This window comes from Rhinopithecus roxellana, chromosome 4 (genome assembly GCF_007565055.1).
Source record: "Rhinopithecus roxellana isolate Shanxi Qingling chromosome 4, ASM756505v1, whole genome shotgun sequence".
In the NCBI taxonomy this organism is placed as follows: Eukaryota; Metazoa; Chordata; class Mammalia; order Primates; family Cercopithecidae; genus Rhinopithecus; species Rhinopithecus roxellana.
The window spans coordinates 125,072,373-125,360,730 of NC_044552.1; the positions used below are offsets into that span (position 1 = coordinate 125,072,373).

At 39.0% G+C, this 288,358-nt stretch overlaps 1 protein-coding gene across 8 annotated transcripts; it reads right to left on the reverse strand.

Annotated features, from left to right (window-relative positions):
- Positions 1 to 67,488: 67,488 nt before the first annotated feature.
- On the reverse strand, positions 67,489 to 227,070 carry AKAP7 (A-kinase anchoring protein 7). Of its 8 annotated transcripts, none has more exons than XM_030929177.1 (9): positions 226,686 to 227,066; positions 222,859 to 222,990; positions 207,800 to 207,939; positions 198,896 to 199,032; positions 194,929 to 195,089; positions 177,172 to 177,333; positions 157,709 to 157,821; positions 133,167 to 133,314; positions 67,489 to 68,649 (listed from the first exon to the last, which is right to left on the reverse strand). In XM_030929177.1, exons 1-9 carry the CDS (start codon positions 226,948 to 226,950, stop codon positions 68,444 to 68,446), a joined length of 1,464 nt encoding a protein of 487 aa, XP_030785037.1. In that variant the 5' UTR covers positions 226,951 to 227,066; the 3' UTR covers positions 67,489 to 68,443. The 8 variants fall into 8 exon arrangements, 7 of the variants coding, with proteins under 7 accessions (XP_030785037.1, XP_030785042.1, XP_030785041.1 ...); XM_030929182.1 differs by lacking the exon at positions 226,686 to 227,066 and adding an exon at positions 226,346 to 226,610; XM_030929178.1 differs by lacking the exon at positions 67,489 to 68,649 and adding an exon at positions 68,676 to 69,507 and having other exon boundaries at positions 226,686 to 227,070.
- Positions 227,071 to 288,358: the final 61,288 nt, after the last annotated feature.

A 288,358-nucleotide genomic window follows, 5' to 3' on the forward strand; every position in this document is an offset into this window, starting at 1 on the left:
TGTGGAATGAGTGAGTTCAGGGACAGGCTTCATCCTCAAGGTCAGCTGATGTACTCTAGGGATCCAACAGAAGCCTCAAACCATGGCAAGAATGAAAACATCTGGAAAAAAAGCACTGATACACAAATGCACACATCTGAGTTATTCTATTTATATTCTCCTTGCCTACTTAAAACGTTTTGTAATTTGTTTTTGTTTTGTTTTGTTTTCTGAGATGGAGTCTCGTTCTGTCACCCAGGCTGGAGTGCGGAGCACTGCAACCTCCGCCTCCGAGGTTCAAGCAATTCCCCTTCCTCTCCCCGGTAGCTGGGAGTACAGGACGCGCCACCATGCCCAGCTAATTTGTCTGTATTTTTAGTGGAGGTCGGGTTTCACCATGTTGGTCAGGCTGGTCTGGAACTCCTGGCCTCAAGTGATCCACCCACCTCTGCTTACCAAAGTGCTGGGATTGCATACGTGAGCCATCACGCCTGGCCCAAACGTTTTATAATTTGAAGCAAAGTTGCATTTTTATAGAGCTGAGTCTTCAAGTAATTCTCTAAAATAATAAAACTAAAGAATAAATTTCACATGACATATCGTGGAAAAAGCCCTGGGCTGAAAGCCGTGACACTTGGTCTTTGTATTGCTTCGGCCACTGTTTAGCAATTAATTAATTGTCAAGCACAGCCCCTCTCTAGGCTCAGAACAAGGAGCCTGGATTAGGTGACTCTAAAACAGCTCCCAATTCTATTAACTGACTATGAAAACACCCCGATCTGTTCCATATAAAATTGATTCATTTATATTCTTTCATGATTTGGACTTTCTCATTATTTTTTGTCACCACAAACTTTCATTAAAATTATCTAATTCATATTTGTTAAGGGTTTTTCTAGATCTAAAAGGCAAAAATAAAGTATTGCTTCTTGGAGTCTCCTTCTGAATGTCTTCCTCTCTCTAAATTTCTGTCTCCAAATCATTTCTCTTTGCTCAGGCCAGGAGTGTAGGACTTCCAGCTTAGGGGTATGTGAAGTGGATCAGGCATGGTTTGGAATTTCCCTAATGGACAAAGAATTCCTCGGGAAATAGTCACCTTCTCTGTGCTTTAGCCAGATTTGCCAACCTCATATGTTGTAACAGAGTCAGTTCTAGCCCAAATTGGCTCCAGAGCTGCCTAGGGCACTGATCTACAAATGCTATTAAATCATAAATAAATTAATAACTTAAATTTAGTAAATGTAAATATGTATCGCCAGGCATCTCAAGCTCTAGACATGCTTACCTACATACCTGAAGACATCAAAATTGGCTCTACCATAACTTAAGTGGTCAGTGCATTTATATGAGAAAAAACAAATTGTCCACCAAGTATTTTTGCAAGGCACACAACAGGCTGCAATGCAGGCCTCCCCATCTGCAGGCCTTGCCATCACTGTTAAGTCAGGCAGTAGATGGTTACCTAAGGTCAGCAGAGCCATATAATTGAACTTCTGAAAGATAATAGTACATGATTCCATACCGGTTACAAGAATGAATCACTTACTTTAATATCTCAATTTTGGACAGTTTACTATGCCCCCAGGTAGTTGCCTAGTTTGGAAAACTTGCATGTAATAAATTTATCTTGAACATTTAAAAAGCATACAACCTCAGTAAATGTAAAATTAACTTCTCTATAGTGATGGTTAATTATATCTATCGACTTGATGAGGCTATGTTCCCCAGTCGTTCTGTCAAACCCTGATCTAGATGTTGCTGTAAAGGCATCTTTCCTATGTGATTAATGTTTAAATAGGTAGACCTGGAGTGAAACAGATTACACTCCATAATATGAATGGGTCTTGTCCCATAGGGTGAAGGCCAAGGAGCAAAAACTGAGGTTACCCTGAGAAAAAGGACTTTGGTCTCAAGACTACAGCATAGAAATCCTGCCTGAGTTTACATATGTTTCCTCACTTAATTCTCACCATAGTTCCATGGGGGCAGGGGAAGCATATTACTCCACTTTTTACAAATGAAAAATCAAAATTCAAAGAGAGTTAGTAATTTGCCCTATGATGAATATGTTAGAAGCAGCAAATCCCAGGTTCAAAACCAGGTCCCCCTGACCTCAGAGTTCATGCATTTTCCAACCCCTACGTGGTTATCCTCCTACAAACAAAATGTACAGAAGAGCACATTCACAACTTACTACTTGTATTTAGTGTTCAGAAGTTTGACTAAGGCATATCACAGTATGGATTTCTTTGGGTTTACCCTGCTTGGAGTTTTCTCATCTTCTAGAATCTATAGATTTATGTCTTTTGTCAAATCTGGGAAGTTTTCAGCCATTATTTTTTGACTTTTTTTTTTTTTTTTTTTTCAGTTTTACCATCTCTCTTCTCTCCTTTCCTACCTCCAATGGGGGAAAAAAAGTTACATCTTTTATTATAGTCTCCCAGGTTTCTGAGACTCCTTTCAATTTTTTTTCCATCTATTTCTGTTAATCAGACTGGGTAATTTCTATTGTCCTCTCTTTAGTTCACTGATTCTTTCCTCTGTCTCCCCCATTCTGCTATTGAACCTATTCATTAAGTTTTAAATTTCAGGTATTATATTTTCCTGTTTTAAAATTTCCATTTGGTTCTTTATTATACTTGTAAAATATACTTGCTGAGACTTTTATTTCTTTGCAGAGATCTGCAATTTTTTCATTTGTTTCAAGTTTGTTCATAATTGCACTTTGAATCATTTTTTATGATGGCAGCAGTATAATTTTTATCAGATAACTCTAAACTTTTTGTCATCTTGTTGTAGACATCTGTTATGGGCTGCATTGCGTCCCCCACTTCAAAGCTTTTATATTGAATTCTCAACCTCCAATACCTCAAAATGTAACCATACATGGAGATAGAGTCTTTAAAGAACCAATTAAGATTAAATGAAGTCATATGGGTGGGACCTAATCCATGTGACTGTATTTGGAGACAGGACCTTCAAAGAGGTGATTACATTCAAATTAGGCCAATAGGGCAGGATCCTAATCCAATATAACTGGTGTCCTTGTAAGAAAAGAGACATCAGGGATGCACGCTCACAGAGAAAGTCTATGTGAGGGCACAGCAAGAGAGAGTCACTTGCAAGCCAAGGAGAGAGACCTCCGTAGAAACAAAACCTGCCAATACCTTGATCTTGGACTTCCCAGCATCTAGAACAGTAAAAAATGTGTTTAAGCCACCCAGTCTGTGATACTTTGCTATGACATCTCTAGCACTAATACACCATCTATTTATGGTCTTTCTTCATTACCTTTGAGATCTTCCTAGGTTTTGGTATAATGAGTGATTATCAATTGAAATCTGGACTTTTCCGGTTTTATCTTACAGGACTCCAGTATAATGAGTGATTATCAATTGAAATCTGGACTTTTCCGGTTTTATGTTACAGGACTCCAGATCTTAGTTAAATTTTGTATTTTAGCTTGCTTTCATTGACGCACTTCTAGCAAGGCAAGGGAAGGCTCTGCCCCATTACTGCCTGGTAAGGGAGGAAGTTTAAGATTCCCCCTTGGTCTCCGTGATAGTTGATTCTGGATGTCCATTTGACTGGATTTAGGGATACCCATATAGCTGGTAAAGCATACATTATTCTCAATGCTTCAGTAGACATTGAGCTCATCCCTCTTCTGCTGAAAGGGAAACCCAGGTGGTGTGTTATTTGACTAGAATGATTGGGCTCCCCCAGGTGTGTCTGTGAGGTGTTTCTGGAGTAGATTGGCAGGTGAGTCCGTGGACTGAGTGGAGAAGATTTACCCTCAATGTGGGGGTAAATCCATCCAATCAGCTGGGGGCTCAGGTGAAACAAGAAGGCAGAGGAAAGGTGAATTCTGGCTCTCTTTTCCAAAGCTGAGATGCCCTGCTTCTCCTGCCCTTGGATGTCAGAACTCCAGGTTCTCTGGCTTTTGGACTCTGGGACTTGCATCAGTGCCTCTTCACCCCAGGATCTTGGCCTTCAATCTCCCAGTGAGGTCACACCATCAGCTTCTCTGGTTCTCAGGCCTCCAGACTTGGACCAAGCCACACTACCAGCTTCCCTGGTTCTCTGGCTTGCAGACGGCCTATTGTGGGACTTCTCAGCCCCCATAATCAACTGAGCCATTCCCCTAATAAATCCCTTCTAATCTTTTTCTCTAGGATGTATGTTCTAGAAGACATATGATACATATAGAGAGACAGAACATATACACATATATATCCTATATTTATATATTACATATCCTATATATGCTTATAGATAGTATAGTATATATAAGTACATATACACTTATATATCCTATATATGATATATACACACATATATACTGTTTATATAACTCTGTGGAGGCCTCATTAGGCCTCCACAGATCTTCTGTAACTGGCGGATTGGTGTGCCTCATTACTTCTTCCCATACAGCTTCCACTGACCCCACAAGGAAGTGAATGACCTCATTTCCGCTAGGCAGTGGTGGAAGTCCTGTCTCTCTACCAGGCCTCCTCTGATACCACCCCAGCAGAGGCGGGTGCAGCACCTCTTCACTGCCGGGTTGTGGTAGAAGTCTAAGCTTTCCACATGACCTTCAGGGATCCTGCAGTGTGAGAGGGTCTCATTACCACACAGTGGGAGCGAAAGCCTTATTCCCTACCCAACATTCTCAGACACCACCTTGGTGAAGGGCTTGGGGTTTTAAAGCCTGACAAGAGTAGAAGTCGAGGTGCCCCCTTAGCCCTTTGCTGGTGTAGGTGGGGGTGTGACCACAGATTTTTCTGTGGTGTTTGGCTGGAGTAGAGTGGATATTATGTAAACATTTCCTGTTTTGCGAGGTTGCTGCTTTCCTGGTTCTTTGGTTAGAGAGAGTGGGCTTTTATCAGGGCTGTTTCATGTGTCCTTGCAGGCATTTCTAAAGTGCCAGCTTCTTCACCTCCTGGACTGGATTTGATGAAGCAAAAAGAAAACCTGAAGAACTCACCACGGTATCATTTCTTGTGTGCAGAGGTCCCTATGCAGTATGCCGCCTTTTCCCCACCTTTCACAGTCGTCTTATGCCTGTTTTATATATTAATAGAATGTCCAGGGCTTTTAGTTGTACGTGGCAAGAGGAATAGGGAAAAATATGTCTACTCCATATTCCTAGAAGCAAAAGGGTTGATCCATTTTTGAGCACCCGAAAAGCCAATTTATCAAACAATTTTATAAATAACTTTAAGCGGAAGAATAATCACTGCAGATCTTCAAAATGTTTTTCAACCCGTATCTGTGGGCACTTTGACTTAACCTAATCCCAGCCTACCACCATCTTTTTGGATTTCTCTCTCTTTTTTACATTTCTTTTCAATGGTCTTTCTCTTTCCTCTTTAGAGAAAATCCAACAAATTATCTTCCCCACACTTCCTTGACATCTTAGTGAAGTTTATCAAGTGTCTGCCATGTGCCTAGCATGGCAAACTGTGTCCTGCTGAAATTTTCCTTCGCAGAAGGAGGGAAAGCTGCTGAGAAAACATGGAAACACAGAAAGAGGAAAGTAAAAAATACCCAGGGAGTCTCTGAGTTTGTGTGTGTGCATGGGTGAGGTCGCAAAAGGGGAGCAAACCTCCCACCTCCTACAGCTCAGATGACTTATCAGTCAGAGGTCAGTGTTATTAGCAACTTTTTGTCCTAAAAAATATGGATGTGACTTTTTTAACCAAAAAGAGGCTAATGCAACTCTTTAAGAATGGAAAAACATTATTTGCTGATGCAATGACCCTCCCATGTGACCCAACTCCTTTGTCATCCTTTCCTCAATATTAAAATCCTCATTACTAATGTGAAGATGATTAGCATTTTATTTATGTACTTACCTTAAAACTGTGTTTCTCAGGGTTGGGCACAGGGGCTCACGTCTGTAATCACAACGCTTTGGGAGGCTGAGGATTACTTGAGGCCAGGAGTTCAAGGCCAGCTTGGACAACATAGTGAGGTCCCCTCTCTACAAACAATTTTGAAAACTGACAGGTACAGTGACTCGTGCCTGAATTCCAGCATTTTGGGAGGCCAAGGCAGGAAGATCACTTAGCCCAGAAGCTTAAGGCCAGCCTGGGCAGCATAGCAAGACTCCATGTCTACAAAATATTTTAATAAATTAGCCCAGCATAGTGGTGCGTGCCTGTAGCCCCAGCTGCACAGGAGGCTGAGACAGAAGGATCACTTGAGCCCAGGAGTTCAAGGTTACAGTGAGCCACAATCACACCACTGCACTCCAGTCTGGGTGACAGAGGAAGACTCTGTCTCTAAAAAAAAATTTAAAGACCCCATTTTTCAGTTTTTCCCCATCCAGTTTTCAGTATTTAGAAATCCTGGCTCTGAGGGTCAGGTCCTGAAAACTGCTCTGGGCCCCCCACCAGCTTTATTTACAACCCCACACAGTTCCCACACAGCTACAGATGGGTCCTGAGGCCTTAGTCTATCACAGATTTCTTTCTGGAATGCATGAGGAGTGACCCAGATTTTTCAAATGCCTACAATCTCCTTTGAAATAGCAGCTGCTTCAAAGGAAAGATCTATTATAGAAAATACAAACAAATATTTCAGCTGGGTGCTACTTGGAGATTTCATAATTTGCCCCTTACTACGATTTTTTCATTGGCAAACAGAAGGCATTCTGTCACCGTGAAGCATTTCAATTGATTAGAGTTCAGCATCACATAGCTAAAAGGCAAAAATAATCTTACCATTCATCTAACTAAGTAGATCAGCCAGAACGCTTTATAAATACAACTCAAGAGAGCTAAGCAAGCTGTGATAGGAGATAAGACCTCTGTAACCAATTGCAAACACTGCTAATTTTTCTAAGCCTTTGGTCAAATCATTTTTTTCTAGGTACTGCCTTAGAGAAAAAGCCCTATTTCTAAATTTCTTCTGGAAGTGTGATTTAAAAACAAGAAAAAAAATCCATCTTATTGAAAATTTCTTGCTGTCGTAGGCTGTTCCTGAGACACCCCCTGACTTCTAACAGAAGAATATACCCTTTAGACAGATTAATTTTATAAACTATGACTTTTTAATCTTTATCTACACAACTGCACTGGGAATAGTACCTTGAATTCATTATGTTTTTCAAATTAAATTTAAATTGATGAATTTCTCATGCATGCTGTACAAAACCATCTACTCTATAATACTTATTTGTTAAATATTTGCACTGTGCTTACCAGACATCACAAAAGGCAAGGTTGTTGGTTTTGACTGGTGCCAAAAGATTTTTTAAATGAAAAATTAAGATTTAAAGAGACCGATAGGAAAAAATAATTAATCCCATCTGGAACTCAAGTCCACTGTTGGTAAGTAAACTATATGAAAACCAAAATTCAATCCATCTTTAGTATAGGCATGTTCAAATTCTATTTACTATTTTATATAAATATTAATACTTCTAACAGCTTCATTAGGGGAGAAAAAAATTCCTTCCCATTATCTGGCAGTGTCAGGTAAAAAGCAGCACGAAAAATGTGCATTTGAAGCATCATCTAGCTGAGCACTTGGTGACTTTGCCTGGGCACTCAGCTTCATGAACACAGAGTCAGCATTTTAACCTCTGCCTGGGAATATCACAACCTGGTTCACCTTCCTGGCTCCCTCCTTATCTTGGCATCACCCCATCTGCTCTGCTGGCTTGGCTTAGCCTTAGCCTGGTGGGCTCTCTGGTCCTTTTCAGGACACGATGTCTAGGAAACCACTCCACTCCACCCCACCTTGACCTTGACTTCAGTCCCTGGATGAATTCCCTCCCTTTCCCTCAGAGTGGGCCTCACTCAGGGCTGCAACCTCCACTCCTCTCTCTCTGCAGCCACCATCCTCACGCAATGGATTGATCACTGAGAAGCAGGTAAAACTCTAGAAAATGAACTAACAAGCACTTTAGATCAGAGAAATGGACAGGATCAGAAATCGCTGGTGTACATCTTTTTTCTGGGATGAGAGGTGCAGATTGTTGAATTCTTCACACTCAGTTCATGACACATTATCATCAAAGATCTCTACAAGGTTCCCCTTTTGTGTTGTTAAAAAAACAGTAAACGAATTAATTACTTTTTATCTTATTACCATAACCAACTGCTTTTCCTCAACCCCTTTATGAAAAACCATTCTGACATGTGTACATGAATTTTTTTGTTAAGTGCATTGCTACAAAATTCGCATTGGTGTGTGTGTGTGACAGAGAGGGAGTGTGTGGCTGTGAGTGTGTGTGTGACAGAGAGAGAGAGAGAGTGTGTGTGTGTTACAGATCTCATTCTGTTTCTTTTCTCACTTGGGATTATTTTTAAGCTCCATTATGTAGCTATGTATAATTCAATCTGTTACTTTTAACTACTGCACGATACCCCATGTGCACGTTCCCCACATGGATTGTACTCACTCTCCTAGTGTTGGTCACCCAGCCTGCCTAGAACTCCTGCCATCACAAATAACATTGCAAACATCCTTACATGTCTCCCAAATGAAATGTCGTGATCATTTCTTTAGGTTTATACTTGAGTGGATTTCCTGGGGCATCATGGGCGGTAGACGCTATCGGTGCCATACCCACGTCTCCTTGTCTTACTGCAGGCCAGGCCTCCTTAACTGCCAATGGCGAGCACCTGCCCTCTCATTCTCAGCAGCCCTGAGCCAATGCATGAGGAGCGTTGTATATAAATACCCCAGCTCTTTTGCCCCTTGGATGGGAAAATTGGGAGACTCTTGTTCTACACTGGCTCCTGGAAGTCCCCAGTTAAGCTCCAGTGACTCACAGCGGAACTTGCTTGAAAACATGCCCTTATTGAGTGCTTTCCCTTCCTACCAGCATATCCTGGCATCATCTCCTGAATAAGCCACTTCCACTTAAATCCTTATCTCAGAAGCTGTTTCTGGGAGAACCCAAACCAAGACATAGAGGGTATGTATCTTTACCTTGACTCAGTAGTATCAGGTTGCTCAACCGAATGACTGCCTGGATCAGGCTCCCAACTGCAATGAGTCGAGTGCTGCCCAAGTCCCTCATCCTCTCCAACACCAGCAACGTCTAGCTTCCCCATTTGTGCCCATGTAACTGGCTTACAGTGATATCTCACTATTATTTTCATTTCTATTTCTCCAATTGCCAACCCTTCTGAACTTTTCTTCTGTCTTCACCTCTCTGTGAAACCCTGCTGCGATGGAGACAATAATAACAGCGAGCACTTAGATCATCCTTGCAATACTCACACCACATTCTTTGACTCACTTAATCATGACAGCAACCCTAGGTACTATTCTTATCATCATCTGCATTTTGAAGATAAGCCAAAGCACAGAGATGTTAAGTGATTTGCCCAAAGCCACATGGCTACTAGGCAATAGAGCCGGAGTTTAAGCCAAGATTCAGGCTGAGAGTCTCTGCTTTGAGTCTTCTCTCTCTGCTACCTTTTCCTAATCAATATTTGAAAAGCCTGTCCCTCTTCTATCCTTCAGAGTCTCCTATTCCTCGTCCTGGTAAATGAAGAATGCAGGGAGTGAGTCCTGGAATTGGGCACGGAACCTCTGCAACTGCACAGTGCAAAGTATACCTGGTCAGCGCAATCATTACAGAAAGAAATATTCTGCTTAACTAAATACTCTGGCTAATGGAAGATGACATGACTATCAAACTGAGATGTAAAAAATAATACCCTAAAGAGATATAGTCTGTATTCATTTTCTATTTCTGCTATTAAAATTGCCACAAATTTAGCGGTTAAAACAATACAAATGGATTATCCCATGATTCTTTAGGCCAGAAGTTCACACGAGCTCAATGGTCCCAGAGATTGGCATCAAAGTATCAGCTGACCCAGACTCTCATGTGAAGGCCCTGGGGGAGAATTTGCCGCCAAACTGATGCAGGTTGCTGGCAGAATCATGTTCTGAATTCTTGTTTCCTCGCTGGCTGAGTTCTGGTCTTTTCCCTGGCTGGGAGATGTGACCTTCGTCACCAACATAAGGCCACCTACGCTACCCATCATGCTGCAACCTCCATCCTCAAACTAGCATTAGTGCATCCCATCGCCCTCACACCTCTAATCTCTCTGACTTCTGCTTCTGCTGCGTCTCTCCTGACTTCAGTCACAGAACGTTCTCTGTGTTTAAGAGCTGTGCGATTAGGTTGGGTCCACCTCAAAAATCCAGGATAAACTCCCAATTTTATGGTCGGTTACCTTAATCACATCTGATATGTCAGATAATATATCCACAGGTCCCAAGGATTAGGACATGGATGTCTCTGGAGGGCCACTGGGACATCACAAGGTTTTAAGAATCTGGGGTCACCATTGCAAATTTCAATGGGGGTAATAATAATACCTACTTAGAGGATGATTATGAGAATTAAGTAAGTTAATATTTGTAAAGTGCTTAGAACAATGTCTGGAAAGTACTATATAAGTGCTTGTTGAATGGACACATGGATGGATGAATGAATGAAATAAATGCTGGAATAAATGAAGTTCTGAATTTACTTTAAAGATTAGAAGTATAGGTGGCTAAGCTGAATCTTTTGTCATCTAACAGCAAAAATGGGACGTATTAAGTAGCTTACAGAACTGATTTACTTTAAGGCCCAGTTAGTCAATAAATCTCTGCTCTGGCGTGGACTTCGGGATAGATAATCCCACACGTCACATCATACACTGTGGGTTGTCTTAGAGCATTTACGGCCCTTGCCTTGGTATCCATAGACATACAGATTTCCTGGAAGTTGAGAAGTAGATACAGGCTTTTGTCTACACTTGATGGAAACTCTTAACTTCCATATTCCCATAACTTTCCACAGTCCCTTTGCTGTATTCAGGACAGAGATAATGAACAGAGAGACCGTAAACACTAGGCTATTTTCTAGTTTCAGAGTGCTTTCATCTCCTGAAGCAGCAGCATGATAAAGTGAATTTGAATCTTGCCTCTGCTATTTACTGGCTATTTGTTTTTGGAAAACTTCCACATCCTAGATACAAAATGGAGTTAGTAATAACCGCCTTCAGCTGCTGTTAGAACTATAACCAATGTAATCTCGCTACCTAGTGGTGCCTGGCACATGAAATAGGGACTCAGAAAATGGCTACTATTATCATAACATTATTTCTAGGCATGCCAGGTAAAATACATGACGTCAGTTAAATTTGAATTCAAAAGAAACAATAAATACTGTTTTGTACATCCAAAATATTGGGTGGAATATAATTTACACTGGTTTTATTTGCTAAATCTTGCAACTCTATTTCATTTGACCCTTATGACACCATGGATATACATATTGTTCCCACTATTCGGGAGAGGAAACTGGAGCTCAGAAAAAGTGTTACAAAGTGATCACAAATACATTGAGAGATAGAATCTGTTTTGCTTTGTTTTTACCAAGATCTTGTCCTCGCCTCCAAAGGAAACTCATGCTTTTCTCTCTTTATCTTCATCCCACCTCCAAGATGCTTAACACAGCCACCTAAACATAAGTGCTCCATACATAGACTGTTGACATGAACAGACAAAGGAGTAGCATGGAATTGTTATGCTACAACAGACCCTCGCTCACTCCAGACAGGAGTGCTGCCGCCTCTCCAAACAGGAGAACTGACTTGAAACAAATGGAAAGAGATGAGGTGAATGTAAAAGAAAGATGAACATTCATTCTACTCTTAGTTCATACTGATAGAGTGTTATCTTTCGGGCAATATTTATTAAGAGTCTGCTGTGTGTACCCAGAAATGAGCTTGCTCCCTGTAGGTGTGAAGTAGGTGGACAGGGAGGTATCTTGAGTAGATCATTAAGATCCTCAAGGTCAGGAGCCAGGACATTTTCTTCTGTTTTGCATTGTGGCCACATATCCCCAGCTCCCACCTGCATTATTTTAACTGCATCTTGTTCCTTGTGTTTTATTAGTGTCCTCGCCAAAAAGCGAATAGAGGAGCTAAAGTTCGAACTAAGTATTGACTACTAACAAGTCATTCCAGTTGAGGTTTAGGTTGTCTGCAAGATTTCACTAAGCCAGGTCTGAGTTATAACAGCCACCAAAGATTTGGCCTTATCAGTAATGATATCATGAAGGAGGTGGAAGAACTTTAGACGCAGCTTTGAGTTACTCTCTTTTGGAGACAAGCCAATTTAAAAGAAGTCACCATAAACCTAGAGTTCAGGGATACATCTCTGAGATCCTATTGTAGGCAACCTCCAGGAGAAGTGTAATTTCCACAAAGCATCCTGTCTCAGGTCCTTTTTCAGTCTCTTTGGAAGAACTCATATTTCTTATTTCTGCAATCACACACACAAAAAAATTGTTTCCTATAGTTAAGTACATACTCAGAAAGAAGAACACACTAGTGCTGAGGCCTTCTGTAAGTTGTTAACTCACGTGGCTACAACAGGAACCCTTCCATAAAGAGAAAGGAGGCCTTCAGATTACCACTGCACCCAGAAGCCTTTCTCTTCTCTTTCTACCGTACATCTTGCAGACTTTTTCACAACCATTTCCACAGCCTCTTTCTCTTTTTTTTTTTAACCATTGCAATGGTACCCTTTTCTACCTATTTTAGCTTTACTTACATTGATTTACTTGGTTTTATAGAGACTGAATTCGGAGTATTATTTTTAATCCTTATGAAAGAAAGTCCCCATTCCCCCTTTCTATATTCATAACAGTCTGATCTGGCATCTCCTTGAGAAGGAAATGTCTACACGGTGCGAAAGTGCTTACAGCAGCCCGAAGAGAGCCAGGCCAGCCGGGCCAAAGGAACTGCCTATTGACAACACCTGTATCTCAGCTCATTTCTACACACATAGGCTGGAAATGTCTGCCATGAAATTTCAATTGTTTACTTTTTTTTTTTTTTTTTTTTTTTTGAGACAGTGTCTGGCTCCATCACCCAGGCTAGAGTGAAGCGGGCATAATCACAACTCACCATAGCCTCAAACTGCTGAGCTCGAGCGATTCTCCTGCCTCAGCATCTCAAGTAACTGGGACTACACGTGTGCACCATCACACCCAGCCTCAATTGTTTACTGTCTAATAAATCAGCAAATCATTTAGCTCAGGAACCAATTTTTCCTTAAATCAGTTTCTCAAAGTGGAGCCATGGAGCCGTGGACCACTTACATCAGATTCACCCTGGGATTCTTACATAACAGGCAGACTTTGGGGTTCCACTCCAGACCCACCACCAAGTCAGGCTTTTAAATTAAAAGCGAGTTTTTAAAACCTTGCCTCAGGGAAGGTATTCTAACTGTGATTCTAATTGAACTTGATGACTTATTTCCTCCATTGACTAGCTAGTATTGCCTAGTTAATAACCACCTCTGACTATATCACTTAATTACACTCTCTGGGCCCATGTACCTAGGTCAAGAAGGGATCTGGGAGCCGTATAGTGGCCACATCTGAGAGGAACCCTGGGTAGTGCCAAGGATCCACCCAGGCTGGGTAGGGTCAGTCATCTGTTGCAGCACCAAGTCGCATGATCTTGTGATTTCTCTATAATGTGTTCAGTACCTACAGAACCCTCTAGACTGAGGCAGCCTCCATTTAATCCACTTTTGAGGAGGGAAGATAAGAATATGTAATGCCACACAAAGGAAATGAGAATTATAGAAAGCAACTGAAGTAATTTTAGCAAGCATATATATGCTAATATACTGAAACTACAAATTGAATCTCCTGTGGTTTTTCTATAAACTTTCAATCTCCCCTCACTGGAGATTAGTAAAATCATTAGCCGGATAGAGCGAAAGGAATTATATTTTTTCCTGGTCTGGTCTGGATTTTCTTTCTTTGTCTAACATCTGCATTGTGTCCTGCTTCTCTTCTATTTAGACTGCTCTTTGCTGGAATGGTCATTCCTCATTTTTTGACAATACCAGCGTTTAAACACTTCCAGACTCCCTCGAATGTTCAAAGTCTAGATCCTACATGCTGAGATGGCATGAATTGGATTTCTGTGCTCTATCTCACTCTCTAATCAAAGTACTTCCCCCAGAGTTCCAATCCCTCTGAAAAAATGGTTTTTTTTTTTGTTTTTTGTTTTTTGTTTTGAGATGGAGTCTCGCTCTGTTGCCCAGGCTGGAGTGCAGTGGCCGGATCTCAGCTCACTGCAAGCTCCACCTCCCGGATTCACACCATTCTCCTGCCTCAGCCTCCCGAGTAGCTGGGACTACAGGCGCCCGCCACCTCGCCCAGCTAGTTTTTTTTTGTATTTTTTAGTAGAGATGGGGTTTCACCATGTTAGCCAGGATGGTCTCGATCTCTTGACCTCATGATCCGCCCATCTCGGCCTCCCAAAGTGCTGGGATTACAGGCTTGAGCCACCGCGCCCGGCCGAAAAAATGTCTTTTCCTGGAGGAAACAATGCAGTTCTTAGTCTGCCCTTTGGCTCCGTGCCTCCTAGAGGTTGCCTGCCACGGTCACAGGAAGACTGCAGGTCTCTTCATTTTACTAGGTGAGTAGACATTCTAGGTTGAGACCCCTCTACTCTGAAAAAATTCCCAGTTACACAAAAACCCTTGCATTTTTTTCATATTTCCTGTTATCAAACACTCTCCGAGTCACCTGAGGTCTTTCTGCCTCTGTCAGGTAGGCCATATGCCCCTGACCTGCATAACCCTCCCAACCTGTCTGCAGGTAAAAGAATGAAGTGAATTATCCCTTCCTGAGGGGCATAGTACACAGGTACCCAGTCTATGACATTCTGCTTTTAGGAAGAGCAGAAGTTGGTGGGAAGCTTCTTCGTCTAGTGGGTGTTCTGCTATCACAGAGCAGCCCACGAGGTGAGGCATAGGTCCATCCATGTGGTTCGTGTTACATGCAGAGATGTTCATATGTTATATGCAGAGATGACGCTGCTCCTGTTTGCTGTGTGTGATAGAACAAACTCACAATCCAGGAATGTTCCTAACAGGAGCTTTGGATGCATGAGAAACAGGCAGTACAGTTGAAGGAGGCTCTTCTATTCTCCTCCCTTAGGAATAAGTTTAGTTGATGCTCATCTGGTTCAAATAAAGATAATAATCATGTAAGTATTAACATTTTTATTAAAATTTGAGCTATTGTTCAAATCAGATAATGATAATAATAAGTAGAAAGATAATTTTACTTGGTGCTTTATAGGTATTGGGGGACTTAAAATGAAGTCCTCTAAAGTAGAAGCTGAATTTTAAACTGTCCTTGGATTTTGTTCAAATTCAATTTTCAAAAGAATGAGGTGCCACAAATTTTTTAAATCACTCTGGAAGATTAGTCTTTCTCAAAAATTGACTATTCCTCAAGGAAAACATCCTATAATGAAAGGCAATAAAGATCTATAATTGCGTGAAATGAGACTTTTCTAATCAATTTGGGCAGGGAACTGAATCAACTTGAAAATCCTGGCCTGCAAATTTTTGGTCCTCCAGCTAAATAAAGCACCAGTAGAGCCATTTATATTTGCTATTGTTTTTTAACCAGAATTATTTTGAAAATAGAAATTACATAGGACTGAAATATCAAAATAGAAACGTGATGCACTAGAATAACCTGCCTTGGGAAAGAACAAAAAGGATCATTCTTGATTTTTAAAATGGATTTAGCTGTAGAAATATCATCTCCCTCTATGCAGGAAACAGAGACATACATAAGTGTGACAATGGATCCGAGACACTCATTTATTCATTCAACAGATATTCATTTGTACCAAGAATTGGTCCAGCCAACACATGTAATGGCCATTTCTTTTCTTTAGTCTTTTGGATCAGATACCAATAATACATGCTAGCCAAAACATTTCCAAAGATAAAGATGTTTATAAAGTAAAATTGTTCGGCTGGGTGAGGTGACTTATGCCTGTAATCCTAGAACTTTGGGAGGCTGAGGCAGGCGGATCACTTGAGGTCAGGAGTTCGAGACCAGCCTGGCCAACATGGCAAAATCCTGTCTCTACTAAAAATACAAAAAGTAGCTGGGCGTGGTTATGGGCGCCAGTAATCCCAGCTACTCAGGAGGCTGAGGCAGGAGAATCACTTCAACCCTGGAGGAGGAGGTTGTAGTAAGCTGAGATTGTGCCACTGCACTCCAGCCTGGGGGACAGAGCAAGACTGTTTCAAAAAAAAAAGGTTGTTTTCCTTCCAATCTCAAATGGGTGTTAACAAAGCTTTGGTAATCCCACTGAAAATTTCAAATAAATTCATCTGTGCTTCTTCATTTACTTAAATAATAATATGAACAAATATTTTTCATTTTCCTTACATTACCATATGTTATAAATGCAGGCATGTATATATACATATTACCCTATAACTTTTTCCACTTTATTATATGTTGGTATATGATTAAGACAACTATAGGGATATACTTCATTATTTTTCTTAACTACATGGTATTCTATAGTCTAAATTTCTATAATTTAAAAAATGCAAGTATTATCTTATTGAAAGATCTTCCATTTTTTCTTGTTTTTATACAAAAGAAAATTGCCACAATAAACATTACTTAATATATAAATTTATATGCAAATTATTCTTCTGTAAATATATGCTCAAATATATACATAGTATATCCATTTTTAATTTTCATAAAAATGCCAGATTACTTTAGCATGAGCTAGGGCAATTTATAAGCAACCAACAAAGTGTGTGAGTTCTTCACATCCAAGCCAGCACTTGATACTATAAAGGAGGAAACATTTTAGGTTTTCCAGCTGGAGCACTGTGAACTGACTGACAAAAGACAGGTGAACTAGAGTAAAGCAGAAGTTCATTAGCATGTGCGTCACTCATACACATGAGCACACTCAGCAATGAGTAACTCCAAGGGGTGGTTAGAACTTGGGCTTAAGTAGCATCTCAACAAAAGAACAAAACATTTTTAGAGAAGTGACAAGGCAAAAGAAAAGGAATTTGAGTCTTTAGGACCCCAAGTTGTGGGAAGGAAAATACATGGTGGAAACAAATGGAAGACAAAGACTAGTGTCGTTTGTTAAGTAGATTCTCCTAATGCTCTGATAAAGGTTCAGAGTTGTCTCCGATGACTGACTTCTGTCCTTCCTGGTAGAGAGGGGCAGGAAGACACAGTGACAAATTTATATTCTGCTTTTAGGCAAATAGGGAAGGGCAGAGAGCTTTGCTTTGCTGTTTCTCAGTTGTCTTCAGCTCAAAATAATCCTTTTGCCAAAGTAGCATATATTGGAGTGGCTTAGTCCACTTCAATATTAGCAATATTTTGGCCAGGTGTGGTGATTCCTGCCTGTAATCGCAGCACTTTGAGAGGCCAAGGCGGGTGGATCACTTGAGGGCAGGAGTTCAAGACCAGCCTGGCCAACATGGCGAAATCCCATCTGTTCTAAAAATACAAAAATTAGCTAGGCATGGTGGTGCACGTCTGTAATCCCAGCTACTTGGAGGCTGAGGCATGAGAATCACTTGAACCTGGAAGGTGGAGATTGCAGTGAACCAAGATCACACCACTGCACTCCAGCCTGGGCAACAGAGCAAGACTCCATCTCAAATATATATATATATATGTGTGTGTGTGTGTGTGTGTGTGTGTGTGTGTGTGTGTGTGTGTGTATGCATATATAATCAATATTTTAATTTTGGAATCTAATAGTTGAAAATGGTAGTTGTTTTTATTTTAATTTGCATTTTTAAGATGACCAATAAAGTTCATATATTTATTGAACCTGATGGGGCTCAGAACACCATACCCCAGAGTAAGGTGCCTTGGCATGCTAAGTATTTTGACTGAAGGAGATTGGAGGCTGCAGAAGCATGCAGGTCTCTCACCTTTTCCTGCCCTCCTTTCTCCCACCACCCTTGCTCCCCTCAAGCAAGTCAGAAACTAAAATTCCTATCCCACAAAGTAAGTTACAAAACTTACAAAGGTCACTCTCTGATTTCCTCCTTTCATCCCTGATGATCTTCATGTGACAGGTGTCCTGCCCCATGGGGACAAGGGATATCATACAGAGACACAGGAAAAAATCTGAATAAACAGACCTAGCTAAGTCCTCCACCCCACTCCACTCCCCAGTTTATTAGATAATATCTCTTTTTGTCCAATCATCTTTCTCCACATCTCCACAACTATCTATTTCTTTCATCAGACTAAGCATAGGAATACACAGTCTTCCCTGGGTCTTTGGGTCTTCATTTCTAAGGCTCCAGTGTCACATAAAACTTTGGTTAAATAAATGTGTTATCCTTGTCTCTTGTTAATCTGCCTTGTGTTATAGGGATGTCAACTTTGAACCTTGCGATGGGCGAAAAAGATATTACTTTTTCTCCCCTACAGACATTTTCTCTTTTCTGTGGCCTGCCTGCTGATTTCCTTGGCTCATTTTTCTACTGAATTGTTTATAATTTGCTTGCATATTTGCTAGAAACTCTTTGCATATAATCCTTTGTTATGTGTATTGCAAATGTTTTATCTTGATCTATTTGATTGTCTTTTGTTTTTATGTTTTCTTTTGCTGTGCTAAAGCTTTTAATTTCTGTGTAAAAAATTCTGTCAATTTGTATTATTTGTGGCTTTTTTTTCTGTCTTGGTTAAGAAGTTTACTCCCACTACAATCTCTATCCCAAGGAAATATAAAAATTATCTGCTTTTTGTAGCCTTTACAACTGTAGGTTCCAATATCGTTCAGAGCCAGCCTTTGCCTGTGTTTGTTTTTCTAGAACCCTTTTTTTAACACTTCTGTATAATCTCTTCCTATGCTCCATCCTCTAAATTGCCCTGGATTTAGTAACAGAGATTTGTTTGTTTGTTTTCATTTGTTTGTGTCTTGTTTTTGCAGACTTGATCTGTTCTGTCAAAGAAGAAATCAATATGGGATTATTAGCAAGGGCAGCTTCATTTTCAAAAGGCCAAGAGAGAAGAAAACACAGATATGAGCCCCATTGCTCAACACTTCCTGCCACATATCTCTATGCCCACACATTAGCATATTACAGCACCCCCATACTACATGGCATGGCTTCAAATTCTTCTCAGTAAAACACCTGTAACAGACTGTTTTTCTCAAAGACATCGCAACTGTACCTCCCACCCCAGGTGCTTTCTAGAACCTTGCTACTCTTTCTTTAAGAAGTGGAGTCTAATTCCCCTCCTTTTGAGTCTGGGCAGATTTGAGGCTCATCTGTAACCAATCATGTATAGCAGAAGCAACTCTGTTGGCCTCCCAAGATTAGGTTATGAAAAATAATGCAGCTTTTTCCTTATTACTTGAAATGCTCACTCATAAGGGTAAAATACATGCCCTTGAAGTCTTTAGCTGCCAGGTAAACAGTTCAGTTACCCTGAGGCCACTATGCTATAAAGAAGGCTAGCCCTACAGAAATAATATATGTGTGTACATATGAATATGTGTATATATACATATGTATATATCTATAAATACATATAGAGAGATGGCAGCTCCCAGCTGCTCTAGACCCCACTACACTAAACCACTGTATGACTGAACTACGTAAAAGACTTTCAACCAGAATTGCCCAATTGAGCTCTTTCTGAAATTGTGACCTACAGAAATCAAGAGTTACAATAAAATATCCACTGTTGTTTTAAGCCATGAAGTTTTGAGGTGTTTTGTTAGAGAGCAATAAATAATTAGAATGCCACAGTAGATAGAAACAACCAATAGAATGGAGTTTGCCGTGAGTTCAAACCTATTTACATCCTTTGCCTAACTATAAATGAAACTTTAGGCATCTATAAGCAAGACAGTTTTCAACAGAGGGCTTTTATAGGTTTTCAAATAACTCAATGATTTTGTTTCTTACTCTTGGGTATAATTCTGGTTTTGCTACCTTTCAAGAAAAGTATTCCCTACACTTCTGCAAAATAAATAAATAAATAAATAAAATGTAGAGAACTGAGGACTAGGGCCATATAGAACAGCTGTCTACCACCTTCTGGTTCATTTCTTTCCCTCACTTGACATGCCTAGATAAAACTTCTTTCAGTAAGTCCCAAGGGATTATCTGGTTAAGATGCTCAAAAGTCTGAAGGCAAGTTAATTTCTTAACATACCTTTTGATAATCTTATAGACATTCATAAATGTGATCAAACAGATGCTTCATCTTATTTTTTCCTGATTCCCACTTGCCCTCTTCCTACCTCAATTCCCCACATACACATCATCTCCAAGGTAACCCATGTCAGCAATTATATCATCCTTCCATATAACCCTATACAGCCAGACATGCATGTATATGACTGTTCAAAAAAGCTAAGGCTTTTAAACTTGTCAGTCCCACAGACTGTGTTCACTGCTATGTGGCTGATAGTAAACCATGCCTCCCATGCTTCTTCTTTGCCTCCCACTTACACCTTTATAAAATTTCCACTTTCCAATCTTCTTTCTCACAGGGATTACTTTAATTTAGATCATTTGAAGCCCTAACATTGCTGCTTATGCTTTCATCTCTCCATCCCTCTTTTTCTCCTACCATTATGTTCTTTTTAGCAATGTTTATTGCTATTCTTCTGACCTCTTCTCAGGGAATTCAGGCACTAAAACAGACGAAAGGCTGGAAATGAGCATTACTCTTGAGAAGGGTGGTTGACAAAGGCCCTAGTCCTTCTTGATTTGGAGAACAGACAATGCCTCGCCAGATGGGTTCACTGACCTCTTTCTTTACTGATCGCCTTGCTGTTGCTTCCACATCAGCTACATATTCCAGGAGGCAAGTCAGAAAAGCACTATTAGCTTTTCCAGCTATCACTCTCCTACTGTCACCATAGCGACAGATGTTATATGAAATCAACTGCTTTATTGTGAAAACAATGTTGGTTGAACACTGGCCTTGAGGAAGTTGTGAAGATGAGATTCAATTTTGATATACTCCCTATGGGTTTTCTTTTCTATATTACTTTTTAAAAAATATACTTTATTGCAGAGTAATAATATAAAATAAAGTGAAAAGTCAAACGGTCATCTTTTGAATTTCTTCAGTGGTTCCTTGATTTAATGGTATGAGAAAAGGTCTTGGTGGAAGACTTGAAAACAAAATCAAATACGTACAAATTCACAGAACATCAGTGCAGCAAAAGAAACCATAATGGTAAATGTGTTGTGCATTGAACACTGGCTGGAGTAATTTTATTCTTCTGAATGTAAACATGAAATTCTATGTCTGGATCAAAATCGGGATTAAAAACACATACATTTAGAATATGATACCTTCCCATTAACTAATTAGAACCTGATTCATTGGAAATGAGACCATTCAGAATCCAGATGGTTGCAGACAAATCAAGTTAAATAATGGCACAACTAATGTTTTAATCATAAATAAGATATATAGAAATCCATGGATGGAATAACACAATAAAGTGAAAATAAAGGAGTAAGAAGGTCATATTATTATCACTAGTTTGTGCTGACAATGAATTCAGGAGACATATTACCTAAGGGGCATCTTTCTACAAATGGCTGGGGAGCAACATTCATTGACTAAGCCATCAGAGTTCAAAGGACTTTGAACTAGATTTGATTTCAAAGACATATTTAAAAAATGCCTGACCCTTGGCATAAAATTACCCAGGATTCTGTCAGGCATATGACAAAGAAAGTGATACACACCATCTGCAAGCACCAGGAATTAGAATAAAATAATTAGATGATGAATAGACACAAGTGTAGTTTCAGTGTTTAATCATGTTTTTATAACCACAAATTAGAATTTAGGTATATTGCAAAGACACATTTATGAGCTTCTTTAAAACATTATGGATATCAACTTGAGTAACTGTACCACGTATTAACCTATTTCTTTGAGGCTAAACATCATAATATATGGTAATTCATATAGACAGAATTTTCAATTAGGAAATCAGAAAATTTTGAAAACTAAAGAATGAGATTTAGTTCATTTCAAGGAAAGGTATGACTATGTTTATATGTTTATTATGCTAAATCTAGCTAAGAGGACTTTCTGGGAATATAAGGCGTTGGTATCAGAAACCTAGGTCCACACCTTGGATCTGCCTCTTTCTAGCCATGTGATTTAGATGAAATCCTTAACCTCTAAACCTCAGTTTTCTTATTTGTAGTATCCACCTGGCAATGGGTTGTAAGGATTCAGTGAGTAGATGCAGAGAGCTTATTTCAACTCTTAGGATACAGAACTATTATTATTGTTAGTATTATTCAGCTGTGCAATCTACCAATTTTAACACCTATTTTTCAAACATTAGGAGTTTTAAGCTAATAATATACATTTTTAAAGCTAATTTTATTAGTGTCCTTATTGAACCGGTACAAAAAATATATCAGTTGCTCTTCACATTCACATTGATGCCAAACAAGGCCTCAAATCTACATATTCCATGTTTCTGACCAGGATTAGAAATTATCATAGGAAATACTCACATGTGCAAAGAGTTTCCCTGGATGGTATGCAATAATCTGAGAGCTGTCAGAATAAAATAGCCCAAGAAGTAATGAGAAGAAAGGAAATTGGAAATAAACCCATGTGCTTAAAATACTTACCCCCATGATAAATATTAGCCTTACATTTGCAGTATCACATTAAAAGATTATAAATGTCAATTTATTTGTAAGCTAAGATGCCTAGGATTTAGATCAACAAGTTAATGTCAGGAGTAAATGGGCTCCTTCAGCAATCTGAGGCATAAGAAGAAAAGTAATTGGGAAACAATTAAGGATTATACAATTATAACAAATCTAGTGAATTTGACAGATAACCATTTACCTCTGAAATTGGCTTCTGAGAAATGAAAAGAACACAGGGAACATGTAGAAAAATCAAATTAGGTTTGGATAAGAGCTTCTGAAAAGGCAGTGTACTTCTCTTCTGAAAGTTACACCTGTCTTGTGTCTTGTTATTTCAGAACCCCTAGTTGCAGTATCTGAAGTAACATGATGTGGAAGCAGTGGGTCTCAGATCTTTTGAATATTACAGTTTTTTAAAGAGCTCCCTAAATGTCCTCTGCATCAAATCTCCCAAGCAAAAGAAATCATCTTTGGACCTGCAAGCTAGCTTGTACCTTTAATCTCAGCACTTCAGGAGGCTGAGGCAAGAGGATCACTTGAGGCCAGAAGTTCAAGACCAGCCTGGGCAACATAGTGAGACCCCACCTTTACAAAAATAAAACTTAACCAGATGTTGTGGCACGTGCTTGCAGTCTCAGCTACTGATGAGACTGAGGCAAGAGATTCACTTGAGCCCAAGAGATTGAGGCTGTAGTGATCTATGTTCTCACACCTGCACTCCAGCCAGGTGACAGAGTGAGATCCAGAATTTTTCTGGGTTTCCCAGGCCTGCCTGATCCACCTGAGACTATATACCCAAGAGGTGGGTAAAACACCCAAGAGATGTTTTTTAGAAAAAGAAATCATCTTTGGTATTTTCTTCAGTTGTCACATCAGATCTTTTTTTTTTTTTTTTTTATTATACTTTAAGTTCTAGGGTACATGTGCATAACGTGCAGGTTTGTTACATATGTATACTTATGCCATGTTGGTGTGCTGCACCCATCAACTCGTCAGCACCCATCAATTCATCATTTATATCATGTATAACTCCCCAATGCAATCCCTCCCTCCTCCCCCCTCCCCCCTCCCCATGATAGGCCTCAGTGCGTGATGTTCCCCTTCCCGAGTCCAAGTGATCTCATTGTTCAGTTCCCACCTATGAGTGAGAACATGCGGTGTTTGGTTTTCTGTTCTTGTGATAGTTTGCTAAGAATGATGGTTTCCAGCTGCCTCCATGTCCCTACAAAGGACACAAACTCATCCTTTTTTATGGCTGCATAGTATTCCATGGTGTATAGCTGGAGGCGTCACGCTACCTGACTTCAAACTATACTACAAGGCTACAGTAACCAAAACAGCATGGTACTGGTACCAAAACAGAGATATAGACCAATGGAACAGAACAGAGTCCTCAGAAATAATACCACACATCTACAGCCATCTGATCTTTGACAAACCTGAGAGAAACAAGAAATGGGGAAAGGATTCCCTATTTAATAAATGGTGCTGGGAAAATTGGCTAGCCATAAGTAGAAAGCTGAAACTGGATCCTTTCCTTACCCCTTATACGAAGATTAATTCAAGATGGATTAGAGACTTAAATGTTAGACCTAATACCATAAAAACCCTAGAAGAAAATCTAGGTAGTACCATTCAGGACATAGGCATGGGCAAGGACTTCATGTCTAAAACACCAAAAGCAACGGCAGCAAAAGCAAAAATTGACAAATGGGATCTAATTAAACTAAAGAGCTTTTGCACAGCAAAAGAAACTACCATCAGAGTGAACAGACAACCTACAGAATGGGAGAAAATTTTTGCAACCTACTCATCTGACAAAGGGCTAATATCCAGAATCTACAAAGAACTCAAACAAATATACAAGAAAAAAACAAACAACCCCATCAAAAAGTGGGCAAAGGATATGAACAGACATTTCTCAAAAGAAGATATTCATACAGCCAACAGACACATGAAAAAATGCTCATCATCACTGGCCATCAGAGAAATGCAAATCAAAACCACAATGAGATACCATCTCACACCAGTTAGAATGGCAATCATTAAGAAGTCAGGAAACAACAGGTGTTGGAGAGGATGTGGAGAAATAGGAACACTTTTACACTGTTGGTGGGATTGTAAACTAGTTCAACCATTATGGAAAACAGTATGGCAATTCCTCAAGGATCTAGAACTAGATGTACCATATGACCCAGCCATCCCACTACTGGGTATATACCCAAAGGATTATAAATTATTCTACTACAAAGACACATGTACACGTATGTTTATTGCGGCACTATTCACAATAGCAAAGACTTGGAATCAACCCAAATGTCCATCTGTGACAGACTGGATTAAGAAAATGTGGCACATCAGATCTTAAAAGCAAGAAGAGAAGATTTTCGGGGAAAAGCCTGGAGACCATGGTCTGTCTCCAGCTCATGGTGATTACCCAAGATCCTTTACTGCCTCCACATGCGGTGGCCTGGGGCCGCACCTTCCCACCTTCCCCTGGCTAGCACTGACCAGAGGCGCTTTTCTGGATTCTTGACCTCAACCTCCAGCCACAGTTCTCTTCTCCACTACTCCAATCTGAAAGGTACCATTTAGCTTCCAGTTTCCTTCTGTCGCAGTTGTTTCCTATGACTGGGAAGGCAGGATAGTGTAAAGCAACCATGGAATTAAGTAACTGACCAACTGTGTAGAACTAAAGTTAAATCTGATGTCTGACCTAGGAGCAAACAAACTGAGAAACATGCCGTGAGACAAGTGATCTCAACTTCTATCGCCTCTCTTCTGGCCTAACTAACCATAGGATAAATAACTATATTGCAAAACCCCTAGGGTACAGACTTCTTATATATACAGTCACCCTCTGTATCCATGGGTTCCATATCCATTGATTCAACCAACTACAGATCAAAATTACTTGGGCAGGGAGAGGTTACATCTGTACTGAATAGGTGCAGATTTTTTTTTCTGTCTTTATTCCCTAAACAATACAGTGCAACAACTATTTATGTAGCATGTACATTGTATTAGGTATTTTAAGAAATCTGGAGATGGTTTAAAGTCTAAAGAAAGAAAGATGTATATAGGTCATAGGCAAATACTGCATCATTTTTTAAATCAGGGACTTGAGCATCAGCAGATTTTGGTATCCATGGGGAATCCTCCCATTCAGAGAAAACCTCCAGGAGTCTGAGTTGGCCCAGTGTCTCCTCAGAGTCTCTTTTCTTATGACTGTTCTACAGTTGTGCTTCAGGCAGGCACTTGAGTAGCAACACCCAGCAGACCCCGAACTGTCAGTTCCAGAATTTTTCTGGGTTTCCCAGGCCTGCCTGACCCACCTGAGACTATATACCCAAGAGGTGGGCTGGAACACTGGGCTAGTCTGTGGGAGTGGAGAACCGAAGCACAAATAGCAGATTCCTGTGAACAATGAACTTTAAGGAGAGGGAATTTCCTGAAGGAAATCAGATGGAGAGGCTGGGGCATTATGCTGTGCCCCCTGTCTTCAGTTAACATGTTTTTCTTGGAAATTCAGGTATGCAGGGTACTTGCAATTAGAGCTGTTGTGAAAGGTATGACTACCCTTTTTTCAAGTGAAAGTAAGTTTATTAGGAAAGTCAAGAAAGAATGGCTATTCCACAGGCAGAGCAGCAGCATAGGCTGCCCGACTGATTACGCTTATAGTTATTTCTTGATTAGATGCTAAACAAGGGGCGGATTTTTCATGAGTTTTCTGGGAAAGGGGTGGGCAGTTCCTGGAACAGAGGGTTCCTCCTGCCGTTCTTAGACCATATAGGGTAACTTCCTGATGTTGCCATGGCATCTGTAAACTGTCATGGTGCTGGTGGGAGTGTCTCTCAGCATGCTAATACGTTATAATTAGCATATAATGAGCAGTGAGGACGACAAGAGGTCACTTTTCATACTTTTACCATTGTAGTTTTGGTGGGTTTTGGCCGGTTTCTTTATCACAAACTGTTTTATCAGCAAGGTCTTTGTGACCTGTATCTTGTGCTGTTCTCCTTTCTCATCCTGTGACTAAGAATGCCTAGCCTCCTGGGAATGCAGCCTAGTAGGTCTCAGACTTATTTTACCCAGTCCCTATTCAAGATGGAGGCACCTGGTTCAATCAGCTCTGACATATTTCCCCTCTCCCTTTTACAAGGGAATGCTTAATCCTAAGAATTGTAGAGGGGTGAAGATCTATCTTCTGTAACTTCTTCAGACGGAATAGGAGCAATGATAGTCCTGCCTAACTATTGGGGTCTGTTGTATTCAGAGTAGAGAAAAGTTCAGTCAGAAAGCGTAGGTATGGCAAGGGCCATTCATAACTCATGAGTTCCACAAAAGGTGATATCTGGAAGACTAATAAGTATTCAAATGAAGAAAACATTGAGTAAGTTTATCTTGCATTCCTACACCAAGGGTCCAACAGCAAATATATTCCACAACAGTAAAGTAAAATAAGCAAAATTATCCCAAATAAGCTAAATAAGAAGACGTTTCATGAACTGATCAGCTGTTGGCACCAAACTGACATGGGGTTGCTAGCTGATTCCAATACATGCCCAGAATTAGAATATTGATCCAGATTTTTACGTTACCCATCCCTCTTGTTTCTTCTGGGCAGCAGCCAGAGATCACTGGTTGATTCAGAAGAATAAGCAGACTCAGTCTAAATTGTAGAAGAAAACTAAAAAACAACTGATAAGTCTAGAATTAATAACAGGAGTACTACAGTTCTTGAAACAATTTTTCTCTCCCCAGTCTCCCATTTTTACTAAAGACAAATCACAATAGGACCGATTTGTTTGCAAAAAAAAAGCTTTCGTGTTTTACTTGGCCTGATTATTTGTATAAAGTGCAGCAAGAATAACTATTTTCACAAAGGCTTTTAAAACCGGCTTTGATGGAACTTTGTTCCATAAAAGGAATCTCAGATAAGACTTTTTTAAAGCCAAGCCCAGCCATGGTTTGTTGCCATCAAATACTTATGAGTTGGGTAAATTACTCTCCTCTTGAGGTCCCAAGATAACCTGGGGCTCCTGGGCCTGTGAGAAAGTGACATTCTTTACTTACCACAGGTCAGGAAGCTGTACTGTGACTGTGTAAGTAAGGTGCGAAGCCACTGGAAGGTATTACTTCCAAAGCCCAATGCATGTTTGCTCACGACCTAATCTGTTCGTTAATCACATTAACGCTATGCTCATGTGTTCTAAAATTCTGTTTTACAGTAGGGACAAAGCTGATTCCCCAAACTCTCTTTGCCATTTAAGCCTTCTTCTGAACTCAATTTTAATTTCTGACTAGACTTGTCTCTTTGTCTTAAAATACTTCAATTAGAAATAAATCTTTAATATCTCAGACCTGAGGTCTGGCGCTTTTGCCAAAGAGGATATTTTTAAGCGAATTTCCAAGAAGGCCTCTTTAAGGATACCCGTCACCTGTGCTGAAGCAGTCAGGCTCATTAAAGTAAATGTCTGGTAAATATCCCACAACATCAGGATGTCTGAGTACTGAGGTTAACGATTTTGGTAACCCTTTTGTTATTGTTCACCTTAACGGTTATGAAAACCTGGAACATGTTTAAGGAATAGAAAAAAACTAAGTGCTTTTAGCGGAAATTCAGTAAACATGAAAGAATAACTCATCGTTGCTGGAGTAGCATAATGAGGGTGGGTTTTTTTCCAAACACAGGTCTGATATCAGGCTACAGATTTGTTGAGATGAGAGTAATACTCCCTGGAATCTTCAGTGAGTACCTGCTTACCCTGTTCCTCCTCTCTGCCTGCTTCTTCCCTTCCTCAGGAATCCCAGACACTGCGAGCAATGCTGCCTAATTTACCATCAAAATCTTCTTTTTCATTTCCCTGAATGGGTTTGATCATATTCAAGCTTAAGTATATTAATGAATTTATACCAACTAATATATATATATATATTTTCTCCTCCCAACTTGAGACCACTCTGAAACTAAATGGAAAGCTGAGAGGTGTTCAAGACAAGTTTTCAATGTTTTCACTGTATTGGAAATTCTTCGGTAGCAAGAAAAAAAAAACACATTTAACTTGTTTCTGGAAGCAGCAGACCCTCCTCCCTGCATCTGCCCCTCACCCTCCCTGACCCACCCCTCCTCTTAGTTCTTTGAGCCTTAAATAGATTTCTAGTAACCCACACTTTGTCTGGACTTACTGACATCCCTCATTAAATATTAAAACAAATATATATAAAGTACTTAAAGTTTGTAAAACTAGTGATATCAGAAATATTATAGGTATTGTTTTCAGTTAACTTTAAGAAATCACAAGTTTAAGGAATGTACATATTAATGCTTGTAAATAGAATTAAGTTGTATATGGATAAAATAAAGGAAATTACCGTGTTATATGTTTTTCAAAACATTTATTTGCTAAAATTTTTTCCAATTTACTCAGCTTTTTTCTTTTGTAACTTTAGAAAATAAGTTTTAACTTTTGTTAGAAAAATACATGTATAGAAAGAAAGTTACATTAGTTAAAATTGGATGTTCTCTGGGTTATTTGTGCAAGACAATAGGTGAATGTTGTCCATACTGAAATTAATGTTGTCATGCTTTATGACATAAACATTTGCAGCTTTAATTACTCATTTCTGTCTTGGGGAACCCCAGGTAAGTTTTCTGGAAAAGAAGGAAGTAAGAGAGGGAGACAGGAAATGTCCTGTCTGAAATAATCCATTGCCCTATCTTTACACAAAGCAGAATTAAACAGCCATCTGGCCACCTTAGTTAGATTTCCTAACAGTTTAAATATTGTCAGCCCTACTCAGTTTTCTTTCAAAACATATAATCTCCCCTTCATATGTAATGCAACAAATTATCTCCAAATATAAGTTACGTTTTCTCAAAATTTTAGTTATACTTTTTCATCAATTCCTCCTTTTTTATTACCTGTGTGAGTCACTCCTAATGGGAATAATCAGGAAATAAAAGAAATCTGATGAATGAAAGTGGACATCCTTATATTCAGCTGAAGCATAAACTGATACAAACTTTCTGGAAGATACCCAAGCAAGGTCGACATAAAATTTTTAAAATGTGAAGAGTTTGACCTAGAAATTCCACTTGTAGTGTTATAATTAAACAAATGCAAATGTTTAGACACAAAATATTGAATATATATCATTTTTTCTTAAAAGGAAAAATATTGGAACCAAACTTAATATCCTATAATGGAAGAATAACGAGTTAATTGTTTGTAGTTCATAACATAGAATAATATTCAACCACTAAAAGGTTATCATGTAATATACCTAGTGTTTGGATGAATGGAGGCAAGATGGTGCACTTCCGGGTTCTTCATCCCCCCAACTTTTCCCCCCGCGCGCGAAAATGCAGCCGCGACCCGGGAAGGTGCAGACCAACTAGGCATGCGCCAGGTGACGTCAATCCGAAGAGACCAAGATTTACCTGGTCGCACCTGTGGAACGCCCCCTGACACGCCCGTGCCCCGCCTATTGCCCTCCCACTCCTAGAAAAGCTGCTCCGGAGGCACGCCACGCGGGGCCTTCCTCAGTCCTCCACTCCTGTCGGGATGTCAGGACTGCGGGAACTCCGTCCGAGAGCCCCACCGGGGGGCTCTGTCGGCCTTCTTTGCCGGAGGCGGACAGACCTCTTCCCCACACCTTAGGTGACCAAAATAAACTTGCAGTTTTGCTCCTACACTTGCCTACTCGCTGGTTCTTTTGTGCCCGCTCTGGTGGTCTTAGAAAAACAAATCACCTAGTGTTAGAGTATGCTTTCTTTTCTTTTTTTCTTTTTTTGAGACGGAGTCTGGCTCTGTCTCCCAGGCTGGAGTGCAGTGGCCGGATCTCAGCTCACTGCAAGCTCCGCCTCCGGGGTTCAGGCCATTCTCCTGCCTCAGCCTCCGAGTAGCTGGAACTACAGGCACCTGCCACCTCGCCCGGCTAGTTTTTTTTTTGTATTTTTTAGTAGAGACGGGGTTTCACCATGTTAGCCAGGATGGTCTCGATCTCCTGACCTCGTGATCCGCCCATCTCGGCCTCCCAAAGTGCTGGGATTACAGGCTTGAGCCACCGCGCCCGGCCTAGAGTATACTTTTTAAAAGGTTAAAAAAAGAAAATATGTCAAAGGTTTTGTTTAACTCATTAATTAATGAAAAAACTGTAAAACAGGTTCAAAGGGCATTGGGGAAACTGAGCATTTATAGGTAATTTAATAAACAAATGTTAGGATAAGATTGCTGGGATGGGAGCAAAATTGGGTAAGGTCAAGATGGCAATGAACTACAGCCTTTAAGATTATCACCACACCATACACACACATTCGCGCGCACACACACACGCACAAACACGCAAACCTACCTGGCACACTGACCTAATAGAAATTATCTACATCTTGACACAAATCTATGTTAACCTCTGCTTCTACAGAGTAGTAAAATAGTTCAGGCAATAGAAAATCAAAGCTGCAAGCTCAGCAATGCCCTGGAAAAAAAGCCCAGTTTTGTTTTGTTTTGTTTTGTTTTTACCTATTTCTACATTTCAGATACTTTTTTCACACCTCCTAGCATTGGTATGAGAAATGTATGTGTCAGTACATGCAAAGCACATAGAAAAGTGCCTGGCGCAGAGTGATTATTAGCCGTCATCACCAACGCATAGCTGTACTTTTGGATTTTTGTTTATTAATTAAAAATCACTTACAGAAGGAAAAGAGACAAAGTGGGTGACAGAGTAGAAACTCAAGTTTTCTAGTGAAACCATGCATAATATATCGGAAGTTGAGAAAAAAATCATCATAGACCTGGATCTTTTCTAAGAGAGGGTATTGAAACATTCTTAAGAAGTGCCATTTCACTCTATTTGTTTCTAGAACATTGTGGGCTTGGGAGGTTGAAATTGACAACTTCTAGTGTCAAAATTTAAAAGGTCTTGATCATTTGAGCCAAGAATGAGAAAAGCCAGGCAGTGGGAGGCAGGAAACGGGTAGAGCTTTTTAGAATGCAGATTATTGCCAGCAAAGCAAAATGAATTTGAAAGGAGCTCAATGAGAAACGATGAATATGTTTCTCTGGAGCTAGAAATAATAAATGGAAATTAATTCTATAAGGTCCTTAATTTAAAAGATGGGTTTATATGTCACTTTCACTTGCTTTATTTAATGTGTTGCCCCAATTATATTGTTTTTCACAAGTTAACAACATATTATAATAACTTTCGCAGTTTCACTTGCATCCTCAATCCTCCCAACTCTGTTTTCCCATAAGGTCTTAGGTTATCAATCATTAGTTCTTTTACTGCAATGATTTCAAGAATGGTTTGGCATTTATACTTCAGAGTCTTTGCAAGGGATCATAGCTTTAAAATCTCTATTTCCCAATTTCTATTATAAACATTTATTGCAAGATATGGTCCTAATGGAATCTTGGCTAATGGTTAGGCAGCCTATTTACTCCAATTGTTCATTCCAGCAAAATAGACTCTTAAGAATCTGATTCGTGTTTTGGAACTCCGCCCTCAAAAAATGTACATATGCTCATACACACAACATTTTGCATATAATTTCGGGAGGGTTGTTGGGCCACTGAAATCCCTCTATGGGTCGGTTGGGGCTATATTAAGAACTACTGTTTGGTCTTGTTTGTTTGTTTAACCTTTCATTACAGAAAATTTCAAACACACACAGGAGTAGACAAAATAATATAATGAACCCCCATGTGCACATTACCCAAACCCCACAGCCATTGATCCCATGCCAATTCTGTGCTCCTTCCATTTTAAATCTGTCCATAAATCAAGTTGGACCATCAGATAACCATACATCTGAGATAGATTATTAGTCCTACAGGCAGCTCTCACCACATTATCCTTAAGCATGATTATAAGTTTGAAATGCTTTGATACATTCTTGAAGTGATCCCTAGAACAAAGTCACTTTTGTACCTCTTACAAATTCACGTTGAGGGCCAGGCATGGTGGCTCATGCCTGTAATCCCAGCACTTTAGGAGGCCAAGGCGGGTGGATCACCTGAGGTCAGGAGTATGAGACCAGCCTGGCCAAACTGGTGAAACCCAGTCTCTACTAAAAAATACAAAAATTAGCTGAGCATGGTGGTACACACCTGTAATCACAGCTACTCAAGAGGCTGAAGCAGGAGAATCACTTGAACCCAGGAGGTGGAGGTTGCAGTGAGCCAAGATAGCACCACTGCACTCCAGCTTAGGCAACAGAGCAAGACTCTGTCTCAAAAAAAAAAAAAAAAATTCATGATGAGGATGTTATCCACTCCACACCATCCCACCCCTCCTAGAGCTCATTGCTGGAACAATCTGCACTTCTCCTAAACTACTTCTTTGGGGGTATCTTATGAATACTCTGAATCTCATGATTGATCATTTATTACTTAAGACTTTTGGTGGATAGTTTAAATATTAATAATTATTGCAATTGTGAGTCCTATTCCTGTTTCTTTTATATTTAAACTCACTTCTGGCAAATCATTTGATTTTTTTGGTGTGATTATCAATGTACCCTGCCACTTCATTGACCTTTAAAATTAATTCCTAGAATTTTTCTGTGGAGTCTCTTGTCTATTTATTATAATGTTGATAAGTGTGTGATAATGTCATCCAAAAGTAATAATATTGAGACATCTTTTCTAACATGCATTTCTATTGATTCAATTTCATGTCCTATAGCATTGACCAGAAATTCTAGAGTGTTGTTAAATAATAATATTGGTAAAGGATTGCCTGATATATTTCTGATTTTAATATATTTTTTAGTTTCAGCATTAAATAGGCTCTATGTTGTTGATTTCAAATAGATATACTTTGTCACATTAAGGGCTATTTCTTCCATTTTTACTTTACAAAGAAATATGTTTATTTTATTTTAAACAAAAAATGAGGAGATTCTCTCAGATACTCATGTAACCTACTTTGAAATAAACATAGCCCATTCCTAATTTATTTAATAATGTTTTTTTTTTTTGGTGAATTTCATAATATTAGACTCAACACCATTATATTGCCAGAATAAATCCCATTGCATAGGGCAGGTCATTATCTTACATACTACTAAATTCTGTTCAATCCTTTGTTTATAATTTTTCATATATACATATAAGTGAGACTGTTCTATGGTATTTTGTCTGTGTCTATTTGATATTAGGGTTATATTTATTTCATAAAATGAGGTGTGCAATATATAACGTTTTTCTCTATCCCAGACTCCTTTCTATAAAATTAAATTAACTGATTCTTGAAAGAAGAACGTGGTATGAGTTTAATGTCTTTGGCGAAATATTGATAGCTTTCTCAATTCATTCCATATTTTTGTTTGTGTAATTAAAAAATACACTTTTTTAAAAAACTTCAACTTCTATTTTATTTATTTCTGTATTTATTCATTCATTCATTAATTTATTCTGAGACAGGGTCTCACTCTGTCACCCAGGCTGGAGTACAGTGGTGCGATATCAGCTCACTGCAACTTCCACTTCCCGGGTTCAAGTGATTTTCCCACCTTCCAAGTAGCTGGGACTATAGATGCATGCCACCACAGCCAGCTAATTTTTTGGATTTTTTTCGTAGAGACAGGGTTTCACCATGTTGACCAAGCTGGTCTTGAGCTCCTGATCTCAAGTGCTCCACCCATCTCGGCTTCCCAAAGTGCTGGGATTAGGGGTGTGAGCCACCACGCCCAGCCAACTTTTATTTTAGATTCAGGAGTACATGTGTAGGTTTGTTACATGGGTATATTGCAGGATGCTGAGGGTTGGGGTATGAATGATCTCATCACCCAGGTAGTGATCATAGTACCTAATAGTTAGCTTTCAATCCTTGCACCTCTTCTTCTTCTCCCTTCTAGTAGTCCCCATTGTTATCGTTGCCATCTGTATGTCCACATGTAACCAATGTTTAGCTCCTACTCATAAGTGAGAACATACGGTATTTGGTTTTCTGTTCCTGCATTAATTCGATTAGGATAATGGTCTCCACCTGCATCCATGTTGCTGCAAAGGACTGCTATCACTTTTTTTTTTCTTTATTTTTTGAGACAGAGTCTTGCTTCATCGCCCAGGCGGGAGTGCAGTGGCGCCATCTCGGCTCACTGCAACCTCCACCTCCCGGGTTCAAGCAATTCTCTATCTCAGCCTCCTGAGTAGCTGGGATTACAGGCTCCCACCACCACGCCTGGTTAATGTTTTTGTATTTTTCGATGGGGTTTCATCATCTTGACCAGGCTGGTATTGAACTCCAGACCTTGTGATCCACCCGCTTAGGCCTCCCAAAGTGCTGGGATTACAGGTGTGAGCCACTGCACCCGGCCCACATTTTTTTTCTTAATCTGGTCCACTTTTGACAGGAACCTAGGTTGATTCCATGCCTTTGCTGTTGTGACTAGTGCTACAATGAACATATGAGTGCACATGTCTTTTTGGTAGAATCACTTATCTTTTCAAAAAAAAAAATCTTAGTAAGTGGTTTTACCTTCTAACATTTTCATTTTTGTTAAAATATAAAAACAAACTATTTCCTTAAAATTGGTTAATTTTATAGTATATAAATCATACCTCAATTTAAAAAATGAATTTGGAGTTGGGGGGAAGGCATAGAAGGAAAAATCAAATTCACTTGGATTTCCTAATTCTTAAAAATATTTTTAGCCTTTACATTTAAATGTAGTTTGATGGTGCTTACAGACAGTCCATTTATCTTCTATGAGTATAAGAAAAATAACTGGGAAGACTGTTGTCTAAAGTAGTTATAATAATGTTGCTATGAAAAGCCACTGCTGTCTTGTGCTATGATAATGAGAGCAGCATGATGACAGGATATGCAGGAGCCAGAATTTCATTGTCACTCTATAATTACTGGAGCATGGAAGAAATCTTAGATGTGGTACCAAGTCCTAGTACTAATCCTTTGAGGTCTATGCTAAGGTATATGTTAAAATATATGATACATGGTATGTATTCAGTGATTGTGAATGCTTTTCATTTATTCACATAATTTTGGTGTCCTATTGAGGAAGTTATTGTCAAAACATTGAGAAGGTTGTCAATGGAAATGGAAAACATACTGTGAATCACTCAGAGAGGAAGGACATATGAATTTGTTCTTTCCATCACAAATGCCAAATCATGAAAAAGAGAATTGATAACCAGACTGTACAGAGAGTAGAATTCTAAATAAAAGAAATTATATTAACTGTGTGCCTGGTGCAGAATTTCATATTGAGTCCCTGCTCACTCTAATAGAATCCAAGCCTCAATCATGATTTAAAGAGCCAGAGAGGAGCATTAAGAAAACATTTAAAAGATCTTTGAAGGCTTCTGAGGACTGGTCAGAGATGACCTTTAGCTTCACTCAGCCAGAGGAAGTCTTGCTGCCAGTGTAGTCTTGGTAATGATATCATTATAGGAAACATACTCCATAATGATGGAGTATGTTTCCTAATCTTTGTGACATCTTTTGAAAGGCTCTCTGTTGATTAAAAAAACAAAAAACAAAACAAAACAAAACAAAAAAACTCTACTTCCTTAATATTTTATAACTATGGTAATGCTCAACAAGATTATTCAATTTACTGAAGAGTTATTTACACCTTAGCACAAACTTGGCATCTGAGATTAAGATCAATTGACATCAAATTTACTTACCCAAGGATCTGGGCAAACAGGGCCCACCAGAGACCTGTATCCAAATGCAGCAGGAAAGAGCACCTCTGGGAAAAGGAAAATGAGGGTAGCTGGTTAAAAAGAGAGCATCGGGTAAAAATGGGGTAAACTGTAGAGGGATGATCTTTGAAACTCAGACCTTTGATGCCTTCTTCAAATCATCACAGGACACTGACCCATAATCACCAGACTAGAGGCCCCTGTTACAAGTTACCTGAGTTTTCATAGTCCTGTTGATTTGAGCCTAATCAGTAGCTGCATTTTTACCATAGAGCTACTGCAAGCTCTCTGCTCAAGGTGTGTTAGTCTCCAGGCTAATGGAGACTAATAATGAATGAAACATTATATGTTCTATAGAAGACGAACTATGTTAACAAATATTCAGGCTTCTCAGAGCATCACATGGATATCTGCCAACATTCCTTGCAGTACTGCAGACTCAGAGTGTCTCTGGCATAATCTCACAGTTCTTGCTTGGTTTGTGACTCACACAGGCTGTTCATGTAGTCCATCCCTTTGACATCCAGGGAACCCATTTCTTTAGAGATACATTAGGAAAACCCTCAGAATACCACTAACCTTCCTGTCCCTGCATAATACAGCCAGGGTTTACAGTAGAAGAGTGTGCTCCTTCACCTAAGGCCAGTTCATCTACTTGTGCTCCATATCCCATATGTCAACTATCAAGACTTCTATCGCTTCTCTCTTCTACATGTTTAACCTCTCCATTTTGTCTTTTCCCATTAAGAAAGGGAAAAGAAAATCAACCAATTTCATTTCTGTCCTAGCTCTGGCTGCTATAACAAAATACAATAAATTGGTGGCTTAAATAGCAAACATTGATTTCTCACAGTTTTGGAAATTGGAAGTCCGAGATAAGGATGCCAGCAGGGTCAGGTTCATGGTGATGGACCCTATTCTTGGTTTGTAAACAGCTGTCTGATTGCTGTGTCTGCTTGTGGAAAGGAGAGTGAGAGAGCTCTCTGGGGTCCTTTTATAAGGGCACTAATCCCACTCATGAGGGCTCCACCCTCTGACCTAATCACCTCCCAAAGCCTCCACCTCCTAATACCATCACACTGGGGGGTAGGATATCAGCATATAAATTTTGGAGGGTCTCAAACACTCAGTCCTAAACACTCCCCATCTATTTTCCCCTCTCTTTTCTTCTTTTCATAACCAAATTTCTCAAGACAGTGCTCATTCTCACCACATCTGTGGCCTCATCTCCTGGACAATTCTCCACCCACTCTGCTGTGGCTGTCACCACCACCGCTCTTTGAAGGGGACCTCACTTGAGCTCCACAGTGTTGCTAAACCCAAAGGACACTTTGAGACTGCATCTTACTTGTCCTCTCAGCTGCGGTCAGGCCCCTGAGCCAAATCCTACCCAACCCAGCCCCTCAGTCTCTGCACTCCAATCACCTTGGCTTCTTTCAGTTTCACCAGTTTTACATTTTGTACTTGCTGTCCTTCCTTGAAATAAGCCCTCTACTAAGAGGGCTTATCATTAACTTATGATAATTTTCCAAACACAACAGTTTTGTTCACTCTGTACCCCCAGGCCTAGCATACCCAAGGCATCCAACATATGTTGCTTGAACAAATATTTTAAGTTATAGCACTGTTAGCAACAGTCATTATTTAGCAGTAATTTCTTTGAGCACCCTCTTTGCTCATAACTCTTCAATCTCTGCAAACCCACCATCATAATTTCACATGGAATCTCAGAAAAATGGCCTTTGTGCAACTGAAAAGAGAATGGTGATTATGTATGGTAGAATTATATCAAAAACCCAAAGCTAAGAAATCCCAAGAAGCCATCTAATACAACTCATATCCCATATGAACATTATTGGTCAACTGTGGAGAATACTGAAGTTTGAAAATGTTAACTGGATTATGCACAGTCTAACAGATATTGTGTGACTGAGTTGAAGCTAGAGCCCAGCTGCCCACCCAGGGCTGGTTCCAACATGCACATACCTAATGATGCTATGTGGGTGATAGACCACTAGGACTGGACACTGGCACAGACATTACATTGGCAGTCACTGCTTGTTTTCCCTTGGCTGCTTTGATTCAAAACTTGATCCAACTTCAATTCTGTATGAAAATGGGATTTCAAATATGAAGTCAGCCAGGTGTCATCCACAAAACAAGAGCCAGGCAAGAAGTCTAAATTTGGCTCTTCAGTACCATTTGTTGAAAACTTTTATCTCAAGATTTTGCTGGTAAACTGAGAGGCATTGATTTGTCTCCAGGTCTGAGGCCAAGAGCATTAACTCTAGTTTTGCTTCACTCTGCTCTCTGTGTGATTTTAGACTTATTACCACAGTTTACATTCACCCATTCATTCTTTCACTCATGTGTTCATTTAGTCCTCTTTTGAACACTTGTATTTGCAGGACATTGTGTTGGGTGCTATGGAGGACACAGTGATGTGTGGGATGTTGTTTAGTTTTCAATAAACTTGCAAAACAATTGAGAAGAAAAAACAATTTGAATATTTCAAGATGTAAATGAACATGGGATCCAGATATCTGCAAGAAAATAGCGAGGCACGGAAGAGAGGAAATCCTAAGAAAGAAGGAAAAACTACTCACTGAAATGTATTCATTCTAGATGAGTAGTTATTCCAAAGGATTGGGTCATGTTGGTGATGTGACCTGAGAGTAGTCCTTCAACTGTGTTGAAAGACAAAAAGCATGAGAAAACTAATATTGAGTGTCAGGGTTTCTGCACACTGATATTATATGCTTTAGGCCAATCACCTAACCTCTCGCAGCCTCAGTTTCTTCTGTAAAACATGGTTAATAATAAACTACTTTACAGGATTGCTGTAATATATGTGAAGCAATCTTAAAATTCAAACAGGCATGTACATGTATTATTTTACACCGTACTCTACTTTCCCACAGGATATTGTTAGGGCCAGCTTCCAAAGAGTCTGTTAACTACTATTCAGTGATTGCTTTTACAATATGATATGTATAGGTTGAGATTCAGGAAGAGTATGCACTGGAGTTTTATTTATTACTTAGGTGGCCTTGAATAAGGCACTAGCCTGTGAGCCGCTGTTTCTTCATCTGTAAGATAAAAGTAAGAATATTTATGTTCTCAATATTATTGGGTTGATGTGAGAATAAAGAAAACATATTACATATTTGGAATGCTTTAAGAGTATATAATTGTTCTTTATTCAGGAATGGAAAGAGATTTATAGACCAGGCATGGTGGCTCACGCCTGTAATCCCAGCACTTTGGGAGGCCGAGGCAGGTGGATCACTTGAGCCCAGGAGTTCAAGACCAACCTGGCCAACATAGTGAAAACCCACGTCTACAAAAAATATAAAAACTAGCTAGGCATGGTGGTGCAAGCCTGTAGTCCCAGCTCCTCAGGAGGCTGAAGCAGGAGGATCATTTGAACCAGTGGGGGCGGGGGTTTCAGTGAGCTGAGATGGTGCCACTGCACTCCAGCCTGGGTGACAGACCAAGACTCCTTCTCAAAAATAAAAAATAAAAATAAGAAAAGAATGAAAGGGGGGGGAGGGATAGCATTAGGAGATATACCTAATGTAAATGATGAGTTAATGGTTAATGGGTGCAGCACACCAACATGGCACATGTATACGTATGTAACAAACCTGCACGTTGTGCACATGTACCCTAGAATTTAAAGTGTAATAAAAAAAAAAAGAAAGAAAGGAAAGGAAGAAAAAGAAAGAAAGAAGGAAGGAAGAAGGAAGGAAGGAAGGAAGGAAGGGAGGGAGGGAGGGAGGGAGGGAGGAAGGAGTTTTATAAATCTGTCTGCATCTAAATTAGAAATAGTTTGCTTCCAGCTCTGCTCATTTTCCCCCTAGAATCCCAACACCATGACATAGCGACATTCACATTTTGATGGCCATACTTTCATGAATCTCATTATTCTATAAAACCCCTCACACATCCCCTCCACACACACATTTATTATTCCACATGAACAGATGTTAACAATATGTGAGGTTTCTTAAAACATGGTCACTTTCTGTTCATGTTTGACCCTTCCCCAAGTAATCTTTCAATAGTCAACTTGGGCTGTATTGTCTCTGTTGAGCACCTCCTAAACACTGTCCCACAAGGCAAAGTTTATCCCTACCTAACATGTACACAAAAAAACTTTAAATGATTCCTTTCTAAATTAAAAGACATATTATAAAATTATTTTCATTATCTATATATAGATTATATGTGCAGACTTCCCCAAAGCACATGTAATAGTATCTATCTATAACCTATACAAGGAGGTAAAAGATCTCTGCAGGGAGTACAAAACACTGCTAAAATAAATCATAGATGACATAAATAAATGAAAAAAACTTTCCATGCTCATAGATTGGAAGAACAAATGGTGTTAAAATGGCCCATACTGCCCAAAGCAATCTACATTTTCAATGCTATTCCTATCAAACTACCAACATCATTTTTCACAGAACTAGAAATAACTATTCTAAAATTCATGTGGAACCAAAAAAGAGCCCAAATAGCCAAAGCAACCATAGACAAAAAGAACAAGGCTGGAGACATCACATGATCCAATTTCAAATAATACTATAAGGCTACAGTAACCAAAACAGTGTGGTACTGGTACAAAAACAGATATGTAGATCAATGAAACAGAATAGAGAACCCAGAAACAAAGCTGCACACTTAGAGAAAACTGATCTTCAACAAAGTCAGCAAAAATACAAGATGGGGAAATGACTTCTTAGTCAATAAATTGTGCTGAAATATCTGGCTAGCCATATGCAGAAGAATGAAACTGGCTCCCTACCTCTCACCACATACAAAAATTAACTCAAGATGGGTTAAAGATTTAAATGTAAGACCTAAAAATATAAGCATTCAAGAAAAAAACTGAAGAAACACTATTCTGTATATCAGCCTTGGAAAAGAATTTATGAGTAAGTCCTCTAAAGCAATCGCAACATGTGTAAATATTGTCAACTGGAACCTAATTAAACCAAAGAGCTTCGTCACAGCAAAAGATACTATCAACAAGTAGTTTGTGAATTTTTTCTCCCATTCTGTAGGCTGTCTGTAAGCACTTTCTCCCATTCTGTAGGTTGTCTGTTTACAGAATAGGAGAAAAAATCCACAAATTACTCATTCAACAAAAGTTTAATACACAGAATCTATAAGGAACTTAAATAATTGAACAAGCAAAAACCAAACAATCGTATCAAAAAATGGGCAAAAGACATGAACAAACATTTCTCAAAAGAAGACGTACAAGTGACCAAAAAACATATGAACAAACGCTCCACATCACTAATCACTAGAGAAATGCAAATCAAAACCACACTGAGATACAATTTCACACCAGTAGGAATGGCTATTATTAAAAAGTGAAAAGTAACAGATGCTGGTGAGGCTGTGGAGAAAAGGGAATGCTTAAACACTGTTGGTGGGAATGTAAATTAGTTTGGCCACTGTGGAAAGCAGTTTTTCTCTGGAAAGAGATTTCTCAAAGAACCTAGAACTATCATTTGACCCAGCAGTCCCATTACCAGGTATATGTCTGAAAGAAAACAAATCATTCTACCAAAAAGACACATGCACTCACATGTTAATTGTAGCACTATTCACAATAACAAAGATATGGAATCAACCTAGGTGCCCATCAATGGTGGACTGGATAAAGAAAATGTGGTACATATACACCATGGAATACTATGCAGCCATAAAAAGGAACAAAATCTATGCAAACTAACGCAGTAATAGAAAACTAAATACTACATGTTCTCACATAAGTAGGAGCTAAACATTGGGTACTCATGGACATAAAGATGGCAACAATAGGAACTGGGGACTACTACAAAGGGGAGGGAGGAAAGGGTACAAAGGTTGAAAAACTATTGCATACTGTGCTCAGTGCTTGGGTGATGAAATGGATAATTCATATCCTAAACCTTAGCATCACACAATACACCACAGTAACAAACCTGCACGTGTACCTGCTGAATCTAAAATGAAAGTTGAAGAAAAGGTATCTATACATAGTAATATCAAAATGTAAGGCTTGTGACACATCAATAATATGCTGATTCAGACTAATTCTTTATGGTTATCTTGTCAGAGGAAAATAGTGAATAAAACTTTTGGTGATTTTACATGATAAGTTTAAGAAGCAAAGTTGTTCCAGTGAGATTACAATACTATTGGTGACCTCTCTGCAAATTCGCTCTTACTCCAGAAAAAAATCTGCCAGCCCAGATTAGCTGGGAGTGGTTTTAAAGAAGAATAAATGTGCTGCCCTTCTAAAATGTTCATATGCATAGGAATCACCAGTGAATCAGGTTAAAATACAGATTCTGATTGAATTGATGAGGGGAATGGAGACTGAGGTTCTGCATTTCTAACAGGTGTCCTGGGTTTGTCTGTTTTTCTGACCTATTTTCTACCCTTTGAGAAGTAAGGCAACAAAGAATAAGAAAAGATACTGTAATTGCTGTTAACTTTATTTCCAATGACAATATCCCAAGTCCTAGATCAGCATGAACTCAACCACTGCCAATTGAGACTCCAGTTATTGGACCTGTTTTGTAAAAAGGAATAACAAAGGTATATTTTGACAATTAATTGTAACAGCAACCCCAGATGAACCTGAAATGGCTGTGCTTAAATACTTATTCCTAGTTCTCCTGCCCTTTTCATTTCTGGAGTGGTTTCTATGGAAAAGTAATTTGAAACCAGAAGATCTTACAAAATGTAATTTTGAAATATCATCACCTTTGTTACCAAAGAAAACATCCCATCCAGACAAACATGTTTCCAGGATATGAAATTTAATGGAAGAACAAGTACAAAAAAATCATGTTCTACATGCTGCATAAACTCCAGGAAAACTGACATTCCAACTCAGCAGAACATAGGTATAAACCGTCTCAAAGAAAACTCTCCCCTGGCCTAAAGTGAGAGCAAACTTTACCCAAAAGGATGCATTGAACTCTAGATCAATTAGGGGAGAACTGGCATCTGAACAATATTGAATCTTCTAATTCATAAACATAAATCTGTCCATTGATTTAGGACTTCTTTAATTTCCCTCCGTGATGTTTTAATAGTGTTCACTCTTCCAATCTTACACATTTTTTCCTGTTTTTCATGTTTTTAGATAGTATTGTAGATGATTTAAAATTTTAATATTCAATTGGCATTGCAAATACATTAAAGATATAATTGAATTTTGTATACTGACCTGATATCCTAGGGCCTTGCTAAGTTTTTATTAGTTCTACCAATTTTTAACAGAGTCTATAGGAATTTCTTTGTATACAATTATGTCATCTGTGAATGAAAGTTGTTTTAATCCTTTCTTGTTTGTATTCCTTGAATTTCTTGTTATTGCTTTATTGTACTGGCTAGACCTGCAAGTACATTATTGTATAGAAATTATGAGAATGGACATTCTTAGCTTATTTTTGATCCTATGGGTAAAGCCTTCAGTCTTTCACCATTAAGTATGACATTAATAATAGGTTTTAAACAAACTTTTTTTATCAGAAAGTTCCCTGCTTTTCCTAATTTATTGAGATACTTAAAAAATGAAATATTCTTGAATTTTGTTAAGTGTTTATTCTACATCTCTTGAAATGATCATGTGGTTTTATCCTTTATTTTGATAATGTGGTAAATTACATTGATTTCTCAAATATTAAATCAAACTTTCAATCTTATGTAAATACTTGCTCATACTTGATACACACACAGAGACACACACACATAGAACTAGTTTTTAATTTGCTAAGTTTTTATTACTTATTTTTGTGACTGTTCCAGAGTGATATCAATCTGTAGTTTGGTTTTTTTTTTCCTTGGATTATCTTCTCTTTTGCTGTTAGAGTTTTATGCTGGCTTCGTAAAATGAAGTGAAAAAAATGTTTCCTCTCTTCTATTTTCTGGAAGAGTGTGCATAAGGTTGGTATGACTTCTTTAAATATTTGTTAGAATTCAGTAGTGAAGCTATCAGAGCCAGGAGTTTTCCTTGTGGGAAGGTTTTTAAATTATGGATTTAATTCTATTAATAGGTATAGCATTATTCAGTTTTCTATTTTTTAATTAAGTCTGTGCTGCTAATGTGTATCTTTCAAGGAATTTGTCCCTTTCATCTAAGTTTACTTTTTTTTTCAATTTTCCTTTATTAGCCTTTTAATATCAGTAAGATTTGTAAAGATCTCTCCTCTTTCACTCCTGGTATTAGTATTTTTTGTCTTCTTTCTATTGTCTTGATTAGTATTTGTTGTTTTTCAAAATTTCTCAATTTTGTGCCTATTTTCTATTTCACTGACTTCTGTTCTTATCTTTATTGTTTCCTTCCACATACTTTGGGTTTAATTTCTTTTGCTTTTTTCAGCTTCTTAAGGTGGAAGCTTAGATCATTGATTTGAGACCTGTCTTTTTTGTACTATAACATTTAAAGTCATAAGTTTCCCTCCATTCAGTACTTGAGCTGTGTCTCAAATTTCAGTATACTCTATTTTTATTTTCACTCATTTCCAAATAATTTATAATTGCCCTTGTTGATACATGAATTACTTGCAAATCTGTGTTTAATTTCCAAATATTTAGGCATTCTCTAGATAGCTTTCTCTTACTTCTTTCTAACTTATTTTCTCTATGTTTAGAGAACACACTCTGCAATATTTCAATCCTTTTAAATGTATTGACTTATTTTATGGTCTTATAACAAAAAATAAAATATGGTTTGTTTTGGTAAATACTTCATATGCATTTGAACAGAATTTTTATTGCATTGTTCTTGGGCAAAATGGTCTATAAATATTAATTAGGTCAAGTTGGTTGACAGCGTTATTCAGTTCTGTCAATTTTGGTTTCATGTACTTTGAAGCTGTTATTGGGATTATGCAGAGTGAATCAGGTTAAATACACTACATGTATTTAATGGGTGAATTTTCCCCTTTTCCATTATGAAATAATCCATCTTATCCATGACAATCTTCCTTCTGAAGTCTACCTTGTGTCACAAAGTAGCCACACTAGCTTTCTTAAATATAGTAGCCACATGGTATATATTTTCCCAACCTTTCACTTTTAATGCATGTCTTTGTAACTAAAGAAGGTTCCTCATAGACAACATATAATTGAGCCTTACTTTTTAAATCCAATTTGGTAATACTTACCTTTTAACTGGAAAAAAATAACTTTTATGTTTACCCAGGCATAGGTCTCAATTTGTATCATTTTCCTTTCACCTGAAGAATTTTATTTAACATTTCTTGTCATGCAGGTCAGCAGGCAACTAATTTTCTCAATTTTGTTTCTGAAAAGGGTTTTTTGGTTTTGCCTTAATTTTGGAAGAATATTTTTGTTGGTTATAAAATTTTGTATTGACATTTTTTTTCAGCATTTTAAAGATGCTTGTGTAGCTTGACCAGAAGTCTGCTGTCACTCTTATTTTATAACTGGTTTTCAGAAATTTGGGTATGCCTTGGTGTGGGCCTGGTTGTGTGAAGGTACAGATATGTAGATGTTTAACCTTGTTGAAATTTGTTGAGCTTCTTACATTTCTGAGATGTAATACTTTCATCAAACTAGGAAATTTTTCAGGAACTATTTCTCCAATTATATTTTCTGTCCCTTACCCATCCACAGTATCTTTCTTGGACTCTAATTTTAAGTCTGTCAGACTCTTTGACATAGTCCCATAAGTCATTAGGGCTATGTTAGTTTTATCTCCAGTTGTTTTTCTTTCTATTTCATTTTGGATAGATTTTACTGCTATGTCTTCAATTTCACTAATCTTTTCTTCTGTGGTATCTAATCTGCTGTAAATCCTATACAGTGAAAATTTCATTTCAGATATTAGATTTTTTATTTCTGGAAATTCCTTTTCATCTCCCTTGTCTCTTCTCATTATTTTTGTTTTCCTTTAAACACTTTACATAGCTATAATTCCTGTTCTAACCATTTTGTCTACTAATATCATCATCTCTGACATTTTGGGGTTCATTTCTCTTGGCAGTTTTTCTCCTGGTAACAGGTCACATTTCCTACTTTTTGATAAGCTTAATATTATTACAGTGTTGAGTACCTGGAGTTTCTTGCCTTTTTTAAAAAACAACATCAGTCTTTGTTTTGAAAGACAGCAGGTCAGTTTGATGCCTTTGAGTTCTGTTTTTAAGCTTTGCTAGAATGATTCTAGCATAGCCTTCTTTCAAGAGACAGTTCAGGGGCTGGGCATGGTGGCTCACACCTGTAATCCCAGCACTTTGAGGGGCTGAGGTGGGTGGATCACTTGAAGTCAGGAGTTCAAGATCAGTCTAGTCAATATGGTGAAACCTTGTTTCTACTAAACATACAAAAAAAAAAAAAAATTAGCCAGGCATTTGGGAGGCTGAGGCAGGAGAATCACTTGAACCTGGGAGGTGGAGGAGGTTGCAGTGAGTCGAGATCATGGCATGGCACTTCTCCAGCATAGGCAATAGAATGAGACCTTGTTTCCAAAAAAAAGAAGAGAGAGAGAGAGAGAGACAGTAGTTCAGATCTATTATTAAGGCAGCATCACTCTGAAATCTCTGCTGGATACCTCAGAGGTCTCAGGAATCTCCACGTTGCATGGCCAGAGTTCAGACATCACCCTGTCCTGTGTGAGCTCTGGGAAGTTTTCTGCTTATGACACCGCCGGCTTTCTTTGTGTTGACGAGTTTCACTCTGCACATGGATGGCCTAGCACTTAACAAAGACTCAATATAACCCCCATATAGATTTCTGGAACTCTTTTTATCTTTAGCATCCCCTTTTCCAGAACTCTGTCTCATAGCTTCCAGTCATCTCAGCTTCCCTGAACTTTGATCTCCATCTTCAACTCAGTGATGCCATGAGGGATTTGGGGGCTCCCCTACCAGTCTGGAATTGGCCTTTGGACTGAAAGCTAAGACATTTAGGGCTTTTTCTCTTCTTTCAAGGATCACAACCTTATGCTGCTTGCTGCCCAACGTCTGAAAACAGTTGTGTCATTTGTTTTGTCCAGTTTTCTAGTTTTTCATGGAAGAGAGAGCAGTGATACCTGGTCATTGCTTTTCTTTTCTTTTCTTTTTTGAAGTGCAGCTTCGCTCTCATTGCCCAGGCTGGAGTGCAACGGCGCGATCTCAGCTCACCGCAACCTTTGTCTCCCAGGTTCAAGCAATTCTCCTGCCTCAGCCTCCCAAGTAGCTGGGATTACAGGAATGCACCACCATGCCCGGCTAATTTTTTGTATTTTCAGTAGAGACAGAGTTTCTCCATGTTGATCAGGCTGGTCTCAAACTCCCAACCTCAGGGGATCTGCCCACCTCAGCCTCCCAAAGTGCTGGAATTACAGGCACGAGCTACGGCGCCTGGCTGCTCATTGCTTTTCTTATCATGGCTGAAAGTGGAAGTTTGTAGCAGTTTTTCATGAATGGCATTTTGAGTCTAAGCCATGTGTTTAGAGGTCCAGATGATAAAATATGCCACAATACTGAGGTGAGGGGAATGCTCTCCATTTCTGTGAGGAACAATCATGGCCCTACCTAGTGAGGACTGAAGGGATGGCAGTACCATTTTGTCACCTCAGTGGTTTTCTGCTTTGGGGATGGAGCAAGTAATACTACCCTGCTCAGGGCAGCATTCTTCCAAAAGGGGCGTGTGTGGCAGAGCAGAGAAGTGAGTGTTCGATTCTCAGAACGTGATGCCTGGGCAGCTAGGGCATGAGATGCTGGATGAGGCCTCTCAGAAATTCTTGCTTGTGGAACAGGGAGGGATGACCTGGAAATAACTGGCTTATTTTTACAGAATACCAGTTCTCCAAACCTTCATTTCCAGTGCTATAATATATTATCTTTTAGGTCTAGAAAAGCTACGGTTCTCAATTCATAAACATTTTTTCAAAAACCTTGATTGAGGCCAGCCTCAGTGGCTTATGCCTGTAATCCCAACACTTTGGGAGGCCGAGGAGGGCAGATCACTTGAGGTCAGGTGTGCAAGACCAGCCTGGCCAACATGGTGAAACCCATCTCTACTGAAAATTGAAAACATTAGCCAGGCATGGTGGCGCTTGCCTATAATTCCAGCTACTCGGGAGGCTGAGGCACAAGAATTGTTTGAACCTGGGAGGTGGAGAGTGCAGTGAGCCGAGATGGTGCCACTGCACTCCAGCTTGGGCAGCAGAGTAAGACACTGTCTAAAAAAAAGTCAAACAAATATTGGTTGAGCTCCTTTGCATACAATGAAAAAAAAAGTCCTTGTCATTGAAGTCTTCCAAGATACCTGAGGGAAAGGCAGCTGCATTAAATTAATGATTATGACTATGTTGAAGGTGTAATGACAGCACACAAAAAGAAGCAGCATTCACTGCTGTTTGGACAGCAGCTGAACGTGGACAATTCAAAACAGATCTTTCACTGTACCATGTCTGACTGCAAAAGAGGGTCCCCCAGCCAACAGAAATATAGTCAATTTCATTTGCCCAGTGAGGTATAGATAATGGTCTACTATTTTTAGTCTTTAGTACAGTACTTTATTCTTTCTCAAGTGTGAAACAGTAACCACTGGAGAGTTTTTTTGTTTTGTTTTGTTTTGTTTTGTTTTTAATATGGAGTCTCTGTCGCCCAAGTTGGAGTGCAGTGGCACGGTCTCGGCTCACTACAACCTCCACCTCTCGAGTTCAAGAGAGTCTCCTGCCTCCCAAGTAGCTGGCATTAGAGGTGCACAACACCACACCTGGCTAATTTTTGTGTTTTTGTAGAGATGGGGTTCCACTATGTTATATTTTTAGTAGAGAAGGAGTTTCACCATGTTGGCCAGGCTGGTCTCGAACTCCTGACCTCAAATGATCCACTGGCCTCGGCTTCCCAAAGTGCTAGGATTACAGGTATGAACCACTGCACCCGGCCCCAGTGGAGAGTTTTCTAGTATGCTCAGCATAACAATGATGATATAAATATGTTTCAATGCTCTGTTTAGTTATTGGAATAGTCTGCTTCTTAATCATAAGTGTTTCATAATTTCAAACATGAAGTTTTTAATAAGCAAATAAAGAACACAGTCAACCTCAAAGGAAATGCAATAGAAAATGAAAACTGAAAACAGATCCATTTGGAATTGTAACAGATTTTAAAGAAAACCCAAGGAAGTACAGAATTGAGCTCAATGGCAAACTGAATCAATTCAAATAACTTGATATTAACCACTTGAACAAATCAAGCAAGTTCTCATTTAGGTATTATCTAGGTTCAGTGGTGCATTTTATACATCCCATGACACATCTGCATACCATTAAAAATGCAACAGCAAACCAATTTGCAACTGGTTATTCTATCCAAAATTGCAAGCCACTTCTCCCCAACCCCCAAACAACACATGAGTGTGAATGCGTGTGTGTGTGTGTGTGTGTGTGTAGGAGAGCTGGAAACGGGAGTCGCTACTTTTATTTACCCAACAAGTATTAAACCCTCTATCTGCTAAATATGTTCACTTCAGTGAGAATTCCAAAGTATAGTATTAATTTCCTCCCAAAATAATGGCTTCCAGCACGTGAAATAGCAAAACTCTGCAGCAAAGACAATATGTTACTTACAATGGAAGTGGACACACGTTGGTGGAAGCTGAAAATGTCCCTCAGGCAGTAAAATACAAGCCATGCTTCTTCTCACCTCCTCTAGATCCAACTCAATTTTGTGGCATGCACAGGTATGCTGTGCAGGCACAAAAACCTGTGCTGAACAAACCTATGCCTGTTTGGAAGGTCAGCAGTTTTCCAGCAAACGAGGCAGCGGTGCTGCCAAGGATTATCTCACTAGCAGAGAAAAAACTCACTGCTCAACTAACAAAAAAAATTTAGTTGAATATGAATAATTGTGTTTCCATATGCAAAGACTCAGGAAAGTCTGTAGGGAGGTGAGTTTTCTTCCATCATGCCTCTGGAAGACATATATTTGAACATGCTCAAAATAGAAAAGACAAATCAGAATTCATATGCTTTAAATAGATGAAGCTCTTGTTACATGAAGGAAAACAGTGTTGCTGCCATGCCTCACATATTTCTCCATTTCTTTTAGAATGTCAAGATGGAATCTGTGTAAGTTCTTCAGTCACTGACTCTTTCCTGCCCTCTTCCCTTATCTTGTATTCAGCAAAGATAAGTATTCTTTTAAAAATAAAAAAGTATATATTATGCTAAGCAAAAGAACCCAGCCTCAAATATGCACATACTGTATGAATTGACTCATGTGACATTTTAGAAAAGGCAAAAATGTAGGAACAGAGGACACATAAAAGGTAGCCAGGGGTTGGGGTGGGGGAGAAAGGGTCTAAATACTCCAGGGCAGGTTGAAAGTTCTCTTCAGGAAGCTAAAATTGTTCTGTAGCTGTCTATGATGGTGGTTACAAGAATCTATTTATGTATAAAAACTCAGAATTGTACACTCCCCAAAATTGCATTTTAATTGCGTAGAGAATGTAAAAATTGATTTGATTTAAAACTTAACTAGAGTGCCTATTTTGTACCAATACAACAGTAAGATTTTCCTTGCTATAATGACGCTGATATTCAGCACGTCATCCACAGTGCTAATCCACATCATTACTGCATTGTTACTTCAGCATTGTTAGAGCATTGTTACTGTACTATTATTTCCAGCATTATTACATTATTACTTTAGTGTCACCTAAGCTTCCTAAGCTTCTTAACCAAGTAATATAACTCAAACTACAGTAATTAATGCTTTGTGTGAAGAATCTACTTTTCCAATTCTCTTGATTGTCATTTCATTTCTCTAGCTTTTGGGCCACTATTTAAAAATACTTAATTAGCAAGGCATATAAAACACAAGATATGTTTGTTCTCCTATGCCAAAAAGCTGTGCCTCACACCATAAATTCCCTTAATTTTTCCTTTACTCTTTCTTCTTTAAAAGAATAACCAGAAATTATAAGAAAATTTTACTATTTGCTCACTTTTGAGAAGCAGTTTGTCTTGTAACTGGGTATCAATGATGATGGAGTCTAAAGAAGGCTTTCATAGACTGTATCTTCCCCCATTCTCTTTGGTTTCCTTCTCTTTTGCTATTTTCAAGCTGTTAATGGTATTTTATTTTTGAACACACACTATTGCCGTATACAGTGTTGTCTTCAAACTCAGAGGCAACATTAGAGAGTAAGGACTTACCACTTTAGCTTATTGTAGATCCAGATGTCCAGAACATTCTAACGCCTCCATCTGAAAACCCTTCCTGGAGTGAACATTTTCTATTTTGCTGGAAACAGGAGTTTCCAACACCATCTCTTCTTTAAGTCCTGTAAATCCTGTACTAACCACAAATGCCTAACATAAACCTTAGGGGGATGTATTCGTCCATTCTTCCATAGTTCTTGCTATAAAGAACTACCTGAGGCTGGATAATTTATAAAGAAAAGAGGTTGAATGGACTCACAGTTCTGCAGACTGTACAGTAAGCATGGTTGTGGAGGCCTCAGAAAACCTGAAATCATGGTGGAAGGCAACGGGGAAGCAGGCACGTCCTCCATGGCTGGAGCAGGGGGAAGAATGTGAAGGGGGAGGTGCTACATACTTTTAAATAAGCAGATCTCATGAGAACTCACTCAGTAGTGTGAGAACAGCAGAGGGGAAATTTACCCTCAGGATGCAATCACCTCCCATCAGGCCCCTCCTCCAACACTAGGGATTACAATTCTGCATGAGATTTGGGGGGGACACAAATCCAAATCCTATCTGGGGAGAAAAAATCTTCTTATGGTGTGTCTTAGGATCTCTCATTAAGGATCTCTGGACATTTGTCACAACTGGCTCTTAGTGCTTAATATTGCATCTCTATCCTTAAAACAATGTGTTGCTACCTCTTCCCAGTTGTCCTTCATCCTCTGCTATCTTGTCTTTGTCCATCATGGTGACTCTGTTTGTCCTCTGTATAAGAGACTGAACTTTTCTTGAAGGTTTTCCTGTTCTAATCTGTTTTCAGTTCCCTAAGCCCTGACATTGGCTGAGTCCCATGATCTGAGACTCCTCTCTGAAGACTTTGCTCACATTTCCCAGCATGTGCTAATGAAAAGTGAATCTGATTTTTCTTCCAGATCCTCAGTTATATTCTCTAGAGGAAGCATCTTCAATGATTTCTTGGGTATCCTTCCAGAACTTTCCCTGTATATACATACTCTATACACATATACTTTTCTGAAACAACCTTATGAATAGAAGCATATTATTCCTATGGTCTTGTGCTTTGCATTTTGCTTTATATGCTTATTATCTTTGTATTTCAAAATAACTATATTCACATCATTCTTTTTAACAGCAGCATAATTGGTATGTACCATAGTTTATTAATCAAACCTTTATTGCTTGAGTATAAGTTGTTTTCTTCTTTTGTCATTGTTGCCATCATAAACCATGGTGCAGCAAAAATCCTTGTACTTATGTTTCTGCAAACACATGCAAATGTAACTGTTGAAAATTTTTTTGAAATGGAATTAATTGCTGAGTCAACACCTTCATTATAGATTTCACCAAATTCTCCCAAAATATGGTATAAATTCCTATTTCTACCTGTGTTAGTCAGTGTTCCCTAGAGGGACAGAACTAATAGGATATATAAATGTGTAAAGGGGAGTGTAGGCCAGGTGCAGTGGCTTACGCCTGTAATCCTAGCACTCTGGGAGGACAAGGCAGGCAGATCACCTGAAGTCAGGAGTTCCAGACCAGCCTGGCCAACATGGTGAAACCCCATCTCTACTAAAAATACAAAAAAATTAGCCAGGCATGGTGGCAGGTGCCTGTAATCCCAGCTACTTGGGAGGCTGAGGCAGGAGAATTGCTTGAACCCGGGAAGTGGAGGTTGCAGTGAGCCGAGATCATGCTACTGCACTCCAGCCTGGGCAACAAGAGCGAGACTCCGTCTCAAAAAAAAGGGGGGAGTTTATTAAGTATTAATTTACACGATAACAAGTTCCCACAATAGGCTGTCTGCAAACTTGAGGAGCAAAGAGAGCCAGTCCGAGTCCCAAAACTGAAGAACTTGGAGTCTGATGTTCGAGGTCAGGAAGCTTCCAGCATGGGAGAAAGATATAGGCTGGGAGGCTAGGTCAGTCTTGCCTTTCACATTTTTCTACTTGCCTTGTATTTGCAGGCAGCTGATTAGATTGTGCCCACCAGATTAAGGGTGGGTCAGCCTTTCCCAGCCCACTGACTCAAAAGTTAATCTCCTTTGACAACACCGTCACAGACACACACAGGAACAATACTTTGTACCCTTCTGTCCAATCAAGTTGACACTCAGTATTAACCACCACACTACCAAAATGATGTGACAGCTCCTGCTTCACACACCTGCACCAAGCTCATGTATTATCAAACTTTCAAATCTTTACTTCTCTGAGAGGTTTTTAAAAAGCTACCTCATTATTGCTCTAACTTGCTTTATTTAGTCATTAGTGAAGTCTATATATCCTTTTTTATTTTTATTGTTTTTGAAATGGAGTCTTGCTCTGTCACCCAGGCTGGAGTGCAATGGTGCCATCTTGGCTCACTGCAACCTCCGCCCCCCAGGTTCAAGTGATTCTCCTGCCTCAGCCTCCTGAGTAGCTGGGATTACAGGCACCCACCACTACTCCCGGCTAATTTTTGTATTTTTAGTAGAGAAAGGGTTTCACCATGTTAATCAGGTTGGTCTTGAACTCCTGACTCCACCCGCCTCAGCCTCCCAAAGTGCTGGGATTACAGGCATGAGCCACCACGCCTGGCCTGAGGTCTACATCTTTATATGTGGTTTGGGTCCATCTTTTTTCTCTTTCTGGGAACTATGATTTTTGCCTATTCTGTGATTGATGGGGATCATCTCTCATGGCACCCCCGGTCCTCAGAAATCTCGGCAGGCAGTGTGGCACAGGCTCTCTTCGGCCTTCTCAAGCCCCAACAAGCCCCACCACCCTTTCTGCTCTTACAGCCCACCTCCAGGATAGCAGCAAGGGTCACTTCTATCCTAGGCTGGCCACCTCTCTGGCACTTCTGTTGTAGGACTCTTTCCTTAGTTCAACTAAAGATGGGGGTCCTCATCACACGACCACAAAAAATTAGACTTGCAGAAATTTGAAGGGTGAGAAGGGCAGAGTTTATTGGATGAAAAGGAAAAGAGGGAAACATGGACTCTCTGCAAGGCCAGAGTCCCTGCTAGTGCCTTCCCACCTCGCAGATGGAATCCCAGGTACCACACCCCGGAACAGGAGAGAGAGGCCAGGCTCCTCCCTGCTGCAAAGGGCGTGAACTTCCGAGGGCTCCACACCAGAGTGCATTCCCCATGGTGAGCAGGTCATCAGAGGATCTACCAGGGAGCCCTTCCCACCTGGCTGTCTGACTTCCACCAGAAACGAGGCAAAAGATCTCTCCACTCTCAGGTTTCCCAAACTTTAAGGAGGGTGGAGAATCCTAGTTTCGCCTCCAGCCGACTCCGCAGAGCAAGTCAGAGGAGGCATGGGAGACACAGCCCTCCCCGCATACCTAAGTCACCTCGCCAAGCTCCATCTCCTCCCCACCCTCCTAGGTTTGAGGTTCTTATCCAGCGTGGGCAGAGGCCACGGGAGGCTAATTCAGTCAGTTGTCTTGCTGTGACCAGTGTGTTGAACAAACAGGACTCGTGGCATTATCCAAATACAGCTTTGTTTTTGTCTTCCTCACCTAACTTTATTCTGTGAGGATAATCTTCACCCGGATAAAAATTCTCGCAGTTCCTTGGATTTTTGGCTTTCTCTGTTGTAATATATATAGAGAGAGAAAGAGAGAGAGTTACAAATGCCATCTGCTTTTTCAGTCATCAGAATGTCCAGTCCTGGTGACAGTCAAAACGCAACGCTGAATCCCCTCCCTGTAAGGCAGGGAGGAGACGTGAGGGGTACCTGGAGACAGGTACAGACCTTTCTCCAATTTTGAGGGCTTTGGTATTTAAAGGAGAAAAGCAGGCTGCAGAGGAAAGAGGGAAGGTATGGTCATGTGACTCAATCCACGTGTTGCAAGGGAAAGGGGGCAAGTAGCATAAAAGTCAATTATGTACTTATTGGGTGGCTGCAGTGGCTCACACCTGTAATCCCAGCACTTTGGGAGGCCGAGGCAAGCGGATCACCTGAGGTCAGGAGTTCAAGGCTAGCCTGGCCAACATGGTGAAACCCCATCTCTACTAAAAATACAAAAATTAGCCTGGCCTGGTGGTGTGCGTCTGTAATTGCAGCTACTGGGGAGGCTGAGGCAGGAGAATCACTTGACCTCAGAAGGCGGAGGTTGCAATGAGCCAAGATCCTGCCACTGCACTCCAGCCTGGGCGACAGAGCAAGACTCCATCTGGAAAAAAAAAAAAAAAGTATGTCTCATGCTCAGTAAATCGGCACTTTACATAAGATAAGGTGAACCTAGAGTAGCTACCTGTGGAAATATTTAACCTTTTATCTGTAACTATAAAGACATTTTTTTGCATGACTGAGCTTTCAGCTTAATTGTTTTTCCTTTTGGCAGAGTGAATTGGGGACCCAAGTTTTGATTTTCCTTTCACACACTTGACCCCAGAGGATATGCTTCTGCTCCTAGGGGCCTGTGCAGTACCTCCTCAGGCCTCCCACTCTTCTGGGTGAGACCTTCTTAGGCCTCTGCCATGCCCCTGCAAGCCAGCCTCCCCTCTCCCCCATGAGGGAGAGTTGTCCACTCTGGGCTGTGGGCAGGGCCCCATGCAGTAGCACCCACGCAGGCCCGAGGCCACATTTTCACTCCCTCTAGATCCCCAGGTGGGAGTGCAGCCACCACCATTCCCCTTGGCTGTCTCCCAGCCCTCAAGCATCAGTCCTCTGCATCCTCAACCAGAGGAAATACAGTCCCAGGTTCTCCGTGTGGTCCTTAAAGCCTCCATCCTTGAAGCTTGAGGTGAGGAGGAAGTGTCAGAGATAAGCAAGGCTTGGCATTGATGAAAGTGGGAAAAGCAGGTGATGGGCTTTGGGGCATGCTATCCTAAAAGGTAGTGCTTTGACATTTGAGGAAACTGCAGTAAAGGGGACTTTGTGACCTTCTGCCATGCTTCTTCCCTGAAGTGGGCATGAAAGAATTCTTCTGAACTTCCTCTGAAGTAGGTCATGAGCTCCTCGTTGGAGACATATCCTCCCCATCCTAGAAGAAATGTCCTTGTCTGAGGTAGATTGGATTATCGTTCCCAATTCTTTATCCCTCTGTGTATCCTTTTCCATGTGACTGCCTTTTCCATGTAATTTACGGTGAATCTCACCAAAGGCAGAGCACAGTTAACCCTTGAACAACACAGGCTTGAACTGTGAAGTTCCACTTACACACAAATTTTTTTCAACCAAATGCAGATAAAAAATACAGTCTTCTTGGGACGTATGGGGACACAGGAAGAATCTGAACAAGCAGGCCTTGCTAAGTTTCCTCCAGCTAATCACCATTCCATCAGACCTTTTTCGTCCAATCATATTTTTCCTCAGTGTCCCACGTCGCCATCAAATCTAACAAAAATGTACAGGTTTCCCTGTTTCTTTGGGTCTTCATTTCTGAAGACTCCCATGTCATGTAAAACTTATGTTGAATACATTTGTATGCTTTTCTCTTGTTAGGCTGTCTTTTGTTATAGATGCCTAAGCCTTGAGCCTAGTTATGGGAAGAAAAGATGTTTCCTTTCCCTTCCACAGGATTTATTCAGGAAAGAGCTGAGCTCCATTTCACTTTGCACAGAAGTGCCTGGGCATTTTAAATAGAGAATGAGGAAGTAGGGAGGGGAACAGGCAGGGGCTTCAGTGGAGTTAGGGCAGTGAAAAATACAAAAAGCCAGAAAGAGAGTTAATTCAAAATAAATGTGTTAGGCCATCTGTGTCTGCTAACTGGCATTTATGGAACTGGGGCTTCTGCCCTCCCAAAGGAACAGGAAGACAAAAATCCTATCGTTTCTGATGATTACATTTCAAAGGAATGACGTTCAGGTCCTTGACAAAGGCGCTCCTCTGTTGTAGCAGATTTATAATACTTCTCAAAGGGACTGAGAAAGGCTTTACAGTTCTAAGCTTTTTAAAAGTAAGTGTGCTAAGAAAGGCACGTCAAGGGCCCATGGTCAGGTGTTGGCTAGAACAAATGGTAAATTCTTTTGGCAGCCTTGACCTTTTCTCTATGGAAACTCAAGGTGGGGGAGGGAAGGAGTTATCTTAGGGACATAGCCTTAGGCTGCCAGAAGCTATGGCAGAGTTTGAGCAAGTCCCCTAGTGCAGATGTGGATGGATTCCTTCCTGCTGAGAATTTTGCAGTTTTCAGCAGACACTCCCCACCATGGAGAAGATAAGGTGCAAAGCACAGCTTGCTCCAAATACAGCCTTCTCACAAAATTTTTACCCCTTTCTTGTGTTCTTGACCTCACTGAGGCATCTGGGTGTCACTCCCTCTTTTGTGTAACTGTGGCAAAGGGTCTGTCTCACACACACATCGGTATTCTGTATCTAGGTCGCTGATGCTTCAGTGGAAACAGCCCAATTCCAACATCTTGTTACATTGAAAACTGATGATCATACCAAAAGTTGGCCATTGGGAGCTCAAGAGCCAAAATATATGAAAATCAGCCTCTTTGGTCTATTTTGGTTAGTCTCTCGCAAAAGCAAGGTCTTATTTGAAATTAGAGAAGTGATGGGGCAAACAGAGATTACAGAGAAAATAATAAATACATCTATATCAATATGCTATGTATCATTCTGACAGATGGGTCTTACGCATACTAAGCACCCAGCCCAGTATCTGACCCATAGGAAATAATAAATGCAATGAGTGGACTCTGTTTCTGAGTGATGCAATCTTCATGCAGTGCTTATTTATGGCTGACACACAATGAATTGTCTAATATCTGGCTATATTCATTTTATTTTTAAAATGACATTTGCAATTTGATTTATAACAATATTTATTATGTGACATTTTGAAAATCCTAAAGCGCATAAATTAGGAAGCAAACTCACCTGTAATCCTACCACTCAGAACTCATCACTGTTAACATTTTATATGCATATAAGCATATGTTACTTAAAAACAAAAATGCTAAGCTAAATTATATAATACTAAATTTTTATGACCAAAAAATTATATGTACTCAATGGATGCTATGGCCTTTTTTTGTTATTGCTAAGTACAACTTTGCTCACATTTGTTGTTGTGTTTCAGTTTGACTTTTAGGTCCTGCCCTACTCAGTTTTGCCACAATAATGCTACGTAACAACCAACCATCATTTCCCTCTCACTCACATGTCTTCAGGGGCAGGTCTGCTAGTGACAATGCACGTGGCAGGGCCTGGCTCCTGGCTGCAGGCCTGTTTCAGATGTTTCGCATGTCTCCGTATTTCAAGTCCTTACGTGCTTCATGTCCACTAATATCCCATTAGCCAAAGTCAGTCACATGGCCAAGCCCAAAATCAATAGGGCAAAGAAATATATAGTTATCCCTTAGTATACAAGGGGGATTCGTTTCAGGACCATCTGAGTATACCCAAATCTGTGCATACTCAAGTCCCACAGTTGGCCCTGCTGAACCCAGATATAGGACAAGTCGGCCCTTGCGTACTCAAGTTTCACATTCCAAGAAGACTGTATTTTTTATCTGCATTTGGTCAAAAAAATTTGTGTGTAAGTGGAACTTCGCAGTTCAAGCCTGTGTTGTTCAAGGGTTAACTGTGCTCTCTGCCTTTGGTGAGATTAACCGTAAACTATATGGAAAAGGCAGTCACATGGAAAAGGATACACAGAGGGATAAAGAATTAGGAATGATAATCCAGTTTACCTCAGGCATAAACATCCCTATTTACCATTGGTCCTCGGAATCCAAGAGTTCCACAGGAATGATTCAACCAACCAATGATCAAAAACATCTGGGCGGGAAAAAAACAAAGAAAGTTAATACGAGTAGAAGACCAATACAATATAATATCCATTTATGGCCTTTACATTGTATTAGGTATTATAAGTAATCTAGTGATTTAAAATATACTGGGAGGATGAACATAGGTTTTAGGCTAATACTACACCATTTTATGTCAGGGACTTGAACATCCACGTATTTTGGTATCCTGGGGAGGTCCTGGAATTAATTCCCCCAAAATATCAAGCGACAACTGTGCACTGTTTTACTGCAGTTAGGTCTAGAGTATTGACTGATTTTCATTATGCTTAACAACAAACTATAATATTTATTTAGGATGGGCATAAAAGACATTCCGAATGCAGTAAAGTCTGGTGATTTCTGTGCTAAAACAAAGTTCGAATCCTCTGCATCTGTATTCAATGTGATGTGCTCACTCTCTTTTGTCTGCTTACTTCATTCCTTTGATTTGAATGCTCTCTTGAACTTCTCTGTGTATTTCCTTGTGTGTCAATCAGGAGTCACCTTTCTCCAGGTGTTAGTAGAGCCAAAAGGAATAGTTCTTTCCCATTTCTATCTAAAACATTTGTATCATGATTCCCAGGGAAAATTAATATTTTTCTTATGTTAAAATATTCCTACATTTCTAACATATAACTAATATTTCTTATATCAAAATATAGTAGTCCCTCCTTACCTTTGGTTTCAGTTACCTGATGTCAACCTGTTATCGAGCAAATGGGGCTCCTTGCCTGATGTGCTATAAGTCAATACTGACACCAAATTTTTTCGAGAAAAGAAAAGCTTTATATTGAAAATCGACTCTCAAAGAGACAGGAGTCAAGCTCAAATCTGTCTCCCTGTGCTGGCCTTAAGGCAGTAGTTTTATTAGGAAAGGTTTAAGGGGTGGATACTAGGATTAGCAGGTGGTTGGTGGAAGGAAAGGGGAGTTCTGGAAAGTCCTTGGGCATGCACAGTTATCTCTTCATGCCACTTCATGGGTCCTGTGTGCAAATTCAGGGGGAGTTAGTATGAAACATGCAGTGGGAATTAAGGCTGTGACTTCAGCATACTCGTTCTGCACAAATGCCAGTCTGCTATCTTAGTTCAAACAGATTTCAGCCAGTTCTTCTATCTCATAAGCAGAGCAAGTTTCAGTGTTTCAGCAGAGTGTTTCTTATCTGCCATCATGAAAACTCAAGAATTTCTGATAGACGTTGGTTGTTGGTTTCTTTTTTTTTTTTTTTTTTGAGATGGAGTCTTGCTCTGTCACCCAAGCTGGAGTGCAGTGATGCGATCTCAGCTCACTGCCGTCTCTGCCTCCTGGGTTCCAGCGATTCTCCTGCCTCAGCTTCCCCAGTAGCTGGGATTACAGGTGAGTGTCACCATAGTTGGCTAATTTTTGTATTTTTAGTAGAGATGAGGTTTCACCATGTTGGCCAACTTAGTCTCAAACTCGTGACCTCAGGTGATCCACCTGCCTCAGCCTCCCAAAGTGTTGGGATTACAGGTGTGAGCCACCATGCCCGGCCTGTTAGTCATTGGTTTCTCTAACTCTTTGGGACACAGCTTCAAACTAAGTTCTGAAAATAAGTGAGTACAGTACAATGTATTCTGAGAGAGAGACCACATTCACATAACTTGTATTACAGTATAGTATTATAATTGTTTTATTTTATTATTGTTGTTTATCTCTTGCTGTGCCTAATTTATAAATTAAACTTTATTGTAGGTATATATTAGAAGTATAGAATAAACTTACCTGTGTATAGGGAAAAACATACTATATATAGGGTTTGGTACTATCCACGGTTTCAGGCAGCCACTGGGGGTCTTGGAACATAACCCCCATGAATAAGGGGGGACTACTCTATATTTATTGTAGACTTTTCCTCTTAAGCATATAATGTAAAATATTTTAATTTCCTTTTTAAATTAAATGAGTAAGAAATATCCCTGTTAACACATTAAGTGATAATATGCTAATCATGTCATATTGTTTTAAAATTTGGAGGCTATCTTCTCTATTTCACTCTCTAAGTCTACCCAAAGAATCACATAAACCAAGACAATTCTTGCAACAATGGCATCGTAACTGTCATCACAACTGATCCTTTCAGCCATTTTGCAAGTGCAGTAACTAGGTATTTTGATCCATGTCACATAAACTATGCCGGTGGTTTCATTTTCCTGTTTTCTATCCTAGTTCCTGATAATGTGTGTACAGAGCCCCAGTGAACATGTGCTCTTCAAGACTAAATTACCTCTTGGTAATAGTGGAGGCGGGAAGGAGCACTAACTCTTTAACACTGCTGGGAGAGCACTATTTAATAGTGTACTCCTCAACTGGGGGTTGTGTGACCCCAGTCTGAAGGGGACCGGGAAATGTATTGCAGGAAGTAAGGGACCCTGAACAGAGGTACCAGCTGAAATCGTGGCAGAAGAATATAAATTGTGAAGATTTCATGGACATTTATCAGTTCCCAAAATTAATACTTGTAATTTCTTAAACCTGTCTTTACTGCAATCTCTGAACATAAATTGTGAAGATTTCATGGACATTTATCACTTTCCTAACAATACTCTTATAATTTCATATGCCTGTCTTTACTTTAATCTCTTAATCCCATTATCTTTGTAAGCTGAGAATGTACGTCACCTCAGGACCACTATTGTATAAATTGATCATAAAATATGTGTGTTTGAACAATATGAAATCAGTGCATCTTGAAAAAGAACAGAATAACAGTGACTTTCAGGGAACGAGGGAAGATATCCATAAGGTCTGACTGCCTGTGGGGTTGGGCAGAATACAGCCATATTTTTCTTCTTGTAGAGAGCCCGTAAATGGATGTGCAAGTAAGAGAGATATTGCTGAATTCTTTTCCCAGCAAGGAATAACCTGGGGAAGGAATGCGTTCCTTGGGGGAGGTCTATAAATTATCACTCTGGGATTGTCTGTCTTATGGAGTTGAGATAAGGACTGAAATACGCTCCGGTCTCATGCAGTACCTTCAGGCTTACTAGGATTGGGAAATTCCAGTCTGGTAAATTTTGGTCAGACCAGTTCTCTGCTCTTGAACCCTGTTTTCCGTTAAGATGTTCATCAAGACAATACGTGCGCAGCAGGACATAGACCCTAATCAGTAATTCTAATTTTGCCTTTGCCTTATCATATTTATTGCCCTTTGAAGCATGTGATCTTCGTGACCTACTCCCTGTTTGTACACTCCCTCCCATTTTAAAATCTCTAATAAAAATTTGCTGGTTTTGCAGCTCAGGGGACATCACAGACCTACCAATACGTGATGTCACCCCCAGGGGCCCAGTTGTAAAATTCCTCTCTTTGTACCCCCTCTATTTCTCAGACCAGCTGACACTTAGGGAAAATAGAACCTATGTTGAAATATTGGGGGCTGGTTCCCCCGATAGAAATGTGTGGGGCACATTTTGTTGTCACAATAACAAGAATCTGCTACTGGCATTTAGTGTCTGGGGATCTGGATTGGTAACTTCCTATGCACAGAACCATCCCACACTACGAAGAAATCTCCAATCCAAAATGCCAGTTGTGCCTTGTGTTGAAATACTGATTTAGTGAGTAGAGCCTTTATTAGTCAAGATTTTTAGCTGCAAATAACAGAACCAACTTTGGCTAGTTTAAATGGAAAGGGAACTAATTCAAGGATATTCAGTAGCTCACAGAATCTTTAGAAGGTCCAGAAAATTAGGCTGAGTGGCTAAGCAGTAGGAACAATGCCTTGTTACACTGCCAGCTGCTCTGGAAGAATCCAGCTAGTGCTACTTTTTACCAGCTTGTAATTCCTACACAGAATAGGGATATGTGGGATGTGGGACGCCCCTGCTAGGTAGGGCCTTTGCCGCTACTGCTTCTGAGGTGGCTATCTCTCCACCATCCCTGCCAGGATGAACTGATTCCATGCAGGGTTTCCCTGTTGCTTTGTGGAGCCCAGGTCACATATTTGAACCCCAGTGACATGGAAGGCTGAGAGGGTGAGTTCTTGGCCTCCACCTTGGGGTCTCTGTCCTGGGGAAGCAAGGCTCACAAGGTAGAAAGCTACACGAAGATAGGAGTTCAAAAGATACTGGGCAGTCACCAAGTGTGACAAATGTCCACCAAATCATCAAAGGCCCTTGTTACAGACCTCTCCCTAAAGACACTTCTTGAGCATGGACCTGGGAAAAACAGCTTCTAAATTTGTCTTCCAGAATCTTGAAAAGATATGCTTAGTCTCTCCCCACTGTTGCATTATTCATTCTATTTTCTCTACTTCAATTAGCACATCAGATATTCTTTGGATTCGTGTATAAGTATCATTTTCATTTCTTTCCTCAGCACTGTAATTCCTGTCCAGCTGTAAGATTTATTTCTTTGTCCTCTCACCTCCTACAACTTCATATATCCCACATTAGTGGTTTCAAAAAAAGATTTTTTGAAATTATGGGTAAGATAACATATTTGGCTGAAAAAAATCAGTGAAGACAATGTCTTTTGTTCAAAGACATTATCATGGCAACATTGTGCCCAAGTGGTTTTGGGCAGGAAATATCAGGAATAATTTAAAGCATTGTACCAGGCCAGGTATGGTGGCTTATGCCTGCAATCTCAACACTTTGGGAGGTCAAGGTGGGAGGATCACTTGAGGCCAGGAATTCAAGGTCAGCTTGGGCAACAGTAAGACCCTGTTTCTACAAAAAATTTTAAAATTCACTGGGCATGGTAGTGTGCCTGTAGTTCTAGCTACTATGGAGACTGACACAGGAGGATCCCTTGAGCTCAGGAGTTGGAGGCTGCAGTGAGTTATAATCTGATTGCACTGCTGCACTCCAGCTTGAGTGACAGAGCAAGACCCTGTCTCTAAAAATAAGTAAATAAAGCATTGGACCAATTTGCTGTGTTTACCTAAGAACAAGAGCTGCTTCTGCATATACCAAAAGTTGGCAGGACTGCAAGCAGGACTGTGTAACTTTTCTCAGATCAGTCAAAGAATGTAACACATAAATACATAGGTCAGTGTCATTGAACAGCAGCTTTTCAGAAACAATGTGAACCATTACAGGGAAAGCAACATAGATTTACTGAAAACAATGAATTAATTTCTTAGTTTAATTGTCTCTTTGATGCTGTAATAGAATTTCATGGTCTTCCAATAAATGATTAAATGATGGAATATGCAGAGGAATAAATATTATAGTTTACATTTTAAAATCATCCCAAATCACCTAACTTTATCAGTTACACTTAATGGATTCAAATAAGCAGTTTTGAGCATATCACCTTGGAGATGATAATAGCACCTTCCTCTTTAGAAGCTCTCAATTACATTATAAATAAGCCTTTATCTTCAAAACCGTGATGCAGAAATGAAGTGCTGTAGTTAACATCACAATTTTAAATTCACTGACTCTAAGTGAACTGCTTTAATATTCATTTTCACTGTGAATGAAATAATCTAGGGACTTGTCTCATTAGCATCTGTGCTGCTATCAAATTCATATAGGGACCTAGAAACTGTTTTTTAAAGTACACCAAGTTTATGTATTTTTATATGAAGTCTATCTACCTGGGCAAACTGGAATTTAGGGTTGTCTCTATAATTTGTTTAAAGATAAAATTATTATAGGTGAGATTTGAAAGTGTTGAAAATAAGGGATGATGACAGGTTATCCATCAATTTATGTGTGGAGATACTAAAAGTTTTTATAGTATAAAATCTATAGTTTGATTATATAACAAAATAAATCACTATCTTGATTGTAGAATGAAATAAATTCCTAATTTGTTACATGATGTGATAGATGGTTTCTGCATCTGTGATCGAATGCATAGAAACAAACACATCTGTTTGGTCACATGCCTGAAATAATGCCCAGAAAATGAAGTCAAATGGCTTTAATTACCTCCTTATGGGAGTGCCTGGCTGCTGGGATGACTGGAAGGTGACACATTTGGGGTTTTGGAATGAATAATTTGAATCTTACAATTATTAATCTTAAGATTTTTTGTCTCAAATTAAATTTTAATTAAAAATTATTAATCTTAAAAATTAAAAATTATTAAATATAAATCTAGTATATCTTAAAGGCCTATAAAAATACTTCTGCACTGAGAAGTAGACTAATACAATAATAATCTAACATTTTATAAATGGGACCAAGTTCAAAGCTGACAAGAATTTTGTCCTACTGTTGAAAATATTACTTTTTGACATTCCTAATTAATCTAGGACACATTCTTTTTCCAGTGACTGATTCCCAAAAATGTTGGCATTTGTTGATAAATATGAATATGTGCCACTGGGGCTTCCCTACCCGAAGCTGAGAACCAACACAAGTCAAACAGAGTGTAAAGTCTTCTAGAATTCTAAGCTCCTCCTGCCAACAGATGCAATAGCGTGGCCCCATCAAGGCCTCACACAGCAGTAGCTGAGACAGTGGTGTCAGCATGAGTAGTATCATGGTGTGGTCACAAAGAGCACTGTTCTAGGATCCTTGAAAATCACCCAGCCAAACTCTTTCCAATTCCAGAGTGGGCAGTGAGGCTCAGAAAAGTGAATTGGTTTGGTCAAGATCATGTGTTAGTGGTGGACCCAAGTCTAGAAGACACAGTCTAGAAGGCCCAAGCCAGCACTCTGTGGCCAACCATGCAGCCTCCCTGTCACAAGACAAGGCTACATAACATACGGTACTGACTCAGGACAACTCACTCTGCCTATGTGACCCAAAGAGCAATTATTCCGTGACTAATGGGAATAAAGTCACTTGGAACATTTCAGATCCCAAACTTAGAGTTCTGCAAATTAATGTCTTATTCACTTTTAAAAATGGAAAATAAAACTTGTTTTATTTTATACCTTCCATTTTCTTCATAGACCTTCTTAAATGGAGATTTCATTGATAAGGATGAGAATCCTTAATCCCTATATTAAGCGTCTGGGTGATTTTTCAGTTCCATAACATCAGCTGATCACTCTCATATATGTTCAGAGAAATTCAGGGCTGCAAGGAAGCTGGTTTAGTCAAAAGAAAGTGACTTTCCTTTTCTTACACTTCTTTAATTTGTCAAATATATCGTACTTGGAAAGAAGCAGCGCTGCATTTTGGAAAAAGTGTTGACTTCGAATTAGAAAAGATCGCAGTTTAAATTTGGCCTTACCTTTATTAGCTTTATAACCTTGGGCTATTTAACCACACAGGGCCCCGGTTTCCTAATCTGTAAAAGTACTAATTACTTCCTAATAGGGTCACTGAAGGGAAGAAATTTAATCATGAGCCTAAATCACCTGGCACACAATCTGGGACTTAGTATTTAACAAAAATCATGATTTTAAACTAAAGTAACAATAAGACACGTACCCCAGATTGCAAAATGTATATACTATTGCAGCCTTTCAAATTATCTAGATGGATTGGGAATCGCTCCCAGAGGATATCTGTAGATACATGTTGAGAAGTGCCTTCTCTCCAGAAATACTGTTAACTTAGACTATGGGGTGGTAAGGATAACACCGGGACATTGACATAGAGCCCTGGGTGACAGTTCAAGTCCAGTTCCCTGATAGCAGTGGGGCCCTGGATAAGGCATGCCACTTCTTGGAGTCTGTTTCCTTGTTTGAAAAACAAGGCAAGGCCAAAACTATCTTTGCTTTCTACCTTAAGGATTTACTTAAAGAAGCCAAGAGGCCGGGCGCGGTGGCTCAAGCCTGTAATCCCAGCGCTTTGGGAGGCCGAGACAGGTGGATCACGAGGTCAGGAGATCGAGACCATCCTGGCTAATATGGTGAAACCCCGTCTCTACTAAAAAATACAAAAAACTAGCCGGGTGAGGTGGCAGGCACCTGTAGTCCCAGCTACTCGGGAGGCTGAGGCAGGAGAATGGCGTAAACCCGGGAGGCGGAGCTTGCAGTGAGCTGAGATCCGGCCACTGCACACCAGCCTGGGCGACACAGCGAGACTCCGTCTCAAAAAAAAAAAAAAAATAAAAATAAAGAAGCCAGTTACAAACAGTCAAGCCCTCTACCACTGAAAGGGGTTTCATGGCAAACAGCTCCCAGGATTCTGCACCTGGATGGATCTCCACTTTTCATCTTTGCTAGGATGTCACACCAGTGACACATTCTTAGCTGTTTATAAGATGCTATTTAGATTTTTCTTTGAATTTAAGGTTCTGTTGTTAATTCTCTGTGAAGCTGACTGATTTGATATCATTTTAAAGGGTAAAGTTAAAGGTGCTTTAACAACTGTGCTATCTTAGCATGAAGGACAGGAACATGAAGGTGAAGCAACACTGAAACTATCGGAGTTCCTATTTATGACTTCGTTACACCAACATAGATCCAGCTACTCTCAAGAGTGAAAAAAAGAAATGAGGAAAGGCAACAAGGGAAAACAATATGTTTATTAAGAGCCATGAAAATGCATAAACTCATTTGTAAATAAATGTAGTATAATTTACCCAGTGAAAAAATAGCTAAAATCTATGAGTAAACTGGATTTTATATTTGAAGTGATTTCACATATTTGATCTCCAGTGATTTCCCCCTCCATCATGATCTATTGGTAGCAGCAGTTTTGCAATGACTATAGAAAAAGCTGTTACCAACAGTCATCACACCAGGGGAAGTTTTCAAGAATGCTCTTCAAAACAGAAGCAGCGCAAACAAATTCAGATGACAAGGGATACGGTAAGACCTGGAACTTATCTTCAGAAATGTAAAAAATAAAAATCCCACACATGTATTCCTTAAGAAATGAAAAAGCAAAACTACATTTTGATCAGTGAAAAATATTATAAGGATATATAAAACATTCTTAACCAGTGATCATAGTAATTACGTTTATAAATGCTCATTCAAGTACTATTGTTCAATAAACATTCAAATTCTCATTAAAAGTAACACTAGATGTAGACACACCTGGACAATGCTTCTTTTGATTTAGCAACAATCATGTCAACAGGAGGCAAGTGACCCTTAAAATACTGTTGTTGGCTCTGTTTTATTCTATTTGTCTGTGAATGATTTGTTCACAGTCTGTATTTTTTTTTTTTTTTCCTGCAAGGACCCGAGGAGTAACTCACAATAGCTAATTAAGAAATCATTTCTATAAAATGATTCTCAATATTACAGAAACAGACATTCTAAAACACAAGTGTAGCTCAAAAAATAATAGGGCAGAATCAGTTTTCTTTGGCAAGAAATTCCTAATTCCCCACCAAATGTTGGTTTGCTGTTGTGCAGACACTATCAGAAACTTCTTTGGTGTTTACCAAAGAGCTACTTAATAAGCTGGAAAGATTTCATAAGCTATGTTGTCACAATCACAATGTAGAGCTTATGTCAAAGTTGTGCTGAAATCAACGTCATTTGCTGGATTACTGTTGTTAATAAGTCTTTCTTCAAAAAGTTCCCTCCTAATTTTGGCCTGAGTCTCAGGCTTTAATAAAAATTCCTTTATCTGTTTCACTTTGGACTTCAGACCCATCATTTCTCGATGCAAAGCTTCATTAATTAAGTCTCGAATTCCAGTAGGTTTCTTGCCTAAGAAAAAAAAATTATATAATACATTTCATTAAATATGGCATACTGACTTATCAAAATAGGATTAAAAAAACTTTAAAATGTTGTCCACATTTTATAGAAAAGGTTGCATTTCACCAAAAATATATCATTTACATGAAACATAATTTACTATAAATAAAGATCACTGCATAGCAACAGCACACTTAGGACAAAAATGAAACATTATGGACTAATTGTACAAATGACAATTTCAACAGTGATTATTTTAAACTTAGCACTTGATAGCTGTGTGTGAGAGTTCTGGCCTCAGATAAAGTAGTCAAATGCCCTGCTAAGTAATATAAATGGCAGTATTCCATTGATGGCAAGGCCTCTTTTACGGCCTTTAATTTGTGTCCAGGAGGCATAACCCAAAGTTCCCTCTCCCTTGTGCATGGCTGAGGGCGAGCAAAACTTGGGCCATTCTTCTTTCATCAATTAATTTCCTCTGCCAGTCTCAGCACTCCGTTTTTCTTCTGTTGTGTTTCAGAAATGCAAACACATCGATCATGAAAGTATTAGGCAATCTCCACAGATTGGACCAGAGAGACTTAAATAGCACGCTGCAAGTCAGTCCCTAGACTCAGCAGAGGGGAGCAGGGAGGCTTTGCACAGAGACATGGGGGCCTGCGTTCTGGCCTCATTTCCTGTTGTTCTCATTGTCATTGCCATTCCGATCAGCTGCTTCAGTTTTCACAGAGCTCCCCTCCCCTGGCTTGTTTTTATTCTGTGTTTCCTCCAGATACTGCTGGACAGCCTTGAGCACCGCGTTCTCCACCAGCCTTTTACTGAGCCTTACTAGTTCAGCGTCATCGGGCTCCCCTCCGTTCTTTTCACCTACATTCCACAACAGAGAAGAGAGGTCACTGAGATCACATTGCCATAGAAACTTGGCATGCAGGGGCCGGCTAGTTCCATTAGTTAAAAAGAGCAAGTGTAAATTGGATCTATAAATTCAAGAACAGTGGGTTGGCTTTTCATTTGGTATTTGCGGAAGCAGAAGCCTGTCTATTCCTGAAGCCTTCAGATTGAAAAGTAGTTCATTAGTCCCAATCTAGACAAGCTCTACCTACCAGTGCGGGATGTTTCCCATTTATATGTGAATTTCTGTTCTCTCATCCAAGGCTAATTACTACTACTAACGTCCATGTCCCTACCACGTGAAGTCTCAGACATGTGAATTCACACTAAGTAGACCTGTGTCTGCTTCTCATTCTCCAATATCAAATATCAAGTCGTCAAGATTTCCCCAGCATCTCATTACTTAAGATCACTAATTTAAAAATGCTTGGCCTATAGGTTGGTTGTTAATAAATGCTCAGCGCCACCATGAAGATAAAGGCAGTCACTACCACTAGGAATTGGTTTAAAATATGCTTGTAAGACTAATATTCTTTTTAATTCCAGTGCCATCACTGCAATTTAAGAAATAGGAAATTCTTCAAAGGAAAATTAGGATTATAATGGTAAATTACTAGATGTAAATATTTTATGGTCATTTTAGTTCCTTGATAGTAATGATCCAGGTCTAATTATTCCATCTTTTGTTTTACTCTAAAAGAGCTGGTTTCCAACTATTCTCATGGTAGACATTTCCCAGTCACTCTCTTTCTTGTCTCCCTTAACTGGGGAAAGGAACTAAGGGGCTCCTTCCCCAATTAAGGGAGACAAGGAAGAGAGTGACCATTCAGTGCTCAATCTCCTCCCATCGAGCTGGGGACCCAGGAAAGAACAAGGTTGGATGCAAAGAAGTCACAGGATGCTTGCATATTAAGATCAACTCAGTTTTGGAAGACTACCCATGGGTTCCAGAAGGCAAAGCCAGTGTTGCACTTCCATCTCTGGGTCTGGGACAGGCAGACACAAAGGGTGTGAGCTGGAAGATGGACACTACTTCCCGTACTCACATATAATAGGGATTGAAGAACAGAAGCAGGTAGGCCAAGGGTAAGAACTGGCCCCCAACCTTGTTTCAGAGCCCCCTACTTGTACGTAACACCCATCAAGACCAACCACGTTTATAACCATCCCCATCATTCCTACCAACATCCCAAGCAGAAGAGAGGGTGGGATAAGACCCATCTAGAAACAGTAATAGTGGGAACCCTTAGCAACTGCCTTCTCCTCAAATATGGCAATATGGCACCCCAGACCCATGATCAGAAGTCCAAGATAGAACACCTGCAGTGCAAAATATGTTTAGAATTGAGTAAATGTCAACTCAGTAATAACTAAATATAACTTACTAAATAATACTATTAAAGAAAATCATAGATAATATATTTACTATTAAAGAAATTCACTGGTAATGTCATCTTGGGTGGCAAGTTAAGACTTTTTGTTTATCAGTTAGAGTTAATGAATATATTGCCTAATATCTAGGGATTTTATTTCGACCTTATAACACGGTGTTTATACTCTATAGACAACATCTCCAAATAAACGCGGAACTGTTTGTATAATGACTCTTCCCATTTAAAAGGGAAAAATCCAACTGCAAATGAAGGAATACTTTTTAAGTACCCTCTAAAACACTACACTGTAAATGACTGTCTACATCTGCCATCCTACTTGTGCTCTGTATCAAGGCCAGACATTGTACCCTGGGGGCTATTCCTGAATCTAGTCAGCTTTCTCATCAGCAAGATGACAGGGTTGAATCTGAGTCTAATAAATGGCTCAACCTCCAAATCCCTTTGGGGTCTAATGTTCCATGATTCTGTGATTTCTACTAGTCCACAGTGAAGTGTCCCTATTATCTTTTTTTTTTTTTTGAAATGGAGTCTCGCTCTGTTGCCCAGGCTGGAGTGCAGTGGTGCGATCTCCGCTCACTGCAAGCTCCACCTCCTGGGTTCATGCCATTCTCCTGCCTCAGCCTCCTGAGTAGCTGGGACTACAGGCGCCTGCCACCACGCCCGGCTAATTTTTTGTATTTTTAGTAGAGACGGGGTTTCACCGTGTTAGCCAGGATGGTCTCGATCTCCTGACCTCGTGATCCGCCTGCCTCAGCCTCCCAAAGTGTTGGGATTACAGGCGTGAGCCACCGAGTCTGGCCTCCTATTATCTTAAACACAAGAATCTTCCTACAAAAAGCTAATTTTGGCCAGGCATGGTGGCTCATGACTGTAATCCCAACACTTTGGGAGGCTGAGGCAGGTGGATCACGAGGTCAAGAGATCGAGACCATCCTGGCCAACATGGTGAAACCCCATCTCTACTAAAAATATAAAAATTAGCTGGGCGTGGCGGCATGCACCTGTAGTCCCAGCTACTCAGGACGCTGAGGCAGGAGAATCACTTGAACCCAGGAGGCAGAGGTTGCAGGGAGCCAAGATCACGTGACTACACTACACCCTGGAGACACAGTGAGACTCCATCTCAAAAAAGAAGAAAAAAAAGTGAATTTTCCCTTCTGACATCTTATTTTCGTTTATGCTGTTACTATTATTTGAGGCAGTCAAGCTCAAAACAAGATTGTAGCCATCTTTGATGCCTTCCTTTCCCTCAATAACCCCCTTAATTACCAAGCTTTGTCAATTGTGCTTCATGATTTCTCCCATCTTCAATGCGCCTGTTATAAAACCTCTAGATTACTATTTCTAAAACATCTCTTTCACTCTTTACAGGGAAATGTCTGTCTGTCAAGCCTTTCCAAAATTTGCCTTTCCAGCCTGATGGCCCACCACTGCACACCTCCACTGTCAGCTTCCAACATCTCCTCAGAGACTTCCACACCATTCCCAATTTCGAGACGACCCTCTCTCTCTTTCAGCAATTAGAATCCCATCTACTCCATGAAGCCTTTCCTGATTAGCTAATATAGTTTGGATTTGTGTCCCCACCCAAATCTCCCGCGGAACTGTAATCCCCAATGCTGGAGGAAGGACTTGGTGGGAAGTAACGATCACGGAGGTGTGCTTCCCCCTTGCTGTTCTCATGATAGTGAGTGAGTGCTCATGAGATCTGGTTGTTTGAAAGTGTGTAGCACCTCCCCCCTCTTTTCTTCCTCCTGCTGTGGCCATGTAAGATATGCCTGCTTCCCCTTCACCTTCTGTCATGATTGTAAGTTTCCTGAGGCCTCCCCAGCCATGCTTCCTGTACAGCCTGTGGAACCATGAGCCAACTAAACCTCTTTTCTTTATAAATTACCCAGTTTCAGGTATTTCTTTATAGCAATGCAAGAATGGACTAACACACTATCCTAGCTGTAACTGATGAGCCTCCACTGGACTCTAATAACTCTCACTGCATGTATAGTACGTGGCCATTTGGTCATTCATTGAACAATTGTGTACTGAAGATCTATAAGGATACAAAGCAGTGAGCAAAACGACATCCCACTGGGTTTTTTTCTTAATTTCTTTACAAATTATGAGAATTATTTATTAATGTACTTATTCAACATTACTGATCCAGTATCTGCTCTGCTAAAGACAGTCTTGAGTACAGAAATTATATCCTTGGCTTCTCAGTTCTCTCTCCCTCTGCTAACATAGGACACCAATTATTCATCTCAATAAGAGCTCAATACATTTTGTTAGTCAAGTGAATCGATGATTGAAGTCCTTGAAAGCAATAGCAACATTTAAAAATGCTTCTATCTTCCTATAAGGACAGCACACGAATGATCAGAAATTTAAATTTAATACTAAATTTAAAACATGAGCAGAGAATTCTGGAATCATTTAAATATCCATGTGAAAAATCTACCTCCACTTCACTTGACGAACCTGGTCAGTAAGAAAAAATATCCGACCTACGGAACAAATACTAGCTACCTATAATAACTAACTAACTAACCAACCAATCAGAACAACAAATTTACAAGTCAGTCTTCTAGATCTGTCCTGGACTCTGGCCTCCCTTTATGATTTCCACAAAGTATCCTCAGACTATGACCATTAGCCCAGGGATGAGTCTACAAGAAGGCTTATCACAGAGCCCTGCAATAATGCAGCAATTCAAAAAATAGACATTTTCATTCCTGTGAGATCTCATTTGTGTTCCCACTCCTAGCAGACTTAATTCATATTAATTAAAAACAGGGATCTTAAGATTAGAATTATGCTGTATTTTTCTTCTGCCAACTACCTGACAAGTATCTGTCTCTCTGAGTTCTCAGACAAATGGCTCCACTCATTTTAACTGTAGCTCCTTCAACAATGGCAGTTCAACATGCTAGTGTAACATATACAAACTGTCTTTTGATATTCCAACAGGAGTACATATAAAAAATATTGCCAATGTAAGCAACACACTCTTGATAGGAATATTCTTTTTTGGACTACAGGGTTACTTAATATCCTACTTAATAAAATGACAGATTAATAGCCTTTGTCTTTGACATTGTTACTTTAGAAATCCCCCAGAATATCCTTGATCATTTTCTTAGGAGAATAGTAAAAATATAAAAGAAAGGTCACAAAAACTCTTCTAAGCACACCAAACACAGCACTGGCCCTAAAAATACAGACTTAAGAAACTTTTCAATCAACTTCAAGTAAGCAATTCCACTTTCTGTAGGAGTTGTGGCATCATTCACCCAGGGTTTGTACCTATGATTCCATTTTGTTTATATTAACCCGAGATCTCTGATATCAAGTCAATACAGGGATGGAATTTATATCTGTGGTTACTGAAAAGAAAATAAGGTGGGCGGAGCAAGATGGCCGAATAGGAACAGCTCCAGTCTCCAACTCCCAGCGCGAGCGACACAGAAGACCGGTGATTTCTGCATTTTCAACTGAGGTACTGGGGTCATCTCACTGGGGAGTGCAGGACAATTGGTGCTGGTCAGCTGCTGCAGCCTGACCGGCGAGAGCTGAAGCAGGGCGAGGCATTGCCTCACCTGGGAAGCGCAAGGGGGAAGGGAATCCCTTTTCCTAGCCAGGGGAACTGAGACACACAACACCTGGAAAACTGGGTAATTCCCACCCCAATACTGCGCTTTAAGCAAACAGGCACACCAGGAGATTATACCCACACCTGGCCGGGAGGGTCCCACGCCCACGGAGCCTCCCTCATTGCTAGCACAGCAGTCTGCGATCTAACCGAAATGGCAGCAGCGAGGCTGGGGGAGGGGCGCCCGCCATTGCTGAGGCTTAAGTAGGTAAACAAAGCCACTGGGAAGCTCGAACTGGGTGGAGCTCACAGCAGCTCAAGGAAACCTGCCTGTCTCTGTAGACTCCACCTCTGGGGACAGGGCACAGCTAAACAACAAAAGGGGAAGCAGCAGAGGCCTGTGCAGACGCGAACGACTCTGTCTGACAGCTTTGAAGAGAGCAGTGGATCTCCCAACACGAAGGTTGAGATCTGAGAGTGGACAGACTGCCTGCTCAAGTGGGTCCCTGACCCCTGAGTAGCCTAACTGGGAGACATCCCCCACTAGGGGCAGTCTGACACCCCACACCTCACAGGGTGGAGTACACCCCTGAGAGGAAGCTTCCAAAGTAAGAATCAGACAGGTATACTCGCTGTTCAGCAATATTCTATCTTCTGCAACCTCTGCTGCTGATACCCAGGCAAACAGGGTCTGGAGTGGACCTCAAGCAATCTCCAACAGACCTACAGCTGAGGGTCCTGACTATTAGAAGGAAAACTATCAAACAGGAAGAACACCTATACCAAATCCCCATCAGTACGTCACCATCATCAAAGACCAGAGGCAGATAAAACCATGAAGATGGGGAAAAAGCAGGGCAGAAAAGCTGGAAATTCAAGAAATGAGAGCGCATCTCCCCCTGCAAAGGAGCGCAGCTCATCGCCAGCAACGGATCAAAGCTGGTCAGAGAATGACTTTGACGAAATGAGAGAAGAAGGCTTCAGTCCATCAAACTTCTCAGAGCTAAAGGAGGAATTATGTACCCAGCGCAAAGAAACTAAAAATCTTGAAAAAAGAGTGGAAGAATTGATAGCTAGAATAATTAATGCAGAGAAGGTCATAAATGAAATGACAGAGATGAAAACCATGACACGAGAAATACGTGACAAATCCACAAGCTTCACTAACCGACTTGATCAACTGGAAGAAAGAGTATCAGCGATTGAGGATCAAATGAATGAAATGAAGCGAGAAGAGAAACCAAAAGAAAAAAGAAGAAAAAGAAATGAACAAAGCCTGCAAGAAGTATGGCATTATGTAAAAAGACCAAATCTACGTCTGATTGGGGTGCCTGAAAGTGAGGGGGAAAATGGAACCAACTTGGAAAACACTCTTCAGGATATCATCCAGGAGAACTTCCCCAACCTAGTAGGGCAGGCCAACATTCAAATTCAGGAAATACAGAGAACACCACAAAGATACTCCTCGAGAAGAGCAACTCCAAGACACATAATTGCCAGATTCACCAAACTTGAAATGAAGGAAAAAATCTTAAGGGCGGCCAGAGAGAAAGGTCGGGTTACCCACAAAGGGAAGCCCACCAGACTAACAGCAGACTTCTCGGCAGAAACTCTACAAGCCAGAAGAGAGTGGGGGCCAATATTCAACGTTCTTAAAGAAAAGAATTTTAAACCCAGAATTTCATATCCAGCCAAACTAAGTTTCATAAGTGAAGGAGAAATAAAATCCTTTACAGATAAGCAAATGCTTAGAGATTTTGTCACCACCAGGCCTGCCTTACAAGAGACCCTGAAGGAAGCCCTAAACATGCAAAGGAACAACCGGTACCAGCCATTGCAAAAACATGCCAAAATGTAAAGACCATCGAGGCTAGGAAGAAACTGCATCAACTAATGAGCAAAATAACCAGTTAATATCATAATGGCAGGATCAAGTTCACACATAACAATATTAACCTTAAATGTTAATGGACTAAATGCTCCAATTAAAAGACACAGACTGGCAAACTGGATAAAGAGTCAAGACCCATCAGTCTGCTGTATTCAGGAGACCCATCTCACATGCAGAGACATACATAGGCTCAAAATAAAGGGATGGAGGAAGATCTACCAAGCAAATGGAGAACAAAAAAAAGCAGGGGTTGCAATCCTAGTCTCTGATAAAATAGACTTTAAACCATCAAAGATCAAAAGAGACAAAGAAGGCCATTACATAATGGTAAAGGGATCAATTCAACAGGAAGAGCTAACTATCCTAAATATATATGCACCCAATACAGGAGCACCCAAATTCATAAAGCAAGTCCTTAGAGACTTACAAAGAGACTTAGACTCCCATACAATAATAATGGGAGACTTCAACACTCCACTGTCAACATTAGACAGATCAACGAGACAGAAAGTTAACAAGGATATCCAGGAATTGAACTCATCTCTGCACCAAGCGGACCTAATAGACATCTATAGAACTCTCCACCCCAAATCAACACAATATACATTCTTCTCAGCACCACATCGCACTTATTCCAAAATTGACCACATAATCGGAAGTAAAGCACTCCTTAGCAAATGTAAAAGAACAGAAATTATAACAAACTGCCTCTCAGACCACAGTGCAATCAAACTAGAACTCAGGACTAAGAAACTCAATCAAAACCGCTCAATTACATGGAAACTGAACAACCTGCTCCTGAATGACTACTGGGTACATAACAAAATGAAGGCAGAAATAAAGATGTTCTTTGAAACCAATGAGAACAAAGATACAACATACCAGAATCTCTGGGACACATTGAAAGCAGTGTGTAGAGGGAAATTTATAGCACTAAATGCCCACAAGAGAAAGCTGGAAAGATCTAAAATTGACACTCTAACATCACAATTAAAAGAACTGGAGAAGCAAGAGCAAACACATTCAAAAGCTAGCAGAAGGCAAGAAATAACTAAGATCAGAGCAGAACTGAAGGAGATAGAGACACAAAAAACCCTCCAAAAAATCAATGAAATTGACAGACCACTAGCAAGACTAATAAAGAAGAAAAGAGAGAAGAATCAAATAGATGCAATAAAAAATCATAAAGGGGATATCACCACGGACCCCACAGAAATACAAACTACCATCAGAGAATACTATAAACACCTCTATGCAAATCAACTAGAAAATCTAGAAGAAATGGATAATTTCCTGGACACTTACACTCTTCCAAGACTAAACCAGGAAGAAGTTGAATCCCTAAATAGACCAATAGCAGGCTCTGAAATTGAGGCAATAATTAATAGCCTACCAACCAAAAAAAGTCCAGGACCAGATGGATTCACAGCTGAATTCTACCAGAGGTACAAGGAGGAGCTGGTACCATTCCTTCTGAAACTATTCCAATCAATTGAAAAAGAGGGAATCCTCCCTAACTCATTTTATGAGGCCAACATCATCCTGATACCAAAGCCTAGCAGAGACACAACAAAAAAAGAAAATTTTAGACCAATATCCCTGATGAACATCGATGCAAAAATACTCGATAAAATACTGGCAAACCGGATTCAGCAGCATATCAAAAAGCTTATCCACCATGATCAAGTGGGCTTCATCCCTGGGATGCAAGGCTGGTTCAACATTCGCAAATCAATAAATGTAATCCAGCATATAAACAGAACCAAAGACAAGAACCACATGATTATCTCAATAGATGCAGAAAAGGCTTTTGACAAAATTCAACAGCCCTTCATGCTAAAAAACGCTCAATAAATTCGGTATTGATGGAATGTATCTCAAAATAATAAGAGCTATTTATGACAAACCCACAGCCAATATCATACTGAATGGGCAAAAACTGGAAAAATTCCCTTTGAAAACTGGCACAAGACAGGGCTGCCCTCTCTCACCACTCCTATTCAACATAGTGTTGGAAGTTCTGGCTAGGGCAATCAGGCAAGAGAAAGAAATCAAGGGTATCCAGTTAGGAAAAGAAGAAGTCAAATTGTCCCTGTTTGCAGATGACATGATTGTATATTTAGAAAACCCCATGTCTCAGCCCAAAAGCTCCTTAAGCTGATAAGCAACTTCAGCAAAGTCTCAGGATACAAAATTAACGTGCAAAAATCACAAGCATTCTTATACACCAGTAACAGACAAACAGAGAGCCAAATCAGGAATGAACTTCCATTCACAATTGCTTCAAAGAGAATAAAATACCTAGGAATCCAACTTACAAGGGATGTAAAGGACCTCTTCAAGGAGAACTACAAACCACTGCTCAGTGAAATAAAAGAGGACACAAACAAATGGAAGAACATAACCATGCTCATGGATAGGAAGAATCAATATCGTGAACATGGCCATACTGCCCAAGGTTATTTATAGATTCAATGCCATCCCCATCAAGCTACAAATGAGTTTCTTCACAGAATTGGAAAAAACGGCTTTCAAGTTCATATGGAACCAAAAAAGAGCCCGCATTGCCAAGACAATCCTAAGTCATAAGAACAAAGCTGGAGGCATCATGCTACCTGACTTCAAACTATACTACAAGGCTACAGTAACCAAAACAGCATGGTACTGGTACCAAAACAGAGCTATAGACCAATGGAACAGAACAGAGTCCTCAGAAATAATACCACACATCTACAGCCATCTGATCTTTGACAAACCTGAGAGAAACAAGAAATGGGGAAAGGATTCCCTATTTAATAAATGGTGCTGGGAAAATTGGCTAGCCATAAGTAGAAAGCTGAAACTGGATCCTTTCCTTACTCCTTATACGAAAATTAATTCAAGATGGATTAGAGACTTAAATGTTAGACCTAATACCATAAAAACCCTAGAAGAAAACCTAGGTAGTACCATTCAGGACATAGGCATGGGCAAGGACTTCATGTCTAAAACACCAAAAGCAACGGCAACAAAAGCCAAAATTGACAAATGGGATCTAATTAAACTAAAGAGCTTCTGCACAGCAAAAGAAACTACCATCAGAGTGAACAGGCAACCTACAGAATGGGAGAAAAGTTTTGCAATCTACTCATCTGACAAAGGGCTAATATCCAGAATCTACAAAGGACTCAAACAAATTTACAAGAAAAAAACAAACAACCCAATCAAAAAGTGGGCAAAGGATATGAACAGACATTTCTCAAAAGAAGACATTCATACAGCCAACAGACACATGAAAAAATGCTCATCATCACTGGCCATCAGAGAGATGCAAATCAAAACCACAATGAGATACCATCTCACACCAGTTAGAATGGCAATCATTAAAAAGTCAGGAAACAACAGGTGCTGGAGAGGATGTGGAGAAATAGGAACACTTTTACACTGTTGGTGGGATTGTAAACTAGTTCAACCATTATGGAAAACAGTATGGCGATTCCTCAAGGATCTAGAACTAGATGTACCATATGACCCAGCCATCCCACTACTGGGTATATACCCAAAGGATTATAAATCATGCTGCTATAAAGACACATGCACTCGCATGTTTATTGCGGCACTATTCACAATAGCAAAGACTTGGAATCAACCCAAATGTCCATCTGTGACAGACTGGATTAAGAAAATGTGGCACATATACACCATGGAATATTATGCAGCCATAAAAAAGGATGAGTTTGCGTCCTTTGTAGGGACATGGATGCAGCTGGAAACTATCATTCTTAGCAAACTATCACAAGAACAGAAAACCAAACACCGCATGTTCTCACTCATAGGTGGGAACTGAACAATGACATCACTTGGACTCGGGAAGGGAACATCACACATCAGGGCCTATCATGGGGAGGGGGGAGGGGGGAGGGATTGCATTGGGAGTTATACCTGATATAAATGACGAATTGATGGGTGCTGACGAGTTGATGGGTGCAGCACACCAACATGGCACAAGTATACATATGTAACAAACCTGCACGTTATGCACATGTACTCTAGAACTTAAAGTATAATAAAAATAAATAAATAAATAAATAAGAAAATAAATAACTCCTTTGTGGTAGGAAAAATATTTTACACCTACTGAGAAAACTGAAGGTCAACATTAATGTGCTTCAGCTGGTCTTATGTGTGAGTTGACCCAACACAGCTTAACTGATGTCACAGGAAGGGCTCCAGAAACCATCACCACACCCTACCCACTGCCAATATCTAGGGGCCCATCTGTCCTGAAAAGAACAAATCAGACTAATTTTTTGGAAAAGCGAACAAATAAAAATGTTCATTACAATACAAGATAGAGTGTAACCATGTTAAAATAATAACATTCAAACACTAAACATGAAAACATTAAAAGCTCTCACTTGCTCACATTCTAACTATCAAAAACTTCATTTGGTATCTGAACGAAGGCTTCCTAAGCATCCTCCCCTTCACTGGAACTTCCTGTTCCCAATGCATAAGGGTGTCCTCCTTGGAAGTGGATTTTTTTTTTTTTTTAACTGAGCTTACCTTTTCATTGGTCCATCTAACTAAAAAGAAGCACTAAATATAGATCTGTAGGCTATTCAAAAAGTTAGGATGGCACACTCAGCTGCCTTGCACACTACTTGCAACTGATGTCAGGAAGGACAGATCAGGAATCATCCTCAACTGTACATTTCAACTGACACTGTCCTGGGGCCCTTATTTGCCAAAAGTATTAGCTGCAGTACCCCAGGAAACAGAGTTCCTGCAAATACAGCTCCCTCCTCTCGCCAAAAACCAAAACTCACCCCCAACATATACACACCAGAAAATTTTATAATTAAAACACTAAAACCATATTTTAAAACATTTTCTATGATACAAATTTCAAAAAGGAAGGAACCATGCCTTTGTAAGGTGTATTCTAGATTCAGTAGCACAGAATAAATATAAAAATGATGTTGTTGTATGTACAAAAGGACATCCCCACAGGGGTTTTAGAGACCACTACACTGTATGTCCCTCCAACCCAACCCCACCCTCATCATTTTTACACTGGGGATGGTAGGGGTGGAATGCAGCTAAACTGAAAATCAAGAGTAGCCTTGGGAGAAGAAACAAAGGGGAGATAAAGTCTCAACAGGCATTTGGCTTCCAGTCTGAGTGGGCTGGGGTGGTGATTCCAGCCTCAGCCAAAGTATCATAATGACAAATGTTATGAACCCTTCAGGCCCTTTGTAAACACAGCAGGTGCTGGCACATTCAGAGTCTTCATTTCTTTCCGCTGTTCCCCAAGATGGTGTCTGAAGCCAGTCCCTTGATCCACACATCCTTGTAGGAATCCCCAAACCACATGGTTCAGGATGATCCCTATGACTTGTGCCCTCCACATGGCTCCTCATATGGTCACATCAAAGATGGCGGCAGACATGCGATGGACGTTTGTAGGCCACGCAGCCTACCTAAGAACCCTCCTGCTTCCCCTTTCCTGATATCCCAGAACAGCCCCTTAGAGACGTTTCTGTCAGTCTGTGACATCAGTTCTCTGACTCTATATTATGATTCTCACTGCTACCTATACAATTTCTGTAGATAGCTGTCATTTCTTACTGGAAATCTTAGAAAATACTGACGGTGATATGACAGAACTCCTAATGTGTTTGCAAGGAGAGAAAAGCAAAATATACCTTCAAGTTTGAAATCAAATTTTGGCATTTTCTATCTGCACAACCTTGTCCGTGACCTCTCTAAACCAAAGTTGGGGTATCACGAGAATGACAATATATACATTGCATTGATGTTATAAGGATTAAATACAATGTATGAGAAGTGCCTAAAATGGTGCCTGAAACATAGCAGGCTAGGCTCTCAAAATGTAGGTTATGATTAAATCTGAGTTCAACTTATTTTAAAAATAATATGCCCAATACCTGCTAAATGCCAATTATTTGTTTGTTCAATGAACACTTTAGTAAGCATCTATTATATACCACTACTAAGTATGTAAAAATGAGTAAGATACAGTCTCTGACCACACACAAGTCAGTCTAGGAGGATGACCTAGATAATTGCAATAATGATTGCAAAACTATAGGTGAAGTGCTATAACAGAATACACTCAAGGTCTAGTGAAGTTGGGATGGAATAAAAAGGTAAGTTTTAAAGGAGAGGCATTTCAGGTCAATGAATAAGAGTTTCCAGGCATGGAGGCAGGGATGATGGAGGGGTAGGGAGGTTTCCAGACATAGGAAGGGCATAAGTATGTGCACAGAAGCGTGAGAAAGCATGATGCATTGGAGTACTGGAAGGATTCCATATTTCCAGGATAAAGAGTTCAGAGAGTCATGGGTGAGGTGAGGATGGCTTCGGGGGAAAGAAAGCTAGAAAACAGGTAGGGATAAAGGGACCTATGTACCATGCTATGGACTGAAGAGGGGCAAATATAGAGGCAGAGAGTTGGGTGCGGTGGCATGCACCTGTAGTCCCAGCTACGCAGGAGGCTTGCTTGAGCCCAGTAGTTTAAGTCCAGTCTGGGCAACAAAGTGAGACTATATCTCTAAAAACAATAGAGGGAGGTTTTGCAACAGACAGAAAGAGAAACAATGAGGATTTGAACCATGGTGGATGCAGTAGGAAAGTGAAGTACATATTACAACAAGAGTTAAATAGGAATACTAAACCATGGCACCAATTTAATTAGGGAAGGAAGGTAAGGAAAGAGAGGGGGAGTGCAGAAAACGAATGCAGAAATAATGGTCAAAAATGTTTGAAATTCCACAAAAATTACATACCCTTTGAGTTTCTTGATACTACATATCGAGAAGCTCAAAGAATCCCAAGAAATGTGATTCTTGAGAAGAAATGTGAAGTACAAGAAATGTGAAGAAAATCACACCAAGGAATATCATGATCAAATTTCTGAAAAACAGTATTAAAAGAAAATCTTAAAACAGCCAAAGAAAAAAGCAGCATTATATACAGAGAAATAAAGACAAGAGCGACAGCAGACTTACTCATCGGAAACAATGCCAGAGAAAAGACAACAGTGCAACATTTTAAAGTTACTAAAAGAAAAAGAAAAGGCAATCAAGAATTCTTTACCCAAAAATATTATCTTTCAAAAATGAGGGTGAAGGATGACTTTTTCAGACATACAAATGCTAAATGAATTCATCGTCAGCTGACCAGCACTAGAAGAAATGTCAAAGAAAAAAACCTGAGGCAGAAGGAAAATGATACTAGATAGAAATTTAGATCTACTCAGAGACAAAAAAAGAACCAAAAACTGTATATATGTAAGTAAAAATAAAAGACTTTTTCTCATTCTTAATTTCTTTAAAAGAGAAAGAACTGTTTTAAGTGGGTATTATAAAATATGTAGAAATAAAACTTATGGCAACAATAGCACACAAAGATTGGGAGGGGGAAAATGCAAATAACTGTAAGGTTCTTCTGTTAAACATGAAGTGGCATAATATTATTTGAAGGCAGATGTGTATTTTAAAACCCTACAGTAACCACTAAAGTAAAAACAAAAAGAGGCACAGCAAATAAGCCAATAATGGAGATAAAATGGAGTAATAAAACTCCTTAATAAAAAATAAGGCAGTAAAAGAGGAGAAAAAGAAGCAAAGAACAGATGAGACAAGTAGAAAACAACTAGCAAGGTGGGAGATTTAAACTCACTCATACTGATAATCGTATAAAACATAAAATGGCCTGGACACACCAATGAACAGTCAGAGATTCTTGATTTAGATTAAAAAATCATAATCAACTATGATGTCTACCAAAAAAAATCCAATTCAAATATGAAGAGACAGGAAGGTTAAAGTTACTAATACAGAAAAAGATATGCCACACTAATGCTAATGGAAAGAAAGCTAAAGAATCAATATCAGGCAAAGCAGATTTCAGAAAAAGTAGTACCTGGAAGAGATACTATATATTAATGAGGGAATTAATTCTTCAAGAGGGTATAAAAATCCTAAATGCATGTGTCTCATAACAAGAGCATCAAAGCACCTGAAGCAAGAACTGATAGAACTAAAAGGTTGATAGATGATACACAATTACAGTTTTAGATTTCAGACCATTCTCAAGAGTTGATAAAACAGAAATTCTGTGAAAATACAGAAGATATGAACTACAGTACTAACCAAATCCACCTAACTGAAAATTATAGAACCCTCCACCCAACAGAACACACTTTCTTTTTAGTGTATAGAAAACGTTTGCCAAGAGAGACCACATTCTAAGCCATAAAACAAGACTCAATAGTTAAAAATATTGAACTCATCCAATGCATGTTTTTGATCCACAATGGATTCAAATAAGAAATCAGTAACAGAAAGACACCCTGAGAATCCTTTAGTTATTTATATTTAAACAATGTTTCTAAATAATCCATGAATCAAAGATGAAACCAGAAGAGGAATTAGAAAATACTTAACTGAATGTAAAGTAAAACAAAACATACCAAATTTGTGGAATGCAGCTAAAGCTGTACTTTGTATCACTAAGTGCTTATATTAGAAAATAAGAAAAGGTCTCAAGTCAGTTATCAAAGCTACCACATTGAGAACATAGGAAGAGAGGATCCAGTTAACCCCAAAGTAAGCAGAAAGAAGGAAACAATAAAAATAGTAGCAGAATGAAATAGAAAACAGATAAACAGTAGAGAACATCAGTGAAACCAAAGGCTAATCCTTTGAAAAAAATCTATTAAAATTGATAAAGCTGTATCCAGACTGATCAGGAACAAAAAAATATAAGATGTATATTGCCAGTATCAGGAGTGGGGGTGGAAACATCACTATCAATTATACAAACATTAAGAGGATAATCAGGAAATATAAACAATTGCATGTGAAGAGATGCAACAAACTAGATGAAATGAGCAAATTCCTTAAAAGACACAAACTATCCAATCGCATTCAAGAAGAAATAGGTAACTTGAATAGCTCTATACTTAATTTAAAAATTGAAAGTACAGTTAAAAATCTTTCAACAAAGTAGCCCAGATGGCTTCATTATTAGTAAATTCTACCAAATATTTAGGAAGAAATTTTACCAATCCATACTCTTCCAGAAAATAGAATGGGGAACACCCAATTACCTACACCAGACAGAGTGAAAAGATAAAATTACACACCAATATTCTTCACAGAGACACAAAAATCCTAAGAAAATTTTACCAAATCAGTATAGCAATATATAAAAATGATAAGACACAAACTAAGAGAGGTTTATTCTAGAAATGCAAGAATAAATTAACATTTGAAAACTGGTCTATATAATTTCTATACCAAAAACTAAATAAGCAAATACGATCATTTAAATACATTCAGAAAAGGAATTTAACAAAATTCATACTCACTCATGATAAACACTCTTAGCAAACTAGAAACAGAAAGAAATATCCTTAGGCCAAAAGGGCCCCTATGAAAACCACCAGCTAACTGCATACTTTACTGGTCAGCTAACTTCAAACTTACTGGCAAAAGTCTGAATTATTTCCCCCTAAAATCAGGAACAAGATAAAAATGTCTGCTCTCACCACTGCTGCTCAGCATTATACTGAAAGTCCTAGCCAGTAGAATTAGGCAAGGAAAAGAATAAAAACCTCTTGATCAAAAAAGAAGTAGTAAAATTGTCTTCATTTGCAAATTACATCTTCATCTATCCGGAAATCTAAGGATTCTACAAAAATGTGTTTAGCAAGGCCACAGGATACAACCATTGTATTTAAAAAACTATATTTCCTATACTAGCCACAAATAACTGAAAATTGAAACTTAAAAAGTGATTTTAATAGCATAAAAGATTAAATACTTAGAATAATTAAATAAAATGTATGCAACACCTGTATACTGACAACTGTAAAACTTCCTGAGAGAAATTAAAACCTAAATAGAGAAATAAACTATAGTCATGGATCAAAAGATGTCAGTTCTCCCCCAGTTGCTCTATAGATACAAATCAGTATCTATTAAACCCAACAAGGCTTTTTAAAATAAAAATTGGTAAGTTGACTTTAAATTTACATGAGGCTGGGTGCAGGGGCTCACACCTGCAATCCCAGAACTTTGGAAGGCCAAGGCGGGAGGATCACTTGAGGCCAAAAGTTCCAGATCAACCTGGGCAACATAGCAAGACCCCATCTCTACAAAAAATTAAAAAATCAGCCAGGCGTGGTGGCATACGCCTGTAGTCCCAGTTACTTGGAAGGCTGAGGCAGGAGGATCGCTTGAGCCAAAATATTTCCGAACTTAGCCAAAATCTTTCTGAGCTAAAAGATGGTGAATTGTTGAATAAATTCTTTGTGCGGAATCTGAATGCCAGTGATGAGGCTATAGTGTCTGTTCTGAGGGAACCTGTGGCAGAAGGGAATGGGATTTTTGATACCACATTCCAAAGTCACTGAGCAAAGCCTTTATGGAAGGCAGGGAAGTTCACCCGTCCTGGGGCTTTGCTCTTTCAGTGACAGGAATCAAGTCTCTCACAGCTCCCTGACTAAAAGCAATGGTTGCACTGTGACAATACTGGAACTATATGTAATTTAGTTTAGGACACATTAGACACACTACAAAGCTTTTCTACTTTTTGGTAGAAGTGTATTTCAAAGTAACTAGCGTTTTTTATACAGCAATGTACCTATTCATGGCCTTGTCTGACTTTAAAAGAGAACTTTTTTATTCTAAACAGACTCCATATGAACAGTTATCCTGTCATTTGACTCATGTGTCTCTACTTTTCCCTGTACTTTTCCCATTTGTAACTTGTTAAATGTATGATCACCATGTATTTTGTAAAAATGAATAGTATTTGGTAAAAAAAAATCAAGGCTGCAGTGAACTATGATGGCACCACTGCACTCCAGCCTGGGCAACAGAGCAAGATTCCATCTCTTTAAAAAATAAAATTTTATGAAAATGTAAAGGAACTTGAAAAGCCAAAAGGTTTTTAACAAGAAGAACACAATTAGAAGACTTATACTTCCTGATTTCAAGACTTACTTTGAAGCTACAGAAATAGAGACAGTGTGGTATTGGCATAAGTATAGACATCTAGATAATAAAACAAAACAAAAATCCACAACTAGACTCACACACGTATGGCCAATTTATTTTCAACAAAGGAGCCAAGGCAATTAAAAAAGAATAATCTTTGCAAGGAATGGTACTAGAATAATTATATAGCCATATGTAAACTAAAAAACCTCAACCCTTATCTCACATCAATATAAAAATTAAAATGAATCACAGACCTAATATGAGAGCTTTATAAGTATAAGCTGTCTAGAAGAAAACACAGAAGAACTTCTTAGTGACCTTGGATTTGGCAAAGATTTATTAAACAGGACAACAAAAGCACAAACTTTAAAAAAAGAGGTAAACTGAACTTCATCAAAATGTAAAACGTTTGCTCTTTTCAGGACCCTGTTAGAAAACAAAAGGCAACCCACAGACTGGGAGAACATATTTGCAAAATTTATCTATTAAGGAATTTACAGCAAGAAAACAAAAAGAACTCTTACTACTTAATAGGAAGAAAAGCAACCAAATACAAAAATGGCCAAAGGAACTGACAAGTTTTTTTCACAAAATAAGATACACAGATGGTTGATAAACATGTAAAAAGACACTCAACATTTTTAGTCATCAGGGAAATACAAATTAAAGTCACAATGAGATACTACTACTCACCCAACAACATGACTTTCAATTAAAAAGATAGACAATACTAAGTGTTGGTGAAGTAACTGGAACTCCTATTGCTGGTGGGAATGCAAAAATGGTAACAGCCACTTGGTAAAAACAGTTTAGAAACTTCTTATAAAAGTTGACCATATTCTTACAATGCAAATCATTAATCTATTTCTAGCTAGACTTGAAATCAAATAAAATGAAAGCATATACGCACATAAACACCTATACATGAACGTAGTAGCTTTATTCATAATTATCCCAGACTAGAAACAACTCAAATACTCTTCAACTGGGGAATGAATCAATAAGCTGTGGTAAATCCATGCAATGCATTAGTACTCAGTACAAAGTAATGAAATATTGATACAGGCAACAATACAGATGAATCTAAAATATGTTGTGTGAGATAAACTAGATTCAAAGGGTTACATGCTATATGATTTCATTTATATGACATTCTGGAAAAGGAAAAATTAACTGCAAACAAACCAGTGGTTTCCAGGGGTAGCTGTAACAGGAAGTGTTGACTATAAAAGGGCATGAGAGAATTTTGGAGAGTGATGCAACTGTTCACAGTCTTGATTGTGGTGCTATGACTGTGCTGATTACAACTGACAGACTTATATACAGTGAATATTACTGTATGTAAATTATACCTCAATGAAAAAACATTATTAGGAACAATGTATTCCCTCTGATGAGGGACAAGTTCAGCCTCTATTGGGATCAACCTGTGAACTGGATGAATGGACTAGTGCCCTGTCACTCTGCAATTAGCATGTGGCTGGTAATGATGATGGCTTTCTCAGCCCCTGTTTTGACACATCTCAACTGTAATATCTGTAATCTCTCACAGCTGCAGGCCTCAGATTCTCAGTTGCTTTCCTTCTGAATCATATTTTTCTGTGTGCTTCATACCAAAATAGGAAAAATAATTTCCACTGAAATAGACTGGGGTGGTTTCTGGGCATAAATATGACTCAAATAAATTGTTTTAATTCTCCCCTTCAGCGTATCAGACAGGTATCATCTGCTCCAATCTGCTCAGAGAGCACAAACTAAGTTGGTACCCAATATTCTGACTGACATGTGATCACCCTTACTCTGTTGTTTAAATCCCTTTCAGAGGGGCACGATGCTCATGGCAGTTTGTTTTGCTGACTGGGTTTGCCTTGTCTTGTTTGTAGGTTCCCATTTGCTATTCCATATCATAAATTGTTCTCTACTGTATGGTAACCATGGTGGTTTCCTCCCTGAATTTTGGTTCCTATATTTGTTCAGGTTGGAATGTGGGGATGCCTCAAGATCCCTGACTGGTTGCTCAAGACCACTCCAAGTCATTTTGTGCAAAACTGATTGAGAGGTGCAGTTCTGAGTAGTGATAAAAGTAGTATGCATTCCAGACCAGGCACAGTGGCTCATGCCTGTAATCCCAGCACTTGGTGGATCACCTGAAGTCAGGAGTTCGAGACCAGCCTGGCCAACATGGTGAAACCTTGTCTCCACTAAAAATACAAAAATTAGCCAGGCATGGTGGCACATGCCTGTAATCTCAGCTACTAGGGAAGCTGAAGCAGGAGAATTGCTTGAACCCAGGAGGCGAAGGTTGCAGTGGGCCGAGATCAAGCCACTACACTCCAGCTTGGGGGAAAGAGTGAGTGAGACTCTGTTTCCAAAAAAAGAGTAGTACGCATTCCAAACACAATTCCTGGTCCACAGGAGTGTTAGCAGAAGTATGGCTATCATTAAAAATTATTTTCATGACAGAGAAGAAATAAATATAGTTTCAAACATGTCAAAAGCATAAATTTTCAAATAATCATGCTTTTGTAGAAAAACAAGGAAATCAGAAAATGAAGGACTCCTTAGAATCTAAATATTATTACATTCATGTAATTTCTTACCATGTATTTTAAGAGAGCATTACATAAAACTTAGAAGCATGACTAACTGGAATTAATTTTTACCTATTTGGCCAACACACCTGCTCATGAGAATACAGACTTTTCTTTATAGGCTGATTATCCTAGGCTAGGAATTAATTTGAGCAGAAATAAGGTCACTTTCCTGTTCTGAAGGCAACGTTCACCAATGTAGGCCGGCAGAATAAATGTTGTCATTAATGTAATCTAGTAAAATAAATTATAAGTTGCAGATATCACTTTACCTCTTTTTTAAGCAGTAAGGACACACCAAAATCAGAAGGTTTCGCAGGCTGAGAAAATTCCCATGATGCCAGCTCACTAACAGCAGTAACAGGAACACTTTTTTCCACTTGTTCAGGTAACATTTCATACTTTCCAAAGTGTTTTCAGAAACATTATTTCATTTGGTTATCACAGAAACCTTAAGAGGTAAATTAAGTGTCATTCTTCCCATTTGCAGGTAGGAACAATGAGACTTGTATAAATTGCCTATGATCACATAGCAGTAGTGATGGAAACTGATAATTCCCTCACTAGGAATTAGGAAGCTTAGTTCATCCAAGACACCTACCCCCAGGCAGACATACTTCACAGTGCTTTCATCCTGGGAAAATGAAAGTATACAAGAGAGAAATATTATGTGAGAAATAGCACATAATTTAATGATTGGTCAATTAGAAAACAGAAAATTGAGAAGATTTCATTCTCAGCTTGAAATGTCCAATACTAAATAATGGTACTGATTAACGCAATACAATTACTTCCTCCCTCCTTCCCTACCTTTCCTTCAAATAAATACAAGTTCTCCCTCCCTTTCTCCCTTCTTCCCTTCCTTCCTTCCCATGCTTTCATCTTTCCCAAAGTATTCACTGAGCATCCTCTTCTGTGATAAGCATCATGCTATAAATACAGAAATGAATCTGACATGGGCCCTGCCTTCAGGAAACCTGCAATTCAGTACAGGTAGAAACACATTAAATAAATAAGAGATCATGAATGCTCTCAAGGAAAGATGTATGATATAGAAGGGTACACAAAGTAAGACAGTGGTGAATTCCATCTAGGGGAAAATATTTCAAAAAGTGTCATGCAGGAGGTGATGTTTGAGCTGGATCGGATAGAATGAATAACTATCTCTCAGGAGGGCCAGGGAAGAAATGCCACAAGAGAGAGTTAAGACCAGCTTGGCTTGTTTTATAGCAGCAGGACTTGCTCTGGTAAGTAACTGATGAGGTGGGCAGGAGGAGAATGATGAGGCTGGAAACATATGAAAGGGAGTGAATATGAAGGCTTCAGGGGGACACACTGAGGAGTCTACATATCAACTATTTCTCAAGCACCTACTATGATCAAATTGCACTTCCAGATTCTGAGACATATACAAATTCTTAAGACTTGTCTTCAAGGTTGCTTATTTCAACCTGTGAAGTATAATGTTAAAGAAAATTCGACTTTCAGAAAACTGCTCATGTCATAAAATGCAAGCTTCGGTCTCAGAACATTCCTATTATTTCATGGGAAAACATAAGATATGTCATTGGCTAGTGATGCTGCTTCATTTTATCTTTGGTGCCAATATCCAGTCATTATGCTTAGCGAGAGGGCCTAAAATGTAAACAAAACTACAAAGTGACCAAGAGCATCACAAATATTTTAAACATCATAGGGTGAAAACATTATATTAAAATATTTTTTCATAGTATTTTTAAAAATTATTCAGAATTAGCTCTGCAATCTTTAACTCGGCTGACTAATCCTAAACAAAACGCTTTTTAGATGAGTGTGTAGAATATGGTTTATTCTGTGAAATTTTCTATCTAATTATTCAGCTAACAAACATAAAATAGGTTTAACTGCCACTGTTTCTCTTTGAAGTCTGAACATGAAACTCCAGGTACACAGAAATATTTGGTCAGTACATCTTGCTTGTGAATACTAATCAATCTGTCAACCAAATGTATCAGGAATTATAAAAGTAATAATAATGGGTCAAATAGAGAGAGTGTGATGCTAAAGAGAACTTGAAGATAAGTTGATTAATCATTAAAACAAAATCAAGAGAAAGGGTCATCTTTGGCCAATCTTTCTAGAAATATCATAAAAATGAACAGAGAGACAGAGCACACTGTTAAAAAAAAAAAAAAAAAACCCTGAAGCTTGGTGACTTCATAAATTTATTGCTTTAGCTTCATGAGGAATGACTGAAGAAAGTAATTTAGGATATTTCTTTTCTCAGTGGCCTACGATTATCAATTTACAAGAAGCTCCAAAAAGTATTCAGACAAAAACTAAATTGTTTTAAAGTTCTCTTTGGTGATGTCTACTGTTCATTAAAGTTCTTTGAATATGTAAATTCTTACTGTAGGAAGTGAAACTAGCATTGAAACTTGTTGAGTAACAGTACACTGATGACATGTAAATATAAATTAATCTGACCCATCAGTTGACATTGCTTCTCAAGCTCTTGATCTCCACATGTGCACGAACTGCTCCCAGGCAAAGGAATTTCAGTTATCTGTGGGGAACAAGTGCAGGTGTACCAGGGTGGACTAAGAACAGTCACTAGCGTGCTGGACTTCCCCCACAGGCCACCCTAAAGGCAAAATTAATTTCTGTGGGGAAAGTAGGGAACCTACATGATGATTAGAAGGAGGAGGTCAGAGACAATCCCAGTCTTGTCCTCTACAATGTCCCACTGTTCCTTCCAGAAGAGTAAGCCAGAGTTGGCCCCACTGCAGCTGCTGAGGGTCTCTTCCCAGGATCTCTGAAGGTGAAAGGCTGTGTTCTTTCACCACCAGCTGCTTCCAAGACCTAGTGCCCTGCCCATTAAGCCCCCAAACTCTGCACACTTGTATTTTCCAACACGTATTATTTCTTTACTTAGTTGTGACAATTATATGTATGGATCCTTTTAGTAATAAAGAACCTATGTCATACTACGCATCTATTATGTGCCTGGGTTTTTCCCCCACACACTGAAGTCAAAAAGCTTTCTATTGTCACTCCTTGACAAACAAGAGTCAGAGAAGCCATGAGACTCGCCCAAGTCTACAAAACTAAAAACTAACAAAGTGAAATGTAGACCTATGTGGCTCCACAACATCACACTTTTGCCATTATAAACCATAATGCTGTTCCACATCTGACAAAAGGAACTGTATTTCTATGATACCTTCTGTAATTTTTTTGTTCTAAAATGAGACTGCTAATCAGAAACTATTTACAGCGCTTTCTCTTGAGTTATAGGGTCAGGATTACCTGGGCTGGAATCCTAGCTCCCCAATTCCCTGCTCAGTATCCCCGTGAAAGTTGCTCAGCCCTTCTATGGCCCACTTTATTTGTAAGCCAGGGAAAACAGTTCTATACCACAGGGCTGCTGTGAAAATTAAGTAAGAAAATAATACAAAGCCGCCTGAAATCCCAGCACTTTGGGGAGCCAAGGCAGGCAGATCACCTGAGGTCAGGAGTTTGAGATCAGGTTGGCCAACATGGCGAAACCCCATCTCTACTAAAAATACAAAAATTAGCTGGGTGTGTTGGCACATGCCTGTAATCCCAGTTACTCGGGAGGCTGAGGCATGAGAATCGCTTGAACCCGGGGGGCAGAAGTTGCAGCGAGCCGACATTGCGCCACTGCACTCCATTCTGGGCAACAGAGCGAGACTCTGTCTCAAAAAAAGAAAGAAAGAAAGAAAATAATACACAGCACTTAGTATCATGTGTGGCCTATAGTAGAGCAATCAATAAAATGAGCTACTAATATGGCTTAGATGTTGGTCCCCTCCAAACCTCATATTGGAATATAGTCCCCAGTGTTGAAGGTGGGGCCTGATGGGGGGTATCTGGGTCATAAGGCAGATCTCTCATAAATGGCCTGGTGCTGTCCTCATGATAATGAGTGAGTTCACACCCTAAGTTCACGTGAGATCTGGTTGTTTAAGAATGTGGCACTTCTCCCTAGTCTCTCTCTTGTTCCTGCTCTTGCCATATGATGGGCCGGCTCCCACTTCACCTTCTGCCATGAGTAAAAGCTTCCTGAGGCCCTCACCAGAAGCAGATGCTAGCACCATGTTTCCTGTTCAGAGTGTAGAACTGTGAGCCAGTGAAAACTCTTTTCTTTATAAATTACCCAGTCTCAGGTATTCCTTGATGGCAACACAAAAATGGCCTAACATAGCTATTATTATCACCATTTTGATTTAAATGAAAGCGACACTGTGACCCTCTTTCAAGTTAGAAGGTTATAAGACTATTTATTTATGATCTTCCTGATAAACATCTCTGTAAGCAAACATAATATGGGAAAGTTACCCACTTCATACAATATATTTATTGAAACAATGTTGAAATAACTGTAAACAATAATTGTATGCACTGTTCTATACAGCTAACATTTATGTTCTTTTGCTACTAAATGATATTACATGATAGGAAAAGAGAAGAGCTACTCCTAGTTATGCTTGCAAAAGGCTTCCAGCAGACATAAAAACAGACCACAGCAGAAATAGTGTGATACATATGGTTTTGTTTCTAGATGCACCAATCAAGCTCAGTTTATACGCAACTTTCCAAGTACTATCTACCTGAGAACACGTGTTAAGCACTTGTGGTAAACGTCACAATCATCCACGGTCTCAGCTTTGCTCTCACCTTCCTCATACAATCAATATATACTTTCAGTCACAGGGCTGCTTTCCATCCAGTCATTCCTTTTTGGTTAAATCCCCAAAAGATTGGATAGAATTAATGGCATAAAAAATAGAGCCAAAGATACACTCTGAGTAAAAATCAGGACCCAAAGGAAACATAAATTATAACAGCAAGTAAAGAACAGGGGGAAATACAAATCACGAGGTGCAAATCCCCACAGCCAAGTTTTTGGGTTCTGAGCTTCTCAAAATTCAGAGTGAAATGGGATGCATGGTGGTTCTCATTGCTAAGAGCCCAAAGCACACACCACAGTAGCTTAGGATCAGAGTGGCTACTCCACTGCTGCCCCACTGCAGGGCTCTAGGCCACATCCACTTTACAACAGTCTGACCCAAATCCCTTCCTTACCTACCCTCCACCCTTCTCTTATAAGAGTATCCACTGCACCTGTCCCCTTGGTCACTGCTCCTCTCACATTCTCTGGCGCCAGTAGGGCTGTTGATCCAGAGCTACCACAGGTCCATATGATGCTCTGCATGCGAGTGACCCTTCCGGCCGGGCACGGTGGCTCAAGCCTGTAATCCCAGCACTTTGGGAGGCCGAGGCGGGCGGATCACGAGGTCAGGAGATCGAGACCATCCTGGCTAACACGGTGAAACCCCGTCTCTACTAAAAAATACAAAAAAACTAGCCGGGCGAGGTGGCAGCGCCTGTAGTCCCAGCTACTCAGGAGGCTGAGGTAGGAGAATGGCGTGAACCTGGGAGACGGAGCTTGCAGTGAGCCGAGATCTGGCCACCACACTCCAGCCTGGGCGACAAAGCGAGACTCCATCTCAAAAAAAAAAAAAAAAAAAAGAAGTGACCCTTCCTTAAGACACTTCATTTCCATCCTCTGGGGAATTTTCACAACAGCAGCTTTCATTTGTATAGAAAGGCACTTTACACCATAACACACAAATTACAATGTCTTCAATGTGTATACTGCCTCACGGATTGTGCAGTTTACAACCTGTACCTTTACTCAGATTTTATGTATGGGAATGAGGAGAGGGAAACTCATTCTCCTTGAATGTCAAGCAGTAACAGTGTTCTCCAGAAATGCTGGAAGTCATATCCCCATCACTAGTAAAGCCGGAGAGTGAGGACACAGAAGCTTCTGGAAGCCAGAGCCCAACCAGCAAGGGAACCTAAGAGGCTGAGAACAGAAGCTGAAAGAAGAGACGGAGAGGTAGTGTCCATAAGTTGGTCTCAAGGCTGATCTCTACCCCTTTCATGTTGTTTGCATAGGTGAGCCATTAAAATTTCCCTTCTAATAAAAACCAGAACAGATTTGCCTTGATGTATGACACTTCCGGGCATCTATCCTCTCACTGCTTTGGCTCTACTACCCTTAGTCTGTGTCTGCTGACTAGTTCTCAGATTCGTCTAAGAATTCCTCAGACTTCAGAATATTCCAGCCACTGCTTTGGCCTCCTGACATCTGAGCCTTTGATCCCCTTTAAACCTGAAGCCGTGAGAGCACAGCTTATTACTCTCAAATGCTAATCTCCACCTGGCTGCAGGTTTAACTCCAACCTAATTTGCTAACCTCTCCCTATATCATAGATTGACACTGGACATCATTAATATGGATTGAGAGAATTGGCTTAGCAAAATATAAAAATACTATAACATTGCAGAACATGTGGTTAACAAACTTAGAAAGAAGAAATTATTTTTAAAGAATGTTCAAAACTATTGAAAGATTAGTTTTTAAATGATTTGTTCTTTTTAAGTTTGTTGAATTGATCCAGGTGAGAGTTTTCCTTGGAAACGTCTTATTAACAACTTGAATTATTGTAATATATCTTTCTTTAAAAATTATTTATTTTGAAGTGGTCATATGTTTACATACTTTGTAAAAAATTATGGAATCTTATTGTGAAAAATACATCATCTTAAAATATGGTTACTGTTTTTTGTCCCAAAAGAAGAACATTGGCATAAACAAAATGCTTACCTTGGAACAATGGGGAAAAAAGATATTGCCAAAATGTAGACAACAACGATGTGCCAGTTATTAAACCACTACCTCTCAGCTCCAAGCCCACCCTTCCTTACTCAGGTTTATGATAACAGAGCTGGGACTCAGCTCACTTATTTCTCCTTTGCCAGCTGGATCTGCTAAGTTCTGCCAAGAGGGGGAGCCAGAGAGAAACTGGACAGCTGCGCAAAGGGAACAGGATCTTGCCCTTTGCTATTTATTACTCTCATCAGGGTTGCCCCAACAACTGGTTCCAATAGCAGATGGCTCTAGTTTTCATCTTTTCCCTCACTCCTGGTATCAGCCTCATTGCATTCCCTGAGAGACAACAGCAAAGTTGGCCAATATCCCTTCCTCAAAAGCCAGAAGCCCAGCTTTGACGGTCCCTATTCTGTGTTCCTGGGGCACCCTCCTTGCAGACAGTAACCTCTCCTCAAAGGTCTGAGTCTCGGCTGTGTGGGGGTCCTTCACATAAGTTAACCCAGCCTAAAAGTTATTATCTTTTCCCTCAGTATTGCCTTTCCACCCTTTATTCCTCCAAAACTTCCTTAACTAATTCCCTACATCAAATTCTCTCTGTTAAAACAACTGGTGTAGTTTGTTTTCTTGGTTACATTCCAAATGATACAAACTACTTCTTTATTTCCCCCCACAATGTTTTATTTACAGAGGACTAAGACATGAACAACAGAGGCAAAGAGTACAAAGGAATAGCTATGAGCTTGAAGTTTTTCAGAAAAAAATGCATATTTCATGAACTTGATTCTCCATAAAACAATTTATGTCTTTTAATATTCAAATTTAACAGTTGTACTATATATTTTTAGGCTCTGTAAAATCTGTAAATGTGATTTTACATTGGAGGTTGAGTAGGTTAAGTACAGACAGTACTGGGTATATAACAGCATCTCAATGAATTTTTATGTTAAATTTACCAAACTAATTTTAGAGAAAATTTATTTAAAATAAACTTAAATTTGGACAAAATAGTTTCATAAAAATTTTATTTATAAAGACAATAATACAATAGACATTACACCTTAGTTTACTATCTCTAGGATTCATTGGTACCAACCGCCAGCTGTTACCACCATTAGTTCAATAATTGGTATTTTATGTGGTGCATAAGTGTTACAACAATGTATTTGAGCCCAAACTTGTATGTTATACTTCTATCTTAAAGCATATTTGTTGGTCTTAAAGTCATTAATTTAAAATAATCTTTTTTTTTTTTTTTTGAGACAGAGCTTCACTGTTGTTGCCCAGGCTGCAGTGCAATGGTGCAATCTCGGCTCACCGCAACCTCCACCTCCTGGGTTCAAGCAATTCTCCTGCCTCAGCCTGCTGAGTAGCTGCGATTACAGGCATGTGCCACCAGGCCTGGCTAACTTTGTATGTTTAGTAGAGAAGGGGTTTCTCCATGTTGGTCAGGCTGGTCTCGAACTCCCAACCTCAGGTGATCTGCCCGCCTTGGCCTCCCAAAGTGCTGGGATTACAGTCGGGAGCCACCGCGCTGGGCCATTAAAATATTCATTTAATAGTGACTATAAATTAAGGAAAATAAAAAGGTAGATTTTTTTCATTAAAATTTTGGTGTTCTAAGTAAAAATTAACAAGTGGAATCTAATTCAACTAAAAAGCTTCTGCACAGCAAAATAAACTATCATCATAGTGAACAGACAATCTAAAGAATGGGAGGAAATTTTTGCAATCTATTCATCTGACCAAGGGCTAATATCCAGAATCTACAAGGAACTTACACAAATTTACAAGAAAAAAACAAACAGTCCCATTAAAAAGTAGACAAAAGACATGAACAAAAGAAGACATTTGTGCAGCCAACAAACACATGAAAAACAGCTCAGCATCACTGATCATTAGAGAAACGCAAATCAAAACCACAGTGAGATACCATCTAATACCAGTTAGGATGGTGATTATTAAAATGTCAAGAAATAACAGATGCTGGTGAGGCTTGGAGGAATAGGAACACTTTTACACTGTTGGTGGAAATGTAAATTAGTTCAACCACTCCGGGAGACAGTGTGGAGATTCCTCAAAGACCCAGAACCAGAAACACCATTTGACCCAGCAATCCCATTACTGCGTATATGCCCACTAAAATATAAATTATTCTATTATAATGATACATGCACACATATGTTTATTGCAGCACTATTCACAATAGCAAAGACATAGAATCAACCCAAATGCCCATCAATGATAGACAAAAGAAAATGTGGTACATATACACCATGGAATACTATGCAGCCTTAAAAAGGAACAAGATCATGGCCTTTGCAGGGACATGGATGGATATGGAAGCCACTATCCTCAGCAAACTAACACAGGAACAGAAAAAAAAAAAACCAACCACCACATGTTCTCACTTACAAGTAGGAGCTGAACAATGAGAGCACATGGACATAGGGAGGGGAATAGCACACACTGGGGCCTGTTGGGGGGATGAGGGCAAGAGAGTACCCGGATAAATAGCTAATGCATGCAAGGCTTAATACCTGGGTGATGGGTTGATGGGTGAAGCAAACCACCACGGCACACGTTTACCTACGTAACAAACCTGCACACCTGCACAGGCATCCCAGAACTTAAAATTAAATTAAAAACAAATTTTGGTCTTCCATTTAAATTGGTGACTTAAAATAGTTTGAAAATTCTGCCTTAAAAATCTTCTCTCACGCAATTTATTATGAACTATTAATACAAAATTTGATTATGATAACTTCTCTATTTTACGATCCCATTTCAGTATTTTCACTGTTTAAAACAAGATTTATTGCAAACATAATTAGAATACTACTGGGCTTAATGTATCTTTACACTGGCTTCTAAGGCCACCAAATGAAAATGTGTTAAACTAACACCCACTGTCCTAATTCTGCTCCCCTAGAGCCATGCAAAACAACTCTTCTTTTGCTTCCACATTAAAGAGCCCTCTAAATGTTTTAAGACCACTAATTCTTCTGCCTTCTCTCCTCCCAGCTAAGCTGCCTGAGTCCTGCAGCCTTCCTCTTGTGATGTGGTTTCCAGGCTCGTCACCATCCTGGTCTCCCTCAGGACACCCTCCAGCTGGCCAGTACTCTAAACAAGGTCTGACTACAATAGCCCTAGATAGAAAGTCTGAGATTAACAAGTCATCTGCTTTCCAGTTTATAGCTATCAATCAAATCCTGAAAAGGCTGCATATCACAGCTAACTTTAGCTGAACATTTAAAATGCTTAGAAAGTGTGAATTATATTTTCACTTAAACAGTCAGATATGAGACATCAAACTGAAGCCTGATGTAATTCACAAGGAAAATGCCAACAACAACTACCTGACCTCAAAGTCAGAAAAGAGGCGAGAGAGGGGATCTGAGCCAGGTCATTAAGAGTGAATCACCCTTTCCACCAGATTCCTTCTTCCCTCTCCCATCAGCATTACAAACTAGGTAACTAGGTGAGCTCTGACTCCCTTGGGAATATGAGATCCTAAGTCAATCCACGCCAAGCATCTTGTTCGTATATCACTTTCTCCCTGGCACTACATATATACATAATAGGCTTATTAATATTCTTGATTAAATTCATAAGTTTTGGGGGAAAGTATCTAAATGCAGAAAATTGTAAGCCACAAATATCTTTGATTTAGACTTTAATAAAATTAACATTTATATTCTAGTTAGCATATAATTTAAGTTAAAGCTACACTTATTCTTTATATTTTCATCATACAGTTCCGCTTTTGTCTATGAAAGATTTATTTTAATAGTTTCAAGGTCTGTTAATTTGTAACTCACATTATGAACGTCAGTCACAGAAGATTTTATTTGCTAAGATGTTTGCTGTAGGAACTGTATGTTCATGTCAAGTTGTAAATCCTGCCTGTGATAGGAGCTTAAGGTAATTTCCAATTTTGGTAGTAATTAACTCACACTCAGTGACTTAGCTGTGGAACTTCCTGGGCACATAAGAGACATGGCTTTGCTTGTTAGACTGAAAGCATCAATCAATATCCTTTATCTTGGCTTTTTATGTTCAAGGCACAATAAACTTTGAGATCTCACAGATTTCTTTTTACAAGGCCATGTAACATTTTAAAGAAAGAATCCAGTAGTAGGAAGCATGTGCTACTCATCATTGTACCTTCCAGAACATCTGGCTCAGAGTTTTCTGAACGATGAGCTCAACAACATTCATTGAAGTGAACCTGCTACTCTTTAACAGCAGCTCTGACTTAAGGCTACATTTCATTGCAACTAAAATGGAACATGAAGAATAAGTCAGAGAGCTCTGGCTTCTTCACTAGGTTTGGTAATATTTGTTTCGGAATATACACTGGGACTTGGCATCTAATAAACTCAGTAAATATAATTTCCCTGCAACAAAAAAGTGTATTAATTGTGTAACCACAGTCACCTTAGAAGTCAGCTTGGCATAACTATGGTTTTATTTCTACTTATACACACTGAGTGTCCCCTACATCAAGCAAGTGTAAACAAAGAAAAAGTAGAGGATTTATTGCTTCATGTAGTGGAGAAGGTCTTGGGCATGGCTGAACTCAGAGGCTCAAACACTCATCAGGACTCTTCCTTCCCTAGGCTTACTTTCCTCTGTGCTGGCTCCATTCTCAGAATGACTCTTCCTCACTGTACTTGCTCTACAGTACCAAGTACTGTGATCTTAGGATGGCAGCCTTTCTGCTCACAACCCAAAAGGAAGACAGACTCTCTATCAAATCTTAAGGAAGATCATGGTTGACTTTGCTGGGACCACATGTCTCTCCTGGTGCAGGAAGTAAGTCTTCATGATGGACAAGACCCCAAGAAGAGGGGGAAAGAGTTCCCCATAGGAAATGAAGATCAATGCCAGATCAATGCCACAAGTCTACTCGACAATTCAAGGTCTGACATTCTAAGTGCCTTTTTATCTCTACTGCATAAGGTAGAAATAAAAGTATAGTTCTGCCAAGCTGACTTTTTTTTTTTTTTTTTTTTTTTTGGAGACAAGGTCTGTCTCACTTTGTCACCCAGGCTGGAGTGCAGTGGTGCAGTCATGGCATTTCAGCCTCCCGAGTGGTTGGGACTACAGGTGCACATCATCACACCCAGTTAATTTTCGCCATGTTGCCCAAGCTCAAGCTGACTTCTGACTGTAGCTATGCAATTAACACACTATTCGCTACACAGAAATTTATATTTACTGAGTCTATTATATGCCAAGCACACTGTCAGGAATTTTATAGGCGTTAGCTTATTTAATTTTCACAATAGGTAAATACTGTTTAAGACAAAGGTACAGAAAAAAGCTTAGAGAAGTTAAACGGTAAATGTCAGAACCAAAAGTGCAAACTGAGCCATTTTGTTTCTAGAGCCTCTATTTTTCTACCATATAGAAATTGAGAATTCTGAAACTCTTTTGAGTTGGGCTAAGTCATCATCACTGCTTATTTATTTTATTTTTTATTTCATTATTTTACTATAAATATTTCCCAAGAGCACTTGGGATAATTTGGTCTTATTAAAATGCAAATCCATGGCTGGGTGCAGTGGCTCACACCTATAATCCCAATACTCTGGGAGGCCGAGGTGGGAGGATCGCTTGAGGTCAGGAGTTTGAGACCTGCCTGGGTCATCTCTTAAAATAATAATAATGCTCCAGGAAGGAGCAACAGATATGAAGCTTTCTTTTATTAGCCAAAAGCTTTCAGTATATCAGAGTCCCGCTTCTTCTTTCACGGCCCCCCAGGAAGACGACATGGGACAGACCACATCACAATGCTGAAGGACAGGGCTTCTGGATACAGCTCATGGCAGTCAATGGCTCTACTGGGGGTTGGGAACAAGTCTACGACCTTCCTATTCCTCATAAAAATTATTCAACATTTGATGGTAGAATCCTGCAAACTCTAAAATTAATGTCAGAATAACAAGAAGGAATACAGTTACCACATAGCCTGTGAATTAATAGAAGGAATCAGGAAGGTGAGATACCAATAGTAACTACTAGCATTTGCTCTAATGTTCCTTTACTTGATTTTAGAAACATAAGCTTCCTGATTACAAATTACAAATTATTTAATAAAGGGAAAATCGAATCTTTAGTGACTATGGTTAAATGTTTGTTTTATCTTGCACACCATTCCTGCTCCACCACAATATTACCCACAGAAATCTTATGCAAAATGTAGTCCCAGGTTACACACAACACCTCTGGCTTCACTGCTTCAGAAAGCGGGCAGCACATACCAAGCTGCCTGGGATCCCAGCCTTCTACCAGCTCTCAGCCCCATGGCACCCCGGAGGACTATAACTGAGAAATCCCCCACACTTCTGGCTTTTAGCAACTTGCCCTCTTAAATGAGACAGGGGAGCATCTATTTTCTACCAGCTGCATTTAACAAGCAGTCTTGAACATAATTCTAGCCTAGTACTTGGCACACAGTAAGCATTAAATAAATTAAGAAGAGGAGAAAGAGAAAGAGGGGAACTCAAAGAGGAAGATGTGGAGGAGGAGGAAGATGTGGAGGAGGAGGAAGAAAAACAATTGCATCACATCTATATCACTCATTCTTTTATTCCCTAGACTCTTAGCTCTAAGGGGCAAATGGGAAAAAATAAATTAAACTTTCAAAACAAGAGTAGTTCAACCCCCACTTCTTAAATCTGAGGAGCCGAAGTCCTGAGCAGCTTGCTCAGACAAGATGTAATAGCAGAGCTGGGTTTCTCACCCAGTTCTCTGTTCTCCCAGGCCTGTGCTCGGTCTACAGTAAGAACTGCATGCCAAGCAATGGGCCGTATGTTTTCAACAGGCAGTGGCAGAACTGGAGTTATACTGTGTCCCCTGTGGGCAAACACATTTTTACCGGCAAGGAAGAAAAATAAAGTGTCACTGTCCTTTGATGGGAGGCTCTCTATCCACATTCCCTGGGGCCCAGAATGTAAAGTCAAAGTGTGAGCCTGTTAAAATGTTTCTCTGGTACGTTCAGTAACCAAAGCTCTTCATGGGTTCCAACATTAACTAGAGTTATTCCATATTCTATCCTCTGATAGACTGATTGACACTGAAGCTCTCTCACACTCACAAGAAATGTGTATCATTTCCTTCATCGACAAGCATTTAGAACATGCCTCCTCTGGGTAAGACACTATGTTAGGGTTTGGTGCTACTAAGAGAGATGTACAATATGTACCCTGAATACGAGGTGTTTGAAATCCATGTGATAAGATAGAGCAGACATATGAAAGGTAACCATGAAGTCAGCATATCTTAGATGCAAATGAGAAGAGCAAAGTATAAGGCTGTAGGATTTCTAGGATGACTTCCAGGTAATTGGAAAATCTAAATATAGATTTCCTTGTGTAAAATTTGATCGCCTTTATGGTAATTATGGTTATATATAAGTACTCACCAGACATTAAATCCACACTGCATACCTCAATTTATGGTTAATGTAGTATCATCAGAAATTATCTCAACATTTGACTCATATTTATAAAATGAGTACTATAAATGGTCCCAGTAATTCATCCCTCACAAAAGTCTATACTGACACATATTTCATGTATAAAATTAAAATGTGTCTTATTAAAACACATACTTATTCTAATATTTCATTTTCAGTCATCACAGAATATCAGGGTTAGAAAGAAACTGAGTTGTCAATGCATTCATTCATTAGCAAGTTCATTCTCCCTTTACAACACCCCTAGAAGGTGATGTCCTTATGATATCCCCATCCTATCCTTGAATAATTACAGAGACAAGAGACTGACTAACTCATGAAGTAGGTCAGTTCATCTTTAGCCATTCATCTACTTAACTCTATATAAAAGCAATGTACTTCAAAATGGGAAAATCTGCAATAGGAAAAGAGAAAATAGAATGTTTTCTAATTAGTTACAGAGGTATATACATAGTTATTAAGCTTTCTTGTGAGGTTTGCTTAAGGAGATATATAACCCACAGTGGTCCATATGACTCTGCAATATTGACCCCTGTGGATTATCTGTAATGACATTTCTGTTCATGATGGACATTCCTTTCAGGCAGCTCAATATGAGAAATTAGGTAATTCAAAGAAATCAAATTCTATATAACTAGTCAGCAAAAACTACACTGGAAAATATCTATAGTAATTGTTAATCCTATAATATTTACTGTAATTTGTAATGTTAAGAATGTTCCTGTATAAAAAAAGAAAAGTTCTAATCTTCCAAGAAATATGAATTTATTGACAGTGTATTCAACTTACTGTGGTGAAAAAAAAAAGTATACAGTTTGGAAAAATGTTTAACTTTCAAGATTTAAACAAAGAGTTGTTTTGTGCTGCACCAATTAATAAATAAGTCATGACAAGCTCTGTTGTATTTCACTATTCAACCCATTGGCAAAATTTCTCACAATCCCACTACTGGGTATCTATCCACAGAAAAGGAAATCAGTGTATCAAAGGAATACCTGCACCCTGATGTTTGCTGCAGCATTATTCACTAGAGCCAAATACGGAATCAACCTAACTTTCCATCAATGGATGAATGGATAATGAAATCATGTGGTATATATTCTATGGAATACAATTCAGCCATAAAAAAGAATAAAATCCTGTCACTTTCAGCAACATGGATGGAAACGTAGGTCATTATGGGAAGTGAAATAAGCCAGGCACATAAAGGCAAATATTGTATGTTCTCACTCCTACGTTGGAGCAAAAAAAAAAAAAGTGGATCTCATGGAGATAGAGTAGAATGATGGTTACCGGGGCTGGGAAGTTGTCGGGGAGAAAAATGATGAGAGGTGAATGGGTACAAACACAGATAGAAGGAATCGGTTCTAATGTTTGACAGCACAGTAACGTGACTATGGTTAAATACAATTTATTGTACATTCCAAAATAGCTGGAAGAAAGGAGTTGAAATATTCCTGCCACGAGGAAATGATAAATGTTTGAAGTGATGGATAACCTAATTGCCCTGATTTGATCCTTACACATTGTATGCATGTACCAAAATATCACATGTGCCCCATAAATATGTATATTTATTAGATATCAATTAAAACTGCATAAAATATTTCTGGGTATGCATATAGTTAACTTTCTACAGCTTAGGCTTCTGCATGACTAGTTCATTTTTAAAAATCATCATTTGCTATCAATACACTAAAATGGTAGCACTAATAAATCAATTAAATTAGAATTATTTCTATCTATCACCACCACCAAAGGGCAAAAGCAGGATAAAATAGCAGCAGGAGAGGGGAGGGGTCACTTGACTCTTACCACTTGACCAACTGGGTATGTCCTTGCTGTATCTCTGTAGGACTGCAGAGGACGAGCTTTCCAACTCACCTGTGTTTTGAGAATAACACCCACAAATTTAAACTGTCACCAAAAACTTATCAAATTATCCATAATTTGGGCTCCCTTCAAGGAAGAACATTCCAGGGCCACCGCCTGTTACAGAATTAGAAGGAGTGGGTATTCACATTTTTGTGCTTTGCTTTTAGTATGTGCTCAAGTAGTATGTTGCTCTGAGTAGGCTAACAAGGCTATTAGGTGATGACACAAAGATAAACAAGACCCAGGAGGTTACTGTACAATCCAGCAGCAAGATGAGGAAAAAGGTGGACCCTCCCAAATGTCTATTATGGATTCTTTCACATTAGCAGCACAACTTACAGACTGGATACCCACAGTTTGTGCTAATTTATATGCTCCTTGAGGCATGCTGAACAATAAATTCTCTGCCACTTTTTAAATGTCCCCTTTATAAGTACTGTTAGGTACATATTACCAGAAGGACAGCGGTGCCTGGCACAGAAGCCTCTCTTTAGACCATCCTGTAGCAAAGAAATTAAACACTGCATCAGGAAACAGCTCTACAACGTGCATATGTTTGTGCATGGGGTGTGTGAATGGAGTGTGAAGCAGATTAGGAGGAGAAAAACAGTGAAGTAACCATGAAATCAGACAGAAGAAAGAATAATGGGGAGAAAATGGAGAGGACCCAAGGGGCCATCAGGAGTGAATGGGGTAGGGATGCAAATGCATTTCTTCTAACCACAATTTGCACCTCCAGACTCAGGCTTCACTTCAGATATGATGTTTTATCTTCATTTTTTCTTAAAGTTTGGAACTTGAGACAGTAAACCCCAAAAGCAGTACATATTACTTCCTGTCCATCAATATTAGGAAGCACCGTATGTAAAACAGAAGACTGTTCTCCAATAGTCCCTGATAATGAAGACAGAAAAGAACAAATTCCTTCTGGAGTTGAAACTTCACTTCTTCAGATGGAGCCAAAAGATGCTTACAGACAGGGGAAGAAGAGAAACAGAACAGGAGAGCAGGCACTCCAAGGGAAAACCCTGAGCAGTGGAATAGAAAGTGAAGAGGGTGGGGAAAGAATTCACTATCCCTGCATTGGCCCATGCCGAGGTTTTTCAGAAAGAAGCATTCTCCAAGAAAAAATTCAACCAACCCAAATCTTCAGGAACTACAAATAAATCATTCTGACAAATAACCTGAGAAGTCTTGAGCTGCCAAATGAATGCCAATGCTCTTTGTTAGAAGTGAATGATTTTGTTATAAGGTCATCTCAAGTTGTAAGAGCAGGGTTGTCACATACTGTATGGTATCCTTTCACAAGTAAAATTTAAAGCACAGTTTATTGGCTCCTTGTTAACAATCAAATGCTCCACAGTTTCCAATGTTTGGAGACTTCAGCGTTTATTCCAAAGGATTCCCCAAAGAGTTACTGTAAAAACCATCTTATTTCCCAAGTGAACAGGTATAGCATATGTATTATTTTTTTAAACAGTCCCTGGCTAGTTTCCTGAAGAACAAGCAGCAGGAAATATAAACCAGATGTAGATCTTTCAGCATTTGAACCAGATATTATGAAATTCCATGGACCTATTTAAATTAGAATCAAGCACTGATATGACACAAATGTGGCTGAAAATTTAGCAAGTATGACTGGAAACATTATATTGAAAAGGAAGTAAAAATTCCCTATTTCGGGGCAACTAGGGTAAGGCAAACTCTATTCGGCATACTAATTAAAATGCTAGTATTCCATTTAACAAAGCTAAAATGTAAGTGAATACACATAAGCCAGTGAAGAACAAAATGCAGTGCAAATGTCACCACTTTAAGTTCTCTTCTCTGGGCATAAGCAGCTGTGGAATTCAACATTCATGTGGGCAGGTTCAATGGGGTTTCTGCTAGAAGCAAAGCGGCATCACTTGTTTAGAGTGGTCTCATAGGCACACTTGAATCCCTTCCAGGAAGAACAAAGCAGGGGACACATGAAAATATCTGCAAGTGTCTAATATGTGTCATTTTAGAACCAGCTTTACCTCTCTATCTGTTACTGTTGAGCATTGCTCTGAAAATACGCCAGTTTCAGATAAGAAAAATGAAGTCTGGCTTGTACAGTATATCAAATTGAATGCAGTGATTTAAAGAAACTCAAAACTAAACTCTGACTCTAACGTAGTGTGATAAAAATGAGCTGGGAGAATACCAACAGAGGAGAATCAGAAATGAGTTTTCAGTATTTTGTATTTTTAACACAGCCCATCTACTGAGTTGCAGTACTTTTACAGTTAATTTGTAACTACACACCTACCAGTCCCTTTCAGAAACACACATTAAAAATCATAGCTGATTAGTCTGCTATCTTTCCTATTAAAAAAAGAGCAAAACTACCCCTAGAAGACAACCACACAAAATAGTAAAGCACTTAGGATTCTGCACAGTACAAATCCCACTTACTGATTTTTCCTTCATCTCTTGAGAAAGGAAAGCAGCAAAGCTGGCCCATGGCACTGGTCCTGTCTGTCTTTCCTGGTGTTCTTCTCCGTGAGGACCCCAAATAGAAACTGCAGTTTATAGCACAGTCTGTGAGCACACCCTGCCTTTTTCACTCCACAGAGCAGCACAGGCAGCTTGAAAAGCCAACGCACACGCCGCAGGGGGAGAGAAAAGAGAAGGGAACTTGCTGCCGTGAGCAAAAAAGGCTCCACCTCCAGTCCTCCAGCCTAATGCAACTGCTCTGGGACTGGCATTCAGAGAGGGAAGTGGCTATACACTCCCTAATTCTCACAAAACTGTGAGTGCCCAGCCGTAGGTCAGTGCCATGTGTGCTGTCTGGCTATCTGCATGTCTTTAAGAATGATAGCCGAGAAAAACCACAATGAGTCCTTTCTCCTACAGACAACTGCAGTAATTGCACATGAAAATTCAAACCCGAAAAAAAAAAAAAAAAACATATTTTCTGTCTGCTACTTAAAGAGGAAGAGCTTTCTTTTATCCACAAGAGATTGTTGTTTATGAATAGAAAACCCAACAGAGCAGAACACTGGAACCACAACTTGTATGAAGTACCATTAACTACCTAGCAAACTGCATGAACAATAGAAATGACAGGCTAAGCGTGGGGAAAGAGGCTATCAACTGTTATCTGTAAGGTATGGCGTATCTTTTAAATTCCTGCTTTCTGAGATACTGCCTTATTCCCCTACTAAAGCAGTAATCAATACTATGAATTTTGAAATTATACCATTAAATATGTCAACAGCCTACAAAATTACTCAAATATAGATGCATCACTGACAAAAACATAAAAGATTAGGGCATCTTTCTGAATGAAGCCACAAGGTGATTGAGCAAATTCAGGGGCAGGAGAACAACTAATTTTAAGACAGGCTAGATTTTGAACGTTATTCCATGAAATAACAGATTTCATATAATTGTTCAAAATCTGTTATCTTATAGAGAGAATAGCCTTAGTTTATGACACTCTAGGAAAGAAAAATTGCCCATAGTGACAGAAATTCCACCCCAATTTTTTCTTGCTACTCTATTTACTAGCTAGGCACACCTATTTCCCATGGATTAGAAGGAGAGGGAACATGATGATGCTAAACACCTCAAGTGGTTCTGAACATAGTCCACCTACTTTCATACTCATCCAAGCAAAAAGAGCCTGCAGCATGGAAAAATGAAAATTGTCACTTTTACAAATTATATTTGTTGTATTTTAGAAAAAAAAAACAGTGAAGATGTTGACAAACACTAGTATCTGTTTTCAATGCTTTTTTTTCTGAAAGATAGAATTTTGATAATTTTGATGCAAATATCAAAGAGTATTTGAGAGTGTCATCAAGGAACACAGTTGTTTCTATATGTCACAGGTACATTAATATGCACTGTGACTTCCAAATTAGAAATACTGTGAAGATCTATGGAATAAAAAGCAAAGATCTGACTGATTAAATTAAACTGGCAGGTCTATCCACATAATTAAAATTAATGTTTAGAGATTTACATGTCTTTAAATTGCTTTCGCTTTTTCAGACTATTTAAAATGTAAATATGCCTATTTTACCTTGATTTAAAGAGGACACTCTATTCTATCATACAATGAACATTACAATTTTAAGTAAAATTCCACTTTTATAACCAGTTGTGTTTCTTCACAGCTTAGTGACTTATAAACAGCAACTTTAAACTCTTCCATTATTCCTCCAAATTCACCAACACATGAGTGAATATAGATGTATGTTTTAAAATATAAAATGATTTTGTATATAAATGTAAAATAGTCCTAAAAGCAATAATATAAACCTTATTAAGATTACAAAGCAAATAAATGGCCTGTAACCCTAAAAATGGTAACATCAGAACCTAGAGCAAAGATCGAACACTGGAGAGGTGACACAAAATGAGGTTCTTCCCAGCCTTACGACGGCCACTAGCCAGCTAGGAAACACCAGACAAGCCCTTGGTCTCCTCTGGACCTCTGTTTCTTCATCCAAAAATAAGGCAGTAGGAATATTAGGATCCTCTGTAGTCCTAGCATTATATGATTTTGTGATCAAAATAACAAAGGAAATAGCCTAACAACCAGTGAACAATTATCCTAAACATTACTTTTTGTGTTCAGTGAAGACGTATTTGCAGGGAACGTTCTTCACTGAGGAAAGTAACTCCTGGCATTTCCCAATCACCAGCATCAGTATAGTGATAAAACCTTTAGAGTCTGGAAACCATGGGTTTGAATCCCAGATGTCAGGTATTAACAGTTATGAAACTCATGTCTCCTTGTCGGAGTTTTGATATCTTTATCTGTAAATCAGGTAAGTTCATTATAAAGCTTTTAATTTGCGTTGCAAAATAGTATTTGAGGGGGAGGGTAAGAAGAGAACAGATTGTCTAATGGCTGTATTTATATGCACCTCAGTCTTTCTAGCACCAGGTAGCAATCTTGCCTCCTCCACTTCCAATTTTATGCCCTACTAGCAGCCATCTTGAGTTAATACTTACATATCTGGTCTCCAAACAAAAAGGTCCTTTACTTAAACTCAGAGCCCAGGAGGACAATGTTCGTGCAATAAATCCTACCAACTTAACTTTATTATTAATTATTCCCTGTTGGCACTGCTTCCGAAAATGTGCAATTAAGAATAGGTACAGGCACCATGGCTCATACCTATAATGCCAGCATGTTGGGAGGCCAAGGCGAGAGAAGCAGTTGAGGCCAGGAGTGCAAGACCAGCCTGGGTAACACAGTGAGACCCCATCTCTACAAAAAAATTTAAAAAATTAGCTGGGCATAGTGGCACATGCCTTAGTCCTAGCTACTCAGAAGGCTGAGGGAGGAGGATTGCTTGAGCCCAGGAGTTCAAGGTTATGGTGAGCTATGATCATACCACTGTACTCCAGCCTGAGTGCAGGAGTGACCAAGTGCGACCCTGACTCTATTAAAAAAAAAAAAAAGAAATATGGCCAGGCACGGTGGCTCACACCTACCATCCCAGCACTTTGGGAGGCCGAGGTGGGTGGCTCACGAGGTGAGGAGTTCAAGACCAGCCTGTCTAACATAGTGAAACCCTGCCTCTATTAAAAATACAAAAATTAACCAGGCATGGTGGCGCACACCTGTAGTCCCAGTGACTCGGGAGGCTGAGGCAGAAGAATCACTTGAACCTGGGAGGTGGAGGTTGCAGTGAGCTGAGATCACGCCACTGCACTGCAGCCTGGGTGACAGAGCAATACTCCATCTCAGGGCGGGGGGAAAAAGAAATATATATATATATATATGAAATGTGTCATTAACTAACAGTATTTATCAAGATATTCTGCACGAATGAAGGAAAGCTAGATAATGTTAGAGACTTTTTCATAAGCATTAAGTGAATTAATCATAATGAAAGATAGAAAACAATGGAGAAATTCAAGACAAGAATTTTAAAACCTAACATTTATTGGACACTTAACACCAGGCACTTGAGTTTACTCATTCATTTAATCTCTAAGACAGTTCTCTGAGGACGGTGGTATTTACTATCCCCATTTTACAGGTGAAAAAAGTAAGCTCAGCAAAGTAACTTGTGTGAAATCTTTTGGAGAGTATGTGACAATAAGGGGATCTGAAATCAATCTGTCTGACTCTACAAACCCTAAGCCTCTGATCCAGAGTTCTGTATTATTCAACACAATTTGTGTGTAGACTCAGCTATATACAATATGAAACAGCATACCACAATTTCAAAATATTATGCAGAAAAAATGTTACTGAACCAAGCTCTATGGTAGTATGTTCAAAATCTTGCCTTGGTTCATGTGTTGCCATCACATCCCTTTATTAATGCTGCTAGAGTAATATAATCCTATTTTAAAACAAAGGACCTAAAGACAGACCCTTTTCCGGGCTGGAGCCTAGCACTGTTGCCTGCCACATCTTGGAAAAACGACTCAATTGAGAGCACAGAAATAGCAGAATGGCCCCTGAACACGTTCATCTTCCAGGAAAAACAGCAACTTGGACCATTCACAAACATAATCACTGGCAATATTGATGACCATTTATTAGGGAATTAACACTCTTCTCAGTAGTATATGGAGGTCTACTATAAGATCTAAAAAAGAAGGTTAACCTCGATGAGGAAAAATATCTGATATGATACTATGTTCATAAACTTAAAACCATAACCTTTCCATGCTTTCTTTTCTCCCAGGCCTGGCTACGGACAAATCATGGTTAGAACAGTTGCTTAAATCTGCTATCATATTTGGGTTTTTTTATTATAATTGTTTAAAATGGCAGGAATGAAACTATAAAAAGTATGGGGTGGGTGGCAGCTGCCTCTTGTCCATGTACTTAGAACTGTCCACTCTGATTATTGTCTCTAATGGAAAAAGATAATTCTTAACTATGACCAAAAGCTCTATTCTCTGTTGGTTAGCATCTTTTTCTACCTATAACTGAACATATATATATATATATATATATATATATATATATACGGAGTCAAAATAAAAAGCAAATCTCGCTGTAAGATTTTGACTCTACAAACTGTACAAATTACCAATTCTTACCAAAACTGTACAAATTACCAATTCTTCTGAGGCTTCCAACTCATTAATTAAAGGAAATTTGAGTCTGACAACTTGTAGAGACACATGAGAAGGAAAAAAATAGTAAATATCTTTTATTCAAAAGAGAGAAGAAAAAAGAAGACATTAAATGATGAAGTGTAAAGAAAGAGAAAAACCACTTTATCCTTCCAAATTTTGGAACCAAGTCTTAGGAGACAAGATATACCTTTAAGTACAAAAGAGACAATTCAGGAAGATTTCATTACACAGCAGGTAGCCCACTCATGGAAACTGTTATGCCAAGAAATGTCACAGTTTCAGTGAAAATGTATGTAAGCTCAAGAAGTGCTTGACAATTCATGGAAACATAACTCATGGAAATTGGGATGTTTTGGAATGTACTCCAATTTTCATGTTGCCATTGGGTACCAAAAAGACAAACAATGATTCTGGGCCTGAAGAAAATTGGATTGTCATACCCAATATCACATTTTGTTTCTCTGTGTTCTTGTAGTGAAACCCTGTCTCTACTAAAAATACAAAAGAAAAAAAAAAAAAAGTATCTGGGCCTGGTGGTGGGCACCTGTAATCCCAGCTACTCGGGAGGCTGGGGCAGGAGAAGCACATGAACCTGGGAGGTGGAGGTTGCAGTGAGTAGCGACTGCACTACTGCACTCCAGCCCGGACGACAGTGTGAAACTTCATCTCAAAAAAAAAAAAAAAAAAAAATTCAGCTCTCAATAATCAATCCACGATAGGCATACCTCTATCACCCAGACCCAAAAGATGCTCCTTTATTGCTTAGCCACTGCTGCACCTTTGTAGTCATTTTGTAACCAAAGAGACAGATTCTGAAACAACATAATTAAACTACAACTGAAAAAACTTTATCTATAAATCTCACTGGTTAAGTCCTGTTCTTAATTACCTGCAAAAAGAATCAGTCTTAACTGTGAAACTTGGAAGCCAAGAATCTTTTTTTTTAAACCATTATTCCTACTTTAGTCATATTTTCAACAGACTTTTTACTTCTCTTTACAGTGCTTTTGTTTTTCTCTAAAACTAAAAGTTAGAGGTATTTGTATTTGAAACTGCCATATGCTATACAATTTTAATATGTATAGCAATTGGAAAGAGAATTTTTTTTCTATAAAACAGAAGACAGAAAAGCATAAGGTGCCATATACAGCATATGTACATTTAGGAAAGGGGAAGAAACAAATAGATACCAAGAGCTACCAAAGAATTCCTTTTTCTTCACCAATCCACGAGTCATTCTAAAATCTCTGCTGATGCATTTCTGCTTAGTGCCAATTTTCAAATGCCTACTCCATGGTTACTATTCAGTCAGTTATTTTCTATGTGTGTGGCCCAACATTTAACGGCATGTACAGTCAAAGCCTTTTCCCGGAGAAATAGGGAAGAAAATTTATCTCCCTGTTTAGAGGACATACAGCAGTAGAGCACTGGATGTAAGAGGCTGAAAGAAGTGCTGACAAGTCCCAGCAGGTATCTGGACACCTCACATTTACAGGATACTCTGCTACCAGTTTAATTCCAGCCACTGTTTATTGAACACATACTACGAGCTAATATGATCATCACATAAGCTCTTGTGGTAAAGTTAACTCTTATGTCAAGGGGTGCCACCAGAACAGGTGAGAGAGCCAGGGCCCAAGGAGGGTACGAGCCCCCCATTTGAAGTCATGGCCCTAGTGGAGCTGGAAGGAGCCCAGCATTCCCATTGTGCCAAATCACATTGGACAGTTTTATTCACTCAAAACAGTAACAGGAGAACAAGTTCAGTAACAGGAGAACAAAAGTCAGTAACAGTCATTTATTCTAGACAGATACTGTTTAGCCCTGCTTTTTACAGTCTGACCTTTTTTCAAGCATTAATGAAATCACAAAAACTAACATGAGTTACTTTCTCAAAAACAAGTTAAATGTTTGGATGTTAAAACCTTATTTGAAAAAAAAAAAAAAAGGAAAAGCAAAGAATAATCTACTGACCAGTATTTGTATTATCAGACATGGTTGCTTTCTTAGTCAAGTGCTTTTAATCTTTTAATGCCCTAGACCTTTCAGAGGAGAAACCAACATCCTTCACAAGAAGAAAAGAAACATATTTCAGAAACACCAACAGGGCCCAATGAGAAGATTTTACTTGTAGTTTAACAATATAAACAACAGAAAATTTGGTTCTACAATTTCTAAGTCACTGGAAGTTTTTCACAGGTCCTAATTATTCTTTATGTGGAATGCTCTCAATCTATATTTAGCTCTGAAAGTGGCCCACTGTTTGACCTTGGGCAAGGCAACAGTCAGTCACATTTCCTGGTATGTCAAGCTTCAAATAAAAGGTACTTTAATAACTCAATATATTATTATTAAAGCTTTTTTTCCTCTAACAACACTTAAAGGGATAAGGAAGAATGAAAGTGAATCCTCAAAATAAAATTTATTTATATCAGATAAAATGCTGTTAAATCAAGGTTCCTCTTGGCAGGTCTCAAAATCTGTCATGGTCCACCATGGCCCCAGTTGACATGCCTCCAATAGGCCCTGTCAGTATTCATTCTGATTAGTCTGTTTATGGATCCTTTTAACAACATGTGGTAACTGTCAGAACTGTCGTTTAAATATCCCACTGAATCTATTTTCTGTTCATACATTTCTTAATCCACAACTGAAATGTGTATCTGTTAGGATGCACTCAGCTGCAAATACCAAAAATTCTTGATTGATCTGGCTTAAAAATAAAGAAATGTCATTATGTCCTATAATCCTATAAGCAATGGTAGTGTCACTCTAGAAGTAGTTAATTCAGTGGCTTGACAAGATCATCACGGCTCATCCTCCTAGTGTCCCACGCTCAGCATGTGTACTTACAGTCACCCAGTGTCCAACATGGCTAAGACGGTAGCAAAGTACACCTAACACTTGACAGCTAAAAAATGGTAGTCCCTTCCCTCTAAATCTCTTTTTATCAACTCATTGGGTCCTATTGGCATTTCTGAAATACGTTTCTTTTCTTCTCGTGAAAGATGTTGGTTTCTCCTCTGAAAGGTCTAGAAAATTAACAGATTAAAGGCACTTAACTTAGAAAGCAACCATGTCCCATAATACAAATACCAGTCAGTAGATAAAGTATAAGAAAACTGCTGAGGTCCCCAGCAGACTTCTCACATAGATTGAAATTGGGTCACACACCACTTCCTTCACTAATCACTAGGAAGAAGAATGGAGCTAATCACCCTCAGAGCAAAAGTCAGGCCCACGTGGCCTGAGGCCCACTTTATCCCAGCGAAAACGAAGAAAATGCGCTCAGAATAGGCAAGCTACTAGTGTCTGCTAGTGTTCTGTGTTTACCTTTTAATAAAAATGTGTATCTGCTTTTTGGTCAATTAATATTAAGAAAGTAATTAAAAGGGTCTATAAGTAATTTTATACAGCAAAAAAGTGGGGGGAAGCCTAAAAAGTAAATCACTGAAAAAGAGTGTCATGCTAATAAAAAAAAAAATCTATCACATACATATTAATGTATGCCACACTAATAAACAAAATTGTAATTGCTAAAATACATGGCTGGAGAACAAGTTGCAAAACTGTAAAACTGTCTTTCTCTAAACCTTATTATACTAACACTGACTGCTTAGGTAAAAGCTTCCGCTGATCATGATCCAAGTTGTTGGCAGTGAACATATATTTGGCAGCTATGGTTCTCTGGTACCAAATATAAAACTGTGATGGTCAATTGCAGCTTCCTTTACTCATAGCCAGAATCAAGACAAAACACTCACCTGAATCATCACTCCAGTCAACAGAAGATCAAATAGAACCACAATTCATGAACTGACAAACTTGTTTTCTCAGTTGCTCACACTTAGTCCCTTAGGCATTTTATATAAAACATATTACAGTCAGATACAATATCAAAGGATCTCTGTGAGTTAATGAAAAAAGACAGAATTTAAACTTCATAAAGGGAAATAAAATATACTCTGTGTTTCTTTAGTCCTCATTATCTTCATTTCTACCAGAACAAGTTTCTCTGTAGAAGATGCAATCTTGAATCATACAGAGACATTTTTAGGCTACTGATGTTCCACAGACCAACAAGAAACAATTAACAAATTTGTCATACATATGGAAATAATTTCCAAAACCTTTTATCTCTATCATAGCCTCTTGTTTAAGGTCTCCATCCTTTCTGTACAATACATATCTCAGGTAACTAGCTGCAAAGTAAATCTGAAGTTCTAGGTTTCCCAAGTAACCTTCAACTATTTCATTCATACCCATAGCTTGAACTACTAACCTAATGCCACTGAATCCTATGACCATCATATATATACATATATATATATATATATATATATATATATATATATAAAATCTATGTCCTGGACCTCTCTCCTCAACAAGCCCCTTGATTGGGCCACAACTGCTTTCATATGCCCAAAACTGAACTCATTATCTTCTTGTCACCAAAGAAGTCTCTTTTATCCTGTACCACCAACTGGTATAGGGCACTATTGTCTACCTAGCTGTCTAAACCCCAAATCTGGGAGCCAACCTAGGGTTCTCTTCTGTTTTTCAAAATCTATCCAAAACCTTAAAATATTGATTCTCCTGCCTACCAAGATCTGCGATACACCCCCTCCCTCCTTCTCCATCCACTGCAAATGCCAAGTGCAGGCAATTATCATGACCTGACTAGACTACCACTCCTGCCTACTTACTGGTCTTACTGATCCGTTTCCTGCTCCCCCTCAACCATCGTGCTTATACCTTACCAGCAGAGTGTTTTTTCTTCAGCACAAATCTAATCATGTCATGTCCAGCTCCAAAAATGTTGATGGCTCCCATTCCCTACAAAATAAGATCTGAACTACTTAAAGATAAGCAATTCATGTGCAGAGTGAATTACTTACACGTCTCTGCACAGACTCCACTGGGTCGCTTATGCTGCTTTCTCAGCCTGGAAAATCTCTTTCATTTGCCTCCCTCCACACTGAACATTCTCATTTTCAGTTCAAAACTTTCCTCTTCTGTGCAGACTACCCTGACAATCCCTGGCAGCATTAAAAGCACCCTCACTTGGTTCCCATTAACTTCATTACAGTCATTATCACTTTAAATTGTAATTGTTTGTTTGCATGCCTTCCCACTAGAAAGTAAACTCCGAGAGCATGGCTGTGTTTGCCTACCATCTTTGATCTTCTATACACATCATAATGCTTGGCACTTGGTACCCTCAATAGATATCTGTTCAATAAATTGCACAAATAAATTATAATAACCAAAATTGAACTGAAAAAGTTTTAAAGTAAAGGAGAAGCCTTTATGTGCACAGTGGTCAGCAATGCTTCAAATGCCAGCAGGGAGCTATGAATGAATTGGCAACTCAGGCAATATCAATGAATCCTAAATTCACTCTGCCAGTGTGACAACCAAGACCTATTTACTCACTAATCATACTTCACCACCCCCATTCATATTTTAAGAGTAACTATATAACAATAAAGGATGCAACTGAATTGGATTTTAAAACAGGGCTGGAGATTGATAACTGTGTTACCTCTCTTCCGATTAATCAGATATCCAATAGTAATCAGGGTCTAGCTGTGACAAAAACTAAAATATAATTTAATGCAAGATAGAGGTTTCGTGAATTCTAATGATAGAAGAAACTTCATGAGGCAATTCAGACCTCCAGATTAGATAACCTCATAAACGATACACTCTCTTCCATCTTAAAAGATAGTCAGTAAAGATATTTTACAAATCCCTTAACAACTTGTTCTAGTGTCTTAACAATCCTTTAGAGTTCAAGGTTTTTCCTAATGCCTAGAATAGTGTACTCCTAGTAAGATTAAGGAGAAATGGACATTTTATTTTTCTTAGACTAACCCTACCATAAGTCACTCTTGAGGCTTGTTTGTCCTGGGCTTAAGAATTCTGTATACAATTTGTAGCAATTCTACAAAAATAATAATAGGCACCAGTTAACGAACATTGAGTATGTCCAGGCATGATGCTAAGAGATTTGCATGCATGATCTCATTCAGTCCTCATGAAGTAACAACTATTATTATCCCCATTTTATAGAAGTAGTAACCGGGTTTCGAGTCATTAAAAATGTGCAAAAAGTTGCACAACTAAAAACTGGGAAGTGGCAGTGACCAGTAGAACAAGGTCTGTCTGATTGTAGGAACTTCTGGTCACTACGTTTTCCTCTGTAGTTTGAACTCTTTCTCTGTCTCTTTCTACTATTCTACATCTTCTCCAATGGCTCCACGTGTCACTGAAATGGAGAAGAATTTAATGAGTTTTTTAAGTTTGTCTAATGTGATTTCACCACATTAGCAAGTTTTAAAAAATAACACTATATTATATAGATTTGCCAACTTTGTTTATCCAGTCAAAAAAATTAAACCAAGTTTTAATCTTTACCTATGTATTTATATATATAACTTATTTATATATATAACTTATGTATACAATATAAAATATTGTATAAAATTTTTTATACAATATTTTATATTGTATACATAAGTTATATATATATATACACACACACATATATAAGCATCTTTACTTTTGAAATGCACCAGTGTTGATCACATGCCAATTTAAGGAAAGCATTAGGAATAATGAAAATCTTTAATAACTAGAAAACTGATGTTCTGATGTCAGGAAAGAATACCACTGCAATAAGTATTCTATATGACTAGCACTGTTATCAATATGAATAAGTAACATTTTCTTTTTTCTTTTTTTGAGACAGTCTCACTTTGTCCCTCAAACTGGAGTGCAGTGGGGTGATCTCAGCTCATGCAACCTCTGCCTCCCAGGTTCAAGCGATTCTCCTGCCTCAGCCTCCCAAGTAGCTGGGATTGCCTGGCTAATTTTTTTCATATTTTTAGGAGATACAGGGTTTCGCCATGTTGACCAGGCTGGTTCTTAAATCCTGACCTCGACCTCCCAAGGTGCTGGGATTACAGGTGTGAGCCACCGCCCGGTCACTAGTGCTTTCATAACACTGTATGTCAAGCACTGTGGTAAGCACTTTTAAAACATTAATAAACACTGATTAATGTGGGGAAAAATGTGTTCAGAGGCAATGAGGCAATGTCATGGACTAGGGAGCCATAACTTTTGGCAACTAATAATTCATTATTATGTTAATGGCTTTGTTTGACCAGATTCTGCACTCTAAGAATTTCATTCATATGGTTTTATTTTTCCTGCTTATGTGGAAATCAGTATTTACCTTCATATTTTTTAGAATAAACTTCCAACTGAAGGCTCCACAAATAACTCATGAAATGCCTTACTATTGCATCATTTTGGTAGTGATGCTTAATTTTCCAAATAGTTAAATTTACCGCTTAGCACTGCCCCTTTAATATGCAGGGTTCCTAAGATGTCTAATATAAATCATAAGGTTTGAAACCAACAGATGGTTGGATTTTCAAAATAGCCTGAGCCACAGCTGCCACTTTGTGTTAGTATCCAGATTAATAGCTGATACACCAGTTAAAATACAGTGAGCCATCACTAAGATTAATTTTCTCAGTTATTTATCCCAAAGCTTCGTCTAACTTTGGCAGATGTAAATAAGTAAGCTGAGAGTTCCAATTATTAGTTGCTTTTCATTTTTATTAGGGGCATATAACAACAAATTTTAAACATTTTCTTTTTAGAAGGCATGTTTCATCAAAGAAACATATAAAGGGGACATAGGATACAAAAAGAAATAAGATTGGAATTAAAATAGCATGTCAAAGGTTCCACTTTTTCAAGAACATCATACTTTTTTAGGTAGGGTGACCTAAGTCCCAGTTAAGCCAGGATAGTCTTGGTTTTCCTCTTTTATCCCAGCCTAGTAAGTAACAGATCCCCTTTTATACTTACAAGTATACCATTTAGATGATAAATCATATGCTCACCCAATTTGTATGTCATAAAATAAGGAAATACCTTGTAGTCAGCTCTTATTAAATAAATTACTCCATAATTTTAACAGAGAAAATTTCTAACTGCTAAGTTTTCAAGTGAAAAAAAGTGTACAGTTCTCTAAGATAATAAACAGTTTTTTTCACTGTTCCCTCTTCTAAAATGCTTGAAATAAATTCATCTTAATTGGTCTAAGTAGAGATAAAATTTTCTTAATCACATCCCTGTTAGCCTGTGCAAAGAAAGAAAAAAAAAGGCAAATGTTTTGGTCCTACCTATCATGCAAGAGACATTCCTGTATTACATCATATCTATTTCACATGATAATGATTTTTAAATGAGTCATTTCACATAGATACGATCCTGTCTGTCTGGAGTGGTTTTATACTTGTTACACTTTTGCTACATAATGCTCAAATGGAAATTAAAGGAGGGGAAAAAATTAGAGAGTTATCAAACCAATTCATATTTGACATGGAGACAGCCTAATAGCCATCAAAATTAATTTATTCAAAGAAAGTGTTGAAAACACTGATCAAAATTATGTTAACTATCTACAGATTACATTTTTTCATGGTTTCCTTGGACCCATGAACTAAAGCAGAGGTTTCTTTTAATGTTTTTGACCTCAGGACTCCTTTATACTCTTCAGAATGGCTGGCAACACCCCTACCCACCCACCTAGAGCTTTAGTTTGTGTGGGTTATATTCATAAACATTTACTAAATTAAGATAATTGTGGATATGCTTTGATACGATACCAAAACTTGATAAGTTATAGTTTCTTCAAGTTTAGTTGCAATGTAGAATCTTGAAACATACCAAAGAACTTTGTATACTCTACATTCAGATCTGTTGATCTATCTTGAATTTTTAATGGATCTTTCTCCATGCATGACTTTGTAGTAACATGTATACCATAAAAATCCTAGAAGAAAACCTAGGAAATACCCTTCTCGACATTGGCCTTGGCAAAGAATTTTTGGCTAAGTCCCCAAATACAATTGCAACAAAAACAAAAATTGACCAGTGGGGACCTAATTAAAGGGCTTCTGCACAGCAAAAACTATCAACAGAGTAAACAGACAACCTACAGAATAGGAGAAAATATTTGCAAACTATGCATCCAACAAAGGTCTAATTTCCAGAAATTGTAAGGAATTTAAATCAATATGTAAAAGAAAAAAACCCATTAAAAAATGGGCAAAGGACATGAACAGATACTTCTCAAAAGAAGACATACAAGTGACCAACAAATACATGAAAAAATGCTCCACGTTAGTGATCATCAGAGAAATGCAAATCAAAACTGCAATGAGATATCATCTTGTACCAGTCAGAATATCTATTAATAAAAAGTCAAAAAAACAACAGATGCTGCTAAGGCTGCAGAGAAAAGGGAACACTTACATACTTTTGGTGAGAACGTGAATTAGTTTTGCCACTGTGGAAAGCAGTTTGGAGATTGCTCAAAGAATTTAAAACAGAGCTACCATTCAACCCAGAAATTCCATTACTGGGTATATACCCAAAGGAAAATAAATTGTTCTACCTACAAGACACATGCACTCATATGTTCATCACTGTGCTTACTATTCACAATAGCAAAGACATGGAATCAACCTAGGTACACATCAATGGTGAACTGGATTAAGAAAATGGGATACATATACATCATGGAATACTACACAGACATAAAAAAGAACAAAACCATGTCCTTTGCAGCAACATTAAAAACACATTAATTAATATCACCCCTATCTCCTTAGAAAAGTCTTTAAGCATGGCTTGGCAAAGGACATAAGGAAACTTTGGGGAGTAATGGAAAGTTCAGCATCTTGAAGGCAATAATGGTTTCACAGGCATATGGATATATGTAAAAACCCATCTAGTTGTATACTTTTAAGTATGTGCAGGTTTTGCATACTAGTTATACCTCATAGAGAATGTGACAGATAAAAACAAACTGGGAGGCCAGGCATGGTGGTTCACGCCTGTAATCCCAGTACTTTGGGAGGCCAAGGCGAATGGATGACTTGAGGTCAGGAATTCAAGAACAGCCTGGCCAATGTGGTGAAACTCTGTCTCTACTAAAAATACAAAAATTAGCCAGGTACTGTGGTAGGCGCCTATAATCCCAGCTACTTGGGAGGCTGAGGCAGGAGAATCACTTGAACCCAGGAGGTGGAGGTTGCAGTGAGCCAAGATTGCACCACTGCACTCTAGCCTGGGCAACACAACAAGACTCCATCTCAAAAAAAAAAAAAAAAATTGGATAAATGAAGTTCATTAACCTACTGTGTGCTCTGTCAAGCAACTGATAATATATGTGAGTTTTCCAAAATTTCTATTTTTGCTTGAAAGCTTGAATTTTATGATTAGCAGTAAATGATGTTAGTTCTTGTACTCACTGTGACAAGTTTACTTGTTTATCTGCAAGAAAATGCCTGTCAACACCCAAGTATGAAAACAATAGTTTGTCCTTCAATCATTCTTCAAGAAAAAATGGTGTTCCATGGAAGAAAGTGGCTACTTTAGCTCACAGTTTAAACAATCATACAAACACGTTTCTTTGGATCGACCTACTTCAATATGCAACAAAAGTGCCTCATGCATACCTCCCATTTTTGTTACACAGAATATTAAATATATATATACTCAGAACTTGAGATTAAACACAATTAATAATTTTTACTACTCAGCAAGAACATTCTTATATGAAACTGGCTTTAAAAATTTTTTTTTTAGTTGCAACTGTCTAGATTTATACTGGCCATACACAGTTTTACTCACCATTGTTTTTGCATATAAATGTTAACCCAGTGGAAAAGACAAATAATGTCTTATTATTTTTATAAAAATAGTTTTATCCTCGCTGACCCCCTAAAAGTATCTAAAGGACCACCAGGGATCCATGGACCAAATTCTAAGAACAGGTGAATCTAAAGTGTATTTTAAAAGAATTTAAAACCCAGGCCGGGCACGGTGGCTCACATCTGTAATCCCAGCACTTTGGAAGACCGAGGCAAGAGGACCACTTGAGCCCAGGAGTTTAAGACCAGCTTGGACATAGGGAGACCACATCTCTACAAAAAATAAAAATAAAAAATAAAGTAAAACCCAACAAAAGTATAGCCTTGTAAATGATTAGAATATTAAATCATGTATAAGATAAGCACAATGAGGCACATTTTCCTACTGCAAAAAGCAAATTAATAAAAAGGAAGACATTCATGCACATATCTACTGCCAATGCCCCTCTCCACTAAGTGAGCATATGGCATTTAAGCAATACACACATTTTCAAATTCAACATTTTCAAATTTTATTATTTATCAAAGGTCCAGGTTCAAGGATTCTAGAAAGCTCAAAACCTTTTTTTCTTAGCTATGCCTTTCACTCAATGAAAAAATTAATTTCCTTCTCCTCTTATGCCTTCCTAAAGCATCAAACAATGGTTACTACCTTCCATAAAGGAGATCGCCATGCCTACATACTAAAACTGGGCAACATCCATCCAGATGTGGGCAACTCATCTCTGCCCTGGCCCCTAAGGGTAAAGAAGCACTGAAGATAAAGACGTCAGAGTCAGAGATGAGGGTCTCCTCAGTCAAAAAGGACTCCAACCTCAGAAGCAAGGCAAAAGGTCTTTTCTTTTTGGCTGAACTACTGCCCTCATATGACTACTAGAAATGCCTGGGTGAACCATGACAAGCCTTTTAAGACTAACAAGCCTTTTAAGACTGATCTAGGCTATCTGAGTGTCTTAAGGGTGATTCTCAAAAAGCAAGGACATCTGAAGAATAAATTCATTGACTCTACTCACTCAGAATTATCCTTAGTGTTCAGCCCATAAAGTCTGAGCATGGTATCCTGTTGTTCTGGCCTATTTAGAATTGGATACGTTCTGACTAAACTACAGCTATATGGCACTAACTTATCTAGAACTCTTTCCTGGTCTATCACCATGTCAACGGAGATCTTTGCTTCTTCCATTTAGTTTATGCTTGGCCCAACCCCATCCCCCTCCCGGCCTCTTATGCTACAGTCTCAAATTAATTAAAGGTCTTATCTTTAGGACTCAGTCCTGTGTTGTTGAGTATTAAACATCATCTTTTTTTTTTTTTAGTGTATGTGCTGCTGAAGCGAGCACAACATCATTCTCTTTTTATCTCACATTCATCTACTCAGTATTACACTGCCTCAGTGTATGTAGCTATGTACCATCCCCTCACCAACTCCTCATACCCGCAAACCTAGCAACCTCCAACTTCCTCAGCTAACTCAACCATAGGTTCCATCAAAATGTTGTCTATCACTATTAATGCCTCCACCCTGCCTCCCAATCCATTGCTTCTCTTTCATTGTATCAGGTTGGTGCAAAAGTAATTGTGGTCTTTGCCATTAAAGCAATGAAGTCAATTGCTCCAGAAAGTCTCCTTTCTCTATTAGCTATCGCTCTGCTCCTCAATCTCATCCCATTCAGCTGAATTCTGCTACTCCCCTATCCCCCTACTCTCTTACTAAATGGTAAAATTATAAGCTTCCACTGTGTCCTATCAAATCCCATTATTGTTATAGACAAGCCCTATTCATCTATTCCTCCTCCATTTCTCAGACATAGTCTTTGCTGTCCGGTGATTCTGTATCACTCCTAAGGACTATGTCTTATACTTCTCTGTATCACATAATACCAAAGAGAGAAGTAGGCACATTGTATATGTTCAGTAACATTCATTAATGTTGAATAATAATTATTAAGCAAAGAAACAGTGTTCCCAGAAAATAATTCTGTTTCTACCTCTGCTTGCAGAAGTTATAAATACACTGGACTGCAAACAAACAAACAAAAAATTCTAGACCCTTCCAAATTCCCCACTGCCTCCTGTAAGATATGTCTGACAGCTGAAAGTAAACTAGTCTTTGCAAGCACTAAATTGCTCATCAATCTTACAAAAGGTGTCATTTAGTCAATTACATTCCCAAGGGAAATATAAATGGAACATAGCTGCCTGAGAAAAATTAATTCACCCAACTCGAGTAAGTAGCTCACAGAGAAGAGCTTTCATAATCCTAAAATATCTGAACCATATTTCGTTCCTGGTTTTCACCAAAAAGAAGTAGAGTTTTCACTTTTTTATTAATTATTTGAATTTTAACTGATTAGTGCAGTGTGGTTTGACAAGTAGGCATAATATCACCCAAAGCTTTCAGCATGAAACAACTAAAACGTACCTTTTCTTATATCTGAAAATATGAATGTTGCCACCATATCCTACCAAATTCTCCTAATACTCCACATAAAGGTATACAATGGCAGAAGATAAAGAGGAAAATATTCACCATAGAAACATAAAGCAGGCAACAGCTGGCAGGAGGTACAAACTCAGATGCCCTCAGGAGTCAAGTAGGCAGTGTAAAGGTAAACAGATTTGTACAAGAATAACAGGGTAAACAGGATAATAAAAGATAGCTACGCTCAAGGTCACAATGCCTATTACTCCATCCAGGAAATTGTAGTGCCATGAAAGAATGTGAGACCAACATGGTAATGTGGGCACCTCTTCTGATTGTTCAGAAGAAGGTGGAAATCCAGATTTAATATAAGATCACACTAGTATCAGCAAGTAATTCTAATTATAAAAAAAGAACAAAAACCCCTGTTCCAATCAAGTACATGTAGGGCTGCTAATCTGTGATTTCTGAGACACAAAGAAAAAGATTGATGGGGTGTAAAAGAAATCCTAGAAAATAATTTCTTATTTATTTATTTATTTATTTATTGAGATTGAGTCTCGCTCTGTCGCCCAGGCTGGAGTGCAGTGGCGCGATCTCGGCTCACTGCAAGCTCCGCCTCCCTGGTTCACGCCATTCTCCTGCCTCAGCCTCCCAAGTAGCTGGGCCTATAGGTGCCCACCGCTACACCTGGCTAATGTTTTGCATTTTTAGTAGAAACGGGGTTTCACCATGTTTGCCAGGATGGTCTCAGTCTCCTGACCTCGTGATCCGCCCGCCTCGGCCTCCGAAAGTGTTGGGACTACAGGCGTGAGCCACCGCACCCAGCAAGAAAATAATTTCTAAAACTAAATCCCTACTTCATGTGCACTAAAAATGAATAAATTAATGGATAAAATTTAAAATGCATAAAATAGAACTGGATTTATGAGTTTCTCCTGTGTGTATGAGAACCTATATTAATGATCATATCAGGTAAATTAAAAGCCTAAATGGAAAAACAAAAACAAAAACAAACTAAAAGAAAACATGAATGAATACACATCAAATCTTTGGTTTGAAGATAATTTCATAATGGTCATGATATAAATCACAGAAGAAATTTTCACCTATAATTTGATAAAACTTAACACTTAATATAAAAAATTCCTTGTCCAAAATTAAAAGCAACATAATACTTGGAAAATATCTGAAGCCAATACGGCAAACAAAAGGCTAGTATCTTTACTCTCAACTCACATATTGGTAACAGAATTCAGAAGAAGGAATCCCAACTCCTTATGGATAAGGATGATTTGTGGTTACCAGTTCCTAACTCAGTTCAAAGCAACGTATCCTGTGGGACCAGGGCTGACACAACCACAAAATCCACATGGGCTTCTAAGAGGAAAACATGCACAATAAGACAAGCTCCAAAAAAAACTTAAAAAGCACTAGAGGAAATTGAAGGTCACAGAAGACCAAATACAAGAATTCACTCCCAAGGAATCACAGAACTTTTTAAATATGAAAAGAACTTTAAAAAATGACTATATTGAAATCCTCAAAGACATGACAGAAGAAATAATATCGATGAAGCAAAGAATAGAACATGAAAATACGAAAGTGAATCAACTGGAGGCTGGGCACAGTGGTTCACGCCTGTAATCTCTGCACTTTGGGAGGCTGAAGTGGGTGGATTACCTGAGGTCAGGAGTTTGACACCTGCCTGGCCAGCATGGCAAAACCCCGTCTCTATTAAAAATATTTAAAAAAATTAGCCAAGCATGGTGGCGTGCACCTGTAGTCCTAGCTACTCAGGAGGCTGAGGCAGGAGAATCACCTAAACCCAAGAGGTGGAGGTTGTGGTGAGCTGAAATTGAGCCACTTCATTCCAGCCTTGGGCGACAGAGCAAGACTCTGTCTCGAAAAAAAAAAAAAAAAAAAAAGTGAATCAACTGGAAACCTTACAAATGCAGCATATATACTCACTGAGTTTTTTTTTAAGATGTCTTAAATGGTATAACAGAGATGGTTAAAGAGAAAATCAGCAACTTGTAATCTAGCACTCTCCAAGAATGTACCATTAACAAAGATAGGAAATATGCAAATCTAATGAGGGCTAAATTATCTCCCCAGAAAAATTCACACATGTACCTACGTACAAAGTTTTACGAACAATACCAGGAAGTTCTCAGTGTCCCTGAGGCCCAACTTCTATCCTAGAACTCTGAATAGTATCTTAAGATCAGAAGTCTGTCCCACTGTATTAATGTATACCATAAAATGTTGGCTCAAGCCTCAAGAAATTGACATTAAATTTGAGCTAGGATCAAATCAAAGAGAAGCTAAACCAAGGTAAGCCAATTAAATCTGATTGAGAAATAAAACAAAGTATACCAAATCTAATATTGTTATAAAATATAGGTAAGATTGACAAAATCAATAATTATTTATAAGCAAATGAATTCTAGTGTACATTAAACTTGGTTAATTATAACAATAAATTATCACTTTAGATGCATATATGATTTTAAAGTTTATATTGTCATCGCCAAATGTGACCCACAAAAGCATTTGTAATAAGCAAAAATCATTTTTTAAAACAATGTGAAATGATTGGCATGGGGATACAAGATTGGCAGAGGGTTTGAAAAAGGCAAAATTGTTTTGAATTAGAAAGTGTAACAGCAATAAAGAAGTTTGATGGAAAGATCTGGAGAAACTACCTCACATAAGGGGAAATTTAAAGACTATCAACTGAAAAAGAGCAATGAAAGCAAAATCTCAGTGGCTTGAACATAGTGATGGGGGGTGGTAGGCTGAACAGAACTGTCCAGTGGTAATTTAGGTAATCTATGATGTAAGCTTCATAATGCCAGTCCTGCAATATTTTCAGCAATATCAACATATTCCTTTTTTTTTTTTTTTTTTAATGGGAGTGAGAGAGGTAATGAGGCACTACATCTCTTATAAGGTTGGCCTTATAAGAGGCCTTATAAGGTTGGCAGAGAAGATAGGGGAAGCCAGCCAAAATCTGTCCTACACAAGAAGTATCTAAATTTTCCATTTACAATGAACCTAAACAGAAATGTTTGGTCCTCATCAAAACTTGGATGGAAGACAGCTCTCTTACAGAGACTCTGAAAACATGAAAATTCTCCTTAAAATAGACTTGAGATGTTTCAGAATATAAAATTCAAACGACATACTGAATATCTTCTGTTTAAAATAGCTGAAGTCTTTGAAAGGTAAAATGAGGACCTCTGAAGATCTCTAATGAAAATTTGGAAGTAAAATTGTGTCTCTTGAACATTTTTTAAATGCTTTAATAAACATCAGTATTAAGATTCTTTCAGGGTGTATACATCCATAGGTATTCTTCCAGCTGATGTGGAGATAAATTACCTTGGTTAAAGACCTTGCAATATTTAGCTACATATACAGACATACCTCAGAGGTGTTATGGGTTAGTTCCAGACTACTGCAATAAAGCAAACATTTCAATAATGCAAGTCACATGAATTTTTGGTTTCCTAGTACATATAAAATTATGTTTCATTATACTGCAGTCTATTAAATGTGCAATATTATACCCAAAAAATGTACACATTTTACTTTAAATATACTTTATTGCCAAAAATGCTAATGATCATCAGAGCATTAAGCAAGTCATAATCTTTTTGCTGGTGGAGGGTCTTGTCTGTTGATGTTGATGGCTGCTGACTAATCAGGGTAGTACTTGCTGGAGGTTGGAGTGCTTGTGGCAATTTCTTAAAATAAGACAATAATGAAGTTTGCTGCATCAATCGACTCTTCCTTTCATGAAATATTTCTCTGTAGCATGGAATGCTGTTTGATAACATTTTACCCACGGTAAAACTTCTTCAAAACTGGAGCTGATTCTCTCAAACCCTTCAAAGCCACTGTTTCATCAATTAAGTTAATGTAGTATTCTAAATCCTTTGTTGTCATTTCAACAATGTTCAAGGATCTTTACCAAGGTAGATTCCATCTCAAGAAACCACTTTTTTTGTTCATTCATAAGAAGCAACTCATCATCCACTAAAGTTTTATCATGAGATTACAGCAATTCAATCCCATCTTCAGGCTTCGCTCCTAATTTTAGTTCTCTTGCTATTTCTTTTTTTGAGACAGAGTCTCGCCCTGTCGCCCAGGTTGGAGTGCAGTGGCGGCAATCTCGGCTCACTGCAAGCTCCGTCTCCCAGGTTCACACCATTCTCCTGCCTCAGCCTCCTGAGTAGCTGGGACTACAGGTGCCCGCCACCACGCCTGGCTAATATTTTTTGCAGTTATAGCAGAGATGGGGTTTCACAGTGTTAGCCAGGATGGTCTTGATCTCCTGACCTGTGATCTGCCTGCCTCGGCCTCCCAAAGTGCTGGAATTACAGGCGTGAGCCCCCGTGCCTGGCCATTCTCTTGCTATTTCTATCACATCTGCAGTTACTTCCTCCAACCAAGTCTTGAACCTCTTCTCAAAGTCATCCATGAGAGCTGGAATCAACTTCTTCCTAACTCCTGTTAATGTTGCTATTTTGACTTCCTTGCATAAGAACACTATGAATCATAGTGTTCTTAATGACATCTAGAATGGCGAATCTTTTCCAGAAGGTTTTCAATTTGCTTTGCTCATATCTATCAGAATAATCACTATTCATGGCAGCTATAGCCTTACAAAAATATTTCTTAAATAATAAGCCTTGAAAGTCTAAATTACTCCTTGATCCACAAGCTGTAGAATGGACATTGTGTTAGCAGGCATGAAAATAACACTAAACTCCTTGTACATTTCCATGCGAGTTCTTCGGAGACAAGGTGCACTGTCAATGAGCAGTAATCATTTGAAAAGAATCTTTTTTTCTGAGCAGTAGTTAAAATATTCAGTAACCCATGCTATTAACAGATGTGCTGTCATCCAGGCTCTGTTGGTCCATTTATAAAGTACAGACAGAGTGAATTTAGAATAATTCTTAAGGTCCCTAGGATTTTTGGAATGGACAATGAGCACTGGCTTCAACTTAAAAGTCACCAGCTGCATTAGCCCCTCACAAGAGAGTCGGCCTGTTCTTTGAAAAACTTTGAAGTCAGACATTGACTTCTCTTCTGTAGCTATGAAAACCCTAGATGCCATCTTCTTCCAACAGAAGGCTATTTTGTCTACGTTGAAAATCTGTTGTTTTGAGCAGCCACCTTCATCAACGACCTTAGCTAGATCTTCTGGATAACTGGCTGCAGCTTCTGTATCAGCACTTGCTGCTTCACCATGCACTTTTATGTTATGGAGACAGCTTCTCTCCTTAAACCTCATGAACCAGTCTCTGCTGGTTTCCAACTTTTCTTCTGCACCTTGCTCACCTTTCTTACCTTTCACAGAATTGAAGAGAGGTGGGGCCTTGCACTGGATCAGGCTTTGGCTTAAGGGAATGTTGTGGTTGGTTTGATCTTCTATCTAGACCACTAAAACTTTTTCCATTTATCAGCAATAAGGCTAATTCACTTTCTTTTGATTTGTGTGTTCACTGGAATAGCACTTTTAATTTCCTTTAAGAACTTTTCCTTGGCATTCACAACTTGGCTAACTGGTACAAGAAGCCTAGCTTTTGGATTATTTCAGCTTTCGACATGCCTTCCTTACTAGGCTTAATCATTTCTAGCTTTTTTTTTTTTTTTTTTTTTTTTGCATGTCCTTCCAATGTATCATTTCTAGCTTTTGATTTAAGGTAAGAGATGTACGACTCTTCATAGGGGAATGGCTGTTTGGTGGAGCAGTCAGAACACACACATTTATCAATTTGGTTTGCTATCTTATATGAACACAATTCATATGGTGGCGCCCCAAAACAATAACGATAATAACATTAAAGATCACTGATCACCATAACAGATATAATAATAATGAAGTCTAAAATATTGTGAGAATTACCAAAATGTAATTGACACAAAAAGAGCACATGCTGTTAGAAAAAATGGCTGAGAAAGACAGCTGATACAGGGTTGCTACAAACCTTCAATTTGTTAAAAATAAATAAATAAACTGTCTTTTTAAGGCAATATCTGTGAAGCACAATAAAGCAAAACACAATAAAACAAGGTATGCCTGTATTCGTCTTCTTTGAGTATTTTCATGTTACTTTAAAAGTATATAAATCAGGTTGTCTTGAAGCTCACAATTTTAAAAGAATAGTGTCTGGTTTGAAATAATAAATCTGAATCAAAACAGAGCTGGCTCTTTTGAAATACATTCACATTGCAAAAAGTGGAGAATAGCTCTATTCTGGATGAAAGATCTCCATAAGTGTACACACTTTCCACCTGGAAACGCAGTTTTATATGAGTCTGTCTCATCTCATGCCATCTAACAGATGCATTTACATATGAATCTTTGCTTCCCCTCAAAACATCTTTCTCAGGGAAGAAATTGAAGTTTTCAATTTTTGCAGGTCACCTACATTTTCTCTTCTCAAGGTGAAACTTTCTGGCTGGGGTCATTCTATTCCTAATTACAAGCAGCAAATACAAAAATGCCTGGTGTGGAAAGCCATGGAGGCCTTCCCTGGAGAAAATGCTTTCTTCATGTTCATGAAATAAAATTAAATTGAAATGATTTCTAAATCAGTATTTCCAGACTTCATTATAATTATATTTAAAGCCAGAAGTATAAAAACTATGGGTAGTAAATTCTTAACTGATCAATATAAATACTAAAATGCTCTAGAAAATTTTCAGTGTATCATTGTCAAAACATAATATTTAGGAAAGGATATCATTGAGAAAACATATACAACTAAGTTTAAATATTTGCCAAGATAAAAGTGATGCCAAAAAAATTAAAAATAAAGATAATAAATAATTTTTAAATGACACTCACCAATCACAATGGAAGATTCACAGTGATAATAACCATTACTTTGTTTTTTCTTCAGCATGGAACAAAGATCTATGCGATATACTATTTCTTCTCCAAATCTGTGACTGATAAACTTTTCATATAAATCAGGATCTATTTTTTTCACTCCCTTGAAATGAAAAAACAAATAAATCAATCAATCATTTCACCCAGGCAGCCAGTTCATAATTACATCATTTTCCTAGAACCTGATCATTACATCTTAGAATAAAGTACACCATTGTCTACTGGCACTTGAAAATCATATACAACAATAAAATTGTTGTAAAGTTGTTTTTCAAGTCTCCCTGCCTAGAATGAGTTGTATTTAAAAACCATCAATAAAGAGTATTAGGTTTAAATTTGGCAGTTTTCAGAACTTCATACATTTTAAGTTCCAGAAATAATAAAGAATACTGAGTTAAAATTTTGAGATACCAAGGAAAGACTAATCATGGACAACAAAAATGGAGAAATGGATAATTTTTTTAAAAAATGCAGTCACTCTGTCACCCAGGCTGGCGTGCAGTGGCGCGATCTCGGCTCACTGCAACCTCCGCCTCCTGGGTTCAAGCGATTCTCCTCCCTCAGCTCCCTGAGTAGCTGTGACTACAGGCGTGTGTCACCACACCCAGCTAATTTTTTGTATTTTTAGTAGAGACGAGGTTTCACTGTGTTAGCCAGGATGGTCTTTATCTCCGGACCTTGTGATCAGCCCGCCTCGGCCTCCCAAAGTGCTGGGATTACAGAGGTGAGCCACCGTACCCAGCAAAATGGATAAATTTTTTAAAAGTAAGGTAGGAAAAAAAATACTATAAATCTTTAAAAAGTAAGGTGGATCTTAACATTTTATAGTGGAAAAATGTTCTAATTAGATGGATGTAATTTTTAAATTCCTTATGTAAGAATCATCTGAAAGACAAAGAGTACTTGAATTACAGCAGGGAGGTCAGTGGATCTTACAAGTTCTTCTCTATCTGCTCCTCCTTACTTTCAGTGTATTTTCTTAGCAGAAACAGTTGGTTGTTGAAAAATTACAGTGGGATGGCCTTGGTACCTCTGTAGTTTCCCCAAACATGGGAAAGAATATATCTGCCTCTGCTATACTATACAATGGCCCTGCAACTCAGCCTCAGAGTCCAAAAATACAGTCCATAAGATTAAGATAATGAGAATATATATTTTCTCTTTTCAATGACAAAAACTTAATTAGAAAATTAGTTAATAAAAAATTATAAAAGCAAAAAAATTAAATCACTACAAACTGCTACTGCTATAGTTTATGTGTTTAGTTTTTCCTATGCAAATACAAAGTACATTTTTTCTCTTCTATAGAATGTGGTTGTTCCCTGAGTACTATTTGATAACCAGCTTTATATTGTCAGTAAATATGCCATGTCAGTAAATAATATACAGATGTGCCAAATATTTTTCTCCATAGTACTTCATTGCATGAGAGTCTCATAATTTATTCATCCAATTATTTACTGTTGGACATTTAAGTTGATCTTAATTTTTAATATCATATTGAACATATTTCTATTGATGTATGTTTTTGCTCAATGTCTAGAACTGGACTCCTAATCTCTCCCCCTTACCTCCCCCTTATGTGGACTAAGCAAGTTAATTTATAAAAGTGCTTAAAATAATGAAATATAATAAATTATATATAAACACACACATACACACAGCCATTATCATTAGTGAACTTTATGTAATAATTTCATTTGAGATAAGATTTCAAGAACAAAAAACATTGAGTAAATGGAAAATGACCAATCATGCTTGTCTTCTAAATGCTGGTATGTGTGTGTGGGTGGGGGGGTGTGGAGGTTGGAGACAGTCATTCCTTTAGACTGGAGAGAAGACTGGCAATAACATAGCAGACAAATAAGAACCTTCAATTTTCAAGAAACCAATGCCAGCACTCGCCAGCCACTATTGCTATAATCTTCACTTCCGTTTTGTAAAATGTCATTTTTTTTAAAGAAATAAAACATGAGATTGACTCTCGTCTTCTAGGCTTATTAATTTAATTTCAGCAAAAAGTAAATGCCAACTGTTTTGTAAGAATTTTTCACAGATGACTTCCAACATGAGTCTTTAGGACTTAATTTTTACTAGCAAGTGAAATGGAATTAATTGCTTAACTCATAATTTACAGAGAGCGCTATGGTTCAAAAAGGCATGAGAGGCACTGAAATTATATGCCCTGATCAGAAAAATCTTCAGTAATAAACAATCTAGAAATAGCTAAGCCTCTGCATTGTCTGATATATATTACAATTTCAATATGATCTTCATTCTCTGGAGAAATTTTTTGTTTGGCAATATATTTCTTTTCTGATAAAATTTATCTGAATTGATTTCACCATCCAGCTGCAGCAGGTGGTGTTTCCTTTCATACTAAAAAAAAAAGGAAGACTATGAGTCTGAGAAAATAAATGAGACCTCAAAAGTGGATCATTTAGGGTAAGACTAAGAAGGGCCCTGTTTTCTGAATGAATCCACTGGGATGGCAAAATAGTTTCAGAAGCATTATCCTCCCAGATTGTATTTTAAAGCCAAAAAGGCTGGGTGGTGGCATTATTTTCAAGCTGTGGACCCCCCAAATTATTTTCTGCTTCTCTTCGTCATAGGCCAGACCCTTCGTCATAGGCTAGACCCAAGGCACTATTACTTAACTATCAATGGAGGTATACAATGTTAGGAGGGTTCAAAAGATATCGTGAGAATTGTTAAATCTGACCTATAAAGACTAAGAGTTGGGATTATTTCACATGCAGAAGAAAAATATGTGAGGTATCTTTAACAAATCATGCTACGGGTGTTGCAACCCTGGAATTTTGAATATGATTGGAGATGGTCTAGGACTTAGAAGGTTATATTTGCCTTGAACCTAACAGGGACAAGGCATATTTTTAAGGGCTTCATATTTATAATTGTACCCAGTATAAGTGACATTTCAATTATGCAACATAACATTAGAAGAGAAAATAGGATGTTAAGTATGGAATATCAGACTTTGAAACAATAAATTAGCGAAAAGAAATGTCAAACAGAAAAAGGTTTTCAAGACTATCTTAATTAATCACTAGAAATGACTGAAGTTTTAACTTTTCTTTAGCCTAGTTTCAGTCACAGTTTAGGAAAAATTATCAGTGATGTTCAAAGACACTTGATAACCTTTGATACAATGTACCGTGAAACAGGAATTTCGTTCTTGGTTGTAACTTGGCACTCAAACAGTCCACTCCAGAGAAAATGCCACCGAAAGCATGATGAATATTTTTAGAATCATCTAATGGCTCAATCTGATAAGTAATGGAAATTATTTACTCAGGAGGCATTCACCATATCATTTACATTTAGCTAAATGATGTGCACAATTTAATATGTACCAAAGAGGGCTCAGACTTATATTACTATGCCTCTGACTCTATTTTTAACACAGGAAGTAGACAGACGGTCACAAAAATATGGAAATTCACATTTGTTAATTTCAAAGTGAAAATCATTTAAGACTCTAAAAAATAAGATACATTTATTCATCTTTAATTCCTATGACAAACTTTTTGTCATCAGAATAATGGAAATTAATATTAAGAAGGTTGAAACTTTTTTGTAATAGAAGATAACTTCTTATTGTTACTTGTTATAACAATCACAACTTCCATGATGAAAATATAAACAAGCTTCCTATAAGACAAAGAAATTATTTGTCCTACTGATAATAAGCTTGGCATTCCTGGATCTCTGCTATGTTTTCCAATAGTTTATTGCTGTCATACAAGTAGCTATAAAAGACATATATATTTCCTGTGATAATGACTTGACAACAAAATTAAGAATGTGATTTAAGAGGCAAACTCGCTTTCCATTTTGGGCATTGGCTGGTTAAAGAATCGTAATCTCTTATGCTTATTTTTGTAAGTGGCAAAACGTTACATTTGTTTAATGTTATATTGGTTAAGAAACTGAAATCACTTTAAGTGATCACTGCCCCAATGAAAATGTACATACTGGCAATTCAAGTTATGAAAACATTGTATATCGGCATGGGGCTTATCCCTGGCAAATCTTAAAGTTCTTCATGACTCCTTCAACTCTTTGCACAACTCCAATTTTTGCTGTTATTTGCAGTATTTTCATTTTCACCATCCTCCTGATACAGAACACTTGGTTACCTCCTTGCCAGCTGCAGCCTTCGCTCAGCGGCAGCTTTCCCTCAGCTCCTCTGAGTCAGGAGGAGGCTCAGTTCCACCCCAGCCTGTTCTTGACAGGGAGGGAAATAGATGAGGAGTTTCACTGCACCAACCAATGGGCTCCGGAATAGCATGGTGATTTTAGATGGTGTCCAGCACCCAGGGTGAGAACGGCCTTGCAGCCTTCCCATCTTCTCCTCTGGCCATACTGGGCCAGTCTATGTGGCTGGGCTCTGCTTTGGTCCCCTGGTCGAATGTGCCTGTTTCCTATCTTGCTGAGGCCCTGACACCCCACCTACTGCCTGTCAGTTAGTTTACAGAAGGAAACGTAAGGAGTGATGAAAAATGGAAAAGTCAACAGTACTTTATGTGGCCCAATTACTGTGGCCCAATCTGAAAAAAAAAATGATGCCTGCTATCATCTGTATTAGAGTAATAGAAAATACAAAGTATTTACTATGTACAGGCACTGTTCTAAGAACTTTTCTGAACTCATTTAATAACCACCTATTATCCACAGATAAGAAAACTAAATCACAGAGAAATGAGGTCACTTACCAAAAGACACAGCTAGTAAGAGATAGAGCTTAGATATAGATTCAGAATAAATAGAGAATATAATATATTGAAAAGAAGAGCAGAATAATAATTTCAAGCCCTCCATTATTTACTTTAAAATATTAAAATTCTAAGAATATTAATCATTCTTAAGATATAATCATATACATGATCATATTTCCAAAACCAACGTCAAAATTACTTTGGGAATCTCTAGCATTCTAAAATACCTGCCCTTAATATAGTGCATGAATATTAATAAATCAAGTGATATGTATAGGTCATAGTAAATTAATAAGAAAGAATTCATGGATGCTACTTATACATAGAAAAAATTATCTAAATAATCCAGCCTGTAAAAAGAATGCTTCTTATACTGTTGATATTCCAGATAATCAGGTAAAATACTGGCACAGATGGTCTGAGTTTTCTGGACCAGCTATTTATGTCCATATATAATACTTCTCAATTCTTAATTTTGTTTTATGCTAAAGCATCTATTCGGTTCACCATGGGATTTTTTTTAGGCAAGCCATCTCCCCACTCCTATATTTATGAACTTCCTTTTAGCATTCCAGCCTGGTTTAATGTTCAGGCTTTATGGAAAGAAAAAGCAGAAACTTACCATTTTAACTAACATTTACAGTATTAGGCCTTTCAGTAAGTAGTAAGTAGAAACACAGCTGCTAGAACCATACATTTTAAATCTACTGTTGACACCTCCTTTTACCTGTCCTAAAACTTTTAAGAAGCACTGAATGCTCCTTGGTGGCATCAAGTGGCTAGGAAAGCAGACACAGAGGGAAGATAACACGATTCCTAATAACAGAAGTCACGTCACAAAAGCCACCAAGAGAAAATGCTGTATTGCCTCCTGGTCCTAACGTGTCATTCCACGAGGTGCTGGCATCAAACAGACCAGAGGAAGAAACATGGCTTTGGTCCACAAACATTTGGTTCATTTATACTGACTAAGGCCATGTTAACCAGAGAGAGAACAACAGGTCATTGGCACCCAAAAAGTTCTCAAGGTTGCAGGCTCAGTACAACAAGCGCAGTCCTGGAACACTGCAATGCCTTTATTTACAACACAGTCTGTTTCCATGTAAGCTCATTCTTTGTCTACTTAGCCAACCTCAATTCTTTCTTCTCAAGTCCTCCTCCTCCTCATTTCCGGCAGGAGAGACCATATGCTGTTTGGCCACATAACTGTGTGTTATACTTGCATGTGGCTTTTCTCAGTATAATGAAACAAAGAAGGGGCTCAAAAAATGAGGCATCCAAGAATGATTCCTATATGCTCAGTCTCAGCTGAGCATTCAACTCCCTTTCATTAAACTCCAGCTGTGTTCTTGGCTTAGAACAGTCTTGTGATCACTCGAATGTAAACAAGCTACAGCCTCCTCCTCCTTCCTATCATCTGTTTTCCTAATGTTTTGCTCTTTGGTACATGTTCTCCTGAATTTACCAACTTAACCATTTATTTCTATATATCAAAAATAAAACAAAATCTCCCACATACAGTTACAACTTAATCTATTATGTTTCCTTGTTTCAATGCAATAGCTTTTTCCTTCTAATATACACTTTCTAACATTAAGTAATTAATGCCAGTAAGCCACTGGTATAAAAAATTCTCAGGACCTCAACAATGAAGCAGGAGAGTGGGGCTGTTTGGTAGAAAATCATTCAGAAATAAGTTCACAGAAAAATCCTAACTTTAACTTGCCCCATAACACTGGCCTGTGTGTTGCAACATACTTATATCGTGACAGAAGGTGCTGTGCTTTTATAGCTTAGAGGTCAAAAGTATGGAACCACTCACCTCCATGTTATCAACAGATAGAACTTCAGGCCTAACTGCACCTCAGGTACCACTCAAATGAAAGTTAAATACTGTCCCTAGACAGTGTAGAAGAGACTGTACACTCTCAAAATATTTTAAATGCATCCACAGACATCATTAATTGTAGTCTTGTAACTTTAAACAAGAAAGACCTAAAGCATTTTCCCAGATCCTTCTGCTCCATGTACCTAGTACCTTCTACTTTTCTTTCTTATGAACTACTCAATTTCCTGGACCCTTTTCCCATCAACATTCTTCCTTCTCACTTTTCTCCCCCTCATTCTAACCCCCAACATCATTCTCAATAGGACACCTTACTTAACCTAACTCAGCCTCTTACTCTGCCTAACTACCCAGAAGTATTCCCTGAATACTACTTAGGAAAGATGCCCCTGTCTAACAGAGGAAGGGCTCCAACAACTGAATATTACAAGAACTGGGTGAAGAAATGGGAAAGAAATAGTGGCATTGCGATCTACATTGACACTCCTATAGATTAGGAAATGGAACAAGGAAGAAAGGTGCTCAATGATACAAGCCTTTCACCTTATTTGGTTTGGAACTGTTCCCTGGACATCATAACAGATATAAGGGAGTCTAATAGGAAAAATAACAATAGCTGAATATGGAACAGTCATTAAACATATGACCCAAGAATCATGTGTAGCCCTTAAACCAAAAATGAATGTTTCTCTCCAGATAGAGCAAGAAATGTAAACAAAGACTTTCTAAGTATGACACACATGGCTGTGTAAAATAATTTCTTATATAACATTCAACAGGAACCTTGCCCACATTTCAAACTTAAACATTTAATTGTGAAATTTCTCCTTGTTTATTTTAAAATACAGATCGTCCCTGACTTAGGATGATTCAACATACGTTATTTCAACTTCACGACATGTGAAAGCAACATGCATTCAGTAGAACCCATACTTCTAATACTAATACAACCATTGTTTTTTCACTTTCAGTGCAATATTCAATAAATTGCATGAGATATGCAACACTTTACTATAAAATGGGTTTTGTGTTAGATGATTTTGTCCAATTGTAGGCTAATATAAGTGTTCTGAGCACATTTAGGTAGGCGAGGCTAGGCTATCAGGTTTGATAAGGTAAATGTATTAAATGCATTTTTAACTTATAATGTGTTCAACTTATGATGGGTTTATCAGAATGTAACCCTATCATAAATTGAGGAACATCTGCATAGAATTATAGGGATTACATAAATTTTCTAATGCACTCAGAGTCAGCCTGTATCTATAAACATTAGATTTGCTTTTTAAAAGTATAGTTAAAACAGGCATCAGACCAGTCAGTAATTTCCACACAGCCTTTTCTTTTAGACATTTCAAAAATTAAAAAGAATATTTTCCAGTTTTTGAGAAGCACTTCAAGACTAATTTAAAAAGCAGTGAGTGTAGTAGGAAAAGCAAACATTGACAAAAGACAAGGAATTGGTATCTTAAGATAATAGAATGCAAAAAATTATATACACTAGCATATTCGCCTTTTGCTATACCCACTAGGTGCTACCATTGCGTACACAGACCCCAGAAAGCGAAACAAGCCAAACGACACTATCCTTTCCATGTCCATCACATACCCACTTTGTACATCTTAGGTACCTGCCAATAGGGATACATGTGTGATGGAAAAGTTACCACCTGTTGAGAAGTATGTTTGCTGTGATTTCCCTATCCATTCAGCTTATTCCCAGGTGACCACTCCCTGGTAAATTAAATTTGAGAGATATTTGGGCTGGTAGTCCAAGAGCACACAGTTTACCATTTTCTGATTGTCAGGGTAGGTCAGGGAGGGTGAAGAGCAAGGTGGGATCCAAGGGGGTCAAGTCATGACACATGGGATGTGTAAGATTAGGGAGGGGCTGTTGCCAAAGGTGCAGGATCACTACAGGGAGTCACACAGAACATTCTCCCAGGTAATGAATGGCCAGTAAAAATCCCACAGTAGTGCTGGAGACCAAACCAGAAAATACTGTGAAAGAAATGTTCTGTTCTAAATAAAGTTACACATCAAATTATTATAATCAGATCCAGCTGTGGGGAAGGCAATAGCCAAGGAAGAAAGAGAGGTAGTTTCATACTCTGGTCTTCAGCTTTGGGACAGTATAAAGATACAGTTGCACTAAAAGGCCTTAAAGATGGATCTCCAAAATGGTGTCACAAACCTGGCCAACAGTTAAATGTATTGCCATCAGTAGGGTTTAGAGACAGAACACCTCCTGTAGGAACCAAACTGGAATTCCTGTAGTCAAGGGTGGCTAGTCCCTAAGATGATACGAGGAATAAGTGTTGTTAGGTCCTCAACTACAGATAAAGTGAGGCTTGGCCCCGGCAAAGAGGCCAATAAACTTTTTGCCTTTTTAATTTACTAGAGTAACCAACTGAAAGAGAACTGAATTGGTTTAGTAATTTGAAGAACTAGTATTATTCTATTTTTAAGGTATCTTTCCTTGAGAGGGTAAGATTCTCATGGTCAAAATAAACCAGCTCATATATAGAAGTGGAAGTATAATTCCAATACAAAGTAGTTATGGTTTTGGATTGCAACCTTAATTCCTTCTCATATCTGAGTCTCTCAAGAAAAATATAGCTTTACCTTCTTTCACTACGCAGTTAATTATTTTAATAAGAGCTGGTTGGCCAATCTTTTCAGTGACAGAAAATCTTCTTGCCATCCAAATAATTCCAGCTGGTTTGCTTTTATGTGATCATTTGAGTGGGTCAGTAATTAGCTATTGTCACTTACTAAACAAGGTAAATAGTTCCACATCAACACAATTTTGGAATAAAATCTTAGGTTTTCTTGACCATATATTCTATTTTTCTTTACCTATAATCAATCCACTGTGGGGTTTGCCAGTTTCTTATATTTTCATGATGTTCCACTTTGTCCTTGACTAAGAAAATGAAATTAATTACCAGTTTCAAAATGTCTAAAAATGACTCGCTGAGAAAAACATTTTCCCCATAACTAATGGTAATCTTTGAGATAGAATTTTTATATTTAATATAATTAAGGCAAACACATGCAATTTTAATTAACTTGAATACTCTGATACTGCATCTTTTAATACAAGTTCTAAAACTCTGTTTCTTCAATTACACTTAAATCAGAAGTTTATCGGGCTGGGCACAGTGGCTCACACTTGTAATCCCAGCACTTTGGGAGGCCGTGGCGGGTGGATCACGAGGTCAGGAGATCCAGACCATCCTGACTACACTGTGAAACCCCATCTCTATTAAAAATACAAAAAATTAGCCGGGCGTGGTGGTGGGCGCCTGTAGTCCCAGCTACTCGGGAAGCTGAGGCAGAAGAATGGCGTGAACCCAGGAGGCAGAACTTGCAAAGAGCCGAGATCGCGCCACTGCATTCCAGCCTAGGAGTCAGAGCAAGACTCGTCTCCAAATAAATAAATTAAATAAATTAAATAAAAAACAGAAGCTTATCTGTAGATGCAACTGCTAGAAAATAAATGTGTACACAGAATCTATGTGTTTAACGACAAAAAAAAAAAAAATCACTTAAGCCGGAATTATCAAATCAGCATTTCCTAAACCTGTTCTACCAAATACTAGGGCTACAAAACAGTCTGTGGAAAAAGGACTTGCTGGTCAAATGCATTTGGTTGGGAAACAACGCTGAGTGAACTATATGACTGTTCAAAATATTTACTGCCCCTCCTGTGGTGTCCCTTCCGGGAAGCAAATTATATATCCTGCTATGTTACACTCAGAAGGGACCATGTGACTTGCTTTGGCCAATAAAATATGATGAGAAATTATGTGTGTGACTTCTGTGCAAAAGCATTAAGAATCAGCATGTTCACCAACTCTCTTTCCTTCTGCCAGAAGAGCAGAAAAGTCCTAGATGGAGGCTGCCCAGCCACGGTACTGAGTAAAGACAGTGTGGAGCAGAGCCAGAGGATTCATGAACATGGGCAAAAAAAAAAAAAAAAGAATCTCTGTTGTTGTAAGCTCTTGAGATTCACCATAAGCATTTGCATTTCAGACAACCTAAGAAGTTCTGACATAAAGAGTTAGATTAACTTTACTTCACCCATTATTGCTAACATTCATTGGATCACAGATCCCGCCCTGCCTCACATAAAACCCTGAGAGATGTTCAGAAAGAAAAATCTCAGAAAATGCTATTGAAGATACTTGCTTCAAATCTCCATTCCACTTTGAAGATTTAACATTAGGTTCACCAGTCATTTCTTCTAGGGTTTTCGAAGTTGTCAAAATCTCTAACAGAATCAAGATCAACCAGGAATCATTTGCAATCCTGACTTCAGTCAATTTCTAGAATTTCCCATAAAATAATTTAGCATTCTGTTTACTCTTTCTCAATTTTTAAAGACATATAAAGTACTGAAAGATTCCAAATGAATGCTAAGCAGGTTTACCTTTGTAAACATCATTTCCAATTGTTAAACAATTGTAAACTTGTTTTTTTCAATGTACAGAAATAGACAACAGCATAAAGTTGAAAAAATACATTAGAAACACAAGTGAAAGCACTTGTTATAAATAGTGCTCTTTAACATACAGTAGATGACAGGGTTGACTAATGTAATCTAGAGTATCTCAGAAGAAATTACAATTCTATCTCCTGAGAACTCACTGAATTGTTAGTGTTAAAAAGCCATTAAAACAAAGAGATTTGCTGTTCAATGCACTTGGAAATACGAAAAGTGACTCAAAAACAACTAAAAACTGTGAGTAATTAAGCCATTTGACACAGGGAGATTCAAAAATAGTTTACAGAACCAATCTGCTTTATCTTGCACCAAAGATATTTTTAAAGTTTTGTCTGGAATAATCAAGGTTCACTGAATATCCAGTGCATCTACAAATGCCCTCTTTGAGGGATGAAGGAAGGAAGTGGCAGGGTAGTCTTCGGGCTTCTCTGTGCCTCTTCTTTGTTAGAATGAAGGAGGATTCTTTAAAATGTAGAGCCCTGTGAAAGCTTGCCTAGTCTGTCTCCCAGGTCAGGAGGGCCTCTACCACCAGCCCTTACACATAATTTGGTATTGACAGGATTTCTCTACCTCTCAGTTTCACTAAAGATGTAGTATGTGGCTGGGTGCAGTGGCTCACATCGGTAATCCCAGTAATCCCAACACTTTGGGAGGCCAAGGTGTGAGGACTGTTTAAGGCCAGGAGTTCCAGACCAGCCTGGGCAACATAGCAACACCTCGTTTCTAGAAAAAAAAATTTTTTTTTTAATTAGCCAGGCATGGTGTGCACACCTGTAGTCCCAGCTACTCAGGAGGCTGAGGCAGGAGGATCATTTGAGCCTAGGATTTGGAGGCTGTGATGAGCTATGATCATGCCATGAACTCTAGGCCTGGGTAACCAAGTGAGATCCCAGTTCTTTAGAAAAATAAAGACGTGTAGCGTGTTTTTCCCATTGTCCTTGTTGCTCCATCTGGCTTCTAGGAGGACAAGTGGAAAGACTCAGATCTAAATTGCCACTATCTTCCTATCGGTACTTGAAGACCTTTTTTCTTTCTGTCTTTCTCCTTCCATGCAGACAAGAAAGCCAATAAGAAGTTAGAAATATACATATCTGTGTGAAGCCAAATTAACCAATTTGGTCAAAGTGTTTATCTTATAGACATTTCAGGATAGCACAGGTGTCAAGAGTCCTTCTTGTACGACAAGTCAATAGAGATCGAGAGAGGTTAGGTGATTTTTCCAGGACTAAATAACAGGGCTAAAACAGGAAAGCTCATGCTCCTTTAAATTTACTACAGGGATTCCTTTAAGAAGTCTTCATGCTCCTGAGTTTTAAAATGGTTTATAAAAGCTCACTGTCATGCAGACCCCCAAAAGTGAGTGGCAGTCAAAGTATACCAGGCCCAGTTAAAATCTTGAAAAAATATGCAGCGATAGATATAGATAGATAGATAGATAGATAGATAGATAGATAGATAGATAGATAGATAGATGGAAGTAAGTAACAGTACTGAGTGAAGAAAGATGACATCAGGGCTCACAGTTAGGGAAGGATGCAGAGTTAAGGCTGAGTTCAGCCAACCTAATACAGAAACTTTTCATTACAATTTTGGTTCTGTATATTCAATCACCAAACAATTCAGGAACTGGAATCTCCTCTTAATGGTAGCATTAGAACAAAATTTTCATCCATATGCTCTCTGTTTCCATTCCTACCAATAACTGTCCTATATCCTCTTCTCCACTCCCCTCAACATCATCTTCATCAGGTCCAATGATCACCCTTCAGCCCTTACTTTTTGCATATTGAATTCTGCCCTCAAAACAAACCAGTCTAAGTGAAAGTCACTAACAATTTTCAAAGATCATTTTTTTCATTCTAAAGTACTCTCACTTTCTGACTGTAAAAAAAAAAAAAACAAAACACTGCTGCAAAGAGGTGTCATGTTCATAAAACATACCTTTGTCAGTTTAAGAGCTACAGTAGTAATTTGAAAGAGTCATAAATCAGGGAAGGTATCTAAGAAGCCCAGAAAATAATTTGTGATTAAAAACAACTGACCTATACATTAGGAGATCATATTTATTTTTTGAGGACGTTATCACATTTATTTTTTGAGATCTGCATTAAGATGTTTGATTTGAAACTTGTCTTCTTCTGCCACCAAGTGTTAGCACATATTGCTAACCAACCAAGATTTGCAACATTGAAATCACTGAAACCCAAGTTTATTCAATAAGAAAAATAAGTCCAAAAAGATATACTATAAAAAGCATGAAGCTGAACAAGTTAGCAGACTGGCTATGTCAACTAAATTCTGAATAAAACTACAAATAACCTGAACTTTAGTTACTGTTTCAGAGACAGTAATTTAATACGATTTTCTGAGCCTTCATTCAATGAAAAAATTACAAAATACAATGATAATGATTTCTTTTGATATTATGCAATATATCCACTAGAATTTCATGAAACTAAGAATATGCAAAGCTGACACATTGACTAAATGTCTCCTGGTGTTAGAAAGATATATAATCGCCAAGAAAAGCCTTATGTTTCACGGAATCTGTCCTTAGCCTCAACTCAGCTCTCTAACTTGGGAACCAGAATACCATGCTGTCACAGAAGAAGTTTCACATCAGGACATTTGATAGAGAGAGTTTCTATATTTTCAAAATTTTGAACACAATATATTGAATGTTTAGATCCCCACTGGGCTTTTGGTTACTGCTGCTACATGCAATTACCTGCCAACAGGTGCCTACCAGAGGACAGGACCCCAGAAGTCCAGGGACTTCTGCACCAAACACTTAACACCACTGGGAAATCCTCGCACTAGATCTGTACGACCTCCCAGGGGGTGAACACTCATCCCCTGCACCAGCCATCTCTCCACATCTTTAATGTCAATGAGATGTTTTACCTTCATAAACAAACTGTTTATAGCTCTGACTTAAATCTAATTTTTTAAGTTGACATGGATAATACCTTTTCAGGTTATTTTTTATTTTTCATTGTAATTTTTAAATTACAATGACAGATGATTTAAAAAATCTCAATTGGGTTATCACTACAGAATATCTCATTACACCTCCTATAGATAATAATGAATGGACCAGCTATCTTACTATCTCAGAATTTTCCTATAATAATCCGGAGCATGCCTCTACACAGCACACCCCTTTTTACCAACAATCATCATGTCTACCCTGACAACAGTAGCACCAGTATGTTAGGAGTGGATCAGTATTATACACAAAATCATTTCCAGACTACCCTCTAGCAGGTCAAATTGAAATATAAGGAGGACACCACCTGGAATCAGTCTTTAACACAGAGCACCTTAACAGGAGGTATCATTTAGCTCTTTTCCAGACAGTCTCACTATATACCACCCCTGCATACCAGAAACTGAAGGAACACTCCCATGACAAGGGAAAATCTTCAGGTTTCCTCAATCCGGTGGCTACCCCACACTCCTGCATTGCCATGGGGCACCTAACTTTGCTCATCACCACTTCTTATTACACTCTACTCACCAAGGTCCCACCATTCCTCAGAACCCCAGCAAACCAAAATGGGAATCCTTAGCATGTCAAGGGGGATTTACTATATTCTGAGTGATATTAAGGTCAGTTCTATTCACTTACCTACCAGAAAAATCATGGGCTAAGAGAGCAACTGTGAGAAGTCACTTTTTACCTCAAAAATGCATTGAAACACATTAAGGTGTTGGCAAGGCAAACCCAAGAAAACCATTTTATACAATTTTAATTATACTATATATTCTACAGTATAGATTTTATATACTACATAAACAGTACAGCATTTTATTTACCTTTGCATGCTGTTATAGAATCCTTATATCTACTTCAATAGCTACTTATATCATTTATACGACTTACCATAATTGACTTAAACCTTTCCCTATTGCTGTGGGAGTTATTTCTATTATTTCCCTATTATTGATAACATTTCAGTAAACATCTTTATGCATAAAGAACATCACTTTTTAAATTATTTCTTTAGAATAATATCAGCAGGTAGGACATCTTAAATAAAATGAGATTTTTTACATTTTTTTAATGTCAGTTGCATAATTCATAGCTCAAAGGGCCATATCAACTTTATATGACCTCTGATAATCTTTCTACCACAAGTTTATCCTAACACATGCTCTTCTCATACACCATGGTTGGGAGTATAAGCTGCCACTACTGCTTGACAAGGCAATTTGAGGTGTTTCTGAAAGTTTATAATGTCCAATACCCTTTGCCCTTAGAATTCCACTTCAAAGAATTGGTTCTCTGAAATACTAGCATATCCACCCAAAGAAAAGTGAACAAGGAAGTTCATAACAGCATTGTTTGTGGTACCAAAGAAACAGAAATCAACCTAATTATTCATCAAGGGAAGAATGTTTAAATTATGATAAATCAAAATAATATTGAGAGTTTTATTTGTGTTTTAAAGAAACTATATGCGTGTATGTATGTCCATATATATTTGCAGTGCATAGAAAAAGGTCTGGAAGGATCTACTGGCAGTGGTTACCTAGAGAGAGAGACATTCTGTTGGAAGAAAGTGGGTTGCAGGACGGTAATGAGGGAGAAACTGTACCTTTCACTCTATAGGTCTGTATGTATTTTAATTGTTTACAGTAAGCATATATTCAGCTAATAATTTTATAATTAGAGTAACTTTTTAAATAAAAAATAACATACGTGAAATGAGTCCAATCTCCAAACGTGCAAGTGGAGAAAAAAAAAAAACTGGGGGGCGGAGCAAGATGGCCGAATAGGAACAGCTCCAGTCTCCAACTCCCAGCGCGAGCGACACAGAAGACCGGTGATTTCTGCATTTTCAACTGAGGTACTGGGGTCATCTCACTGGGGAGTGCCGGACAATTGGTGCTGGTCAGCTGCTGCAGCCCGACCAGCGAGAGCTGAAGCAGGGCGAGGCATTGCCTCACCTGGGAAGCGCAAGGGGGAAGGGAATCCCTTTTCCTAGCCAGGGGATCTCAGACACACAACACCTGGAAAATTGGGTAATTCCCACCCCAATACTGCGCTTTAAGCAAACGGGCACACCAGGAGATTATACCCACACCTGGCCGGGAGGGTCCCACGCCCACGGAGCCTCCCTCATTGCTAGCACAGCAGTCTGCGATCTAACCGAAACGGCAGCAGCGAGGCTGGGGGAGGGGCGCCCGCCATTGCTGAGGCTTAACTAGGTAAACAAAGCCGCTGGGAAGCTCAAACTGGGTGGAGCTCACAGCAGCTCAAGGAAAACTGCCTGTCTCTGTAGACAAAAGGGGAAGCAGCAGAGGTCTGTGCAGACGCGAACGACTCTGTCTGACAGCTTTGAAGAGAGCAGTGGATCTCCCAACACGGAGGTTGAGATCTGAGAACCGACAGACTGCCTGCTCAAGTGGGTCCCTGACCCCTGAGTAGCCTAACTGGGAGACATCCCCCACTAGGGGCAGTCTGACACCCCACACTTCACAGGGTGGAGTACAACCCTGAGAGGAAGCTTCCAAAGTAAGAATCAGACAGGTACACTCGCTGTTCAGCAATATTCTATCTTCTGCAACCTCTGCTGCTGATACCCAGGCAAACAGGGTCTGGAGTGGACCTCAAGCAATCTCCAACAGACCTACAGCTGAGGGTCCTGACTATTAGAAGGAAAACTATCAAACAGGAAGAACACCTATACCAAAACCCCATCAGTACGTCACCATCATCAAAGACCAGAGGCAGATAAAACCACGAAGATGGGGAAGAAGCAGGGCAGAAAAGCTGGAAATTCAAGAAATGAGAGCGCATCTCCCCCTGCAAAGGAGCGCGGCTCATCGCCAGCAACGGATCAAAGCTGGTCAGAGAATGACTTTGACGAAATGAGAGAAGAAGGCTTCAGTCCATCAAACTTCTCAGAGCTAAAGGAGGAATTACGTACCCAGCGCAAAGAAACTAAAAATCTTGAAAAAAGAGTGGAAGAATTGATAGCTAGAATAATTAATGCAGAGAAGGTCATAAATGAAATGACAGAGATGAAAACCATGACACGAGAAATACGTGACAAATCCACAAGCTTCAGTAACTGACTCGATCAACTGGAAGAAAGAGTATCAGCGATTGAGGATCAAATGAATGAAATGAAGCGAGAAGAGAAACCAAAAGAAAAAAGAAGAAAAAGAAATGAACAAAGCCTGCAAGAAGTATGGGATTATGCAAAAAGACCAAATCTACGTCTGATTGGGGTGCCTGAAAGTGAGGGGGAAAATGGAACCAAGTTGGAAAACACTCTTCAGGATATCATCCAGGAGAACTTCCCCAACCTAGTAGGGCAGGCCAACATTCAAATTCAGGAAATACAGAGAACACCACAAAGATACTCCTCGAGAAGAGCAACTCCAAGACACATAATTGCCAGATTGACCAAAGTTGAAATGAAGGAAAAAATCGTAAGGGCAGCCAGAGAGAAAGGTCGGGTTACCCACAAAGGGAAGCCCATCAGACTCACAGCAGACCTCTCGACAGAAACTCTACAAGCCAGAAGAGCGTGGGGGCCAATATTCAACGTTCTTAAAGAAAAGAATTTTAAACCCAGAATTTCATATCCAGCCAAACTAAGTTTCATAAGTGAAGGAGAAATAAAATCCTTTACAGATAAGCAAATGCTTAGAGATTTTGTCACCACCAGGCCTGCCTTACAAGAGACCCTGAAGGAAGCCCTAAACATGCAAAGGAACAACCGGTACCAGCCATTGCAAAAACATGCCAAAATGTAAAGACCATCGAGGCTAGGAAGAAACTGCATCAACTAACGAGCAAAATAACCAGTTAATATCATAATGGCAGGATCAAGTTCACACATAACAATATTAACCTTAAATGTTAATGGACTAAATGCTCCAATTAAAAGACACAGACTGGCAAACTGGATAAAGAGTCAAGACCCATCAGTCTGCTGTATTCAGGAGACCCATCTCACATGCAGAGACATACATAGGCTCAAAATAAAGGGATGGAGGAAGATCTACCAAGCAAATGGAGAACAAAAAAAAGCAGGGGTTGCAATCCTAGTCTCTGATAAAACAGACTTTAAACCATCAAAGATCAAAAGAGACAAAGAAGGACATTACATAATGGTAAAGGGATCAATTCAACAGGAAGAGCTAACTATCCTAAATATATATGCACCCAATACAGGAGCACCCAAATTCATAAAGCAAGTCCTTAGAGACTTACAAAGAGACTTAGACTCCCATACAATAATAATGGGAGACTTCAACACTCCACTGTCAACATTAGACAGATCAACGAGACAGAAAGTTAACAAGGATATCCAGGAATTGAACTCATCTCTGCACCAAGCGGACCTAATAGACATCTATAGAACTCTCCACCCCAAATCAACAGAATATACATTCTTCTCAGCACCACATCGCACTTATTCCAAAATTGACCACATAATCGGAAGTAAAGCACTCCTTAGCAAATGTAAAAGAACAGAAATTATAACAAACTGTCTCTCAGACCACAGTGCAATCAAACTAGAACTCAGGACTAAGAAACTCAATCAAAACCGCTCAACTACATGGAAACTGAACAACCTGCTCCTGAATGACTACTGGGTACATAACGAAATGAAGGCAGAAATAAAGATGTTCTTTGAAACCAATGAGAACAAAGATACAACATACCAGAATCTCTGGGACACATTGAAAGCAGTGTGTAGAGGGAAATTTATAGCACTAAATGCCCACAAGAGAAAGCTGGAAAGATCTAAAATTGACACTCTAACATCACAATTAAAAGAACTGGAGAAGCAAGAGCAAACACATTCAAAAGCTAGCAGAAGGCAAGAAATAACTAAGATCAGAGCAGAACTGAAGGAGATAGAGACACAAAAAAACCTCCAAAAAATCAATGAATCCAGGAGTTGGTTTTTTGAAAAAATCAACAAAATTGACAGACCGCTAGCAAGACTAATAAAGAAGAAAAGAGAGAAGAATCAAATAGAGGCAATAAAAAATGATAAAGGGGATATCACCACAGACCCCACAGAAATGCAAACTACCATCAGAGAATACTATAAACACCTCTACACAAATCAACTAGAAAATCTAGAAGAAATGGATAATTTCCTGGACACTTACACTCTCCCAAGACTAAACCAGGAAGAAGTTGAATCCCTGAATAGATGAATATCAGGCTCTGAAATTGAGGCAATTATTAATAGCCTACCAACCAAAAAAAGTCCAGGACCAGATGGATTCAGAGCTGAATTCTACCAGAGGTACAAGGAGGAGCTGGTACCATTCCTTCTGAAACTACTCCAATCAATTGAAAAAGAGGGAATCCTCCCTAACTCATTTTATGAGGCCAATATCATCCTGATACCAAAGCCTGGCAGAGACACAACAAAAAAAGAAAATTTTAGACCAATATCCCTGATGAATATCGATGCAAAAATCCTCAATAAAATACTGGCAAACCGGATTCAGCAGCATATCAAAAAGCTTATCCACCATGATCAAGTGGGCTTCATCCCTGGGATGCAAGGCTGGTTCAACATTCGCAAATCAATAATCGTAATCCAGCATATAAACAGAACCAAAGACAAGAACCACATGATTATCTCAATAGATGCAGAAAAGGCTTTTGACAAAATTCAACAGCCCTTCATGCTAAAAAACGCTCAATAAATTCGGTATTGATGGAACGTACCTCAAAATAATAAAAGCTATTTATGACAAACCCACAGCCAATATCATACTGAATGGGCAAAAACTGGAAAAATTCCCTTTGAAAACTGGCACAAGACAGGGCTGCCCTCTCTCACCACTCCTATTCAACATAGTGCTGGAAGTTCTGGCTAGGGCAATCAGGCAAGAGAAAGAAATCAAGTGTATCCAGTTAGGAAAAGAAGAAGTCAAATTGTCCCTGTTTGCAGATGACATGATTGTATATTTAGAAAACCCCATTGTCTCAGCCCAAAAGCTCCTTAAGCTGATAAGCAACTTCAGCAAAGTCTCAGGATACAAAATTAATGTGCAAAAATCACAAGCATTCTTATACACCAGTAACAGACAAACAGAGAGCCAAATCATGAATGAACTTCCATTCACAAGTGCTTCAAAGAGAATAAAATACCTAGGAATCCAACGTACAAGGGATGTCAAGGACCTCTTCAAGGAGAACTACAAACCACTACTCAGTGAAATAAAAGAGGACACTAACAAATGGAAGAACATACCATGCTCATGGATAGGAAGAATCAATATCATGAAAATGGCCATACTGCCCAAGGTTATTTATAGATTCAATGCCATCCCCATCAAGCTACCAATGAGTTTCTTCACAGAATTGGAAAAAACGGCTTAAAAGTTCATATGGAACCAAAGAAGAGCCCGCATTGCCAAGACAATCCTAAGGCATAAGAACAAAGCTGGAGGCATCACGCTACCTGACTTCAAACTATACTACAAGGCTACAGTAACCAAAACAGCATGGTACTGGTACCAAAACAGAGATATAGACCAATGGAACAGAACAGAGTCCTCAGAAATAATACCACACATCTACAGCCATCTGATCTTTGACAAACCTGAGAGAAACAAGAAATGGGGAAAGGATTCCCTATTTAATAAATGGTGCTGGGAAAATTGGCTAGCCATAAGTAGAAAGCTGAAACTGGATCCTTTCCTTACTCCTTATACGAAAATTAATTCAAGATGGATTAGAGACTTAAATGTTAGACCTAATACCATAAAAACCCTAGAAGAAAACCTAGGTAGTACCATTCAGGACATAGGCATGGGCAAGGACTTCATGTCTAAAACACCAAAAGCAACGGCAGCAAAAGCCAAAATTGACAAATGGGATCTAATTAAACTAAAGAGCTTCTGCACAGCAAAAGAAACTACCATCAGAGTGAACAGGCAACCTACAGAATGGGAGAAAATTTTTGCAATCTACTCATCTGACAAAGGGCTAATATCCAGAATCTACAAAGAACTCAAACAAATTTACAAGAAAAAAACAAACAACCCCATCAAAAAGTGGCCAAAGGATATGAACAGACATTTCTCAAAAGAAGACATTCATACAGCCAACAGACACATGAAAAAATGCTCATCATCACTGGCCATCAGAGAAATGCAAATCAAAACCACAATGAGATACCATCTCACACCAGTTAGAATGGCAATCATTAAAAAGTCAGGAAACAACAGGTGCTGGAGAGGATGTGAAGAAATAGGAACACTTTTATACTGTTGGTGGGATTGTAAACTAGTTCAACCATTATGGAAAACAGTATGGCGATTCCTCAAGGATCTAGAACTAGATGTACCATATGACCCAGCCATCCCACTACTGGGTATATACCCAAAGGATTATAAATCATGCTGCTATAAAGACACATGCACACGCATGTCTACTGCGGCACTATTCACAATAGCAAAGACTTGGAATCAACCCAAATGTCCATCTGTGACAGACTGGATTAAGAAAATGTGGCACATATACACCATGGAATATTATGCAGCCATAAAAAAGGATGAGTTTGCGTCCTTTGTAGGGACATGGATGCAGCTGGAAACCATCATTCTTAGCAAACTATCACAGGAACAGAAAACCAAACACCACATGTTCTCACTCATAGGTGGGAAGTGAACAATGAGATCACTTGGACTCGGGAAGGGGAACATCACACATCGGGGCCTATCATGGGGAGTGGGGAGGAGGGAGGGATTGCATTGGGGAGTTATACCTGATATAAATGACGAATTGATGGGTGCTGACGAGTTGATGGGTGCAGCACACCAACATGGCACAAGTATACATATGTAACAAACCTGCACGTTATGCACATGTACCCTAGAACTTAAAGTATAAAAAAAAAAAAAAAAAAAAACAACTATTTTGCCACTCCCTTCTTTTATTTCACTATCAATCTAAATAACATGGAAAGCCAGCAATACATTCCACGGTCATCTTTATTTAATGGTCACTTGCTTGTGATCATTAGATCAATGGATGGATTCAGAACAAAAATCTAAAAGAAAATTAGTGCTGAGAGAGGAAAATAGATAGCTGGAAATGTAAAAACATTAAGAATGAGACTAAGGAACCATATATTTTCAAACAATCTACATACCAAACCATGAATCACAATAAAGTAAATAAATGAAATCCTTTTGTATATATGCCAGCTTTTCATACTGGTTTTAACCTTTACAGTAGATATGCTGCACAAGAAACTGTTGGGTATTGATTTAAGCCTGCAGGTCTCAAGTATATTCCTCTGCAGATCATCTGTATCAGAACCATATGTGGCATTTACTGAACATCAAAAGCTTAGGTCCTAGGTCCATCTCTAAATCTAAGGGTAGAGGGTGGAAATCTGAAACTTCAACAAGTACCCCCGCTGACTTTAGAATCCCCCTATCTAAGATCTACTTCCTTAAACTTTCAGGAACACTGACACCATTATAATAGTGATGGGAATAGACTCATTCCATAAATTAAAATAAAAAATTATTATTTGACTTCCTGAAAATGATAAGATCACAATTTATTTTCTAAATATTAAGCATTCTGATCTAAATAAAATGCAATCTTAGATTTTATGTACCACGCAAGCAGTGACTGTTTCTATTTTGATCACCATTCTGTGCCCAGCACCATGTCTGGCACACAGTAGGCACTCAATATGTATTTACTTAATTAATATGATTTGGAACAGGGAGCTCCTTACACATAGAAATGACTCTATATGAACTGGAGCTGGCCAATGGGAGGGAAGAATATGAGACAGAATGAGATGGGATGGGTTTCTCAGGTACAGAGACAGGGCTCTGTAACTGATAAGACTGTGATCTCAGTCACATCACAAGCATTCCAAGTCTCATATCACTTTTCTATAGGGTAAGATTGATTCTGAGAAACTAACTGCCAATAAATCATTTAAATGCAGTTTGAAATGTTGACATATATAATTAAGCATTTTTTGAATAAATGTCCTTGGGTACTCTCATTTCAAAGTTAATAGTATAAAAATAAAGAAACATGTTTAAATGGAGATATTACCTTCACCACTGATTGGCATTCTGTGATTAAGTTTGAAACCACTTGGAAGAGGACAATCCATTTGAAAGCAAAACAAGAAAGATAACCAGTAAAGAATCAAACTGTCAGTGTACAAGTTTTGTAAATTGTTATCATCCCAGATTTCAATATCTATCATTTACACCAATTATTTTTACCTAATATACTCTGGAATGATACCTAATATGGATACTACTAAATTTGTGGCAATGTAATCCAAAAAAACATGCAAAGTATCTTTTTGAGATTTTCAGCAATAGTCTGTAGAAAACTCTTAACTACAGGATGGTGAGTCACCCAAACCCATGATTTAAAGGACCCAAAAGACTTTTCTGAGGACAGAGACATTAAATACAAAATGTGACAAATTTAGAAAAAAAAAATTCTACTTACTACTACACATGGCCTTCATTGCTAGAGCTGCAAATCAGTCTTAACTGCAGCAAAGGGTCATGGAGAGCAGGGAGCGGATATTAATCTGCATGCCCGTCTCCAAAACTCTGGTATATGAGAGCAGGCCATCAGATGTCTGAATTTGCATGAGGAACCCCCTAGGCTGAAACAGGAAACAAAATGAAGGGTAGCCTTAGGATTTTAGGAGAAATGCTCATGAACCTAGACAGAAGTCAAAAGTTGCTCTGACTTCTGAGGGAAGAACGAGTGGCCTATAAAGGCAGTAAGTCACCCTGAGACAGGAGAAGTCAAAAGACTTGTCACTTGGATTGTGCCACTGTTGACCATCATTAGGGAGAAGTACTTTTAAGTACCTCCAGGAAAGGAGGTCCCTCAGTTACCCTCATGCCCAGTCCCCAATACACCTGGTTCCAAGACCTTAATTGAGGCAACCGCTGAAAGACGGTCTTTTGGAAACCTTGAAGAGCAACAGGAAGAGGGGTAAAAAAGCTTACCCAGTTGCAGTGAGCAGCACCAGCGTACACAGGCCAGCAGAGGAAGCTTTGAGAGCAACAGGATGCAAATAACCACAAGCAAGGATAGCAGCAAAACTGAACTCTGGCACCACCTCGAGGCTCTTCAGGGAATGAAGCAGATGACACAACAGTGGTAGAAATAAATGATGGCCAGAGAATGAAAAAACAGCCATGATGGCAAAGGAAGGCAAAGCTGAAATAGCCTCCTTGGAAGGCCAGGAATATCCTCAGCATCCCTGGGAATTGGAACCAACCTGACTTGGAATCCCAGAAGCAAGAGTAGTGTGAGACCACGGCAATGTCACTTGTGCTCCAGACCATGCTTATGGCTGGCGTGGCCTGGTAAAACAGGCTTGCAATAAGAACATGCACTCACATTCTTACGGAGCCATGGTGATTTTGACAACTTCATGAAGGTCAAATGAGGCTTAAAACTTCTGCTGTCTCCTGCCAGGATGCCTTTTTCTTGAAATGTCCTATTTGCAGTCTCTGAAGAAAATAAAGAGAAACAAAGAAATGCTACTACAGTCTTTTCACAGTTGTCTTTAATTGCAAAAAAAAAAATACCAGTTCAAACAATCACTATTTTACGGTGAAGATTACTTTATACACCTGTTTCAGATATTTTCTTTAAAAGAGAGAAAAAATCTGCAATATGTATAACAAATACTATTTGACAGTTAAATGTCCAGTGATTTCACACCTGTGGTAAAGCACACAAAAGCAATAATTTGAAAGGGGTATCTAACAAATACAACAACTGTTGGGCTGACACGGTGCTGATTTTCACTGAGCATCCCAGTGGTTTCCCTGAGTACAAAAAAGGACTAGCTTATCTGAAACCCTTAATATCTAAAACTTCTGCTACCAAGATGAAGTAGCAGAAACCTTCCCTGAGCAATGAGAAACAAACAAGGCAAGCCCTTTGATTGTTCCAGCTTATATCCTTGAATGTCCAAGGTCTTGTGTAAGGAGGTGAAACAGATAGAGTCCAGCCATTCCCTGGGTTGAGGGAAAGGAGCTGAAAGGGACAGAATACTTGAGAAGAGAGACCTGTACCAGGAAAATTCCAGAGCTCTTCAAAGGGTTCCCCTAGAATATCTGACTGAATCCTGATCAGTGCATGTGTGCAAGGAAACTACTTGAGGCTGGGGAAAAACACATTCAAAAGGATTAAAGGGGAGAGTGTCCAGTACTCTAACAAGAAAAGGTGAGCCCTTTTGATTGCCCCAGCTTATATCCTTGAGTGTCCAAGGCCTTGTATGAGGAGGAGAAACCCAGACGGAGCCCAGGAATACTGTCCGTTCCATTAGCCAGACTGGAAAACCTCAAGATTCATGAGACATCAGGTAAAAAGAACAGTCTTGCCTCAGTAGTGGGGAATAATTAACTCTGGACTGGTACTCTTCTAGTACCACCTAGGAAATCTTAGAAACAAGACCCAAAACAAACAAACAAACAAACAAGCAAAAAACTTATTTCCAGGTAACTTAATTGTGTACCAGAACAATACCCAAGGATATTTATAGAAATACAAAACAATTCAGCACCCAACAAGGTAAACTTCACAATGCCTGGCATCTAATCAAAAACTACCAGGTGTGCAAACTAACTGGTCAATATGGCCCTCATTTTTGAAAAGATAAATCAACTAATCAAAAGTGACTCAGAACTGACATCGAGGTTAGAATTAGTAGATAGGACATCAAAATAGTTATTGTAACTGTATATCTTATGTTCAAAAAGTCAGGTAGATGTTGGGAGAAAAGCTGAGTGTTGGGAGAGAAGCTGAGGCAGGGCTTGCATGTCTGACATAATGTAAAAGAGTGTTGGAACATATCCCGGGTCCAGGGTCTAAAACCCCTCGTGGCCTTTGGAATATGTCTAGATTTGCTGGCTCCTTGCTTCTAGCACTCCCATTATCTGAAGTAGTCATATGTTTCAAAGAAAATGCTAAACCATCACAGCTGTAACTCATTCGCTTGATACACCGCTTCCTTTCAACCCCCACATCCTCACCACCTGTTTCTTTGTTTGATCACCAATAAATAGCATGGGCTCCTAGAGCTCGGGGCCTTCGCGTCCTCCATACGAGCATTGGCCCCCGGTCCTACTTTCTCTCTTAACTTGTCTTTTCCTTTGACTCCGCTGGACTTCGTAGCCCCCACAGCCTGGTGTTGGGTCTGATCACCCCAACAAGTAGAGACACGGAAACTATTAAATCCAAATCCAAATCAAATTTATATAGAGATGGAAACTGCAATGTCTGAGAAAAATTAACTGGATGAAAATAAAAGGTGAGAAACGGCAGAGCAAAATAGTGGTAAATTTGAAAACAATGCAATAGAACCCAAAATAAAACACACTAAGAAAAAGAAAACATAAAGAAAAAAAAAAAAAACAGAGAATAGAATATCAGTGAGCTGTGGGGCAACTTCAAGTTGTCTAATATGTCTGTAACTGAAGTTCCTGAACAAGGGGGAAAGAAATTGAGTTAGAGAAAATATATGAATAAATAATGGTGTTGCAGAATGAAAACTGCCACAACTACAATGGAAAGTAATCTGAGTAGCAACTATTAAAATTTAGGCTACACAAGCATTTTGAGCCAGCAATTCCAATTCTAGGAAAATACAAAGAAATAAAAGCATCAGTATACGAAATTCTATGAAAAGATACTTATTAAAGCATTATCTGAATTCACACAAACTGGAAAAAACCTTCATCAATAAATAAACGGTTGATAAATTACCATATGGCCACCATGAAGATAATAAAAGGAATTAATTAGAATTACACACATAGACAGGAGAAGTGGCCATGATCCATTAAGCAAAAAGAACTTACATGGTTATTACATCTATAACATGATTCTCTGGAATATAAAAGAGAGAAGTAAAGAAAATAGATTATCTATATGTTTTTACCAACACGGAAAAATAGTATAGAATACCTTGGGATGTGGATTGAGATTAAATAGAGGCATAGGAGACCAGATTTATAAATATAATATATATATATATGGATTCAATTATTAAAATGAGCATATATTACTTTTGAATAAAAAAATTAAAACATAAAATAAGCACAATAACAAATGCACTATACATTAACAATATAACATTGCTATGATTTCACAAGCATCAAACTAGAATGCACAAAGGAGCATAGAATCATTTGGCACGTATGTGAAAAATTCATACTTTTCAAAGATCAACGGTAAATAAATTTTCATGTGGTCTTTTTATCCAAAAACGAGTAGAGCTAATACTATTAAGCCAATTCTAAAGACAAGAAGACAGGAACGTAGGAAGAACTCAGAATTTTATCAGATAAATTTAACAATTACTCTTTGAAATAATTAAAAAGAATCAAGCAGAAATTCTAGAGTTGAAAAATGCAGGCTGAGCACGGTGTCTCATGCCTGTAATCCCAACACTTTGGGAGGCTGAGGCAGGCAGATCACCTGAGGTCGGGAGTTCGAGACCAGCCTGGCCAACATGGTGAAACCCCGTCTCTATTAAAAATGCAAAAATTAGCCGGGCGTGGTGGCACACCTGTAATCCCAGTTACTCAGGAGGCTGAGGGAGGAAAATCGCTTAAACCCGGGAGGCGGAGGTTGCAGTGAGCTGAGATCGCACCATTGCACTCCAGCCTGGGCAACAGAGTGAGACTCTGTCTCAAAAAAAAAAAAAAAAAAAAAAGCAACTGACATGCTGAAGAATGCATTAGAATCTCTTAATAACAGGGCCAAACAGGCAGAAGAAAGAATTAGTGAGCTTGAAGACAGGCTGTTTGAAAATACACAGTCAGGCCGGGCGCAGTGGCTCCCAGCCTGTAATCCCAGCACTTTGGGAGGCCGAGACGGGCGGATCACGAGGTCAGGAGATCGAGACCATCCTGGCTAACACGGTGAAACCCCGTCTCTACTAAAAAAATACAAAAAACTAGCCGGGCGACGTGGCGGGCACCTGTAGTCCCAGCTACTCGGGAGGCTGAGGCAGGAGAATGGCTTAAACCCAGGAGGCGGAACTTGCAGTGAACTGAGATCCGGCCACTGCACTCCAGCCTGGGCGGCAGAGCGAGACTCCGTCTCAAAAAAAAAAAAAAAAAAAAGAAAGAAAATACACAGTCAGAGGAGACAAAAGAAAAAGGAATATAAAATAATGAAGCCCACCTACAAGACCTAGAAAATAGTCTCAAAGGGACAAATCTCAGAGTTATTGACCTTAAAAAGAAGTACAGAAAGAGGTAGGGGTAGAAAGTTTATTCAAAGGGATAATACGAGAGAATTTCCCAAACCTGGAGAAAGACATCAATATTCAAGTACAAGAAGGTTATAGAACACCACGCAGATTTAATTCAAAGAAGACTACCTAAAGGCATTTAATAATCAAACACCCAAAGATCAAGGATAAAGAAAGGATCCTAAAAGCAGCAAGAAAAAAGAAGCAAATAACATACACTGGAGCTCCAATATGTCTGGCGGCAGATTTTTCAGGGGAAACGTTATAGACCAGGAAAGAATATCATGATATATTTAAGATGCTGAAGGAAAATTCTTTTACCCTAGCATAAGAACTAAAACGCAAGAGCAAATCCAACCCAAAATTAGTAGAAGAGATAATAAATATCAGAGCAGAAATAAATGAAACTGAAACAAAATACAAAAAAAAAATCAACAAAATGAAAAGCTGTTTTTTTGAAAAGATAAGCAAAATTGACAAACCTTTATCCAGACTAAGAACAAAGATAGAAGACCCAAATATATAAAGTAAGAGCTGATAAATGAGACATTACAACTGATACCACAGAAATTCAAAGGATCATTAGTGGCTGCTATGAGCAACTATATGCCAATAAATTGGAAAATCTAGAGGACACAAATAAATTCCTAGACACATACAATCTATGAAGACTGAACCATGAAGAAATCCAAAACTTGAACAGACCAATAACAAATGAGATAAACATCATTATAAAACATCTTCCGGCCGGGCGCGGTGGCTCACGCCTGTAATCCCGGCACTTTGGGAGGCCGAGGCGGGCGGATCACGAGGTCAGGAGATCGAGACCATCCTGGCTAACACTGTGAAACCCCGTCTCTACTAAAAATGCAAAAAATTAGCCGGGCATGGCAGCGGGCGCCTGTAGTCCCAGCTACTTGGGAGGCTGAGGCAGGAGAATGGCGGGGACCCGGGAGGTGGAGCTTGCAGTGAGCCGAGATCGCGCCACTGCACCCCAGACTGGGTGACTGAGCAAGACTCTGTCTCAAAAAAAAAAAAAAAAATCTCCCAGCAATGAAAAGCTTGGGACCTGATGTCTTCACTGCTGAATTCTACCGAACATTTAAAGAAGAACTAATACCAATCCTATTTAAACTACTCCAAAAAATAGAGGAGGAGGGAATACTTCCAAACTCATTCTACAAGGCCAGTATTATCCTAATATCAAAACCAGACAAAGACACATCAAATAAAGAAAACTACAGCCCAATATGTCTGATAAACATTGATGCAAAAATCACTGAATTCAACAACACATTTAAAAGATCATTTATCATGACCAAATGAGATTTATTCCAGGGATGCAAGGATGATTCAATATATGCAAATAAATCAATGTGATATATCATATCAACAGAATGAAGGACAAAAACCATATGACCATTTCAATTGATTCTGAAAAAGCATCTGATAAAATTCAACATCCCTTCATTAAAAAACTCAAAAAACTGTGTATAGAAGGAACATACTTCAACATAATAAAAGCTATATACAATAGATCCACATCTAATATCATACTGAATAAGGAAAAACTGAAAGCCTTTCCTCTAACATCTGGAACACGACAAGGATACCCACTTTCACCACTGTTATTCGACATAATAGAAGTCCTAGCTAGAGCAATCAGACAAAAGAAGAAATAAAGGGCATCCAAACTGAAAAAGAAGAAGTCAAATTATCCTTGTTTGCAGATGATATGATCTTACATTTTTTAAAAACCCAAAGACTCCACCAAAAACTATTAGAACTGGTGAAAAAAATTCAGTGAAGTTGCAGGATACAAAATCAACATACAAAAATCAGTAGCGTTTCTATATGACAATAGTGAACAATCTGAAAAAGAAATCCAAAAAGTAATTCTATTTACAATAGCCACACACACAAAAAAATTAAACACCTAGGAATTAACCAAAGAAGCAAAAAATTTCTACAATGAAATCTATAAAACACTGATTGGATAAATTGAAGACAGCACCAAAAAACTGGAAAGATATTCCATGTCCATGGATTGGAAGAATCAATGTTGTTAAAATGTCCATACTACCCAAAGCAATCTACAGATTCCATGCAATCCCTATCAAAATTCCAACGACATTCTTCACAGAAATAGAAAAAACAATCCTAAAATTCACATGGAACCACAAAAGACCCAGAACAGCCAAAATTATCCTGAGAGAAGAGAACAAAACTGGAGGAATCGTATTACTTAAGTTCAAATTATACTACAGAGCTATAGTAACAAACAGCATGGCACTGGCATACAAACAGACATACAGATCAATGGAGCAGAATAGAGAACCCAGAAACAAATCCATACATCTACAGTGAATTAATTTTCAACAAAGGTGCCAAGAGCATACAATGGGGAAAAGACAGCTTCTTCAATAAATGGTGCTGGGAAAACTGGATATCCACATGCAGAAGAATGAAACTAGACACCTGTCTCTCACCATATACAAGAATCAAATCAAAATGGATTAAAGACTTAAATCTAGACCTCAAACTATGAAACTACTACAAGAAAACAGTGGAGAAACTCTCCAGGACACTGGTCTGGGCAAAGATTTCTTGAGTAATACCTCAGAAGCACAGGGAACAGAAGCAAAAATAAATAAATGAGATCACATCAAACTTAAAAGCTTCTGGCTGGGCATGGTGGCTCACATCTGTAATCCCAGCACTTTGGAAGGCCAAGGTGGGCAAACTGCTTGAGCTCAGGAGTTTGAGACCAGCCTAGGCAACATGGCTAGACCCCGTCTCTACAAAAAGATATAAAAATTAGCCAGGCATGGTGGTGAGCACCTGTAGTCCCAGCTGCCTAGAAGGATCACTTGAGCCTGGGAGGCGGAGGCTGCAGTGAGCTGAGATCACACTGCTGCACTCCAGCCTGCACAACACAGTGAGACTATTTCCAAATTAAAAAAAAAAAAAAAAAGCTTCTGCATAGCAAAAGAAATCATCAACAAAGAGACAACTTACAGAAGGAGAGAAAATTTGCAAACTACCCATCTGACAAATGATTAATAACGAGAATTAAAAGGAGCTCGAACAACTATATAGGAAAAAAATCTAATAATTCAATTTAAAAATCAGCAAAGATCTGAATAGACATTTCTCAAAAAAAGACACACAAATGGCACACAGGCATATGAAAAGGTGCTCAACATCACTGATCATAAGAGAAATGCATATCAAAACTACAATGAAATGTCATCTCACCTCAGTTAAAATGGCTTTTACCCAAAAGACAGGCAATAACAAATGCTGGCAAGGAAGTGGAGAAAAGGGAACTCTTGTATGCTGTTGGTGGGAATGTAAATTAGTACAACCACTATGGAGAACAGTTTGAAGGTCCCCCAAAACACTAAAAATACAGGTACTATACAATCCAGCAATCCCACTGCTGGTGGGATCACTGGTGTGATCTTGGCTCACTATCCGCCTCCTGGGTTCAAGCAATTCTTCTTCCTCAGCCTCCCGAGCAGCTGGGATTACAGGCACATGCCACCACGCCCAGCTAATTTTTGTATTTTGTATACTCAAAAGAAAGGAAATCACCATATCAAAGAGGTATCTGCACTCCCATGTTTGTTGCAGCACTGTTCACAACAGCCAACATTTAGAAGCAACCTAAATGTCCATGGACAGATGAATGGATAAAGAAAATGTGGTACATATATATACTGGAGTGCTATTCAGCCATAAAAAAGAATGAGACCCTGTCATTTGCAACAATACAGGTGGTACTGGAGGTCATTATATTCAGTGAAATAAGCCAGGCAAAGAAAGACAAGCTTCACATGTTCTCACTTACTTGTGGAAGCCAAAAATTAAAACAATTTAACTCATGGAGACAGAGCATAGAAAGATGGTTACCAGAATCTAGGAAGGGTAGTAGGGGGATATGAAAGAAGTAGGGATGGTTAATGGGCACTAAAAACAATAGAAAGAATAAGACCTAGTATTTGATAGTACAAAATGGTGACTATAGTCAATAATAATTACACATTTTAAATTAACTACAAGGGTATAATGGGATTGGTGTTTTATTTTTATTTCACTAGTTTTGGGGGAACAGGTGGTGTTTGGTTGCATGGAAAAGTTCTTTAGTGGTGATTTCCTAGATTCTAGTGCACTCATCACTTGAGCAATGCACACTGTACTCAAAAGTCTTTTATCCCTCACCCTCCTAGCACCCCTCCCCCCAAGTCCATTATATCATTCTTACGCCTTTGCTTCCTCATAGCTTGGCTCCCACTTATAAGTGAGATCATAAAATGTTTGATTTTCCATTCCTGAGTTACTTCACTTAGAATAATGGTCTCAGCTCCATCCAGGCTGTTGCAAATACCATTGTTTTGTTCCTTTTTATGGCTGAGTAGTATTCCATGGTGTCAATATACCACATTTCCTTTACCCATTCGTTGGCTGATAGGCATTTAGGCTGGTTCCATATTTTTGCAATTGTGAATTGTGCTGCTATAAATACGCATGTGCAAGTATCTTTTTCATATGACTTATTTTCCTTTGGGTCCATACCTAGTAGTGGGATTGCTGAATCAAATGGTAGTTCTACTTTTAGTTCTTGAAGGAACCTCCATACTGTTCTCCATAGTGATTATACTAGTTTACACTGTGGGATTATTTTTAACACAAATGATAAATGCTTGAGAGGATGGATATTCCGTTTACCTTGATATGATTATTATGCACTGCATGCCTGTATCAAAGTATTTCATGTACCCCATAAACATATACACCTACTATGTACCCACAAAAATTTTAAAAAAGAATCTAAAATCTTCTTTCTCCCTTCTATGAAACATTTTCAAACAAACGCTAAAAGTGGTGAGTTACTTTAAGAACCATACATTGTACATGAATTCCAGTCGACAAACACAAGTTTAATCGTTCTTTAATTCAGCAAATATTTATTGAGGGCCTAATATATACCAGGTACTATTCTAGGTGCTGAATATACAGCAGTGAGCAAGACAAACATCCTGCCCTGTGTGCCTTCCATATTTGTTGGGTGCCACAAACTAATATATAAATGAAGGTCAGGTTCTGTTAAGTGAAATAAAGAAAACAAAAGCAGATAAGAGCATAGAGAGTTACGTGGAAGAAATAAGGTTCCTATTTTATATAAGGTGGTCTGGGAATCCAGCCCTGAATATATTGCATTTCAGCAGACACCTGAGTGAAATTGAGAAGAGAACCATGTGTGTATCTAGGGGAAGAGTACTCGCAGTAGAAGAACAACTTCTAAGGTGAAAGAATATTGAGTAGATCTGAAACACAATATAAAAGACAGGGTAACTAGGGCAGAGTGGGGATATGGGGCAGTGACAGGAAATACATTTAGAGAAGCAGGCAGGAACCTGCTAAAATCTTTGGATTTTATTCTAAGTATGATTGGCAATTTTAAAGGTTTTAGGGTAATGAAACTTATCTGTGAAGGTAACTTTATTCAGTCATCTATAATTTGTTTTGTTTTGTTTTTTTTTGAGACAGAGTCTCACTCTGTTGCCAGACTGGAGTGCAGTGGTGTGATCTTGGCTCACTATCCGCCTCCTGGGTTCAAGCAATTCTTCTTCCTCAGCCTCCCGAGCAGCTGGGATTACAGGCACATGCCACCACGCCCAGCTAATTTTTGTATTTTTAGTAGAGACAGAGTTTCACCATGTTGGTCAGGATGGTCTTGATCTCTTGACCTCACGATCTGCCTCCACTTCCCAAAGTGTTGAGATTACAGGTGTGAGCCACCGCGCCCAGCCTATTTGTTTGTTTTTTAAGATGGGGTCTCACAGTGTTGCCAATGCTGGTCTCCAACTCCCGGGCTCAAGTGATCCTCCCGCCTCAGCCTCCAAGTAGCTGGGACTACATGCATACGTCACCACACCTGGCTACTCATCTATATTTCAACTAGAATATCTATTTCTTCCTGGATTTCATCCTATAGCTTGCCATACCACACCAGAGCAAGCCAGAATCACTGGGGCTGCCTGAGGCCCTTTACTGCCTTCCTGCTCCTCTTGAGCACACAGAAACAGCCGAGTGGGTTGGTTTTTTTCTAATTTTTTGGGTGTCCTAGACAAAGGTGGAAAGGGTTCAAACAGGTCTGAACACCATGGGGCCACCTGGCACATGAAACCATCTTCTGTCACCTCCAGTACACTCTGGAAGCACAGGGAATTCTGGCTTTGCTGACTGTGTGCAGACTTCTCAGGGATGGAGCAGAGATCACTCCTGCTTTCAGACTTCTGTGGATTTCTGTTGTTTCACTCATGGGATGACAGATTGGGCAAGAACACACACTCTTGCTTGGCCTCTAACTCTTCTTCACCCAACCCAGAGTATCTTTTCTAGTACCAAGACAGGAAAAAACCTATCATTATGCTTTGTTTTTGAAACCCCACCTTTCCTCTACTTTTGCTGCTGTATTCCTACTCTTCTGAAACATGAGTGTCGCTCACTGCCCAGGAGGGGGCAGGCAGAGAACAAGGGATACAAGAAACACAAGGAGAGAAACTCAGTGAATAACTCAAAACAGTATCTCACCACATCTTCGAAAAATCTTACTGTTATTTTACTTTTACTGATACTTTCTTTTTTTAATTATTATTTTACTTTTTACTGAACACTAATTAATGTGCTAAATGTGACATTTCAATCATGGTATATAAATTTGGGGCATATTCTAAAAACCTTTGCTGGTAGTCACTGCCCTCAAATAGCTTTTTGTCTCTATTCTATGGTAATAAAGAAGGTTAAGCAATAGACCATTAAAATGCCTAGAAAACACTGGTTCTCAGTTGCAAACAACAGATGGCAACTTTGGCTGAGTTGAGGAGGAAAAGAGTTCATATAAGAACACTGGGAGGGCCTAGTGTGGTGGCTCAATCCTGGGAGGCCATGGTGGGTAGACTGCCTGAGCTCAGGAGTTCAAGACCAGCCCAGACAACATGGTGAAACCCCATCTCTACCAAAAATACAAACAATTAGCCAGGTGTGGTGGGGTGTACCTGTAGTCCCAGCTACTTGGGAGGCTAAGCTGGGTGACAGAGTAAGACCCAGTCTCAAAAAAAACACACCACCACGAGGACCAGAGGACTAGGCTGAAAGGCCATGAAGCCAAGGAGATAGGAGATGCCCAAAGTTCTGGTGGAGCCCAGGTCCAGTACCAACACCCCCTCTTCCAGTGAGCATCAGGTGCCAAACCACAGACAGCACACAAAGGGCCAAAACTGCTTCCACTGGCCTTGGACTGGTGGTAGCTATCACTGATGACACACCTATCCCAAGGATGAATTCTACATGGTCCTTTTCTTCTTCAAGTTGCTAGCTTCTGATTCAAAGTCTGCGTCAGACCAAGATCATATTTTCCTTCCCTAGCAGCAAGGGAGTCTATGAAAGAATATAACTAACACGAGAGATTAGTATAAAAAATTTAGATGCTGGGTAGCCAAAAAAAGAAACACAAGTCCAGCATAAGCATGTTATGAAACAGTGAGAGTGTATTCCTATTATCACTTTATCACTGTAATTAACTTATCGACTTAGAGTTCATATAAATTACAAAAACCTATCTTTTCTCAACTACCCTGTCATAACCCAATTTTGGCCCTTTCTGTTTTGGCATATTCACAACTGTTTTAAAAGAACCTCATGTTGAAATATTAGTCTGAATCATACAAAACTGTCACTTTTATGGGTCAAAACCAGTTAAATATTAGCAATGTCTTACGGTTTTACATATGTCATGATGGACTAATTTACTATGTTCCTAAGATTTGACTGTTTAGAGCATAATTTCCAAGTCTTCAAATATTTGAAGAATTATCCCATATAAGAGCTTCCAATAGCAATTTAGCAACATGTTTGTATCAACCTAGAAAACAAATAGCATAAAGGTGTGGAAGCACAAATTCATTTATTCAGTTACTTACTGAGCATTCCCTGTAAGTGCCAAGCACAGTACTGCTGAAGGCTGCACACAAGAGACTCTAAGTTATTTTTGTCTCCTGGGAGGTTGTAGTCTCATGGGACAGATTTCAGCACAGTAAAAAGACGGACTTCCCAATCAACATCAAAAAGTCAAATTTGAATTTTTGAATTTATCAAAAAATTTGACAGATATAAGAAATGGACTTTTGTTAACAGAAAATTAAAATAGTGGGCATTTGTACTGTTCTTTACTACCTAATGTTTATTATCTTATTTGCTATAACAATCTTAATTGAGTCTAAAGAAAACATTTTTCTCTTTTTTTCCTTTTTTTTTCTTTTTCAAGACAGAATCTCACTCCGTCACCCAGGCTGTATTGCAGTGGTACAATCTCAGTTCACTGCAACCTCCACCACCTCCCAGGTTCAAGCAATACTCATGCCTCAGCCACCTGAGTAGCTGGGATTACAGGCACGCACCACCATGTCTGGCTAATTTTTGTATTTTTAGAAGATACAGGGTTTTGTCATGTTAGCCAGTCTGATCTCGAACTCCCGGCCTCAAGTGATCTGCCCGCCTTGGCTTCCCAACCAAAGTGCTGGGATTACAGTCATGAGCCACTGCACCCAGCCAACATTTTTCAATTTACTGATTTCAGTTACCTCAGATTTTGATCCAACAGCTCTCATTATTCACTGGGTCTGAAGTCTCTTATGATATTTATTCACAATACTGTTTTAAATAATATTTGTCACAAAGAACTTTTGATTTTTATTAACGTGCTTTTTCAATATTGTCTATAGGTACACAGAAGTGGGGAAAAAGAAAATGCCTTCTTTTTGAAAAGTACTTCTTAATACTGATTTTATATTCTTAACAGTAGTATAATCTATTGCTTAGAGTATTAGGTAATGGTTAGAGCAATATCATATTTGGGATGAGAAAAGTTTTTACTAATGTGAAACCTACATGTCATTTTTCATCTGTTAACAACTTACACAAAAGTTGGAAGTCCTGGAAGAGAAGCTTATGAATAATTGAGATTGCTTATTTCCTCCCAGTACCACAGGCATTCCTTCAAGCACTAAACCAAAAATCACAAAGCACATACGTCAGATATCCTTCAAAAAGTCAGGTAAGGGTGCTTCCTAAACAATATAACTTATAACTGAAGATGAAAATTGTCTGAAGAACAATTGCTTAAAAATATATTTACATACAAGGACACTTTGCTATATAAGAGAATACTGAAATAAATAATTTAATAGAGAAAGAATGCATTTGTAACCCTAACAAATACAGCTTTATTAGTTTTTTAGGCTTTACTTTTTTTTATATAGGAGATTTTCTTTAGGTGAACTCTTTAAAATATGTAGCAGCAATAAATTTACATAATAATCTTAAAGTGCAAAGAAGTTGCTAAAAGTTGTCTCAAAGTAAACTGTAACAGATTAATTTTAACAAAATCATGTTTCTACTTATATACCCTTTTTCCAAGATAAATATTTCCCCCTTCTTTCCAAGCTTTTGCTATTTTCTCCCTTTTTCTAACATTGTTAAGGATGCTTGGCCGGGCGCGGTGGCTCAAGCCTGTAATCCCAGCACTTTGGGAGGCCGAGACGGTCGGATCACGAGGTCAGGAGATCGAGACCATCCTGGCTAATAAGGTGAAACGCCGTCTCTACTAAAAACAATACAAAAAACTAGCCGGGCGACGAGGCGGGCGCCTGTAGTCCCAGCTACTTGGGAGGCTGAGACAGGAGAATGGCGTGAACCCGGGAAGCGGAGCTTGCAGTGAGCTGAGAGCCGGCCACTGCACTCCAGCCTGGGCGGCAGAGCAAGACTCCGTCTCAAAAAAAAAAAAAAAAAAAAAAAAAAAAAAAGGATGCTTATGATCACATGATCTCCAATTTGAGAATAATCACAAAGAGGTTTATTAATAAGAATAGTCTAGAATGCTAAAGGAATGAAGTTCAATATATTACTAAACTTACACAGATAATCTCAAACTACAAAGCTTCAATTTATGATTTTTTGATTTTACAATTGCACAAAAGCAACATGCATTCAGTAGAAACTCTACTTGGAAATCCTGATTTTTGGTCTTTTCCCAGGATAGCAATATGCAGTATGATATTCTCCCTCGATGCCGGAAAGCAGCAGCTAGCTGCTCCCACTCAGTCACATGATCACAAGGGTAACAACCAACACTCTACAGTGTGTTGTGTTGCCAGATGATTTTGCCCAGCTGTAGGTTAATGTTAAGTGTTGTGGGCACATTTAAGGTAGGCTACGCTAAACTATATTTTCAGGTAGGTTAAATGTATTCAATTAATTTTCAAGTTACAATAGGTTTATTAGGATATAACTGCACCATAAGTCAAGTATCTCTATATATTATTTCAATATGTGGATGTAACAAAAATAGCATGTTCAATTTTTGATTTGTAGCCAGGTGAGGTGGCTCATGCCTATAATCCCGGTACTCTGGGAGGCCAAGGAGGGAGAACTGCCTGAGCCCAGATATTTGAGACCAGCCTGGGCAACATGGTGAAACCCTGTCTCTACAAAAACAAACAAACAAAAAAAACCAGCCAGGTGTGATGGCACATGCCTGTAATCCCAGCTACTCAGGAGGATGAAATGGGAGGATCACCTAAGCCCCGGGAGGTCAAGGCTGCAGTTAGCTGTGATGGCACCACTGTACTCCAGCCTGGGTGACAGAGTGAGACACAGTCTTAAAAAACAAAACAATAACAACAACAAAAAAACTAATGTGTAATTAAACAATAGCAAGCAATGAGTATTTTCCATGTTTTCCAATTGTAAGATACTTTCTACCACTATTGTAAGTTATACTGAAATTGTGTCACATATAATGTGAAAAATCTCAATGAAACTTTAGAATCACTTCTCATCACCTAAAACTTTAAAGAAATAAAAGCCATAAAGCTGTTTTTGTTGTTCCTATAGTATTACTATTAACATTTCAAGCATTCCTGTATCCACATACTGCTTAAACAGTTTCATTTTAGATAGTCTTAGCAAGTCACTTGAACTATATGTTTCAATAAAAAGGCTGATAAAAGTTGAAACCAACTTCAATGTAAAAATTTTATAGTCCTCATCTTAAATAGATATTTCTAGTTGATTACTGTGTAAAACTGACAAGTAGAATTTTTAAGTGTCATTCTTAAAAACACGTCTTTAAAATACATCTTGATGCCAGAGGAATTCTACTCATTCCACTGCAGTTGAGAAAGAGAACCAGACTGAGCCTTCTAACTCCAACCCAGTCCTCCCATAATTTAGCTTGTGCTCCTGGACACATCACTTAACCCTGACAGTAGAAGTGATGAGGCCATAATAAATTGTCTCTCAGGTCCCTTCTTATCCTAACAACCAGCAAATCCAAGTGAACTGCCAGAGAGAGTTCTGGTACATCATCCTTAGGGGATTCTAGAACACCAGAACTGGGTTTAATTATCATGCAAAGATTTAGACACGAATGTAAATGAGGGAAGAGAGACTACCTAAGGTTAAATGTTCTTTCAATTAGACTTTTATGTGTGCATCACACTTTTTTTTCATTGCTTTATCTATTAAAATATATTTATTGAATCTCTATTACGTCGCAGGAGTTGAGGACAGAAAGATGAAAGATTCCCTCAAAGAGCTTTCAATTCTGGTTGGGAAAGTTAGATTTCTAAACAATTATGCTAAGTTGTTATAGTTTCTACAGTAGAGATTTAGGGGAGAAGAGAATAAAATGATCATTTCTACTCTGGAGAAAAAGAAAAGTCCTTTATTTTAAAAGTGACACTTGAAATAAGTCTCTATGAAAGGTCAGTGATACAATATGAAAGGAAATTAAGAAAACAATTACATCAACATTATAAATAAAATTATAAAATAATTAGGAATACAAAAATTATAAAATACTTAGGAATAAACTTAACCAAGTAGGTGAAAGATGCATATTCTGAAAACTACAAAACATGGCTAAAAGAAACTTAAAGAAAACACAAATAAATGAAAAGACATCCTGCCTGTTTTAATGAACTGAAGGACTACATATTGTTAAAATGCCAATACTGCTCAAAGCAATCTAATGATTTAATGTAACCCTATCAAAATCCCAATGGTATTTTCTGCAGAAATTTTAAAAATCCATCCTAAAATTCATGTTGAACCTCAAGGATCTCTGAAGAGCAAAATGATCTTGATAAAGATCAAAGTTAGAGATTTTACACTTCTGATTTCAAAAGTTATTACAAATCTATAGTAATCAAGACCGTGTGATATATGCATAAAGACAAATATATAGACTAATGAAATAGAATAGAAAGCTCAAAAATAAACCCTCATACATATGGTTGCTATAGTCTGAATGTTTGTGTCCCTGCAAAATTCTTATGTTGAGACCTAATCCCCAAGGTAATGGTATTAAGAGGTGGGGCCTTTGGGAGCCGATGAGGTCACAAGAGGCGTGCCTTCGTTAATGGGATTACTGCCCTTAAAAGAGATTCAGGGGTCCTAAATCACTTTTGTCTTTGTCCCTGTTTCCCCTCCACCATGTGAGGATATAGCGTTCTCCCCTTCCACTAGGTGAGGATGCAGCAACAATGTGTCATCTGTGAAGCAGAGAGTCCTCTCCAGACATTAAATCTGCTGGTGACCTGATCTTGAACTTCCAGTTTCCAGAACTGTGATGAATGAATTTCTGTTGTTTATAAATTACCCAGTCCAGGTATTTTGTTGTAACGGCAGGAAAGGACTACGACAATGGTCAAAAGTTTCAACAACAGTGCCAAGACCATTCAATGAGAAAAGACAGTTGTATTAAGCCATTTCTGTATTGCTATAAAAAAATACCTGAGACTGGGTAATTTATAAGAAAAGAGACTTAATTGGCTCACAGTTCTGCAGGCTGTACAGGAAGCATAATGCCAGCATCTCCTTCTGGGGAGGCCTCAGGAAGCTTACAATCCATGGCAGAAGGCACAGGGGGACCAGGCATCTCACATGGTGGAAACAGGAATAAGAGAGAGGGGGGAAGGTCCCACACACTTTTAAATGACCAGATCTCACAAGAACTCACTCACTAGCATGAGGACAGTACCAAGAGGATGATGATCCAATCACCTTCCACAAGGCTCCACCTCCAACATTAGGGACTACATTTCAACATGAAATTTGGGAAGGGGTAACATCCAAACTACATTAGCAGTCTTTCAACAAATGGTGCTAGGAAAACTGGATATCCACATGCAAAAGAATGAAGTTAGTCCCTTACCTTACATCATATACAAAAATTAACTCGAAATGGATCAAAGATGTAAACATAAGAGTTAAAATTATAAGACTCTTAAGAAAAAACATAGAGGGAAAGGTTTGAGACATTAGATTTGGCAATGATTTCTTGAGTGTGACACCAAAGCACAGGCAACAAGAGTAAAAATAGATAAATTGGATTACATAAAAATATAAAATTTTCATGCATCATAGGATATAATAGAATGAAAAGGCCACCTATGGAATGGGAGAAATATTTGCAAATCATGTATCTGATAAGAGGTTAATATTCAGAATATAAAGAACTCCTTCAAATCACCAACAAAAGACAAACAACTTGGTTTAAAAATGGGCAAAAGACGTGAATAGGATTCCTCCATAGAAGAAACCCAAATGGCAAAAAGCACAGGAAAAGATGTTCAACATCACTAATCACTAAGGAATTGCAAATCAAAACCACACATAAAATACCACCTCATACCTATTAGAATGGCCAATAATGGAGGGAGAGGAGCAGGGAAAATGGCACTGTGGTGGTGAGTGTAGTGAAGCTCCTTGGGAGCCGTACTACAAAGATGCCATGGAGCAGGGCCACAATTACAATGCCCACCTCTGTGCTGAGCGCAGCGTGCGCCTGCCTTTCTTGGACTCACAGACTGGAGTAGCCCAGAGCAATTGTTACATTTGGATGGAAAAGTGACCGGGTTCTAGAATTGGCCTCTGGACAGCTGTACTCTTACCCTGCCCAGCGCTGGCAGAAAAAGCAGCGAGCCCACCCCCCTGAAGATCCACAACTTTCCTTCTCATCTGTCAAGCCAGACACAGACCAGACCCTAAAGAAGGAGGGGCTGATGTCTCAGGACGGCAGCAGTTTAGAGGTTCTGTTGCACACTGACCCCCTGGAGAAGCGAGGTGCCCCAGGTCCCCGAGTTGATGATGACAGCCTGGGTGAGTTTCCTGTGACCAACAGTCAAGCACAAAAGCGAATCCTAGAACCAGATGACTTCAATGATGAGGACTATGAAGAAGATGCTCCCAAGTGTCCAGGAAAGGGGTAATCCAAGTGTAAAGGTGTGGGCGGTGCCTGTAAGGAGCTGGATGCTTCCAACCTGGAGGACCGGGACAAGCCCTATGGCTGTGACATTTGTGGAAAACATTACAAGAACCAACCAGGCCTCAGCTACCACTATGTCCACTCTCACTGGGCTGAGGAGGAGGGTGAGGACAAAGAAGACTCCCAACCACCCACCCCTGTTTCCCAGAGGTCTGAGGAACAGAAACCCAAAAACGGTCCTGATGGATTGGCCTTGCCCAACCACTACTGTAACTTCTGTCTGGGGAACTCAAAGATTAACAAGAAGATGGGACAACTCGAGGAGCTGGTGTCTTGTTTTGACTGTGGCTGCTCAAGGCATCCATCTTGCCTCCATTTCACCCCCATGACGATGGCGGCAGTGAAGACCTGCCGCTGGCAGTACATCGAGTGCGAATGTCATGACACCTGCAGCACCGCTGAGAATGATGACCAGCTGGGCTTCCGTGCTGACTGCGATCACGGCTACCAACTGCACTGTCTCACCTCATCCATGTCTGAGCCCCCGAAGGAAGTAGGAGTTGCCACCTGTGTCTGGACCTGTTGAAGGAGAAAGTTGCCATCTACCAGAACCAGAACTCATCTTGAGATGGCCACCCCACTGCTCCTCGACATACCTAAGGCTGTTTCTCTCCTCCACTTCATTTTTCAAACCCACCTTTCCCTTCTTCCACCTCTCCTTCACAAGTCCAGAGAACCTTGGGGTGGTTGTTCTAGCCTGCCTTTGGCAGCAGCAAGCTGAGGTGGCCACCTCTGGCCCTAGGCCCTCAAGGAGAAAGGAGCAACACCCTGCCCCAAGGCCTACCTGTGGGCCCAGTTTCTCTCTGCTCTCCAGGAAAAGCATTCACTCTGCTTGCCTTGGGCCCAGGCTATGGTGATCACAGGGTTCAGTGTCCTCCTAGAAAGAGTGGGAGAGCAGCTCACTTCTCTCTCTGCTGCCTCCACTCTGGTCTCCAGAGTTTTCCCTTCCCCTAGAGGCAAGCCAGGCCAGAGCCCCTTTGCCCGAGGCAGCTGGGAGAAAGCAGCTGAGGCCACGGCCACAAGGAGCTTCCCATGCCCCTGTGCTACTTAGCCTCACCTCTTTCCTCCAGAGTGGCTCTCTGCGGCCCTCTGTTTCTGCTACATAGGGTTCTTTGCTGGAGTCAGAATGTTCTCGGTCACCCTCCTGGCTCTGCCCTGTCCCAGTCCACCCCACCCCAGGGGGAGCAGCAGCTTTACCTTGTGCTTCCCGGTGCTCTCCGGGCTCACTCTCATGGGCGGGCTCCAGTGACCGAAGCATTCTCCACCCTTGGAATGTCTCATCTTCTGTCTCCCTTCTTATTCCTTTTGGTTTTGTGGTGAGAGGGGAAGGATCAGGGGGCCAGGCCAGCAGCTCAGGGGCTACAGGGAGATGGGTAATGTGCCTGTTTTTTTAACACAACGAAAAAACCTACCTCCAAAATCCCCTTTTTGTTCTTCCTGGACCTGGGCATTCAGCCTCCTGCCCTTAACTGAATTGGGAGCCTCTGCCACCTGCCCTGTGTATCCTGGCTCTCAGATCATGGGGAAGCCACACAGACATCCCTTTCTTCCCTTGCACGCTCACTAGCAGCTGGTAAGGTCTTCAAACCCTGATTCCTCAAGTTTTCTGCTTAGTGGCACTGACATTAAGTAGTGGAGGGACAGTCCATGCCAGGATACCCCAGAGTAGTCTTCCCCCTTGGCTGCGGGCAGGCCCTAACTCACTGTCGCTTTGGAGTTGTCTATTTTTTTCCTTTCTTTAGTTCCTGTATTCTAAACATTAGTAAAAATAAATGTTTTTACACAGAGCCCTCTGCTGGATGGTTTATCTCCTGCCTCTCTTCATTAAGAAGGCCATTTGATCCTAAGATTTCCATGATGGTGACTTTTTTAAACATTTTGAAATACAGCTTTTTTCCCCTCAAAATTAAAATGTTTTTTGTTGAATTCCAATATATAAAGCGAATATAAAATTGGCTATTTTGGTTAGTTTTAATTAGTTACATAAATTCAAGTTTATAACAATTCTTTGTTATAAAGAATAATGAAGCTGTTTTGATCAATACAAAGTTTGGGTTAAATTTTTTTTAAAAAGGGCTATTATCAAAAAAATAGAAAATAACAAGTGTTGGACCCCTTGTATACTGCTGGTGGGAATGTAAAATAGTCCAGCTGCTACAGAAAACATTATGGCAGTTCCTCAAAATATTAAAAATAAAACTACCATATGATTTAGTAATTCCACTTCTGATTACATATCCAAAAGATCTGAACTCAAGGTCTTAAAGAGATATTTATACACTCGTGTTCATAGCTGTATTATTCACAATAGCCAAGAGTCCATCAACAAACACATCAACAGATAACAAGATAAGCAAAATGCGGTATGTACATATACCATGGAATATTACAAAGCATTAAAAAGGAAGAAAGTTCTGACACAATACAACATGTATGAACCTTAAGGACATTATGTTAAGTGAAATCAGCCAGTCACAAAAAGATAAATACTACATGGTTTCACTTCTATGAGGCAGCTACACAGTCAAATTCATAGAGACAGAAAGCAGAATGGTGGTCTCCAGAAGCCAGGGGAAGGAGGGAGTGAGAATTTGTTTTTCATGGGTATGGAGTTTCCATTTTGCAAGATTAAAAAGATTCTGTAGCTTGCTTGCCCAATAATATGAATATACTTAACACTACTGAACTATATGTTTTTAAAAAGTTAAGATAGTAAATTTCATATTATGTGTATTTTACTATAGTTAAAACTTTTTTTTTTTTTTTTTTGTAGATGGATTCTTACTCTGTCACCCAGGCTGGAGTGCAGTGTTGCCATCTCAGCTCACTACAACTGCTACCTCTTGGGTTCATGCGATTCCCTTGCCTCAGCCTCCTGAGTAGGTGAGATCACAGGTACCCACCACCATGCCTGGCTAATTTTTCTGTATTTTTAGTAGAGATGGAGTTTCACTATGTTGGCCAGGCTTGTTTCAAACTCCTGACCTCAAGTGATCTACCCACCTCAGCCTCCCAAAGTGCTAGGATTACAGGCATCAGCCACCATGTCCGGCCAAAACTAATTAAAAAAACAAAAAAATCAGTGGTTGTTATCTGATCATGTGAAGAATGTGAAGGATTCCATGGGGTGGCAGCAGCATCAGCTAAGGCATGAAGACATGACATGGCCAAGTGCCTCTGGACACCTGTAAGTAGTTCAGCGTTCCTTAAACAATGGGTGCAGCGTGGACAGCACAATAAGGCTAAATACACAGGCAAGAATCCAGGAGCTCAGAATCTTAAATGACAGAGAAAGAAGAATAGATTTTGTCCTAGATCCAACAGTAAGTCAATAAAATTTTTTAAGCAGAGAGCATAAAAACGCTTAGTTTTGTGCTTTAGAAAGAGTCTGGAAGCAAAGCGGCAGGTTGTAGGCCAGGAGACTACTGCAGTAGCATAGGTAAAAGACGAACAGAGCTGGAACTGAGGCACAGCAATAGGGACAGAAAGTAGGGAACAAATGGGAGTGATATTTAAGAGAGAAAATTTACAGCATTTGATGACTATGAATATCTAAAATAACTGATGCTGGCATTTAGGATGACACCTAGATTTCTTATGTTCGTGGTGGAAGAGTAGGGAGATTGACTGTGATGGTAAATACAAAAAGAGAAACATGGGGCCAGGCGCAGTGGCTCACACCTGTAATCCCAGCACTTTGGGAGGCCGAGGCGGGCAGATCACCTGAGGTCAGGAGTTTGATACCAGCCTGGCCAACATGGTGAAACCATGTCTCTACTAAAAATACAAAAATTAGCCAGGCGTGGTGGCATGTGCCTGTAATCCCAGCTACTCAGGAGGCTGAGGCAGGAGAATCGCTTGAACCTGGGAGGCAGAGGTTGTAGTGAGCCGAGATAGTGCCACTGCACTCCAGCCTGGGCGACAGAGTGAGACTCCATTTCAAAAAACAAAAAAAGAAAGAAACATAGTTAAACAGAGAGTCAGGTTCAGAAATCTAAAACTATAAATGCTTAAAGAAAAAAGAGAGAAGCTAGTGAAGAAAGCTGAGAAGATACATTGAGAGAAGTATTAAACACACACACACACACACACAAAAAAGAAAGAAAAAAGAAAGTGGTGTCTCAGAAGCCAAAAGAATTTAAAGAAGGGAGTGCTCGGTTGTATGAATAAATCTAGAGCATCCGTTAGATTCAGTGATTACAAAGCTATCAGGGGCCCATGATGTGGCATGTAGTGAAGTAAGCCATAGCCTACTGACGGCAGGAGGTTCGAGAAAAGGACAGTAATGAACTAGAGACAGAGAACACAGGCAACTTTTTTAAAGATTCTGGGTAGGAAAGGTACAATGAAGATTTTTTAAATTTTAAAGATTCTGGGTAGGAAAGGTACAGAGAATACAGGCAACTCTTTTAAAGCTTCTGGGTAGGAAAGGTACAATGAAGAAGCTAGCAGGAGATTCAAAATCAAGAGATTTTTCTGTAGCTAATTCTGAGGGTTCTCTAACTTTGCTTTTTGTTTGTTTAGGGATAGGAAAGGTGTTATTGAGCAAGTAAAGTTGGGGGAAAGGAGGTGATAAAGACAAAAGGGTTGAAAATACAGAAACACCGAGAGGGAAGAAGTAACTGGTATAACAAGATCCCGGTTGAGACCAGCCAACCAAGAACACAGCTGAAGGGGTTAGTCCTAACTAGATAAAGGACACCTTTTTTCCTAAAACCGCATGAGAATTTAAAAGCCAAATGCAGTAGCAGAGGGACTTGGGACTTGAAGTGAGCGGATCCCAGCCTCAGTGCCATCTGCTGAGAGAGGGGTAGAAGGTTATAGTTGCTCCAAACAGGGGGCTGCAGCAGCAACAGTAGACATGAGAAAAAACTGAGCCAAAGCAGTGGACCTGCCGAGCCAAGGCTCTGAGTGTGGAAGACATACATTTGCAAGAGAGCCAACCTACATGACTGTGTGATTTCTTCATTTTGTCATTCTTTTGATAAATATTTATTAACATCTTATTTATTTATGTATTTATTTATTTATTTGAGACAGGGTCTTTCTCTGTCACCCAGGCTGGAGTATGGTGGCATACTCACAGCTCACTGCAGCCTCGCCCTCCCAGACTCAAGCAATCTTTCCACCTCAGCTACCCAAGTAGCTGGAATCAAGGCATGCACCACCATGCCCAGGTAATTTTTTTCTATCTTTTGTAGAAACAGTCTCACTATGTTGCCTAGGCTGGTCTTAAACCACTGAGCTCAAACAATCCTCCCTCCTCAGGCCCCCAAAGTGCTGGGATTATGTGAGCCTTAACGTGTTTTATGTGTCACACATTATAGACAGTCCTGGGTATATGCTAGTGATCAAAACAGTCATGGTCCTGGCCCTCATGGAGCCTAATCTAGCCACGAAGACAGTCAATCAAATAGACAATAATGGGCCAGGCACAGTGGCTCACGCCTGTAATCCCAGCACTTTGAGGAGCTGAGGCAGGCAGATCACTTGAGGTCAGGAGTTTGAGACCAGCTTGGCCAACATGGCGAAACCCCGTCTCTACTATAAATACGAAACTTAGCCAAGTGTGGTGGCAGGCACCTGTAATCTGAGCTACTAGGGAGGCTAAGACAGGAGAATCACTTGAACCCAGGAGGCAGAGTTTGCAGTGAGCCAAGATCGTGCAACTGCACTCCAGCCTGGGCGACAGAGCGAGACTCCATCTCAAAACAAACCAACAAACAACAACAACAAAAATAGACAATAACATAATTACAACATGTGATGAGCTCTATGAGGGCATTCCACTGGGTACAGTGATAGAGAGCTTACTTATAAAAATACTCTACTCACAGCGGGCAAGGACTCTGAGGTGGTGACATTTGAGATCCTAAGAATGAAAAGGTCTAAGCAGAAGGAACACTCAGGCATTTTCAGAAGATCTATGGCAGAAAAGACTTGGTTGAGTCCAGTATCTGTTAGAAGAAAGTTCAACTGGAGCACAGTGGGCAGGGAGAGAGCACCATAAGGCAGGAGATATAGGCAGCGGACCAGAACATGGAAGGTACTGTGGGCTACAGCAAGAAGGGTGGATTTTATTTTGCCCAGGTGTTGGGGCAAAAAAGCAAATGACTGGATTGGATCTGCCATTGGTGTTTCCCAGCCAGGTCAAACAGAAGGAGACAGGACAACTGAAAGAGCCACCAAGAAAGTGACATACCTTGAGGCCTTGTCTAGTTTAAGAATGAATACATCCATGCTGTCCTGGAAGAGGCCAAGCCTGGGTGAGGTTCCAGAGCATTAGTAGTAGTGGAAAGGAAGTAAATGGCAACTAGAATGGGAAGCTGTGGCGATAGCTATAACTGAGTTTAAGGTCTCAGAAATATGCTTACGAATAGCAGAGTGGTGTATGGGTGTAGGATGCTAACGTCAAAGAAGTCAAGGGATTTTAAGAAAAGCAACAGCTGTGATGGCAGTAGTGGGAATGGAGTATTTATCATTAATAATAACAGCTACCATCTATTTAACATTGTCTATGTGCCCAATACTATGCTAAACACTTCGTATAGATTATCTCACTTTCTTTTCAGAACAGTTACTATTATGCCCATTGTACAAATAAAGAAACTGAAGGACTGGGAGGTGAAGTAAATTGCTTAAAACCACTCAGCTGGTAACAGACTGCACAGGAATGCAAATGGTTCTGACTGACTCCAAAGCTCACTTTGTGCCAGCATGGCTGGACAGATTGTGCTCGTGCTACTGAAGGACGCAAGCATTGCAATGTAAGCTATGAAACAAAATCCTCAAAATAGGAGAGGAAATATTCAGATGACAGCAAAAAGAGAGGCAGAAGGTAACAAAACCAGGTAACATGAACCACCAATAAGGAAAGGCCTTTGTGTAAGGATAGAATAGGGACAAAGCAACAGAGAGATAAGAGAATGTAGATGATATCTCTGGGTCCTGTGGAATGTGGGATTGGGTGAAATGAGCAGCCTTCACCTAGAAGAAGCTGTGATTTCAATCAGATAAGAGCTGAGTTTCAGCTAAGGCAAGAAGAGGTATTCCTGGAAAATGTTTAGGGAGTCCGGTTGCTAATTTACAATATAACAGATTAGCATAGTGATTAAGAGCACAGAATCTGGAATCAGACTGCTTGGGCTTGAGTCCTGGTTCCGCTATTCACTTACAAATTACTTAACTTCTTTGTGCCTCTCAGTTCCCTGATAAATGGGAGTGATGACAATGGTCTTCCCATGGTTTGGATGTGGTTTGTCCCCACAAAAACTCATGTTGAAATCTGATTCCCAATATGGTAGTGCTGGACATGGAGCCTTGTGGGAGATGTTTGGGTCACAGGGGTGGATCCCTCATAAACAGATGAATGCCTTACATCAGGAGGATATTTTCACTTTCATGGGACTGGATTAGTTACTAAAGAGTAAGCTCTTATAAAAGTGAATTAGGCTTCCTAGATTCTCTCTTGCTTCCTCTATCGCTATGTGATCTCTTTCCATGCACCCACTCACTTTTCCACTTCTCTGCCATGTTTTGACCCAGCATGTCGTTCTGACCAGGAGCCAGCCAGTGCAGTGCTACGCTCTTGAACTTCCCAGCCTGCAAAATTGTCAGCTCAATAAACGTCTTTCCTTCATAAATTACCCAGCCTCAAGTATTCTGTTATAGCAACCCATAATGAACTAAGACAGCCCCTACCTCATAGGTTTGTCCGAACGAAATTAATATTTAATAAGATAATAAGAATAATGCCTGGAACAAAGTCAATCCATTTAGAAAGTGTTTGATTGAAAATCAAGTAAATAAAAGAGGTGAGAATAAAAAGGAGTAAGAGAGAGGTGAGAAAGGAGAGGAAGGATGGAGGAAGTGTGCTTGGAGGCAAACGCAAATAGAGGCAGGGTATGAAACTAAGGCTCTAATGGTCTCAATGGTGCAGGACTGTGAAAGCAGCCATCCTAGTTGAGAAGACAAACTGGTCTTCTAAGTGAAGTGTGGCTAAGTTATTTTGATGTTTCTGAAGGGAGCCTAGCCCAAGCCATTAGGGGGAGGGTTAGCAGGCTGCTGGAACACCCACCAGCCTGTGGTGGTTAGAAGTCCAAGACTTCATGTAGTCATAGAGCACCCTAGAAGGTCCTAAAGATACCAGAAACTGAACAGATTCTTCACAAGGAGCAGAAAACACAGAATGTAGTCTCTCCATCATTTGGGGGAAATGACAGTCAAAATAAAAGAAAGCATAATGTTCAAATGAACATTCTAAAAACCTTTCATTTTTTCTTTTTTTTTTTTTTTTGTTTTTTTTTGAGACAGAGTCTCGCTCTGTCGCCCGGGCTGGAGTGCAGTGACCGGATCTCAGCTCACTGCAAACCCCGCCTCCCGGGTTTACGCCATTCTCCTGCCTCAGCCTCCCGAGTAGCTGGGACTACAGGCGCTCGCCACCTCGCCCGGCTAGTTTTTTGTATTTTTTAGTAGAGACAGGGTTTCACCGTATTAGCCAGGATGGTCTCGATCTCCTGACCTCGTGATCCGCCCGTCTCGGCCTCCCAAAGTGCTGGGATTACAGGCTTGAGCCACCGCGCCCGGCCCCATTTTTTCTTATATGAGATAAATGTACTTAGAATCTTTTATCATGCTAACCAAGGGCACTTTTCTATTTAAAAAAGAAAGATTTGCAAGAACTATTATAATTCTAGTGGGCTAAATTTTTAGCAATCTCTCAATCTAACAAGCTTAACAAAATTACATATGGCTGAAAAAATGAATGAAATCACGTATCTATTTCTATGCAAAAAGCTTTTCAGTGCAATTTCATCATTCATTATAAAATGTGGGAACATGCCATATAAATGCAAAATTTTCAATATCTTCTTAATTCTATCAGCTACTGGGTAGTTCTAGGAAAGAAGGTGCTGTTTTATTCTGGAAAAAAAAAAAAACAGGATCACTCAAGGTCAAGCTAGGAAGCTGAGACACAGCCTCTGATGCCATACACCTTACCTGCTCCCTCAAGTGGCTACCACCGTAAGCCCACAGTACATGTAATGCAAAGAAGGGCTTGGTCTCTTTAGCCCACCAGCAGGTACCAAAAATAACGGTTAGTAACAGCATAATTTTAATGGTATAGGAAAAAAGAAATATCTTTTTCTCACCCATCCTATATTCATTGTCACAGAGAACTCTATAAATAAGACACATTAACAAGAGACAAGCATACCAATTTATTTAACAGAAGCTTTATGTGACATAGGACCTTTTATAAGAAAATAATGACCCAAATAAACACGTAAACCTGTATATTTTTATGCTATATTTGATGAAGAAGTGGATAGTTGTGGAGAAGTACAACTGAATTAAAAACTATGATTTAATGGTAATAAACTGGGGGAAACTTAGCAAGGCCTATTGACTCAGCTTCTCCTCTGTGACCCAGTGTCTTCAGAAAGGAAGATGTTCCACTCCTCCAGGCATAGAGAGAGCATATCTCAAATGTGGGTCTTACAACCTGCTTCAGGGAAGGGCAGGAGGGCAGAGAGTGACTTTCCTACTTCTGCTGTTTTCTCAAATTCCTTTAGTTTAAAATATTATGGAGTAGCATATCCTGACCCCCATTAATGGTAAAAGCCCATCAATTTAGACTCTGCTAGTTCAAAATGTCCAATAATTTTCTTCAATTTTACACATTACAAATTCTAAATGACTCTTTATCCTGCCAATATTTAGTAACGAGTACAAAGAGTAGTGTCTGAAATTGGTTCCTTTTTTCATAAGAACTATGTAATATTTTAAGAATTTATTTTTTTAACTTATAAATCTAAAAACTCTCTCAATGAAAATTAGGTAAATCGGACCACAGCTGAACCTCTGAACAACACAGGTTTGAACTAAGCAGGTCCACTTATATATGGATATTTTTCTTTTTTTATTATTATTATACTTTATGTTCCAGGGTACATATGCACAACATGCAGGTTTGTTACATATGTATACATGTGCCATGTTGGTGTGCTGCACCCATTAACTCATCATTTACATTAGTTATATCTCCTAATGCTATCCCTCCCCCCTCCCCCTACCCCACAACAGGCCCCAGTGTGTGATGTTTCTCTTCCTGTGTCCAAGTGATCTCATTGTTCAATTCCCACCTATGAGTGAGAACATGCAGTGTTTAGTTTTCTGTTCTTGCGACAGTTTGCTGAGAATGATGCTTTGTAACTGCATCCATGTCCCTACAAAAGACATGAACTCATCCTTTTTTATGGCTGTATAGTATTCCATGGTGTATATGTGCCACATTTTCTTAATCCAGTCTGTCACTGATGGACATTTGGGTTGGTTCCAAGTCTTTGCTACTGTGAATAGTGCCACAATAAACAAACGTGTGCATGTGTCTTTATAGCAGCATGACTTATAATCCTTTGGGTATATACCCAGTAATGGGATAGCTGGGTCAAATGGTATTTCTAGTTAGAGATCCTTGAGGAATCGACACACTGTCTTCCACAATGCTTGAACTAGTTTACAGTCCCACCAACGGTGTAAAAGTGTTCCTATTTCTCCACATCCTCTCTAGCACCTGTTGTTTCCTGACTTTTTTATGATCACCATTCTAATTGGTGTGACATGGTATCTCATTATGATTTTGATTGGCATTTCTCTGATGGCTAGTGACGATCAGCATTTTTTCATCTGTCTGTTGGCTGCATAAATGTCGTCTTTTGAGAAGTGTCTGTTCATATCCTTTGCCCACTTTTTGATGGGATTGTTTTTTTCTTGTAAATTTGTTTGAGTTCTTTGTAGGTTCTGGATATTAGCCTTTTGTCAGATGAGTAGATTGCAAAAATTTTCTCCCATTCTGTAGGTTGCCTGTTCACTCTGATGGTAGCTTCTTTTCCTGTGCAGAAACTCTTTAGTTTAATTAGATCCCATTTGTCAATGTTGGCTTTTGTTGCCATTGCTTTTGGTGTTTTAGGCATGAAGTCCTTGCCCATGCTTATGTCCTGAATGGTACTACCTAGGTTTTCTTCTAGGGTTTTCATGGTTTTAGGTCTAACATTTAAGTCTCTAATCCACCTTGAATTAATTTTTGTATAAGGTGTTTAAGGAAGGGATCCAGTTTCAACTTTCTACTTATGGCTAGCCAGTTTTCCCAGCACCATTTATTAAATAGGGAATCCTTTCCCCATTTCTTGTTTTTGTCAGGTTTGTCAAAGATCAGATGGTTGTAGATGTATGGTATTATTTTTGAGGTCTCTGTTCTGTTCCATTGGTCTATATCTCTGTTTTGGTACCAGTACCATGCTGTTTTGGTTACTGTAGCCTTGTGGTATAGTTTGAAGTCAGGTAGCGTGATGCCTCCAGCTTTGTTCTTTTGGCTTAGGATTGTCTTGGCTATCTGGGCCCTTTTTTGATTACATACGAACTTTAAAGTAGTTTTTTCCAATTCTGTGAAGAAAGCCATTGGTAGCTTAATAGGGATGGCTTTGAATCTATAAATTACTTTGGGCAATATGGCCATTTTCACGATATTGATTCTTCCTATCCACGAGCATGGAATGTTCTTCCATTTGTTTGTGTCCTCTTTTATTTCATTGAGCAGTGGTTTGTAGTTCTCCTTGAAGAGGTCCTTCACATCCCTTGTAAGTTGGATTCCTAGGTATTTTATTCTCTTTGAAGCAGTTGTGAATGGGAGTTCACAATTTGACTTCCTCTTTTCCTAACTGAATACCCTTTATTTCTTTCTCTTGCCTGATTGCCCTGGCCAGAACTTCCAACACTATGTTGAATAGGAGTGGTGAGAGAGGGCGTCCCTGTCTTGTCCCAGTTTTCAAGGGGAATTGCTTCCAGATTTTGCCCATTCAGTATGATATTGGCTGTGGGTTTGTCATAAATAGCTCTATTTTGAGATATGTTCCATCAATACCAAGTTTATTGAGAGTTTTTAGCATGAAGGGCTGTTGAATTTTTTCAAAGGCTTTTTCTGCATTTATTGAGATAATCATGTGGTTTTTGTCTTTGGTTCTGTTTATATGCTGGATTACGTTTATTGATTTGCGTATATGGAACCAACCTTGCATCCCAGGGATGAAGCCCACTTGATTATGGTAGATAAGCTTTTTGACGTGCTGCTGGATTCGGTTTGCCAGTATTTTATTGAGGATTTTTACATCGATGTTCATCAGGGATATTGGTCTAAAATTCTCTTTTTTTTGTTGTGTCTCTGCCAGGCTTTGGTATCAGGATGATGTTGGCCTCGTAAAATGAGTTAGGGAGGATTTCCTCTTTTTCTATTGATTGGAATAGTTTCAGAAGGAATGGTACCAGCTCCTCCTTGTACCTCTGGTAGAATTTGGCTGTGAATCCGTCTGGTCCTGGACTTTTCTTGGTTGGTAGGCTATTAATTATTGCCTCAATTTCAGAGCCTGTTATTGGTCTGTTCAGGGATTCAACTTCTTCCTGGTTTAGTCTTGGGAGATTGTATGTGTCCAGGAATTTATCCATTTCTTCTCGGTTTTCTAGTTTATTTGTGTAGAGGTGTTTATAGTATTCTCTGACGGTAGTTTGTATTTCTGTGGGGTCAGCGGTAATATCCCCTTTATCATTTATTATTGCATCTATTTGATTCTTCTCTCTTTTATTCTTTATTAGTCTTGATAGCGGTCTATCAATTTTGTTGATCTTTTCAAAATAACCAGTTCCTGGATTCACTGATTTTTTGAAGGGTTTTTTGTGTCTCTATCTCCTTCAGTTCTGCTCTGATCTTAGTTATTTCCTGCCTTCTGCTAGCTTTTGAATGTGTTTGCTCTTGTTCTCTAGTTCTTTTAATTGTGATGTTAGGGTGTCAATTTTAGATCTTTCCTGCTTTCTCTTGTGGGCATTTAGTGCTATAAATTTCCCACTACACAGTGCTTTAAATGTGTCCCAAAGATTCTGGTATGTTGTAGTATCTTTGTTCTCACTGGTTTCCAAGAACATCTTTATTTCTGCCTTCATTTCGTTATGTACCCAGTAGTCATTCAGGAGCAGGTTGTTCCATTTCCATGTAGTTGAGCGGTTTTGAATGAGTTTCTTAATCCTGAGTTCTAGTTTGATTGCACTATGGTCTGAGAGACAGTTTGTTATAATTTCTGTTCTTTTACATTTGCTGAGGAGTGCTTTACTTCCAACTATGTGGTCAATTTTGGAATAAGTGCGATGTGGTGCTGAGAAGAGTGTATATTCTGTTGATTTGGGGTGGAGAGTTCTGTAGATGTCTATTAGGTCTGCTTGGTGTATATATGGATATTTTTCAACAGAAGTTACACGTGTGTGCCTGCCTATCCTGCCTCCCTGCTTCCACCTCCACTTCTTGTGCCTCTGCCACCCCTAAGACAACAAGACTCACTCCTCCTCTTCCTCAGTCCACTCAATGTGAAAATGATGAGGGTGAAAACCTTTATGATCATCCACTTCCACTTAATGAACAGCAAACATGTATTCTCTTTCTTAGGATTCTCTTAATAGCATTTTCTTTTCTCTAAATTATTTATCACAAGAATATAGTATATATTAATAATACATGTAACATATAAAATATGTGTTAATCAATTGTTTATGTTATCAATAAGGCTTTCAGTCAACAGTAGACTATTAGTAGTAAACTTCTGGGGGAGTCAAAAGTTACATGGGGAATTTTGACTATGCAGGGTTCTGGGCACCAATCCCCATGTTGTTCAAAGGTCAACTAGAATTACTTTCTTTACAAATTTTCCTGCTTTACAATAAGTCAGACTAGCTCTGTCTCCACTATTTTGAATGAACAAAATTTTAATATTCCTGTGTAGGCATATACATACAATTTATTACAAAGTTTTAAGAAACTTTGGTCAATGGAATATATTCTTCTGAAAGTTTGAATATATCAGTTGACCAAACAGCTTATAAAATATGATACAAAAATAAATATTAAATCAGTTTACTGATACTGTTGCACTGAAGTGGTACTAATCCTAAGGCATTCTTTTTTTGAGATGGGGTCTCCCTCTGTTGCCCAGACTAGAGTGTAGTGGCACAATCATACCTCACTGTAACCTCCAGCCCCTGAGCTCATGTAATCCTCCTACCTCAGTCTGCTGAGTGGCTGGGATTACAGGCACAAGCCACTGTCCCCAGCCGGAGGCATTCTTTTAAAAATATATCCAAAGAAGTAAAATATTGACAAAAATTCCATGTGCTGAACATTCTGAATATCTGAACACTACGTAAATAGAGGCTATATCTAAACTTCAATGCCTGACACAGTACGTCCCCAATAATTAATAAATACATGTTGCTTCAGTAAGTGAATAATGTTTTCCATGTATATTCAATTATTTAGGTTTCTCATAAAAGTACATAAAAATTATAATCAAAAACAACAGTACAATACACACATAAAAGATTAAAAGCAAGTATAACAGCGATTGTATGAGGGGAAAGAATGTTGTTCTCCCTCCAGCTTCTATTTGTTATAATGCTTTGTTGAAACTTTTGAAAAACCATAAATATTTTTAATCAACAGTATCCAATACCTCTGGAATAAAGAGAGGAATCACAGGAGCAGTAATAACAAACCAATATCTTCGGGCTTATATTCATATTAAAGCTGGTGAGACTTCACATTCCTCAGCACACAATGGATCTTTCATCAATATTGGAAAATGCCTTTGTGAGAATATTTGCAAAGAATGGATGGAATTCTCAACGTTGCAAGCACCCAGTGAATTATTTAAAAGAACAATGGATGGATGACTAATTAGAAATGTTTCTTGAGTGCAGAGATGTTTACATTACCAAAGAAAAGCTCTAAGTTTAGCATTTTTTCCAGAGCAGCCAGGAAGAAAAGATTAACTGTGGGCACTGGTCCCAAATGATGTGCCCTCGAATTAGAGTTGCCTTCTCGTTGGCCAACTAATGATTTTAAGTACTCCTTGACTTGTAAATACTGCTTATTTGTTTGGATGCTTATTTACACGTTTTGCTTCACCCTATCCCTAAAAACAGGACTTAAGATAAGTCCAAAGAAGAGTACACTATAGTAAGTAAATTTAAAATAAAGAAAATGAGACAAAGGGAAACTAAAACTGTAAAGAAAACATGAAGCCAGGTATGAGATAAGTGCACAAAAAGAATAACGTATTCTAAATTCTAAATTCTAAATCCTATATTCTAAATTGAAGTACACAAGAAACTAGATTCTAAGTTTTCAAGTAACTAATTCTAACCCAAAGACACAAGTTAAATGTTCAACATTCATTAGGTAAAAAACAACATGTTCAAAAGAAATAGCCCTGATATTAAAATTAAAAAGAATTTTTCTTTTTTTTTTTTTTGAGATAGAGTCTCGCTCTGTCACCTTGGTTGGGGTACAGTGGCACGATCTCGGCTCACTGCAACCTCTGCCTCCTGGGTTCAAGTGATTCTCCTGCCTCAGCCTCTTGAGTAGCTGGGACTACAGGGGTGTGCCATCACACCCTGTTAATTTTTTGTATTTTTAGTGGAGACGGGGTTTCACCATATTGGCCAGGCTGATCTTGAGTACTAGTCACCCCTGACCTCGAGATCTGCCCACCTCAGCCTCCCAAAGTGCTGGGATTACTGGCATGAGCCGCCACGCCCGGTCAAAAAGAATTTTTTCTAATCAACTCATGTTATTTAACAAGATATAATCAACATTTTTAATACTTAAAATAAACACAGAGAATTTCCATAAATCTTTTTCTTATAAAATCATCAAATAATGCCAAAAGAATTATAGTAAAAGCAATTCTGTAATATCAGTTCTACAAAGTTTTACACAATTTTGTCTACGTACATATGCAATTTTTTTGATGGTCTGGCTTAGTCTAGAAATGTATTTCTCAGTGAGAGGAACAGATGCTCTTGCAACAAACAGAAAAAGAAAGGAGGGGCTGGGCACAGTGGCTCATGCCTGCAATCCCAACACTTTACAAGGCTGAGGTAGGACAACTGCTTGAGGCCAAGAGTTCAAGACCAGTATGGGCAACATAGCGAGACCCCAACTCTTTAAAAAAAAAATTAGCTGGCCATGGTGGCACACACTTGTAGTCCCGACTACCCAAGAAGGTGAGGCAGGAGGATCGCTTGAGCCTAGGAGCTCAAGGCTGCAGTGAGTCACGATTGCACCACTGCACTCCAGCCTGGGTGACAGATCAAGACTCTGTCTTTACAAAAGGAAAAGGGAAAAGTATTACGATAAACATACCTAGTAAAGATGGAATAGTCAAAATATTTCCTCCATAGAAGTCTTGCATATCCTTTAGCTGATTTATTCCTACATGTCTCTACTGTTCTTGTTATTAAAAATTGTGCCTCTTAAAAAAATAATTATTTATAGTTTTTTGTATACTGATCATGTACCTTGGGACTTCACTGAAGCTATAAGTTTCTCCTATGAAACCTAATAATCTGTCTTTCTCTTGATTTTAAAACTTCTAACCATCATTTGTTTTTCTTTGTGATGTCAACGAGCGAAGTTTCTACATACTCTCTATTAACCAGAAAGCTCCTCAATTCATAAAATCCAATATACTGCTCTCTGATCACACCTCCTGATTTTCCTTTCTCACTCTTGAACTTCTATTAACTCTCTTCTTCAGTCCTATTACTCTATTCTCCTTCGAAATATTAGTCCCATCCAGACTTTACTGCATTCTCTAATGTACATCCAATAATGATCACATCAAACATTCTGGCACTCTCTTGACAGTCTTGTTCCTTTGTCTTTTTACCACACCTACCATACAAGTGCTCAAGTATGGATTAATTCAGTTTCCCCTCTCCATTCCCATAGCTAAATCCTCGAATAGTCCTTGAGAAGATCACAAATTAGTACCATTACAAATTTTTGCACTCATCCCAAATGCACCTTCTGCACTGCTCTGCAACCCATTACATGCTGCTTATTAAACTTTCCCCTTCCATTTCCCTTAGTCACCATTCTAAACTTTCACCACTCTACTCATGCCCTTATTTTACCTTCACTGCTCCCTTTAGCATATGAATCTCATTTGATGATATCTATAGATTTGCAATTTATACTTCAGTAACACTAAACTACTTGTAGGTCCCTGAATAGAACTTGATTTATTTGCATATGCTGTTTCCTCTACCCAGAATACACTCCTCCCATTTGTTCAACCAGAAAACCTGTATTTACCCTTCAAATGTTAACTCAAATGCTATTTCTCCTATGAAATCTTCCTCAATCCAGCCCCCTTCTCCTGTGTGCCCACTATACTCTGTGCCTCTGCCTCTCATTACAAAAATTATTGTTACTACTATATTGCACTGTAATTGCTTGCCTGTTTGTTCCTGCACAAGGCTATAAGCTCCTTAGACAAAAAGGATCTTTTTCTTAATTTTTTTTATTTTTTCAGTTTTCTATCCCAAGTATCTAGCTGGCACCGGCTAATTGCATGCTAAAGGAATGAATTATTATTCCTTGGGCCCAACATTATGTAGAAGAAATGAAATTTAGAGGTAATAAATTTATAAAAACCTTAGCTAAAATGAATGTGGCTGTGTCACTAATAATAATAACAATAGTGAATTTCACATTTGCAACCCAATTGAAATGCTGTTATGTAAAATGTATTTCAAATACGTAACAGAAATCTTCTACTAAAAAGATAACTAAATAGCTCTACTTCTGATACATCTGAATGGATAATGAACTCAGTGAACTTAAACCATGTACCAGACAGCACAATTGACACTACACTAAATGTCATTCTAACAATTAATCTAAATGATAATCCAGCCCTATATAAACACTGACATTCACAAAAATATTTATCACAAATATCTTAAGAACACAAAAGAAAAACCAGCAATGAAACCTGATCCTCACTCCCTGCCAAACGTACACTTTAAAATAGGCAATTATTAAACAGCAAAGAGGCAATGTAATATTAAGCGAAAAGGATGTCCCAATAGATCACATACAACACGATGCCCTTTGTATTAAGTTAAAACCAACTAAAATGAAAATGCAAATACTTTGGGAAAATAAAAGGAAGTAAACACTGACTTCAGGATGATAGTGAACTTAATTGGAGGAAGGCCAAAGGATGCATTACTGAAAGGACAATATGGTTAGATTACTACCGAAGCACTAGCTTCTGTTTGGGGTGGTAGATTCCCAGGTTATTATTACATTGTTTTTTAAGAGATAGAGAGAGAAGCGTAGATACATAAAGAGAAGGAGGGATGGAGGCAAGAAAAGAGGGAAGAGGGGGCAGAGAAAGAAAACAGTAGAAGGAATAATAGATAGAAAGAAAAAAACACAGAGCATGGACCAATGATGCAAGTGTGTTACGAACCAAGGATTACTGAACCTGCAATGAGATGACATGACATGACATGAACTGATGTGAAAATAAAAATTTCTCACAGCATGTAGGCTAATATCCAACCTATTATCTCTGGATCAAACTGAAGTCACTCAACCAGGTTATGATTTTTTCTGCTTCCAATTCCCTGACACTTTCAATTGTGCTGCACAAAGCAGTATGTTCTTCAACACATGTGAGGTCTTCTGCTAACACCAATGGGCCTTCTGCTCAGAGAGTAGTCCCTCCAGGGGAGTGGGTGGAGGGGAGCAGCATAAATGGAAACCTTGCTGATTCACCAACTGGCTCTCTGGAATGGGAATGACAACTCCTATAAGCCTTTGAATAGGCAACCAGTGACTCCTATTCACTGATTCAGCACTTACCAAGTGCCAATTACTGTATGTCAAATGTTATGATAAGCACTGAAATCCTTCAGACTTATGATTGGGACAGTCCTAAAAAATACTTGAGTCTAGTCCATCATCTTTCAAAATTAAAAAATGTCAAGTCTCTATTACGAAATTGAAAAATATTGCTTCTCCAACAGACAAGATTTCCTATGAGTGTGTTGCTGTTTTACCTGCTATCTCCAAAAGTGATTTTACATGCTCCCCTTCTGCCAGCTTCACAAATCCAACCTGATTTCCAAAAGTGCCAATCCCTTGAAAGGGCAAAGTCAAATGTTTTCCTTGGAGGAGTTCTTCTATGAATGGTTTCAATTCCAAAAGAGCATCAATACCACTAGTAAGAAATAATACATTTTTCAGTAACACATTAAGTAATAAAATATACAAAACCAAATAAGAAACAAAATACCAGTTTTAGAAAGATGAATTCATTTTGATATTTGTACTAATTATTTTAAGGCTCAAAATACCTTCTAAATCTAAACTTTATGATTAAAACTGATAGACAGTTTTAAACAAAAACTATGGAAGAAGTAAAGAAATCTTTACCTAATTATAATTGCTATTAAAGACATGAAAGTAGACACTATTTTATAGTTTACCAAAAAATGTTTAATCAAGTGAAATATGAACAACTCAAAAAATTACTGAAAATATATCCCAAAAAACTGAGTACCTACAAGAGATTACATTAGATTACATTATCTTACATTAGGTGTCACGTTCTAGATTCTTGATGAAAGTACTAACGCTTTTACAGTACATACTATTTGTGAGGCACTCTAATAAAAGTTAAAACACACTATCTCTTAAAATACAACAGTCTCTATAATTAGATAATTTGCTATACTTAGACTCAAATAAAATACAACTTTAATTATATTCCCCAATTGTAACTGTAAGTTTGCCATATATACTTTAGCTATTTAGCCTATGCAATTATATGGCCGCTCTGTGTTGGAAGTGCTATATCTTTTCTTCTTCTCTCTTCTTTCTTCTTCTTCTTCTTCTTCTTCATTTTCTTCTCTGTCTCTCTTTCTCTCTCTCTCTTTCTGTCTCTTTCTCTCTTCTTTTTTTCAGACAGGTTCTCTGTCTGTCACCCAGGCTGGAGTGCAGTGGTGTGATCACAGCTGACTGAAGCCTTGACCTCCTGGGTTCAGGTGATCCTCCTGCCTCAGCCTCCTAAGTAGCTGGAATACACAGGTATATGCCAACATGCCTGGCTATTTTTTTAAATTATTTATAGAGAGGTTCCCCTGTGCTGTGAAAGCTGGTCTCAAACTCCTGGGCTCAACTGACGCTCCCGCCTTGGCTTCCCAAATTGCTGAGATTACAGGTGTGAGCCACTGCGTCCAGCCACACTTTTCTTAATAAAAACAAATGTTTGCTATATTACTGAATTGGACATTACAAGATTTTGATATTTGGAAAATTAGAATTACTTCTACCTTGAAGAGATTTTGGTATAGGTACTTTGAAAAAAAAAATGAAATCTCACTAGAGGGCAGCAATTACTTAAAAAAGAACTAAGTACATTCATCCAGGGCTTTAAAACACCCTTCCAGTGGATTGCCAGTGGATTGTTTAAATTATTTGATCAGTGATTTGTTCAGCCAAGTGTTTGAAAAACTCAGCATTTTTCTTGATCTTTCATATTTCGAAATTAGTCTTCAGGTAAAGTTTTTAACTGATTTTCACCTATGACTTCGATACTCAGTCTCATTTCTCTGAAAAATTATATAGCTATAAGTATGGTACATGTCTCATTGTACCTCCAAATCCAGTTTAAATTCACTATTACCTAACTGTAGTTATGTTCATCCAAACAGTGCACATACTTTTAAGTCAGTATTTTCCTTCGCTGTGTGCTATGAATTAAAGCATGTGATAACAGAACAGCTACTCCTGGTTCATTTATAAGTTGGGGAATTCAAGATATTTGTTTTAAATGAAACTATATGTTAAAGCAGACCATGAGAAAGGTTAAGACTTTTCAGAGACAGTGAATTCTATGTCGTTATTCTTTAAAGAAATATAGATTGTCTAAATTCAGTCCATTTTTCCAGTTCTCTAGTAGTATAAATCAGTAAATTTGTGCTAATAAGATGCTATTGATTCACAGAGTAAGAAGGAATCAGCGTCTACTGGGAGTATCACTAATTTTCGAATTATTTTAAATAGAATATGTTTTCAAGAGGGGCTTATGAAAAGGCTTCTTTAAGGTAAAGTAAGTAAAAAGTAAATGTATATAAGAAACAAAATTCTCAAACTGGAGTTCAGACCCAAAGGTTGTATTTCAAACTAAGACAGGACACCTATCTTTTCAAATCAGCAGCCGGGCTTGGCCTAATATATTTTTATTCCTTTCTTCTACACTATAAGGACACAAAGGAGTTTAGGTGACATCTACCTCAAGAAATTAATGATTTTTTTAAAGTATCTGCACATTCCATATCCAATCCATTGATCGGTATACTATTAAACAACTAAAACTTGATATTAGACTTTGAAAATTAGGAATCAATACAGGACAAGATATGGACAATCTAGATGTCTAACATATTATACAGTATAGGATAAAAAGTTAAAAATTAGAGACTTTTAATAAATCATTCACATAAACAATGTCTTCCCAGAAACCTCATCAATTCCATTCTAGCTGCCCCACAGTGAGGTCACACCTTGAACCTCACCATCACTTAAAAGTTGACACCCCTGCCCCTCCAGAATAGGTGTGGACCCAATCCAATCAGCTAAAGGGCCTTAAGAGAAAAGACTGGAGTCCCCTAAGAAGGAATTCTGTCCCCAGACTGACTACGGTCTTGAGACATCAACTTCCCTTCCAGACTGCCATGCAGATTTCAGACTTCTCCCTCAATCATGGGAGACAGTTCTTTAAAATAAATCTCTCTACATAAAGATATACATGTCTGCACAGACATAGATAGATCTCTACATAGATACGCTCCTATTGGTGCTCTTTCTCTGGAGAATCCTGACCATTCTAACACACACAGAGCACGACTCCCTTCTCTCAACCCTTCATTTTGCGTAGCATCTTCTTTGGATTCTCTTCTTTCAAGAGCACCAGAGAACTGCTTTTTTCTTCTGATTGGCAAAGAGATCAAAGTTAGGCAAGTAAAATCTCCCCTCCTCTCTGTCCTTGCAGGATGCTCAAGGCTACTTTGAGTACATCGGCTCGGGACAGATTATAAGATTGACCTCTAAAGACATGAGGTTCTACTGTTTAAAAGACATAACTACAATAATCATAATGGGGTTGGATATTTTTAGTTATTAATTTGTTTCATCTTATCCTTTTTTATTTTACCTTTTCCTCAACCCCTTCCTAATTCAAGCCTTGCTCCTCATTCCCTCAGGAGATATAGCTGTCAAAGTAGATAACAAAAGCGACCTGCAATTCATCCTAGCTTTGGTTTTCCATAGATCTTAGGCTTGAACTTAACACAGTGAGCTACATAGGAGGTAACAGAGAAAGGGAAAATCTAAGTACAGATAAGAGTGTCCCAGAAAATTGGGGGAAGAACAAGGTTTCTTTCAGACTGGAAAGCAGTAATCAATGACTTGTCTTCAACATTTATGGCAGAACCCTGACATGGGGGCAGTGGCGGTAGGTAGAGTACAGTGACTCTAAAATGACTAAGGTGAAACTGAAACTGTCCAGTGGCCTAGTAAAATGGCAGCTCTCATAGCTAATAATAGAGTGCCTACTATGTGCCAGGCCCTAGGCAAAGAGCTCTTGCATATATTGGTACTATTATTTACTTAGAAAGTACATGATTTGCCCAAAGCGAGGCAGATAATAAGAGGTGGTTGTGCCATGATTCCAGAATATGCATCTAAAGTTTTAACCTAAATGGTCAAGTCCAGAGTGCTTATAATATGAGCATGGACAAAACGATTACATAACCAAGGGCTACCAGTTGATAACCATAACAGAGTTTAAAAGTTTAGATTAAAAAGAATATTTATATAGTTTATTCTGTATATTAACTATTAACTGGAATAAATTCTATAGAGACTACTTTAAATTTAGAATGTCTCTTTGGGTTCTGCTGTGCTTACTCATATTAAAGTAATAATTTGGAAAATTATACTTAAGAAAGATATATTACTCACATGTTTACTTCATCTTCGTTTAATAATTGCATCACCAGCAGGGTAATATGAAAGGAACCATCGCTGACCATTGCTTTGGCCAGTCGCTCATCTTGTTGTATTATTGCATTTTGCACGATCTTAATTCCTTTTATAATCTAATAACACATACACACATATAAAAAAAATGCCAGTGATTAGGTAAGCAAAATCTCTTTATGGTAAAATGTAAAATCAAGAAGAAAAATAAGCAACAACCCAAATTAGAACAACACTAAGATTCTTCAACCAAATGAATGCTTAATTGTCTGCTTGTTCTCAAACAGATAATTGACTTGGACAGCTTAAAAGGATGTGTAAGATTTAAAGCATGATGATTGTCTATCTTAAGAGTACTGAACCCAACACCTTTATTATGAAGATCAGATTGCTATCTGACTGGAAAAACCTCTCAATGGCTCTGCATCTCTTCAGAAATTTGCCCTTGGAACACCCAATATGACTCAATAACTATGATCTTTCCTAAGAATAAGGCTTTATTCTTGCCACAGAAAGGTCAAGCCAGCAGACAACATTCCATTTCTGTTAGAAGCAAAAATTATTTGTCTCCAAGTGAATGTGTCTGTGAACCCATTCCTCATGGCCTTTAAGATTTTTTATGACAGCAATAATTTCAGTAGAAATGACTACTGTCATTTTTCCAGACCTGTGAGGAGGGTCATTACCATGAAGAGTTGCAAAGAAGTCCAAATGAACAGGTTAGAAGAACAGAATCTGCATCTAGAAATCCCCACAGACCTGGTCCGTCATCTCCCTTCCTCTCTCAGCACCTGCTCCTCTGAAACAGAAGGAGGAATGATGCATCTTCCCTCCTCCACTTCCAGTTAGATACAATTCTAGTCAACTTCTAAATGTGAGTACATTGGAAAGTAGTTTGAATACAAAATAGCAAACCCAGAAAAAGAAACAACAGAGAAAAGAAAGCACAGAGAAACCCTAAGGGAACAGAAGACAGAAGCCCTGAGGCAGCAGAATTAGTGAGAGAAAAAAAGGAAAGAGTGGGGGCTGACAGTCAACGCAGAATCCATAAAAAAGCAGAGATAAGAAAAAACTGACTCATGAGCATAGCAAACTGTTCTGATACCAAAGTAGTTGTTTTATCCTGAACAATGTTCCCATTATCTGCGGAATGTGATTGTGCAAATCATGAGATGCTGTCCTTGGATCTTACTTCCCATTGACAGAGACTCTCTCCTTTGACCAAAACTTTAGTCAGGCCCCTCTGAGTCTTCTGCTTGACTAGGCCTAACCATGAGCTTCTCTCTCTGTCCTCGTAGATCTGGTTTGAGCAAGAATGCTGCTAAGTCAATTTAAAGAAATCCCCCACCCTTGGTGTCTAACCACCCTCCATATCTGAGCTATCTTATCACCACGGCCTCCCTTCAGCAATAATCCTATCAGGTCTGTTTAGCCAGAAACCCCTCATCCTTTCTCTCAGTAATTTTCCATTCACTGACCTCCATTCTGCTCCTTGGTTATAAATCCCCATTTGTCCTTGTTGGAGTTGAGTCCAATTTCTCTCCCCAAATGAAAGACCCCATTGCAGTGATCCCTGCACTGGTCACCATGGCCCCTCTGGAATACGGTCTGCCATACCATCTTTAACAAGTGTCATGAATAACTTTTTCTTTAGCATCATGTACTTTACAATAAATCCATATCACCCAAAATAACCTCAGCATTTCTCTATTCCTTATAATCTGCAAGAGACCAACAGAGGAAATGGTGTTTTCTTAGTAGGAAGTTACACAATAACACCTAACATTTTCCCACACAAGATGTCATTTGTGTGACACCCAATAAAAGAATATTCATAGCCTAATAAATAAAATGTTCCAAACATAATGGTATACAAAAATCTTAGAGAGTCACTGTTTACTCTATACAGACAAAATGAAATTATAAACTTCTTGAGGTCAACGTCTATCTCTTCTACACCACTGTCTCACCACAGTGCACTGATGATAATAAAAAAGACATATTTAAACAGCAGCAGCAACAACTAACCTTTACTGTGTGCTCGCTAGGTTCTAGGTATCATGGTGAATATTTTACATATATATTAATTAGCTCAGTGTAGCCTCCCAACAGTCCCATGAGGTAGATATTGGTATTATCTCTGTTAAAATAAACTGAAACACAGACTAAAAATCTCAAGGCCATATACTCCCCCTCCTCCGGCCAAAGCAAAAAACAACCTGGGAAAAGAATATACTACATATGAAAAATATGAGAGAGGCACCTGGAGGAAAAGATCTAGGAGGGGTGAGGAGAAGAAGTAGCTAGAAAGCAATGGAATACGGAAAAAGACCAAGAGATGTACAAGGAGTTTGTCTGTTTATGAGAAGGGGAAAGGGGAGAAGCAGAGATGTGGTCATGGACTTAAGAACTGAAACATCAAGGGAAGACATTTAAGGGGATTTTCAGAAAGTCTAACCAGTGCTATGGTTTGAATGTGTCCTCCAAAGTTCATGTGCTGAAAACTAGACCCCCAGTTCACAGTGTGTGGGGTGGGGCCTAACGAGAGGTGTTTGAGTCATGGGGGCACTGCTCTCATGAATGGGTTAATGCAGTTACTATGGAAGTGGGCTTCTAATAGGAGGATGAGTTCAGTTCCCTCTTGAGCCGACTCACTTGCTCACTCACTCTCTCCCTGACCCTCTCGTCTTTCACCATGGGACAAGAGCAGCAAGAAGGCTCTTGCCACATGCTGGCTGGCTCCTCAATCTTGGATTTCCCAGCCGCCAGAATTGTGAGAAATAAACTGCTCTTTATAAATTATCTAGTCTCGGGTAGCACAAAAGAGACTAAGACACAATGTAGCAGAACACACTTGCCCTCAAAAAAAAGCCTTTAGTGTAAGTCCACATTACTCCATTATTTTAAAGTTGAATTCTGGCATTGCCAAACTTACAGAGTTGCATTAAAGATCATATTTAAAAAGCTATATGAAAGTACTTTGGAAGCTCTTCACCATTTGCCAAATATATAAAGTACACAACAGCGCCAATATTATTCAAATCAGTAGTTTTCTACCAGCACAATTTTGCCTCCCAGAGGACATTTGGCAATACCTAGAGACATTTTTGGTTGTCATAATTGGATAGGGGATTGCTACTTGCACCTAGTAGGTGGAATATTTGCATTTTCATACTAACTTAGTCTTCATTCTAAGTTAAATATTAATTATATGTAAATTTAGGGCAATGTTCAAAATTCCATTCATCCGTATATTCCACATTCTGGTGAAATGTCCCACATGGTAAAATAGTTTTAGACCATTAGTATCTTTGATTTATCCAGTAGCATATAAAACTATAAGTAAAAACTGTAAAACACTTTAAAGACTATTATTTTTCTCAAGTCACATAGTACTTACGCATGATTAGCCTCAAACTTATGAAAATTTTAAGGTTAATCTTCAAGCAATATATTTCTAACAATGCTTTGATTCTCCAGATTAATTTATGTATTCCTTGATATAACTATATTTTCCATGCATTTTATTCTTAATTACATTCTTTAAAAGTAAAAGAAAAGAAAAACACTTCAGAGTCTTCTTTATATGTCATATTTTTAAAATATCAATGACATCAAAGGCCAAAGGAAACTAATTTTTACAGCCATTATTTAAAATTCTATCAGGTCATTAAAGCTTATCTGTCACCATAATCCCCAGTCATTGGCAGTGCTGCACAAAGTACATTTTTAAAACCTAATACTATAAAGTCAAATTCCAATAAGACAGTGAAAGAAACTTGTAAAAATAAAAAGTTTACTTAAATCTTAAACATTTCATCCATTGAGTAATTCGAGTTAAGAGAATAAAAGCTGATATTCATCTGCTAAATATCACCACTGTCATAGTCCATATGCCTAAAAATGATGCAATTTAAAAATCTGTTTTCATATCTTTTAAACTTTCTAATTTAATCAAATCATATATGAGTGCAAAGGCAATGTCTTAAAGTTAGCATGCCTCTACATGAGAGAGAAGAGTTATAGTCTAGGGAAAATGTCTTTGACCTCATCTTTTGATGTTGTTCTTGGAATTTTCCTAAGCTGTTATTAATACACATATTGTTCCCAAATTTGTTGCCTCATTAAGATTTATTAGAATTATCACACTAATTTGCTACCTAATTTTTCTTAATTTTTTCTGCTCGTCCACAACTATAGAAAGAACTTGAAAAACTGATGATATAGCAATAATTGGAGTAAAAGTAAAAAAAAAATCCTCAAATAAATAATGTTCTGTATCTACCAGTTGCCTAACATACCCATGATGACATCAAACACTTTTACTATTATTTTCCAGAAAAGAACTGAATGCACTAATCAACGTCCATATTTTCCTAAGACCAGTAATTTTCACATTGCAAAATCATGAAATACAGAATTACATGTAACAAATGCCTTTGAAAATCCCTGAAGAGGCTGGGCATGGTGGCTCACACCTGTAATCCCAACATTTTGGGAAGCTGAGAAGGAAGGATCACTTGAGCCCAGGAGATGAAGACCAGCCTGGGCAACATAGTGAGACCTCATCTCTATTCAAAAAAAAAAAAAAAAAAAAAAAAAACAGAAAGAAAGAAAGAAAAGAAAAAAGGAAGGAAGGAAGGAAAGAAGGAAGGAAGGAAGGGAGGGAAGGAGGGAGGGAGGGATAAAACCTCTGAAGAAAACCCTTTTCTTCCATTAGTATATTTTAAAAACATAGAAAGAAAGAAAGAAAGAAAGAGAGAGAGAGAGAGAGAGAGAGAGAAGAGAAGAGAAGAGAAGAGAAGAGAAGAGAAGAGAAGAGAAGAGAAGAGAAGAGAAGAGAAGAGAAAAGAAAAGCAAGCAAGCTGAGGAAAACCTTTTTCTTCCATTAGTATATTTTTAAAACATATCAAAAAAATTAACACACTCCTAATTTCAATCAGCTTCTGACTGTTCCTTGATTTTTTCAATGTTGATTCTTACTACCTCTCAAAAGAAGGCATATAAAACCAATATATGGGTAAATCTAGCTAGAATTAATTAAACAATTCTAGTCATTTAAGAAACATTTAGGATTTACCATACCCCCATTGGAATGTTTTCTTCTTTTCTTTTTAAACTAACATGCAATTGAAAGTTAATGGAAACACATACTTTCATATACTTCCAATTAGGATATTTTTATGCAGCCATCCTAATCCATTTTCCAATTCTATTTGCTTAAAATATGAAATCAAGATTTTCTACTAATAAAGAATTCCAAACTTCTAAGAATGTGTTTTAAATCAAAGACCAGTGGAATTTTGAATACTTTTTTCTTTAAAACTAGATGCCAACATGTAGAGGCCAAAAGTAGAGCAACTCATTGTGAATATGCTAGCTTCCACCAAAAGCTTGTTTGCAGGTCACTTAATTGGAACTTGGAATACAGTCTTCCATTGAAACAATGTTATAAATGCTACTTTTTTCCCAAGCCTTCCCACAAAACCTAATAAGTAATTTAAAAAGAAAATTAACATTAGACACTTTAAAACAAACAAAAATGTGCTCATGCAGAAGATATAAAATATAACTCCTAATCTTGCCTGATTCCTACATCTCTTCCCCATATTTGTATGTAAGCATTCTAAGTGGTTAACTACAAATAACTCTCTTGAAAGGGAAACATTAAATTATTTGGTTTCAAGGTCACTTGAAACCTGCATTTCCCTCTATTATAAGTTACCCTACCTCCTCCAAAACCAGTAAACTGCTGTTGAACCTGTATTGTGAAACCACCATTACATTGTATTTATTATTTTTAAGTGTTCTGGTTATAACTTGGAATGACAGAAATACGCATTTGCCATGAAACAACAGCAGAGAGAGAAAGAGCGAGAGCGAGAGAGTGCGCGTATGTGTGTGCACCTACTCTTGAATAAACACCAGTCTAGGTATGGGCATGCACTAAAAACTTTGTGAGGAAGACAAGTGTCAAGTTGCAAGGATGACAAATGTGAAAGCTGTGAAAGCCTTCAGCTGACAGGAATGGGGCAAGGAAAGGGATAGTTGACCTAGACGAGGTGGTCATGGGTAGAGAGGTTTGAGCTGAGATTCTGGCATTAACAAAACCAAGAGGAGCAAGGAGAAAACTCCAGCCAGAGAAGGCTTTCCCTGGGGCCGAGGGAACCTGGAAAGCCCAAGGAAGGCTAGAAGAGCTCGGGCAGAAAAAGCAAGGGCTGAAGGGGAGAGGACAGAACAGACAAAACCTCAGAGAACATGGAAAAGAAGTTGTCTTTATCCTATCGGTGGGAAAATCCTGAAGTATATAAGCAGGCTGGTGACATGGCTAGATTTGGGTTTAGAAAACAGTCATCTTGGCCGGGCGCGGTGGCTCAAGCCTGTAATCCCAGCACTTTGGGAGGCCGAGACGGGCAGATCACGAGGTCAAGGGATCGAGACCATCCTGGCTAACACGGTGAAACCTCGTCTCTACTAAAAAATACAAAAACTAGCCGGGCGAGGTGGCGGGCACCTGTAGTCCCAGCTACTCGGGAGGCTGAGGCAGGAGAATGGCGTAAATCCGGGAGGCGGAGCTTGCAGTGAGCCGAGATCCGGCCACTGCACTCCAGCCCGGGCGACAGAGCGAGACTCCGCCTCAAAAAAAAAAAAAAAAAGAAAAGAAAACAGTCATCTGAAGGAGGTATTATCACCCACCTCATTTTACACCTGAACAAACTGAAACTTGAAAAATGTTGGTAACCTGACCTACATATGTAGCGGAGTCTCTGACTCAGTTGGTATTAACAAGTCTGTCAGACCCAAAGCCTGCACTCTTTCCAGCATCTATACAACCTTACAGGGGTAGGGAGGCAGAAACAAAGGCTACAGCAGGTTAAAGGATGAAAACCAAAAGCTGCGGACAGGACTCTCATCCCCTTTCTCCCTTCACTTTTATGATGCAAAGCCTAGAAGTTAGCGGTGGAAGGAAAGAATTTTTCTCTCCTCCTTCCTTTCAATCCCCTTCCCCACATTCCCTATCCCATCAGCACATCATCCCACCAGTCTTCTCCGGAAGGGGTAAGAAGCCATAACACAGCTAGGAGGAGAGAAAGGGCAGACACGGGGGTGATGCAGAGATGCTGCTCAGTCTCCCCAGGAGCAAGAAATACAGGTGAAGGGAGAAGCAGAAAATGAGAGGTCTAGGGAAAGGGACATTCAGAGGTGTTCATCGAACATCTAGACTGAGAGACCCTATCAAATCAAAATACAGAACCTGGATTCTCTTCCAATCACAAATCATGTGTCCATAGGGAAGTCACTTCAACTGTCTGACATTCAGTGTCCTCAGGACCTGGCTTCTGTCTGGCTGCTCATGAAAGCAGCAGCACCTCTCACTCCCTGAGCTCTTCTAATCCCCATAGATATACATAATCCTAAATTTCAAACCAAACAACTTGCAAGTATTTTAATAAAATGCATAATTGCTGATTACACTAACTTTGTATTGCCTAAACACTTTTAAGGACTATTTCACTAGGACTTTTAATTTTTCTTTTTCTTTTCTTTTTTTTTTTTTTTTGAGATACAGTCTGGCTCTGTCACCCAGGCTGGACTGCAGTGGCGCAATCTTGGCTCACTGCAACCTCTGCCTCCTGGACTCAAGCAATCCTCCCACCTCAGCCTCCCAAGTAGCTAGGACCACAGGTGCCAGCCACAATGCCTAGCTAATTTTTGTATTTTTAATAAAGACAGGGTTTTGCCATGTTAACCAGGCTGGTCTCAAATTCCTGGGCTCGAAGGATCCACTCACCTCAGCTTCCCAAAGTGCTGAGATTACAGGCATGAGCCACCACACCTGGCCCTCATTAGGACTTTTAAGAAGTATTCCTCAACCAAAGGAATCAAATACGTATCAGTAAAATGAGAATATGATTCTTCACTACATCAAATCTAAAATCTTCTATGGCTAGGTAACTCTTCTCTTGTTATGTATATTTTCTCCCCGGCTAAACTGTGTCTCACAGACTAGGTATTCCCTAGAATGATACAACATAATTTATTTTTTCTTTTGATATTTATTTCTTTCATTTTAATTTTGATTTGATTTTTAACAATTTGCTAGCATTCCCTAGAGACATGCTAGTTAAACAAGGGGAAAGGCAACCTGAAAATGTGACTGGTCAAAGAGATTATAACCCACAAACAGAAATTCAAATCCGGCTCTTAAATTGGGCCAAGGGGTAAAAACAGTCAGTCTTCTAAGTGAGGTGTTCTTTCCTGCGGCATTTTAATTCCTACCTCACCGCTTCAGTAGTTGTAATGAGATGCAGTCGTTTTCTCTCTCAGGGGTTTCTCAGTAGGAGCTAATGGGCTGGTTCCATTTCCTATTATTTATTACATTAATTTTTCAGATTTTAATAGATTTCTACCAAGTTTAATGGTGCAATATTAAATTGTTACAACACTGAGTAATTTTTTGAAGAAACTATGTTAAAATAATCACTATCATAAACAAGATTAAGCAGCAAGAAACCCCAGTTTACTTTCCCAACAGAGATCTCAGAATCCTCTTTTCTCAACTGGTCACTGCTCCCTACTTCCAAAGGGTCCCTCAGATAAAATGAAAAAACACTTGCAAATGACCTTGACATGCCATCTGGCAACACTTTTTCAAGTGGGTTTTGCAAAGAGCAAGACCCTGTCTCAGAAAAATAAATAATATTTTCCAAACTTGTTGTTTAGATACATTTCTATTACTTAAATAGAAATATTCCCTGTATAGTCCTGCCAAAATGCCACCAAAGACTCTTGGAAGCTGAGAGCAAGTGGGTTCATAAGCATTTCGTATACTTTAAATTTAGAATAAAATTTCACAGTAAAAATAATTTTTTTAAAAAATAGCACCTCTTTGTTGGTGATTGGAATGGATAGGAAATAGTTGGGTTGATAATCTTTTTGCTTTTTTTTCTTCTTCTTTACTTGATCACTCTTGATCCATTCATTTTCTTGACTTCTCTTCAAATTTATTTGAGGTTCATCAGTGACTAGAGGAAAAAAGTCAAACAATACGTCTAATACATTTAAACAAAGATAATACAGTCAGAAAAAAAGCAATATATAAGTAGCAATCATTCATAAGTATCATTTTCAAATCTAAAGCAGGAGTTTGCAAACATTTCTGTAAAGGACCTCAGTAAATAGTTTAGGCATTGCAGATGACATAGTCTCTGCCATTAACTACTCAACTCTGCTGTAGACAAAACATAAATGAGTGGGTACAGGTTGTGTTCCTGCTTTATTTTCAAAGCAGAGTGGTTAACCAGATTTGGCCTGAGGGCCTTAGTGAGCTGACTTCTGATCTGAGGCACAGCTCCTGGCACCACAATGTTCATAACACTAAGAAAGATCATTTTTCAACCATCCCGTACAGGTATATATGTAACTTCTAGGGCATAACCCTACTGTCACACAAAGTTTTGGTCTGTGGCCACTGTCACGCTATAAACTATTCGTTGCAAAAATTAAGAGAATGCTTTGGAAACTTCCATAGCAATGGGGCAGAATAATTTGGTCTGCTGAATTTTGATTTCTACTTTGTAGGTCTTTTCTTTTATTTCATTTTCTAATAATTCACTTCTATTGTATTTTACAAAAGTATCCATTGGCAGCAAACAAGAAATTTTTTTTAAAAACTGATCCTTAACAAAAGGTAATTTGAGAAGCATTTACAATACCACTTTTTAAAGTAATCCTTGTAAGATTCATTTACAACATCTAACAATTCTAATTATGAAGCATGCTCCCAGAAATAATTACTAAATCTGTGTGAAATGCCATCATCTTCTTTTTTTTTTTTTTTTAACAGATTCTATCAGGGCTTCCATATACATGCAAAACTACAATCCATTAATTGAGCTTCCAACCCATGTCTTCTTGAATAGTAGTTCATTGTTCAAAATAGAGTTCCTCTGCAGGACATGGTGTCTCACGCCTGTAATCCCAGCACTTTGGGAGGCTGAAGTGGGAAGATCACTTGAGGTCAGGAGTGTGAGACCAGCCTGGCCAATAAGGTGAAACCTCATCTCTAAAAATACAAAAATTAGCCGGGCATGGTAGCACATGCCTGTAGTCTCAGCTACTTAGGAGGGTGAGGCACAAGAATCGCTTGAACCCAGGAGACAGGGGTTGCAGTGATCCAAGACCATACCACTGCACTCTGGCCTGGACAACAGAGTGAGACTCTGTCTCCAAAAAAAAACAAAACAAAACAAAATAGAGTACCTCACAGAGACTTTGTGAAAATTCAAATATATTTTCTGAGGTGTTATTTTTAAAGAGGAAGGGAAGAACCACTTTACCTTACATTCAATCCTATTCGGTTGGTTTTATCTTTGGGATCAACTCTAATAGACCACAGTAACTACCTCCCTTAAGAAGGACTGTGAAAAGAAGTCTGGGCTCAACCCACAGCCCAACGCCTGTGTGCATATGCAACTCTGCTTTAACTAAATTCCTTATTTTACATATGATAAAACAGAAAAGCAGAAAAACTTTGCTACTGTATCAAACTGCTTCTCTACTGAAGTTCTGCACAACTAGTTAATATTACACATAAAACCACTGAGCAAAAATAATTGTTCTTATTCTGTTTATCTTTGAGGTATTAATAGTAAATGATTTTAAGCTAATGTCTCAAAGAGTATTTTAATGCTAATTTCTAAGAAAAATAGTACAGCATGTTTAAAATTAAAAAGCTAAGGATGTGTAGGAATAGATGTGTTTTCTTTCCACAACATATATTTGTAAGACCTAAAAATGGGGTAAACTAAGAGCAAGGTGGCCTGGGCAATATATCTGACCATATCATTATGAATTAAGGCAAAATTATCTGGTGTGTTTGTGCATCTATTTCATCACTATATCTCTCACCAATATGTCTAATGATTAATGTGGCTAATGATAGCTCTTCATGGTTAGAGGATACACATTTAAAATATAAATTATTACTAGCTTCTTTTACACATGTAAGCTTACCAGAACTTTAGATTTTATTACTAAGAAATAGTTTGTAGCATTTTTATCTGTGTTGCAAGAATTATGTGAATTGTCTCATTCATGATGCCATTGAGTTTTATTTCTTACATAAGAGTTTTAATACAGCAAATCAAATCAATATATCGTTGGGTTGCCTGCAATTTTACACATCGAAAAAAAGGTCCTATATCTAACTGTGGTAATATGAATATACTAATTTTAAACAGAAGCTACAAAATACGCTAATGAAGAACACATATATTTTAAATCCACTTCTAAATACATTTGTAGCCCACCACCACCTACTGTTAATAAATTAGTACTCTGAAAATGAAAGCCAATTTTAATATAGTTGGAACCAGAGCACCTGGGTTAGAATCCTGGCTCTCCCACATACTAGCTGTGTGACTGTGTGATTTTAGACAAGCACACAAATTCTCTTTACTCAGCTTCCCTGTGTAATTTTAGAATAATAGTAATAGTTACTTCATAGGATCTTTTTGAGGATTGAGTGAGTTAATACATAAAAACGTTTAGACCACTTCCTGGTACAAAGTAAACACTATTATTAGCTATTATAAGTATTAGATAATACCCAGAACTAAATATAATTAGGAAGATAAATCTGTATCTGCTAAAGAACATTTAGGAAACTCCAAAAAGAAACAGATGATTTATAAACTCTCCATCGTTTTTACTCATCCAGACCACTTGCACCTTCTATGAGTATGGAAAATGAAGAGCTGTCCTGAACAGTTCTTTTTTTGTTGTTTTTTTGTTTTGTTTTGAGACAGGATCTCACTCTGTCACCCAGGCTGGAGTGTAGTGATGCAATCATAGCTCACTGTAACCTTGAACTCCTGGGGCTCAAGTGATCCTCCCACCTCAGCCTCTCCAAGCAGCTGGGACTACAGGTATGTACCACCACAGCTCATTAATTTTTCATTTTTCATAGAGGTGGGGGTGTCACTATGTTGCCCAGGCTGGTCTTGAACTACTGGACTCAAGCAATCCTCCCACCTTGGCCTCCTAACATGCTGGGATTACAGGCATGAGCAACCACACCCATCCCTAAACAGTTTTTTTAAGTAAATATAATGTTGAAAAATAAATTTCAGGCCGGGCGCGGTGGCTCAAGCCTGTAATCCCAGCACTTTGGGAGGCCGAGACGGGCAGATCACGAGGTCAGGAGATCGAGACCATCCTGGCTAACACGGTGAAATCCCGTCTCTACTAAAAAATACAAAAAAGCTAGCCGGGCGAGGTGGCGGGCGCCTGTAGTCCCAGCTACTCGGGAGGCTGAGGCAGGAGAATGGCGTAAACCCGGGAGGCGTAGCTTGCAGTGAGCTGAGATCCGGCCACTGCACTCCAGCCTGGGCGACAGAGGGAGACTCCGTCTCAAAAAAAAAAAAAAAAAAAGAAAAAAAGAAAAATAAATTTCAGGCTGGGTGCAGAGGCTCACGCCTGTAATCCCAGCACTCTGGGAGGCTGAGGCGGGCAGATCATGAGGTCAGGAGATCGAGACCATCCTGGATAACACAGTGAAACCCCGTCTCTACTAAAAAATACAAAAATTTAGCCCGGCGTAGTGGCGGGCGCCCGTGGTCCCAGCTACTGGGGAGACTGAGGCAGGAGAATGGCGTGAACCTGGGAGGCGGAGTTTGCAGTGAGCCCAGATCGTGCCAGTGCACTCCCCAGCACTCCAGCTTGGGCGACAGAGCAAGACTCCGCCTCAAAAAAAATAAATTAATTAAAAAAAAAATTTCAAAAGCAAGACCCCTTTTAAGGTAAAATTACAAATCAATTCTAAATAAGTTCCTAGTGTCTGTCCCTTGTATTTCATTGTCCAAATCGCCACACAAGGCTAACCCCAAGCAACACAGGATGCTGGGATGGTGAATCTGGCATCTATCAACCTGCGCTGGGAAAAAAATACTCTACAAAAGATAGAAGGGGGAACAGCACAGTTGAGAAGATGACTAGTACTGTGTTGTTTCAATCTATAGAGGCAGCACTGGATAGTGAAAAGGCCAAAGACCTTAAGACCAGATTTCCAACAAGCATCTTTTAATTAAGTTACTTAATGGGTTTATCTGAGAACTTAAAAATATTACCAATCCTTGGAAAAAGAGCTGATTCCAGGTCTGGAGCATATAATGTATGAGAGTTCTGGAAATTCAAAAGACTCCTGGGATCATATGAGAAGATCTCTAAAGTCAATTTAAATGTCTTCCCATTGGCCAAAGATGGGACAATGTGGCACCAAACAGAATAAACTTCAGTGGCGTTAAATACATCAAATATACTTAAATCCATCCATTCTTAATGATACTAAAAAAATTAAAGCCAAAAACTCACAGGTCACCTTTAGAGGAGTCTAGAGAACCATGATTCTAAATATCTGATGATAACGGAAAAAAGTCAAGCATTTATTCCATCTTTCCTTATAACCAAATAGTCATTTAGGAAATTAAATAGCTAGTTAAGATAAAGTTCTTTATAGAAATTTCAAGCTAATCAATGCAAAAAGATAGAGTTAGAATATCACCATTTCAAAATGCTTAACAAAGTAACAGATCAACCCAATTACCGTCAATGGATGATCCATTAGATGGAAAGTTGATGGGGAACTTTAACAATAGATACTTTAGAGTAATAAGACCTGAAGCCACTGATCAATCTTAACATCACAAAAAGGCAAGACAAGCAAACATTATTTGCCTACTGATGTCACACTATAGGAAATTTAAAATACTATCTTTGGCCAGGCACAGTGGCTCATGCCTGTAATCTTAGCACTTTGAGAGGCCTAGGTGGGAGGACCACTAAAGGCAAGGAATTTAAAACCAGCCTGGGAAACACAGCAAGACCCCATCTCTACAAAAAATTTAGAAATTAACCAGGCATTGTGGTATGCACCTGTAGTCCCAGCTACCTGAGGTGGGAGAATCACTTGAGCCCAGGAGTTCGAGGTTACTGTGAGCTATGATCATGTCACTGTACTCCAGTGTGGATGACAGGGTGAGGCCCTGTCTCTCAAAAAGAAACAAAAAATTCTATCTTTGGAGCATTCTTGCAAATGTCACAAACTTCATTAAGCCTCTTGATCTAACTACCAGTTTACTAGAAGTATAAGAGACAGAGAAAAATGTTAAATGACCAGAATATCAAAACTTCTACATAACCTGATTTCTTCAACAATACACGCACGCATACACATACCCAAAAGGAGAAAAGGAGATGTATACATGAAAAGAGACTCAAGAGATGTATCAATTAAATATAGTGCATAGATTTTGGTAACTAATTCAAATAATCCAGATTTTTTAAAATTATGACATAATCAGAGATTGTCTGGTTATCTGATGACATTAGGAATTACCATTTTTTTTGGTATAGTAAGAATATTTTGAATTTTTTTTTAAGATTCTTTACCTTTTAAAGAAACATACTAAAGTATTTACAGATAAAGTAGTATGTCTGGGATCTGCCTCAAAACAATCAGTAAGGAAGAGGCAATGAATACATGAGGCTTGTCCTATTTTCTCTAATATATGCTTGAAAGTTTCTACAATGCAACATTAAAAAAAAAAAAAAAAAAAAACAGGGGCAGGAAGGAACATTTAGACAATCTCTCTCAGGTGTCTCTTCCAGTTCTAGCTTTCTGTGATTTGTGGTAAAGGTACTAACTGTTAACACTTGTACTAATTAGGACAATTCATGGTGATATTAAATAATAGATTTAAGACTGAGAACCAGAAACCTACCGTCTAGGTTGTTTTTCCTAAATTGCAAGCATCAACCTACTAGTGGGTTATCGAATCAACTTAGAAGATAATAAAGAACACTTTTTTTTTCTTTTTTTTTTGAGGCAGGGTTTTGCTCTTGTTGCCCAGGCTGGAGTACAATGGAGCAATCTCTGTTCACTGCAACCTCTGCCTCCTAAGTTCAAGCGATTCTCCTGCCTCAGCCTCCCGAGTAACTGGGATTTCAGGCACCCACCACCATGACCAGCTATTTTTTTTTTTTTTTTTTTTTTTTTTTTTGAGACAGAGTCTCGCTCTGTCGCCCAGGCTGGCGTGCAGTGGCCGGATCTCAGCTCACTGCAAGCTCGGCCTCCCGGGTTTACACCATTCTCCTGCCTCAGCCTCCTGAGTAGCTGGGACTATAGGAGAGACAGGTTTTCACCCTATGGGCCAGGCTGGTCTCGAACTCCTGACCTCAGGTAATCCACCCTTCTCAGCCTCCCAAAGTGCTGGGATTACAGGTGTGAGCCACCACATCCAGCCAATAAAGAGCACTTTTTAAGAATGGAATGGGAATGGGACAGTAGTCATGTACATAGTATATTGCTCACAGTAAGTATAAGTATTGTTTTATGAAATTTTTATTTCCATTTTTTGCATACACTGTTTATTGAGTGGCCATGTATAGTACATTCCTTACTGTTAAGATAAAACATATAATCATTTTTTCTGTGTTTTACTCACACTCCAATATGAATAATACTAAAGAGGGGGACAGAATTAACACAATATTTAAAAGACCACTGACACTTCCAGCATTTTATGATGTTTTCTACCTTATCTATTTAACACTAAACTGTCTTCCTGTCTGTAGCAACTTATTTTTGCCATTTCAAACATCCTATAAATCCATTTTGAAGGAAAAAAAAAATCATAATCTCTCAAGGTAATGGTTATAACATATAACAACTCTAACCATTCTGGTATCAAGAAAATGACATAGTGTAAAACCACAACCCAGAATACTTTCAGGTAAAAATTAAGTAGGACATGGTTTGCCTAAATTTATTTAGTTTTCTATAATTTTACCAATAACTATTTAACTTTCCTTTGAACTGGATAATCTAAAATTTTCTTGTTAGGCATCACAGACTGTGTGTAGTTTTAAAATACCAAATGACAGATGGGGGAAAAAAGGAATCCTGTATTTATTGCTATAGTACAGTTTTACTGACCCTTGTAATACACTTTTCTTAATTCTGTGAGCCCTGCTGATTTATCAGACACTTGATACACACTGAGCCCAATCTCTCTCTCTCTCTCTTTTTTTTTTTTGAGATGGAGTCTCACTTTGTTGCCCAGGCTACAGTGCAAGTGGTGCGATCTCAGCTCATTGCAACCTCCACCTCCCAAGTTCAAGCGATTCTCATGCTTCAGCCTCCTGAATAGCTGGAACTACAAGCATGCACCACCATGCCCGGCTAACCTTTGTATTTTTAGTAGACACAGGTTTTCACATGTTGGCTAGGCTGTTCTTGAACTCCTGACCTCAAGTGATCTGCCCTCCTCAGCCTCCCAAAGTGCTGAGATTACAGGTGTGAGCCACCATGCCCGGCCCCAATATCTCTTCTCTCTTGTTTGCATAACATCTCTGATTTTATCTGTAAAGTTTATTTATATATGGCCAAAGTATAAAATCCGTGCGCTTTTCATTACAAACTCCATTTTATTTACCACTGAAATCATAATGTAGGTTCTAAAATACAACTGAATATTATTCTTTACTTTTACTTTCATATGAAAATATAAGGAACAAAGTATTTATATAATCATCTAGTTTACCAATTAGAATCTCAAAAATCAATGGCCATAGAAAAATTTGGCCACACGCCCAGGACCTTTCAACTGGATTATTAACTTCATTGGTTAGCAAAAAGTCATCAGTTGGAGTACAGCTCATAAACCCATCTTATAAATTTAATTTAATCCACTTGTTAATTTTCATAATGATTTCAGTAGCCATTTTAATGTGTTGTAATGAATCTGGTCTTGCTGACAAAGCCTGTAACTCTCTGATATGTGCATTTGTTTTTTTAACTGAAGCACCACATGTCATTTTATGTAAACTATCTAATTTTTTTCTCAAGTTCTATTTATTCCCTCAAAAACTACAAAGAAATGAATGATGAGAAAAATTAAGTCATCCATCTGTTATTGTGGTTTCATTGTTTTCACACTTACTCTTAGCTAAATGGTTGAGAATTAATTAGATTTGTTTTGATATTTTATTTTTTCTTGTTATTTAGGCAGCTAAAATCTTCAAAGTAACCAGTCCTAAAATTCCTTAGCTATATGACTTAGAATACTATCTTCTATATTTCATAGAATATTTTTTTGAAACTGAGTTTCACTCTTGTTGCCCAGGCTGTAGTGCAATGGCACAATCTCAGCTTACTGCAACCTCCACCTCCCAGGTTCAAGCGATTCTCCTGCCTCAGCCTCCCAAGTAGCTAGGATTACAGAGACACGCCACCATACCCAGCTAATTTTTTGTATTTTTAGTATAGATGGGGTTTCACCATGTTGGCCAGGCTGGTCTCAAACTCCTGACCTCAGGTGATCCACCCGCCTCAGCCTCCCAAAGTGCTGGGATTACAGGCATGAGCCACCACGCCTGCCCGTATATTTCATAGAATTATTCCCCTTTAGTATCTCAATAATCTTTGGCAAATTACTAAAACTTTCTTAAAAAAAATAATCTTACCTTCTCCCTCTTTAAGTTTCTATGACAATTATGTGCTAGGTGCAGTGGCTCACGCTTGTAATTCCAACACTTTGAGAGGCTGAGGCAGGTGGATCACTTGAGTCCAGGAGTTTGAGACCAGCCTAGCCAACATGATGAAACCCTGTCTCTGCTAAAAATACAAAAAAATTAGCCAGGTGTGGTGGCGGGCACCTGTAATCCCAGCTACTTGGGAGGCTGAGGCAGGAGAATCGCTTGAACCCAGGAGGCGGAGGTTGCAATGAGCTGAGAACGATCGCACCACTGCACTCCAACCTGGGTGACAGAGAAGGACTATGTCTCAAAAAAACAAAAAAAGTTTCTATGAGGATTATGTAAGAAAATATAAGCATTTAGCAATGTGCTAGAGGTGCTCAATATTATTATTATAAAATATTGCTCTTAAAGGGAAATTTTTTATAAATATTTAATTTAGCAAACATATGCAAGAAAAAATCTGGTGAAACTAAATTAATGAAAATGTACTGAGGCTAGTTACATTTTTTTAAGGACTTAACATGTATTGAGGAATTGAATCTTTCCAACAATCCTGTGAGACAGCTACCATTATTATGCCAATGTCATCGATAATGAATGAACTTGAGCCTGGAAAAAGTACACACTAGCTGAACTAACTACATCCTCAGCTCAGCACCAATAACAGTACCTAGTACATAACACACTCAATAAATATGTGTTGAATTAATTTAGTGATTGGGCTTGTTCCAATTTTTATTCATTTTCTTATTTTTTAACAAAAGAAAAGATATCAACAATTTATGTTATTTTGGGGCAGATATTTGCCTTAAGCTCTCTCATAATAACATTTGGAATATGTAGTATATGCTTCCCCAATTAATTATAGAGGACACAGAAAACAATTTATCTTTTATTTTTTTAATCGACACAGGGTAACCACCTATTATATCAGGTACAAAGATTCAATCTTTATTTGATATAGCATTTTTCTACAAAACAAATTTTAGGTGAAGGTAAGTTTCAATTTATATTTTAAGATGTTTAAAATCTAAGTATTTTTTAAATATAATAACTTGTTAGGATTCGTAAGTAGCAAAATTACAATTTCCCATATCTTCAAAATCTCCAATTACAGAGTAGAATTCTGTGTGACGTAAAATAAGAATTATAAGCATTTTAATATAAGGAGAACTGAATTCCACATTTAGGGAAGACATGACACACAAAAAAAAGGAAATCAAAAGACTTGATTTAAATGTGGCTTGAGACCAGGCATAGTGGTGCATACCTGTTATCCCAGCTACTCAAGAGACTGAGGTGGGGGGATCACTGGAGCCAAGGAGTTTGAGACTAGCCTAGGCAACATAATGTGATCCCATCCCTAAATAAATTCAATAAATGTGGCTTGATAGTTAAGAACTGTGATTCCCTTAAGAGACTAGAATCAATTAAACTAAAACTCTCCACAAAGTCACACTGCGGGAAGCACACTAACCTATTCCCAACAGCAGAATGACTCTCCATTCTACTTTCAGATGCAGAACAGCAGCAACCCAAATGTTTTTCTGGATGGTTTACTGGGTTTATAATCAACTGACCCACAACATTTCCCGTGTAAACAGCAAAGACCCCATCCAAGTCAACCACGCACTAAGCTGGATTTTCTACTAAAACGTGTCCACCCTATGGAGGTTGTACTGTCTCCTCATCATTTCCTTTTTTGTTTTGTTTCTTGAGACAGAATCTGGCTGTGTTGCCCAGGCTGGAATGCAGTGGCACAATCTCGGCTCACTGCAGCCTCTGCCTGCCGGATTCAAGCAATTCTCCTGCCTCAGCCTCCCTAGTAGCTGGGATTACAGGTATGTGCCACCATGCCTGGCTAATTTTTGTATTTTTAGTAGAGATGGGGTTTCACCATGTTGGCCAGGATGGCTTCAAACTCCTGCCCTCAAGAGATCCGCCAACTTGGCCTTCCAAAGTGCTGGGATTACAGATGTGAGCCATGGCACCCAGCCTCCCCATCATTTCTAAAAGATTTCCATTGTACATACACTTTGGATATTTCACTTCTAATATACTTTTACATTCTTGTATTTAGTTCTAATGCATGTTATCTTCTAATTTTTGTTATAATATTCTAAACTATAACCCTAATAAAAGTCTGTTCTTAAAAACAAAACTAACCAAAACACATAAAGACCCATCTCACCCAACCAGACCACATGCTGCCTAATCAAGATACCACACTCACACTGAAGGCAATACAGCTGACAATTGAGACACTAACCATTTCAGGGGGAGTTTTCCTACTGCCAAGGATTCCCCTTCCCATGATGTTTTTGTTAGCACTACTTTCCTCATTGCTCTGCCAGGGTGTCTATTAGCAAGAATTTCTTGGCAGTTAACTCGCAATTTCCACACGCCAAAGAAAACTAAAGGAACCACAGGCAATAACCAGCAGCCTGAGAATTTTGAGGTTGCCATCTACCATGGAGGAAATGAGTAGACTGATTACCAAATGTACAAGAAAGCCAAATTCAGTCCATTCAAGCCACAAACTAATTATATTGTGTTTCAGGCACAAACACTATTATTATATCTTTCTTATGGTTTAAGGGTTGGCAATAAAACTCTCAGTTTTTGTACATTTCTATAAAAATCTCACTTAAGAAAAACTAGTTAGTAGTTTCTGGTTTGCAAAGAATTTTACTATTTGTTCCTTAGTGTTTTAGTAAATGCTATCATAAAAATGAGAGAGTAAGTTGTCCCCAGATAACTAAGGGGTATGTTTCAAAGGTTTTATAATAACATTTATTCATTATTTTACATTTTTAACTTCTTTCTTGCATACATTATCTTTTTAGCCATAAAGCAACACTATGAGATAGACAGGAGGGAATTTTTATTCACACTTTAAGTGTCAAAGGTCCAAGTAGACAATGAAGTAACCCAAATTTAAAACACAAGTTTTCTGTTTTTCCCTTTGTACCACACTGCCCATGTATAAGTTGGAGCCTGGAATTTTAAATCCATCTTCCCACAGAAGTAATATATTACATGGCGGTTTGGAGTCTAGACTAATCCACAAAGACTTTTAACTCATAAAGCCTGAATTATCAAAAAGCATATATATTAGTTAAAAGTAGACTTTTGTGGACTGGCCTAAGCCCCTAATATACATAGATAACATCATTTCTTTGGTAAAAAAATACACCATATCCTAGAGAGAAAAGACCCTGTTCATAATGAAGAACTAGCCATTCTTCCAATGCACATCCTCTGAAGAAACAGCTATTGCTTTCAGAGCAGGAATGAAATGCATGCCACAAACACATCCAGCCCCTTCCTTCTTTCTCGTCACAATGGCTATTAATCTTCTTACCAGTAGAGATACAAGAATATGGTGGCTACAGAAATACTATTTGCTCTCTGGGATTCTGGAAGTATCTTGCTTTCTGTCGCTAGTAGAAGCTATGTGTTCATACACACGAGACATATGTAAGATATGTATAAATCAGAAGTGCCTATAGCTGGAAGAATGAACAGACTCATCTCTTGTTCCAATCTAACTTATGCACTCCAATGAGAGTGATTCAGAGACTGGAACAAGGCTCAGAGGGAGAAGTGCAGGTGAGTAAGGTCCATGGTGGGCACATAGGACATGGTTATTCATGAGAAGTCTTCTTTATTTACGTCCAAATTAGACAAAGTAGTGCAATCAGAAAGAAGTGATTGAATTTTTAAAATATATTCATTTTATTTGCTCGACAAGTAGGAAATTAAGAGGAAAACATTAAATCCTTGCTATTCTCACTTTTTTCTTTTTTTTTCTTTTTTTTTTGAGATGGAGTCTCGCTCTGTCGCCCAGACCGGAGCCCAATGGCTCACTGCAAGCTCCGCCTCCTGGGTTCATGCCATTCTCCTGCCTCAGCCTCCCAAGTAGCTGGGACTACAGGCGCCCGCCACCACACCCGGCTAATTTTTTGTATTTTTAGTAGAGACAGGGTTTCACCATGTTAGCCAGGATGGTCTCGATCTCCTAACCTTGTGATCCGCCCACCTCGGTCTCCGAAAGTGCTGGGATTACAGGCGTGAGCCACCGTGCCTGGCCACTATTCTCACTTTTTTCTAAGAGGATCTTCTACTTAACAGGTATGTAAATTCTTCAGTGAAGACTTCCCCAACAGCTGTGAAACTCACAAACATGGTTCTTCTCTACAGGGCAGTTGCAAAGGAAGATAGGAAACACCTCTTCCTTATTCCTTTTCCCCTTGGATTATGGAATGGGAAAGACTGCTTAATAAAATATCAGAGACTTAATATGTTTTAAGTATCACCTCCCCAAAATACAAGTCAGGTTCACTGCCTCCAGAAGACACTGTGATAAAGAGTAGTGTGGTTTCTGAGACTGGCTAAGCATCAGAATCACCTGAGATGTTTAAAACAAATTTTAAACAAAAAGATTCCCTGGTAGGAGGTAAAGGCTGAAAAAGAAGAATCTGTGCTTTTACATCGCTCTGTAGAAAATTCTGATGGTCAGATAATTTCAAAAGCCCTGGATAGTTCATACTCATCCCCCAAGCCTCTACTCTTGCCAAACACCTAGGAAGGCTTCCTTAACACCCTCTCCTCCCACACCCAGGTTAGATGCCTCCCTGCACACATCCTCACGCCATGCACTTCCAGAGCAGCCTGTACGGCATTCATCTTATGAGATGATAGCTGTCAACAGACTGGCTCCCCAACGAAGCTGGGAGCTTTTTGACGTTCAAGACTGTCATGTGTTTTAACATTCCCAATGTCCAACACAATGCCTGGCTACAAATGTTCATCAAAGAAATGACTAATAAATCAGAAACCAGATTCTGTTACTAGTTCTTTCCCACTGTGTGAATTTAATTTACTTAACTGCTCTAAGTCAGTTTTCTTTTCTCAAAATGAAGAGACTAAAGCAGATGATTTCTTACGCCACAGAGCCCTAGTCATGAAGAAAGCATATCAAACCACGGCAAGGCTTTATGTAAGACTGCAAACAGCTGAATGGCACAGAGTATGCAGTCAATAAATATTTGAATATATTGATGCTCTTCCTTATTTTCCTCCCCACAAGTAACCTGGACAATAGTCAAATCTTTAAAATTTTCAGTGGCGGTAAACCCAAATACCATGGACAGTATTGTTTTTACAATGACATAAAACAGATTTTTTTTTAATTTATTTATTTTACTAAAATAAAGATGGGGGTTTCGCTATGTTGACCAAGCTGGTCTCAAACTCCTGGCCTCAAGTGATCCTCCCATCTCAGCCTCCCAAAGTGTTAAGAATATAGGCATGAGCCACCACATCTGGCCAAAACATGTATTTGGATATTTATGTAATTCCAGCAGTATTTCAATCAAGTAAGCACTGTTGCTCTAAAGTTTGTGAATGAAGCTCTCAAGAACTGAATCGATCCAATACATGAATATTTAATTAAAAGTTGACCTATTCTCAATATTAGCCTGTTGAGCTCCGTTGGGGCAGTGATAATGCCCATCTTGTTCACCGATGGACCCTCCCAATGCCTAGCAAAGTGCTTAGAGGATACCAAACAGCTAGTAAACATGTGTTAGATAAACGGGTACTGCTGAAATCAACAGTGGCTCCACAATAATCAAGGGCATTATCTAGCCCATTATTTTCAGAAGTAGCTTATAAACTAAAGAATGAGCTGGCTCAACATTTTGTGAGATATGTCAATATTATCTGTGATTATTTTATCACAGATTATTATTATATATTAATATAATAATATATTATTATACCAATAGATATATCTATATAATATTATATTATAAGATCATATAATATATAGGATAATATATATTATATAATATAATATATAAGATTATAATAATATCTATTTTAAAACTATTAAATAAAAACAAAACAAAACTTGGCCAGGCACAATCATTCACATCTGTAATCCCAGCACTTTTGGAGGCCAAGGCAGGAGGATGGCTTGAGCCCAGGACTTTGAGACCAGTCTGGGCAACATGGCAAGACCCTATCTCTACAAAAAAAATAAAAACGTAGCCAGTCATGATGGCACACATGCCTGTGGTCCCAGCTACCTCCCACCAGGAAGTCTGAGGTGGGAGGATTGCTTGAGACTAGGAGGTCAAGACTGCAGTGAACTGTGATCACACCACTGCACTCCAGCCTGGATGACACAGTGAGACCGTGTCTCAAAAAACTAGAATAAATAAAGGAAATGAAATCAAAATTAAAACTCAAAAACATAAGTACTAAAAGTGAAATAACTTACAAAGAAAAAAATATATATATAACATATATATATAACATATATATATATAACATATATACAACTAAATTTACTACTCATTGCTTCTAAATACATGTTTACTTAATAAAGTACTTACTTCCACAGTCATCCTGAATATCTACAGTAGCAAATGGCATGTCTACCAGAGAATTCATAGTATTGGCTTCAAATTCCTCCGACATTTTCTTTTTTCTTGATACATTTTCACACTCATTGGAATTAATTTCTCCTTTAACATATCACAAACAGAAAAAAAGGATTATTTAGCTTGTTATTATTTAAACTTATATCCTAAATGAAAATAACTCAGCTAACTGAATATAAATTAACATCTGTTAAGAAAGTACCACTTGTGTTCAAACATATCATAAAGTTACAAACATTTATACCACATTCTATATTTTTGTACACACTTATAAAGCTTTTATCATTTTCTAAAACACAGTATTCAACGTATGATTAGATGAAAACTGAGTCAATCAGTAATCCTCAAGATCTTTTATAGCTATATTTTAACTCTAAAACTACATTTTTTTTCACATACCTTTTAAAACAACCAACAAGGTTTTGTCAGTCATTCTCATTCTTATTTTTAGCTATCACTTATGTGCTCTTATTTGTACAAGTTCTGGCCTATAATTTTTTCTTCAATAAAGACTTTCAAGTTGTTTCTCTCTATCTTTACATCAAACACTGGAAATTTAGTTTAAAATACATGGTTCTAAGTAATACTTTTCTGAAAATTTGATTATTAAGAAGCAAATGATCTTACAGTTTCCCTAACTCCTCTCCCATGGTCATGTACTAACTTTAAAGTCATATTTCCTATTTAGTCTTTTTGTTTGTTTGCTTTCTTGCTATGGGTAGAACAATCATATACCTTGGGTGGAGGTAAGAGAAAGAAGGTGTATGTTTAAATTGATAAAGTTAATTGCTAAATTTATCAGATGGTAGTCTCCCCAGTGCCATTATAATCCATGCCTTTATTGACAGACACAAATGCTGTCTGAACTAATAAGATTGAACAGAATCCTGGAATACTAACATAATTTTTACTCTAGATATTTACTAAAGATTAATTTACCACTCAAGATATTAAAGAAGTCCTTTAATTCATTGTCTTGTAATACTCTATTTTCAGATACAATAGCTGTAAAACGTATTCCATTAAGAATATGGCTTACAACATAGCTATGATGATAGGCCATAGTTAACATACATGCCAAAAAACATAAAATTTTATTGCAATTTGATTAATCTCTACTATTGTTCACACACCCACATCCCTGTTGTATTAGTCCATTCGCATTGCTATAAAGGAATACCTGAGGCTGGGTAATTTCTAAACAAAAGAGGTTTATTTGGCTCCTAGTTCTGCAGGCCGTACACAAAGCACAGTGCCAGCATCTGCTTTAGTGACGGCCTCGAGAAGCTTAAGATCGTGGTGCAAGGCAAAGGGAAGCCAATGTGTCACATGTCAAGAAAAAGAGCAAGACAGAGAGGCAGAGATGCTAGCCTCGTTTAAGCAACCAGATCTCACATGAACTCATTACCGCAGAAACAGCACCAAGGCATTCATGAGAGATCTGCCCCCATGACCCAAACACCTCCCACCAAGCCCCACCTCCAACATTGGGGATTACATCTCAACATGGGATTTGGAGGAGACAAACATAAAAACTATTATTATTCTGCCCCTGGCCACCTAAATCTCACTGCAAAATATAATCATCTCTTCCCAATAGTCCCCCAAGGTCAACTCGTTCCAGCATTAACTCAAAAGTCCAAGGTCTCATTTGAGACTCAAGGTGAGTTTCTTCCACCTATGTGGCCAAGGCTAAACAGTATAAACTGCTTGTAAATGCTAACAACTATGCTGAATATATTCATATGTTTCTCATTTCTGCTATTCAAACGTTTCAAAATTGAATATTACCTTTCTAAGAAAAACAATACATACATTTTAAGTATATTATAAAACCATACCTTTAAATATATGCTAATATTAAAATATAGGTGAAGCAAATGACTTCATCAAAAATAGGCCAACAGGGCCGGGCAAGGTGGCGCACGCCTGTAATCCCAGCACTTTGGGAGGCCAAGGCAGGCAGATCACGAGGTCAGGAGATACAGACCATCCTGGCTAACGCGGTGAAACCCCATCTCTACTAAAAATACAAAAAATTAGCCAGGTGTGGTGGCACACACCTATAGTCCCAGCTACTCAGGAGGCTGAGGCAGAGGAATTGCTTGAACCCGGGAGGCGCAGGTTGCAGTGAGCCGAGATTGTGCCACTGCACTCCAGCCTGAGCGACAGAGGGAGGCTCTGTCTCAAAAAAAAAAAGAGAGTGAAAAAAGGGTATGGACAGTTCGCCCACTGTCACACAAAATGCAAGTTTCCTACCTGGATAATAAATGACTACTCAATTTTGCTAAGTAAGTCTCTCATCACTCAACTAGGTAAATAGTAAATTTATCCCAGCTGAGCAAGTTGGCTCACACCTGTAATCCCAGCACTCTGAGAGGACTGCTTGAGCCCAGGAGTTCAAGCCTGGGTGCCATGGCAAGACCCCGTCTCTACAAAAAAAAAAAAAAATTAGTCAGTCATGTTGGCACGGACCTTGCAGTCCCCGCTACTTGGGGAGGCTGAAACAGGAGGTTGGCATGATTCCAGCAGATCCAGGCTCTAGTGAGCCATGATCGCGCCAGTGCACTTCAACCTGAGCAACAGAGCAAGACTCTGTCTCTAAATAAATAAACAAATAAATAAGTTTATTCCTAAGAACAACTAGAAAGGGCCAAAGGCATCCATTCTAGTTCTGGCTTAGCTACTAAAAACAGTATTAACATCTTACACGTTAGTAAATGTTGACCGCTGCGTAGAAATCAACAAGTTACCTGACCTCCAGGCTTTCCTTTCCTCCTCATAAAAACGGAACAAAAGTACAATCCAAATTATTGGGGAGAACTGGACAAAATAAGTTAATAACGTCCGAAAATGGATGAAAGGAGGAAGTAACCTCTACAAACATCTTAAACTTTATATGAGTAAGGAAAACACAGAGATATGCTAACAGGATCCTGAATTGCAAGGCCACAGCACTTAAACAAGGAACTGGAGTATGGCTCATTTCTCCTTAACAAATTCCATTCCCAAGCGTTTCCTAATTGCAAAAACTCACTGTCATCACTCCATTCACTTAACAATTGTAAACATATTTACATGAGTTAACTGCTATTTATATAGCACACGTTAACGTTTTTATGCTCTTTATACTCTTGTATGAGTTTATCCTATGAAAATCTTGCAGAGGAGCACCTTTTCTCTAATTGGTTTGCGGTCCCTTTTACCGAAAGTCCAACCCCTAACTCGCTCCACTCATAAAGTTCAATTCACAACAAACGCTGACCCAAACTGGAAATTCATCCCGGGCGCTAGTATAGACTTGGCGCCAATTTTAAAAGCGGTCATGTCCAAACCTGGCAGAAAATCCTAAATGAGGCAGTATGGTGGTTCAGGTGGTTAATATTTGTGATATAAGATAAAAGCGAGATTTTACTAGGTTTTGTTTACATTTACTCACATCGACACCGTCGAAAGCAATGTGTATTGGCATTAAGTTTGTGCAAAGGGTCACAGGATGAGAAAGGGAAAAAGAAAAGTGAAACTCGGGGATGGGCTCAAACCCCCGCCTCCTGTCGGACCCACAATGCGTGCATTAAAACGCTTCGCTACAGGCAACACCTATGTACACTCGGTTGCACCGGGCTCCTCGGTGCTACCCTGAGTCCTTTCTGGAAGGAGGGAGACTCGGAGCAGGGCCGGCGCGGGTCAGGCCCTCCCAGAGGTCGAGCGCAGAGCGGGTCCAAGCCCCCGCGGCTCCTGTCGCCCCCGCCCCGGCCCGCTGAACAGCTAGGTCTCACCCGCTTCGGCGCGCTCCATGGTCGCGGCGCATGCGGGCGGCGCGTCTGGGCTGGCGGCAGCGGCGGTGGCAGGCCGCAAACAAGGGCTGGAGGAGAGGTTGAGGCCAGGGCGGGGCCCGGGGCCCGAGGGTAGTGGGCTGGGCCGGGGCGGAGTCCAGCAACAGGCGGCGTGGGCCCGGCCAGCGGAGGCCAGGCCTGCGGAAGCGCGGAGCTTCCCAAGCCGCAGCCTCCGCGGCAGCAGCAGCAGCAGCCGCAGCGCCGGCATGTCAGGCCGGACGCCGGAACCAACCGGAAGGGACCGACCCGAGTCGCCGGCGGTACCCGGATTCGAGCGAGAGGGGCGGCCGCGCTCGGGCAGGGCGGGGGAAACTAAGGCCGGCGACTGCGGCGTCACGGCAGCCCAGGTCGTCTCGACTCTGCAATGCAACGCTGGGTCCTCGCCTGCCTCCCAAGCCCCGCGGCCTCCGATGGCCTTATAAGCCCTCATTTAGATCCCGTGGTGCAGCCTTTCCTGTCCCACGCTTTCAGGGGCGAGATTGGGACTAGGATGAAAGAATTCTCTGGCCTGGTGTCTTTTGAAAACCCATGTACTTAGTTTTGCAATCAGGGTTCTGATTACAGAATATTTGGGAAGAGCGAAATGTACAAGAACGAGACCTTGTACTTCTGTATAATAAGATACTTTATTTACCTTACCTTAAAAAATACAAATTGTGACAAAGTCTCTAATTTTTAACAATGATATTATGTGTAGACATTAAGAGGAAACCAGTTGCTGGTTTTTGTAGTGTAAGGTACTGCTGTGAGTAAATTGTGAGAAAAAGCAATTTACTTAGTTTAAAAAAAAAAAAAAACTTTTCCCTTGAAATAGAATGCTATTGGGATTGGTTTCAGTGCAAAGAAACCAGGGGATAGGCCGGGCGCGGTGGCTCAAGCCTGTAATCCCAGCGCTTTGGGAGGCCGAGACGGGCGGATCACGAGGTCAGAAGATCGAGACCATCCTGGCTAACATGGTGAAACCCCGTCTCTACTAAAAAATACAAAAAACTAGCCGGGTGAGGTGGCGGGCGCCTGTAGTCCCAGCTACTCGGGAGGCTGAGGCAGGAGAATGGCGTAAACCCGGGAGGCGGAGCTTGCAGTGAGCTGAGATCCGGCCACTGCACTCCAGCCCGGGCGACAGAGCGAGACTCCGTCTCAAAAAAAAAAAAAAAAAAAAAAAGAAACCAGGGGACAAGAACATTAGGTGCATCCGTCCACAAATTAGCACTTTTCGTGAGTAATACCACTTCGCTTATGTTGAATGCATCCTAGAATAGGGATGGAAGAAAAGACCCCTACACAGCCACAACAGCTGGCGTAAAGGCTGCACACTAAAAGTCAGCAAACTAGTTACTCTGATTTTCAAATAATTTTAACATGTTGAGTATCTGATGCCCATTTATGGGCTGGTAGAAAAGTACAACCAGTTCCCCTAATATTTATTTAATGCCTGAGCTCTGTGCTGAGAATGTGCAGGTAAGACAGGTCTTTTACTTATGGAGCTGATCATGTCATAGTGAGAGGTGACAATGTGCTAGCCACCCTCCCTCTCTGGGCACCTTCTTGGCCTCGGCGTCCACTCCGGCCGCACTTGAGGAGCCCTTCAGCCCACCACTGCACTGTGGGAGCCCCTCTCTGGGCTGGCCAAGCCAGCTCCCTCTGCTTGCTGGGAGGTGTGGAGGGAGAGGCGCAGGAGGAACCGGGGCTGCCCACTGCGTTCATGGGACAGCGCCAGTTCCGGGCAGGCGTGGGCTCCAGGGTCCCGCACTCAGAGCAGCCGGCTGGCTGCCGACCCGGGCAGTGAGGGGCTTAGCACCCGGGCCAGCAGCTGCCGAGGGTGTGCTGGGTCCCCCAGCATTGCTGGCCCGCCCACACACGCTCTAATTCTCAGCCGCCTTCCCATGGGGTAGGGCTCAGGACCTGCAGGCCCCCATGCTTGAGCCCCCACCGCGTGGCCCAAGCCTCCCCTATGGGCGCCACCCCCAGCTCCTCTGGTGCAGGCCCATCAACCGCGGAAGGGCTGAGGAGTGCAGGCATATGTCTAGCTAAAGGATTATAAATGCACCAATCAGCACTCTGTGTCTAGCTCAAGGTTTGTAAACTCACCAATCAGTGCTCTGTGTCTAGCTAATCTAGTGAGGACTTGGAGAACTTTCCTGTCCAGCTAGAGGATTGTAAATGCACCAATCAGCACTGTGTGTCCAGCCTAGGGATTTTTTTTTTTTAAATGCACCAATCAGCACTCTGTAAACTGGACCAATCAGCAGGTTGTGGGTGGGGCCAGATAAGGGAATAAAAGCCAGCTGTCCCAACCAGCAGAGCAACCTGCTCTGGTCCCCTTACATTCTGCAGAACGTTTGTTCTTTTGCTCTTTGCAATAAATCTTGTTGCTGCTCACTCGGGTTCCTGCAGTCTTTATGAGCAGGAACATTCACCTCATGTGAGGGTCTGCAGCTTCACTCCTGAAGCCAGTGAGACCAAGAACCCACCCGAAGGAAGAAACTCTGTAGGCATCTGAACATCTGAAGGAACAAACTCCGGACACACCATCTTTAAAAACTGTTAACACGCACCGCGAAGGTCTGCAGCTTCACTCCTGAAGCCAGCGAGACCATGAACCCACTGGAAGGAACGAACAACTGCAGATGCGCCCCCTTTAAGAACTGTAACACTCACCGTGAAGGTCTGCAGCTTCACCCCTGAAGTCAGCGAGACCACAAACCCACCAGAAGGAAGAAACTCCAGACACATCTGAACATCTGAAGGAACAAACTCCGGACACACCATCTTTAAGAACTGTTAACACTCACTGCGAGGGTCTGCGGCTTCATTCTTGAAGTCAGTGAGACCAAGAACCCACCAATTCCGGACGCAATAGCAGAGAAAGAAACATAAGTAACTGCAGAAATAAAAGCTGCAAAAATGTGGTCCACATTCATAGTGAAGAGGATGAGGATATGCCACCCCAAATATGCCACTTCAGCATAAGGATTAATCTTGAACTGAAAAGAGTTCAGAAACTAAATACTCAGGAACAACTCTGACCTCCCCCTTTCTGCCAAAAAGCAGGACATAAATTTCCCTTTGTAAAGGTGACGTAAATTTTTATTTTTAAAGCTTTACTGGGCCGTGCCTGGTGACTCACGCCTGTAATCCCAACACTGTGGGAGGTCGAGGCTAATGGATCACTTGAGTCCGGGAGTTTGAAACCACCTTGGGCAACATAGCAAAACCCCTTCTCTACCAAAAATACAAAAATTAACCAGACGTGGTGACCCACATCGGTAATCCCAGCTACTCCAGAGGCTGAGGTGGGAGAATTGCTTGAGCCCAGGAGGTGGAGGTTGCAGTGATCTGAGATGATGCCACTGTACTCCAGCGTGAACAATAGAGCCAGATCCTGTCTCAAAGAAACGAAAAAGCTTTACCACTCACCCATATCAGAAAGAGGAGAATGAGTCTTACCTGAATAACAAACCCATACATTTTCTAGTAACCTTCCCATACCACAAATAGGCTAAGCCCCCTTTTCCTTTGTCTAGCCTCTTCACACTTTATCATCGTTAAAGTGGCATAGAAGCCCCCAGTTCTAACTGTCTCTTTGGGCTTTTAGTTCTTTCCTGTGAAGCATCTGTGTGCATGTGCAGTAATCCTTTTCTCCTCTTAATCTGTCTTTTGCCAATGTAATTCACACAGTCCAACCTACTGAACTAAATGGACAGGAGAAAGATTTTTCTGCCCCTGTGTACCAAGAGATACATGGAAGTTCATTATCTTACCTCAACAGAGGTATCAGCCCAAATGCCATATATTTTTCACCACCAGTATTATGAATATAGAGTCTCGTCAACACCTCCCATGTGGAGGAACATTTGAATTACCCAAGTCTGAAAAAGGAATTTTTCACAGAACTTTTAGAAACGACAGGGAGAAAGGGAAGTACAAGGTGAACCTTGAACATCTTCTTGTGCCAGAAAGCAAAGACAAATGGGGACTATCAAAAACACAAGAACTAGCTGGAAACATCTTTCTTTGAGCAAATGGGAAATAATCTGACATCATAGAAGGATAACAACTGATTATTATAACATACTTGAATACAAAATCTATACACCCGTAATGATACTCAAAAAATGAGGAAGAAAAACTAGTAGGCCACCATTAGAGGTGACAAGTACACAATTTCTCAGTCTTCTTACTCTAAAAATTAAAGGGAAAGAAACATTTACCATGACTTTTTAGAAGTAGTAGTATGGGAAAGCTGCTTTGCACAGAAGAATATTCAATAATAAATATAGGAAACAAAATAATTGGAAAATTACCATTTTACCACCACAACCGATAACTGATTGATGCGAAGATCATCAATATATTCTAAAACCATTACATGAAAGATTAATGTGGACCGAGATATTTGTAAGTTGCCAAAATACTATCCCCCACAAAATACCTGGTAATTGCTCAGGCGAGAACATATTTTTACTCCATGTAAATAAACCTGGTTGTCACCACCTTTATCGTGATTAAACTCAGCATCATTAATAGTAGACAACCTGTGAAAGCTATAGCATCACGGCAAGGTAGTCTTGCCATAGATGTTTCACCTGAAGCTGCTAAGGCTTTAAATATAATTTTCAGATTTCCAGAAATACAAGAGCTAGAGGAACAAGTAAAATAACATGATGAGGAAAGAATCAGACCAATCCAGAATGTGTGACATTCTAGAAAAAAATTGGCTCAGGCTTTTCAAAATCTCGGTGGGGGAGTTGTGGTACAGGAACAGTGTGATAGCTTAAAACTAAACCCTTCAATCCAGTTGTTTTGGTAGTGTGCCAGTGTATATTGTCCTCTGGGGAGAAAAGGGCTGTGTACTAATAGTCAGGGAGGAAAGGGCAGAACATACCGAAGGGGAGGGAAGTGTGGACCGGAGGATCCGTGCCCTCATGAATCATGCTGCTGAAGAGGCTGAACCTTCGCTAAAGCGTTGGGCAACCTGGTTCTTTTTTGCTGTCATAAAACAAATTAATACCTATGAATTTTTCTTTCTTTCTTTCTTTCTTTGTTTTCTTTCTTTCTTTCTTTCTTTTCTTCTCTTTTTCTTTTTTTTTTTTTTTTTTTTTTGAGACAGAGTCTCGCTCTGTCGCCCAGGCTGGAGTGCAGTGGCACAATCTCGGCTCACTGCAAGCTCCGCCTCCCGGGTTCCCGCCATTCTCCCCGCCTCCACCTCCTGATAGTTGGGACTGCAGGCGCCCACCACCAGGCTGGGCTAATTTTTGGTATTTTTTAGTAGAGACGGGGTTTCACCATTTTAGCCAGGATGGTCTCGATCTCCTGACCTTGTGATCTGCCCACCTCGGCCTCCGAAAGTGCTGGGATTACAGGCGTGAGCCACTGCGCCCGGCCGAATTTATCTATTTAATTGATTTTCAACATTTACTGGTTCTGTCAAGAACCAAACATCCTATCCGGATTTTTAAGATTTTTAAGCCTCTATATCAGTTTGCCGATTATCTCTAAACTTAACTCATTCTCAGCACCATTTAGCAGTCATTAAACAGGGTTTGTTGCCCACATCAGTAAACTGAACTGTTCTACTGCTGTCACAGGGGACCGCAGCTATGGTCAAGATCAGTGGGAACTATCGGTGACCTTCTTTGGGGAACAGTCCCTGACCTCACCGTTCTACTTGGGTTGGGTACTCCACCTGAGGGCTTTAATACTCCTTCCGCCCGCTCTGACCATCCCTTTTACCACATTTTTCTGTTTCCTACATTAGAGTTAATGCCACTAGAAGGCAAAGACTACGTTTTAAAGTCTCCGTATTCCCAAATGCATAGAGATTGCTCAATGAATAGCCATTCAGTGAATGAATAAAACTTTTATGAGCATCAGATCTAAGTACTCAGATTTGTCAAAAAATAAAGCAGCACTCCCAGATAAGTTTTAGAATAAAAGAAAGAAAGAGAGAAACATTATCACGGGTAATCTTAATGTCCTAAAGTTTTGTCGGCAGACAGCCTGTTGCATGGCAAGAGTGGCGCCATCTTGAAGCAAAACCTCCATGAAAATCAATGGCTGGCTCCTGCATGCTAAGGTGTTCTGCAGCAAGGTTTTCAAACAATGCATCTAGCATAGACAACCTCTCATAAAGATGCTTATCTAACCTCCCCAGTGGTCATAAGTTTGAGATGAGACCAGCTGCCCAAGTCTTAGAATACTTTCTGAAGGGTGGATGCGAGGATGTGTCATCTCATGGCCTCTGGAGAGTCACTTTGGTTCATAAATCCCTGGTAAATATTTCTTTCTGAGAAACTGGATTTGTCAGTCACTTTCTTCAGCCTCTCAGCTCCTACAGCCTTTCCGGGTAAGTTTGTATATACCTGCTCACACCTGAACAAGCTTCTCCTGCCTGAGGCTAAAAATTAGCTAACTTTAACTTTAATGTCTAAATTTTTTTCTTTTTTAAAAAAATTTTTAATTTCTATTTTTTCTTTTTTTTTCCCTGTAAAACCAACCACACATATACCATTGACATCTAAATCTTAATAGCTAAATGAACCTACCAACTCATGCCAAGACACCAGTCCTTTATGAAATTCCTCCAAAATACTTTTGGGTTTCCAAGTGGTGTCTGGCAATACTAATCTAATGAGTCATTCTAAGCTACTACCTGTTCCCAGCCCTTGCTTCACTGAATTCCACTGGTCCAATCTTGACTCCAGAAAGTCTTCTGCCCTCGTACACATCAGCTGCCTGCTAATTCACCTGGCCACAGTGGATTCTCTCAGTCTTCATGGTAACATCTCCTGCAAATGAAAAGAACAACATCAGCTGGGCGCAGTAGCTCACACCTGTAATCCCAGCACTTTGGAAGGCCAAGTTGGGTGGACCACCTGAGGTCAGGAGTTCGATACCAGCCTGACCAACATGGCAAAACCCCGTCTCTACTAAAAATATGAAATTAGCTGGGCGTGATGGCGCATGCTTATCATCCCAGTTACTCAGGAGTCTGTAACAGGAGAATCACTTGAACTCGGGAGGCGGAGGTTGCAGAGGTGCAAGTGAGTGGAGATTGTGCCATTGCGCTCCAGCCTGGGCAACAAGAACGAAACTCCGTCTCAAAAAAAGAGAAAAGAACAACTCTCTACACATTACACTCTGCTAAGAGCAGAGCAGGTTGGGCTGTATCACAGAAGATTTTTGGGACCTATGAGAATTATAGAATTCCTTGAGATATAACAAGTTTCTTTACAGACACTGCTCCACTTCCCCCAGAGGGCAAGGTACAATGATTGATGAAATAATTGGATGGGAAGGGTTCAGGTTCAGATTGCCACACTGTTCCTGAACCATGACCGATTTCTGACTTTCAGGGACTATGTCTAAATTGGCTCATTCACCCTGCCCGACTCCTTTCTGTATGGTGAGTCCTCTCTTCAGGTCCCTCATTTCTCTTTTGTGATATGGTCCTGACCTAGTGAATTTCTACCAAAACAATTGACTCTGTTTTAATTCTTGCCCTGGGTTGCTTCTTGGTCCCCATAGAAACTACAGTTGCAAATGGTAACAAAAAATGACATCATGCAGTTCTACAAGACATGGCCAAATATCAGTGCAAAGCTAACTGGGACCCTTGGTGACCCAGGGTGACTCGGGATGACATTTCATTTTGCTGGAAGAAGAATATGTGTTTAACATGTAAGCTTTTCAATTAATGTTTGAGTGTGACATTTTTAAGAAAGCACTACATCTATTTATAATAGACTTATTTCAGTAGCCAGACATGGTTGAAGGGCCTGATAATATTTAATATCAGGATGCAACATTTTAAATTATTTTAAACATTTCTAACTACAAATCTAAATTTTTATGTAAGTAACATGTTGTGTTATGAAATTTTTAAATTCAGAAAAACATGGAATAAAATGTAAAATTATCTATTATTGTATCTTTTTAGACATAGATATACATACACATATAAACACATACTCCTATAGCATATATTTTATAAAAATGAAATCATGCCACATTATAGCATCATAAGCTACTTTTGTCCTTTACAAGCTATTGTGACTAATTTCTCATGTCATTAAGCATTCTTCTATATTTTATATTATTATTTCAACCATGCATTTTTTTTTTTTTTTTTTTTTTGACAGAGTCTTGCTCTGTCACCCAGGCTAGAGTGCAGTGGCATGATCTTGGCTCACTGCAACCTCCGCCTCTTGGGTTCAAGCAATTTTCTTGCCTCAGCCTCCCTGGTAGCTGGGACTACAGTCACCTGACACCATGCCTGGCTAATTTTTGTATTTTTAGTAGAGACCGGGTTTCACCATGTTGGCCAGGCAGGTCCCAAACTCCTGACCGCAAGTGATCCGCCCACCTCGGCCTCCTAAAGTGCTGGGATTACAGGCATGAGCCACGCACCCAGCTCAATCATGCATATAATATCTTTATATAAATATATCATAATGTATTTGACCAATTGCCAATATCATTGTTCAATCTCATTTAAATTCATCTCCGTTTTTCTGTATTAAAAATAACTCTATGATAAGTACATTTTTCTGTAATTTGTTTAAATATTTAAATTATTTCCTTTTTTTTTTTTTTTGAGACAGAATTTCACTCTTTTTGCCCAGGCTGGAGTGCAGTGTCACGATCTCAGTTCTCTGCAACCTCCATCTCCTGGGTTCAAGTGAGTCTCCTGCCTCAGCCTCCTGAGTAGATGGGATTGCAGTCATGTGCCACTATGCTTGGCTAATTTTGTATTTTTAGTAGAGATGGGGTTTCGCCATGTTAACCAGGCTGATCTCAAACTTCTGACCTCAGGTGATCCTCCTGCCTTGGCCTCCCAAAGTACTGGGATTTACAGGTGTGAGCCACCACACCCAGCCTTAAATTATTTATTTAAAAGAAATTCCCTGAAGGAGATGTGATAGGTAATAGATTCTAAATTATTATAAGCCTTTTGAAATACGTTGCCAAATTATCCACCAAAAAGTTCATGCAAATCTACATGCTTATAAGCAGTTCATGAAAGTTTATTTATTATCCCACTAACCATCATTTTCTATTTATAAGGTTCAAATAGCTGTTATTTCACCTCTTATTTCTTTTATTATTAATGAATCTGCATATTATTTCATGTATTTCATAACCACTTGCATACCTCTCTTTATAAAGTGCTTTTGCTTATTTTTTTCTAAATTGTTTATCTTTTTCTACTACTTTATAAAATCCATTATTTTATTATGTTTTTAACTTTTATTTTAGGTTCAGGGGTACATGTACAGCTTTATTATATAGGTAAACTCATGTCACAGGAGTTTGGTGTACAGATAATTTTCCCACCTTGGTACGAAGCTAGTTACTTTTTCTAATCCTCTCCCTCCGTCCACCCTCCACCCTCAAATAGGCCCTAGTGTCTGTTGTAGTTGTTCCTTCTTTGTGTCCACTTGTTCTCATTATTTAGCTCCCGCTTATAAGTGAGAACATGCAGTATTTGGTTTTCTGTCCCTGTGTTAGTTTGCTAAGGATAATGGCCTCCAGCTCCATCCATATTCCTGCACAGGACATGATTTCATTCATTTTTATGGTTGCATAGTATTCCATGGTGTATATGTACTATATTTTCTTTATGTAGTCTACTGTTAACGGACATTTAGGGTGATTCTATGTCTTTGCTATTGTGAATAGTGCTGCAGTGAATATATATGTGTGCATGTCTTTCTGGTAGAATGAAAATCTATTACTTTAAATATTTTGTCATATATACTGAAAACATTTCCCCTAATTTGTTATTTGTATTTTAATTCATACATAGAAGTTTGTAATGTGCAGAATTTGAAAATTGTTATATAGTCTTATGTATTAATTTTCCCTAGTTGTTTTATTTCTTTGCTTTAATGATTTAAATGTTTTCCTTTCATTCCCTTTCATTTAAATGTTTCCTTTCCTCTACGGATTGTTTATAGTGGTTTCTACTTCTTTATTTCTTTAATATTTAATTGCTTAATGAATCCGGAACTTATTTGGTTGTATCTCATGAGATAGGAACTTTATTTTTTCTCTAAAGAAACCAAATGTCCAAGTGCCATCATGACATACAATCTATGGTCAACTTCAAGGTCTGGGACCAGATGCAGTGGCTTACGCCTGTAATTCCAGCACTTTGGGAGGCCAAGGTGGGCAGATCACTTGAGGTCAGGAGTTAGAGACCAACCTGGCCAACATCTCTACTAAAAATACAAAAAAATTAACCGATCATGGTAGCATATGCCTGTAATCCCAGCTACTCAGGAGGCTAAGGCAGGAAAATCGCTTGAATCCACGGGGCAGAGGTTACAGTGAGCTGAGATTGTGCCACTGCACTCCAGCTTGGGAGGCAGAGCCAGACTCTGTCTCAAAAAACAAAAAACAAAACAAAACAAAAGAACTTCCAGGTCTGTTCTCCACACAAATCTACCTACGCTGTCTCTTTTTCTCAGGTCATATTCTTGATCAATCATTCTCACAAACTAAACTATGCTCATGTACTAAGTCCCAGTGAATTATTTTGGCAAAAATAATGGCAGGAAAACACTCTGCATACCTGATATACATATGCAGGCAGCCACTTAGCCATTAAATTGCTCTGATTGATCTTTGTTCAAACCTCAGTTCTGGTCCTTGTAACCAAACCATGAGCAGGGAAGGCTAATGGAGCAGCAGAGGGAGACAAGACGCATAAATATGGAGTTCCCTAGGATTCAGGTAGTGCGGCCCATTCACGTCACGAGCACTTAATTCTGAGTATATTAATGTATGCTGCTTCTCTCCCCCACTTCTCCCATGAGGGCAGAGATTTTATAGTCTTCATCCAGAGTGTAGTATACAGGAGTTTCTAAATAAATGTTTATTGAGTTAGTTATTTAATGAACTTTCTAGAGATTGAACCTAATCTTAAAGAGCCAACTCTAATGGAAGCCAAGGATGGAGATTTTGGAGGCTTGAAGGCCTTGTGGCTGTTGTTTTGCCTGCTCATAAATCTAATAGCACCTGTGGACATTTACTTCTAGCATCATAAACTTGTTATATTTGTGGATATTGACTCAGAATTTGCATCACTAATTCATTCCTCAAGCATTACCCATGAAATGCAGGAATATTGTAATTAGTAATTCTTGGTACCCTGCCTATTTCCAATAAAAAGAAAAAGAAAAAAGTAAGCAAGAAAGAAAAGACAGCCAGCACATTCAATTAGAGTATTGTCACATGTAAATAATCTGAGCAACCAAAAATAAGCCATAAATGTGTTGACCAAGATAAATTATTATAAATGATCTCAAGCTTCAAATTTGTTCAGAAATACAACTTATTTATTAAAGTGACTACTTATTTAATAACACAATGCTAGTTGAAGAGAGGACACCTTATGGCAGACAGAACTTTTTTCTAAAATCATGTCATGTAGGAAATTAATCCTAATACCACATAGCCTCCAAGTTTACTGCCAGACAGGCTATCACAGAGATCATGGAAATGAAAACTTCAAGACTAAATTAAACTGTTCACATCAACAGTTTATTAAATCAACTTAAAACACATAGTGAGAAGTAGGGGGAAACAAGCAGCATACATTAATATACTTAGGATTGGATGCTCATGGCATGAATGGGCCGCACTACCTGAATCCTGAGGAACTCCATATTCATGCATTTTGTCTCCCTCTGCTGCTTCATTAGCCTTTCCTGCTCGTGGTGTGGTTACAAGGACCAGAATTGAGGTTTGAACAAAGGGTTCCATATATTTAAGGCAGCCTAAGCCACTTGCTCTATTGGAAAGATGCAAGGACAAGTACATCTGGCCACAGGGTCCTCCTATATATGCAATGACTCATGATTACTAGGCATTTCTTGGTCATTCCGTCCCTTTTAACATGCATCTACATTTAACACATACATACATACTTTACTTACTAACCACTTATCTTTGTGTAACACATCTTAGTTCATTCATTTCATTTTTCTTCTATAACAGATCTTAATGTTCTCAAACAATATAACATGTGCATGTTACAAATCTCTGACACAATTCCCTGACTGCTTAATCTGCTGTTGTTGTACCAAACCTTTATAACTCATGTTGAATCTCAACTTGGTGTGAAAATCCTCCAGAAAGTTTGGCCTTAAATTTTGGTGTTCATTTATTTTTCCTAATAGTGACCAGCTCTGATTCTGATGAATTCCAAAGTAACAGTGAAAGGAAAATGTTGTTTACCTGTGTAGATTTTCCTCTCACTCCTAAGATCTGTACGTTTCCCACCCACTTAGATCCTTATTAAAAACTCCTTTACTTGGAATGCACCTTTTGATTCATCCTTGCTCTTCTTAATTTGAAAGGGAAAGGAAGGAAGGAAGGAAGGAAGGAAGGAAGGGAAAGAAAGAGAGAGAGAGAGAGAAAGAAAAGAAAGAAAGAAGAAAAGAAAAAGAAAAGAAAGAAAGAGAAAGAAAAAAAGAGAGGAAGGGAGGGAAGGAGGGAAGGAGGGAGGGAGGGAAGGAGGGAGGGAGAGAGGGAAGGAGGGAAGGAGGGAGGGAGCGAGGGAAGGAGGGAAGAAAGGAGCAAGTTTATTTGAAGGTCTCAGCCTGGGCCTATTATTAGGTGAAACAAGTGTTCTCATTCACCTTCCTTTTCCCTCACTGGAGTTTTCTGTAGCCAATTCTGCCACAAAAATTTTGAATTTCCACAACAGGCAACCACAAGAAAGCACTGCCTCCCTTTTCTCCCACAGGACTTTTGCCACATATATCACAGGCAGAGTGACCGACTATCCTGGTTTGCCCAGGACTGCTCAGTTTTAACACTGAAAGCCCCATATCCCAGGAAATCTCTCAGAGAGCCAAGAAGGGCTTGGAAGGGGAGGTAATATTTAAGACCAGATTTGAAAATGAGTGGATTAAGGACACAACACATTCCAGGGTTGTGAAGACAGGACTGTGCAGGTAGATGCTAAAGACAGTTGGTCTACCAGTTTGGCTGGTTCGAGTGACAGAGGCCTAGGAGACAAGGCTGGAAAATTAGTTTGGGACCAGATTATAGAAAGTCTTAAATGCCAGGCTAAGCAAATTAGACTTTATTACATCAGAATTGGGATTTGTTAAAGAACTCTGACCTTGCAACTGACATGATAAAGGATAACTCTGGAAAGACACATCTTTCAGGTCTGTGCAGGATTTATCGGAGGGGATCGAGAATCAAAGCCCCAAGCCCAGTGAGTTCACTGCAATACTACAATCATCCAAGTATAAGGAACAGAAATCTAAACAACAGTGTTGGCCTAGAAATAAAATAAAAGTGATAGAGTTAAGAATTTGCAAGACAATAGTTAGTGAAACTCAGCAATTGATAATGTGGAGAAAGAGAAAGAGTTGGCTGACACCAGAACATTAGAAGCACAGTGAATTGGGTCTTCCCAGACAAGCCTAGAACAAAAAGGATGAAAAGTGGGAGAATGGAGGAAGGAGTGAGAGCTGAGTGAGCAAGATGGCGGACAGTGTGTGCTGGGGAGTGGGATCCTTCCCTGGATCTCAGACACCTTCAATAAAGTCAGTAATTAAGTTCACCACTCTTAGTTGTGAATGATTTTGTTCTGGAAACGAAGGAGATGGCTGAGGAACACAGAGCACACAAGGACCCCTGTGCCTAGAGGCTGAAAGAATCCTGTGATTATAAACCCCTAAGAATTTGCAGAAATCTTAGGGAGGGGCTAGACTTTCACATGCCATCAGAATTTGAGTCCCTTTAACTGGATCTTCAGGGGTAGGAGTGACATTGAGCTAAATTCTATTTAAATGCCCAAAAGGAACCAGTAAAGAGAGAGACAGTAAAGGAAAAAAACTAGCTGGGTTCAGTGGCTCACACCTATAATCCCAGCACTTTGGGAGGCTGAGGCAGGTAGATCACTTGAGGTCGGGAGTTTGAGACCAGCCTGACCAACATGGTGAAACCTCATCTCTACTAAAAACCCCATCAGTCATCATGGTAGCATGCACCTGTAGTCCCAGCTGCTTGGGAGGCTGAGGCAGGAGAATTGCTTGAATTCAGGAAGTGGAGGTTGCAGTGAGTTGAGATCACACCACTATACACCAGCCTGGGTGATGAAGTGAGATTCTGTCTCAAAAAAAAAAAAAAAAAAAAAAAAACCTGAATAATGTGGGTGAGAGGTATAGAGTTGGTCCAAATGAAGGCACTGATCTCACACAGGATGGAAGCAAGTTGAGGAAAGATGGGTCCTGGTAAGTATGTGGAAGGGTCATGATTAAGGGAGCTACTTTCTAAAGATGTCAATTTGGTTGTTGGAAATAAGTAAAGTCATTTGCTGGGAGGAGAGGAAGACACCGAGGAAGGACTCTTGGCAAACTTGGAAGTTATAGGTGTACAAGTGATCATTAAAACCATGGATGTGGATGAGGTCACTGAGAGAGGGTATATAAAGTTAGAAAATTAGAGGGCTGCAGATGGAAGACTTTCACTATCTTTGTGATAAGAATCTGAATTTGTACATTTCATCAGCTGCCTGAATTATTACATACTTAATACATTTCTTCTTTTCTGGCCAAGAATAAGAAATAAACACTGTTGAGGACATTTACATCAAGAACATTGATTCTTTTTCTTCAGTTAAAATAAAAGGGATCATTTACTTATTATGAGGTATACACTAGTTTGTATTATTTACTCAGAAGATAATGATGTCTTATATTGGGGATTTTGAGATAATCTCTATTTTTATACACTGAAGTAGTTAGTACTCCTGACTACATTTTGAGCAAATGCCAGATTGGCAGATTAGGCTTAACAGTTCTAATTAGGCTTCCTGAATTTGATTAGTGCTAGGGATTAGTTTCTTCTTTGATAGTTTATTTCACTCACAAGATTTCTTAGCTTGAAACTGTGTTTTGCTGGCTATTTTTGGTATCATATACATCATATAAACCATCATTATACTTTATACATTATACATAGACCATTCTCCATTGATGATTTGTTGTTGTTATTCCCTAGGAAGATTTTCTGAATACTAAAAGGAAAATGTTAAGAGCTATATCAAATTTCACTTTCTGGGTCATCAGGGCTGTATATTACTATTTGTTGGTTTCATCATCCTCCTAACATGCCAGAAAGTATTGATGCAGTTTATGTTCAAACTTCTCATTGTTCCTTCTAAATGTATGTTACAATTGTTTTTTCAGGAAGATATTAACATACATTATAGTAATAGGATATTAATATCCGGGCTAGCAGATTTTACATCTTATTCAATTTAGTCATCTCATTGCTTATTTGGCATAAGTATTCCTCGTTTTTTAGTTGTGCAATTGATATTTAAAACAGGCATCACACAGGCTTTCACTGGCAATGCTAATCTTATTTGCATTCCAATTAGAGTATAATTGACAATTGCACTATGAGGTTTTCTTTGAATATTGTAAGAATTAGAAGATTTAAGAAGTGGAAAAAATAGAAAAAGTTTAAGAGTATTAGAGAGAAATAGAATCAGAGTGAAAGGAAATTTGAGTGTATTCTGCCTTATGCAGTAACATATTTCCTTACAGATGGTCATCTATTTGAATACATGGTCCACCTAAAAGCTCCTTGTCTAAATATTGTGTGGTTTCAAATGACAAGTATCTTCATTGTCTATTGATCTAGTAATATAGTGAAAGACAAAATAATTATAGTCAACCAAACTACAAAAATCCCTTTACTAAAAAGTATTAGCTACCAGGCAGGCATGGTGACTCATGCCTGTAATCCTAGCACTTTGTGGGGCCAAGGCAAGTGGATCCCTTGAGCCCAGGAGTTTGAGACCAACCTGGGCAACATGACAAATCCCATCCCTACAAAAAGTGCAAAAATTAGCCAGGCGTGGTAGTGTGCACCTGTAGTTCCAGCTACTTAGGAAGCTGAGGTGGGAGAATCACCTGAGCCCAGGGAGGTGAAGACTGCAGTGAGCTATGGTCGAGCCACTGCACTCCAGCCCAAGTGACAGAGTGAGACTCCATTTCAAAAAAAAGAAAGAAAGAAAGAAAAAAAGAAAGAAAGAATTAATTACCCAAGGTCCTCTGATTTTTTTCATTCTTTATCACTTCAGAGTAACAGTAAATTTTATAGACATAATTTATATATATAAACAATATATAATACTGCTGTGTCACTTAAAACTAATATCTTTCAAATATCTGTCTCAAATAGGTATTTTATATATAGAATAATTTGTATTATATTATAATGCTTTATTGTATTAATATGCAATCATTTGTTTAACCAGTCCCCAAATCTTGATCATTTGCAGTAGAATCCACTTACAAATATTCTTGGATTTTTTCCCTTTCATTTGTATCATTTTCTTGATACATATACCAAAAGTAAATTCATCAAATTAGGAGGAATGTTCCATTTTATGGGGTTTGGGGGGGTTTTTTGTTTTTTTGTTTTTTTGTTTTTTTTTTTTGCCTAAGTAAAATATGGTAGTCATATGATGACAATCTATACAGCAATTACAGAGGATGGATTGATCTACAGTAACTAACATGCACAGATCTCAAAAACATCATTAAGCAAAGAAAGCAAATTGCTAAACGATTCAATATATCATTTGCATTAAACACACAATATTTCCAATGAGTTCATATATGTATGTAAAAGTATTGAAACAAAGTCTAAATGCAAGTACAACAAACATAACAGCCATTAAGAGGGGAAGGGTCGGAATGGAGAGTGGTTGGTAGTTGAATGAGACTATATTTATAACAACCTAATTTCTCAAAAGGAGAATGAATCCATGCATTGCTTGGGTGATTAGAATGGATTTAACTTTTAAAAGCAAAAAAGCTGGCCAGGCACGGTGGCTCACGCCTGTAATCCCAGCACTTTGGGAGGCCAAGGTGGGCGGATCATGAGGTCAAGAGATGGAGACCATCCTGGTCAACATGGTGAAACCCTGTCTCTATTAAAAATATAAAAATTCGCCTGGCATGGTGGCACATGCTTGTAATCCCAGCTACTCAGGAGGCTGAGGCAGGAGAATCGTTGAATCTGGGAGATGGAGGTTGCAGTTAGCTGAGATCATGCCACTGCTCTCCAGCCTGGCGACAGATTAAGACTCTGTCTCAAAAAAAGCAAAAAAGCCCTAAACAGATTTGAATAAAGGTGTGATGGTGTATGTGAATGAGTGAGGGCTGAGCTCTTCACACCAGGCTTTGCTGCCTCTTCATGACCCTTATAGCTAATGACGTTAGTTCCTAAAAGGAATCTCACACGTGTTAGGCTGGGATGTGGCCCAGCATACCTCTACCCTATTTCCTCACAACCCAGATTGGTGCTCAGCCACCTGGTTACCATACGTGATTGAAGCCACAGGCTTCCTCAGGCCCTCCACTTACCAGGTAGATCCATCAGTGCCCTGAAACTTTTATGGTTTTTTTTTTTTTTTTTTTTTTTGAGAATGATAGGCAGCATAAAAAGCATCTGCTTCCCCAAAGCCCTTACTACACTGGGTTTATTATTTACTTGGTATTTCCTAAATCATCAGCAATGCTGACATTTTTCTATTGGTCAAATATTTATCAAATGCCTAATAAATTGCCAAAAACTCACTGTGTCTTGTAAATAGGCTTCATTTGTTCAAGGGGCAGCATGGTGAAGTGGTTAAGGGTATGACTTTGAAAGCCAGATTGCTGTCTGCGAAAAGCTTTAGAGGCAGGCCTCCCATACTATTACAGTTTCTTATAAAATTAAGTATGAGCTCTTCAGCTGTGGATCTGAGGCCTGCCACAATTCATTTCTACACACTTTTTTTTTTGTTGTTAATTATTCTCTAACATCTTTCAAATGGATCAAACAAATTAATAATTTGTTGTTCCCTAACTATCTTTGAAAACAGTGTCCAACAACTATATTGTAGTGTATGATACTCACCTCACCTAGAACGCCTTCTCTATCACCTGAAGGGAAAGTTTCAATCCCTCACTTTATGACCATCTCATATGTCCCCTTCATCTGATCTTTCCAACCAAATAAGGATACTTTCTACTCTGAAAACTTCCTCTGCTTTATTTTTATCTCTTTTGAGGTGGTTAAAATATTTTAGCTTTCATTATAAATGATTCTCTTACTAGATAGTTAGCACTTTAAGGAAGTCTAACACTTTGCTTAGCGCATAGGACAGATTTGATTTTTTTTCCAAAATAAGTGATGAACTGACTGATCCATGCTCACACACTGAGGCCTCATTTCATCTATGCTAAAAAAGTGAAGTGGCAAATGCAGGAAATTTCCAGATAGTTAAAAAAATTAATTGATTTTCCAGCAATTTCCTGACCAAAGCCTTCAAGAAACTACACTTTTTTTTTTTTTTTTTTTTTTTTTTTTTGAGACAGAGTCTTGCTCTCTTGCCCAGGCTGGAGTGCAGTGGCACAATTTCGGCTCACTGCAACCTCTGCCTCCTGGGTTCAAGGGATTCCCGTGTCTCTGCCTCCAGAGTAGCTGGGACTACAGGCGTGTGCCACCACACCCAGCTAATTTTTTACATTTTTAGTAGAGACAGGGTTTTGCCATGTTGTCCAGGCTGGTCTCGAACTCCTGATCTCAGGTGATCTGCCTGTCTCGGCCTCCCAAAGTGCTGGGATTACAGGTATAAGCCACCATGCCCAGCCTACTCTTTTTTCTTAATCAATATTTGCCTCATTTTCTCTGTGGAAATGTGACTTTCACAGATCACAGGGTTGAATCTCAAAGTATTTGTCCCCAAGACTTTGATGTAATCTGACAAAAGGAAGAAATGCATCATTGGCTTCATTCCACTGTCTGGAGGGCTTAGCGCTTTATATCCCTCAACCCTGGCCTCTGGTATACTCTCCACAATTACTGGGCTCTTGTTTGTCAACCCCTCTCCAACTTATTTGACTTATTTTGGATTGATTGAGTCCCCCTGCAACCTCTCCATTCCATTTTTTCTCCTCTTCTAATTTGGAAGTGATATTCTCTATGTTGATTGTTTTAAAAAAGTTATTCTAAATAATTAAGAGGGATACTTAAGAAAATCTAAAGTTAATATCTTTACCTGCTCCGCAGATAACACAAGGACCTTCAAAAATTTTAGCTTTGATTACTGCCCTGAACTATATGCTATTATAATATCTCTTCTCTCTGACAATTCTTAAAAATCATCTCTTTATCTTTGGAGCTTTATAGTTTTAGCGATCCAAGCATGAATTTATTTTACTTATCCTGCTTGAAAACATTGGGCTTCCTGATTCTGAAAATTGGTATCTCTCAACAATTTAGAAAAAGCACTCATTTTCTATTTTATTATTGTCTATTTCCCCATAATCTTTTTCTTTCCTTCTTCTAGAACTCTAATTATGTTAGGAAGTCTGACTTTGTCCTCAATTCCCTTTAGACTTTCTATACAGTAGTTTCCCCTTCTCCATAGTTTCACTTTCCATGTTCAGTTACTCACAGAACAGTACAAAATATCTTAATATTTTGAAAGAGACCAGATGTGATGGCTCACACCTGTAATCCCAGCACTTTGGGAGTTGAGGCAGGCACATCACTTGAGGTCAGGAGTTCGAGACCAGCCTGGCCAACATAGTAAAATCTTTTCTCTACTAAAAACACAAAAATTAGCCGGGTGTGGTGTCACATGCCTATAATCCCAGCTACTTGGGAGGCTGAGGCACAAGAATCACTTGAACCCTAGAGGCAAAAGTTGCAGTGAGCCAAGATTGCACCCCTGCACTCCAGTCTAGGAACAGAGTGAGATTCTGTCTCAAAAAAAAAAAAAAGGAGATATTTTGAAAGAGAGGGAAAGACCACATTCATGTAATTTTTATTACAGTATATTGTTATACTTATTCTGTTTTACTTTTAGTTATTTGTGTTAATCTCTTACTGTGCCCAATTTATAAATTAAACTTTATCATAGGTACATATGTATAGGAAAAAACAGTCTTATATATGTAAGATTTAGTACTATTTGCAGTTTCAGGCTTCCACTGGGGGGTCTTAGAACATATTCCCTTCAGATAAAGGGAGACTACTCTATTCTCCATCTCTTTGCTTCTCTGAGCACAATTTTAAACAAGTCCATTAAATGTTTCCTCCAGTTCACTAATCCTTTCTTCAGCTTTGTCTAATATGCTATTTCTCCAGCTTTTGAGTTTTGAACTTCAGGTATTATATTTTTCATTCCTAGGCCATCCATTTGGTTCTTTTTCAAATCTACTTGAATTTTTTTCTAGTCTATTGTTCATGTTTTCAGTTTTCTCACTTTTTTAAACATACTAACCACATTATTTTCTAGTCTATGTTTGATCATTCTGATATCTGAAATCTTTGCATATTTTATTATAATAATCTTTCTGGCTTTCTTTGTGGTTCATACTTACATTACTCTTATTTCTTATATGTTTTGTGATTTTTCTGTATGTGAGCTTGTATTGGACCTTTATCTGAGGAAATTCTTTGAAGCTTAGTTTGAAGTTGCATTCCTCCAAAAAGAATATGGTTTTATTTGTGTCACCAGGAGGCACTATTAACCTGGAACAACTTAAATTCCTTATTTGGTGTTTCCTACTATATTGGTAGGGTTGCCAAATAAAATACAGGACACCCAGTTATGTTTACATTTCAAGTAAATAAGAAATAATTTTTTGTGCAATATTTGGGACATACTTATTCTAAAAATTATTCATTGTTTATCTGAAATTTAAGTTTAACTAGGAATGCTCTATTTTTATTTGCTAAATTTTGCAACGCTATGCATCACCAGCTTGAATCTGGCTTTAGACCCACATAAGCGGTTGGTAGAGTTTATGAATTCTCAGAGGATTTTTTTTCCTGTTCTCCCAGGGCAAAGGTTGAGAGAGGCAAGTTTTCAATGTCTTCTTCTTTAGATAGACTTATTTTTTGCACATTTGTATACTGAGAGTGTTGCCATTAGAAACTTAGCTCTATGCAGGGATCACCTATTAGATTCCTCACCATAGGCCGATCTGTTATCCTCTGCACACCATTTTTCAAAATGTAAATTCAAGGTCCCTTAGGTTGACCCTCAGGGTGAAAACATGCCTCAGAAATCATTTACCTTTCGGGAGTCTTTTCTTTTCTTTTTTTCTTCGTGGTTGTTTCCATAGATTCCTTACATTTTTGCCTGCTATATAAAAGCATTTAACATATTATTTATACAGTGTATTCAGTACTTCGAGGTTTTTTCAGGGGCCCAGTAGGAGAGAAGGTATTGGGAGTGGGGTCATTCAGAGTATCTCAAATGCTATTCCATCAGAACTAGATATCCTTCAATCTTTCATTCCTGCTGACTCTGTCATCTGGTATTCTTGGTGTCTCCTTGAAGTTTCAGTGTTCTTCATCAGTACATGGGTCTAGTTCAGAGTAGTTAGTATCATGTGGCTTTGCTTTCATACTCTGCAAAAACTGGTGATCTCTCCAGTGACAGAGTACAAGACCTTGCTCTAAGCTCAATCTAATGACTTGGGCATACTACCACATTAATTTCCTACCAGTGCTCTTTCTCTGAGGCTAGAATCTAGTTCCATGTTACCTAAATTCTTAGGGACTTCTACAGCGTATTAATCTAATGCTGCTGCCACCACTACCTCAGTACCTCAATGTGTCTTCTGAGTTAGTCCTCAGGAATCCCATTCAAATTGGTGTGTCTTAACTACAGTTTCTGGAAACACGCCTAAGATTCCACATGGGATTAGCCTTAGATTACTTTTTTAGTTTCTTTTAGGAAGATCAGTTTTCAGATTGGGATTAGATTCCACTGGGCAACTCTGCCTTCATGGGTGAGTGACTAGCAGCTTCTTTCTCATCCCTATCAGTCCCAGTGTCAGAGGTTTAGTCTGTCTTTCTACCAGGCCCGCCCAGCACCATCCACCTTCAGTGGTGTGCTAGAGCTGACTTATAACAGATTGCAAGAGTCAACTTTTAAACTTTCAGGAATCTTGAGTGCTGGTTATTAAGTCCAACTATTATTAAAAATTAAAATTATGGAGACATAATTAAATAAATTATATTTAAAACAATGGTAACTATAAAGCTCTTGGAAGAAAACATAGGAGTCAATCTCTCTGCTTTGGATTAGGCAATGATTTTTAAAATCATGACATCAAAAGTGCAAACCACAAAAGAAAAAATAAATAGGCCGGGCACGGTGGCTCATGCCTGTAATCCTAGCATTTTGGGAGGCCAAGGCAGGCAGATTACTTGAGGTCTGGAGTTCAAGACCAACCTGACCAACATGGAGAAACCCTGTCTCTACTAAAAATACAAAAAATTATCCTGGCATGGTGGCGCATGCCTGTAATCCCAGCTATTCAGGAGCCTGAGGCAGGAGAATCGCTTGAACCCAGGAGGTGGAGATTGCAGTGAGCCGAGATTGCGCCTTTGCACTCCAGCCTGGGCAACAAAAGTGAAACTTCATCTCAAAAAAATATAACTAACACAAAAATAAATACATAAATCAAAATTTAAAAGTTTCATCCTCCAAAGGACACTATCAAGAAAGTGAAAGTACAGCCGACATAATGGAAGAAAATATTTGCAAATCATACAAAGACCTTCAAAAAGTTCATGGAAAATGCATATTATGAAAAAATTATGCACGGATTTCAAGTTGTTTTTGCACCAAAATAAAGTCATACTAACTTGTTATAAAATATCTGAAGAGAATCTACACTGGGACAGTAAGAAGGCTAAGACATCAGTTCGAAAAGAGTTTCTATCAGAGCAATATGACTTCTGCTAAAATTGAAGCAAGAATAAACATCAAATTTATCGTGAAGTTTTGGTGAGAGATTGGTGAAATCATTAATGATTTGCAAAAGGTTAACGAGAACAATTTCTCAAATAAATCAGTAGTTTACAAATGGATAACTTGGTTTAAGAAGGGATGAGACAATATTAAAGAAAAAGCCTACAGTGGGAGGCCATCACATCACTTTCCAAGGAAAAAAATTAATCTTGCTCTTGCCCTAACTGAAGAGGATTGACAAATAACAGCAGAAACAATATCAATACCATAGGCATCTCAATTGGTTCAGCTTACACACTCCTGATTGAAAAATTAAAGTTGAGGGCACGGTGGCTCATATGTATAATCCCAGTGCTTTGGAAGCCTAAGTGGAAGCATTGTTTGAGGCCAGGAGCTTGAGACCAACTTGGGCAACATGGCGAGAACCCATTGCTCCAAAAACAATTTTTTTTTTTTTTTTTTTTTTTGAGACGGAGCCTCCCTCTGTCACCCAGGCTGGAGTGCAGTGGCGTGATCTAGGCTCACTGCAATCTCTGCCTCCAAGGTTCAATTGATTCTCTTGCCTCAGCCCCCTGAGTAGCTGGGATTACGGGTGCCTGCCACCACGCCTGGTTATTTGTTTGTTTGTTTGTTTGTTTTTTGTAAGAGGTGGGGTTTCACCATATTGTCCAGGCTGGTCTCAAACCCCTGACCTCAAGTGATCCGCCCGTCTTGGCCTCCTAAAGTGCTGGGATTATAGGTGTGAGCCATTGCACTCAGCCAACAGTTTTATTTGTAAAATTTAGACTAGATAAACAACAACATAAAGACACGTTCACACTGTTGGTGGGATTGTAAACTAGTTCAACCATTATGGAAAACAGTATGGCGATTCCTCAAGGATCTAGAACTAGATGTACCATATGACCCAGCCATCCCACTACTGGGTATATACACAAAGGATTATAAATTATTCTACTACAAAGACACATGCACATGTATGTTTATTGCGGCACTATTCACGATAGCAAAAACTTGGAATCAACCCAAATGTCCATCTGTGACAGACTGGATTAAGAAAATGTGGCACATATACACCATGGAATACTATGCAGCCATAAAAAAGGATGAGTTTGCGTCCTTTGTAGGGACATGGATGCAGCTGGAAACCATCATTCTTAGCAAACTATCACAAGAACAGAAAACCAAACACCGCATGTTCTCACTCATAGGTGGGAACTGAACAATGAGATCACTTGGACTCGGGAAGGGGAACATCACACATCGGGGCCTATCATGGGGAGGGGGAGGAGGGAGGGATTGCATTGGGAGTTATACATGATATAAATGATGAATTGATGGGTGCTGACGAGTTGATGGGTGCAGCACACCAACATGGCATAAGTATACATATGTAACAAACCTGCACGTTATGCACATGTACCCTAGAACTTAAAGTATAATAATAAAAAAAATAAGCTGTTAATTTTAAAAATGTAATAAATATTCAAAATATATCACTTTCTAATTATTTTACAACATTTTACTATTGTCTAAACTCATGAGGCTATTTACCGAAAGATGATGCCCAAGTGGCCCCGGGCACATACATGATTGTGTATGATATTAAAGCAACAAGAATTGTTTCTCTCAACTAATATCTTGTTTATATCTTTGTAACAGACAGCCAGATGGTAGTGAGTGCTAATACTCTGTACTAATCCTTTAGGAGGACTAGTTTGCTTGAGGTTTAGACACAAACAGGAATGATCTGTGCCATTATAACAAATATAATGATGTCGTGAAGGGCTTTATGACAAATAAAATGATTAGAATATGGTATTAAAAAAATCTAGTCATTTATCCTGTTGCATTTCATCAAGAAATATTAAATATTATAGAAAATGCAAAAATGAATTTTCTCATTCTTGCAAGCAGTCAAGTCTCAACCAGAAAAACGAAAGTCAATTTAAATATTTAAAGATAAAGTTCTGTAATTTACAGAGAATTAGGTATAGGTACTGTACTTATAAATTTTTGCAAGGGCATAAGGAATGAAAGTCGGGGTGGCTGCCACCAGCTTTCACATTCACTGAAGTTCAAAGAATTTGAAACTTCCTGCTTTTGTGCAGAAGTCAGGAAGATGTAAGAGACTGAAATCAATAGTCATCATTGCCCTGAATTCCTGGTGTGAACGATACAGGGGAATATAGAGGTTACTGCAAAAGTCACAACTTCGGGCAGGGTGCAGTGGCTAACATCTGTAATCCCAGCAATTTGAGAGGCTTGAGGTGGTAGGATCACTTGAGGTTAAGAGGTCAAGGCCACAGTCAGCTATGGTTGTCCCACTGCACTCCAGTCTGGGTGATGGAGTGAGACCCTGTCTCAAAAAAAAAAAAAAGTTACATCTTCTTAAGTCCACATGTCCACCAATACAGCTGAAGAAAGAGGAATGGATTCCCTCTTCTGTCTTGTAATTCAAGCACAAGTACACCTTATGGGCAGATTCAAAACTGTATTTGGTTTACAGGGACTATGAAAATACAGTTCTCATTCATCAGTCCCTGACATGAAGGAGAAAGTATCAAAGGAAATAGAAATAGTGCTGAGTACCAACAAATCATATATGATTTATTACCCTCGAGGTCATCAGATAATTTTTTGAGACTGTGTATAGCATGAGTTTGGGGTTTTGTTCTTAATGATAGAGGATGCAAGTTGCAGAAATTTAGTTTTCCCCTGAGATATCTTGACATGTCTCAAACCATTAGATTCCTAGACACTTTACCAAGTTGGCAGGCCCTGCGGTTTGTTGGGAGAATATTTTCTGCCTTCTATCACACATCTTAAGAAACATAAAGAATGTGAATTCCTCTCACTTGGTCCGGTCATCATTATGTCACTAATGTAGTGGGCCAGTGTGAAGCCCTACAGGATGACAAGACTATCAAAGTTCCTAAGGGCTAGATTAAGACTGAGAGCTAGAGACTTGGCATAGCTCTGAGACAGGACTATTGTGTACTGCTTACACTTCTGTGTAAGTGTAAGGGGCTCCTGTGATCTTTACTTATTGGTATAGAATGGGAGTCAGAAGACTAGAATCTGCAGACTGGACATTTGTTTTCTAAGTAAAGATTTTTTGGAATACAGTCATGTCCATTCATTTACGTATTGTTTGTGGCTGCTTTCACCCTACCATAGCATATTGAGTAGTTGGGACAAAAACCTTTACAGACCAGCCAAAACATTGCCCTCAAACTCAAGATAAAAAGAAATAGGCCGGGCGCGGTGGCTCAAGCCTGTAATCCCAGCACTTTGGGAGGCCGAGACGGGCGGATCACGAGGTCAGGAGATCGAGACCATCCTGGCTAACATGGTGAAACCCCGTCTCTACTAAAAATACAAAAAACTAGCCGGGCGACCTGGCGGGCGCCTGTAGTCCCAGCTACTCGGGAGGCTGAGGCAGGAGAATGGCGTAAACCCGGGAGGCGGAGCTTGCAGTGAGCTGAGATCCGGCCACTGCACTCCAGCCTGGGCGACAGAGCGAGACTCCGTCTCAAAAAAAAAAAAAAAAAAAAAAAAAAAAAAAAAAAAAAAGAAATAAAACAAAGTCTTAAATTCCATCTAAAACAAAACAATGGCCCCTTTATGAAAAACATATGCTAAAATGTATTAATAATGGTTAAAACCAAGTGCTTTTTTTTTCAGAGATTTGCAATAATTAATACCTATTTAAGTGGGCTTTCCCCCAGGTCTTTACATTCTAGTATAAAACAGGCAGAACTGGGCAGTTTTCTTAACCTCTGATCAAATAACCTTGCTTAGAAAAATCTATGTGTTTTTCTTATATCATTGGGCAAAGTAATTTGTAATATATGATTGACATGATAAATCATTACTTCTAATGAAGCACATTTTTAGAAAAATAAAATCTTTGTGCACCTGTTTTAAAAAGCACCAGTGCACTTTCCAGCTCAATCAGAATCCTCATTTGGAATTAACTGGGGGTTCCTGGTTCCTGCTGAAGTGACATATTGACCTGAATGAAAGAGGCTGGCCTCCAGCATAGACCCCAAGCTCTGTGTTTATCAAGTCAAGAGTAAGGACCCTCTCTTTCTTAAATCTAGTGGTGGGCATGGAAAGGACAGGGACCAAAGTTAATTGACTGACCTTTTAATTTGTATTGTCATTTGCAGACACTTTTCTTATATTTTTGAATTCTTATTTTGTCACAATAATTTGAACTTATATAATGCGTCATAGGTTAGTGAGCATTTTCTGAAACATGGTTTGATATCCATATCAACTCAGAAAGTATTTTTCTTCTCACATGTCATAGATGAAGCTCAGAGACAGTCAGTAAATCATCCAGGTTCACAGAGAACAAGACCAAAAGTTACTAACACTCACCAAGCATCCTTTAGATGGCAGATACCATCTCAAGTCAGAACTCACATCTTGATTTTTAGACTCTGTATTAGTCCATTCTCACACAGCTATAAAAATAATACCTGAGACTGGGTAATTTATGAAGGAAAGAAGTTTCAGTGACTCATAGTTCCCCATGGCTGGGGAAACTTCAGGAAATTTACGATCATGGCAGAAGGGGAAGCAGATACCTTCTTCACAAGGCAGCAGGAGAGTGAGTGCAGGAAAACCTGTCACCTTTAAAACCATCAGATCTCGTGATAACTCCTTCACTATCATGAGAACAGCGTGGAGGAGCTGTCCTCATGATCCAAACACCTCCCACCAGGTACACCTCCCTCCATATGTAGGGATTACAATTTGAGATGAGATTTGAGTGGGGACACAGAGCGAAACCATATCAGACCCCAAGTCTAATATGGTCTGAATGTCTGTCTCCCAAAACTTCATGTGTTGAAAACTGATGTCCAATGTGATAGTATTAAGAGTTGGTGTCTTTGAGAGGTGATTAGGTGCCATCTACGAGAAAGCGGGCCCTTACCAGACACCCACTGAATCTGCCAGCACCTTGATCTTGGACTTCCCTACCTCTAGACTGTGAGAAAAAAAATCTGCTATTTATAGTACCCAGTTATGTACCCAGTTATAAATTGGGTCAGTTTATTGTATTTGTTATAGGAGCCTAAATGGATTAAATGAAGTCCGATATTCTTACTATCACAATTTATTAACTCCCATCGTAGTGAGTACTGGGAATAGTAGTGACGGTGGTAACTTTTAAACATACAAAAATATGTCAAACACTACCCCTCAAACTGAGAATAAGATGACTGTGAGAAAGGAGACATGACTATCAAACTTTAAGGCAAATGCTATGTATAAAGTTATTGAATGAATGGCTTTAAAAATATGCTTATACTACTGCATGAAGAATTAAGCTGAAGAGCAGGAAGAACTTACTTTCTTTCTTTCTTTCTTTCTTTCTTTCTTTCTTTCTTTCTTTCTTTCTTTCCTTCTTTCGAGATGGGGTCTCGCTCTGATATAGTTCGGCTGTGTCCCCACCGAAATCTCAATTTCAGAATTCCCACATGTTGTGGGAGGGACTTAGGAGGAGGTAATTGAATCATGGGGGCTGATTTTTCCTGTGCTATTCTCGTGATAGTGATGAATAAGTCTCATGAAATCTGATAGGTTTATCAGGGGTTTCTGCTTTTGCTTCTTCCTCATTTTTCTCTTGTCGCCAATATAAGAAGTGCCTTTCACCTCTCACCATGATTCTGAGGCCTCCCCAGTCATGTGGAACTGTAAGTCCAATTAAACCTCTTTCTCTTCCCAGTTTCAGGTATGTCTTTATCAGCAGCATGAAAACAAATTAATATACATGGTCACCCAGGCTGGATTGCAGTGGTGCAAACATGACTCACTGCAGCCTCCACCTCATGGGTTCTAGCGATTCCCCTGCCTCAGCCTCCCAAGTAGCTGGGACTGCAGGCAGACATCACCAAGCCCAGCAAATGTTTGCATTTTTTGTAGAGACGAGGTTATGCCATGTTGCCCAGGCTGGTTTTGAACTCCTGAGCTCAGGCAATCTGCCTGTCTCAGCCTCCCAAAGCGCTGGGATTATAGGTGGGAGCCACGGTGTCCAGTCTTAAGAAATTTTTAAGAGTTTAGTTGTGATATTCTGAAATATCTAAGCACAGAAAGTTGTGTCTCTGGATAATTATTAGGTTTTTGTTTGTATGCTTTGTTTTGTTTTTTGAGATGGAGTCTCACTCTGTCGCCCAGGCTGGAGTGCAGTGTCATGATCTCGGCTCACTGCAACCTCCACCTCCTGGGTTCAAGCTGTTCTCCTGTCTCAGCCTACCAAGTAGCTGGGACTACAGGTGCACACCACCACGCCCAGCTAATTTTTGTATTTTTAGTAGAGAGGGGATTTCACCATGTTGGCCAGACTGGTCTTGAACTCCTGATCTCAGGTGATCCACCTACCTTGGCCTCCCAAAGTGCTGGGATTACAGGCGTGAGTCACTGCACCTGGCCTAATTATTAGTATTAAACAGCAAATTTGTCTTTTGGGAATGATTCCAGTGTAGTCCTGCTTAAAGTCAGCAGCTGCCTGAAATCTTTCCCATCCAGTTCTGTTATTCTATGATATTGCCTCTAGGAAGAGGGTGTTTCTCCCTCCACTTTAACTCCTATACAGTCATGGTGAAAGACTTTGTAATCTAAGATAAGAATATGCTCCTTGAAGTATGTGTCGTCAAGCTCTATGCAAATGTGAAGCAGAAACAAGTATGCTTTTCCTTGGCTTCTTGCTGAGGTCACACACTACCAGATTTGCCAGTTATTCACTCATTAATTTATCTAATAAATACTTATTTTATATACACTATGTACTTGATTTGTAGATTATAAAAAAACTTCAGTAAAACCATTTCCTAGCTAATAGATTTTGAGTGGCCTTGTCAAAACCAATTCTAGTGACACATATGAATTATTATCTTCATTAGAAAGCAGTTTCAAGTGCCTGGAAGCCTAAGGCTAGATAATACACGAAGGAAACTAAACAAGCATCCTTTTGTCATCTGGCACAGGGGTCAGCAAACTTTTCTGTGAAGGGCCAGATTGTGAACATTTTAGGATTTTAGGGCCATATGGTCTTTGTTGCAATGACTTAACTCTCCCTTGCAGTTCAAAAGCAACCATACAAAATATGTGAATGAATGAACATGGCCATGTTCCCATGAAACTTTATTGACGGGCTTAAATTTGAATTTCACATAGCTTTCATGTAACACCAAATATTATTTTTTTGACATTCTAGAAACCACTTAAAATGTAAAAACCATTCTTATCTTGCAAATCATACAAAAACAAGGCAGTGGGTTATCATTTGCCAATCCCTCATCTAAGAAAAAAAGAAAATATAGTTGTAGATGAACAGAAAGGACATGCAGGCAATATAATAAAATGTCAAAATAAATATAAAACTAAAAGGTAAATATTTAAAATATGTTAATGTCAAGAGTCTGAAAGATGATAAAGTGTTATGTGGGTTTCATTTCTGGATGGAGCAGACTTGGCTCTCCTTAGATGAGTAATTTCAGCCATCAGTAGAGAAGGACTCCAAATGACTACATGCTAAAAGATGAAAAATAAGAACTTATCTTCAAATGTGTCACAGCGCTAAGCCTTATGTTGTCTGGAAGTTGATGTGCTTCCCACACAACTCTCTGTACTTAGCTACTATTTTTGTTTTTTAAATAACTGACCTGAATTTCCAAACTATGTGTCACTTGGAGAAAGTATGGTAGACAAGGGAGAAACGGCATATTACAAGAAACCTCTTGATAAGCTCTCTTAATAAAATCAAACTCTAGCCATCAAGGTTTAGAATGGAGGTAGGGTGTTCCAGTGAAGACTGTGACTAGAGCTAGGAGTGGGGACTGGAACTCACAGACCTGATTGGAGTCTCTAGAAGCTCCCCACATTGACCATCTCCTATGCCTGGCCTCACATCCTTTTGCCTGTCTTTAGTCTAGTCACACCTGTTGCAAACAGCTTCATGTCTTATCACCCAAGAACAACTTTCCTCAGTTTTTTTTTTTTTTTTTTTTTTTTTTTGCTTTTTATTTTTGAGACAGAGTCTCAATCTGTTGCCCAGGCTGAAGGGCAATGGTGCTCACTGCAACCTCAGCCTCCTGGGCTCAAGCAATCCTCCCACCTCAGCCTCCCAAGTAGCTAAGACTACAAGTGTGCACCACTAGCACATCCAGTTAGTTTAGTTTGTTTGTTTTTTGGTTTGTTTGTTTGTTTTGTAGAGACAGAGTCTCGCTATGTTGCCCAGGTTGGTCTTGAACTCCTGGCCTCAAGTGATCCTCCCACCTCAGCCTCCCAAAGTGTTGGGATTACAGGCATGAGCCATTGAGCTTGGTCCAGTTGTACTGATTAACTCTCATGTTTTATCCTGGGACTATCCTACCCTGGGATAGCATAGGGTGGGATGTCTGCAGAGACCTACCTGGCATTCAAGCGAGTGCACACTGGAAGTGTGAGGGAATCCATGCCCCATGGACAGTCGCCTTGCCCGGTTGGGACAGGAGATGGTGAGTCGATCAACTGTTCCCCTTTTCCTTCCCTTAAGAGACAATTCTGAGGCTCCTTGGAAGGTCTTGGCAAGATAGCATCATTTTATTGGCTTTTTTTTCCCTTTGAGGATCAGTTTAATATTCCAAGCTGTTTTTACTCATAACACTTTTGGCACCAAATGTGTGGGTTGTGTCCATGCCAACAACCAGTTCTCCAGCCTTCCAGATACTAACTAGGTATCCTACAATTGAATTCAATTCCTATAGTAACTAACTGGAGTCAAGTCAGATTCCACAGGCTCAGTCTCACAAGACTGACTGCCTTCATTTCAGATGCCAGTTGCAAGTATCTTGTTTCCATCAGTACTTCTGACCAACTGACTAGTAATCATGTGTTCCTATAACCCCTTCCTCAGGTTTTATAATTTGCTAGAATGACTCATAAAACTTGGGAAAATACTTTATTTATTATCGCTACTAATTACCAAAGGAGAGAAATGAACAGCTAGATAAGGAGATACACAGGGAGAGATCTTGAAGAGTCCTGAGCACAGGAACTTCTGTCCCCGTGGAACTGGGATATGCCTCCCTCTCAGCATGTAGATGTGTTCTGCAATCCTGAAACTGTCTGAGTCGTATTGTTTAGGGGTTTTATGGAGGTTCCATTAGGTAGGCATGATTGATTAAATTATTGGCCATTGGTAATTGAACTCAATCTCCAGCCCTTCTCCCCTCCTCAGAGATCCAGGAATGGGGCTGAAAATTCCAACCCTTTAATCACGTGGTTAGTTCCTCTGGCAACCAGCTCCCATCCTAAAGCTATCTAGGGGCCCAACAAGGGCTGGGTGCAATAGCTCACATCTGTAATCCTAGCACTTTTGTAGGCCAAGGTGGGAGGATTGCTTCAGCCCAGGGATTCGAGCCAGTCTGGACAGCAAAGCAAGAACCGTTCTCCACAAAAAAATTTAAAAATTAGCCAGGCATGGTGGCACACGCCTGTGGTCCCAGCTACTCAGGAGGCTGAGGCGGAAAGGTCATTTGAGCCCAGGAGGTGGAGACTACAGTGAGCCGTGATTACAGCACTGCACTCCAGCCTGGGCTACAGAGTGAGACCCTGTCTCTCTCTCTCTCTCTCTCTCTCTCTCACACACACACACACACACACACATACACACACACACACAGTTCTGTATCAGGAACTGGGGCCAAAACTAAGTATGTACTTCTTATTATGTCACAGGTATCCAGAGTGTCTTAGTCTGCTCAGACTGCCATAACAAAGGATCATAGGTGGCTTAAACAACAGAAATTTAAATTCTTGTTGTTATGGAGGCAGGAGTTGTAGATCAAGGTCCAATAGGGTTGGTTCCTAGTAAAGGTCTTCTTTCTGGCTTGTAGACAGCTGCATTGTTGCTGTGCCCTCACATGGCCTTTCCTTAGAGACACTGAGAAGAGAGGAAGTCCTCTGGTGTCTCTTCTAGTAAGGGCACTAATCTCATTGGCCAACTATAGGTTAGCCACGCTAATATTATATGTACAATACAGGCTGTAAAATAAGATTCCCTCTTAGTTCTCTGAGGGCCTCAGCTCTGATGCTTGATACCATATTTCCCCATGTCAGAGGTTCTAGATCCTGGCTGCACAACAGAATCAGCAGGGGAGGTTTGGCAAAATAACAAGGTCTGATCCCACATCCAAAGTCTGATATAGTTGTTCTGGTGCAGGGATTGAAGACTCCGCAGGTTTTCATTCTAACGTGCAGGCTCAGAATATAGGTCACTGCGCTATGTGGGCCTATACAAACTGCTCACTGCTCACTGTGAGTTTTACTGCTTGACGAACAGTGACTTTTGAAAATGACGTACTAAATACTCTTAACTAACTTGGGGCTGGATTTATCAAGAGGCCAGGCAACAGTTAAATGTAAAAGTTCTTCCAATCACTCAGGAGAAAGTAAATATAACATTTAAAAACGAAACATTGTACACCAATGTTCAGTGAAGCATTTTGTACAGTAACCAGAAGGTGGGAACAATCCAAACGTTCATTGATGGAAGAAAGGACAACCAAAATGTAGTCTACACATACAATAGAATATTGCTCAGCCTTAAGCAGAAGGAAATTCTGATACATCTACAGCATTCATCAACCTTGAAACATTGTACTGAGTGAAATAAGCCAGACACAACAGGGCAAATATTGTATGATTCCACTCCACTTATATAAGTTACTCGGAATACGCAAATTCACAGAAACAGAAAGTAGATTAGAGGTTACCAGGAACTGGTGGGTAATAGAGAGTGGATGGAATAATGGACAGTTGGTGTTTAGAGAGTTTCTGTTAGGGATGATAGAAATATAGCAGAAAGTGGCTGGGCGCGGTGGCTCAAGCCTGTAATCCCAGCACTTTGGGAGGCCGAGACGAGCGGATCACGAGGTCAGGAGATCGAGACCATCCTGGCTAACACGGTGAAACCCCGTCTCTACTAAAAAAAAAAAAAAAAGAAATATAGCAGAAAGTATTACATTACTTTCAATGGCAAAATCCGCAATTACCTTGGTACCAACCTAATACTTAATGCCACTGATTGTGCAGTTATAATGTTAAATTTTATTTTATGTATATTTTACCGCAATAAAACAAAACCTCCTCTTTCTAGGTACGATAGTTCTGAATGAAGATTGAAGCCGTTCTGCAGTTCTGAGGGTTATCATACCACTGAGAGTAAAAGGTGAGTTGGCAACAGTGAAAGAGAAACCTCATTTAACAAATGTTTTTGGAATGTATCATCAGTCTGAAGTCGCTATAAAACGATGTACTTGCAGGACATTTTTCAGTGTGATAAATATTTAAATATCAGTAAGTATGTTTAGGCCCCTTAAAAGAAAAAAATAGTGCTTTCTGTTTAGAATTTACTTTTCTAAATTTTTTGACATTGAAATTAATGTTTGAAAATAATAAAAGTAATGATGATCTGATCAACTTAATCTGGTATCATAACTCCGGAGTTGTAGATGCAATAGTAGAGGGTGTGTATCCCTCAGCTTTAAAGATTATCACCTAATGATTAATATCATGTTGGGACAGGTGCTGTAAAGGATGGAGATTATCATGCTTTTGGAATTTCTGACTCACACTATAGTCTGCCATAAAGAGCAGCATAAAAAAGCATTTGTTCAGATGGAAGAAAATCACATAATTAGTTCTTTTAGTGGCAGTAAGAAGTGCATGTTTTAAGATAATTCTAGGTCAAAAGGACTTCCTGTAGATTAACTGTTACCAGCTCCCTTTTTCCTGCCTGACTGTCAACTTATGCAAAATTTTACTCCTTTCAAATTTGGATAATACCTCCCTTTCTTTGCTCGCTATTAACCTGATTAATCTGTTTCTTGTACCTCCATTTCTCTCTTTCTGCCTCTCTCTCACATGAAGTCTTTTTCCGTGGTAACATATTCTCAGAAATTATAATGAATGTAATGAGAAAAAGAGTAACACATCATTTCAATGTTTTCTTTGCAAACAGCTTTTCAGTTACAACTCAACAGTATTAGACGATGGCATTTATGTAAACAGTTCTGACTCCTCTTACTCTTGGAGATGTGGGGAAGCTCTTCTCCGGATGTTTACCAAACTCTCCTGCAGATGAGATTTTATGTTATAAAAAATATGAATAAAGAGAAGAGACAGAAGTTGTATAAAACATTCAAGTTTATATAGACATTTATAGAATGTCCTGGAGTCCTTCAGATCTCCTGTGATGAAATTCCCTTCCACACCTCTCACATAAAGACAACTTGCCTCAAACTGAAGAGACTTTTGTGATTAAAACTCTGTCTTCATTCAGAAAGGAATTTCCTTATCCCTAAGTGCTTGGTTGAGGATCTTGTCTTACCCAATTTTTGTTCCTTGCCTACCAATAGCAGCCTCACTGTGTGTGTGTGTGTGTGTGTGTGTGTGTGTGTGTGTGTGTGTGTGTGTGTATGTGTGTGTGTGTGTGGTCAGAGACTGGCACCTTGCTTTTCCTCCCTGCCTTCTAATTTGACTGAAGACTTCTAGGAACTTCCCTTTCCTTCCCTGCTTCCTTAGGGAATCTTCAATAGCTAGGGGGCTACATTTTGAGAAGGTGTTTTCCTATGGGCTATAGTTGAACATCAGAATCAATTATCACCAAGAAGCAATGTTGCCCAAGAAAATGTGTCCTGTGGCATAAGCAAATGGAAAAACATTCTATCCTCATGGATAGGAAGAATCAATATTGTGAAAATGGCAATATTGTTCAAAGTAATTTATAGATTCAATGCTATTCCTATCAAGCTATTTGATATTCTTCACAGAACTAGAAAAAACTATTTTAAATTTCATATGGAATCAAAGAAGATCCCATATAGCCAAGACAATTCTAAGGAAAAAGAAAAAAGCCAGAGGCATCACACTACCTGACTTCAAACTATACTACAAGGCTACAGTAACCAAAACAGCATGGGACTGGTACCAAAACAGACATATAGGCAAATGGAACAGAACAGAGACCTCAGAAATAACACCACACATCTACAGCTATCTGATCATCAACAAACCTGACAAAAACAAGCAACGGGAAAAGGATTTCCTATTCAATAAATAGTGCTGGGAAAACTGGCTAGCCATATGCACAAAGCTAAAACTGGACCCCTTCCTTACACCTTGTACAAAAATTAACTCAAGATGGATTAAATACTTAAATATAAAACCCAAAACCATAAAAACCCTAGAAGAAAACCTAGACAATACCATTCAGGACATAGGCATGGGTAAAGACTTCACGAGAAAAATGCCAAAAGCAATTGCAACAAAAGCAAAAACTGACAAATGGGATCTAGTTAAACTAAAGAACTTCTGCACAGCAAAAGAAACTATCATCAGAGAGAACAGGCAACCTATAAAAAGTGGGCAAAGGATATGACCAAACTCTTCTTAAAAGAAGACATTTATGGGCCAACAAACATATGAAAAAAAGCTCAATATCACTGATCATTAGAGAAATGCAAATCAAAACCACAATGAGATACCATCTCATGCCAGTCAGAATGGCAATTATTAAAAAGTCAAGAAACAATAGATGCTGGGAGGCTGTGGAGAAATAGGAATGCTTTTACACTGTTGGGAATGTAAATTAGTCCAACCATTATAGAAAACAGTATGGTGATTCCTCAAGGATCTTGAACCAGAAATACGATGTGACCCAGCAATCCCATTACTGGTTATATACCGAAAGGAATATAAATCATTCTGCTATAAAGACACATGCACACATGTTTATTGTAGCACTATTTACAATAGCAAAGTCATGGAACCAACCCAAATGCCCATCAATGATAGACTGGATAAAGAAAATGTGGCACATATACACCATGGAATACTATGCAGCCATAAAAAACGATGAGTTCATGTCCTTTGCAGGGACATGAATGAAACTAGAAGCCATCATCCTCAGCAAACTAACACAGGAACAGAAAATCAAACACCGCATGTTCTCACTTATAAGTCGTAGTTGAACAATGAGAACACAGGGACACAGGGAGGTGAATAACACACACCAGGGCCTGTTGGGGTTTGAGGTGTGAGGGAAGGGAACTAAGAGGACAGGTCAATAGGTGCAGCAAACCTCCATGGCACAGGTATACCTATGTAAAAAAACCTATACGTTTTGCACATGTATCTCACAGCTTAAAATTTAAAAAAATAATAAAAAAGGAAATGTTAAGAAAAAAGAGTATGTGTCCCCTAGGCATATGGATAAATACACAGTTGAGCTACATTGTGGCTCCCCAATCATTCATTTGTTGGTTTAACGTGTATGTATGCATTTATCAAATAACTGCTATATCCTATGCACTATTTTACAGACTAGGTATTAAAAAAATAAGAATCACTACTCTTGTAGGACTCTTATTCTAGTGGGGACAGTTAAAAAGGTAAACAACTAAACTATATAGAGTGATATATCCAAGAAACATCCAAGAAAAAATAATAAAGCAGAGAAGGCAGAGTAAGGAAGAATGGTTATGCAATGTTAGATAGGGCGATGAGATAAGGCTTCTCTGAGGAGATAACATTTCAGTAAAGACCTGAAGGAGGCCAGGCATGGTGGCTCATGCCTGTAATCCCAGCACTTTGGGAGGTCAAAGCGGGAGGATCACTTGTGGTCAGGAGTTCAACACCAGCCTGGCCAACATGGTGAAACCCTGTCTCTACTAAAAATATATAAATTAGCTGGACATGGTGGTGGGCACCTGTAATCCCAGCTACTCGAGAGGCTGGGGCAGGAGAATCGCTTGAACCCGGGAGGCGGAGATTGCAATGAGCTGAGATCATGCCACTGCACTCCAGTCTGGGTGACAGAGTAAGATTCCATCTCAAAAACAAAACAAAACAAACCTGAAAGAGAAGAAAGTCTTGCATAAAACCGAGGGAAGAACATTCCGGGCAGAGGATTCAGCAAGTGGAAAGGATCTACCTGAGGTAGTTGTGAATGTGTGTTCCAGGACGAGCAAGAAGACCAGTGAGGATAGAGTACAGTAAAAGAATGGGAGTGCATTAGGGAATGAGGACAGAGAAGTGCAGCTGGACAAACCCCATGAAAAAATTGCAAGGACTTCGGTTCTGCTCTAAGTAACATGGAAAGCTACAAGGAATTTGAGCAGATAACTGACATGATCTGACTTCTATTTTATAGCTCATGCTGGATACAGTGTTGAGAAAAGTCTGAAGGGGATGTGGGTGAGAGTAGAAACATCGAAAGCAGTTAGGAGGTTATTGCAATAATAGGTGAGAAATGAGGGTTGTTTAGAACAAGATAAGAGCAGTACAGGTGATGAAAGGAAATATATCTGGAAATATTGTGAAGGTCAAGTTAATAAGCCAATGTCTGTGGACACAATAAGGGATGAGCAAAAAACATAGTGTTGAGATGACTGGAAGTGTTGCAGTATCAATCTCCAATTGAAATCTATACTATCAATAATGCTTATAATTATAGATGAGAAAACAGAAGTTTAGGGTGGTTAGGTAATTCACCTACAGTCACACAGGGTGCAGGAGGAGGAACCAAGGCTTAAACCCAGATATATTTGATCAGAACCCATACTTTTAAACAGTACTACTTAATAACACACTTTTTAAAGAAAACTTTTATTTTAAGTTAAGGGTTACATGTGCAAATTTTTTTATATATAGGAAAGTTGTGTCATGGGGATTTGTTGTATAGATTATGTCATCACCCAGGTATTAAGCCTAGTACCTATTAGTTATTTTTCCTGATCCTCTCTCTTCTCCCACAATCTACCCTCCAATAGGCCTCAGTGTGTGTTGTTTCCATCTATGTGTCCATGTATTCTCATCATTTAGCTTATAAGTGAGAACATGCAGTATTTGGTTTTCTCTTCCTGTGTTAGTTTGCTAAGGATAATGGCCTCTACTCCATGCATATTTCCGCAAAGAACATATCATTCTTTTTATGGCTGCATAGTGTTCCGTGGTGTATATGTACCAAATTTTCTTTATCCGGTCTACTATTGATGGACATTTAGGTTGATTCTATGTCTTTGCTATTGTGAATAGTGCTGCAAAATAATGAACATATGCATGCATGTATGTTTATAATGATTTACATTTCTTTGGGTATATACTCAGTAATGGGATTGCTGGGTTGAATGACATTTCTGTTTTTAGACCTTTGAGAAATCGCTACACTGTCTTCCACAATGGTTGAACTAATTTGCACTCCTACCAACAGTGTATAAGCGTTCCTTATTATCCACAACTTCACAAGTATCTGTTATTTTTTGGTGTTTTATCATAGCCATTCTGACTGGTGTGAGATGGTATCTCATTGTGGTTTTGATTTGCATTTCTCTAATGATCAGTGATGTTGAGCTTTTTTTAATGTGACTGTTGCCCTCATGTATGTCTTCTTTTGAAAAGTGTTCATTCCCTTTGCCCACTTTTTAATGGGTTTTTTTTTCTTGTGAATTTAAGTTCTTTATGGATGCTAGACATTAGACTTATGTCAGATGTGTAGTTTGCAAAATTTTTCTCCCATTCTTTAGGTTGTCTGTTCACTCTGTTGTTAGTTTATTTTGCTGTGCATAAGTTATGTAGTTTAATTAGTTCCCATTTGTCAATTTCTGCTTTTGTTGCAATTGCTTTTGGCATCTTCATCATCAAATCTTTGCCTGTTCCTATGTCCACAATGGTATAACCCAGATTGTCTTCCAGGGTTTTTAGTTTGGGGTTTAACATTTAAGTCTTTAATCCATCTTGTGTTAATTTTCGTATATGGTGTAAGGAAGGGATCCAGTGTCACTCTTCTGTGTATGTCTGGCCAGTTATCACAGTACCATTTATTGAATAGGGAATCCTTTCCTCATTGCATGTTTTTGTCAGGTTTGTCAAAGATCAGCTAGTTGTAGGTGTGCAGCCTTAGTTCTGGGTTCTCTGTTCTGTTCCACTGGTCTATGTTTTTGTACCAGTGTCATGCTGTTTTGATTACTGTAGACCTGTAGTATAGTTTGAAGCTGGGTAGTGTGATGCCTCCAGCTTTCTTCTTTTTACTTAGGATTGCCTTGACTATTTGGGCTCTTTTTTGGTTCCAAATGAATTTTAAAATAGTTTTTTCTAGTTCTGTGAAAAAAAAAATTGTCATTGATAGTTTAATATGAATAGCACCGAATCTATGAATTGCTTTGGGCAGCATGGCCATTTTAATGATATTGATCCTTCCTATCCATGAGCATGGAATGTTTATCCATTTGTTTGTGCCATCTCTGATTTCTTTGAGCAGTGTTTTGTAGTTCTCGTTGTAGAGATCTTTCACCTCTCTAGTTAGCTATATTCCTAGGTATTTTGTTTTGAGTGTGTGGCAATTGTGAATGGGATTTTATTCCTGATTTGACTCTCAGCTTGACTGTTGTTGGTGTATAGGAAGGCTAGTAATTTTTTCACATTGATTTATTATCCTGAAATTTTGCTGAAGTTGTTTATCAGCTTAAGGAACTTTTGGACCAAGACTATGGGGTTTTCTGAATACAGGATCATGTCTGAAAACAGGAATAGTTTGACTTCCTCTCTTCCTATTTGGATGCTATTCATTTCTTTCTCTTGCCTGATTGTCTTGTGCTGGTTTTCAAGGAAAATGCTTCTAGCTTTTGCCCATTCAGTATGATGTTGGCTGTGGACACTTATTATTTTTAGGCATATCCTTTCAACACCTAGTTTATTGAGAGTTTTTAACATGAAATAGTGTTAAATTTTATCAAAAGCATTTTCTGCATCTATTGAGACAATTATGTGGGTTTTGTCTTTAGTTCTGTTTATGCGATGAATCATATTTATCAATTTGTGTATGTTGACCCAAACTTGCATCTCATGGATAAAGACTACTTTGTCATGATGGAAAAACTTTTCGATTTGCTGCTGGATTCTGTTTGCCAGTATTTTGTTGAGAATTTTTGCATCAATGTTCATCAAGGATATTGGCCTGAAGTTTTCTTTTTTTTTTTTTTTTTTTTTTTTTTTTTTGTCTCTCCCAGGTTGGTATCAGGATAATACTGGCCTCACAGAATGAGTCTGGAAAGAATCCCTCCTTCTCAATTTTTTGGACTAGTTTAAGTAGGAATGGCATCAGCTCTTCTTTGTACATCCGGTAAAATTCAGTTGTGAATCTGTCTGGTTCTGGGCATTTTTTGGTTGGTAGCTTATTTATTACTGACTCAATTTCAGAGCTCATCATTGGTGTGTTTGCAGATTCAATTTCTTCCTTGTTCAGTCTTGGGAGGGTTTATGTGTCCAGAAATCTATCCATTTCTGCTAGATTTTCTGGTTTATGTGCTTAGAGGTGTTCCATAATATTCTCTGATGGTTATTTGTATGTCTGTGAGGTCAGTGGTAATGTCCCCGTTGACATTTCTGGTTGTGTTTCTCTGAATCTTTTCTCTTTTCTTCTTTCTTAGTTTTTCTAGAGGTCTGTATTATTAATTTTTTCAAAAAATCAGTTCCTGGATTCATTAATCTTTTGAATAGTTTTGTGTGTCTCAATCTCCTTCAATTCAGCTCTCATTCTGATTATTTCTTCTCTTTTGCTAGCTTTGGGATTGGTTTGCTCTTGGTTCTCTATTTCTTTTAGTTGTGATGTTATAATAGGCTGCTAAACTGAGATCTTTCTAAACTTTCTTTTTTTTTTTTTTTTTTTTTTTTTTTTTTTGAGACAGGGTCTCACTCTGTCACCCAGGCTGGAATGCAGTGGTGCAATCTTGGCTCACTGTAACCTCTACCTCCTGAGTTCAGGCAATCCTCATGCCTCAGCCCCCTGAGTGGCTGGGACTGCAGGTGTACCCCACCATGCCCAGCTAATTTTTGTATTTTTAGTAGAGATGGGTTTTGCCTTATTGCCCAGGCTGGTCTCAAACTCCTGACCTCAGGTGATTCACTCACCTTGGCCTCCCAAAGTGCTGGGATACAGGTGTGAGGCACCATGCCTAGTCCTTTCTAACTTTTTGATTGGTCATTTAGTGCCATAAATTTCGCTCTTAACACTGCCTTGGCTGTATCCCAGAGATTCTGGTACGTTGTTTCTTTGTCCTCTTTAATTTCAAAGAATCTCTTGATTTCTGCTGTAATTTCATTATTTACCCAAAAGTCATTCAGAAGCAGGTTATTCAATTTCCACGTAATTGTATGGTTCTGAGTGAATTTCTTGGTCTTGATTTCTAATTTGTTTGTGCTGTGGTCCAAGAGATTGTTTATGATTTCAGTTTTTTTGCATTTGCTGACGAGGGTTTTACTTCTGATTATGTGATCAATTTTAGAGTGAGTGCCATGTGGCAGTGAGAAGAACGTATATTCTGTTGTTTTGGGATGGAGAATTCTGTAGATGTCTGTCAGGTCCATTTGATCCAGTGCTGAGTTCAGGTGCTGAGTATCTCTGTTAATTTTCTATCTTCATGATCTGTCTAATATTGACAGTGGGGTGTTAAAGTGTCCCATTATTGTGGGAGTCTACATCTCTTTGAAGGTCTCTAAGAACTTGATTTATGAATCTGGGTGCTCCTGTGTTGGGTGTGTGTGTGTATATATATATATACATGTTTAGGATAGTTAGATTTTCTTGTTGAATTGAACCCTTCACCATTATGTAATGACCTTCTTTGTCTTTTTGATCTTTGTTGGTTTAAAGTCTGTTTTGTTTTTTTGTTTTTTGTTTTTTTTTTTTTTTTTTGGAGATTCCAAGGATTTTAAGAGTTTATGCCAGAAAATGAGGATGAAAACTAAATACATATTTCACAATATCATACAAGTACTCAACTCTTCCAAATCTGATATTTATGGATTTTGTAAACTTCTAAATATATTTCCCAACTTAAACTTATAAGCCCAAATAAGTTATTCAGTAACATTTTAAATTGGAATCACAAGTTTAATTTTTTAGATACATTAATATGCAGGACTTCTTAATCCAAGTATTTAAAAATGCCAAATATTTAATATATACCTATTATGCCCACACTCAACACAAAAGTATTACTTTGTGGACTTTATGTTTTTCCCTCCTAATTTCAACCCACACTCTTTCCCTCTCAAAAACTTCTTTTTTTTTTTTTAAAGACACTTTGATCATACCTGTATTCTAAACCTGCCTGGCTCATCAAGACCGTTCTATTTTTGTCTCAAGTGATTTGAGGTTACTCTTCTTCTTCTCCTTCTCCTTCCCCTTCTTTTGTTTTTTCTGAAATGGAGTCACAGGCTGGAGTGCAGTGGCATGATCTTGGCTCACTAGAACCTCTACCTCCCACGTTTAAGTGATTCTCCTGCCTCAGCCTCCTGAGTAGCTGGGATTACAGGTGCTTGCCACCATGCCTGGCTAGAGGTTACTCTTTTTTTTTATATGTTTTTTATTTATTTATTTTTTTTTATTATACTTTAAGTTCTAGGGTACATGTGCATAACGTGCAGGTTTGTTACATATGTATACTTGTGCCATGTTGGTGTGCTGCACCCATCAACTCGTCAGCACCCATTAATTCATCATTTATATCAGGCATAACTCCCAATGCAATCCCTCTCCCTTCCCCCCTCCCCATGATAGGCCCTGATATGTGATGTTCCCCTTCCTGAGTCCAAGTGATCTCATTGTTCAGTTCCCACCTATGAGTGAGAACATGCGGTGTTTGGTTTTCTGTTCTTGTGATAGTTTGCTAAGAATGATGGTTTCTAGCTGCATCCACGTCCCTACAAAGGATGCAAACTCATCCTTTTTTATGGCTGCATAGTATTCCCTGGTGTATATGTGCCACATTTTCTTAATCCAGTCTGTCACAGATGGACATTTGGGTTGATTCCAAGTCTTTGCTATTGTGAATAGTGCCGCAATAAACACACGTGTGCATGTGTCTTTATAGCAGCATGATTTATAATCCTTTGGGTATATACCCAGTAGTGGGATGGCTGGGTCATATGGTACATCTAGTTCTAGATCCTTGAGGAATCGCCATACTGTTTTCCATAATGTTTGAACTAGTTTACAATCCCACAAACAGTGTAAAAGTGTTCCTATTTCTCCACATCCTCTCCAGCACCTGTTGTCTCCTGACTTCTTAATGATTGCCATTCTAACTGGTGTGAGATGGTATCTCATTGTGGTTTTGATTTGCATTTCTCTGATGGCCAGTGATGATGAGCATTTTTTCATGTGTCTGTTGGCTGTATGAATGTCTTCTTTTGAGAAATGTCTGTTCATATCCTTTCCCCACTTTTTGATGGGGTTGTTTGTTTTTTTCTTGTAAATTTGTTTGAGTTCTTTGTAGATTCTGGATATTAGCCCTTTGTCAGATGAGTAGATTGCAAAAATGTTCTCCCGTTCTGTAGGTTGCCTGTTCACTCTGATGGTAGTTTCTTTTGCTGTGCAGAAGCTCTTTAGTTTAATTAGATCCCATTTGTCAATTTTGGCTTTTGCTGCTGTTGCTTTTGGTGTTTTAGACATGAAGTCCTTGCCCATGCCTATGTCCTGAATGGTACTACCTAGGTTTTCTTCTAGGGTTTTTATGGTATTAGGTCTAACATTTAAGTCTCTAATCCATCTTGAAGTAATCTTCGTATAAGGAGTAAGGAAAGGATCCAGTTTGAGCTTTCTACTTATGGCTAGCCAATTTTCCCAGCACCATTTATTAAATAGGGAATCCTTTCCCCATTTCTTGTTTCTCTCAGGTTTGTCAAAGATCAGATGGCTGTAGATGTGTGGTATTATTTCTGAGGACTCTGTTCTGTTCCATTGGTCTATAGCTCTGTTTTGGTACCAGTACCATGCTGTTTTGGTTACTGTAGCCTTGTAGTATAGTTTGAAGTCAGGTAGCGTGATGCCTTCAGCTTTGTTCCTTTGACTTAGGGTTGTCTTGGCAATGTGGGCTCTTTTTTGGTTCCATATGAACTTTAAAGCCGTTTTTTCCAATTCTGTGAAGAAACTCATTGGTAGCTTGATGGGGATGGCATTGAATCTATAAATAACCTTGGGCAGTATGGCCATTTTCACAATATTGATTCTTCCTATCCATGAGCATGGTATGTTCTTCCATTTGTTTGTGTCCTCTTTTATTTCACTGAGCAGTGGTTTGTAGTTCTCCTTGAAGAGGTCCTTTACATCCCTTGGAAGTTGGATTCCTAGGTATTTTATTCTCTCTGAAGCACTTGTGAATGGAAGTTCATTCCTGATTTGGCTCTCTGTTTGTCTGTTACTGGTGTATAAGAATGCTTGTGATTTTTGCACATTAATTTTGTATCCTGAGACTTTGCTGAAGTTGCTTATCAGCTTAAGGAGATTTTGGGCTGAGACAATGGGGTTTTCTAAATATACAATCATGTCATCTGCAAACAGGGACAATTTGACTTCTTCTTTTCCTAACTGGATACCCTTGATTTCTTTCTCTTGCCTGATTGCCCTAGCCAGAAATTCCAACACTATGTTGAATAGGAGTGGTGACAGAGGGCATCCCTGTCTTGTGCCAGTTTTCAAAGGGAATTTTTCCAGTTTTTGCCCATTCATTATGATATTGGCTGTGGGTTTGTCATAAATATCTCTTATTATTTTGAGGTACGTTCCATCAATACCGAATTTATTGAGCGTTTTTAGCATGAAGGGCTGTTGAATTTTGTCAAAAGGCTTTTCTGCATCTATTGAGATAATCATGTGGTTCTTGTCTTTGGTTCTGATTATATGCTGGATTACGATTATTGATTTGTGAATGTTGAACCAGCCTTGCATCCCAGGGATGAAGCCCACTTGATCATGGTGGATAAGCTTTTTGATGTGCTGCTGAATCCGGTTTGCCAATATTTTATTCAGGATTTTTGCATCGATATTCATCAGGGATATTAGTCTAAAATTCTCTTTTTTTGTTGTGTCTCTGCCAGGCTTTGGTATCAGGATGATGTTGGCCTCATAAAATGAGTTAGGGAGGATTCCCTCTTTTTCAATTGATTGGAATAGTTTCAGAAGGAATGGTACCAGCTCCTCCTTGTACCTCTGGTAGAATTCAGCTGTGAATCCATCTGGTCCTGGACTTTTTTTGGTGGGTAGGCTATTAATTATTGCCTCAATTTCAGAGCCTGCTATTGGTCTATTTAGGGATTCAACTTCTTCCTGGTTTAGTCTTGGAAGAGTGTAAGTGTCCAGGAAATTATCCATTTCTTCTAGATTTTCTAGTTGATTTGCGTAGAGGTGTTTATAGTATTGTCTGATGGTAGTTTGTATTTCTGTGGGGTCTGTGGTGATAGCCCCTTTATCATTTTTTATTGCATCTATTTGATTCCTCTCTCTTTTCTTCTTTATTAGTCTTGCTAGCGGTCTGTCAATTTTGTTGATCTTTTCAAAAAACCAACTCCTGGATTCATTGATTTTTTGGAGGGTTTTTTGTGTCTCTATCTCCTTCAGTTCTGCTCTGATCTTAGTTATTTCTTGCCTTCTGCTAGCTTTTGAATGTGTTTGCTCTTGCCTCTCTAGTTCTTTTAATTGTGATGTTAGGGTGTCAATTTTGGATCTTTCCTGCTTTCTCTTGTGGGCATTTAGTGCTATAAATTTCCCTCTACACACTGCTTTCAATGTGTCCCAGAGATTCTGGTATGTTGTATCTTTGTTCTCATTGGTTTCAAAGAACATCTTTATTTCTGCTTTCATTTCGTTATGTACCCAGTAGTCATTCAGGAGCAGGTTGTTCAGTTTCCATGTAGTTGAGCGGTTTTGATTGAGTTTCTTAGTCCTGAGTTCTAGTTTGATTGCACTGTGGTCTGAGAGACAGTTTGTTATAATTTCTGTTCTTTTACATTTGCTGAGGAGTGCTTTACTTCCAATTATGTGGTCAATTTTGGAATGAGTGCGATGTGGTGCTGAGAAGAATGTATATTCTGTTGATTTGGGGTGGAGAGTTCTATAGATGTCTATTAGGTCCGCTTGGTGCAGAGATGAGTTCAATTCCTGGATATCCTTGCTAACTTTCTGTCTCGTTGATCTGTCTAATGTTGACAGTGGAGTGTTGAAGTCTCCCATTATTATTGTATGGGAGTCTAAGTCTCTTTGTAAGTCTCTAAGGACTTGCTTTATGAATCTGGGTGCTCCTGTATTGGGTGCATATATATTTAGGATAGTTAGCTCTTCCTGTTGAATTGATCCCTTTACTATTATGTAATGTCCTTCTTTGTTTCTTTTGATCTTTGATAGTTTAAAGTCTGCTTTATCAGAGACTAGGATTGCAACCCCTGCTTTTTTTTGTTCTCCATTTGCTTGGTAGATCTTCCTCCATCCCTTTATTTTGAGCCTATGTATGTCTCTGCATGTGAGATGGGTCTCCTGAATACAGCAGACTGATGGGTCTTGACTCTTTATCCAGTTTGCCAGTCTGTGTCTTTTAATTGGAGCATTTAGTCCATTTACATTTAAGGTTAATATTGTTATGTGTGAACTTGATCCTGCCATTATGATATTAACTGGTTATTTTGCTCGTTGATTGATGCAGTTTCTTCCTAGCATTGATGGTCTTTACATTTTGGCATGTTTTTGCCATGGCATGTTTAGGGCTTCCTTTAGGGTCTCTTGTAAGGCAGGCCTGGTGGTGACAAAATCTCTAAGCATTTGCTTATCTGTAAAGGATTTTATTTCTCCTTCACTTGTGAAACTTAGTTTGGCTGGATATGAAATTCTGAGTTTAAAATTCTTTTCTTTAAGAATGTTGAATATTGGCCCCCACTCTCTTCTGGCTTGTAGAGTTTCTGCCGAGAGATCTGCTGTTAGTCTGATGGGCTTCCCTTTGTGGGTAACCCGACCTTTCTCTCTGGCTGCCCTTACGATTTTTTCCTTCATTTCAACTTTGGTGAATCTGGCAATTATGTGTCTTGGAGTTGCTCTTCTGGAGGAGTATCTTTGTGGCGTTCTCTGTATTTCTTGAATTTGAATGTTGGCCTGCCCTACTAGGTTGGGGAAGTTCTCCTGGATGATATCCTGAAGGGTGTTTTCCAACTTGGTTCCATTTTCCCCCTCACTTTCAGGCACCCCAATCAGACGTAGATTTGGTCTTTTTACATAATCCCATACTTCTTGCAGGCTTTGCTCATTTCTTTTTCTTCTTTTTTCTTTTGGTTTCTCTTCTCGCTTCATTTCATTCATTTGATCCTCAATCACTGATACTCTTTCTTCCAGTTGATCGAGTCGGTTACTGAAGTTTGTGCATTTGTCACGTATTTCTCGTGTCATGGTTTTCATTTCTGTCATTTCATTTATGACCTTCTCTGCATTAATTAGTCTAGCTGTCAATTCTTCCACTCTTTTTTCAAGATTTTTAGTTTCTTTGCTCTGGGTACGTAACTCCTCCTTTAGCTCTGAGAAGTTTGATGGACTGAAGCCTTCTTCCCTCATCTCGTCAAAGTCATTCTCTGACCAGCTTTGATCCGTTGCTGGCAATGGGCTGCGCTCCTTTGCAGGGGGAGATGCGCTCTTATTTTTTGAATTTCCAGCTTTTCTGCCCTGCTTTTTCCCCATGTTTGTGGTTTTATCTGCCTCTGGTCTTTGATGATGGTGACATACTGATGGGGTTTTGGTATAGGTGTCCTTCCTGTTTGATAGTTTTCCTTCTAACAGTCAGGACCCTCAGCTGTAGGTCTGTTGGAGATTGCTTGAGGTCCACTCCAGACCCTGTTTGCCTGGGTATCAGCAGCAGAGGTTGCAGAAGATAGAATATTGCTGAACAGCGAGTGTACCTGTCTGATTCTTCCTTTGGAAGCTTCCTCTCAGGGGTGTACTCCACCCTGTGAGGTGTGGGGTGTCAGACTGCCCCTAGTGGGGGATGTCTCCCAGTTAGGCTACTCAGGGGTCAGGGACCCACTTGAGCAGGCAGTCTGTCTGTTCTCAGATCTCAGCCTCCGTGTTGGGAGATCCATTGCTCTCTTCAAAGCTGTCAGACAGAGTCGTTCGCGTCTGTAGAGGTTCCTGCTGCTTTTGTTGTTGTTGTTAACTGTGCCCTGTCCCCAGAGGTGGAGTCTACAGAGACAGGCAGGTTTCCTTGAGCTGCTGTGAGCTCCACCCAGTTCGAGCTTCCCAGAGGCTTTGTTTACCTACTTAAGCCTCAGCAATGGCGGGCACCCCTCCCCCAGCCTCGCTGCTGCCTTGCGGTTAGATCGCAGACTGCTGTGTTAGCAATGAGGGAGGCTCCGTGGGCATGGGACCCTCCTGGCCAGGTGTGGGATATATTCTCATGGTGTGCCCGTTTGCTTAAAGTGCAGTATTGGGGTGGGAGTTACCCGATTTTCCAGGTGTTGTGTGCCTCAGTTCCCCTGGCTAGGAAAAGGGATTCCCTTCCCCCTTGTGCTTCCCAGGTGAGGCGATGCCTCACCCTGCTTCAGCTCTCGCTGGTCGGGCTGCAGCAACTGACCAGCACCAATTGTCCGGCTCTCCCTAGTGAGATGACCCCAGTACCTCAGTTGAAAATGCAGAAATCACCGGTCTTCTGTGTCGCTCGTGATGGGAGTTGGAGACTGGAGCTGTTCCTATTCGGCCATCTTCTAAAGTCTGTTTTGTCTGAAAGTAAGATTGCAATCCCTGCTTTTTTCTGTGCTTCAAATTGCTTGGTAGATGTTTATCCATCCCTTTATTTTGAGCATATGTGTGTCACTGCATGTGAGATATGCAAGCTGGATAAAGCACGAAGACACATTGGTATGCTGTCTTCAAGAGACTGGATAAAGAAGACAGCATACCAATGGGTCTCAGGTCTTTATCCAGTGTGCCACTCCATGTCTTTTAATTGGGGAATTTAGCCCATTTACATTCAAGGTTCATATGGATATATGTGGATTTGTTCTGTTCATCATGATATTAGCTGGTTGTTTTGCAGACTTGTTTATATGGTTGCTTTATAGTGTCACTGATCTGTGTACTTTAGTGTGTTTTTGTAGAGGCTGGTAACAGTCTTTCCTTTCCATGTTTAGTGGTTTCTTCAGGAGCTTTTGTAAGGCAGGTTTGATGGCAACAAATTCCTTCAACATTTGCTTTTTTGAAAAGGATCTTATTTCTTCCTCACTTAAGAAATTCCGGGTTGGAATTTTTTTCTTTTTTCTTTTCTTTCTTTCTTTTTTTTTTTTTTTTTTTTTTTTTTTTTTTTTTTTTTTTTGAGACAGAGTCTTGCTCTGTTGCCTTGGTTGGAGTGCTGTGGTGCAATCTTGGCTTGTTGCAACCTCCACTTCCCGGGTTCAAGCAATTCTCCTGCCTCAGCCTCCCTACTAGCTGGGATTACAGGTGCACACCACCATGCCTGGCTAATTTTGTATTTTTAGTAGAGACAGGGTTTCACCATGTTGGTCAGGCTGATCTTGAACTCCTGACCTCAGGTGATCCACCCACCTCAGCCTGCCAAAGCACTGGGATTACAGACGTGAACTACCATGCCCAGCCTCTTTTCTTTAAGAAGTTTGAATATTGGCCCCCAATCTTTTCTGGCTTGTAGGGTTTCAGCTGAGAGGCCTGCTGTTTGTCTGATGTACTTCCCTTTGTAGCTGCCTTTCACATCTTTTCTTTCATTTTGACCTTGGAGAATCTGATGATTACGTGTCTTGGGCATGATCTTCTTGTGAAATATTTTACTGGGATTTTTTGCATTTCCTGAATTTGAATGTTGGCCTTTCTAGCTAAGTTGGAGAAGTTCTATAGGATTATATCCTGAAATATGTTTTCCAAGTTGGTTCAATTTTTCCCCATCTCTTTCAGGGACAGCAATGAGTCATAGATTTGGTCTCTTTACATAATCCTCTATTTCTCAGAGTTTTTTTTCATTCCTTTTATTCTTTTTTCTCTATTCTTATTTATTTCAGAAAGGCAGTCTTCAAGCTCTGAGATTCTTTCCTCTGTTTGGTCTATTCTGCTATTAATACTTGTGACTGCATTATGAAATTCTTGTAGTGTGTTTTTCAGCTCTATCAGGTTGGTTACATTCTTTTCTATACTGGTTATTTTGTCTGTCAGTTTCTGCATTGTTTTATTATGATTCTTAGCTTCCTTGGATTGGGTTTCAACATATTCCTGTAGCTCAGTGATCTTCATTCCTACCCATATTCTGAATTCTATTTCTGTCATTTCAGCCATCTCAGCTCAGTTCAGAATCCTTGCTAGAGAGGTGATGTGGTCATCTGGAGGAAAGAAGTCACTCTGGCTTTTTGAGTTGTAAGGTTTCTTGTGCTGGTTTTTTCTCATTTTTGTGTTCTTATGTTCCTTTAATCTTTCAAGTTGCTGACCTTTGGAATTTTTTTTTTTTTTTTTTTTAGTTATATTTGATGTCCTTGAGGGTTTGGTTGTGGCATAAGGTGTATTCAACTTCCTGGCTTTGTTTCTGGAAGATTTTAGGGGGGCCAGTGCTCAGCTTTCAATTCCTGGACTACATGCTCTAATTCTGGGGGTTTTGTGCTGGGTTCCATCGTGGTTCTCTGACTCCTTGAGGTTAGGAATCCATTGTACTTGAGGGCTAAAGGGCTTCTGAACCACTGGTCACTACACTTCAATGGGTGCTGTCAGCCAAAAGTGTTTCAGTGCGGTGACTGTGGGATCCATCCCTGTTTGCATGTGCCAGCAGCAGTGGTAGCAGCAGCTGCGGCAAGTTGCTAGCAGGTACTGGAATGCTTGCCTCCCTGTGGGCATTCACCACAGTTCCAGAAGCAATGCAGTTGTGGGAATGCAGGGGGCCCCTGCTGGTGACTATGTGCCTGGTCACACTGATGATGGCGAAATAACACACTTTTTAGATAAATGTAAGAATAATGTTTTAGTTTAACTTTGTTACCTACCTTAGAGATATTTTTTTAAATTAGCAGGAGTCCACTGGGCATGGTGTCATGTGCCTATAATTCCAGCTACTAGGGGGCTGAGGCAGGAGGATTGCTTGAGATCAGGAGTTTGAGGCCAGCCTGCACAACATAGCAAGACCCCGTCTCAACAACAACAACAACAACAACAACAACAACAACAACAAAAGTATCAGAAGTCATTGTAAAGATATACCTGAGCAAGAAAGAAAGCTACAAATATTGAATTATAGAATCTGTTTTGTTTCCTGTTATCACTCCTAAAACTCATGTATACTGAAGTGTGGCCAATGACAGGCATGGGTTATAAGAGCAGAAACAGCTCCTTCATGAGAATGAACTGACTGTAGGTGGGAGGGTGTCTTTCTTCTAGCCCAATTTGTCCAGCCTGATTGATGAGCTTTAAAATGCTTTCCCCAATCTGGGGACAATATGCTCAATAAATATTTCTTTCTTTTTTTTTCTTTCTTATCCATTTTGCTTCCTGCTGCCTTTCACCATTGGTGTCAGTATGGCTCCACCGTATCTGAGGGCTTAAATTATGAGTCACCTGGCTTCATTCACCCCATACCCTGTTTTTTGATATATTTTCAACCCCCTTTCAATGCACCCTCCAGTTACAATTCAGCCTAAACTGATCCAGTTTGCTCTTTATTTTTGTACGTCCTGGCCTCAGGCCTTGCTCTGATTCTCAGCTATTGTTTTCATCTCTTTTCCACAGTTCAGGGAATCAGTGAACAGTTTCTCAGGCAACACCGCTCTTGATCTATTTATATGCCTTAGGTCCTCCCCTTTCAGCTTTTGTTTTAAATCGTCCCCCACCCAGATCCATCCTGGCCTTCTGCATTTATTTGTAAGTCAGTGGTTTAAAACTCAGTGTGCACTTTCCCACTAACGCTGCACAAAACTGTTTGTACCTCAGGCACATCTATAAAAGCAAATGAGAGCATTTTTTAGCAATTTTTCTGAATAGTATGGCAGACCTGAGTAGTATGAAGATAAAAATGAGCAAATATTGTAAATCTAATGTATGACTCAAGATTAGGGCTTGGTAGATAAGAGTTTTTTCCTTCATCATGACCTACTGCCAAGCAAAATATACTCTCATAGCTTTTCCCCTATACTTCAGTCCCTGAAATAAGCACATAATCCTCTGGAGGACGCCTAGTGTTTTCAACTGTTAGTAACAATGGGAAAATATACGAATGGGAAGTATACGAGTGTTCTTAAACTTTTATGGACATCCCCTCAGATCATGAAGTGAAAAGCCATTGTAACATACTGATACCAATGTTGAAAGGGAGAAGCATAATGGAAGAGATGGGAAAACAGGAAGGAAACATTTATTGAGTACTTACTCAGTGGCAGGCACTTACCGGTATGACCTCACTGAATCATCCATCTTGTGTTATCTCTGTTCTATACAGACGAGAACATCATACCTCGGAGGTGATGAATCTCACCTAAGTTCTGGCAACTGGTAGGTGGTGGAGCTGAAATTTAAAGCTGATTTTGTCTGACTTCTAAGACTGTAATATTTAATATGTTTAATAGACATAAAAATGTGTATAATATCTGACATTTTTATTAAAATAAATATTTTTCTGTCTCTCATAATCTTAATTATCTACCTTCTTTACCCAGGTAAGCACTATGCCATTGTTCTCCCAGAGTAATTTTATATTGCAATCATAATATGCCAGCCAGGCTTGGTGGCTCATCCCTGTAATCCCAGCACTTTGGGAGGCTAAGGCAGGTGGATCACTTGAGGTCAGGAGTTCAAGACCAGCCTGGCCAACATGGCAAAACCCCATCTATACTAAAAATACAAAAATTAGCTGGGTGCGGTGGCGGGCTCCTGTAGTCCCAGCTACTCTGGAGGCTGAGGCATGAGAATCACTTGAACCTTGGAGGATGCGGTTGCAGTGAACCAAAATCATACCACTGTACTCCAGTCGGGGCAACAGAGTGAGACTCTATCTCAAAAATATATATATATAATATGCCTAATTAATATGAGAAATTTGAGGAAAATGGCAATTTAGTTTTGTTTTTCACAGACATACTTTATAAGGAATTTATAATAAAAATGCCTTTCTAAATGTAACTGTGGTATAATTTCCTCAGTTCTTTAATAGCTTCCAGATGCTTGGATAATTTTGTTTAAAAACGTTTAAAATTATCGAACTACTTTGCTGTTTAAATAGTGCTTATAATAAAGTAAGTCTTCTCTCCCCTGTTAGGCTTTGTGATGTTGAAAACTTTTTGAAGTCATAACTTCAAAGTAGTTTACATGGTTATTGTCTCATAATAAATACAGGATTATAGACTTCTGTGAGATTATAAAGGAAATTAAAAAGAAGTAATGGCAAAGTGACTTCCCATGTTCATATTCTTCCTTTAAATGTTTACCAATTGGCTGCGAAACTTGATAGACTGAAAAGTCTTATTGACATCAAAGGATATTTTCTCTAGGACAAAGGGCCAAGTACAGTACCTTAATTGTCAACTCACAGATCACTGGCAATATAAACAATTTACTTAGACTTCAGATAAAGTGAATGACAATTTGTGCAGTGGGAAGTAAAAAAATCCAGGTTTGTAGGTTGGAGGCATGGACAGCAAAGTTTCCTTTTGTTAACAGTCAGAAGAATCATTTTTTTTTTTAATTTTTATTTTTTTGAGATGGAGCTTTGCTATTGCTGCCCAGGCTAAAGTACAATGATGCAATCTCAGCTCACCGCAACCTCTGCCTCCTGGGTTCAAGCGATTCTCCTGCCTCAGCCTCCCAAAGAGCTGGGATTACCAGCACCTGCTACCACTCCTGGCTAATTTGTTTTTTCAGTATAGACAGGGTTTCACCATGTTGGCCAGGCTGGTCTCAGACTCCTGACCTCAGGTCATCCACCTACCTAGACCTCCCAAAGTGCTGGGATTACAGGCGTGAGCCACTGCGCCTGGCCCAAAACTGTTGCTAAAAGGTGAGGAGAAATATGGAACCAATTGAAAAAAGGATGGAGAATTACAAACGAGACATTTAAAGACAATGTTTATGCTTTAAATCCCTCGAGTCTGAAGATTAGAGAAGGGGATCTGATTTAAACAACAAAAACAAAAATGGCTAGTAACTGAGGGTGAGAGAAAAACTTTTTAAGGTTTGCTTTCTCTGTTTTAAAAAGAGATAATAGCTTAAGGCTGCAGAAAATAACAACAACAACAAAAAGGGATAGCTTGAACTTCAGTAATAGTATAGCAGAGAGAGTGACACATGGCTGTCGCCATTGTGTGTGTGGTAAACTCCTGTGATTACCGCACTTCTGGATGGAGCTCTGTTACACAGGTGTGTTCTTTTTATTAGTCTTCACCTACCTTCCCTCTGAATTGGTGTGAGTACAAAAACACACACTTCTTTTACATGACTTACACGTTAGTGCTAAGCCCTAAGAACTGTTGAGAACTAAGACTTGAACCCTCTCATAGTAAACTTGCTTTTCAAGTGTAGCTTTAAAAAAATTAAAAGGAGGCACACGTTGTAAATATTATTGCAGTAGAAGATTCCACTTGCTTAGAGTTAATACCATTATATTCCAAACAATTGGTGAGATACTTATCCAGAAGTGGTTTTCAGTTGTTTCATTATGTTGTTTCCTGGATCTTTTTCATCCTTTCCTCTAGTAATTCTCTTTACTAAAATTATTCCATGATCTGATAAAAGGACCATGTCATCAGGCTGGAAAAAATAACTTGTTTACTTTTCTCAGACTATTATTTTTTGCCTTGATTTGTCTTCTATCCCTTTTTCCATTTCTTTTTCTTCTCCCTCCCTCTCTCTCTCTCTCTCTCTCTTTCTTTCTTTCTTTCAACAGGATTTCACTCATTTCACTCTGTCACCCAGACTGGAGTTGAGTAGTACAATCCTAGCTTACTGCAGCCTTGAACTCCTGGGCTTGGGGATCCTCCTGGTTCAGCCTGCCAAGGAGCTAGGACTACAGGCTTGTGCCATCACACCCAGCTAATCATTATTATTATTATTTTGTGCGTTTAGGAATGGTGTCTTGCTTTATTGCCCAGGCTAGTCTTGAACTCTGGGTCTCAAGTGATCCTCCTACCTTGGCCTCTCGAAGTGCTGGGATTACAGACATGAGCCACCATGTCCAGCCCCTTTTTTTCTTGATGGATAAAAAGGAGGATATAATAAGGTAGGCCTTCCTTTGCCTACATGTGTTCTCCCACAGGCTAGGCAACCCATATTCCGTGAGTGAGTTTTTAAAAAATACTTTTTACTTTAGAACCTATATTTATTGAGAAATATATTTCTTCACATGTGCATATATACAAAAACATAATCATGTTACTGCTCTAATTCCTCAACTACTCACAGGAACAATCATATCCCATTCACATTGTTATGTCGAAAATTAAAAAATACATACATTGGAGACAGAGGTCATATAGACAGATGTACAAATCTACCACATATTTATTTTAAAGTCCATCATTGATCTCCCTGAATACAAAGTGAAACTGCTGTTGAAAAATATTAAACAGGCTGGTCGTAGTGGCTCATGCTTGTAATCCCAGCACTTTCAGACACTGAGGCAGACAGATTGCTTGAGTTCAGGAGTTTGAGACCAGCCTAGGCAACATGGTAAAACCCTATCTCTTCAAAAATAAAAAATAAAAATAAAAATAAGCCGGGCATGGCATGCGGGACATGCGTGTGGTCCCAGCTACTCAGGAGGCTGAGGTGGGAGGATCACTTGAGCCTGGGAGGCAGAGGTTGCAGTGAGCTATGATCTCACCACTACACTCCAGCCTGGGTGACGATGAGATCCCGTTGCAATAAAAAGGTAAAAAGAAGCAAGCTTGGTTTTCAAAATTAAATGTTGAATATTTTTATCCAGCATTTAATTTTGAAAACCAAATTTGCTTCTTTTAAAAAAAAAATTTACAGAAATGAAAATAAAAGTTAGTAATTACTTAGGTAACAGTAATTAACAGGTTGGAGTTAAGGAGATAGGTCAACCGTATCAAACCTAATGTTAAGGTTAGGATCTGTATTATTTTTAAAGGTATTTAATATTTTAATACAAATTGAAATACACACACAGAGTGAAGAGTTTAATTCTTTCTGCTAGGAAGGCCTACGATAAAAGCACAGAAATGTTGCTACTTAGAGTTGGTATAGATGCACATTTTTTCCTTAGCTTTTTTTTTTTCTTTGAGATGGAGTTTCACTCTTGTTGCCCGGGCTGGAGTGCAATGGCGCCATCTCGGCTCACCGCAACCTCTGCCTTCCCGGTTCAAGCAATTCTCCTGCCTCAGCCTCCCGAGTAGCTGGGATTATAGGCATGCACCACTACGCCCGGCTAATTGTGTATTTTTAGTAGAGACGGGGTTTCTTCATGTTTGTCAGGCTAGTCACAAACTCCTGACCTCAGGCAATCTGCCCTCCTCAGCCTCCCAAATTGGCTGGGAGTACGAGGCATGAGCCACTGCGCCTGACCAGCATTTGTTTAATTCAACTTTTTTTTTATTTTTTTTTTCCTGAGACAGAGTCTTTCTCTGTCACCCAGGCTGAAGTGCAGTGGCGCCATCTTGGCTAACTGCAACCTCCACCTTCCGGGTTCAAGCGATTCTCCTGCCTCAGTTTCCCGAGTAGCAGGTGCGCACCACCACCTCCAGCTAATTTTTGAAGTACAACATTCACGCAGAAAGTGCACAAATTATAAATCTACCACTCAATGAATTTTTACAAAATTAACACACTTGCGTAACCACCACCCATATGAGAAAGTACATCACTGACATCACCTCAAAAACCCCTTTCAGTCATTCCTTCACCAGCAAGTTAACCATCATCCTTGATTGATATCACCATAGATTATTATTACCTGCTTTTGTGCTTTATATATATAGACTCATATTGTGTATATTCTTCTATTGGGCTTTTTTCACTCACCATTACATTTTTGAGGTACATCCACGTCTGATTGTAGAAAATTTATTCATTTTCATTGCTGTATTATAACTGATTATATGAGCATACCACAATTCTATTCTTTGGGCATATTCTGTTATTTGGGTTACTTCAAAAATGCTGTTATGCACATTTGCATATGTGTCTTTTGGTGTGTTTATGTACACGTTTCTTTAGAATATATTCCTTGGAGTAGAATTTTTGGGCCATAAGATATGCATATGCTCAGCTTTAGCATGTTTAGCCAGTTTTCCAGATTAGTTTTACCAGTTTGGACTCTCATCATCCTTAACATTTGGTATTCATTCTTTTTACTTTTAGCCCTTTTGGTGGCTACATAGTGGTAATACTCTATGATTTCAATTTTCATTCCTCTGGTGACTAACGATGTTGAGTAACTTTTCTGTTTTATTTTATTTTATTTCCATAGGATTTTGGGGAACAGGTAGTGGTTGGTTACACGAGTAAGTTCTTTAGTGGTGATTTGTAAGATTTCCTTGAACCCATCACCCCAGCAGTATGCCCTGTACCTAACTTGTAGTATTTTATCCTTCACCCCATTCCCACACTCCCCTTCAAGTCCCCAAAGTCCACCTGTATTATTTTTATGCCTTTGTATCCTCATAGCTTAGCTCCCACTTACGAGTGAAAACATACGAGGTTTGGTTTTCCATTCCTGAGTTAGATGTTGAGAAAGTTTTCATATGTTTGTTAATCCTTTAAGTATCCTGTTTTTATGAAGTTGCCATGTCTTTGGCCCATTTTCCACTGGGTGTTTTGGCTTATTTTTATTGGTTTGTAGATGTTCTTTATATATTCTACACAAGGATACTTTGTCAAATATGTGAATTCCAAACATTTACTTCCACCCCACAACTTGCCTTTTCATTCTCTTAATGGTGTCTTCTCCTGAACAATTGTTCTTAATATTAATGAATGCAACAGATCAGTCTGTTTCTTTATGGGCTGTGTATGTGTACATGCACACATACATTAATTCTAAGAAACTGCTACCTATCCCAAGATTATGAAGACATTCTTTCACATTACCTTTTGTAGATAGGAGCTTTACATATTTCCATTTACATTAGGTCTATTATACAATCTAGCCACAACTGGTTTTTATATGGACAGGGAAGAATGGATCAGGATTCATTTATTTTTCCATATAGATATCCAACAGACCCAATACCATTTATTTGATAAGAACATTCTTTCTCCGTTTCCCTGCAGCAGCACCTTTCTCGTAAATTGAGTAACTATACATGTGTGGGTCTGGTTTCCAACACTCTGTTGTGTTCCAGTGGCCTATTTGTCTATCCTTCTGGCAATATCATGTATCTTATAGCTTTATAATAAGTCTTGATATCAAATACTGCCAAATACACCCAGATTTTGAACTAAAAGAATATTTTTAACTGAATGAAAGCAAAAATATAATATCAAAATGCATGAAATGTGAAGAATTTTATAGCCATAAATGCATATATAAGGAAAAAAGAAATACTGAAAAAGCAATAATCTAGCTTTTTGAAGATTTTAGAAGAACAACAAATGAAATAAATAGAAGAATAAGGGCAGATACTAATTAGATTAAAAAACAAAACAAAACAAAAAAAACACCATCTGGGAGTGGTGGCTCTCGCTTGTAATCCCAACACTTTGGGATACCTAGGCGGGCGGATCACCTGAGGTTGGGAGTTCGAGACCAGCCTGACCAAAATGGAGAAACCCCATCTCTACTAAAAATACAAAAAAAAAAAAAAAATTAGCCGGGCATGGTGGCGCATGCCTGTAATCCCAACTACTAGGGAGGCTGAGGCAGGAGAATCATTTGAACCTGGGAGGTGGAGGTTGTGGTGAGCCGAGATTGCGCCATTGTCCTCCAGCCTGGGCAACAAGAGCGAAACTCTGTCTCAAAAAACAAACAAACCAACCAACAAACAAAAAACACTCGGGGGGCTGAGCGTGGTGACTCATGCCTATAATCCCAGAGCTTTGAGATGCTGAGGTGAGAGGATGGCTTGAAGTAAGGAGTTTGACGTCACCCTGGGCAACATAGCAAGACTCTGTCACTATAAAAAAAAAATAATGTAGCCAGGCATGGGGGCAAGCACCTGTAGTCCTAGCTACTCAGAAGGCTGGGGTGGGAGGATCAATTGAACCCAGGCGTTTGAGGTTTCAGTGAACTGTAACTGCACTATTGCACCCAAACCTGGGCAACAGAGTAACACCCTGTCTCTTAAAAAAAAGACACTGGGAAAAAAATTAAAGCCAAAAAGTCTTCTTTAAAATGACTAATAAAATTGATTAACCCCCAGCAAGACTATTCAAGAAAAAAAGAGAAAGCACCTAGCCTGGGCCACATAGGGAGACCTCATCTCTACAAAAAATACAAAAGATTAGTTGGGTGTGGTGGCACAACAATGGCCCCAGCTACTTGGGAGGCTGAGATGACAGGATTGCTTGAGCCCAGGAGGCAGAGGTTGCAATAAGCCAAGATTGTACCACTGCATTGCATCCTGGGCAATAGAGTAAGACCGTCTCAAAAAACAAACAACAACAAAAAGAGAAAGCATAATGACCTAGGCCAGAAATAAAGAGACAGCACTACAGATCCTTTTGACATTAAAAGGGTAATCAAAACATGAACATTTTATGCCAATAAATTTGAAAATTCAGAAGAAATTTTGATTCCTTTAAAAATGCAACTTACCAAAACGTTTTTTGATTTAAAAAGCTCTGTAATTAAAAACCTTTCCACAAAAATTTCTGAGACTATATGTCTTTACTGGTGAATTATTATACACTTAAGAAAAAATAACACCAATCTTATAAGAACCCTTTCAAAAAACAGAAAATGAGTGTAAACTTTGCAACTTATAAGGCTAACATCACCATGATACCAAAATTTGATTAAGGACATCACTATAAAGGAAATATTACAATTCAATGTCTCTCGTGAATAAAAATGCAAAAATTCTAAATACAGTATTAGCAAATTGAATGTAGCAGTGTGTACAAAGGTAATACATTACAATCAAATTGAATTTTTTTTTTATTATTTTTTGAGATGGAGTCTTGCTCTGTTACCCAGGCTGTAGTGCAGTGGCGCCATCTCAGCTCATTGCAACCTCTGTCTCCCAGGCTTAGGCAATTCTCCCACCTCAGCCTCTTGAGTAGCTGGACTACAGGTGTGTGCTACTACATCTGGCTAACTTTTTGTATTTTTTGGTAGAGACAGGTTTCATCGTGTTGCCCAGGCTGGTCTCCAACTCCTGAGCTCAAGTGGTCCTCCCACCTCCCAAAGTGCTGGGATTATAGGCGTGAGCCACCATGCCTGGCCTAAACTGAATTTATTATAGGAGCACAAAGTTGACTTAACATTTGAAAATCAATTAATGTAATTCACTTCATAAAGGAAAGAAATCATATATGATCATCTTAATAGATTTAAAGAAAAAAACTAGTTTGATTAAATTTAACCGCTGCTCATTATTTTAAAAAAAAGAAAAAGAAGAGAACTCTTCACAATTTAGGAATAGAAAGAAACATTCTTAGTTTGATAAAAGGTATTTACCCAAAAAGCTAAACACAGGCATTCCACTTAACAATGAATGAAATATTCTCCTTGAAACTAGGAATAAGATATAGAGCCACATTGTCATTAGTTCTATTCAACATTGGCCCAGCTAGTATAGTAAGTCAAGAACAAGGAATAAAGAACAAAATGAGAAGAATGAAAGAAAACTATTATTTGAAAATAAAATATGGGTAGTACACATTTTAATTATCTATTGCTGTATAACAAATTACCCCAAAACTTAACAGCTTAAAGCAATATTTATTTATTTATTTATTTGAGATGGAGTTTTACTCATGTTGCCCAGGCTGGAGTGCAGTGGTATGGTCTCAGCTCATCACAACCTCCACCTCACAGGTTCAAGCAATTCTCCTGCCTCAGCCTCCCGA

What these genes read in the sequence shown, in the direction of transcription:
- AKAP7 (XM_030929177.1), bottom strand. Translation starts at nt 226,950, where the DNA reads ATGCCGGCGCTGCGGCTGCTGCTGCTGCTGCCGCGGAGGCTGCGGCTT. An exon ending in CATGGAGCGCGCCGAAGCGG is followed by an intron (nt 222,991 to 226,685) that starts GTGAGACCTAGC and finishes GATATGTTAAAG; the next exon opens with GAGAAATTAATTCCAATGAG. An exon ending in TATTCAGGATGACTGTGGAA is followed by an intron (nt 207,940 to 222,858) that starts GTAAGTACTTTA and finishes TTTTTCCTCTAG; the next exon opens with TCACTGATGAACCTCAAATA.